This window comes from Pseudorca crassidens, chromosome 16, assembly GCF_039906515.1.
Source record: "Pseudorca crassidens isolate mPseCra1 chromosome 16, mPseCra1.hap1, whole genome shotgun sequence".
Lineage (NCBI taxonomy): Eukaryota > Metazoa > Chordata > Mammalia > Artiodactyla > Delphinidae > Pseudorca > Pseudorca crassidens.
In genome coordinates, this window is record NC_090311.1 from 27,861,604 (window position 1) to 28,073,169 (window position 211,566).

At 43.0% G+C, this 211,566-nt stretch overlaps 5 protein-coding genes, 1 long non-coding RNA gene and 1 pseudogene across 8 annotated transcripts; 4 read left to right on the top strand and 3 right to left on the bottom strand.

The window, feature by feature from the left end:
- Positions 1 to 302: 302 nt before the first annotated feature.
- SEC31B (SEC31 homolog B, COPII coat complex component) lies at positions 303 to 34,953 on the top strand. Its single transcript, XM_067711180.1, is given in 27 exon segments — positions 303 to 559; positions 884 to 1,023; positions 6,923 to 7,118; positions 7,321 to 7,416; positions 8,379 to 8,522; positions 8,879 to 9,021; positions 9,878 to 9,977; positions 10,097 to 10,258; positions 10,807 to 10,902; positions 10,905 to 10,943; positions 13,890 to 14,120; positions 16,274 to 16,348; positions 16,465 to 16,467; positions 16,599 to 16,655; positions 16,657 to 16,700; positions 18,078 to 18,279; positions 18,993 to 19,166; positions 19,679 to 19,840; positions 21,955 to 22,009; positions 23,880 to 24,182; positions 24,411 to 24,475; positions 24,765 to 24,911; positions 25,210 to 25,326; positions 25,782 to 25,853; positions 26,082 to 30,049; positions 31,536 to 32,059; positions 32,171 to 34,953. Coding segments are annotated over 25 exon segments (3,207 nt in total). The 5' UTR covers positions 303 to 355; the 3' UTR covers positions 26,262 to 30,049; positions 31,536 to 32,059; positions 32,171 to 34,953.
- WNT8B (Wnt family member 8B) lies at positions 31,010 to 35,482 on the bottom strand. Its single transcript, XM_067711181.1, has 6 exons — positions 35,370 to 35,482; positions 34,602 to 34,635; positions 33,704 to 33,842; positions 32,756 to 32,881; positions 31,857 to 31,999; positions 31,010 to 31,646 (listed from the first exon to the last, which is right to left on the bottom strand). Exons 1-6 carry the CDS (start codon positions 35,480 to 35,482, stop codon positions 31,101 to 31,103), a joined length of 1,101 nt encoding a protein of 366 aa, XP_067567282.1. The 3' UTR covers positions 31,010 to 31,100.
- A 31,999-nt stretch (positions 35,483 to 67,481) lies between these two features.
- Positions 67,482 to 163,710, top strand: LOC137208880 (uncharacterized). Its single transcript, XR_010935797.1, has 6 exons — positions 67,482 to 69,168; positions 76,342 to 76,496; positions 78,089 to 78,165; positions 122,974 to 123,164; positions 145,982 to 146,057; positions 163,397 to 163,710. It is a non-coding gene; the product is annotated as an uncharacterized lncRNA (long non-coding RNA).
- On the bottom strand, positions 128,821 to 144,252 carry SCD (stearoyl-CoA desaturase). Its single transcript, XM_067709691.1, has 6 exons — positions 143,808 to 144,252; positions 143,002 to 143,284; positions 139,029 to 139,159; positions 137,833 to 138,038; positions 136,128 to 136,360; positions 128,821 to 132,796 (listed from the first exon to the last, which is right to left on the bottom strand). Exons 1-6 carry the CDS (start codon positions 143,832 to 143,834, stop codon positions 132,597 to 132,599), a joined length of 1,080 nt encoding a protein of 359 aa, XP_067565792.1. The 5' UTR covers positions 143,835 to 144,252; the 3' UTR covers positions 128,821 to 132,596.
- A 10,895-nt stretch (positions 163,711 to 174,605) lies between the features above and the next one.
- LOC137208424 (ras-related protein R-Ras2 pseudogene) lies at positions 174,606 to 175,721 on the bottom strand (annotated as a pseudogene).
- Positions 175,722 to 177,313: 1,592 nt separating this feature from the next.
- Positions 177,314 to 196,313, top strand: PKD2L1 (polycystin 2 like 1, transient receptor potential cation channel). Its single transcript, XM_067709703.1, is given in 11 exon segments — positions 177,314 to 177,507; positions 190,934 to 191,061; positions 191,532 to 191,730; positions 191,733 to 191,772; positions 192,749 to 192,973; positions 193,142 to 193,370; positions 194,050 to 194,217; positions 194,400 to 194,430; positions 194,433 to 194,580; positions 195,858 to 195,956; positions 196,178 to 196,313. Coding segments are annotated over 10 exon segments (1,302 nt in total). The 5' UTR covers positions 177,314 to 177,467; the 3' UTR covers positions 195,952 to 195,956; positions 196,178 to 196,313.
- A 51-nt stretch (positions 196,314 to 196,364) lies between these two features.
- Positions 196,365 to 209,011, top strand: BLOC1S2 (biogenesis of lysosomal organelles complex 1 subunit 2). 3 transcript variants are annotated; one of them, XM_067709708.1, is made up of 5 exons: positions 196,365 to 198,833; positions 202,513 to 202,629; positions 205,979 to 206,098; positions 206,775 to 206,879; positions 208,187 to 209,011. In XM_067709708.1, exons 2-5 carry the CDS (start codon positions 202,587 to 202,589, stop codon positions 208,216 to 208,218), a joined length of 300 nt encoding a protein of 99 aa, XP_067565809.1. In that variant the 5' UTR covers positions 196,365 to 198,833; positions 202,513 to 202,586; the 3' UTR covers positions 208,219 to 209,011. The 3 variants fall into 3 exon arrangements, with proteins under 3 accessions (XP_067565809.1, XP_067565810.1, XP_067565808.1); XM_067709709.1 differs by lacking the exon at positions 196,365 to 198,833 and adding an exon at positions 201,502 to 201,975; XM_067709707.1 differs by lacking the exon at positions 196,365 to 198,833 and adding an exon at positions 202,052 to 202,148.
- The last annotated feature ends 2,555 nt before the right edge of the window (positions 209,012 to 211,566 follow it).

Sequence of the window (211,566 nt, forward strand, 5' to 3'; positions counted from 1 at the left end):
ATATCCAAGTAGAAATATTTGATTAGCAGTTGTATATAAGAACTTGTAGCTCAGAGGAGAGATTTGTATTGCCCATATAAATTTGGGAGTCATCGACATATGGATGATGTTTAAAACCAAGGGATTGGATAGGGTCACTGAGAGATTATTTGGTTTGATGGTTATCATCACCCTCGGGCCTGTGGCAACTAGTGTATTTGAATATCTTTTAGGGTTTAAAGCATTAGATTTCAGTAACTGGGAAAATGAACTGTCATTACAGATCTGCAGACGGTCATGTATTTGTTACCCTGTGTTGAACTGTCATTACAGATCTGCAGACGGTCATGTATTTGTTACCCTGTGTTGCCCCAAAATGCCCCATTCTTTGGTGGTGAGAGAGAAACAAGTTCTCATGTCCACAGGTGTCCCCTTGATCTGGCCCTTAAGCTTGCTGGTTTCTATTTTCAGTAGGCTGAGGAAAAGGGTCACTTTTCTGCCACCTACAGGACAGACCATGAAGCTGAAGGAACTTGAGTGGCCAGCTGTCCCAGTGTGGAGCCCAGCTAGCCACTACTGTGGATAAGGATCCACTGAGTACATAGGTTGAAGGGAAACATAGTATCCAGGGCTCTTTATTGTGCTTCAGAGAAAGCTTTAGAGTCGTGGAAATCTGGGGTTGGCTAGCAGCATATGCAAAGGGATATTAGGAGTTTCTGGTACCTGGGGGCAACCTTGGACTCTGGCTTAAGGCTAAGCACCTCATGCTTTCTTGTTTTCTTTGGAGCTACCATTTGAAAAAGGGTATATCCAGTCCTCTCCTGTTCCTCCTCTTCTCTACTGCTTAACCATTTATACCCCAAATCCGTGCATATATTGTTGCTCATATGCTGCCTCTTCCTGACTTTTCTTGTGCCTAGGAACATCTGCCCAGCAGCTAGATGCCTCCTTTAGTACAGATGGCACATTGGAAATCTTTGAGGTTGATTTCAGGGACCCCTCTCTGGACTTGAAATGCAAGGGAGTCCTTTCTCCCTCCAGCAGGTACTATGTCTGAACTTTTGATGGGTATGCAGGGCAGATCCTGATGTAGACCCTGATGGGGAATCCCGGGAGTGGTATGTGCTTCTCAGGGCTCATGACGAGACAAGTGAGGGGAGAATGGTCTTTTAATAGGAGAGAAGTTAATCTGGGTTTATTTTGCAAGAGGATTTTGAAAACACCCACTCCAACCTTTGTGGTCAGCAGCAGCAGCGTCATGCAGAATCATGTGATAGAGACGCCTCACAGAAGCCTGGACCCACAAGTACCTGATCTGTCTCTGAACGCAGAGGAATTGGCTCCTTCCTCCCTTGGCTCTTGTGAACATAACAGCCTTACACAGTATTTCCTTGTCTGCCAGTGGGAGGTGAAAGAATGATCCTCTCCTCATTGCTGTCAGGCACCGATTGGGCACTCATGGATTTCATGGCTCTGGCAGGCTTACAGGGTTGGGTACTAGCATTCACCAAGCACATGTATACATTCCAGGCACTATGCTAGGGGCTCTGTATAATATCTTATTCATTCCTCAAAATGAGCCTAACCAAAAAATACCATTATTCCCATTTTACATAGGAGAGAACCAAAACTCTGAGAAGCTAGGATTTAAGTCTAGGCCTGTCTTACTCCAAAACCTACCTTCTTTCTATTATTCAGCTGTTCTTTTACAGGTTGTGTAAAGATGAGGCTTACAGTCTGAATCAATGATCTCTAAATTTTTGTACAATCAGGAAAAATGTGAATATTCACTGTACTCAAGTATATATTTAGTATAAATAATATACATGTATTACTGTACTACTTTTTAATATTAAAAATATAAATCTTTTTCTTACAGCCCAGAAGATTATCTTGCCCATCCACTTTAGAGATTGCTGGTCTAGAATGCAACTCTCCATCTTCTTGTGCATTTTTTGGTCCATCTGAGTGATTAGATTAAGATATTTAGACAGAAGTACCCTCTTCTTTCTTTTCATGGTTTAACCTAATAATGAAAGTTAGTTTTTGTTCTCCTTTTCTTGAGCTCCTATATCACTTTGTTACAGTATCCCTTATTTTGCAGTTTTTAACATTTCTTTGTATTTCCAGTACCTTTACCTTTTGAAGAGCAGGCCTTGGCGGGTTTACCAGTAATGATGAGATATTCTTAGCCTCTAAGCAAGCATTTCAGAAAGGGCTGCTGAAAGGGGTGAGCTAATTTAATAATGTTTATACTTCTGAAGATAAGAAAGGGGGCAGTGAGCGCAAGGACTCTTTTCTTTGACCAGCCAAGCAGCAGCTTCAGCATAGTAGTGGCTCCTTAGGGCTAGGAGTTCCTAAGAAAGTGGCAATGTAATTGCTTAAGAAACCTTGAAACTGAATCCTGAGATCCATGTAGGCAGAGATTTTTGTCTGTTTTATTCACTGCTGTATCGTTAGCTTCTAGAACAGTGCCTGTCATTAGGTGGTTAAAAAATATCTGTGGAATAAATGAGTGATATTAGAACCTTCTGGATTACCAAACGGAGCATTCATGTCCACCAGTTCAGTTAGTTATAGTTAGTCTTCAGTTAGTCTTAGTGCCTTAAGAGCTTTTCAAGGGTAACAATCTGTTTGGCAGCCAACTAGGTTGAAGGGACACTTTTTGAAATGTTGGTACTGTATTCAGGAATCATGAAGCATCACCTCACACCCTGCTCTACCCTGCAGGAATTTGGGGACTATAACCAAAACAAATAGTACAGTTAGCTTCCTTTTTCCACCTCTATAATTGTGTCTAAAGATTGGGTCTTATTCTCAAAGACCTAAGGGATTACTTTTGACACCGTTCGGTTGGGGCCTTTCTGAAGAAATCATCTTAGACCCTCCAGGGTTTAAGACACCCACTTCTTTCCGTTCCAGCCTGGGTTAGGTCACTTACTCAAAAGTCAGCATCACAGACAGTTGACCAAGATGATCAGGGTAGACGAAGGGCAGCCCATCCTTTGCTTTATGCTTTCCTCTTTTCTGTATCATCTTCTGCTTGGTTTAATGGAAAGCACAGTTGTGTTGGGTTGCTACCTTGGCTAAAACTATGTGACTTTGGGCAAATTGAATTCCATCAGTGATCTTAGGTTTCCTCACTTATATGTAAAGAAGAAGTTGTACAAGATGACTTCTAAGAATCTACTGAACTCCAAATTTAAGTCTTATCTTCAATCTCTCCTTCCCTTTTTCTAGTTTAGTCTCCTTCCTTTTTTCCTTTTTTTTAAACAAATGCCTCTCTGTATCTCTTTATTATTAACTAAACATACTCTTCAAAGTCTTCCCCCTTCCATTGCCTGCCCTTTTTACCAGACCCATGCCTCAACCACATTTGAATCCTGAAGATCCCCTTATCCTCAACCCGTGATGTATCAGAGAAATATTATCTATTTAGAAATACCTGACTGAAAGAGAAATGTTCTGAAACACTGGTATGGGTGTAGATAAGGGACAGCCTTAAGCTATAAAGAGTGAAGAGGGTGTGTGAATTAATGCCACTGGATGCAATCAGAATCAATATGGATTAGCATGTGCACTGAAGCAAGTGATGTTTGGTTTGTTAGATGAATCTCACTCAAGAAGAAAGCTATCTGGGAGAATAATACATTGTTTATGTATTGACTTTTGAGTTGAGGACGTAGCTGCTGTGGCTGAGTGAGTTCAGGGGCCAGTGGGTGATTTGCTGCACTCTACCTCTGTCTACACTGAGGTTCTAGATCTCTGAGTGGCCACTGTAACCTATGTCTGACCCATCCTCTAGGAACATGGAGAAAGTAGGTGATCTATCTTCCAATACCTTTATCTCAGTTCTAGCTATTTGGGGAGCACTGTGACCCCTCTTTAGGTGCCTTTGTAAGGGACAACACTAAGCAGTAAAAGATCGTTTTGGTACTACTCCTAATTTTCTTGTTTCTAAGACTTGCCTTCTCTCTAGAGACATTAAGATCACAGAGGAGAGAGCATGGGCTTTGTTGTTGGACAAACTTTGGTTCAAATCCCAGCTTTGCCATCTACTGTCCTATCAGACACATTATTTAACTTCTCTGACTCTGTTTTCTCTACTGTAAATTTGAGTAACATAGTTGGCATATAGTAGCCTGGTGCATACTAGGCATTCAGAAAAGTAGTTCTCCTCTCAGACAGCCATCGCTCCACCCCAGTGTCTTTATTCCCCAGCTTGGAGCACTGCCCTCATCTCTCTGACTTTTAAGGAAACTTGGATTTCCTCAGTTATTTTGGCCAGGATGTGGACAAACTCATTTTCACTTTAATCCACTAACATGAGGTTGGGATTTTTCATAAGGAACTTCACTAAGCAAATAAAATCAAAATCCCAAACAAAGAAGTACAGAAATCATGGGAGCAAGAATTTATACAGCACATATTCCTAATCATAAGGTAGCTGAAGCTTGGCCTCAGATGAGCTTAGCTGGTGCGACGTTCTGATCTCACAGGTCTCAGTTTATTCTCTCCAGCCTTGTTTTTCTCTTTTTGCCAGGAGCATAGCCATGAGTTGATTGTTGGGGCTGGTTCTATCTTTATGCATTCAACTTCTTCCCATTGTTCTATGCTGGTGTGCAGTCTGATGTATCTAGTACAGAGGTTCCTAACCCTGGCAGCTTGTTAGAATCACTTGGGGGGCTCTTATTAGAAATGTAGATTCTGAGGGCCTGTCTCTGGAAATTCTGCTTCACAAGGTCTGGGTGGGAATCAGGAACCTGTATTTTCTTTAGGTGCCACCCCTCATTCTGTGATGCCATATGGTCTCCATCATTGCCATCATTATCCTGAGAAGCTCTTTAGCAGAGAATTCCACGTGTATTCTCATGTTTTCAAAGTTCCCACCTTCCTATACAAACTCGTCTCCCTATACCTTTTACTTAAATCTCTTAGTTCCTATTTGCAGGCCAAAGGCCATCTTTTTTGTTTTATAACTTTTTATTTTTAAAATATTCAAACACAGAAAAGTTGCACAATATAGTACAATGAACAATCATATACCTTCATTTAGACTCATCAGTTGTTAATGTTTTGTCACATTTGCTCACATGCTTGTGTGCTCTCTCTTTGTTTACACACACGCGCGCACACACACACATATGACTGTCCATTTGCAGGGCAGAGATGATTGATCAAGTCTCCTTCCTTGCTTGACTCGTCCCAGGTGTTCCCCCTCTCCCAGGTGTTGTCTATCACAGCTATTCGGGCTCCAGTTTCACCCTTACTAGTGAAGTGTTAACAATAGGAATGTACTTTCTGCATGCTTACACAAAGAAAAATCATTTTGTCACACCCCGTATTCTGCATTTCAGCCACTCTAAAGTAACTGGGCCCTCTTCTCCGACCCTTTGGTGACTCCCATGTGGTCTCAGGTACCTTTTACTCTGATTTTATATATCATGTGCTCTGACCATACCACGGTCACTGCATTCCCATGTGAGTTTCCATGGCCCTACCTACCTCTGCTTCCTGTGTGACCTATTAGAGGCTTCTCTGGCTAACCTATTGACTTGCCCTCTGCCCATGCTGAGCTCTAGCCCCTGGATGACATGGCAGCCTCTGGAGCCAGCATGGAACACATTCTTCTGTCCTTTTAAGGTCAGCGCAACCTTAGAAAATATAGCCTTTCTGACAGTAGCTTTAGACCCACCGTTTGTTCAGCTCTGCTGTTTTTGTTCAGATGCTGACCTGGTCTGAACTAGTGCTCAGCTCTTCACTTTTGACCGGTTGGCTCTGCTCTAATGACTGGCCAAACAGGTTCCTGCCTGGTCACCCCATTCAATTTCTTTGCTGATTGTTTCCAGGGTGTGGGAACATTTAATTTCAGTTAGAGATCTTACGACATCATTCAATGTGAAATCTGGCTTCTCGGAAGGCTGCAGAAATATCCTTGTCTAGTAGGATAGCCAAGTGAAATGGAGGACAGACCACCTGTGAGCCTTTGGGGATTTCACATGCCTTCCCTAGGGGCTTTGCAGGGGACCCATACTTGTGTGCAGGGAGCCCAGGGTCCATCTCTTTCTTGTGTGAAAGATGCTCAGAAAGCCAGAAAAGTGTCCCCCAAACGGTGCATTTATTCTTTGTGCCTCTGTGTCTCTAGGGCTGGCCCACTGAATCCACATGGTAGTTCCAGTGGACTAGACACATGGGAGAGGCATGGGATGGGAAAGTCCTTAGATCTTTTCTCACTTCCAGTTTAAGAGGGAAGAGGGGACAGCAACTGTTGGCCTAAGGAACCTGCTTCTATTCAGGTATAGAAGAGTTTGGATCTTGCTCTAAATAGAAGACAATATTTTATGATGGTTCAGAGCTCAGGCTTTGGCATAAGATGGGCCTAACTTTGAACCTTGACTCTGTCACTTCCTAGATGTCAAATGGGAGTAAAATTACTAACTGTATATACAGAAGTTTCACAACTTCTCTGTGCCTTGTTTCCTCAATTGAAAATGGAGTTAATACCTCATGGGGTTGTTGATCAGCTAAAACATGTAAAGCACTTAACACGTACTAGTGACTAGTACGTAGGAAGTTATCAAAATAAGTGTTAGTTGTTATTTGAGTTGGGAGGATTAAGAAGTAATTTATTTGAAGTGTTTATCACTGGGTTTATATTAAACCCAATAATGTTAACAAAAACATAAAAAGCACCCCTCCCCCAGCTCCGTGGCAGTGGCCTCCTGGCTTCTAGTGTAACATAGATGGAACATTTTTTCAGCCAAACGGCAGGAGGACCAGGCAGAGGAGACCTCTGTTCTGTGTCTGGGAAATGAGGGAGACAGGCAGGCCCTGACCAAGGGTGGGGATGCCTGCGTAATGTCAGAGGCTGGCAAAGATGCCCATTCTCTACTTACTGACGTGGACCTGAGTTGGTGCTGATGCCAGTTCCTCCTCTTTGTAGGTTGCACAAGCTGATCTGGGGGAGCTTTGGCAACGGGCTTCTGGAAGGCTCCGGGGTTATTGCAGGCGGCAGGGATGATGGCATGCTTACTCTATACAATGTGACCCACATCCTGTCTTCGGGAAAGGAGCCTGTGATTACCCAGATACAGAAGCACACGGGGGCTGTCAGAGCCCTTGACTTTAATCCGTTCCAGGTACTACATTTCAGTTAATCAGACACGGCTGACAGATCTGAAGGGAAGTGTTTGCTTGTGACCTGTGGTCTCTAACTCTGAGCCCTTCCCAGGTTGTTGTGGGGGTGGCTTTGGAAGCCCCGCATGTGGGTCTCCTTCCCCCTTTTCTGCTCTCATCTCTTCCTGGGAAGGCGTGTCTCCAAAGGCCTGTTCCTGCATACAGGGCAACCTCCTGGCCTCAGGGGCCAATGATTCAGAAATCTTCATTTGGGATTTGAATAACCTGAGTGTGCCAATGACCCCAGGATCCAAGTCACAGGTGAGGAGCCTTCTGGTGCTGCTGCTTAAGAGTGTGCACCTGATTTTCCCAGGGAGCGTTGAATTATGGAGGCAGCCAGCCCACAGGAGATTTCCATCTTCACCACTGGAGGGCACTAAAGCTCCACAGACTAACGTGCTGCCTACCAGCCAGATAATAGAGAGTTGGAGTTGGGTGGGGACGCGTTGGGGGTGGCTTGTGGTCATTAACTGACCCAGGGGTTTCTGGAAGGCAAATGAAGAAGGGTGAGGGGAGTAAAAGACATTGAGAGAAGGCGTGAACGTACTGTTTATCATAGTATAGCTTAGGCAAGCTTGGGCCCTGAGCTTAGCTGACCAGGGGCAAGAGTAGGACGCCCAGATACACCCTTGTCCTTTTTGGGGGAGGATCAGCGTTGTCTTTGTATCTGGTTCCCCCATGTGGTTGGGGGACTTGTGTGTCTCTGTCTCTGAGCGTACCTATCTTGTCAGTCTGTAACTGGGCCCATCTTTTTCTTCCTCGCTTTTGTTTCTTATGCTTACAGTATCGTGAGGTAAGTTCAGTATGAATTTGATAGCACCTTGTGTCCTAAAAGTATCAATGGCTTTTCTCTCTGCCTCATTCTCTCTGGGGGTCTTGGGGGTCTATATTTCCCTCCCTCCCTCCCTCACCTTTTTCCTCTCCCGCTCTCTCTTGTCAGAGACGAGAGGGCTGTTTTAAAATCTTGACTCTATCCTCTCAGGAGCACTTTGGGATAGGAGTAAAACCCAAGTGCATCTGTCCTCTCAGCTTCTACACCAGTTTCCTAAAGCATCCTCTCTGGAAAACTCCCCTCCCAGCTTCCCGAGACTGGCTTGGTTTGGATAGCCCCATGTCTACTCTTGGCCTTTCTCTGGGTGGTTGGGAGCAGTGGAAGAGCAGCTGTCTCTTGGTCCAGGGGTGACAGGTTGTCCTCAACCTGCCCCCCACACATCCTGCCTCAGCAGCCCCCAGAAGACATCAAGGCACTCTCTTGGAACCGTCAGGTTCAACACATTCTGCCTTCTGCTCACCCCAGCGGCAAGGCAGTCGTGTGGGATCTCAGGAAGAATGAACCTATCATCAAAGTCAGTGATCACAGCAATAGGGTGAGTTGAATACAGGCAGAATATAGGCTCGGGCTCTGCTGTCTCTCTCAGGCCTAGTGTTGGAGCTGCTCTCCCCCAGGCGAGGGTTCTGCTTTCGGCTGTTACACCTGTGAATTCAGCCTCAGCAGATTTCCATTTGAGAGTGAAAGCTTAGGGAAGCTGAACTGAGCTGATCTGGAGGCTTCTGGTGCTCCTTGCTATGGTCATCACTCATTCCCCGATGGCTGTGGTGTTCCCAGTCACATAGGAGAGACACAAAGCCTACCCTCAGAGAGGTCCCATTTCAGCTGGACAAAAAAGATTCATAACCAGAAGAGTCAGATTACATGGCCCATTGGGGTCTGCTTTGTTCACAGATGCACTGCTCAGGCCTGGCCTGGCACCCAGACATGGCCACCCAGTTGGTGCTATGTTCAGAAGATGATCGTCTTCCAGTAATTCATCTGTGGGACTTGTGCTTTGCCTCCTCACCCCTGAAGGTGCTGGAGAGTCACAGCAGGCAGCATCTCAAACCCCATCCACATCCTTGTTGGAGGGCGGGGGCATAAATGACCTGGGTAGAAGGCAATGCATGCCTCACTTTGGCTACCAGACATTCTCCCTGGCTTCAAAGCTATCCCAGTGAACACATAGTTACCCAGTTCTAGTTCCAGGTCCAATCAAGAGGAGTTCCTTTAGACCCAGAGGTTATGGAAAAGAGCCTGAGTTTCCATCTAACTTCCAGAGATGGGAGTGGGGATAGGGTCATGAGAAATACTGGAGCCAATGTTTAGTCCCCCTGGGAGAGTCCCCAAGCTCTGATCTGAGGACAGTACTCATTTCTTTAGGTAATTAGGTTGCCTCCTTCAAGAGTTCTTAATAAGGGAACCTTGGCTCCTGTCTTTTCTGTGAACAGGCCTGCCTCTGAAGCTGTAGCTCTTGGGCCTACAGCAGAGAAAACAGCCCCATAGTCTGTTCTTTCTAACTCAAGGGCCATGCCCCTTGGGGACTTTTGAGCATTAGGTCCTCACTACCCTCCTGGGCTAAAAGCACCCATAGGGATGGGTGCTTGCCTGATTCATGTTGATTCATAATTCCTACCCTACAATCAGGGAAGAGAAGCAGGCCATCCTTCAGTGACCTGCAGGAGGCAGAGTGGTATAGTGCATAGTGCACAGGCTCTGGGATTTGACTTGGGTTCTGGCTGCTTGACTGCTGAAAGTTCCTTAATTTCCTCCAAAGCCTCATTTTCCTCATTTGTAAAATGAAGTCAGACTGCTCATTTTGGGGGGATGAGATTTATCCAAGATACATAAGGCACCCTGCTCACAGTAGGCATTCAGCAAACGTTAGTTCCTCTTTCCTTTCCTTTTTAGGGGGATCCTGTCAGTGTCATGGAGTCAGGCTGACGCTGAGCTACTGCTCAGTAGTGCCAAGGACAACCAGGTCTTGTGCTGGAACCTGGAGAGCAGCGAGGTAGGCTGGCCCTTCTGTGGGCATGCTGGGATGGTAGGGGAGTCCCGGCTGCACCTGTGTGTTCTGGGTTTCCTTACCTAAGTCAAGGTTTCCTTAATGGTTGTGTTCCCTCATATTAGGTGGTGTATAAGCTACCCACACTGAGCAGCTGGTGCTTTGATGCGCAGTGGTGCCCTTGGGACCCTCCAGTGTTCTCTGCTGCCTCCTTCGACGGCTGGATCAGTTTATACTCTGTGATGGGTAGGAGCTGGGAAGTCCAGCAGATGAGACAGGCTGACAAGGTTTGAAGGGCTTGGTGGAGAATGCTGGAGGGAAGGGACTGTCTCTGTTTGGCGGGAGAGGGAAGGACATAAGCCTGGGAAGAAGTGGGGACTATTGGAGACTTGGGAGACCAGAGCCCTGGGTTTGGGAAGGCTGAACCTTTGCTCCAGTGCCCATCTTCCCGGAAGGACGTCAGTTCCTGCCCAATATAAAGGAGGCCTTTACCTTGACTCTTGCTCTTGGATGTTCCCAGCGGTATTTCGGGGAAATTGGACCTCCATGCTAGGACCCTTCACTGTTTTGGAAGTATGAACTGTCTTTCCTCCCTGCCTCCTATAGATCCGTTTTGTGCCACACTCCACTGTAGACATTGGATGCAGTAGGCTTTCCAAGAGCCTTATTGCATGGGAGTCCCATCCTCACTACCAGTCCCCTGGAATATGAGAGTCCTGCCTTTGTGGGCCAAATTGAGTGTCTCAAGGATCCCTCCCAAAATGGAGTTTGTAGGTAGAGTTCCTGGCTAAGCCACCACTCCACACTGGTGATGCAGGTGTCCTTTTGCCCTCAGATCTCTTCTTCCTTTAGCAAAGTCCAGCATCTCCCACCATTGCAGGTGCCAGAGCAAGTGGCCCAAGCATCATTGATATCTCCCCTGAAAAAAAAAACCCCAAATGGATGAGAAGGCCAGCAGGTGTCTCATTTGCTGTAAGTGTAGTGTGTGTGTGTGAAGCCTACTGTGTGCCCAGCATGGAGCTGTGTTCTGTAAGAGGTTTATTCTCACTGCCTGTGTCTGAGATCAGGTCCCACTTTACTGCTCAAGCAGAGAGTTGCTGTAGCTTCCCTCTCTACCCCTTCACCCTGCTTGCTGTGCCAGTCCTGTCTAAAAGGAATTGATTGCTTTAGAACTCTCATTTATGGAGAACTGCCTGAGATTCCATCTGATTTTTCTCCACATCTACATACCTGGACTGGTAGTGAGTCCAGGCATAGTTAGAATACAAAAAGAACAGGATGAATACAAAGCAGGAAAGAAAAAAAAAATGTAGATTTCATCCTTTCCCTCCTCTGCTCAAAACCTTTGACCCCCCCCCCCGCCATTGCCTTATAGACTCAAGGCCAAATGTACACAGCCCCATTTACCTCCAGTTTTTTTGGGGGGGGTGGGAGCACTGCCCTAAACATCAAGTTTATTGTGCCGTTCTCACATTCCAAACCCAAACCCCACCTCTCCCAGAGGGGAACAGCAGAGGGAAGGATTTTCACAGTACCTGCAGACCTCCCCATCAACATTCCCCTCTTAACCCTCAGTCCGTCTATCTGTGGTCCACTGAGACACAGCTAGGACAAGGGCCGAGGAGAAATGGGAATCTCTCCTTGGGACAACAGGAGCAAGAGGCTAGAGAACTTGATACCCACCACCTCCCATGCCCCAGGAGAACAGAGGTCAGCAAACCGTCCATGCCATCCAGCCCAGTGGAGTGGGGGAGAGGAAGATGATGGTGACTCCAGCACAGCCGGGCTTGCTGCTTAGGCGCCAGAGGTGTAGGGAAGAGGCTGGGGCAGCAACACAGGAAAGGCTTTCTCTGCAGATCCAAGAGAGGAAACTATCTTTGGAGCCAGAAAGAAAAGACCTTGGGATACTTTCCTCTTCCCCCAGGTCCTTTGTAGCAGCGGGCAGCTTCTTCACACTGTCTGTTCAGGAGGCCACTTAGTGGCTGGGGGGATGGGCCTTGTGGAACAGTTACAGGACAGGACACTGGAAGTCTTTGAAGGTGTTGTGGGGTGTGGCCACAAGCTCCTAGCTGGAGGACCCCACCTCTGGGGATGTCAGGTAGGAAGTGAACTGCTCTGGCTTCAGCTGAATTTGATGATAGTTCTTGTAGATTGTTTCCATGAGAGTCTTTCTCTTGCTGTAGGATGACCAAGGCTGGGGCTCCAGGACCAGGATGCCCCTAGGATGTAGGTGCCAGTAGATCTGGCAAAACACGCACTTCAGCCCGTCGTCTGTCCAGTTGAAACGCACCCACCTGTTGAGGCCGAGGCAGAGCACCACGTCTTATGTGAGCGTTTGGGCCTGCACCAGCTCATCTCGATCCAGCGCAAAGTTACCTGCCCTGGAGAATTCTCTGCTGAACTAAAAAAAAAAAAAAAAAAAAAGGCACTAAAACAGGCGATGTTGTCCAACTTCCACTTCCCCCAAAATGGCCAAGTCCTGCTCCAGTTTTTATTCCCACCTTATTCTCATGTGTTCGCTCTACTCCAGTTATATATGTCTACTTTCTGTTCTATGAATAACTCAACTCTGCTGCCTCCACCTGTACCTTACCCTTCAGCTTCTCTCCTGAACATTGAATCCTACTGCAGCCTTTCAAGGTCGCTTGCTTAAATACCACCCTCCTCCATGGTGCCCGTCTTTAGCCCCATCAGAGGTGAAGAACTCTGAGGTCAAGGGGCCTGAATTCTTATCATAGCTCTGTCTCTTACCAGCTGGGTAACCTTGGGCAAGTCACTTAACTCAGGACTTTAGTGTTCTTATCTGTAAAACAGGGATAGTAGGACCTGCTGAGCTTCTATTTGTGAATTGACATGAAACTCAAGTAAGAATATATGTAAGCACTTCGTAAAACTGTCGAGTATTATACAAATCAAAAGTTAAGATGGTTCTGTTTAGCACAATCTGTAATGTAGATTTTGTGCTGTAGGAGTGGTGAAGAATTCTGGCTGGGAACATTCATTAAGGAGGGGGTAGTAGTGAATGGTTGGGGACTAGAGCAGTAGTTGTCAAGCATGGCTGCAGTTGGAATAACCTGAAGAACTTAAAAAAAATACTGATGCCCGGTACCACCCCCAGAACTTCTGATTTTTTTGTCTGGGGTACAGCCTGGTGACTTTGGATAGCTCCCCAGGTGGTTTTAATGTGCAGCCAAGGTGAAGAACTGCTGGAGTAAAGGAACTTTCCTGGGCTCTGCTTTTGTTCCAGGTGCTTTATATAAAGTACCTCATTTGGTGAGAAGGATTCTCAGGTGGGGTTGTTGTGGTGGTTGAAGGCACAGAAGCAGGAATGAACTGGGCACTTTGGAGATGCGGAGTGATCACATGAATGAACAGAGAGAGAGGTGCCGGAGACGCAGGTCTGGCCCTGATTTTGAAAGATTTTGTGCACTCTAGGCAGAGGAGCTTAAGCTCTCTCTGGGGCCTTGTGAAACCAGTACAGGCTCCTGAATGGCAGCAGGGATAGGGTTGTAGTCTAAGGCTTGGAATGGAGGAGGAAAAGACCAGTGCTAGCACTGGGCGTGGGAGACATTGAACAAGAAGAGGGAAGGAAGACTTTGTTGTTGCTCAGCTATTGTGGGTAAAAAGACTGTGATAATTCCAAGGAGTTTAGTCCAGGTGACTGGGAGAAAGGTGGTACCAGGACAGGTGAGGAAAAGATGAGTACCATGTACTGAAGTTTTAAGCTGATGGCGCTGAAAGTGCAGGAGTGGTTTTGGGGTGGGGGTACATTCACTACTGAATTCCTGATCCTATTCTACCCCCAGGAGTTCTCTTATTATTGCTTTCCTATCCTAGGGTCGACCAATAGATAGCCTTCCCTATGATCCTGACTTGGTGTTAATTTTTGCCTTCACCCTTCTTGTTTTTCCTCAACAGTTTGGGGGGAAGCTGGTTACCTTTGGCCTCCCCAGCACCCCTGCCCATCAGGTGCCACAGCCTTGCCTCCGCCTAGTCTTCATCAGTCAGGTCACCACAGAACCTGAATTCCTCATGCGGTCAGCTGAGCTGCAGAAGGGCCTGGGATCAGGAGATCTCCTGAATTACTGTCAGAACAAGATCCAGCAAGCATCACTGCAAAGCGAAAAGATGCTCTGGCAGTTCCTGAAAGTAGGAAGCCTGAAGGCTGGCTGCTCAGAAGTGTTTCTCCAAAGCCGGGCACCCCAGCCTCTGTCAACAACCACCACGTGGCCCAGATTACAGAGGCCCTAACCTCGCTGGGATTTTTCCTACATGGCACCCACCCCGGGCACAAAGTCTTCACCCTTTACCCGAGGCTCAGAAACCATTCATGGCTATAGGGAAACTGAGGAGTACAAGCAGCATTTGCCTTTTTCCTACTGTTGCTGATGTCCTGGCTACTTTACCAGAGCCAGGATGAAGGCTTTCACAGTGCCATGCCACAGGGCAGTTAAGGTGATGGGAATGGAGAAGAAAGAAAGGGAAAGGAAGGGAAGAGGATCAGTTGGAAGGCTTTGAGTTGTTTCAGGTAACCCAAGGCAAGTCATTGTGGTGGGACTCAGGGCTCAAGTCCCACTCTGCTCTGGAGGCATGGTTTCAGTTGCAGCGTCAGTTTAATTTCAGGTTGCTTATGACACCATGATGAGTGATTTATGTGTCAAAGGAAGTGAGCATGTGAGAGGAGAGAGCTGAAGAAAGAAAGAAATCACTGGACAGGCAGTGAGAGGATTAGTCATATCTTTGGGATTATAGAGTAGAATGCAAAAAGAAGGACAGGGACTGTCCTGGGGGGTCTGAGAAGAACTTGGAGTCTGTGCTTCAGATATACTAGAACTTTTTGCTTTGTTTTGTTTTTGCGGTATGCGGGCCTCTCACTGTTGTGGCCTCTCCCGTTGCGGAGCACAGGTTCCGGATGCACAGGCTCAGCGGCCATGGCTCACGGGCCCAGCCACTCCGCGGCATGTGGGATCTTCCCAGACCGGGGCACGAACCCGCGTCCCCTGCATCGGCAGGCGGACTCTCAACCACTGCGCCACCAGGGAAGCCCTATACTAGAACTTTATGAAGGTCGATACCAGGAATCTTAGGAGAAAAGGATCTGAGGAAGATCATCAACCGTAGAATGAAGCTAGAAAGAGATGTGGGAAGAAAATAGTAAGAAATAATGCTATTGTTATAAGCAGGATACAGGTAGTAGCTCCAGGAATGGTGGGGTGGGAAAGAGTAGAGGGAATAATTGGGAGTTCAGCCTTTACTCTGCTGAACAAAGGAGGCATTGGTGCCCATAGGACAGAGGGGAGTCTGATTTAAAAGCTACGCAAGAGCTGTTCATGATGATGGTCCTGAAGCTGGGTATGGATGAACATTTCCAGGAGAAGAAGATAGAAGAAGAAGGGGGCCCTGAGAGACTATGAGAAAGATCATAGTAAGAATTCATGGTTCAGTGTGGGATAAATGAAGGGCCCAGGCCAGCTAACCCATTAGGGTAGGGCTTCAGGAAGCCTTGGCCCTTAGTATCTGGAACACTGAATAAGCTGACTTCGTTTACTATATCCATGCAACTTCCACTTAGGAGTCTTCTCACCTAGCCGTTTAGACTCATAAGACTACTGAAGGCTCACTTGGCATCAGTCTCCTCAGAAGGATAGGGGACAGGAACCACAGCTTGTCAGCAGGGCAGCATCAGGGAGCATCAGGTGGTTCTCTTCTGTGGGAGTCCTTGTTACAGTCCATGAGGCAGCTTAGAGTTCGCTCCTTCAGCTCCCCAGGTGCAAGAAGATGAGATATACATCAGGCTGGTGTGCTAGCTGCCCTGGCTTGGAAGCTCCAGGCCCACAAGAGCTAATATCTCTTGTACAAACTCCAAAAGGGTCCCTGCAAGGGATCTGTTTAGTACAGGAGTCCTTGCTATCAGGGAAGCCCATAGCATGGTGTCCACATCAATTATTTATAGTTTACATAGTTCTGGTCCAGATGCAATTTACCAGTCACAAGCTGTGTTGCCTAGAAACATAGCTGACATTTTACTCTTATCAGGTTACCAGGGCAATAGATCTAGGAAGTCAACTGAAGGTCCAGTTCTCATTGCAGAAGGGGGAAAGGGTTTGTTAACACATCTGCCCACACCCCAACAGGAATCAAGTCTGGGGAGAAATAGGGAGAGATGGTGTTGGCCTCAGTGAGCACTTCTGGTAGTACAAAGAACTACATTTGAGGGTACACTGGCACAGATGTCCAGCTGGTGCAGGAGAGCGTCTTTCACATTCATTTAATGGAGACTTCTGTGTTCTGTGGCTCCTTAGGTGACCTTAGAGAAGGACTCCAGAATGAAATTCCTAAAACTATTAGGATACAATAAAGATGAACTTCAGAAGAAGGTAAGCTGCTTTCACATCAGAAACGTGCTTGATGCAGAAAAGAGAATCCTGCCAGTGGAAACCGTCTCAGAATACCTCTTCCATTAATACATATACGAGCATTTTACCTCCTGAAGGTAGTTTCTTTCCCAGGAAAATACCTCAAGGATCTTAGCGAGTCCAGTTGGTGGGGTAGGGAGGTGGGAAGAAAGCATAATGCTTATTTGACCTCATGCTGGGAAGAGTGGTACTCATAAGTCTCTCCCTCCAGGCCACATGGTTGAAGAGTGATTTGGGGCTGGGTGAGAGCCCTCAGCCCAATGGAAGTTGACCTCAACAGTAACAGACAACAGGCCTTTTGCATCCAGGTGCGGTAGGAGCACAGCCAGCCTAACCTAGGGTAGCACAGAAGATCTGCCTTTAGGGTATCTTCCCCTTCCTAGCCCTAAGCTTTGCTCTCAGTAAGTGCTCAGCTTCTGTGGAAGTCTTCAAACTCCTCATTCATTTAAAACCAGAGTGAGACACAGAGACCTAAGCTTTTAGGCTAGGGGTAGAGTTGTGTTTTAACCATGAAGTAGAGCACTTCCCAAACCATACCTGGTTATTCTTTTAGCTTTACCCATTGAGGGCCAACTCTTTTTTTTTTTAATTGAAATATAGTTGATTTACAATGTTGTGTTAATTTCTGCTGTATAGCAAAGTGATTCATATATACATACATTTCTTTATATTCTTCCCCAGTATGGTTTATTACAGGATACTGAATATAGTTCCCCATGCTATACAGTAGGACCTTGTTGTTTATCCATTCTATGTGTACTAGTTTGCATCAGCTAATCCCAAACTCCCACTCCATCCCTCCCCCACCCCCTCCTCCTTGGCAACCACAAGTCTGTTCTCTATGTCTGTGAGTCTGTTTCTGTTTTGTATTGATAAGTTCATTTGTGTCATATTTTAGATTCCACATATAAGTGATATCATATGGTATTTGTCTTTCTCCTTCTGACTTCACTTAGTATGATCATTTCTAGGTCCATCCATGTTACTGCAAATGGCATTATTTCATTTTTTATGGCTGAGTAGTATTCCACTGTATATCTGTACCACATCTTCTTTATCCATTCATCTGTGGGTGGACATTTAGGTTGTTTCCACGTCTTGGCTATTGTGAGTAGTGCTGCTGGGAACATAGGGGTGCATGCATCTTTTTGAATTATAGTTTTGTCTGGATATATGCCCAGGAGTGGAATTGCTGGATCATATGGCAACTCTATTTTTAGTTTTTTGAGGAACCTCCATACTGTTTTCCACAGTGGCTGCACCAGCTTACATTCCCACCAACAGTGTAGGAGGGTTCCCTTTTCTCCACACCCTCTCCAGCATTTGTTATTTGTAGACTTTTTCTTAAAATAAATTTATTTATTTTATTTATTTATTTGTGGCTGTGTTGGGTCTTTGTTGCGGCGCACGGGCTTTCTCTAGTTGCAGCGAGCGGGGACTACTCCCACACTGAGGGAGGAGACAGAGGAGCGGCCTGAACTCTGGGAGGTCAAGCCATGTTGTCAGGGACTAGAGTGCATCCCTCTATGTTTAGTAGAGGGCATTTATGGTCCTCTTTTACTTTTTCTTGTCACATCTCAGTGCAAGAGCTTTGCCCTTCACTGCAGAGCAGGATTAACCTCACTGTTGTCTTAAAGCCACTGAGGCTACTTGTTCCATAGCTCATGGTCCCCCACCTGTTTTCAAACAGGAGGAGGAGGAGCACAGGGAATCTGTGCCATTTAAGAAGTTTCTGTCTCTCTACAGACATGCTGGGAACTCACATGGAGCAGGAGGGTGGCAGGGCACTAACTTCTGAAGCCAGACTCTGTTACGTGTGCTCAGGAAGTGTGGAGCGGCTGGTGGAGTGCTGGGCAAAATGCCCCCGGGCTTCATCCCCCATGGCTCTACAGGTACCCTTTCTCTGCAGGGCCCTGGTCCCCCGCATCAGGCCTTTAGGAGGGGCTAGCTGTGGAGATTGCAGGGACATCAGAGGTGAGTCTTTTGAGTAACCAGGCTGGAATCAGGGTATTAGGGAAGAGATTAGGGCCCCTAAAGTCTGGGACCTTTTCCATGGGTAAGCTATCATCTTCCTTCCTTCTCAGTCAAGGGAGACTGAGCAGCAGCTGCTTAGATATTAACCGTCGTAATTTTTTCCCACTTCAGGTTTGGGTGTATAAGTTTACATGATATTTGAGTAATTGTGAGCTTGGGCCTTCTATTAGCTTCTGTGAAAAGTCCTGTATCTAAATTGTACCAGATACTCTGTGGGTACCCAGAGAAGGTGGGGGTCACAGACTCATGCGGAGACAAAGTCACACATGAAATAAGAGTATAACAGAATCTGAAGTTGATGATGTATTAGCATAAAAGATAAAAAATCCAAAAAGAAGAGGCAGAAATGTATAAGAGTGTAAGACTCAAACGGCTTGGGAAGTGAAGCCAAGTGGCCCTTCTCTGACTGTCATATCTCTTATATATCATATATCATCACCTGCTACCTGCACCTGGCTATGGCCAGGTGCCCTCATACCCATAGCAGGGAAGTCCTTGGTTGAGCTGCCTGGGCTTGGAGAGCAGGATGTGCTTTGAAGAGGGCTGACTGCCCTTATCCTTGTCCCTATAGGACCTGATGGAGAAGGTGATGGTCCCTAACAGGAGCTTGAAGCTACTGTGGGGTGCTGATGGGGAGAGCCCAGGCCCTGCCACAACCTACAGAATCGCTCAGTATGCCAACCTCCTGGCAGCCCAGGGCAGCCTGGTCACTGCCATGAGCTACCTACCCAGTGACAGTGCTCAGGTGAGTGGGGGCATGTGGAGAAAGCATACCATTTCATTCAGTCATCTAACACTGGCTGAGCACTTCGATGTTCCAGGCACTATGCTAAATGCTGAAGCTCCCAGGATAAATAAGATCTAGTCCCTCAGGAGGTTCACAGTCTCTTGGGGGAAAATCAGATGTCAATAATTTATCCTGCTACAACAGAAGCTTATACTAAGCACTGTGGGATTTCACAGGCAAGGGGCTGGCTTTGTCTGGAGAAGTCAAAGAAGGCTTCCCAGTGGTTAAAACATTTGAGCTGGACCTTCAAAGAGAAATAGCTTACCAGAAGATGTCAGGCATTCTAGGCAGAAAGAACAGCGAGAAGGAAGGCTTGGCAGGAATTAGAGACCTTTTGAGTCCTCTAAGGTGGCTGAAATGTAGAGGGTCGGCTGAAGTTTGAATGCTATGTGGGGCCAGGCTTGTAAGAGGGGTTGTTTGCTTGTTTTAACTTTACTTAACACAGTTCTTCATGATTATAACTTTTATAGCCACCAATTCAGCAGCTGAGAGATTGGCTTTTTCATGCCCAGGGTTCTGGTGTCTTGGGCCAGCAGTCTCCCCCTTTCCCCTTTCCCCGGGTTATTGTGGGAGCTGCTCCCCACTCTCAAGAGACATCATCTCCCAGACTGGGATTCCAGTCTTCTCACCAGGTAAGATCTTGCTTGTTCATTCATTCAAAAATACCTGTTAAGTGTCTACCAAGTGCCAGGCATGATTTTATAGTATATTTATAATATAATATAATATATTTATAATATATTAGGGAAAAAATGATGAAAATTCCTGTCTTCATAAAGTGTAGATTCAGTTATTTTTCTAACAACTATTTATTGAACAACTACTAGGCACTTAGAACAGAAAGGTACACAAACCATGATCCTTGCCCTTAATTAGCTCATAGTCTAGTCTAGGAAAGATAGGTAAAAATTAACTACAGTAAAATTCATAAATACCATGATTGGGATATGGTTAAAGATTAAAGAGCCATGAGATCACACAGAAGAAAGCAATTTACTGGGGGATGGGGGAAGTTCAGGGAATGTTTCAGAACGAGTATGATGTTTGATCTGAGTCTTGAAGGTTAAAAGTTATTTAGGCAAAGGAAGAGGTAAGGAAGGCTATTTCAGGCAGAGGGAATGGCATCTACAAAGGCAGTGAAGGGAAAGTAAGCAGAGCCCATTTGAGGAATGACTAACATTTTAATGGGGCTACAAAACAGGTGTTTGTGGCAGTGGACTGAGTTAGATGAAGCTGGGGTAACAAGTGGTAGTTAGATCAGGAGAGACCTGGCATTCTGTGTTCAAGAGTTTAGACTTGAGGGACTTCCCTGGTGGCACAGTGGTTAAGAATCCTCCTGCCAATGCAGGTGACACGGGTTCAAGCCCTGGTCCGGGAAGATCCTACATGCCACAGAGCAACTAAGCCCGTGTGCCACAACTACTGAGCCCACGTGCCACAACTGCTGAAGCCCACGCACCTAGAGCGCGTGCTCCGCAACAAGAGAAGCCACTGCAGTGAGAAGCCCATGCACTGCAATGAAGAGTAGCCCCCGGGCTCTCCGCAACTAGAGAAAGCTGGCAGCGGAGCAACGAAGACCTGACACAGCCATTAATTAATTAATTAATTAAAGAAAGAGTTTAGACTTGACCCTGAAGGCAGGCAGGAGCTATTGAATGGTCTTATGCAGGGGAAGGACTAGCTATGTGTCTAGGAAGGGCAAGGCTAGAGGTGGTTAGGAAGCTATAGCAAGAGATAGGGAATGAAAGACCTGAAACTAGAGAGTGAGGTTGGATTTGAGATATTTAGTAGGTAGAATTAATTGACAGAAACTGGTGATGGTTAAGAGGAGTGTGCTAAATGGGGGGACTGACCACAGTGCCCAGATGGATAGGATGCTGTTGATTTATGAGACCAGGAGCCTACTGGAGGGGAATAAAATCCAGGGAGATTGTAGATAAAGGTATCAGGTAGAAAAGTTCTGATGATTCATCCTGTCCCACCTTTAATTCCCACCCTAATTTTCTTTCCTCCCTCACCTTCCCCCTCCCTCCTCCTCCTCCTCCTTCCCTACTTGCTGGCTCTCTCTCCCTCCCTCCCTCCCTCCCCTCTCCCTTTCCTCTCACTCTCTCTTTTCTATAATTACAGATTCACAGGAAAATACAATAAAATGTATTGGGAAGTCTCATACATCCCAAGCCCACCACATCCCATGCCAGTGTCCCACACAACCACAATACAATATCAAGGCTGAGATATTGACATTAGTATAATTCACAGATTCAGATTTCACTGGTTTTACATGTATTCATTTGTGTGTGTGGTGTGGGTAACCATGTATGAATTTTACTTTTCATCTTTTTAACAGAGTCCTTCACAGAGCAAAAAAAATTAATTTTATAAGGGCCAGTTTATGAAGTTTTCCTTCTTTGGATCATGCTTTTCATGTCAAGTCTAAGAGCTCTTAGCCTAGTCCAAGGTCCCCCAAATTTACTACTGTGTTTTTTCTAGAAGTTTCATAGTTTTATGTTTTACATTTAAGTCCATGTTCCACTTTGAGTTAATTTTTGTGCAAGTGTGAAGTTTGGGTCAGGTTTCCTTTTTTTTTTTGCCAATGGATGTCCAGAATCATTTATTGAAAAGGCTGCTCCTCTTCCATTGAATTGATTTTGCTCCTTTGTCAAAAATTAGTCAGACATATTCATATGGACTTATTTCTCAGTTCCGTGTTCTGTTCCACTGATCTGTGTGTCTGTCCTTCTGCCAGTACCACTCTGTCTTGATTACTACCTCTATATCAGTAAGTCTTGACATGGGGAATAGTAATTCCTCCTACTTTATTTTTCTGTTTCAAAATTGCTTTGGATATTCTAAGACCGTATTCTTTTCAAATAAATTTTAGAGTAAGTTTGCCTATATCTAAAAAGAAACTTGCAGAAATGGACAGGAATTGCATTGAAACTATAGATTAATGTAGGGATAGTTGACATCTTTACTATATTGAGTCTTCCCGTACATGAACATGGTATGTCTCTCCAATACTGTCTCCATCAGCACTTTATAATTTTCATCATACAGCTCCTGACATGTTTTGTTCATTTCAAACATAAGTATTTAATTTTCTCTTGAGCAATTTGAAATCAAATGGTATTGCATTTTTAATTTTGGTTTCCACTTGTTTATTGTCAGTGTATAGAAATGTAATTGGTTTTTATGTGTTAATCTTGTATCACGTGACTTTTCAATGCTCATAAATGAGATTCCTGAACTCATTTATTTGCTTTAGGAGTGTTTTGTGGATTCCTTGGGAATTTCTATGTAGATAGTTATGTCATCTGTGAATAGAGACAGTTTTATTTCTTTTTTTCCAAATTGTATGCCTTTAATTTCTCTTGCGTTATTGTAGTACTAAAATAAGAATGGTGAGTGTGAACACCCTAACCTTGTTTCCAGTCTTAGAGGGAAAACATTCAGTCTTTCACCACTAAATATGATGGTAGCTCTAGGTTTTTTGTAGATGCTCTTTATGAGGCTACGGAAGTTTTTCCATCTGTTCCTGGGGTACTGAATCATGAATCAGTGTTGAACTTTGTCAGATGTTTTTTTCTGCATCATTTTATATGATCAAATGATTTTCTTTCTTTAACCTGTTGATATGGTGGATTACGTTGATTGATTTTTAAATATATCATGATATACATTGCATGACCTGGGGTAAATCTCATTTGGTTGTGGTATATTATTTTTATATACATTGTTGGATTTGATTTGCTAAAATTTTGCTGAGGATTTTTGTGTCTTAAGTTTATGAGAAATATTGGTCTGTAGTTTTATTTTGTAGTGTTGGTATCAGGGTAGTACTGACCTCATAAAGTGAGTTAGGAAATGTTCCTTCTTCTATATTCTGGAAGAGATTATGTAAACTTTGTGTTAATTCTCTGAATGTTTGGTAAAATTCTCCAGTGAAACTATCTAGGCCTCGAGACTTTTTTTGGTGGTGGGGGGGAGCTTTTTAATTACAAATTTAATTCCTTTATTAGTTATAGAAATATTCAGGTTTTCTATTTAATTTTGGCTGAGTTTTGGTTCTTGAGGAATTTGTCCGTTTTTTCTAAGTTGTCAAGTTTATGAATGTAAAGTTATTTGTAGTATTCCTTATTATCTCTTTAATGGCTGCAGGGTCTGTTGTAATGTTCCCTGCTTCATCCTTGATCTTGATGAATTGTGTCTTCTCTCTTTATCTTTGTCAGTCTTTATAAAGGTTTATCAGTTTTGTTGATTTGTTGGAGACCTGTCTAGGCAGAGCACAGAGGAAAACATCTGGCATGGCCAGAATGGATTTGGGAGGCAGTATGTCTATCTAATGAGAGGAGCTTAGAGTTTGAAGTCTGAATTCTCAGTACTGTCAGTTACTGGCTTTGTACCTGTGGGCAATATACCTAGCCACTTTGTTTCTTTTGAAAATTGAGAGTGGTTGTTATGTTGGTCATTTCAACCCCACAGGATTGTTCTGAGGGTCAAATAAGGAATATAGTTAAAAGTACTTTGTAAATGGTAGATCTCCACACACATATATTAGTTATTTATTATTATTATAGTTTTTTAATTGCTGCTTTATTCCTCTCTGATGTGCTCTGAGTCTCTCCCAAATTGAAATTTGGTGGCAAATGACCTGTTTCTATCCCATTTCAGCTTTATCTCAGCCGCGGCTGTCAGGAGGGCAAAGGGTGCAATCTCCTAACCCCGTGGGATTCCCTGGAACATGGCCTCTTCCTGGTGCACCCACAGCACCCCCAGACATTATGCAGGCTGGTTCTGCCTCCCTGCCTGAGACTCCTCGACGGCTCCCTCTGCTTCCTGTGAGAGCACCAGGCTTCAACCCTATGAGCTCCCAGCCGCCAGCCCCTCCTGTCACCTTCTCTGCAGCACACCCTCCAGGAGGGCCAGGTGCTCCATGCGCCGATACCTTCCCAACCACTGGCATCTTGACTCCTCAGCCGGGTCAGTCTTCTCCCATGGCCTCCCTCTCCTCCCCTCCCCACTACCACCTTGGGAGTCTCTTTCCTCAAGCCAATGAACTGGGGTTGGAGAATGTCAACTCAGAGTGTGGCTGGTCTGTGGAGGGAGGTGTGGCAGACTCCAACTAAAATAATTTTCCTGGTCTTCAGACCAAAAATTACAGTGTTTTTGATCATGCCCCTAAAATACCTCTATATTTATACTATTCGGGACCTCAAGATTCCTTGGAAAATGCTCCAGTGCCCAGGGGAAACCTCCAGAGGAAAGAGGTCAACACATCTCCCCCCCACTCAACCCCTTATACATTCACCAACGACCCACACTCTAGTTCCGTACAGAAAGCAGCCTGGTCCTTCCTGTTCTGCTTTCCCCACTCACTCTTCTCCCCTCAGCTCCCTCCTCTTTCCTTCTTATACACATTCACCATCTTCTCACTTCCAGGTTCCCCACGCACTATTCTGTGCCCTCGTTCATTCATAATTTCTGCCACTCCCTCAAAGTAGGGCCGAAGGAGTCTTTCAGCTTAGACTCACGTGCCTTTCTTTTCTCTCTCTTTAGTTGCCAGAGACATTCATGCCCCCAGCACCAATTAGTGCTCCAGTTATGTGCCTCACCCCTGAGCCACGAGGGGTCCTTTCCTCACAGCCTGCTGTCCCCAGTGTGAGTCATGCTCCCCCTGGAGCCCCAGGAGAACTTAGCCTGTAGGTGACAGGAATGATGTGTTTCCCTCCTCTTGGAAACCTTCTTTTCTTGGGTATAGAAAAGCAGGGAGCACGGTAGATGGCTTCATTCCTCAAGTTGGAGGCAGACTCTGGGCTGAAGGAGATGGGGTGGGGGGCAGATACCAAGTGTCTCTACTGCAGACAAGGGAGGATGCCCCTCCTCAGCTCTGCTCTGCTCTAGTGGGAGCAGTGTGACCCCCAAGTCACTGAGGACTAGTCCTGAGGGGAGCCATGAGCAGGACAGCTTGCCTCTCTCTCCTGTGTCCCTGCTCCCTCCTCAGCAACTTCAGCGGCCACCTGCGAAGATGGACAGGAAGGAGCTGCCCCCTGAACATCAGTCCTTGAATATCAGCTTTGAGGTGCTTCTGCAGCGCTGCTCCCTGTCTGCCACTGACATAGTGAGTCTGAACCTTCCCCATGATGCTCCCCTCCTACCCTAGCTGGTCCCAGGACCCCTTAGCTGTAGACCAGTTCCTTGTGTGACTCTTCTTACTGTCCCTGGACATGCTGCCTGTATCTTATACTTGTTTGATGTCCATGTGGAGTTGGGGAGGACTTGTCTGGTCTGGAGGTTATCTCCTTGGCAGCAAGACCAAACAGCACTGAGACTTAGCGCTTGGAAAGGCCGCAGGGAGTACTGCAAGGAGGGTGAGACCAGGAGTGAGGAGACCTGCCATTCATTCCTGGCTGCGTCAGCTTGAGCGAGTCACTTGGCCTCTTCAGGTCTCCTTTTTGTCCTCCGTGAAATGAAAGAGCATTAAGCCATTCTAGCTCTAAGGTACCGTGATTCTTTATGGTTCTGTGTAGTGTTAGGCATAGTAGCTGGAATCAGAATCCATTTCCCTCCCTGCAGAAGACAAAACGGAAGCTGGATGAAGCAGCCCAACGTCTAGAATGTCTATATGAGAAGCTCTGTGAAGAGACAGTAAGTACAGGCAGTGGTGCTCCTCTGCCTCCCACTCTTCCACCTTCACCCATGGCCAAAGGGTGCCCAGTGTCCCTTCCTATGGGCCTCACCGACCCTGGGTTCCTTACAGAGTATAGACATCTTGCCTGGACTGGGCTCTAGAACTTAAGTCCTCTCTTCTCCCTTCCATGCCTCCAGGGTAGGGGCGGGGTTGGGCTTACTGACTGCGGGCTAATCCTTCCACAGCTCTCGCCTCCTGTCCTGGCTGGGCTCCACGAGGTTGCCCAATGTGTGGACGCAGGACGCTTTGAGCGGGGCCTCGCTGTGCATGCTCAGGTGGTGAGCTGCAGCAGCTTCAGCGAGGTCTCCAGCTTCATGCCTGTCCTGAAGTCCGTCCTCACCATCGCTTATAAGCTACACATCTAGACCAGGCAGCTCCTCTTGCCAGGAGGCCACTTCTACTTTACTTAACTCCTTCCTGCAGGAAAGGGGAATTTCGGAACAGATTCCGTTTGTTTTTCCTAGCCCTCTTCCCTTGCTGCCAGGTATATGATGCTGTAGGCTTGGCTCCAAACAGGCAGAGTGCCTGCTCTCCACCCTTTTATGCGTGGCCCTCTGGGATCTGCTCAGGGCTCTCTCAGCCTGTTCTTCTTCACCTTCCCTAAAACTGTACTCCAACAGGGCGTGGTGCAGTGTGTCTTCTCCCCCGGGGATATTCTAAGTGGCTTCTGAGAGGGTGAGCAGGATCGTTACTTCCAAGTCTACCTCGACTGTACCCATCTTGTGGGTCTTTTGTCTTTCCCCTTCTGTGGGTTATGAGCCTGACTTTACCTTTTCCTTGCCTCTGACTTCATATTTCCAGGTTCATACTTCTCTGAGTCACAGAGGCTGGGGTAGAGTTGACTGCTGTTCACCCTTTGAACAAGTCATACACATGAGGGATGGGTGCTGAGCACAACGAAGAGAAGGAACTCAGACCCTTTTAAGAAGGGACCTCTCAACTGCCAGCATTGTTAAGGGTGGGCTAGGTGAGGTGGAGGGTGGATGGGATACCTTTTGCTGAGAGCTGTCTTAGGCTATGGGATAGGAGCAGAGGGACCACTACCTGTGTGGAGTGGCCCCTGACTCAGCCTGCCTGATCCCTGGCCCAAGGCCTAGACCACTCATTCTGTGATTAGAAGCCATATTAATGAAAGAGTCTTCTAGCACTGTTCTTCAAGGCTTGGAGGCCCTCTTCCCCCAGCCCCACACTTCTCAGGGCTGCCTTCTCTGGCTGCGCTTTCATCGTTGGACTCTGCATTTGAAGCACTGATGTACTTTATGTGCAATAAAGCTGCTTTAGTTTGGTTTCCTCTGTCATCTCCCAATTATTATCTCCTCTAGGTCCTATTTTGCTCTTATCTGTCTTCCCAGTCCTTTTTGTTCTTGTTCCCTATACCCTAATAAGGCAGGGGAGAGGCTTGGGGACAGATAGGAAGTCAGGAGAGTTGAAGAAAGGAGGTGGCACTGAATTAGGCTCTCCTTGCAGCATTTATGGTCACTCTGCTGTGTGTGTGTGTGTGTGTCTCCATCCGTGCCTGACATTCAGCTCCAGGGTTTTCCCCACACCACTTCAGGGCTGAGCTCAGCTACACAAAAGGGGCTGGGTGTGAAGCCAGGGGTACGATCTCTAATCCTGTTGTAGATCGCATCATGTCTGCGGGCTAGATGTGTGTGTTTGGGAGGAAAGGATTGTTAGGCAGTATTTGTTTGTAAAGCCACTTGCTCTTCAGATAATACTTGCACTAACTTCTATTGATGAAGCAGTGTGAGCCCCAGCAAAGTCCTTTCCCAAAGTGTCTTTGAAGCCAAGAGCCCATTGAAGGGAAGAAAGGCCGGGAGAGGGGATTAGTTTGTTCAGCAGCTGTGAATTTCAGTGGGAGGTTGATGAACTCTGAAGTCTTTGTTTAAATTAAAGGTGGGGAGAAAAAAGCCGCTGCTGGAGCGAGAGCCTCACTTGGGGCCCTGAACTAACACAAGGAGAAGTCTGAGCTGCGGGGAGCTGTGTACTGACTGCGAAGACTTTTCCCAAACACTTTTCGGGAAAGGTGTTATGAGAAGAGAAGGGGGCGGAGTGGGGGATTAGCATGTGAAATGAAGTTTTCATTGACTCCGTGGGGGTAGAAGGCTATTTTAATGGCATTTTGTTCTCTTATTTTCTCTTCTTGAGCTCTTTAGAGATATTGTTTTGCTAAGGCAGGCTTTCTTCCCCCTTCTTTCCAGTCTGCGGATTGCCTCTATGGGAGCCAACATAAATATTTCTCCTCCAGGAATGCGGGTTAATTAAAAGGAAATGAATGAGTGGAAGCATCCAATCCAGACCCACAATAGGCGAGTGCCCTGGCCTGCCCTTCCCTCCCACCACCACCAGCAACGCCAGCGCTGAGCACGACCCTGTCTCTGTCTTTGCCCTAACCTGCTGCTAAGGCCAGTTGAGGCTGCGATTCTTTTCAAGAAAAGAAAGCCCTGCCTGTGTGTAGGCTCACAGGCTAGGGACAGGAAGGAGACAGTGTTTTGTCCCCTCCACCCAGCGTCCTTGTCACTTCTCAGGACCTCCCTCTGCTTCTGTCCCCTGGCTGAGACAGATGGACTCCTAAAGAGCACACAAGAGGAGGGAAGGGGCCTGGGTTCCAGGACTCACCCCACGGTACCGTACTAGTTAGGGGAACAAGCCACACATCCTTCTCAGCATCAGTTTAAATCTGTAGAACAGAAGGTTTCACTAGCTGACCTCGAAGGCGTCTTCCCAAGCAACCGGTCTGGTTGTCCACATTTATAAAGGGGAACACAGCACTGGTGATTGGTTGTAAGAACCTACACTCCATGAATGCAGAAGGTCAGTGTGTTGTTCACCACTGTATTTCCAGTCTGGTGTTCATTGAATGAATAAATAACGCAAGAGGGGGGAAAAAGCAATCCAGATCGAAGGTAGCTCAGTATTGTTTTCTTTATAGATGCAAATGAATGTGGTATCAATCATATCCATTTGGGAATACAAAACAACGTATGAAGGAACTTTCTGGCAGCATGACATGTTTCAAGTACTGACCTGGAGTTATCAAATGTGGAGCACAATAGTTCTCCTTGTATGCTGAGAGACCTCCTGGAGAATGTCGCTTTCCTTTACAGCATTGTACTTTTATATTTTCTAGCTGCCTTGCCAGATTTTCTTACTGTACACTATCAAGTAATTCTGCCAAGTGAGACAGCCAAGTTAGTACATGCTGCTGCTTCATTAGGGACGAAGGGTGAGTTGGGAGATTCAAGAGGCCCAGATCAAAGCTGAGGGAAGGAGCAAAAGGCCTTTTGCTGATGGAACTGGAAATGAAGCACTAGGAGACCCTGAAGGGAAGCATGTCCCCTGTAAGGAGGGAAGGGGAATCTCTCTCCTCAGTAAGTGTTAGTGGGACCAGAAGATGTGTAGGGATGAGGCCAGGGATTTGAGGTCTGACCTGGCCATTGTGTCAATTTGGAATATGGGAGCCTTTCCACTGTCACTGGTCAGCCTTTAGAGCCTCCACCCATTTTACCCACTTGGAGCCACACCTCCTCTGTGCTTTCTCCTGCTCTACAAGAGGTGAGATGAAGGTGTCTAGCATTTGACCAGTTCTGCTCCGGAAGGGCTGCAGGGCTACCTGGTGCCTATGACCCAGGACCAGCCTAGGGGACGGGGGATGACTGGCAAGCTCCTTGGGCTGCAGAGGGTCTGTCAGGGATTAGTTCTTCCCTTCCCAGAGCCCTGTTTCACCAAGTCCCTCCTGTACTACTGCTTTCTGAGAAGAGAACCAGAAGACTCAAGCACAACCAGCAGCAAGGTCTTAGCTACTGAGAGAATGTATTAGTGGAAGATTTATGGGGCTGATTTACTAATCCTTGGCAGATTAACCTCTGTCAGGCCAGGATAACTACTTAGGCCATCAGGGAAGTGAGGCTCACAGGAGGATAGTATCCTGCCAAGGTGGGAGGGAGGAGAGGACCTAGAGGTTATATCTTATACACACACTTCCCCATATCCCCAAGAATAAGTTCAATACCTGAAAAAAAGGCACATGTCACAGTGACTGCAATAAATTAAGGTTCAAGGTGCTGAACTTCCTATTAACAGTTTCATTACAGGAAGTTTATGTATTGAAGGAAAGTATCCAATGCCTGAATCCTGCCTGTTTGAGAACCAGGTTAGTGAAAAGGAAGAGTCCCACCTTCTCCTTCCTCATGACCTGTCTTCAGAGGTGCAAACCAGGGTCTGAATGGGAAATTAGCTTTATTTATCTCAGTCTTGGCTCAGGGGAATAAGATCCTTCGGGGAAAGAGAAGAGGTAAAGTTGGTTGCTAGGAGGCTATAGGTTAGGAGCAGGGAGGAGGTTACTTTAAAGGGTAGGAAATGACTGGCAGTCTGCCCTTACATCATTCCTAGATGTCGTGGGTATGTGTCTGGAGCACCTTGGGTGATTGTCTAGGAAGGTCATTGCCCCACTGGCAAAGTCCATTAGAGACATGGTATCACAAGGATGAGTGGCACCCTTGGTTTTCAGCAAGTCAGCATTCTAGGGTTCCCATTTCCTCCATCTTCAACCCCTGCCTCTAGGAACCAACCTCCAAAGACATGCTTTTTCCTGGGTCAGTTTCCTCAGTATCCCTTCAGGGAAGGAAGGAAGGAAAAGGGGGAGAGAAAGCAGAGATTCCTGGGGAGTCTATGCCAGCAGTTAGGGAATCAGAAGCACAGGAGGGCCTCTGCAGAAGGAAGATGTGGCTATGGCAGAGAGCTGGCAGCAGAAAATTGAGGGGGAGGGGGTGGGGATAGGGGGAGGGGGGAAGACGGGTGAAAGAAAAAAGCCGTGTTTTCCCTGGGCCCTGCCTATCTCGGAAGGGCTCTTCCAGTTCCTAAGCTCTCCACAGGCTAGGCCAGGCATTAGGGCAGCTGGGACCGGGAGGACGAACGCCTATTCTCTTCCTACTTCAAGGAAGATCAATAGCTCAGAATCTCAGAGCAGAGGTTTCTCAGACCTAAGTGGTGAGCAGACGATGCAGACAGCGCGTGGAGAGAGCAGAGGAATTGTGGAAACAGGTTGGGAAGTGGCAAGCACAGGAGAGATTGCAGCGTCTCTCTCCCTCTCGGGATCCCTGGCCTTGGTAGTGTGGGGTCCCTATTCCCTAGATTCCTCTACTGCTGGGGTCTCTAAAAGAAGCCAAGGACAAATTGGGAAAGGAGAGTGGGGAAGGGGACCCTTAGGGTTTTCTCCCGGGTTTGTGCGCCGCGCCCCCCCGCGGCCGGTCCGCGCGACTGCAGAAGTACTTGGTGACCCGGCGGCGGCACTGCTCGCAGCGGACCGCGCAGCACCAGTGGAACTTGCAGTTGCAGCTGGACACGGTCTCGGCGCGGCGCTCCTCCACCGCTAGCCCACAGTCCCCGCAGAGCCGACGGCAGCTTCGGCGCTCCCAGCGGCCCAGGGCCCGGCCGCGCCGCAGGCACTCTCTGCCTTCGGTGCCCAGCAGTCCTAGCGTTTTGTTCTCCAGGCAGTAGTCTGGGGAGTCCTCCAGGTGCACCAGCTCCCTCGTGGAGATGGAGCGAAAGGTGTCTGCGATGGCGCCGCGGCCCGCCGCGCTGTTGCCAGCACCCTGCAGCAGGTCCACCTTGAGAGCTGCGTGGTACTTCTCTTTCAGGTGCGCGCCCACCTCTCGGAACTCAGGCAGCTGCAGCCAGCAGGTCTGCGTGGTGCAGCTGCCAGACACGCCGTGGCACTTACACGTGCGTTTCATGGTGCCCTTCACCGCCTGGGAAGAGAGCTAGGAGTGAGCGGGCCAGGGATTAAGCGCCTGGGGAGTGTCACCCTCTGGCGGATTGCGAGGATTCTAGCTAGTCTACGTGCCAGCCACCTCGATGCCGCATTTTCCCAATCTGATGGATGAATTGAAGAGCCGTCCGCACCTAGGGCTGGTAGTGGATGGAGCCAGCTGCCTGACCCCCGGAGCTGCAGGACTCACCTTGCGGCCAGCCTCGTTGTTGTGCAGGTTCATGGCTGCCCGAGCATCCTGTCCTGTCTCCAGGGCATCGACGAACTGCTTGGATATTGCCTCTCCGAAGCCCACGTTGTCGCTGCAGCCTCCCCACAGCCAGCCTTGGCCCCCTGGAAAAAAGGCGGTGGGAAGAAAGGACGGCCTGGAGCCTCCTGGGCTGCTGGTTCTAAGTGGGTTTGGGGGATCTGAGGTGGGGAAGGGTTCAGGTGGGGCGAGTGCCCTGTCTCCAAATTAGTTTCACCCTAGATTTGTTTTTGCCACCTTTGTGCTCCTACTTCCAGCTTCAGCCAATCCCGTGTCCCAGGACGTAAGTATCTGCCAAGTGAGGCAGGTGCCTGCTCACCCCGTTACTATGTTCCTGGCCTTTGGGCAGAGTATGCAGACCTCCGCCAGCAACTGATGTCTGGAAGGGACATGATGGTGCAAAAAAGGTGAGGAAAGCACAGCATCGAGGGGGAGAGAGAAGGGCAATTGAGATAATACGGAACAGCAGTTGGCAGTTGAGCTGCAGGGCAGAGTGTTGGAAAGGATAGTGGAGGTAAACAGTGGAAAGGAGACAGGGATAAGCAGCATGGAAGGGCATTCCCCCTATGTTTGAGACAGTAATAGGAATGATTCTGAAGGCAGGGTTCTTCCTTTATCATTATTGTGTTTAAATTAAGGAAACCACCCAGTCAGAGAAGGGTCCCCAGCTATGTTTAGCCTGGTTTGTCACTGTAGGGTTTGGGCTCAAACTGGTTCGCCCTGATTTTCCCAGATTTAGAAGAATACAACTCTTGTTCACCCCACCAAGTACCCACCAAGCTTTTCACTACTTAAGTGAACTTCATTGGGCTGCCCTACCCACCCTCAAGATCACTACTCACCCAGTTGCCCATTGCGGGAGTCATCACAGCCACAGTTGTCAAAATCCCCAAGGCTGCAGTTTCTAGTCAGAGTGTACATAACCCCGGCAGAACTGATAGCATGTACAAATGCTGTCTCCCGATTAGCTGACAGGAACCAAAAATTGAGTGAGTTAGAGGGAGGAGTTACAACCCAAAGACATACCTTTAATACCATCGTTATACCCGCCTCTCCCTGTTCCGTTCTATTTCCCCACCTTTACAATGTACCTTACTCTCTTCCAGGGTCTGCTCTAGCCCTGGTCTCAGCCCTGCTCTTCTTCCTTCCCATCTTTTCAGGTCACACATTTTATGACTGAGTGGCTAGATTATTTGATATGGGTGAGATTTAGGTGGGAAAGAGCCCAAGAAAGAAATGGGGGAGAATCTGAATGTCAGGTTGTAAAGAACCCATGCCCACTTCCTCCTGGAACATTGAAGTCTGAGAGGCAGGTGCTAGTCCTGGAAAGAACCACTGATTGGCAGCTCTTTCACTTCCTTGCATGGCCGCTTTTTATCTTCTCCATGGGAATCCGGGCTCCAAGTCAGTTCCCACTTGCCCTGTACCTCTCTGCTAAGCCTGCTGAAGGAAGGGGCTAAGAGGCATGAAGATTTACGACCCCTACCTACCTTATTTATATTTTGAGGAAGCCTTTAGCCAGCCGGGAGACTGAGGGTGGTATAGGATTGGGGGTGAGGCAAGGTCCATTTGTTGAGCAGTGAGGGTGTTGGGGAAGAAGGAAAAAAGCTCTATAGGTAGGAAAGAGGAGCTGGAGAAGGAACAGAGAAAATGCTGGAGAGGGAGATGACCTGAGAGCAGAGACCAGCTGAGGAACAAGGGTGTAGAGGAGGCAGGGGGCCATCCCTGGAGAGTGGGGCTCTAACCTGTGGCCAGGGGGTCCAGGGAGCTGTGGCCGAGGCTTTCCTTACCACTGCGAAGGCCGCCATGGCTGGACAGCTGCAGGGCTCTCTCAGGGCAGTTCCAGCGGTCCCAGGCAAACTGGTATTTGCATTCTTCAATACCACTCTGGGCACCAGCTGCCACGCTGCTGGAGTAGATCAAGTAAGCCTGCAGGGACACAGGGGTCAAACTTCAGACTCACAGCAACTGAACTTGGGAGGCATTTGCCCTAAAGTGGCCAAGCACCTCTTTTCCTGTGCACTCCCATCCCTCCAAAATCATGACAGAGTAAGCACTTCAAATATGCTTTTAACATCACAGATAACATCACAAATAAACTTAGGTAGAAACCTAAGCCTCAGAGAGGTGATGTAAAACAGTGTGCCCAAGGTCCCACCACTAGCAAATGTCTGAAGTAGGAATGAAAATCAGTTTCATTAGACTCTAGACCTCACTGCCTCTATTCATTATACTATTCTGTCACTCCAAAATGAGCCTCAATTACATAATTCATGAATTTTCAGCCATTTTCATCCTACTACTAGCTTAGAAGAGAACATTTTGTAAGCTGGAAATGTCCTTAGAGATCATGTAGTACAATGCCAGCACTTGAAAGATGGAAGACAGCCTCCCACCCTGCGCTGAGGAGGATGGGTGACTGTAGCCTGACACTGAGAAAGAAAACTGCTCTGGCTCTGGAAATTCTGGCCATAAATTCAGAGTCAGTATTCCTGAGTTCTTGTCCTGGCTCTGACACTAGTTTGCTGTGCGGTTTGGGGTGTGTCCGTAACCATTTCTGTGCTACAGTTTTTCTGCCTATAATATATACAGCATAATAAAAGATATAATAAAAGATATTGATATGTGTAGTCTTCAGTCAAGAAGCTGAGTGAAATCCAAATAAATCGAAGGAATTTTTTTTCTTACCTTTGGACCAGTCATCAGGAAATTGTTCACTGACCTGGAAGAGAGAAAAACCACAGAACATAATAGAGATACACCAATTCATTGCTGCTGCCAAGAGTTGTGAGAATTACTTCAGCAAATATGCAGGCACACCTCAGAGATATTACTGGTTTGGTTTCAGACCACTGCAGTAAAGGGAATATCACAATGAAGCCAGTCACGTGAATGTTTTGGTTTCCCAGTGCATATAAAAGTTATGTTTACACTATACTGTAGTCTGTTAAGTATGCAATAGCATCATGTCTAAAAAAATAAAATGTAAGTGCCTTAATTAAAAAATACTTTATTATTAAAAGTGTTAATCGTCACCTGAGCCTTCAGCGAGTCGTAATCTCTTTGCTGACAGAGGGTTTTGCATCGATGTTATGCTGCTGACTGACCAGGGAGGTGGTTGCTGAAGGTTGGGGTGGCTGTGGCGATTTCTTAAACTAAGAGTAAATTTTGCTGAATTGATTGGCTCTTCCTTTCATGAATGATTCCTCTGTAGTAGGCAGTGCTGTTTGATAGCATTTTGCCCACAGTAGAACTTCTTTCAAAACTGGAGCCGATCCTCTCAAACAGTGCCACTGCTTTATCAACTAATTTATGTAATAGTCTAAGTCCTTTGTTGTCATATCAACAATACTTACAGCCTCTTTACTATGGGTGGATTTCATCTCAAGAAACCACTTTCTTTGCTCATCCATAAGAAGCAACTTCTCATCCATTCAAGTTTTATCATGAGATTGCAGCAATTCAGTCACATCTTCAGCCTCCACTTCTAATGCTAGTTCTCTTGCTCTTTCCACCACATCTGCAGTTACTTCCTCCGCTGAAGTCTTGAACTCTACAAAGTCAGCCATGAAGATTGGAATCAAGTTCTTCCAAACCACTGTTAATGTTGATCTTTTGACCTCTTCCCATGAATCATGAATGTTCTTAATAATCTAGAATGGTGAGTCCTTTTCGGAAGGTTCTCAATTAACTTTGCACAGATCCATCAGAGGAATCTATCTATGGCAACTATAGCCTTATAAGATGTATTTCTTAAATAATAAGACTTGAAAGTGAAAATTACTCCTTGATTTATGGGCTGCAGAATGGATGTTGTGTTAGCAGACATGAAAACAACATTAATCTCACTGAACATCTCCATCAGAGCTCTCAGGTAACCAGGTGCATTGTCAATGAGCAGTCATATTTTGAAAGGAATCTTTTTTTTTCCCTGAGCAGTAGGTCTCAACAGTGGGCTTAAAATATTCAGTAAACCACGTTGTAAACAGATATGCTGTCATACGGGCTTTGTTATTCCATTTATAGAGCACAGGCAGAGGAGATTTAGCATAATTCTTAAGGGCCCTAGGATTTTCAAAACGGTAAATGAACATTTGCTCCAATCTAAAGTCACTAGCTGACTTAGTCCCTAAAAGAGAGTCAGCCTGTCCTTTGAAGCTTTGAAGCCAGGCATTGACTTCTCCTCTCTAGGTATGAAAGTCTAAGATGGCATCTTCTTCCAGTAGAAGGCTGTTTCATCTACATTGAAAATCTGTTGTTTAGTTTTGCCTCCTTCATTAATTATCTTGGCTAGATCTGGAATCTGGATAACTTGCTGCAGCTTTTATATCAGCATTTGCTGTTTCCCCTTGCATTTTTATGTTATGGAGATGGCTTCTTTCCTTAAGCCTCATGAACCAACCTCTGCTAGCTTCAAACTTTTCTGCAGCTTTCTCACCTCTCTCAGGCTTCATAGAATTACAGAGAGTTAGGGCCTTGCTCTGGGTTAGGCTTTGGCTTAAGGGAACATTGTGGTTGGTTTGATTTTCTATCCAGACTACTAAAACTTTCTCCGTATCAGCAGTAAGACTGTTTCACTTATCATTCTTGTGTTCGCTGGAGTAGCACTTTAAATTTCCTTCAAGAACTTTTCCTTTGCATTCACAATGCAGCTAACTGTTTGGGGAAGAGGGCTAGCTTCCGGCCTGTCTTGGCTTTTGACATGCTTTCCTCACTAAGCTTAATAATTTCTTGCTTTTGATTGAAAGTAAGTGACTCTTGTTTTCATTTGAACACTTAGAGATCATGGTGGAGTTATTAATTGGCCTAATTCCAATATTGTTGTGTCTCAGAGAATAGGGAGGCCCAAGGAGAGGGAGAGAGATGGGAATGGCTGGTGGGTGGAGCAGTCAGAACCCACACATTTATTAAGTTTGCCATCTTATATGGGCATCGTTTGTGGTGCCCCCAAATAATTACAATAGTAACATCAATTTTTACTTTTTTGGCCACGCTGCACAGCTTGCAGGATCTTAGGTCCCCGACCAGGGATTGAACCCAGGCCCATGGCATTGAAAGCAATGAGTCCTAGTCACTGGACCGCTAGAGAATTCCCACATCAAAGATCACCATGACAAATATAAAAGTAATGAAAAAGTTTGAAATATTGCAAGAATTACCAAAATGTGACACAGAAACACTAAGTGAGCAACTGCAGTTGGAAAAACGGCACCAATAGATTTGCTCAATCCAGGGTTGTCATAAACCTTCAATTTGTAAAAAATACAAGATCTGTGAAGCACAATAAAGCAAGTCTGTAATTGAGAGGAAGAAAGGGAAAATGGTTTTTCCAAGGAAAAATTTTGCATGAGGAATCTACTTAATTTAGTTTAAAAAAAAAAAAAGAACATGTACAAAAGGAGCTAGTATTATGCTTTGCTTGGATTTTTAAAATTTCAAATACCAAAAATGTTGGGAGTAATGTTTGATCGTTATTTTGCCAGAGTGGGAAGAAAGCTAGCATTAACTTGCTACTGTCTACCAGACACTCTGCTCTCAGTATTTTACATGTTGATGTTGTTAAATCCTTACTATCTTGGGCATTGTTATCCCTAGTTTTCAAATAGGGAATCTGAGACTGAAAAAAGTTGAATATATTGTTCAAGCTCACCCAGTTAATTAGTGATTGAAGCAAGATCTGAATCCAGGTCCATCTGACTCCACAGGACTCTGAGAAGGATAGTTCTCTAATCAGAAAGAGGTAAACAGTGGAATAACTTTCTAGGGATTGAGTCATAATTAAATTCGAAGAATAAATAATCTGACTCTGGAAAATAGTTTGGCTGTTCCTTTGAAAACTAAAAATGGACTTGCCACACTACTTAGCAGTTCCACTGTTGGGCATTTATCCCAGAGAAATGAAGACTTATTTTTACTCAGGAACTTGTATTCAGATGCTCATAGCAACTTTATTCAGAATAACCAAAAATTGGAAACTACCCAGATGTCCTTCAAAGGGTGACTGGTTAAAAAAACTGTGGTACATCCATACCATGGAGTGCTACTCAGCAACAAAAAGGTATGAACTGTTGATACACACAAACACTTGGATGAACCTCAAGGAAATTAAACTGAATGATCAAAGCCAATCTCAAAAGGATACATACTGCATGATTTCATTTATGTAGCAGTGGTTAAATATGTAATTATGGAGCTAAAGACTAGATTAATGGTTACCAGGGGTTAGGGATAGGGGATGGATACCACTATAAAGTGATAACACCAGACAGTCTTGCGGTTATGATTGTGGTATGGTTTTGCAAAGCTATACATGTGGCAAAATTGCATCGAGCTATACACATACATACATATATACATACACACACACAAATAAGTGTATGTGAAACTGGTTGAAGTCTGAATAAGCTTCATGGATATTGTACTATAGCTGTAAGATGCTAACACTGGGGGAGGCTGGGGAAAGGGTGTGTGGGACTTCCCTGCGTGTCTCTTTGCAACCTTCTGCAAATCTATAATTATACAAAAATTAAAAATATACATACAGGGGCTTCCCTGGTGGCGCAGCGGTTGGGAGTCCGCCTGCCGATGCAGGGGACACGGGTTCATGCCCCGGTCCGGGAAGATCCCACATGCCGCGGAGCGGCTGGGCCCGTGAGCCATGGCCGCTGAGCCTGTGCGTCCGGAGTCTGTGCTACGCAACGGGAGAGGCCACAACAGTGAGAGGCCCGCGTACCGAAAAAAAAAAAAAAAAAAAAAAAAAAAAAAATATATATATATATATATATATATATACATACATATATACATAATCTAGAGTGCTGGAGATTTGGCAAATGGACTTCAGTATAGGCATTTGAAAATTAATCCAAATATATTACCTATTATCTTTCTTTTTCCATTATAATGGGAGAAAGTAACATGGGAATCGTTATGTATTATTCCATGAAAGTTGGTGTAACCTGCATTTCCAAAGGCCAGTAAGATGCTGGCCATCACAGAAAGTGGGTTGGAAATGAAAAAGGCTAAGAAAGTTCAGTTTCTCATCAGAGGCCAAAATAGCTTGACTGGCATCATACAGAACACACACAACACCTAAAATACGGGTAGTTTTTGACAAACAGTATCAATAAACTGAGATGCTGCCATATGAGAGAAGATGGAAAAGGTTCAGAAAGAAATGTAACAGACTTTTAGAAAATCATAAAAGACTACAGAGTCTAGCAAAACCAAGGCCTACTTTTTGATGCTTGGCAAGCAAAATTAAAGAAGCAGTAAATAAAAAGAAGCAGTACTCTCTTGGGGACAGTAGTACCAGCAAAGCATAAAAATAAATTCAAAATGATGTGAATGAACTCATAATTGCCAAAGCCATTATGGGTTTGGAGATAAATTTCTGATCCGTAAAGACTAGTGTCAGACAAGTCAGCCAGTTCCTGTGTCTCAGATAAAGAAGCCTGAGCTTGCTGTGTCTCAGAACGGCAATCTTTATGTGAGGGATAACTTTTGAAGACTTTCATACGTTACCAGGCCAGACAGAGGCTAGTTCCCATTCCACAAGACAGACAGACAGTATAAGGAAAGAAAACAAAGCAACAAAATGAAGACTGGGTGGCAGCCAAAGGAGAAAGCTTAACGGTGAGCCTGGGTCAAGAGACTTCCTTTGAGAGGACACTGAGTTGAAGTCACAGAGAGTGATGAGCAGAGATGCTAGAAGATTCTTCTTTCCTCGAAGATCCTACAGTATGTAGAGATTTGTATGATATGCTGGTATAGCCTAGTTGATTAATCAATGAGATGTAATTGAGCACTTGCCACATGACACAACTGTAGGCCTTATTTGGACAATATTCCCGTAAGTTGACTTGGGTTGTTAACCCCCGAGGTATTTGCAGATATATTTGAACCACATGGCAGGGGTTACTTGTATCCAGTATGAAGAAAAGACTCCAGTATGTCCTTGCACTCCGCACCAAAGGAGGAGGGTCTTGTTCTTGATTAATGAGATGATGGCAAGGTGTCCTTTTGAGGAGTAAAATAGAATATGGATTACAGAAAGCATAGTGAATGTGTAATGTGAGGAGAGCAAAAGAGGAAAGAATTTAAGCGTTTGTATGGGTGCCACCTAGGGACAGTAATATGATTAAAGGAAAGATGCTAACAAACAGCGGAAGATAGAGACAGCTCTACAGAACATGGTCCAAGCAGCATACTACTAGACGAAGGTGCAAGCTTCCCATTCCCTATACGTACAATTGCTGATGACACTACACAGGTTGGGTGTCAGTCAAAGGGTTTATGTCTTTCTGGACCCTCCCAACTCTTAGACCTTTTGTTAAACTCCAGACTTGCATATCCAACCATATTCCTTTTTTTTAAAGAACTAGGGTTTGAGTCCTAATTTTTTTTTTTGGCCATGCTGCACCGCACGGCTTGCAGGATCTCAGTTCCCTGAGCAGGGACTGAACCAGGGTCCCCTGCAGTGGAAGCACTGAGTCCTAACCACTGGACCACCAGGGAATTCCCCCAACTGTATTCTTGACATCTCCACTTCAATCTTTAATAGGCAGCTCAAACTTAACACGTCCAAAACTGAACTCTTGATCTTCGCTGCCACCATTTCAAACCTGCTCCTCCCATTGTCTTCCCTATCTAAGGAATGGACAGTTCTTTCTTCCATTGGCCGGACAAAAATCTTGGAGTCATCTTTGACCTTTCTTTCTCTCACATCCTGTATTCAGTCTGTCATCAACTCCTGCCAGCTCCAGCTCAAATTATATCCAGACTCTAACAGGTTCCCAATACCTTCACTGCTGTCACCCTGGTCCAAGCTGTCATTATCTCATGCCTAGATTATCATTAAGGCCTGCAAACTGATCCCCTTGCTTCCACCCTTATTCTCCCATAATCTATGCTCAAAAATGATTGGTCCCTTTAAAAAGTGATCCACTTAAACTATAAATCAAATTTTGCCACTGTCTGCTCAAAATCCTCTAGTGGTTTTTTATCTCACATAGAGTGATAGCCAAATTCTTATTGTGGTTTATAAGATCCTATACAATCTGACACCCAGTTAGGCCTCTGGCCTAATCTCCTACTACTCTCCCCTCACTTAGTCTGCTCCAGCCACACTGGTCCCCTTGTTGTTCCTCCAACACACCAGGCACTCTCCAGCCTCTGGGCCATTACACTTGCTGTCTTTTCTGCCTGGAATGCTTTTTACTCAGATAGCCACACAGCTTGTTTCTTCACCTGCACTGGCCTTTTAATCAAATGTGTCATTCTCCCTGAGGTTTTCCTGGATCATCTACTTAAAAATTGAAACTTCCCCCACCCCTTTCTCTGCTCCATTTTTCTCCACAGCACTTTTCATCATCTGAACACTAGGTTTTACATCTTTATTTGTATATTCTCCTTCCACTAGACTGTAAAGCTTCATTAGGCAGGTTTTTTTTTTTTTTTTGGTCTGTTTTGTTCACCAGTTATTATCAGTGCCTTGAACAGTGCCTGAGGATAGTAAGCATTTAATAAGTATTTGTTGAATGAAAGAACAAAGGAACTCACATTTAGGGGTGGGAGCAGGAAGAAGTATCATCTGAGGAAACTCAGAAGGAACAGCAATCTAGAGAGATGGGGGAAAGGAGAGAATCCTTCATTCGTGCCCAAGGTCTTACCACCATGATTATGCAATATCTCCCAAATCTTTACCTCCAACCCTGACTTCCATCTTGAGATCCAGAGCTACATTTCCAAATGAATGCTAGACTTCTCTCCTGGGAATGTATCAAATTGGGAGGACAGTATGTTTATTTTTTTTTAATTTTAACTATTTAATATTAAAACACACACTTTTCAAATAACTCCAATGCCTATTCCAAAATATTAACAATGATAATATGATATGAACACTTACGGGATATGGTTAAAACTTGTGTTTTTTCTTACAAGGGAAGCACACAGCTATTAGAAAGCACTCTCAATAACAGTATAATCCTCAAAGGTTGGGGTGGGGTGGGCAATTGGTGCAAGAGACAAGAAAATAGTAGATTATCTGTGAAAAAGTCTTCCTGGAGATTATAATTAGCCTCCCTCCCCACTCTCATGCTGGTTGAAAATCACTGTTATATTGAGAGAAAAACTCTCCTTTTTTTAAGAATTAAAAAAAAATTTACTGTGTGTTATTTTGAAATCAGCACAGTGAACCTAAGAAAAATAGGTAACGTAATCAAAAAGATAAAAGCAAAAGTTAAAGAATTAGAAAACAGAAAAACAGTAGTTTTATAGAGCTGTCTTTGAAAGATAATAAAACAGCAAATCTCTAGCTAGAGTCACCAAGGAAAAGAGAAACACAAATACATACAATTAAGTTGATTCATGCAAAGAAAATACTATAAAAGGTTTCAAGGGACTTCCCTGGTGGTGCAGAGATTAAGAATCTGCCTGCCAGTGCAGGGGACACAGGTTCGAGCCCTGGTCTGGGAAGATCCCACATGCCACAGAGCAACTAAGCCCGTGCGTCACAACTACTGAGCCTGCGCTCTAGAGCCCGCAAGCCACAACTACTGAGCCTGCATGCCACAACTACTGAAGCCTGCGTGCCTAGAGCCCATGCTCCACAACAAGAGAAGCCCCCGCAACGAGAAGCCCGTGCACTGCAACCAAGAGTAGCTCCCGCTCGCCGCAACTAGAGAAAGCCCGCGCACAGCAATGAAGACCCAATGCAGCCAAAAATAAATAAATAAATATATTAAGAAGAAAATAGATTTCAATATATCCTATTTTCTTTAAAAATTTTTAAAACTACAGATGATTTTCTAGGAAACTATTACTAAATTTGCCTTATTATGAGGCAGAAAACCTGAGAGAGGAAGTTCTAGAGCCAGAGGGTCGGTGTCCCAGCTCTGCCACTACTAGCTGTGTGACCCTGGGAAGAGACTAGTCTGTGCTTAGTCACCTCAACCATAACTAATGTGGGGATGGTGTGGTAACCTCAGAGAGTTGTTGAGAGGGTCAGATGAGATAATACTTGTATAGGACAAATGACAAACTGGGGGAAATGCTTACAATATATGACACATGAAGAGCTCTTACATATTAATAAGAACAAAACAAACACAGAACTTTAAAAAAAATAAAGGACACAAACAACACAAATCCCAAAAGAAATAAAAATGGCCAGTAAACAATGGAGGAGAGTATGTTTAAAAGTTAACTCATCTTCCGTGCCAAACTAGCCACTTCTCCTGACTTTACTAGTTTTTTTTCCCCAGTCTCTCTCAATCCATTCTCAACATCCAATCAGTTATTACAACCTGTGTGTATTTTACCTTTTTTTTTTTTGCGGTATGTGGGCCTCTCACTGCTGTGGCCTCTCCCGTTGTGGAGCACAGGCTGCGGACGCGCAGGCTCAGCGGCCATAGCTCACGGACCCAGCCGCTCCGCGGCATGTGGGATCTTCCCGGACCGGGGCATGAACCCGTGTCCCCTGCATCGGCAGGTGGACTCTCAACCACTGCGCCACCTGAGAAGCCCTATTTTACCTTTATAATATTTTTCACATACCAGTTCCCTCTTTTCTTTCTCGCTACCTCGGTGACTCTCATTGTCGCAGCCTTAGTTGTGGCCTCCGACCTAGACCACTGTAGAAGCTCCACTAATAAGACTTCTCTACATAACATTTTTTATCCCATTTAATTCAATGTAGAGTCTGTACCTAGATCAATCTTCTGAAAGCCTGATTCCGATGTCATCCTACTCAAGAATCTTTTGTAGTTCTCTAACTCTGGGCACTCAAGGCCCTCCATAATCTGACCGTACATACCTTTCCAACCTCATTTCCCATTAAATATCCCTACTTGTCCAGTCCTCTAATCAAGCTGAACCAGTTGCTATTCGTGGAAGTCCATGCATTCATGCCTCTATACCTTTGCTCATGCTGTTCTGTTAAATCTTACCTATTCTTAGTATTTTCAACCAATAGTGCTGAGACAACTGGATATCCACATACAAAAGAATGAGGTTGGATCTCTACCTCATACCATATAAAAATTAACTAAAAATGGATTATAGACCTAAATGTAAGAGCTAAAACTATAAAACTCTTAGAAGAAAATACAGGTGTAATTTTTCATGACCTGGAGTCAGGCAATATTTTTTTAGATATACCAAAAGTACACATAACCAAAGAAAACAGATAAATTGGACTGAATCAAAATTAAAATCTTTTATGCTTCAAAAGACACAGTCAGGAAAGTAAAACGACAACCCACAGAACGGGAGAAAATGTTTACAAGTCATATATCTGGTTAGACACTTGTATCCAGAACATATAAAGAGCACTTACAACTAAAGAGTAAAAAGGCAAATAACCCAATTTGAAAACAGACAAAGGATCTGGATAGACATTTCTCCAAAGAAGATATACAAATGGCCACTAAGTACATGATAAGATGCTCAACATTGTTAGTCATCATGGAAATACAAATAAAAAACACAACAAGAATTCTCACCCACTAAACTAAAATTAAAAAGACTATAACAAGTGTTGTCAAGGATGTGGAGAAATCAGAACCTTCATACATTGCTGGTGGGATTAAAAAATGGTGCAGCTACTTGGAGAATAGGCTGGCAATTCCTCAAAAGGTTAAACAAGGAGTTACCATATGACCCAGCTATTCCACTCCTAGGTATTTACTCAAGAGAATTAAAAACATGTGTCCAACAAAAACTTGTACATGAGTGTTCATAGCAACATTATTCATGATAGCCAAAAAGTAAAAACAACCCAAATGTCTATCAAATGATGAATAGATGAATAAATTGTGGTCTATTCATACAATGGAATATTATTCAGCTGTAAAAAGTAATGAAGTACTGACAAATGCTACAACATGGATGAATCTTGAAAATATCATTCTAAGTGAAAGAAGCCAGACACAAAAGGCCATAAATTATATGATTCCATTTATACAAAGTGTCCAGAACAAGCAATTCCATAGAAACTGCAAGAAGATTAGCAGTTGCCAGGGACTGAGGGATGGAAGAATGGGACGTGACTGCTAATGGATAAGGGGTTTCTTTTTAGGGTGATGAAAATGTTCTAAAATTGATTGTGGTGAGGGTTGCACAAATTTGTGAATATACTGAAACCCATTGATTTGTACACTTTAAGAGGGTAAATTTTATAATTTATGAATTATATCTCTATAAATATGTTAAACACCTTACTTATTCTTAAATTAGTATCTAGCTCAAAAGCCACAGTCAGAATTTTTCAAGACTCACAGCATCATTTTTCTGCCTCACATAAAGGTTTTTCTTTATTCCCTTATAATCAACTATAAATGGAGCCTGCCTTAATTATCATTGTATCCCTTCCAGCTCCTAACATAGTTCCTTGAACATAGCAAGTACTCTATAAAAGCAAATTAAAGGGGTTTGAAAAAATAATCGAAGGGTCATCAGAATCAACAGAAAATTCTAGGATTAAAGGGACTGAAAAAGGATTTGGGGGACTATGAGAACGAAGTCTGTGGCAAGCCTGTGTTCCCACTAATTTTCTAGCATTGTGAGCAGATGAGCCTGCTACATTCACAGAAGGTTATTCCACAAGAGCAACAGACAATGAACACTGAGCAGATGTATACAGAGGTTGATGTTATAATCAAAACTTTTACCAAAGTCAATCTGACACGCTTAATGCTATATGTAATTGTTATTGTGCTTCATAGTAATTAGGCATAAGTAGTAAGCAATTTACATAAATAACTGTAGTTAGTTTTGCTTTTACACTGCCAAATAAAAATTTTATAATTGTTTCCTCTCCTTTGGTTAGTTTTCCAGTGTATATACTGGTAACATATAAAATTAATTTCTATCACAAAAATAACAGTTAACGTTTATCAAGTATGTAAGGAACTCTCTGAGTGCTTTACCTGTAACATCGTTTTCAATTTTTATAACAACCCCATGAGGTAGGTACTGGGCTACTTATTGAGTGTTTATTCTGTGAACACAAAATACTATTTTTACTGCTTTACATGTTTTAAACTCACATAATTATTACAACAATTATATGAGGTAGAAACTAGTATGTATTCCATTTTACAGACACAGAAACTGAAACATAGAGTGGTTAGCCAGCGTCACACAGCTAGTTAAATGGTAAAGACAGGGTTGGAACCTAGTCAGTCTGGTTCTGGAGCATGTACTCCCTTACTGCTGTGCTTTTCTGTAACCCATATATCTCTTGCTCATATTCCCACATATTAATCCAGGACTCCTGATCCCAAAAAGTTCTTGATAAGTATTTCCTGGAGGTCTCAGGGATGTTTTGCACACAGTCAGAAAAATCTCAGTTAACTATCACATTGTCTCTGCTGCTTTTCTATTATTCCATTGCTCCAGCTCTTCCTTCTGCTTCATGCCTACCAGGCACCCATATCTGCCAGGCTCGGCTTTATCTACCACCACATCCCCTGGGCACATTTTGGGGGTACTGTTGCTGCTCACGTTGGGTTCAACGCATAAAAAAGTAGGGACAAACAAATGTACCACACTAATGCAAGATGTTAATAATGGGGGGAATCTGTGCAGGGGAGAAGGGGAGGGGATATATGGGAACTCTGTACTTTCTGCTCTAGTTTTCTATAAACCTAAAACTTCTCCTTTAAAAAGTCTATTTTTATTTTAATATAGGGGCAAATGTCTTTTAACCCCTTTTAGAGTTTTACTTTTCCACTTGAGTATCAAAACTGCCATTTGTGTATAAGTTCTTACAGGGTTTTAGCAAAATAGTTCTTTTGTTTTTGCTTATAACAACCCCTGGGAAAGAGACTCCTAGTCACCCTCCAACCTCCTTCATTGAACTGAAACTGAGGGGCTTGCTAACAAATTCCAGTGACAAGCTTTATGGCTGGATCTTCTCAATTCCCTTCCTTTAGAGAGAATCCTCTCCTGAGAAGACTCCATAGTCACTCATTTAGATAAACCTCTGGGGCCTGAGCCTTACCAATTTTCCTGATCTGCCTATATATGCTGGATCCAAGTGGTGGACCCAGCCTGGAGCCCCTTCAAAAGGTGGCCCTTTCAAAGGGTGCCATCCTTGCAAGGAAATGAGCAATTTTAAAAAGTATTAACTAGAGACTCTGTAGTGTTCTGTTCATACCTTTCTTGGGATCGGCTTTCAGGGACCTCATGCAAAAAGTGCCTTTGCCCACCCAAGAGCAGTGTGCTTAGTTTTGACACCCTGGCCATTATTGATTCACCTACCCTGGACCTCTTCCACTCCTATAATGACTCTGAAGAATAAGCACCAGTGAACTTTCTGATTTTAGGGAAGACTCTTTATTACCTTGGAAGCTGACAGTTCCAGTGGCTCAAAAGCAAACACATGGAGACTAGGGTCTGACCAGATAAGCAGGATAATTTCTCAGTAAGACTCTGACTGAAGCTCTAGCCCTGCCCCTGTCCCCAGATGCCTGAAGAGGGTTACTTTGGTGTCAGCATCTCCCCAGTGGAGGAGGGTGTAAGCAACAACCACACTCCACCAATCCCCTTTAACTGTCAGGTGGCCATAGTACCTGGCCTGGACAGGACTGGATTCTTTCCCTACCTCCTGTCTCCTACCATCTGTCTTGCTTTGGCGTTCTTTTAGAGGTGTTCCATTAGTCTAGGACAGTGAAGTGCAGCCTTGGAGTATGTAAAACTGGTGAAGTCTGAATGAGCTTTATGGATATTGTACTACAGTTGTAAGACGTTAACACTGGGGGAGGCTGGGGAAAGGGTGCATAGGACTTCCCTGCACATTTCTTTGCAAGCTTCTGCAAATCTACAATTATGTAAACATAAGAATGTAACATACATACGTGTATACATAATCTGGAGTGCCGGAGATTTGGAGAAGGGACTTCATTACAGGCATTTGAAAAACAATCCAGATGTATTATTTGTAGAGCGTGTGAGAATCTTCTGGGGTTTATTAAACATGAAGGCCCCCAGCTCCAGAGACTCTCGTTGGGTGGTGGTGATGGGGGAGTGGGTCAGAATCTGCATGTACACGTTCCCGAGACGGCTGTATTGCAGATGATCCTGAGAGTCCGCTTTGAGAAGCACTGGTCAGTGGGAGAACAGGGAGGTGCCTACAAGCATCTGATACCTGGGTATAATTTGAGGGCCTGGGAGACTCAAATTATTGCCTCAATCTTCTGGAAAATGGCTGCTCCAACTGCAACAGTAACAAATAGGTGGACATTCTCTTCTGTTGTGTCTGGATGGAGCACCTTCTGGTTTCGGTAGTTCCCAAAGCTCTCACTGGTCACTGCCTTGAGGTGCTGAGTCTCTGATTGCACTGAGTGTTAAAACCGTGGATCTCATTCCTTCCCTGCCGTTTTTTCTTGGTATTGGTGTTTTCCTGGTGATTACAGCTGCCTTGTTTATGCCCACCTTCCGCATTCCAAGGCTAAAATATCTGGGGGGAATGGAATATGCTCACAAGGATTCTGAATCTTTATCTAGGGGCCCTCTGTCCTCTAAGAAACAAGCTAACTATTTTCACTCATGGAAGTCTTTAATGCCATGACTATGATTTTATATTCTTAGACGACCTCCACACTCTTGCCTTCAACCTTGAAGTGAGTCTTTACTCATTTTTTGGCCTATGCTTTTTCCTACAAGCTTCTAATGCTATTTCATTCTTCTCCCAAGTTAATTTACCAACAGTAAGAATTTGAGAGAACAATCAGATCTCTCTCTCTCTTTCTCTTTTTCCATCAGTCATCCTGAGCTCTCACAGTAATGTTTCACTCAAAGTAACCTCTGCTGATACTGGCTCCCATCTGGGCTGGTTGGCCAAATTGTGTCCTTTTGCTTGTCTTTACTACCTTTTGCCACGACTTCTCTAATATCAACATTAACAAGTTCCTTCCCCTTCCTTTTAAGTCCTTGCTATTCTCTTCATTACTAAGTATCTTTTCAACACTTGTTAAGCAGCCATCCACACATACAGATGCATTAGTAGTTTTGAGGTTGTGGGTAACCGCTAAAGCAGAGAGAGCCCTGTGGACTTTCTGTCATTTCCCCATTGCTTCTCTGCTCTAGGGACCTTCTAACCTTGCAGCACCTCAGTGGCTGTAATCTGGCCATAATCTAACCACAATTCAAAATTCTTTGATCTAGGGCACAAACACCCACACCTTTCAACAGTACATATCTTTTCTTGTGGCCTATATGGCCTACTGAATTGCCTATTCCATACTCAACCTGATCACCAGCAAAACATTTTCCCAGGGATCTGGGACAGGAGGGGAGGGACTTTAGATCAACCCAAATACAAATGCCACAGCTTCTCTTTTAGCTCTTGGAAAGTCTCCAAGTTTCTTTTGTTTGTTTGTCTTTTCTTACCTAACATTTGTTATCCATAGATCCATACACTCAAATTTTTAAAGCTGTCTTCACCTGATACCATTTGAAGAAATTTACTTTATTTTACCCCCTTAGGAAGTTCTAGAAAATTACAAGTTCCCATTCTCTGTTAGCTATGTCTCATTGTGGACAAGCGGTTGCAGCCATTATCCAATTAGTTGTACCCATTTCTCCCTATTTGCGGGCTTTCTCCAAACTAGGGTAGCCCACGAGGCAGTCTGTAGCACATCACTTTGTACCGTGAGTGGTGCAGCCGCCCTGGTGAGGACACATGCCTGGTTCTGTATAGTTCCATGGCACAGGACCGGGAGCACCCAGCACTATGCTATCTGCAGGCTTGCTTCTCCCTTTGCATGACCAGGACGTTGTTACTGGGCTAAGTTTGTGCGCATGATTCCCTCTCCCCTCAGTATGAGAGTTCCCTCCCAGGAAAGAACTCAGTCTCACGCAGAAAGCCTTGCAGGCCAGCCCCACTAGTTTCCCAAGTGCGCTCAGATACATTTGAATCCCAGTGGTTGATATGGCTTTGATTTAAGTTAGGATTCCCTTTTTCCCTTCTGCACACATGTTTTTAAAAAGCAAAGGTTCTAAATATAATTATAATTCTCCAGAATTTGGTGTTTTCCTCTCAATGCCAAGGACTTTCATCTCAATGCCCTCTCATCCCCTCCTTTCTTCTGCCTCCTTTCACTTTCCCCACAGGTCTTTGAATAACAGGTTTGGTTTCTCCCTGCCCTTTGAGGTCCATAGAAAGTGTTTGGGTCATGAAGCTCTAGTTGGCCTACTTCAGGAGAGACCATCGGTTTATAATAACTTTGGGTGATGGCCCAGGGAAAAGAAGAAGTGGTTGTAAATGAACGTTGATACAGATTTCCATCTGGTGATTTGGCACAGAGAGAGTACAGGGGAAAGGTTAAGGGGAGGGTCCAGAGTAGGGGAGCTGCTAGAAGATGCCCCAGTGAAACAACTGTCTCTTAGAATGAATGTCTGAAGGCCAGGTTTTTCACCTCATAGAGCTCATGAGGTGCACTGGGCCGGGGAAAGCCCAGAGACAGCTCTTTCTGAGCAAACTTCATCGTGACTCTAGCCTCTACAACATCAGTCCCACAGAGCACACACGCACCAGCCCACACACAGAAACGTACGTACATACACAATTACGTATATAGAAGGTGAGCTTTACTAGTGACTGTGACATAATATCTCATTGGTCCAAACACTTTCACTACCTTTGCTGACAATACCTGAGGATATTTAAGCTAGAAATAATTCACTGTACAATTAGAGTTAAGTTTAAAATGCAGCTTTTTCTAAGAGTGACCAGCATGACTAATTCTTATCCACTGTAAAGCAGAAATAATTGAAATGAGGCTCTTTCCTATTTAGTTATGGGGAGGGATTAGGAAGTAGAAGGCACAAGATAGCTGAAGTCTTGAAGGGAAGAGAAGGATTCAGAATTTCAAAGGCAAGTTTCCTCCTACTTAAAAATTTGTATTTCAGTAGATTGAATAGAACAGAGGCCAGATTACAGTGAGTAAACAGTTATGAAATGAAAGTAGCTAGTATAGATTCATCGAAGGAGTACGGATATGAAAGGAAAGAGAGAAAGAAACGTTGCAGTGAAGATTGGGGCCAAGTGAAGGTTTTTTTCAAGATAATGTATAAAAGGAAAAATTAACAAGTGTGTAGTTTTGGCCATATCCCCATATCTATTTCATGGATTTAAACTCCCTCTCTTTTTTCAAGCGGAATTCAGCCCTATAAATAATTCTCAAACTGTTTTATATAAATGTGGATTTTCTATATTATAATGCAGTGCCCTAAAATATTAGGGAAAAAAAAGTCTTGTAAACCACTTGGCAAGGAGAAAAGGAAGGAAGGAAGGAAGGAAGAAAGAAAGAAAAAGTAAGGAAGAAAGAAAAGTTAAACAGATGCCTCAGTTTTAGCAGTTGTCCTTAATATTTATATTAAAATCCCACAGTATCTCAGATCTAGCCCTTGCCAACTAAGTAGTGGCAAAGATAATATAATAGCCCAAAGACAACTGTGTATCATGGGTCTCTGCAAAACAATCTCAGGTTTCTTCCCAAGCAAATCACAGATTTTCAAGGGATAATCTTTTCCCTTGAAACTGAAAAGTCATTTGTATTTCAGGATATTTTATAGAGTGATAGGCTCTCTTTCCTTGTCCTCATTTCCTTCCTTCTTTATGTATTGTAGCAAACTCTGCTGAGAAACACTGAGATACAAAAAAGCACTTCAGCATTCAGCATGTAAATGAGGACTGTAGCTGGGAATAAGCTGTACTCATTCTCCATTCTGTGGTCTCTAAGCGAAAGCTGCTAAGGTACAGCTCAAACCACTGTTCCCAGAAAGCCTGGGATTGCAGGAACCTCTTCCAGGATTGTTATGAAGGCAAAGAATTTTGTTTTGTTTTATGATCTTGTAACGTTGGTCCCTGTAGTGCAGCCTTTAGAAAATATTCATGTTCTCAGTTGCATTGGTGGATCAGTCAATCAGTTTATGTCAGGATCAAGAAGGGAGGTATGCATGGTAACTATAAAAATTATCCTACAACACAACTAGGTGACCAGTTCAAGGCAGGAAAATTGACAGGCGTTGGCACTTTGGTACCATTTTCATTACTTAATGGAACAAAATCCAAATGGATGTTAAAATTTTCTTTCCTCAATCTGACCCATTTATCAATTTCTGTTGCCTTTGCTAACCAGCCACAGCTCAAATAGAAATAAATTCAAATATTTTTTGAATAAATTTTCTCTTTTTACTCATTTGTTTTCTTGATTTTTTCCCCCAAGGGCAGTCATATCTGTATGATGTTCCCCAAGATTCACTCTAATTACTGGCTCAAGATCTCTCAGACACAAGATTTCTTTTCCTATCATTCTTTTTCCTATTTTGAACCATGGTAGTATTTGGAAGATTTAAACAAAGAGAAATATATGCAGTTGACAATGTTACAAGAAAGTATAGATGAAGCAAGAGGAGCTTGCAGTTGATAACTGTTGAAGCTGAGCTATGGGGTTTCATTATATATGCTGTTCCCGGCTTTGTAAGAAAATGAAAATGTTCATAATATAAAGTTAAACAACAGAGTGAATAATCCAAACAGAACCAATCGTCTATGCAGTCAGTCTAGGCTCTACCAGATGCCTTGGATTCACATGAAGAAATGCCAGACATGATAAAATGGTGCACTATCACTATTTATTATCTTGGGTAGTATGGAAAGGAACCTTCAAAGTCTGATATGGAGAGCCTGAGTAAAGCAAAAGGACTGTGATTTATGGTAGCAAGAGAGAATTACAGTCTTGAATGAAGGAATTTTTCCTCACGCAGGATGTTTTAAGCTTGACCTAGTAAACATAAGAATTTCATCTATGGAGTTGCATAGAAAGATTCAACTGTTGGCTCACTTACAGGGTCTTATTGAAACTACTGGCACATAGCCTCGTACTGTGCTGGTACTGCAGGATGCTGAAGTTGGAAAAACATCCTATTAAGAAGAGTGAGTTTGAACTGCTCAGATAAAGGTAAGTTTAAATGATACCCCTATGGTCTGATTTCTCTTGGCCTGGAGAAAACTCTGACCTTAGAAGCATACAGTGAAATGATATGATCAATAACAAGAGCCGACAATAAAGATTGAGAAAAACAAACCATAAAAGTTTGGCTTATAATAAGGCTAGAGAGTCTGTCCAAAGTGGATGGTAGTTTCTTTCAAGAGGCCCTCCGAGTGTAGGTATATTTCAAATGGGAGGCAGTGGGAAACGTTATTTATGTGAACCAAGCTCAGAGTTCCCCCAACTGTTAACCCAGCATGATCTTTTACCTAGGAAGAAAAATCTGCTTTCTGAAAAATGAGGGTTTATCCTAAGAAAAATTGTACTGACCTCTCTCTCTAAGCCCTATGAATTCTCTTCTGCCTTTCTGATGGAAATAGCGAAGAGGTTTTCTTTCTGTTTGGGGTTTTTTTTTTTTTTTTTGAAGATCAACACTATACATTTATTCTACACATCTCCCCATCATGTGCTTGAATTAGGGATATTGGGAAATTTGTTTTTACCATTGGCTAGTTACTTTGATAATCAAAAGGCGAAAGAGCTCTAAAGATTCCAAGTGTTTATTTAAAAGCTGTTAGGAAATGAAATGAAATTAAAAATGATGAAATGAAGGACACCCACAATAATTCTTGAACTCCTGGAAATCCTAACAGATGCTGCAAATATAGGTCTTTATTCTTAGGAAAATATAGTCAGAGCTAGCTTCCTTATGCTATACATAAACTTTTAACATCAGAGGCAGTACAGATAGTACAGAAGTTTTTGAACTGATCTCCAAACAAACACAAACCCACTATGTTGAAAAGAACAAGTAATTTGAGGTTTAGGGCAAAAGCCAGTACTTCACACATCTAATCCAAATCAAAGAGACTGCAGATAGTTTTTGGTGGGATGAAAGGAGTGAAATAAAAATAAATTCTATGGGTAAATAAATGTAAGAGACAATTTAAATAAGCTAACAAAAGAAATACATTAAAAAATAAAAATACTAGCCAGGTACAAGCTTTTGTTTCTCAATGCCAGACTTCTGCGTCTTTGTCAGACTAAACTGTTAGTATCATTAAAAACTCCCAGAAGAATTGGAATTCCAGACAGAGAAAGAAGTCCGGCCACAGAATGAAGGAGCATGGTCCAGTATTCTGGCTACTGAGCTACAAATCATGGGCAGCGGAAACAAACCAGAGTCTTGTCGGACACAGAATAGTTTAGTGGCTCAGTGTAGCAAGTGGTGTAGAGTCAAATTCCTGTCTCACTACTGACAAGCTGTGTGCCTTTGGCCAAGTTACATAGTGAACGCTCACTAAATGTTGGTTCACAATATTATTATTCCTGAGTATAGATTGTGTCCCAGGATATGGGGCAGAGCCAAAGCTAATCATAACTTACCCTTTCTCAGGAGTCTATAGCTATATAGCAGTAAGAACTTCAGTAAACCAGGCAACTTTCTACTTTTAAGCTACAAAATGTGAAAAAGGGGAGCAGAGAACAGAGGTAGCTAATTTAACCTGGGAAGACTTCCTGGAGGAGGGACTACCTGAACTAAGTCTTTAAGGATGAGCAGATGGCAAAGTTCTGGTGGAATCTTTGGACTTTTTTAGCCAAAAAACCATTTCACCCAAATGTGAGCAAATAAAATCCTTTGCAAATGTCCTGATTTATAATAATAATAATAATAAAATCAGCCAGCAGATTAAGAGAATTTGATCATATCAATTGGATAAAAAAAGAAAAGAATAAATGGAGCCCAGGAAAAAGGGATTTTATTAATAGTCCCAGAGAGAATTAGCATTACCCAATATAGAGCAGCATTAGACCAATTGTCCCAGCTGGGAAAAAGAAAAAAAAAAAAAGTAAATCCTTTCCATGGAAGAGAGAGGATTTGGAACGAAACTCCTTTTCTTCTAGCCTTTTAAAAAATACTCCCATTTTTCTCTATATAATATCACAAGAAGGAGATCTTTCTTTGTGTCATATTATCATCTACGCACACAGAAATGAAGATGCACCACGGAGCGTCCTCCTCATCGTTCATACAAACTGGTTTTGTAAGAAAAGCTGTAATGAAGTGTCTCCTCCCAGACCTCACAGCCTTTGTAAATGATAATAATAATTATTGTATTAATATTATTATCTATGGCAAGAGATATAGAGACACTGAAAGGAAAAATGCAGGGCTCCACTATTGAGAAATCAATGACAAAATGGAAATTAAATTTCAGTGATCATGTCTCAAGCCCTTAGAGGGACTTCCTACAGTGCAGCTGCCAACCTAATCTACCTCCGAGTTACTCCACGAATACCAAGCCTTTTTTTACGGACTATAAACTTTTTTTTATTGAGAAGGGAAGCGATTAGGTATGTGAATCTTTTATATTGGCATATTATTTTCCTAATTTCAAAGCAATTTCACACACCTTCCTTTTTATTTCCCCAACTTTGCAGATTCCCAACCTCTATGAGGATGAGAATCCCTTTTTAATCTGACAAAGTTTAGTGGATTCTCACCTGTTCTTTTTTTATCTGTCAGTGGGAAGAACTCAACAAAAACTTAATATAAAAACAAATTACCATGAATTCAATAATTTTTAAATGAGTGTGTATTTTATTGTTCATAATATATGTGAAAAATAGTTTCACATATATGCAGACAATAATAAACTATAGATGATGCTTGGTGAGAACATGGACTCAACGCCCCCCCCCAACCACACACACATGGTAATTGAAGTGCTTGCTAATCAGGGGTTCTGCATGTCATTATCAGATGAAATTTCAAGAACCATAGAAAGGTTACCCTAAAAATGTACCTGGAGAGAACCAAGGAATTATGTATATCAAAAGCTGCCTTAAAACCCAGAGATTTCAGATAAATTCTTGCTCTACTGCAGAAAAGAGAATGACCCTATTTAACTCCTTTGGAAAGAAGGAGAGGCAGTGATCTCTGTTAAAGAATGAGGACAGAGCCAGCGTTAACCTCTATGTTCCAGTGCATCTTTCTGATTTGGTGATTGAGTGGAGCAGAGAGAGAGAGAAATGGATAGAACTGAGCAAGACCCAGTATCATTGTGAGACATCATTGGGAGTAAAATAAAGGTAAGAGTTAAGGAAAAACATGTTCTAGGCCTGTTCATGCCAGATAAGAAAGTATATTGGAAGTGAAAAGTCAAATTGGTTTATCTCTGGCCACCATTACAACTGTCTCCATCTGCTTGACTGTATCATGCATTCATGCGTTCCCATTCTCTCTCTCGTTTTTTGTTGTTGTTGTTGTTTGTTTTGTTTGTTGGAGCCATTAGGATTAAGAAAAACAAATTCAAAGGAAAGATTTTTCCCAAGTTACTAAAGGAAATTATCCTCAGAAGTATCCCAACAAGAAGAAACTGTGGAGAATGCTTCCCCCCACCAACTCCCACCCAATTATCTTGTACTGAGATACCTAGTAAAACTGCATGTTGTAGGTGAATGTCATCTTTATTCTCTCCTTTTCAAGCCCAGGAATTTCTGTTGATGGACTCTTTTAGACAGTAATTTCAGGAAAGCCTACAATTGAACAGCCGAGCAGAAATTGTGGTTCTATATTTGTTAAATGCTTTTGAGGTCCTCACATAAAAGGTTGATAATGAAGTATTAAGAGAAACTCTGAAAGGCTGCGGTTGGTCAAATTTCTCTGCATGGCACAAAGGGGAGGATGACCTTATGCAAAACCCTGATAGTTCCATTATAAGAATAACCAAGATTTAATGTGAAGTTTAAAAATCACTTTCAAATGCTACCCAAACCAGACTCTTGGCAAAGTATAAATGTTTCATTCAAATTGGGGCTTATAGGGAAAAAGCAATTAAAATCTAATTGCATTATACAGGAGATTTGTACATTTTCTCCTCAAAGTCAGGCAAGGAGAGAAGGGGTTCTTAAACCCTGTTTTTAAATTAGAACTTTCTTTCACATCTCTTTTTTTCTTGTCTCCTTTTGAATCCAGACACTTGAATTTGGACAGACAAGCAACCCAGCCACCTTTCAGTGTGGCTGTGTCAGTATCGGAATGAAATGAACATGACCCCCTCCAGCAGGGAAGGAACACACAGTAAAGGTATTTTTTATAGAACAATTCTTCACACTGCCCTGGTGACTGGGGAAAGGAGTCTCGTGTTTCTCTTTTGCTGATACTGAATCAGCTGAAGAATACCATGAACGTCAGTAGAAATGCTCTGAAATAGTCTGCTCTCCCTTTTGTCTTTTTGTTCTCATGAAGGAGAGAGAAGACAGATTTTTTTTTAACATGAAATATTTAATTAAAATGCCAATTAAAAATTGACCAGTTATTCGGTGGTTCAGTTTATAATCAGCGATGTTGCAAATTATTGCGTTAACTTGCAAACTGTATTAATTTGGCATACTTCTGTTCGACTGTCTAATAAAGATGGCTATACTCACTAAAGATAAGAATACATTCTTAACTAGCATAGGAAGCTGATTTCAGCAAAGAAATTCCTGTTCTTGTTTTCTCAATAGTTAATGTAGCAATTGGATTTATATCTTGGTTACACAGATGGGCAAAATTAGAACTGATAGAGAAACTGAGTTTATATCTTAATTGGAGAAAAATTCCAAACACCTTAGCAACATGCATCTCCCAGGTCTTACTTCTGTATGTTATTGCATACTTACTTATTAACATTTCCATATATAGACCCTTATACGGTTTCCAAGAGCTAAATGAAAATGATGATAATATCATCTATCATTTGTACAATGGTTTATAGCTTACAAAGCACTTTCACACACATTTTCTCAGCAATTTAGAAATTTGTGTAAATGGAATAAATTAAATACATTTGTAGAGAAGTTTAGATTTCTAAAACAGTTTATTTCAAACACGTTTATTAACCCACTAGCAACTCGGTAGCTCGAGCAAATTTTTAGTCTCTAGGAAGTGTCAATATGGGCAGTTACTTAGAATATTCTGAAAAAAATTAAAGTCAGAAAGTGCAAAATAAGATCCAATTGAATTTTGTCTCCAGCCTTCACCTCAAAGATCAGATTCAGCAGACGGTAGAACTTGCTTTGAACCACCACCTTCTTCTCCACAATGTGGACATCAGGATTTAGTAAAAAGGAGTACTGTCCATTTCCCCCAAAAAGACTTCGAATATTTGTGGTCCAGCAACTTATAAAAGTAAGAACCCCTCCCCTCATCTGATCATCCATTCCTTTATTACCTGGGGTCCTAAAGATTTACTAAAACCGGCCATAAATTTAGGAAGAGCCCTACTCCACGGAACAATTTTTTTCCTAGGAGAGATCCCAAGGCTTCCAACAGTTCTGGAAATGAAAATAAGCTCTCTCCAATAGATTACATACATTTACCTATTCCCAGTTCCAGGTAAGAGTCCAGGTTACTTACCAGGTGTGGCTGAGTTGGAGGACACAGGTGAAAAGAAAGATGCACACAGAAGGCTTCGGAAGCAACATAATCCTCTGGAGTGACAAGGATAGAAAATTCTAAAAACTTGGGAGACAGAGAGGTAAGATGGGAAAGTATTCTCCTCAGTGGTAGTGGGGTGGAATTCTCCTCAAGCCCCAACTTCCTTGGTGTGTAAGCGATCCCAAACAGAGTTAAGGGGAGGTGAAATGGAGCTGCCAAACTTCCAAAGAAGAGATTATCTACTTAATTAAAGTTTTTTTCCCCCCTCTAAGTCCTTCAGCCAATCAGAACTCAAGTGCCAGAGAAAGATTGAGTCGATCAAAAGAACACTCCAGGATCCTCCCAGACAAATGCAGAAGAAGGGGACGAGGAAAAGGGGACAAAGAGAGGAACACGGAGAAAGAGGACAAAGAAAGAAGGTGGGGGGAGGAAGAAAGGGACATAGCAAATCCCCTCCACATAATCACTGCATGGAGTCTCTCTCCTCCCTCCCGCCTCTGCCCTCACCCCCACCCCCAGCCTCCCTCACCCATGCACACTCACCACAGACACAGACACACCGAGAGGAAAGCCTCGTCCCCAAGGGGATTTAGAAGGGACTGTGCTTTCCCGGTTGTCCTTTGTAGGGCTTTGAGGCTTAATTTGCATTCAGGGTAGCTTTCTTCAGAGAAAAATATACCGTGTACTGGGTGAACCTCAGCCCTCTAATCTGAGAATGCAGGGGTATGGCCCAACCATCTCCAGTATTCTTTAAGTTAGAAAGAAGCTTAGGAAACTTTAGGGAGCCTGATGGTTTCTTCCTTTCAACTTTTCCATTGAACGCTTACTTGTTGAACACCTATTACATTCTCAACCCTACACTAGACATTGTGGACATTTTTTAAAACCAAAACAGGATTTCTGCCCTAGAGACATTTACAACCTAGTAAGGTGATAATACAAGAATGTAATTTAGTAAGGTATTAAATTGCTACAAACTGACTGTAAATCATATAGGCTTATTTGGGGAAGGTTTTCTGAAGAAGGTAGAATTTCAGCTTCGAAGAAGGGATGATATTTCAATAGGCAGCCACCTCCCTATGGTGAAGCCAGGAGGGTGCCCAAGTTTCTTGCTCTCACATCTTGGAGCTGCTGTCCCTTCTATTCTGCTAAGAAGGAAGGGTCACCTGAGTCACAATGCAGGAACCCAAAGGGCCCCCAACATACTTCCACATGGTCACATCTGCTTTAGCATCTGCATCACCTTTCCTCAGGGCTCCCCAGAGACAATGGTCTGTCTTCATTTCCTTCCTTTTATCTTTATTTCTCTTGCTTCAGAACCCTCTCTGGCCAGATCTACAGTGGCAAAGGGAACTGGAAAACAAAGAATTATTAGATTAATTCATTACTGGATTATTCAGGCCGGAAGATTTAGGGCTCTTGACTTGAATATTTTGACCGTTAACCTTATTGTCCATTTTGAATCTTCCAGATCTTTATTTGAGATTCCTAAGTGTGAGATGAGCTCAGTCAGTTTTGACCCCCATACAAACAACTTTAGGTCCTTTACTCACTCTTTGTTTCTCCTCAGCTTTGAGGTGTAATTAACAAATGAAAATTGTATATATTTAAGGTGTCCAATGTGACGGTTTGATATATGTCTCTATTGTGAAATGATTACCACAATTAAGTTAATTCATACATTCATCACCTCACATGGTAACGGTGTGTGTGTGTGTGTATGGTGAGAACACTTAAGATCTACTCTCTTAGCAAATTTCAAGTGTCCAATACAGTATTGTTAATTACAGTCAACATGCTGTACATTAGAATTTGTTCATCTTATAACTGAAACTTTGTACCCTTTGCAGGTCCTTCTCTCTTTTGTCATTCAGAAAGGGAGCTGCAGAGTCTATTTAAGACCCAGAGTCAAGTCCTAGGAAACCAAGGCATGATGACTCATGAATTTCAATCTTGACTTCTTCCCTGAGATGAGGACAGGGTTCTCTCCATTTACTTGACTAGGGAATTCTGAGGGGATGGAAAACTTGTAGGAGGTAGAACAGACTTGGGTGATTTTTCTGTGAAAAGGGAGAGCTAATTTAAAACAAGTTTCTTGATGCACTTTCCCATGCCATCAGAATTTTTTCCCACAAAGGAAAGATTTAATACCCTCATTGTTTTGTATAAGGTTAATGCCTTCTCATTGTGAAAATTTAAACATGACAGAAATATATGAAGTAGAGAGCTCACGTCCCCTTGATGACCCACCTCCTTCTCCCCACTCCAGGAGAACAACTAAGTTTTGGATGGTCTTTTGGGTTTTTAACTATACATATATGAATATAAATATGTATATTAACATTTTTCACAAAAATGAGATTATATAGATTATATTTTGCAAGTTGCTTTTCTCATTTAATAATATGTTGTACTGCTTTCTATGTTAGGGCCTAAAGATCTCTCTCTTCTTTTAAGAGTGTGATAGTATAAATTATCAGGTGTATAAATTGTCAGCACTTTGCTGAATATTTGGGTTGTTTTCAGTCTAGCAAAGGAATTGGAAACTTTTAAATTTATTTCAATTTGGAGTTAAGTATTGCTGTTTTAATCACTTTGATACTGGAGAATAGATTTATCTCAATGTCTGAGGTACAAAGGATTATACATAAAGTTATGATTTCCACAGTACTTTTGTGTTTGTTCTTAAATTATTGATAATCTTTTTCCAATTGAAATATTATTGCCATACAACATTGTGTAAGTTTAAGGTATACAATGTGTTGATTTGATACATTGCAATATGGTTGCCATTGTAGTGTTAGTTAACACTTTTCTCATGTCACATAATTATTATTTCTTTTTTATTGTGAGAACAGATCTTGGTCTCCTAGCAACTTTGAAGTTTATATAACCTTCTTAATCTCCTCCCATCTTCTCCAAATCCTAGGTCGGGAGTTTCCTCTTAGTTTCCTCAAATCAAGGGTCCCATGTAAAAATGAACTACATTTACATTATTCCTCTAAAAATGAACTGTATTACATTATTGAATAACTTTCAATTTATAGATCTTTGAAAATAAGATGCTCTTAGGTTTCCTGGAATTTTATACCAGCATCTAATATATCAAAGCATTTTATAACCAGATTTCTTAATCTTCTTCTATCCTAGTTTATCTTCTGAAGATGTTTGCTTGATAGTATTCTTTTAGACCTAAAAATGTAGAAATTAAGGCACAGGGCAGAAAAGCAATGTACTGAATATTCTAAATGATACCACCTTTAAAAATGATTGCTATTAGTGTCCTGACATTCTGCTATATTGTTTAATCCCTGTTTAAGACTTTGACAGTGGCATATTTGCTTTGGGTAAGACCCTGCATTATGGTGAGAGAGGAGGCTGTTACTACATTTATAGTCTTCCGGGAGAAACAGACTAGCAAATGCTCAAAAGTGCTTAAGGGAGAGATAGGCATGGAATGCTGTGGAAGCATAGAGGCCGTCTACCTAAAGGAACAGGGGAGAGAGGCTGAAAGGCTGCCTAGAGCGTACAAAGACTTGGTTGAGTCTTAAAACAGTGAATAAGAGTTAATCAATAGTGACTGAGGGTTCCATGTAGATGGAATAACAGAAGGTATTACAGATCTGTGAAGCAAGAGGGTACATTTGGAGAACTGTAATTAGTCCATTGTGGCTGGATTGAATGTGACATGAAGATAGAAGGAAGGCCAGAGAAATTCGGTAGGACGCAGATGAAGAAGGACCTTGTGCTAAGAGTTTGGATTTTATCATGAAGGCAATTGGAACCAATCAAAGGGGGTTAAGCGGATGTGTGATATAAAATGTGTATATCAGAGGGATTATTTGGGGGCAGTGATGAAAGATGGCTTTGATGAGACTAGAGGCAGAGACAATTTAGGGCCAGTTACAGAAATCCAGGTGAGAAGAGACAAGGGCTGAACTATTGTAGTGAATAAAAGAGGATGGAATTATATCGCTATTAATATAACAGAGGCTGCTATAATTGCATAATTGTTTGGTACTTCATACTCATTAAGTATTCAAGATTCATTTGTTAATATTTAATCTATTCTTCTCCATAGTATTTTTTAAAAATCTACTATTGAAGTTGATCTGCAGACAATTCATATTTAGGTAAAAGCATCTTTTTAGACTTAACCAGGCATCCAAAAAAAAAAAAAACACTCTATAAGCAAAATAAAAATACTAATAGAAATATTTTCAACATAGATCTTAAAAAGTAAGTTTCATACATATGTAAAGAGCTATAATGAGCCATTAGGATGAAAAAAAAAAAGCCCTATTTAAAATTGGCTAATTCATATGATTAGACTCTTCAAAAACACAGAAGTAAAAATATCCAAAAGCAGATTAAAATATTGAGCTTTCTTGATTATAAGAGAAAAGACAGATAAAAACGAGACATCACCTTCATTTATCACATTGTCAAAGGTTAAAAAAATGAGACCTAGTATTGACAAAGGGATTGTGTTTTATCAAATGGTCATTTATATACTGCTGGTAGGAGTGTGAATTAATCCAATGCTTTGGAAAGCAATTTGATAATAAGAATTTAAAACTTTAATCATATTAATACACTTGACCCAATAATTCCCCCTTTAGGAATTTATCATAAGGAAGTAATCAGATGATGTTTATCAGGATATATCTACAAGGATATTTATTGAATTATTATAAATAATAGTTTTAGTAGAAACCTTTTGGACTGTCTACCTAGGTCATAGTGACTGATTTTATGGATTGTCTTACTTCCAACGGAGGGGCCTCCAGCAGTGATTTTGTACCACGTGGCAGCCTTCCTCCACCTCCACCACAGTGATCATAACTAAGCTGGTACTCACCCCAGCTGAGCCAGTCAGGTTTCCTTCCCTGGGAATTTAGACGACAGAGAGAATGACAGAGAGGAAATAGTACCCCTGTCAAATTGCACTTCTCAGTGTCTCCTGAATAGTCCGTGTATTCTTTTTTCAAAAGGAGAAGAATGCTGAGAGCAGAAAGGAGAAGCATGGGATAGCAAAATGCTTTCTAAAGTAGATGACTTAGGGAATATATACAGTAATAGCTTGTAGACGCATCACTCCAATCTCTGCCTCTGTCCTCCTATGGTGCTCTCCCTATGTGTCTGTGTCTCTTTTCCTCTTCTTATAAGGACACCAGCCATTAGATTAAGAGCCCACTCTACCCCAGTATGACCTCATCTTAACTAACTACATCGGCAATGACCTTATTTCCAAATAGGGTCACATTCTGAGGTACTGGGGGTTATGACTTCAAAATATCTTTTAGGGATCACAGTTGAGCCTATTACACATGACTCCAACAAACCTTGAACTCTTATTCAGATGCTGTATAATCTCATATTTAACTCTCTGGACCCTTTCACTTAGGTGGTCAAATCCCACACATCAGATGTTGGAAAGTTCTGTTGATTCTAGAGCCTGCATTTTTCATAATGAGCCCTTTCTCATTGTGCCATTATTTTTACTTTGAGAACTCTTTTATTTATTTGCCAGAGGGATAGATGCTTGGCTGATGGAGGGAGAATGGAGTTGATGACTTGTCTGTTGTGTAAATAGACTTTTAATTAATAAGCATCACATCCCACTTATTCCCTCTGTTGTACCTGGCGTTTCCCAGCTAAAAGCTTCTCCGGTATTCTGAGGAACTGATTAGTGCCCTCGGCTGTATCACTCACCATGTTCTCTGGGCAGTAGCTTCCTCTTACTGGCTTCATTCATTACCCTTTCTTTATCCATTCTCTAACTTCCAGATATTGGTTGAAATCTTTCATTTGCTTATGGGCTCCCTCATTATTTTCACCATCTTAAGTTTTATTTATGTGGATGTTATTTCTCTGTCATCATTTTTTTTTTTCTGTCATCATTTTAACGGGAGGTGGTTCCAATAGGGAATGGGGAAAACTGTGTGTTCATAGCCATCTAAAAATGTGTATATACGTACTTAGTTCTTTGATAGATATTACCAAATTAGTTTTCCTTTTATATTTCTCAATTCTTTTTCTTAGTTCTTGCATTGAAACTTGAATATAATGTTGTTAGTGGTCATCCTTATCTTATCCTATTTAGGTGGAAATGCTGCTAATATTTCATTAAATATGATTTTTGTTGTAGATTAGTATCCTTTGTGAGACTGAGAAATTTTCTTAATATTTCTGCTGAGTTTTTAAAAATCTGTGGTGGGTTTTGACCTTATTCAGTTATCTTGGTATCTGTTGAGCTGATGGAGCTTCCTCCTTTAATATGTTAATGTAGTGAATTATATTAACATAGTTCCTAATTCAGAATCATTCATGGATTCCTGGGATGAACGTTTCTTGCTCAAGATGTATTGCTGGATTGATTTGCTAACATGTCATTTCAGATATTTCATCTGTGAGCATAAGTAAATTTGGCCTACCCTCCCCCCTTTTTTTTAGATACCAAATGCCATCCTAGTTTGGTGTTGGTAGCAGGATTGTGCTAGATTTTTGGAACAAACTGGAGGAGTTTCGTCCTTTTCTAAATGCTGATACAAATTATATAGCATAAAAATGATCATTTCTTTGAGATTTGTTAGGACTCAGACAAAATAATCTGAATCAGATGCTGTTGTTTTGAGGAGTAGAACTTTTCCATTTCTTTTGTAAATATCAGTCTCTTCAGGTTTTCTACATATTCTTGAGTCATTTAAAAGTATTTAAAATATTATAAAATATATCATTCAGAACTAAAACATAACAAATATATGTATCCATCCTACCTCCATCAAATCCAAACCTTTTTTTACTTGCTTAATTTTTTAAAAAGAAATAAAGGATTAGAGATGTACTTGAAATCCCTAACATTCTTCCTCCCAATTCTATTCCTTTCATTCTCTCCCCACACATATCATTATTCTGAATTTGGTGCTTATAATTCCCATGCATGTTTTATACTTTGCATACATATGTATTCTTAAATAACATATAGCATTGTTTTGAATGTTTTCAAAATTTATACAAATACAGTTATATGCATGTATTGTTCTGTATCTTCCTTGTTTTCCTCGTCTTTAGTTTTAACCTAGTTTCTTCATTTAAACCACCGTGTAACATTTCTTTCATGAATGTACCAAATATTTTTTATCCATTCTTTCCTGGTGAATATTTAGGAATTTTTTACACAGATATTCATGTCTCCTGGAACTCCTGGCACAGATATTCATGTCTCCTGGAACTCCTGTATCAGAGTTTCTATAAAATATGTAACTATAAATGTAATTGTTGGTACCTCAAAAAAGTGCTCTTCAACTTTGCCAGATTCTGCCAAAAATTCTTCCACAGTATTTATACAAATTTATATTCCCTTAAGCAATATGAGGTTTCTTGTTTCTTCACATCTTTATCCACATTTGGTATTTTCACATTTTTTTCTTTTTTTTATTGAATAGAAGATTCTTTAGAGTCTATAAAGGTTATTTTCACATTTTTAATTTTTTCAATCTAGTGAATGTGAAATGGTATCACATTTTAATTTGCATTTTATTGATCACCAGTTATTCAGATTGTTATTCTATGAGTTGCTTCTTCCCATCATTTATTTTCTATTTCATTTTGGCTTTTATCTTTACTAATTTCATCTACTTTAATTGGATTTATTTAATAAATTTATTTATTTGTTTTTTTAATTAATTAATTAATTATTTTTGGCTGTGTTGGGTCTTTGTTGCTGCGCATGGGCTTTCTTCAGTTGCGGCGAGTGGGGGCTGCTCTTCAGTGTGGTGCGCGGGCTTCTCATTGCAGTGGCTTCTCTTGTTGCGGAGCACGGGTTCTAGGTGCACGGGCTTCAGTAGTTGTGGCACACGGGCTCAGTAGTTGTGGCTCGCGGGCTCTAGAGCGCAGGCTCAGTAGTTGTGGTGCACGGGCTTAGCTGCTCCACAGCATGTAGGATCTTCCTGGACCAGGGCTCGAACCCATGTGCCCTGCATTGACAGGCGGATTCTTAACCACTGTGCCACCCAACGCAGCCAAAAATAAATAAATAAATTTATTTTAAAAAAGTTGTTAGTCTTTAATTTTATTGCATTGTGATTAGGATAAATCATTACTTTTTGAAACTCCTTGGGATTTTCTTTCAATATATATGACTATTTCATTTGTGTTTGAAAAGTAGGTATAAGTCTTACATGTACTATTATATCTAGCTTTTTAAAATTGCTTTTAGATATTAATTAATTTGAAAATAAATTTTATAAATATACATTAAAAATAAAGAAACAAGATAACACTGCACACCTATGTAGCTTAATACAAGTAATAGAATAATTCTATTATGTTTAAAATACACTTTATACCTCATCCCAATCTCATCTCCTTTACTCCCCCTTCAGAAATAAATAATATCTTGAATTTTTTTCTTTAGCATGCCTTTGCCATTCACATGTTTTATTCCTAAACAATGTTGGTTTTGTGTTTTTGGACTTACACTAGTGAAATCATACTGTATATATTCTTCTGCAGTTTGCTTTCTTTTCACTTAACATTACATTCCTGAGATTATCCATGCAGCTATGCATAGCTGTAATGAATTTATTTTCACTGTGATAGAGTATTTACTTGTATAAGTAGTTTATAATTTATCCATGTTACTGTTGATAGTATTTGGATTGTGTCAGATCTTTTGCTAGTCCATAACAGTGGTGCTGTGAATGTTCTTATACATGTCTTTTGGTACACGTGCACAGTGGTTTCTTTAGAATATATACCTAAAGTGGAATTCCATGATCATAGGGTTAGTGCATCTTTCACTTTCCAAGATGATGTTAAATTGTTTTCCAAAACAATTATAATAATTTACACTCCAACTAACATTTTATACTCTACTGGGCTCTTTATGATGTGTACTTTCAAGTCTTCACCTATTTTTTCTACTGGATTATTTGTCTTTCCTCCTTTAATGAAATATATAAATTCTTTATATATATTGGACTTTAAACTTTTTTCAATTATATGCATAGCAATACCTTCTGCAAGTTTGTGGTATGTTTACTTCTCTTTCTTTATAGTAGCTTTTGATTAATAGAAATTCTTAATTATAATTAATAAAATATAACTTAGTATTATTACTGATAGTAATTTATTCATATTACTATTATCATCATCACTAATGGCTTGTGCCTTTTATATCTTATTTAAGAACTTCTTCCCTAACCCTAGGTGGTAAAGATAGTCTTTTATATGTGTTGAATTTAACAAATAAGTAAATATATGTGAAGCTCATAGAACAGTACCTGTCATATTAAAGTGTTCCATAAATTAGCTATATTAATATTATCAATTTTATCTTATTTTGTCAATTCTTAGATGCACATTTTTCACATTTTTGCATCTGTGGTAGGCTGAATAGTGCTCCCCCCACTCCCCAGCAAAGATATACAGGTCCTAACCTGGAACTAAGGTTACTTTGCAAATGTGATTAAATTAAGGATTTTGAGATGGTGAGATTACCCTGGGTTATCTGGGTGGGCCCTAAATTAGCAAGTGTCTTTATAAGAGAGAGGCAGAGGGAGGTTTGACTGCAGTGACAGAAGGGAGAAGGCAATGTGACGATGGAAGTAGAGAGAAATTTGAAAATGCTATGCTGTTGGCTTTGAAGATGAAGGAAAAGGCCACGAGCTAAGGAATACAGCTCTAGAAGATGGAAAGGGCAAGGAAATGTGTTCTCCCCTAGAACCTCTGGAGGGAACATGGCCCTGACCACGCTTTGGTTTTGGCTCGTTGAAACTGGTTTCAGACTTCTAGCCTCCAGAAATATAAGAGGATAAATGCATGTTGTTTTAAGCACCATGTTTGTGGTAATTTGTTACAGCAGCCATAGGAAATTAATACAGCCTTATAATTGACAGATTTTATAATCCCTGCCAGCCAGGCCACAAGTCATGATATAGTTATTACCTTTGAATACAGGGTCTTGGTTGTTATTCCTGATCTCATTACTGGACAGCTGCAATCCTTTGACATTTCCAACAATAGACTATTTAAGAACTATATGGAAAATGACTATAAATCCTGGGTATTGTCTGAAATATTCTGTTGACCCTTCCTTATAACTCAAGGAAATATTAACATCAAAATTTGCAAAATGGATGCCAGTGGCTTGGGAGATATACTGATAACATGGAATACTCTTTAAGAAATGCTTTGATCACCTTTGTTCCTGATGGCAGTGTGCGGACAATAGGGTTGGAGGTCAAGGATGAAGCCAAAAACTCTTTGTAAGATTCAGGCTCTGAATATGAAAACATTTTAGGAATATTTTAATCAGCTTATTTCTCTCAAATTTTCTTCCTTATGCATGAACATGAAATCTGTGTTTAAGTAAGTTTATAATAGTATAAGATTAAAAATGCTAATTAGTAAGAAAACATTGTCCTATAGTTTAATTAGCATGTTTTTCCTGTCTTAAGGTAGTGGTGCATCATAGAATTGTTGGCATCTGAGATTCTCTGAAATTTAGTGTTGTTGTTGTTGTTATTATTAATAACTTGTACCTTTTATGTCTTGTTCAAGGAATTCTTTCCTACCCATAGGTTATAAAGATAATCTCTGGGACTTCCCTGGTGGCGCGGTGGTTAAGAATCCGCCTGCCAATGCAGGGGACACGGGTTCAGTCCCTGATCCGGGAAGATCCCACATGCCGCGGAGCAACAAAGCCTGTGAGCCACAACTACTGAGCCCACGTCCCGCATCTACTGAAGCCCACATGCTCTAGAGCCCATGCTCCACAACAAGAGAAGTCACCACAGTGAGAAGCCCACGCACCACAACAAAGGTTAGCCCCTGTTCGCCACAACTAGAGAAAGCCTGCGCACCGCAACGAAGACCCAACACAGCCAAAAAACAATAAAATAAAAATTTTTTAATCATTAAAAAAAGATAATCTCTGATATTGTGTTCTAAAAATATTATAGTTTGCCCTTTATATTTAGATTCTGAATTCACTAAGAATTGATTTTTGTAAGGTAGGGGTCCAATTTAGTTACTTTTCATATGGATAACAAAGTACCATTTATCAGAAAAAGCTATCCTTTCTTCACTGCTCCTTTTTACCAGCTCTATTGTAGGTCAAGTTTTCATTTATTCATGGGTCTGTTTCTGGGCTATTTTATTTCATTGGCTACATTTTTTATCTCTACGTTAGTAAGATTCATTTTAATTATTAGGGATTTATAATAATTATTTATATTTTGTATGGCAAGTCCTCCCATCTAGTTCTTCAGAATCACCTTGTCAATTTTCCCCTCTTCCCAAAACACTTTTAGGATTTTGATTGGAATTTATCAGATCTACAGATTAATTTGGGGAGAACTAGCATCTTCACAGCACTGAGTCCATGACTGTGATACAGCCCTCCATTTATTCAGTTATTCTATAATGTTGCTCAGTGAAGTTTAATAATATTCTCCTCCAAGGTCTTAGATGTATTTTGCTAAATTTATTCCTAAATACTTCATATTTTTCATGCTACTGTGAGATCATTTTTTAAATTGCATTTTTTAACATTGTTGCTGACGTGTAAAAATTCAACTGATTTTTCTACATTGGCTTTGTATCCAGAAACATAATATTATTCACCTTAATTCTAATATTTTGTGGTATATTCTTTTGCCTTTTCTATGTTAACACATCATATGATCTGAAAATAGTGACTGTTTCTTCCTTCTGTTTCTTGTTTTTCTGTGTCAGCTAAGACCTCTAGTTCCATATCGAATAGAAGTGATGATAGTGGCAACCTTAGTCTTGTTCATAAAATTGGAGGGAATACTTTGAATGCTTCACCATAAAATAAGATTTTTTAAAATTAATTATTTATCTTTGGCTGCGTTGGGTCTTCATTGCTTCTTAAGTTTTGTGGGGCTTTTTTAACATGTTTATTGGAGTATAATTGCTTTACAATGGTGTGTTAGTTTCTGCTTTATAACAAAGTGAATCAGCTATACATATATCCCCATATCTCTTCCCTCTTGTGTCTCCCTCCCTCCCACCCTCCCTATCCCACCCCTCTAGGTGGTCACAAAGCACCGAGCTGATCTCCCTGTGCTATGGGGCTGCTTCCCACTAGCTATCTGTTTTACATTTGGTAGTATTTATAAGTCCATGCCACACTCTCACTTCGTCCCAGCTTACCCTTCCCCCTCCCCATGTCCTCAAGTCCATTCTCTACGTCTGCGTCTTTATTCCTGTCCTGCCCCTAGCTTCTTCATAACCTTTTTTTTTTTTTAAGATTCCATATATATGTGTTAGCATATCATATTTGTTTTTCTCTTTCTGACTTACTTCACTCTGTATGACAGACTCTAGGTCCATCCACCTCACTACAAATAACTCACTTTCGTTTTTTTTTATGGCTGAGTAATATTCCACTGTATATATGAGCCACATCTTCTCCATCCATTCATCTCTTGATGGACACTTAGGTTGCTCCCATGTCCTGGCTATTGTAAATAGAGCTGCAATGAACATTGTGGTACATGACTCTTTTTGAATTATGGTTTTTCAGGGTATATGCCCGGTAGTGAGATTGCTGGGTCGTATGGTAGTTCTATTTTTAGTTTATTAAGGAACCTCCATACTGTTCTCCATAGGGGCTGTATCAATTTACATTCCCACCAACAGTGCAAGAGGGTTCCCTTTTCTCCACACCCTCTCCAGCATTTATTGTTTGTAGATTTTTTGATGATGGCCATTCTGACTGGTGTGAGGTGATACCTCATTGTAGTTTTGATTTGCATTTCTCTAATGATTAGTGATGTTGAGCATTCTTTTATGTGTTTGTTGGCAATCTGTATATCTTCTTTGGAGAAATGTCCACTTAGATCGTCTGCCCACTTTTGGATTAGGTTGTTTGTGGGTTTTTTTGATATTGAACTGCATGAGCTGCTTGTAAATTTTGGAAATTAATCCTTTGTCAGTTGCTTCATTTGCAAATATTTTCTCCCATTCTGAGGGTTGTCTTTTCGTCTTGTTTATGGTTTCCTTTGCTGTGCAAAAGCTTTTAAGTTTCATTAGGTCCCATTTGTTTATTTTTGTTTTTATTTCCATTTCTCTAGGAGGTGGGTCAAAAAGGATCTTGCTGTGATTTATGTCATAGAGTGTTCTGCCTATGTTTTCCTTTAAGAGTTTTATAGTGTCTGGCCTTACATTTAGGTCTTTAATCCATTTTCAGTTTATTTTTGTGTATGGTGTTAGGGAGTGTTCTAATTTCATTCTTTTACATGTAGCTGTCCAGTTTTCTTAGCACCATTTATTGAAGAGGCTGTCATTTCTCCATTGTATATTCTTGCCTCCTTTATCAAAAATAAAGTGACCATATATGCATGGGTTTATCTCTGGGCCTTCTATCCTGTTCCATTGATCTATATTTCTGTTTTTGTGCCAGTACCATACTGCCTTGATTACTGTAGCTTTGTAGTATAGTGTGAAGTCCAGGAGTCTGATTCCTCCAGCTCTGTATTTCTTTCTCAAGATGGCTTTGGCTATTCGGGGTCTTTTGTGTTTCCATACAAATTGTGAAATATTTTGTTCTAGTTCTGTGAAAAATGTCATTGGTATTTTGATAGGGATTGCATTGAATCTGTAGTTTGCTTTGGGTAGTATAGTCATTTTCACAATGTTGATTCTTCCAATCCAAGACATGGTATATCTCTCTGTCTGTATCATCTTTAATTTCTTTCATCAGTGTCTTACAGTTTTCTGCATACAGGTCTTTTGTCTCCTTAGGTAGGTTTATTCCTAGGTATTTTATTTTTTTGTTACAATGGTAAATGGGAGTGTTTCCTTAATTTCTCTTTCAGATTTTTCATCATTAGTGTATAGGAATGCTAGAGCTTTCTGTGCATTAATTTTGTATCCTGCTACTTTCCCAAATTCATTGATTAGCTCTAGTAGTTTTCTGGTAGCATCTTTAGGGTTCTCTATGTATAGTATCATGTCATCTGTAAACAGCGACAGCTTTACTTCTTCTTTTCTGATTTGGATTCCTTTTATTTCTTTTTCTTCTCTGATTGCTGTGGCTAAAACTTCCAAAACTCTGTTGAATAATAGTGGTGAGAGTGGAAAACCTTGTGTTGTTCCTGATCTTAGAGGAAATGGTTTCAGTTTTTCACCATTGAGAATGATGTTGGCTATGGGTTTGTCTTATAGGATGGAATGTCCTATAAATGTCAATTAAGTCCATCTTGTTTAATGTATCATTTAAAGCTTGTGTTTCCTTATTTATTTTCATTTTGGATGATCTGTCCATTGGTGAAAGTTGGGTGTTAAAGTCCCCTACTATGACTGTGTTACTGTCGATTTCTCCTTTTATGGCTGTTTGCATTTGCCTTATGTATTGAGGTGCTCCTATGTTGGGTACATAAATATTTACAATTGTTATGTCTTCTTCTTGGATTGATCCCTTGATCATTATGTAGTGAGTGTCCTTCTTTGTCTCTTGTAATAGTCTTTATTTTAAAGTCTATTTTGTCTGATATGAGAATTGCTACTCCAGCTTTCTTTTGATTTCCATTTGCATGGAATATCTTTTTCCATCCCCTCACTTTCAGTCTGTATGTGTCCCTAGGTCTGAAGTGAGTCTCTTGTAGACAGCATATATACAGGTCTTGTTTTTGTATCCATTCAACCAGTCTATGTCTTTTGGTTGGAGCATTTAATCCATTTACATTTAAGGTAGTTATTGATATGTATGTTCCTGTTACCATTTTCTTGATTGTTTTGGGTTTGTTATTGTAGGTCTTTTCCTTCTCTTGTGTTTCCTGTGTAGTGAAGTTCCTTTAGCATTTGTTGTAAAGCTGGTTTGGTGGTGCTGAATTCTCTTAGCTTTTGCTTGTCTGCAAAGGTTTTAACTTCTCCGTCGAGTCTGAATGAGATCCTTTCTGAGTAGAGTAATCTTGGTTGTAGGTTTTTCCCTTTCATCACTTTAAATATGTCCTGGCACTCCCTTCTGGCTTGCAGAGCTTCTGCTGAAAGATCAGCTGTTACTTATCGGGATTCCCTTGTATGTTATTTGTTGTTTTTCCCTTGCTACTTTTAATATTTTTTCTTTGTATTTAATTTTTGATAGTTTGATTAATATGTGTCTTGGCATGTTTCTCCTTGAATTTATCCTGTATGGGACTCTCTGCGCTACCTGGACTTGACTGACTACTTCTTTTCCCATATTAGGGAAGTTTTCAACTATAATCTCTTCAAATATTTTCTCAGTCCTTTTTTTTTTTTTTTTTTTTTGCGGTACGCAGGCCTCTCCCATTGTGGAGCACAGGCTCTGGACGCACAGGCTCAGCAGCCATGGCTCACGGGCCCAGCTGCTCCACGGCATGTGGTATCCTCCCGGACCGGGGCACAAACCCACGTGCCCTGCATCAGCAGGTTGACTCTCAACTACTGCGCCACCAGGGAAGCCCCCTTTTCTTTTTCTCTTCTTCTTCTTGGACCCCTATAATTTGAATGTTGGTGCATTTAATCTTGTCCCATAGGTCTGTAAGACTGTCCTCAATTCTTTTCATTCTTTTTTCTTTATTCTGCTCTGCAGTAGTTATTTCCACTATTTTATCTTCCTGGTCACTTATCCGTTCTTCTGCCTCAGTTATTCTGCTATTGAGTCCTTCTAGAGAATTTTAAATTTCATTTATTGTGTTGTTCATCATTGTTTGTTTGCTCTTTAGTTCTTCTAGGTCCTTGTTAAATGTTTCTTATATTTTCTCCATTCTATTTCCAAGATTTTGGATCATCTTTACTATCATTATTCTAAATTCGTTTTCAGGTAGACTGCCTATTTCCTCTTCATTTGTTTGGTCTGGTGGGTTTTTACCTTGCTCCTTCATCTGCTGTGTGTTTCTCTGTCTTCTCATTTTGCTTCACTTACCGTGTTTGGGGTCTCCTTTTTGCAGGCTGCAGGTTTGTAGTTCCCATTGTTTATGGTGTCTGCCCCCAGTGGCTAAGGTTGTTTCAGTGGGTGTGTAGGCTTCCTGGTGGAGGGGACTGGTGCCTGTGTTCTGGTGGATGAGGCTGGATCTTGTCTTTCTGGTGGGCAGGGCCACGTCTAGTGGTGTGTTTTGGGGTGTCTGTGACCTTATTATGACTTTAGGCAGCCTCTCTGCTAATGGGTGGGGTTGTGTTCTTGTCTTGCTAGTTGTTTGGCATGGGGTGTCCAGCACTGTAGCTTGCTGGTCTTTGAGTGGAGCTGGGTCTTAGCGTTGAGATGAAGATCTTTGGGAGAGCTTTTGCCGCTTTGATATTATGTGGAGCCAGGAGGTCTCTGGTGGACCAATGTCCTGAACTCGGCTCTCCCACCTCAGAGGCACAGGCCTGACACCTGGCTGGAGCACCAAGACCCTGTCAGCCACACGGCTCAGAAGAAAAGGGAGAAAGAAAGAAAAGAAAGAAAGAAAGGAAGGAAGGAAGGAAGGAAGGAAGAAGGAAGGAAGGAAGGGAGGAAGGAGAGAGAGAGAGAAGAAGAAAGAAAGAAAGAAAAAAGTTACTAAAATAAAAAATAATTATTAAAAATAGAAAAATTTTAAAGTAACAAAAAAGACAAAAGAAGAAAGAAAGAAGAGAGCAACAAAACCAAAAAACAAATCCACCACTGATAACAACTATACTAGCTAAAAACTATACTAAAAAAAAACCCCAATAGACAGAACCCTAGGACAAATGGTAAAAGCAAAGCTATACAGACAAAATCACACAAAGAAGCATAAACATACACACTCACAAAAAGAGAAAAAGGAAAAAAAAATATATATATATAAAGAAAGGAGGAAGAGAGCAACTAAATCAATAAACCAATCTACCAATGATAATAAACACTAAGTACTAAACAAAGATAAACCTAAAGCCAGGAACAAATTAGATGCAGGAAGCAAACCCCAAGTCTACAGTTGCTCCCAGAGTCCACCATCTCAATTTTGGGATGATTCGCTGTCTATTCAGGTATTCCAGAGATGCAGGGTACATCAAGTTGATTGTGGAGCTTTAATCCGCTGCCCCTGAGGCTGCTGGGAGAAATTTCCCTTTCTCGTCTTTGTTCGCACAGCTCCTGGGGTTCACAAGAAAGCTTTGGATTTGGCCCTGCCTCTGCGTGTAGGTCACCTGAGGGTGTCTGTTCTCCGCTCAGACAGGACAGGGTTAAAGGAGCCGCTGATTCGGGGGCTCTGGCTCACTCAGGCCGGGGGGAGGGGGGGGAAGGGAGGGGCACGGAGTGCGGGGCGGGCCTGCAGCGGCAGAGGCCGGCGAGACGTTGCACCAGCCTAAGGCGCCGTGTGTTCTTCCGCGGAAGTTGTCCCTGGATCACGGGACCCTGGCAGTGGCGGGCTGCACAGGCTCCCAGGAGGGGAGGTGAGGGCAGTGACCTGTGCTTGCACAGGCTTCTTGGTGGCTCCAGCAGCCTCCTTAGCGTCTCATGCCCGTCTCTGGTGTCTGCGCTGATAGCCATGGCTCGCGCCTATATCTGGAGCTCGTTTAAGCGGTGCTCTGAATTCCCTCTCCTCACGCACCCGGAAACAGTGGTCTCTTGCCTCTTCGGCAGCTCCAGACTTTTTCCTGGACTCCCTCTCGGCTAGCTGTGGCGCACTAGCCCCCTTCACGCTGTGTTCACGCAGCAAACCCCAGTCCTCTCCCTGGGGTCTGACCTCTGAAGCCCAAGCCTCAGCTCCCAGCCCCTGCCCGTCCCGGCGGCTGAGCAGACAAGCCTCTCGGGCTGGTGAGTGCTCGGCACCGATCCTCTGTGAGGGAATCTCTCCACTTGCCCTCTGCACCCCTGTTGCTTCGCTCTCCTTCGTGGCTCTGAAGCTTCCCTCCCCTCTCCCCGTCCAGCCACCGTCTCCGCCAGTGAAGGGGCTTCCTAGTGTGTGGTAACTTTTCTTCCTTCACAGCTCCCTCCCAGAGGTGCAGGTCCCGTCCCTAATCGTTTGTCTCTGTTTTTCCTTTTTTCTTTTGCCCAACCCAGGTACATGGGGAGTTTCTTGCCTTTTGGGAGGTCTGAGGTCTTCTGCCAGCGTTCAGTAGGTGTTCTGTAGGAGCTGTTCCACATGTAGATGTATTTCTGATGCGTTTGTGGGGAGGAAGGTGATCTCCACGTCTTACTCCTCTGCCATCTTGAAGGTCTGTAACTTCTTAAGTTGTATGACATTTTGTTCTCTTAAGTTGTATGACATTTTGTTCTCATTCTTGGATCACTTGCTCTGGGGGAAGCCAACTGCCCTGCTGGGGGCACACTCAGCAGCCCTATTGTGATCTTTTCAAAATCATTTAATGTTATAAATTTCCTTTCAGGTACTGCTTTAGCTGTGTCACATGTGTGGTGTATTTATGTCACTCAGTTCTACATATTTTTGAATTCTAGAGAATATATACTTTGTAATGTTGGGTATCTTCTAGGTATGTCCATTAGATTAAATTGTGAATTACGTTGTTCAGAATTGTTAAAACTTCTTGATGAATTGATCTTCTTTATCTTAAGTAATGCTTTTTTGCTTTAAAGTTTATTTGTCAGATATTAATATAGTTGTTGTTAGTGTTGGCCTGGTATTTTTTTCCATCTTTTTACTTCAAAACTTTCTGTGTCCTTATGATTTATGTCTCTCTTGTAAAAACTCATATAGATAAATTTAATCAATCTATCTTTGCTTTAACTGGGATTGTTTAATCCATTTACTATGATTACCGACATATTTGAATTTCCTTCTATGTGATTTTTATCTGTTCCACCTTCCCCACATGTATCTTTTTCTATCTTTTCTTGCCTCTTTTAAAGGGATTGAATATTTTTTCATTCCTTATTTCCCTGTAGTAACTTAGAAATCATACACTTTCTCTATTCTTTTAGTGTTTACCCTTGAAATTTTATTATCCATATTCAACTTTTCAAAGTCCCAAGGTAATCAGTGTAAACCACACCTGCCAATAAAAGACTGTAGAAGGGCTTCCCTGGTGGCGCAGTGGTTGAGAGTCCACCTGCCGATGCAGGGTACACGGGTTTGTGCCCCGGTCTGGGAAGATCCCACATGCCGCGGAGCGGCTGGGCCTGTGAGCCATGGCCACTGAGCCTGCGCGTCTGGAGCCTGTGCTCCGCAACGGGAGAGGCCACAACAGTGAGAGGCTCGTGTACTGCAAAAAAAAAAAAAAAAAAAAAAAGAAAAGACTGTAGAAAACTTTGACTCCAATTATCTTCCTTCCAATTTATATGCTATTATTTTCATGCACTTTAATTCTGTCTTGTTTTATTTAAACCCCATAAGACATTGTCATTATTATTTAATCTAGTTATTGTTTTTTTAGAGTCACCCACGTATTTACCACTTTCTTTGCTAATTATTTTATCTGTGGTCTCAAAAAACATCATTTTCCTTCTACCTGCATTACAACCTTTAGAATTCCTGTAGTGTGTTGGCAAACTCAGTTTTTGTTTGAAATATTTTTGTTTCATTCTTGTTTTTGAAAGATAGCTTTACTAAATATATATTCTAGGTTTATAATTATTTTATTTGAGCATATAAATATATTATTGTTTTCTGGCTTCCATTGTTCCTTCTGAAATGTCAGCTGTAAATCTAATAATCTTTCTTTTGAAAGTAGTGACTTTCTGTCTGCTTTTAAGACAGTCTTTTTGTCTTGGGTGTTCGGCAGCTATGCTGTGCTGTTTCTAAAGGTGGGTTTCTTTTCTCTTTTTTTTTTTTTGGCCACACTACTTGCAGAATCTTAGGTCCATGACCAGAGATCAGCAGTGAAGGTGCAGTGTCCTAACCACTGGACCACCAGGGAATTCCTAAAGGTGGGTTTCTTTTTTAAAAAATTTATTTTATTGACATATACAGCAAAGTGATTTAGTTATACATATTTATGCATTCTTTTTCATATGCTTTTATATTATGGTTTATCACAGGATATTGAATATAGTTCCCTGTGCTATAGAATAGGACCTTGTTGTTTATCCATTCTCTATATGATAGTTTGCATCTGCTAATCCCAGACTCTCAATCCATCACTCCCCTCCCCCTCCCTTGGCAACCACACGTCTGTTCTCTATGTCTGTGAGTCTGTTTCTGTTTTGCAGATAAGTTCATTTGTGTCATATTTTAGATTCTACAAATAAGTGATATTTATCTTTCTCTTTCTGACTTACTTCACTCAGTATGATAATCTCTAGGTCCATCTATGTTGTTGCAAATGGCATTATTTCATTCTTTTTTATGGCTGAGTAGTACTCTATTGTGTGTGTGTGTGTGTGTGTGTGTGTGTGTATACACACACACATATATATATATATATACACACTACATCTTCTTTATCCATTTATCTGTCGATGGACATTTAGCTTGCTTCCATGTCTTGGCTACTGTAAATAACTATGCCACATTCTTGAATATCATCTAGTTTAAAGGTTCCTCAGTTCTGTTTACTTTTCCCCCATCTCAACTTTGAAGAGCTTTACCCCCAAAGCTCACTTTTAGTCTTAATAACTTCTCACTAAACTGTGCTTTCACTGTTATCCATTCAACCTTCTTCTGGGTTGTTGGAATCCTAGACCTTGTGCCTGTAACATGCTTTGTGTGCAGTTTAAGCTAAACCATAGATGAGCCAGTCAAGTTTAGGAGCTTTTCTAGGATCTGTGTCCTTTAGCTATTTCACTTCTCATTTGAACTTACAGATTCTTGAAAAGTCCAAGGATTTTCACAAAAGTCTCTTATAAAAACACATGTAGAACCTATCAAAAAAGAGATTAAGAAAGAGGTGGGGTGACATGAGGACTGCTCTTTTTAAGGCAGGTACTTATAAGTTGAGTTTTTCTTATGTAGGCATTATTTCAAGCAGTAGTGTTTGTGTCCAATATTGGGCTCACAGATGAAGCCTGAGACAGAGAATTTGATAAGGACAAAAGAGAACAACAATGTTAGAAAATGTGAAGAGTAAAACTAGTGTTAAGAGGGCCTAATAACAAATTTATTCCTGACTATAAAAAGACAGTTTAATGATTCCATTGAGGACCAAATGGGAAAAGACAGCAATTGCTTTAGAAAGGATTTAGTCTGGATATTAGGAAGACCGTTCCTAATATTGATATTGATATTGAAGCTGGAATTCATTTTCAGAAAAATGGTGAGATCTTCTCTGGAGATATGTAAAGAGAGTACAATCTGGTCTTTTTTCAAACTGCTTGAAGGTGGTTCATTCATTCATTCAACACATATATAATGAGTGGCTGTGTTGTTCTAGATGCTATTCTGTGCACAAGGGATATAGCTCTCAAAAAGTAGGAATGAACTGTTTGTCATAGGACTTACATTACAGAGGTGGTGATGGTGGGGGAGATGGATAATGAATAAATGACAAAGCAATTTCAGATGATACGTGCTATAAAGCAAGATAATTAATAAGAAATGACTAGAGACCTACTTTAGATCAGGTGGTGATGGAAGGCATTTCTGAAGAGGGGATGTATGAAATGAGACATGAAAGACAGGAAAGAGGCATCTCACATGGATCCACGGAGGAGCAGTCCAGTGAATGGAACAGTAGATGCAAAGGTCCAGAGGTAGGAACAAGTTGGGCAGGTTTATGGAACGAAAAGAAAACCTGTAAGGCTGAAGCATAGTAAGCAAAGATGGGGAGAATAGTTGGAGATAAGGTCAAAGAGGTAGAATAAACTAAATCAGGAAGAGCCTTCAAGATATTTGGATTTGATTCTAAGAGAAATGGGAAGCCGTAGGAAGGTTTTAAGCAGGGGAGTATTGTGATATGGTTTATATTATTGAAAAATGTATTCTGGCTGTTGTGTGAAGAATGCATTAGAAGAATGATAGAATAGAAGCAGGGAAAACCATTTAGGAGACTGCTGTGGAGGTCCAGGTGGAAGATGATGGTGGCTTGGCCAATGACGTTAGCAGCAGATGTAAAGAAAAGTAGACAGATCCAAAGATTTTTTCCAGTACATTGGTTCTATGATTTTCAGAGGAAATTAATTTTTTATTTCAGAAAGAAAAATAATGTAGGCATGCAAGAAACACAAAAGTTTAACTTTTAGTGCCTATGATTTCACAATGGCTTGTACACTTAACATTGTTTGCGGATGGGAAAGACATTCTTTAAAACGAGAGCACTGATGAAATCAGTGTCATACTGGTGTTATGGAATGGCCTCGATGGAGATGCATTCTCTGGTTGGTACATTGACAAAGACCCTTTTCTTCTTCTCAGTCCTCTGCAGTCATAGCTTATTAGTGATAAGGCTGGAAAGATAATTTATGGCACATCATGCAGAACCTTGTATGATAGGCTAAGGACACCATATTTTATTTTGTAGGGGGAGGCATGGAAGATTTTTCTGAACAGAGGAATACATATGATTAAAAACTTTTATTAAAAATGTTAATTTGGTAGGCTTCTCTGGTAGCGCAGTGGTTGAGAGTCTGCCTGCCGATGCAGGGGACATGGGTTCGTGCCCCTGTTCGGGAAGATCCCACATGCCGTGGAGCGGCTAGGCCCATGAGCCATGGCCGCTGAGCCTGCGCATCCGGAGCCTGTGCTCCGCAACGGGAGAGGCCACAACAGGGAGAGGCCCGCGTACCGCAAAAAAAAAAAAAAAAAAAAGTTAATTTGGTAAATAATGGATCAAAGCGGAGAGATCCTGGAGATAAGAGAATCACTTATAAAACTCTTGCAATTACCCAGGAAAGAAGTAATAAGGCTTGGGCTTCCCTGGTGGCGCGGTGGTTAAGAATCTGCCTGCCAATGAAGGGGACACGGTTCAAGCCCTGGTCCGGGAAGATCCCACATGCTGCGGAGCAACTAAGCCCGAGCACCACAGCTACTGAGCCTGCGCTCTAGAGCCTGTGAGCCACAACTACTGAGCTCATGAGCCACAGCTACTGAGCCCGTGTGCCACAACTACTGAAGCCCACATGCCTAGAGCCCATGCTCCGCAACAAGAGAAGCCACCGCAACGAGAAGCCCGCACACTGCAATGCAGAGTAGCCCCTGCTCACCGCAACTAGAGAAAACCCGCACGCAGCAACCAAAACCCAACGCAGCCATAAATAAATAAGTTAAAAAAAAAAGAATAAAGCTTTACTTTAGAGTAAGATAGAGATAGAGGTGGGAAAGGAAGAAACTGATGAGATGAGAAACATTTTGGAGGCTGACTTACAGCCTTCAACACAAGTTACAAATGGAACTGATTGGAATTAGTAAGTGGAAGAGAAGTAGGCAAAGGTTGTTTCTGAGATTTTGAATCGGATGACTAGGATGCTGTTAAGAGAAAGTGGAGTACAGAAAAGGAGATGGTTTGGGGCAAGAAGAAATAATAATTCACAATGATGAGAATTTACTTAACATTTCTGAACTGTACGCTTAAAATGGTTAAGATGATAAATTTTATGTTATGTATCTTTTTACCACAATTTTTATGAAAAAAGAGGAAACAAAATAAAGGAAAGAGTAATAAAGGCAAGCTATTCTGTGTCAGCAACAGCAATCTGCCAAAGGACAGTCTGGAGAGACAGAGAAGAATGCCTTAGTTTGGTGAATTATAGGGCAAGTCCAGGTGACCGATGGTGATTATTCAGCTTAAGTCCTGCAAGAGTGAAACATGGTATCTAATGACCATATCAGCCTGTCCAAAAGCCAGCCCTCCAAGAAACCCTCTGGGGTTTTATTTTGCTCTGGACTTCTGAAGAAATATGTTTCATATTTTTGAAAAATAAGCACCAAGCAATACACAAACCTGTCCTTACTCAAGTGATCATACCTCTGCCAATGTGCTAGAGGAAGAGTGATGAAATGACACCTCACCTATGGCTTTAAATGGCTTCTTGCCTAGCCACTGCCTGTATTGTTTAGCTACCCAGGTTTTTTGAGCACCAGCCTGGATGGCTCCCTGTGAGGGTATTTTTTTGGTGTGTTTCCCACTAGTCATGGTTATCCCTTCCTTATCTGTCATTCCCTAGTCTCTCTCTCTCTCTTTTCTTTTTTTTTTTTTGGTAATTCAGCCATATTGAGGTATAATTGACAAATAAAATTGTAAGATATTTAAAATGTACATCTTGATGATTTGACATACATATGAAAGGCTTCCTCGAATTTGTTAATTAACACATCCATCACCTCACATAGTCATCTTTTTTGTGTGTGGGAGTACACTTAAGTTCTACTCTTAGCAAATTTCAATTATACAAAGCAGTGTTATCAACTTCTACCCCTCCCCAGCTTCCTATCACATTTTATAAGCAACCACTGATCTTTCTATCACTATAGATTAGTTTTCATTTTCTAGAATTTTATATAGATGGAATCATATACAGGATGTACTCTTTCTCTCTGTGTTATTTTATTCAGTATAATGTTTTTGAGGTTCTTCCAAGTTGTTCATTAATCAACAGTTCATTTCTTTTTTTTTGCTGAGTAATATTCCATTGTATGAATATACCACATTTTGTTTACCCATTTACCTGTAGATGGTCATAAGGATTGTTTCCAGTTCTTAGTTTTTACAAAGAAAGCTGCTATTAACATTTAATACAAGTCTTTGTGTGCACATGTACTTTCATTTATTTGGGGTAGATACTTAGAAATGGAATGACTGGTTCACATGGTAGGTGCAGCTTAACATTGTAAGAAACTGACAAACTTTTCCAAAGTGGTTATATCATCTTACATTTCTACCAGCAGTGACCATTTTACATTTCTTCCAGCTACCTGGGGACACTGACAACACCAAATGCTGGTGAAGGTGTAGAGCAGCAGGAACTCTCATTCATTACTAGTAGGGATGCAAAATGGTACAGTTACATTGAAAGACAAATTGGCAGTTTCTTACAAAACTAAACATACTCTTGCCATATGATCCAGCAACCCAAAGGAACTGAAAACTATGTCCACACAAAAACCTGCATACAGATGTTTATAGCAGCTTTATTCATAACTGCTAAAACTTGGAAGCAACCAGATGTCCTTCAATAGATGAATGGATAAATAACTGTGTTACATCCAGACAATGGAATATTATTCAGCTTTAAAAAGAAATGCACAATCAAGCCATAAAAAGGCATGGAGGAACCTTAAATGCATATTACTAAGTAAAAGAAGCCAATCTGAAAAGGTTACATGCTGTATGCTTCCAACTATATGACATTCTGGAAAAGGCGAAACTATGGAGACTAAAATCAGTGGTTGCCAGGGATTGGAATGGAGAGATGAATAGGTGGAACACAGAGGCTTTTTAGGGCAGTGAAATTACTTTGTATGATACTATAATGATGGATACATATCATTATACATTTATCCAAACCCATAGAAACCCTGGAGTGAACCCTAATGTAAACTGTTGAGTTTGGGTGATTATGATGTGTCAATGTAGATTCATTTATGTAGATTCATCTCCGATCTGATGGGAGATGTTGATAATAGGAGAGCCTATGCATATGTGGGGACAGGGGCATATGGGAAATCTCTGTACCTTCCTTGTAATTTTGTTGTGAACATAAACCTGCTCTTAAAAAATATTTTAAAAAATCACTTAAAAAAAGGTAGAAGACAGCCTATTCTTAGAAGTAGAAGTAGGTATTAGAAGTAGATATGGGCAGAGGTGGATTTCCCATAAGACTAAATTAGAGCCCCTTGAACTGCCATATGTTTTTGTAAAATTTATAAAAATAAGACATTTTTGTATTCTTCTTCTTAGATGGCTCCCCAAATTGTATAAGCTATAGGACACAGAAAATCTAGATCAGTCCAAGATATAGGGGATGGGATCCTTTATCCTGAGTGTTCTTTTTTGAAACTAGCTAAACCATACCTTTCCTGGGAAAGGGGGACTTAGGTTCTAATCAGTGAAAAACTTCAAGATCATTGAATGAACTTGTAATCCTTTCTAGTTTAAGATAAACTAAAAAAGTTTAAAATTTTTAAACATTTATATTCCCAATATAGTTGGGATCTCTCCCAACTATGACAATATAAAGCTATCATCTGTATGTTGGATGTTCTTAGTTTGTCTTTAATATTTGTCACTTTCTGGGAATTCCCTGGTGGTCTAGTGGTTAGGACTCTGCATTCTCACTGCCAAGTGCCCTGGTTCGATCCCTGGTTGGGGAACTAAGGTCCCACAAGCTGCGCAGGGCGGCCAAAAAAATATATATGTTTGTCACTTTCTCTTTGATATTTTAAATTTCTTTTTGGTTTTTAAAATTTCCCTCTTTTTCACCTTCTATTTCTCTTAAGGTGTTATCTGTTATGTTTGTTCACTCTGGTGTTCCTGGTTGTTCAGTCTTTGTTTCTGAATTTTTTTCTTTTATTTCTAATTCTTTCATGAGTTCTGTCACTTTATTTCTGAGTATTTCTATTTCTGATTTCTACTATTCTTTTATGTCTTGTATCATTTAAAAATGTTTTTTGGTTTGTTTTGAAGCAGAATATAATAGCTTTAATGTGTTCTGGTGTGCTTACATTTTCATTGTCTGTAAAAATGTTATCTGCTTCTCATTCTCCTTATAATAACTTTTATTGGATTTAATCTTTAAAAAAATTTTTTTATAATAATAACTCACCTTTATTGAGTGCTTTCTATTCAATATATGCCAGACATTGTCCTAAATGCTTTATCTTTTTAAAAAATTTATTTATTTATTTTTGTCTGCGTTGGGTCTTTGTTGCAGTGCCTGGGCTTTTTCTAGTTGCAGCGAGTGGGAGCTACTCTTCGTTGCGGTGTGTGGGCTTCTCATTGTGGTGGCTTCTCTCATTGTGGATCACGGGCTCTAGGCGTGGGGGCTTCAGTAGTTGTGGCACTCAGGCTCAGTAGCTGTGGCACGTGGGCTCTAGAACGCAGGCTCAGTAGTTGTGGTGCATAGGCTTAGTTGCTCCACAGCATGTGGGATCTTCCCGCACCAGGGCTTGAACTGGTGTCCCCTGCATTGGCAGGTGGATTCTTAACCACTGCGCCACCAGGGAAGCCCTACTGGATTTAATCTTGATACTTTTCTGTTACTTATTTTTATGGGATGTTGGTTTTCCTGAAGTTTTACAAGATAAGTGTGTAGTGTTTCAAAATATGGTGTCTTACTTTCTGCAACTTCCTGACATTGTTCCCTTCCCCCACTTGATCTGACCTTCTCTTTCCCTGGCTCTGTAGATCACCATTACCAGGTGGATAGTTCTCTCAGGAAGGAGACAAACTGCTTCTGGTTGCTTTGAAAATAAACATTTAAGTAGTGTTAAGGTCCATCAAAAAATAACTGATGGCAGGTATTTGTCTGCAGTTTGAGAGGTCTTGGCACTCAGGACCACTGGGTGAAGACCTCCTCCGTGAACTCTAGGCCGCTTTGCTCTAAGAAAATTCTCTTCGGGGGAATAGTCTAGGCTAGAGTCACCCTCTGAGCCGGGCTCTCTCAATACTGTTTTTCCTTTTCTCCAACTGGGTATGAGATTTAGTCTCAGGCAAAGAAGAAGGAGACTGTTGAGTTCCACTCATGAGGCTGTATCATGGCACAGTAGAAAGGATGTTCACAAAGTGAGGCTCTGGGCCCAGCTCCACCACTACTCCAGCGATAATGAGCAAGTCATTTCACCTTTCTGTGCTCAGAGAGTTCTCAGACAAATTTCATTTGCCTAGCAAATTGGTTCCAAATGCTTTGGAACTTAATTATAAAAAAGAAAAGAAGGTAGGTAGGGCATGCACTTTCCAGTTACATTTTGTAAGCATCACACCATGTTTATCCGACACCCTGTCCCTTCTTATATGTGCATGATCTGCTTGGCTTCTGAAAGCTTTTGAGTTTGATACCCTGGGACTGGGTAATAGTTCCCCCAGTTTTATTGAGGTATAATTGACATATAACATTGTATACGTTTAAGGTGTACAACATGATGATTTGATACACGTATATATTGCAAAAGGATTACCACAGTAAGTTTAGTTAATATTCATCACCTGGGACTAAGTTATTTCTAAGGCCATGTTTTTCAAAGTGTGATGTAAGGGTTAAAGTGAAGATGCCTGGGCTCCACAACAGGTTTACTTAATCAGAATCGCGAGAAGTAGCCTAGGAAACTGTGCTTTTAATATGTGCTCCGGAGGATTCACTCGCTTACCAAACTTGAAAACTCCTGTTAAGGTAAGTTCCAACTGTATCATTCTAACACTAATGATGGGGGGATTAAGGACTGCTAAATATATTTATTTTATCTACCTGCTATGATTTAGAGGCAGGTAGGACACTTTCCGTATTTACTTTTTTAACTGGTTATTGGAGGCAAGGATGAGCAGTTTTCCTCAAAACAGGGCATTAGGACATGAAAAAAATCATGTAGAGAGTCCTTAGATTACGCAGGTGCTCTAGAGATCAAGGTAGTGGGCTACTACCACTACTATTAATAAATACCATTTATTAATCATCATGTGCCAGGCAGGGTGTAAGGACACTAAATCACCTCATCTGAGTCTTCTATAGCCTTCAGAGGCAGGTATGACTATCTCCTGTTATAAATAAAGGTTCAGAAAGGTTAGGTAATTTTTTTAATGTCCCATAATTGATGAGTTGTTGCTTAGATTCGAACTCAGTTCTGAATGATACCAAAGTTAGACAGATCACTCCTCTTCCCTAACTGGGATGATCAGTAAGTACATGGAAGGGAGACAATGCAGTCTCGTACTACGGAATTACAAATCTGTTGGGTCATCAAGTCTTTGCCCAGTGGGCGGGATGAAACACCGAATAGAGGTCTGTTTAGTAAGCTCCTCAAGGAGATAGATGGGCTTAGTCAGTCAGTTGTGCTCTTATTTCCTAGAGAACTCACTGCCACAGAATAGATTCTCAATACATTCATTGTTCTTTTGTTTGTTTGTTTGTTTGTTTTTGGCTGCATTGGGTCTTCATTGCTCCATGCCAGCTTTCTCTAGCTGCATCCAGGGGGCTACTCTTCGTTGTGGTGTGCCGGCTTCTCATTGCGTTGGCTTCTTTTGTTGTGGAGCATGGGCGCTAAGCACACGGGCTTCAGTAGTTGTGGCTTGTGGGCTCAGTAGTTGTGGCACACAGGCTTAGTTGCTCCGCGGCATGTAGGATCTTCCTGGACCAGGGCTTGAACCCGTGTCCCCTGCATTGGCAGGCAGATTCTTAGCCACTGCGCCACCAGGGAAGTCCCCACGTTCATTGTTATTGAACTGAGAAATGAAAGCTGTGCTTGCTGCAAGGACTGATTCCTCTTAAAATATTGTTTTACTTTCCAAATCTTGCATAAATGATCTTTGGGAGAGCTTTTAAAAAAGGCAGGTGGGGACTTCCCTGGTGGTGAGGTGGTTAAGAATCCACCTGCCAATGCAGGGGACACAGGTTCAAGCCCTGGTCTGGGAAGATCCCACATGCTGCAGAGCAACTGAATCCGTGCACCACAACTACCGAGCCTGTGCTCTAGAGCCGTGAAGCCAGCGTGGCCTAGAGCCCTGCTGCGCAACAAGATAAGCCACTGCATTGAGAAGCCTGCGCACAAGACCCAGTGCAACCAAAAATTAAATTAATAAATAAATAGATAAATAAATTAAAAGACAGGTGACTGGGCCCCTCCCCAAAGTTATGAATCAGAGTTTCTTGGGCTAGAATCTGGGATCTACACCTTTAAAAAAGCTTCCCTGGTGATTCTGTTGGTCAGGCAGGTTTGGGAACTATTGGATTAAATTTTCCAAAATGAATTACTTGGGCTAGGGGATACGTTTCCTAATTGAAATGGGTCTGATTTGAGTTGCCAGGCAAGCCCTCTCTGGCAGAAAGAGCCAGCTTTCTTCCTTAGCCTCTAATTCCTCGTAATTCCCTTGTACTTCCCACCCTATACCTTCTCCCCGCTGTCACCCTGTCTTTCCCACCCAAAGCTGGCTGAAAAACGAGTTTAGAACAGCAGTGCCGCATTGTGGAGAGAAACAGTATAGTGCTACAAAAAGCACAGGACGCAGTCCTCATAGATTACTGGGGCTGCAGTTGCCATTTTGTCCTGCAGAGGGCACAACTTCCTTACGTTTTCTTAGCTGAGGAAGTTTCTTTTCCTTACCCACGTGGGTGATCTCAGTAAACATCCCCTATAACAAGGCACGGGGTGGAACATCGCGCTAGATCAGAAACCGAAAACCTCCCCGCTGTGAAACTAGAATAAACTGGGATGACTAAGTACGTAGGCATGCACAAAGCCTTCTGCTAAGTTAAATGCCAGTCTCTGTGACAGTCTTGGTCAGGGTGAGACTATAGGTGGTCCCCATTCCCCAGTAAATATGTGACTTTATTTTTAAAATGTCTATCTCGGTCCCATTTACCATTGCAAAAAAAAGAATAAAATACCTAGGAATAAACCTACCTAAGGAGACAAAAGACCTGTATGCAGAAAATTATAAGACACTGATGAAAGAAATTAAAGATGATACAAATAGATGGAGAGATAGACCATGTTCTTGGATTGGAAGAATCAACATTGTGAAAATGACTCTACTACCCAAAGCAATCTACAGATTCAATGCAATCCCTATGAAACTACCACTGGCATTTTTCACAGAACTAGAACAAAAAATTTCACAATTTGTATGGAAACACAAAAGACCCCGAAAAGCCAAAGCAATCTTGAGAACGAAAAATGGAGCTGGAGGAATCAGGCTTCCTGACTTCAGACTATACTACAAAGCTACAGTAATCAAGACAGTATGGTACTGGCACAAAAACAGAAATATAGATCAATGGAACAGGATAGAAAGCCCAGAGATAAACCCACGCACATATGGTCACCTTATCTTTGACAAAGGAGGCAGAAATGTACAGTGGAGAAAGGACAGCCTATTCAATAAGTGGTGCTGGGAAAACTGGACAGCTACATGTAAAAGTATGAGATTAGATCACTCCCTAACACCATACACAAAAATAAGCTCAAAATGGATTAAAGACCTAAATGTAAGGCCAGAAACTATCAAACTCTTGGAGGAAAACATAGGCAGAACACTCTATGACATAAATCACAGCAAGGTCCTTTTTGACCCACCTCCTAGAGAAATGGAAATAAAAACAAAAGTAAACAAATGGGACCTAATGAAACTTAAAAGCTTTTGCGCAGCAAAGGAAACCGTAAAGAAGACCAAAAGACAACCCTCAGAATGGGAGAAAATATTTGCAAATGAAGCAACTGACAAAGGATTAATCTCCAAAATTTATAAGCAGCTCATGCAGCTTAATAACAAAAAAACAACCCAATCCAAAAATGGGCAGAAGACCTAAATAGACATTTCTCCAAAGAAGATATACAGAGTGCCAACAAACACATGAAAGAATGCTCAACATCACTAATCATTAGAGAAATGCAAATCAAAACTACAATGAGATATCATCTCACACCAGTCAGAATGGCCATCATCAAAAAATCTAGAAACAATAAATGCTGGAGAGGGTGTGGAGAAAAGGGAACCCTCTTACACTGTTGGTGGGAATGTAAATTGATACAGCCACTGTGGAGAACAGTATGGAGGTTCCTTAAAAAGCTACAAATAGAACTACCATATGACCCAGCAATCCCACTACTGGGCATATACCCTGAGAAAACCATAATTCAAAAAGAGTCATGTACCAAAATGTTCATTGCAGCTCTATTTACAATAGCCCAGAGATGGAAACAACCTAAGTGTCCATCATTGGATGAATGGATAAAGAAGATGTGGCACATATATACAATGGAATATTACTCAGCCATAAAAAGAGACGAAATTGAGCTATTTGTAATGAGGTGGATAGACCTAGAGTCTGTCATACAGAGTGAAGTAAGTCAGAAAGAGAGAGACAAATACCGTATGCTAACACATATATATGGAATTTAAGAAAAAAAAATGTCATGAAAAACCTAGGGGTGAAACAGGAATAAAGTCACAGACTTACTAGAGAATGGACTTGAGGCTATGGGGAGGGGGAAGGGTAAACGGTGACAAAGCGATAAAGAGGCATGGACATATATACACTACCAAACGTAAGGTAGATAGCTAGTGGGAAGCAGCCGCATAGCACAGGGAGATCAGCTCGGTGCTTTGTGACCGCCTGGAGGGGTGGGATAGGGAGGGTGGGAGGGAGGGAGACGCAAGCGGGAAGAGATATGGGAATATATGTATATATATAACTGATTCATTTTGTCGTGAAGCTGAAACTAACATACCATTGTAAAGCAATTATACTCCAATAAAGATGTTAAAAAAAAAAATGTCTATCTCGGGTAGTACCTGGTGTAAGATATGTCTTGGAAAGATTTATATTTTATATGGTACACATAAGTCAGGCATTAATTAATAGATCAGCCTCTTATATAGTGATATTTCTCCCCAAGGACACATTGGTTTATTTTGGTGGAGCAGGTTGGGGTACCATAGTGTTGTTCGAATTATGCATCTTTTGATCGAATCCTACCTGGTGAAGTCTCTCTCTGTCTCTGTCTCTCTGTCTCTCTCTCACACATGCACTCCCATTTTTCTGGTATTTGTCCCTGCACACCTTTTTCAATGGCCTAATCATCTTTAGTGATCCAGCTAACTTAATACAGCTGGAAAGAAGATGTATGAAAGTTTACATAAATCCACAGTCTACCTGATTACATTCTCTTCTTGTTTTCTAATAGCTGCATGTAGGCTCCAAAGTTGGGAGGTAGAACTGGGAAGGACCCACGTCCCTGCAAATTTATGTAAGATTTCCTGGCAGGTGATGGCATGGCTTTGTTTCTCTGCTTTGAGACATCGAACTGCTTGGTTTTCTGAACTTTAGAGTTACACTGTTAGCCGGATCACAAGGTTTAGTGTCCTGGTTTCCTCGTGGTTTTACTTGCTCTGATATGTTTGCTGTCTCCCTAACTAGACTGTAAGCCCTTTGGCTGCAGGCTCCAAGTCTAGATCTCTTTTATCCCTCAGACACTCACACTGTTGGATGTGCACTACCTGCTCAATACAAATGTTGGGCTGACTGAATAATGAGGAAAGGTGTTTTAAAGGAGTGAAGTGTAAAGGAGAGCCAGGAAAGAGAAAGAGAGAAATAATAATGTTTCTAAAAGACTGTTTTAACTGACCCGTGGAAGGAAGTACAGTTAAGAAGAGGAAAAGCACGGCAGAGAAGGTCTAATCAAAGGCAACTTGAAGGGAGGAAATTAGAGTGTAGTTTTTTCAAAAAGTGGAAATGCTATTGTGGACGGTAATAACTTCTGAGGAGATATTCATGGTCCATACAGGAAGAAATAAGATTTCTTCACTGACTGAAAACCAAAATGAATGGTACAAAAGGTATCCTGTGAAAGAAAGTTATATTTTTGGAATGAGTCCCAGTTGGTGAATGAGTCTACAGATTTAAAACAATAGGCCAAGCTTCAAATTCTTCCTGAATGTTACAATCAAATATTGAAGAACAAAACCATTTTTTATTATTTATTTATTTATTTTTTGGATGTGGACCATTTTTAAAGTCTTTATTGAATTTGTTACAATATTGCTTCTGTTTCATGTTTTGGTTTTTTGGCCGTGAGGCATGTGGGATCTTAGCTCCCCGACCAAACCCTCATCCCCTGCCCTGGAAGGCAAAGTCTTAACCACTGGACCACCAGGGAAGTCCCCAAAACCATTTTAAAATCTGGCTTTATTCTTCTGTAGAATTGAGCCAGTTTAAGTGTCCACTAAGATTTCAGAGAGTTCTGGTTTCGCGTTAGCTCCTTAGATACAGTGAATTGAGGAGGACAGCCTAGCCTTTCTGACGCTCAGTCTCATCAGTGAGGTGCGTGTTCCAGAGACCCTTATTTAGCATATTTTAATGCTTAGAGAGATTTAGAATTTAGAAAGGATTAAGATTTACTGAAATAAAAACATACTTGGGGGCCTCCCTGGTGGCACAGTGGTTGAGAGTCTGCCTGCCGATGCACAGGACACGGGTTCGTGCCCCGGTCCGGGAGGATCCCACATGCTGCAGAGCGGCTGGGCCAGTGAGCCATGGCCACTGAGCCTGCGCGTCCGGAGCCTGTGCTCCGCAACGGGAGAGGCCATAGCAGTAAGAGGCCCGTGCACCGCAGAAAAACCCCAAAAAACAAAACAAAGCATACTTGGAAAATAGATTTTTTTTTCTTATTTTTACTTGCTTTATAGTTGCACATATACCTGACAGAATACATCTGGAGTGTTGTAAAGCAAATTCGGAATTTTATCACTTCACTCATATCTATTTCTCTCTCTCTCTCTCTCTCTCTCTCTCTCTTTTGTGCACGTGAGTGCTCTTTTTTTTTTTTTTCTACAATGGAGGAGAGCAGGAGTACATATTCTTTCCTCCTACCCAGGCCATTGACAAGAGACTCCCTTATTCCTGCCTCTTTAATAAACATGTTCTCAAACCCCAGCCTCTGCCTCTTTAAGTGTCTTCTAGGCTTGCTTCTAGTCTCCTTAAAATGCCCTGCTCTCAAATATATGGACACCAAGGGGGGAAAGTGGCGGGGGGTGGGGAATGAATTGGGAGATTGGGATTGACATGTATACACTAATATGTATAAAACAGATAACTAATAAGAACCTGCTGTATAAAATAAATAAATTTAATTTAATTTAAAAAAATTGCCCTGCTCTCCTGAGCACCTACCACTTTAAATGTCTTCTGTCTGCTGAGCTGTCTGCTCTATCTTGGGCACCTGTCCTTTAAGTGTCTAACCTATCCTAGGCCTTGGCCCCTTAATTTAAAAAAACAAACAAAAAAAACCCCCCAGAATTTTATCACTTCACTCTTGTCTATTTCTTATTTAAATAATTGTTTTTTCTGTCTCTGAAGTGATTGTTTCAGTGGTAGCATCTCATATTACTTGAAGGAGAAATAATCCATTGATTTTAGTGATATAAATGTGAAATGGGTGGGATCTGGATCAGTGATTTGGTCATGGTTGTAAAGAAGAATAAATAAGTCTGCAAACTGTAAACTGTTGGAATAGAGCATACTGGTTAATTGGGTTTCTGATTAACTATGGGTTAATGAGAAGACACTTGTTTGAAATCTCTCTAAATTGACTTGGTGCCTTTTCCTGCTTTAATAAGTAGTCTAATGAACATAATTAAATCTTCTCTTTCTGATTCAGCCTCCTGCAATGCCTCAGGATCATTACTCTGAACATAATGTATAATTCTATACCATACTGTAGTGACAGAAGGTTTAGGAGTTTAAAATGGCCCTGGACATTTCTGCGCTTTTGAAAAATAAGTCTCTGTGATCTGTGCATTTCACTGTATGTAAATTTACCTTAATTAAGTAAATGCCTGTTACATATTGTAGAATAATAGACTATTCGCTCCAGAAGAGACTTTTGAGATTATGAAATTCAATGCCATTATTTAATAGATGAGAAAACTAAGACCCAGAAAATAACGAGGATTAGTCTAGCGAGACAACGATCGATGTCTCCTGATTGCAAATCCAGAGGCCCTTTGACTCTACCATGCTGCAACTTTCAGATGGCTTGGGATTTTTGTCATTTGTCTCCCTTCCCCCATAAAAAGTGGAGTCCATTCTCAAAACTGGCTATTTGGGGGTTTTGGTCAAATGAATATAAGCTCCACTAAAATGTAAGCTCCCTAGGGGAGCCTGTTTTGTTCACTGACGTCTCTTCAACACCTAGAACAGTGCCTGCCCCTTGGAAGGCCCTATATAAATGTTTTTTGAATGAAAGAATGAAATGAAAGTGGAATATGTGTTCTATACAAGATAACTTGATCTCAAGCTCATAGGCTACCTCTAGCTCTGTGTTAATCTACTCAGCATTTATTAAGACTGACAGTATACAGATTACAGGTTACAATCATTGGAGTTCATATGAACTTCGGGTTCATAATTAGAAAAGGAAAGTAAATGGATAAATATGAAATAACTGTGGTGAAACATCATGAACTTTTGTCTCACTTTGACTGGGTATCTCAGTTTCAAACCCCATGTGTTTGAAGTGAGGAGCCCAGATGTTAAACTGTAAAAACCCTCTTCGGATGGTCAAATGGATCAACAAAAGAGAAGATGTCACAACTCAGCTTTGCCAAGCTGTTTGTTAAATATGAATTCTAATTCTGTTTAATATTTAAACATCTCTTCAAACAAGGCAAACAGAGCCATCAAAACTAGGGAGAACACAAAATTCTTGGACACTGTACCCTGTGCTTATTATCAGATATGCCCTTTGACTCTCAAAATTTGTGGGTATGTTTAAATCATCCGATAAGTGCTTCAGTATTAAGAAATACCTCAGAAACAAACTCAAGAATGAATGAATTGCAAAACCCCTCTATTTAAGGACTAGTTTAAAATTTAACAGTGTAAACATTTAAGGTTACATGCATTCACAGGTAGATTTAGACTTGGAGTCATGGTTTCAATAATACAAAATCAGAAGAGGGTACTTATCTACAAAACGAGATCCAGATGTTATCACTTTATATTCCTGAAAATGCTTTTAGGTCTCCAGAATTCTTTGAATTTTTTTTTTCTTGAATCACCGCTAAACCATAAGTTCCTCGAAGTGGACAATCATGTCTAATTCCCATTTGTATCTGCAGTGCTTGGCACACTGGTGGAAAATAAAAGGAAATTAAGTATTTGTTGAATGAATGAATTTTAGGGACAGAGTTAAGGGGCCTCTTGTAAATTATAAGGATATATGGAAACGTTAATAGGAAAATGTTTATGGTATCCAGGAGCATTTAACCAGAGTAAAGAGATGGGTAAAGATTAAGGGAAACACAGACTTGTCTTTTCAGACTGATCTCGAGTATTTGTGAGCTTGCCTCTAAGCCCCTTAATCCTCATTATCACGAATATCCATTTAGAGAGCTTTGTGAGAAACACATACACACAAAAACATCTTTGCTGTTACGCAAGTACATTGAAAGGACAGCTTTCCTATAACTTCCTTATTTCTAATTTTGCCTAATTTCTGAACTACCATGCCTATTAATAAAGAATCTTACACGTGCCATAGAGGTGCTGCTTTCTGGGTAGAAATTTGACTTTCTATACTCTCTGCACTCGGATTTCTTTTCAAATCAACTTTAACCTCTCTGGAACAAGAAGTTATATGGTAGAAGAGATTACAAGGTGGTGAAAATGATTGGGCATAGGGAATTCAGGGAAGAGGAGACTCTTTCTGACCCTTAAACTAGGAATGTGCAGCCTTTTGGAAGCAAAAAAACTGAGAACTGGCTACCCAGGCAAAGTCGATGGAATGTGCTTCCTCCTCAGAGAAGTGCTGTTAGGACCCAGCATCCCGTGGGGGTCAGCCTGCGACCTCAGGGGTCAGGGCTGTTGAGAGGGTCTGGTTTTCTGTACTTAAGGCTTGGAAAGTCATTGTTCATGCCAACTTTTCCTAATCTTATAATTCTAGAAATGTCAAGATCAGGGACGGAATCTGTACTTTATCTTTCCATTTTTCTAGTCAGAGATTGGGCTGAATGTGTAAACCTCCAGTAGTAAATGGCACCTTCGGTTAATGCTTAATTTATTAACCTTAGAAAAGGAAGTGTCCCCTTGTATTTTTATCATTGACTTTAAGGGTTTAAACATTTCACACAAATGTTTTTATTAGTTCTTCCCAACATCCTTATAACTAGATAAGGAGCACAAATAATGCTACACAACAAATCAAATTCCTGAACCACAAAAAGAGGTTAGCTGACTCTTAATCCCAACTTCTCAGCAAAGGGAGGTTTTGCTGTTGTTTTTAAACGGTCTTTGCTCTCTTCACTGGTGAGCTTCTTTGCAGAGGAGAAGCTGAGAAGCTTAGAGAAATGTCCTGAAATATCTCAACAGAGCTTTATCTTCTTGCTATTTAAGTGAGGACCTTAACAAAATCTCTCTATGAGAGGTGGAGTTCCATCAGTTAAACTCTGACAGTAAATCCTTTGACCTTTTTGAAGGTGAGGATTAGGGCTGACCTAAGGCAAAATGATGAAATAATCAAAGTTATCTACCTTTCTCTCCTCCCACTTATAGGCAGTACCCTAAAGTTTCCTTCTCAGCTCCACCCTCCCTGTTATCTCTTCATCAGGACCTGATGACAGTCAGACTCTATTGCTCCTCCCTTTTTTTTCGAAATTCAAGTTCTTCATTTTTATCCTCTCTGAAATCTAAACTGATTTTAAAGATGACAATGAATTAATCTGATAAATGAATGAATGAGCTGCTTCCATTTGCTAAATCCATTTTCTCTTTCCACTTTCACCTTAATTCACTCTGGCTCTTTTGCCCACCACTGAATTGAAGCTGGTTATCAGTTACCTTCATTGTTTGAGTTCCTAGATGCATTGGACATGTTGACCCCTCCTTCTTTCTTAAAATTCTTCTCTTAAACTTCAGACTGCAATTTCTGCTGGTTTTCCTCCTACGTAGAACAGTCTGGCCATTCCTCAGTCTCCTTTGTCGACTGCTACTCCTCTGCACGATCCTTAAATATTACTTCTTCAGAGTGCTCTCCTAGGGTCTCTTTTCTTATTCTAAGCTTCTAGTTTGGCTGTCTCAAATACTCCATGACTTTGACCATCTTTTCTATGCTCATGAATCCCACGTCTGTCCAGCCCCTCTCTCTCTCCTGAGCTTTAGATGTGTATTTCCAATTGCTTCCAGAACACTTCCCCTGGGATGTTGCACAGGGACCTGCAACTCAACATGGTCAAAATTCAGTCTCCACATTTCTTCTTCCTCCTCCGTGTCCCTAGCTCAATGAATGATGCCACCATAAACCCATTTGCTTATAACCCAAAATATAATTTTTAAAAATTTTTTTTGCGGTACGCGGGCCTCTCACTGTTGTGGCCTCTCCCGTCGAGGAGCACAGGCTCCGGACGCACAGGTTCAGCGGCTATGGCCATGGCTCACGGGCCCAGCTGCTCCGCAGCATGTGGGATCTTCCCGGTCCGGGGCCTGAACCCGTGTCCCCTGCTTCGGCAGGTGGACTCTCAACCACTGCGCCACCAGGGAAGCCCACCCAAAATATAATTTAACAAACATATAGTTTTTAAACACTGTTATGTGTCACATACTATGCTAGAACATGTACACAGGGATAAGGTGTTGGATAAGATTGGTCCCTGTCCTTGAGTTGCTTATAATCCAGTAGGGAAGGCAAACATTAAATAAATAATTGCACAGATACCTAATTCATCATAATTGTTACAAGCACTACCAAGGAAAAGATAAGGAATCATCTTTGACTCTTTCTCCTTCCTACACCTATCAATCTTTCTATCCTATCAGTTCTAACTCCTAAGTATCTCTTCAGTTTGTCCCCTTTTCTCTAGTGTGCTGCCATCAATAGCTCTCCCTTGAACTGAAATAGCTTTCTAACAGATTTCCTGTGTCTACCCTTGTGCCTGTGGTCTATTCACCACTCTATATCCATAGTGATCTCGTACAAATGCACATCGGCATGTCACTTCCCTGTTTAAAACCCTTCAGTGGAATAAGATTGTTTATATAAAAAAGATAATAAAGTTGATAAGTTAATAGAGGTGAAAACATAATCTGGGGTTATTGAGCAAAATGCTGCAAGTGGTTCAGAGAGGGAGGGAGATTTGACTTCCCATTATAAACTCGTCTGTACCATTTCATCTGCTTTATGTACATGTGTTACTTTAATAAAAATAAATAAGTGGTGACCATGTTGTAATGTATAGAAATATCAAATCACTGTGTTGTGCACCAGGAACTAATATAGTGTTATAGGTCAGTTATACTTCAAAAACAAACAAACTCATAGGAAAAGAGATCAGATTTGTAGTTACCAGAGGTGGGGTGGGGAGGAGAGAGGGAACTGGATGAAGGTGGTCAAAAGGTACAAACTTCCAGTAATAAGGTAAATAAGTACTAGGGATATAGTATACAACATGATTGATATAATTAACATTGCTGTTTGTTACATATGAAAGTCTTTAAGAGTAAATCCTAAGAATTCTCATCACAAGGAAAAAATTTTTTCTTTTTCTTTAATTTTTATCTATATGAGGTGATGGATGTTCACCAGACTTATTGTGGTAATCATTTCGTGATGTATGTAAGTCAGATCATTATGCTGTGCACCTTAAACGTACACAGTGCTATGTGTCAATTACATCTCAATATAACTGGAAGGAAAAAAATAAAGGCAATAGTTCTCTGTAAAAAAAAAGAAAAAATATTGAAAGTTAGTATACTTGGACCAAGGCGAGAGGAGCTTGTATCCTAAGCCTCAGGTTTTAGGGGCCCCTTTGATCTTCTTTCAATAGGTGGAGGCATCCATGAGACCAAAGGGCTGTGTCCACCCTGAATCTGTGTTCACCTCCTTCTAGACTAGGCTCTGGGGACTTGGAACCCCAGTAGTTCTTGCCCATGTGGCCTCAAGTCCACTTCCGGAGCCCATGTGGGCCTCTTCCCTGGGTCTACTCTCCAAGGGTGGACTGCACCACCTGTGCACACGTCGCCAGACCCCAGGGGTGGATGTTTGAAGGGTGTGTGACTGGAACTGAAATGTGGGAGTTAGAGAGTTATCCTGGAAGAGGGCGAGGACCCTCCCAGAGCGGGGGAAGTGTGGGGAAGTGTGTAGAGGCTGGGGGCTGGGAGCCGGCTCTTCTTGGTGTGGAACTCTGTGGCATTTGGGAATTCTAAATCCAAATCTAGCCTTCTAGAACATGAAGGCATATGTGTCAAGGCAAAAGGAAAGACGACCTCTTTATCCTCTTTTACTTAACAGTTTGTTGGCTTCATTTATAAATTCTAAATATTTGAGCGCGGTATGTGGGCCTTTGTTCTCTTGCCATAGCTCTGCAAATGTTAGGGGCAAACCTGTTGAAAATCCTCCTGATAACCTTTGTTTCTCCCTTACTACTACAAAGAAAAGAAAAGAAAAGAAAGAAATTAGGAAAGTGTTGGGCTTCCCTGTGGCGCAGTGGTTAAGAATCTGCCTGCCAATGCAGGGGACACAGGTTTAAGCCCTGGTCCGGGAAGATCCCGCATGCCGCGGAGCAACTGGGCCTGTGCACCACAACTACTGAGCCTGCTCTCTGGAGCCCGTGAGCCACAACTATTGAGCCAACATGCCACAACTACTGAGGCCCGCGCGCCTAGAGCCCGTGCTCCACAACAAGAGAAGCCACTGCAATGAGAAGCCCGTGCACCGCAACGAAGAGTAGCCCCTGCTCTCCGCAACTAGAGAGAGCCCGTGAGCAGCAACGAAGACCCAACACAGCCAAAAATAAATAAATATATCTATTAAAAAAAAAGAAATTAGGAAAGTGTGGTTCTAAAGCCCTCCGGACATGCCTGTGCCTTTCCACATAATATTTAAAACTGCTTGTAAATGTTTCATAAGCCACGTTGCCACAGATGTAACTCAGCTATGGGAAACCCAGCATGTGCCAGGCAGCCACTTTAGAGATCCCGAAGGTCAGTGACAGGAGATGACACGACCCTGTCAGGCCAGCCCCAGCTCCCTCCAGCATCTCAGGATGAGCGTGTTCCTGTCATAACTCCGTTCAGATTGAACCCAGCCGCGCTTTATGTATGTGACCTTCCATATGGTTTTACCTTGTTCTTGTTACCCAAGCAAAGACATCGTGTTCACTTTACTGAACATTCATATTTTCAAACTGGCCCAAGTTTGTAGTTTTGTAAAATATTTGAATTTGAAACTACTCTGATTCTCTCTCTCCTTTCCTTCCTTCCTTCTTGAAGACACGGCACATAGACATTTGTTCCCCAAAAAAGAAAGTTATTGTGAATTAATTTTGTCCCGAAAGTAAATAAGCTTTTCATTGGGAAGAAAGCAGACCAGCTTATGGACCCAGAGTCCAGGACTTCTCATCCCATTTCTAAGAGGGTCCCATCATGTGCTCTTCAGCAAATACTGTAGCTTCTTCATGCCTCTTTTTCTTCATCTCTAGCTACACAGAGCTGAGGCTTCTGTCCTACTGCCCAAAGGAAGTGGCTATCTGCATACACTGAATAAGGACAGAAAAGTACAAAATGTCATGTGAATATGTTTTATTCATGAGAAACAGTATGAAAGCAGGGTACAGTGATGAAAGAACTATTGGTCACAGAGGGTATTTTTTTTCCAGCCACACCCACGTACTGACAACAATCTCAGCCAGTTGTGTTTTCTCTGATTACAAAGAGGTAACAGAAGAAAATTCTGGCTGCACCAGAGTCCCACTTCACATAAAAGGGACATTTTTGGAGGCAAGACTCATGGATAGCAAGACTAAGGAGTAGTCACAAGGACAAAGGTTCCTTCCAGTTCTAAAATTCTAGAATTTTAAATTTTTTGAGAGTTTGAGAGTAGGAATGTTCAGCTGAATAGAACTGCTCCACTTTTCAGTGTTAGTGTCAAAATTCTGGCATCGCCTGGTCTGTCTGAGGTTGAATTTATCTTAATCTGGGATTAGGTCAGTTGACCTCGCAGGATTAGAAATACAGGATTTCAAAAATTTTATTAGCTTTGCTGGCTGAATCCAAAAGATAGGAACGTATACCTTTTACTGGCATCCAAAAAAGCTTGACCAACACCTTTTCCTTTTATTGAATCACTCACTAAATTACGAGACTGATGCGAAAGGAGTATAGATTTCCAAATCCAAGGATAATTGAAGGTAAGCCCTTCAGTGGTAGACCAAGAACAGGGCTGTGAAGGGTCTGGAGTCTATTTCTTCCCAGACAGAGGGTGGAGTGGGATGAATATATTAGACAGGGACAAAGAAGTGCATGTCTCACAAAATGGAAAGGAAGAACTACTGACAGAAGAAGCAGGGGCAGCTCCTGTTCATTCCTGCCCTAAGCCATCATTCTGTCCTTGGCCGGCATCACTGAATGTTAGAGCCTACAACTGGCTGGAGATAACTCACCATCCTTATAAAGCCGCTTATTGAATAAAATGTTGTGAAGAGGTCCACTTTCTTCATACAAGGCTAGTAACTGATGGAAGTTTCATACTCACTTTGAAGTTTGGAAACATACAGTAAGTCCCCCACATATGAACAGGTTCCTTCCGAGAGCGCATTCATTAAGTCCCATTTGTTCATACGTCCAGCAAATTTAGCCTAGCTACCCAACTAACACAATCGGTTATATAGTACTGTACTGTAATAGGTTTATAATACTTTTCACACAAATAATACATAAAAAACAAACACAAAAACATTTTAAATCTTACAGTACAGTACCTTGAAAAGTACAGTAGTACAGTACAACAGCTGGCATACAGGGGCACCACGTTCACATCTTTGAAAGTTTGCAACTTGAAGGTTTGTATGTAGGAAACTTACTGTATTGTAGATCTTGTGTACTGGTCCTCCATCACCAGAGTGAGATGAGTGAATTCCTGTGTGTTTCCTTCTGATTCCTGTGGTAACTAAATCACTGCCAAAATAGCTTTTTCTGTGAAATGTTTAAAGAAGATAAAAATATTACAGTTGTTATTGCAAATGTCTTCATGAAAAGAATCTTTTTTTCTTAGAATCTCCCACGTTGGTCCTAAGACTAGATGCAAATGGAATTTCCTTCATGAAGGAAAGCTAAGGATTCTCACTATGATATGCGAGTACTTACTTACCTCTTGTCTTCCTTAATGAAAGATCATCATTTTCCATTGCAGTTCTTTGTAACCTGTTGTTGGTAGATTTTGACTCCAAACCCAGCTTCTATTGATATGTCCAAGTGACCAGTGTAGCTGAGATGGCAGCAAAGAATCTATGGGATATCTTTGGTATCTGCTCTATCTCTTTGCCAACCTAAAATCTGGGAAGGTTGCAGGTTAGTTTTTAACACAAAGGATTTACAGGCCAATATGGAAATATTCTCACCTAAGTTTATGAAACTTTCTGATTTCTTCTATATAGATTGTGTCATTAAATAGGTATGTACAAAAAGCTATGAAAATTTTTTCATATAGGTCTGTTAGTTAATAGCTAGTATGTGTTTCTCACAAAATCCTGGAACAGAATCAAACTCCCATTTTCAATATGGGGTGGGAGCTCAGATTGGAAAAGAAAGAGGAAGACATTATACAGAGAGTATAAAAGCCACTAGCTTCCAAGTCCTGAATTGCTTCGACCTCATTTCCCCATTGCTATACCAAAGAAATATGCAAATATTTTTCATTCTGCTGATGGGCACAGTGATAATGAACTAATGTTGGCAAGATCTTTTGAAATGAGAATATAAAGTTTATTAAAGAAGCAAGAAACAAGACTAGAGAAAGCCCTTTTGATTGGCCAGATTTTATAATGTTACATAACATGTTTTTTGCACCAAAGGAATAGGGCAGCTGACTTTAAAAAGGATTTTTTAAACTCTTCCTTTTACTTTGATAATAGCAAAAACCAGTTTGATTTAGCAATTACTTAAACTGTTTGAAAATTCAGGCATCTGAGAGCCAAATGATGTAGTCCCTACTGCTTTGTTTTAATCTTTCATTCAGCAACATTTACTGAATTTACAGTGTATGTCAGCACTCTTCCAGACTGGGTGGGAGATAGAAAGATGTCTAAGAGGGGAACACCTTCCACAAGTGAATTTATAATTTAGTAGAGGAGGTAAGGTATACATACACAAATATCCAGCATAAGACAATGCAATGCAGGCTGTAAGAAAAGTGCAAAGTACTTTCCTGGGGTGATTGGGACATTTTGTGGTGAGTTGGCCTTGGAGCTGGTCATGAATAGGACAAGATCTTCCAGAGTGAAAACACGGTCAGAGTACCTCCTCTGTGAAGGTTTTGCTGACCCTCTCCCCACTCCCCTTCCCTTCCCTGCCCCAAATGGAGGTAGATTTGTGTGCTACTTCTGCCTTATTGCATACTGTAATTTATATAGACTTTCATTGTAACAATTATATTCTAATTGCTGTTTGCAAGTGTTGTCCCTCCAGGAAATTATAAAGTCCTTTAGGACAGGAACCATGTCTCTTCATGTTTGTTTTCCTAACATATAGCAGGGTGTAGTGTATCTACTGAGAGTGTATCTACTCAATAAATATTGAGGGAGAAAGGAAATACATTACACAATACATTCAGGGATCAGCGTGTGCTGGAATTTGGCTGGAATCAAAGATTCATGAAGGAGAACAGTGAGAATTAAAGCTCTAAGAGTAGGTTGGAAAGTAGGTCTGAAACTATCAAGTGTTGGTGGTAAATGGAACAGTGGAAACTCTTCTATGCCGCTGTTGAGACTGTAAATTGGTACAACCATTTGGGGGAAGAGTTTATTAACATCTAATAAAGTCAAAGATGCTCATATCTTGTGACCCAGAAATTCCAATTCTAGAGTAAGTCTTGCTCATGTTTACAAGGAGACAGATGTAGAATATCCATAGCAAAAAGTTGGAAACAAACTCAGTGTCCATCAGCAGGAGAATGGATGAATAACTACAGATTTATCGATAATGAGTAATGAATAGCTATAATAATTATATCTACGTTATATATATTCATATTAGTCATAGCTGATGTATAATAATAAATAACTACAGATATATCAACATGGGTGAATATCATGCTGGTGTTTCACCTGTTGATACTCATAACAGCCTGAGGAGACAACCTCTTGGAGTTACAGTTAAGAATGTTTTATGAAACACTGGAGCTCTACCACCCGCACTTCTGGGTGTCTAGCTTGCATACGTACTGACTTCTGCAGATTTTGGCTTCTCAGCCTCCATCATCATGTGAAGCAATTCCTTATAGTAAACCTACCCATCTGTTGATCAGTCAATAGGTCGGTAGATGGGTAGATAAAGATCCTGTTGGTTCTTTCTCTGGAGAACACATACTAGTATACCTACTAAATAAAATGGGTTTTTATTTTCTTCTTAATTTGCTCACATTTCAAAAACTCTTCAATTCAGGTTCCTTATTTGAAATTAGGGCTAGAAACTTATGTCTCATCAGGCTGTTGTGAGTATCAACAGGTGAAGCACCAGCATAGTGCTGGGCACATAAGTGCTCACTTAAAGTTAGTACTTTTGATTGTGACCCTTGCTAAAAGAATATTGCTTGGTCAATTGATCATGAAGCCAGCCTGCAAAAATGTGGGTTGGGCCTTGAGTGGGTGGGTGAGTGGGAATGGTAGGGTCAAACCAGCTTACCTCAATATACTCCAGAGTAAATCTGAAGTCCAACGTAAGTTCAATATTTTCTCCCTGCCAAGAAAATGTGGGCTGTGTCATTCTTTTATCATCAAAGATATCATGATCATCACATGATTTTTTACTGTACTTTTATTTTACTAACCTTAGAAGCTTATGGGTACTAACTTCCAGGAAGAAAATGAGGTCCAGCGATTTACCATTATTCCCACATACAAATGGAGAAATTGAAATTCGGGAATTGTGTCTTACCCAAAAGAATATGACAAGTCAGCCCCTAAGTTCAAATATCTCTCCAGACATATAGGCAGCTAGTGAGGTCAGGTTCTCTGTAGAGTTAAATGCCAGGTGAAGTGAGGGTGCCAAATAAAGAGAAGACATTGGTCTCCCTTCAAGCTAAGGATAAATAGAAGCTAAAACTTGTGGAAAACATGTAGAAACCCATCCTATGAGGAATATATATATTTATGATTCCAATTCCTTCAAGTCTTTGCTCAAATTTTACTTTCTCAATAACACCTACCTTGGTCATTCTATTAAATACTGCAGTCTACCCCCCTGCCCATTACTTCTGATTCTCCATTTCCTGCTGCACTTTCTTTTAAATTGAAGTATAGTTGATTTACAATATTGTGTTCGTTCAGGTGTACAGCAAAGTGATTCAGATATATATATATATTTGAATATTTTAAAAAGAGGATATATTATATATATCCTCTTTTTCAAATTTTTTTCCATTATAGGTTATTACAAGATGTTGAATATAGTTCCCTGTGCTATACAGTAGGTCCTGGTTGTTTATCTATTTTATATATAGTAGTATGTATCTGTTAATCCCATTCTCCTAATTTATCCCTCTTCCCGTTTCCCCTTTGGTAACCATAAGTTTGTTTTCCATGTCTGTGAGTCTGCTTTTGCTTTGTAAATAAGTTCATTTGTATCATTTTTTTAGATTCCTATATATGTTATATCATATATTTGTCTTTCTCTGCCTGACTTACTTCACTTAAGTATGATAATCTCTAGGGCCATCCATGTTGCTGCAAATGGCATTATTTCATTCTTTTTTATGGCTGAGTAATAGTCCATTGTATGTATATACCACATCTTCTTTATCCATTCATCTGTCAATGGACACTTAGGTTGCTTCCATGTCTTGGCTACTGCAAATAGTGCTCTTATGAACATTGGGGAGCATGTATCTTTTTGAATTAGAGTTTTTGTCTTTTCCGGATATATACCCAGGGATTGCTGGATCATATAGTAACTCTATTTTTAGTTTCTTAAGGACCCTCCATACTGTTTTCCATAGTGGCTGTACCAGTTTACATTCCCACCAACAGTGTAGGAGGGTTCCCTTTTCTGCATACCCTCCCCTCCTGCCATACTTTCTACCTTACCTATATAATACCTATTATATAATCTATGTGTTTAGGTTTATTTTTTATTATCTCTCCCTATGGACACACACAAACACACACACACACACACGCACACACACAAATGTAAATTCCGTAAGTGCAAGGATATTCTGTTTTGTTCACTGATGTATCCCAAGTGCTTAAAGGGTACCTAACACATATGAGGCACTCCATGAATGTGTGTGGGATAAACAGGTTCTGAGAGACTACAGGAAAGTTTCAAGATAAGGAAGACATTTTGAACACATGCATTTGCTCTCTCCCTAAACCCTAGTAAACGAATGGTAAAGAGATTTTTTTAAAGAGGCATAATCCCACAAGGACAAAAAGAATGGGGGACGAGACAACAATAAGACTTTGGAAGCTGGAAAACAGATGAATGAATGATGATTGTCTTAGTAGAACCTGGAAAGCTAACGCTTAAGCCGGCAGTGGGGATAGCCAAGAAGCAATGTGATTTACACTGAAGAGAAGCCACAAAGGTTCCAGATTTGCTGGTACCAGCTTCCTCTGCAAGTGTGTGTGTGTGTGTGTGTGTGTGTGTGTGTGGTGGAGGGGTGAAATTATGGCTGAGAACAGGATAGTTGTTCTGTTGTGAGGAGATCCCCCCAACTCGAGACATAACACTGGAGGTTCATTCATTGGACAGGGTAAAATCAGGGGTCTCTTGACTGGGAAACACCAGATTCAGTTAAAGGCAGAGTTATTATGTCAGTCTGGGTCCATCCAGGAGACAGAAACTACACAGTATTATACCAAAAAATGGGAGCTCAGTAGAATATTTACATACTGAAGGTCAGACTCCTCAGTCCCTTTCCTCTTTCAGCTTCTAAACGCTGGCAGCCAGGCTGAACTATTCAGGCAGGAGATTGAAGGAAGCTTCTTTGCAGACTCTGACAGCCTAAAAGGAAAAACCTATGATATTGCGAATGACTCAAAGAAATAATCCATTCGGGACCACAGAGCTCTGCTTGCATCATTGAATGTGCTCAACGCATGCTTAGAGACTCTGATTGGCTTTTTGGTGCCCTACTACCATACATGAACAGATAGCTAAGGATCATCAGTTATCTGTGGAAACATATCTGCCCTAACAAATAACAGGAAAAAGAAAAAACTTGGAGGACAAGAGACTGTTCAAGGAGAAGGAAAATATTTCCTCAAACTATCAATATTCTCAAAGGAATAAGAGAAAATATTGCATCCATGGAACAAGACAAGAGGCAATAAAAAGGAAAATTCCAAAAGAACTTTTGGAAATTAAAGTATGATAGCAGATCTTAAAAACAATCGGGGCTTCCCTGGTGGCGCAGTGGTTGAGAGTCCGCCTGCCGATGCAGGGGACGCGGGTTCGTGCCCCGGTCCGGGAAGATCCCACATGCCGCGGAGCGGCTGGGCCCGTGAGCCATGGCCGCTGAGCCTGTGCGTCCGGAGCCTGTGCTCTGCAACGGGAGAGGCCACAACAGAAAACTCCTAGAAAATCAAGCAAAAGAAAAAGACATGTAAAATAAAAGAGAAATTTTTTAAAAATAGAGGATCAATTCTAGAGATTCTATAGTGAGAGAAAGAATAAAGAAAATGGATGGGGAGGAATAATTAATCCAAAAAAGTTTGTCAGAATGGAATGACATTTCTAGATTGAAAGAGTCCACCAAATGTCCTTAATGCTGGATGAAAACAGATCCATACCAATTTCATATCATGAAATTTTGGAAAACTGAGGACAAAGAGACTATCTTTTTTTTTTGAATTTTTGAATTTTATTTTTTTATACAGCAAGTTCTTATTAGTTATCTGTTTCATACATATTAGTGTATATATGTCAATCCCAATCTCCCAATTCATCACACCACCACCACCACCCCCCGCCACTTCCCCCCTTGGTGAGGACAAAGAGACTATCTTAAGAACACTCTTTTTCATGAGACTGACAGAGAATGGAGTTCTTCAGAATAAGGAGAAGCTAAGGAAGAGGAACACAGAGGATCCAGGAGCAGGGAGTCAAACCTAGGAGAGAAGAAAAGGGAATTTCTAGAACAATGCTGAAGAGAATTCCCAGGACAAGAGCTCTGCAGCAACTTAGAGAGCAGCCAGTCCAGGTTGGAGCAAGTGAGAGCAAGTGGAGCAAGTGGCTCCAGGGGAGATTTCTTCAAGAAGAAGAAATTGATAGAATACCTAATATGACCAAATGCATTGAGAAGAGATATAGACGATTGGTGGGGAGGTTAGTTTGAATTAATGATAGAATACATAGAAAACTAAGTGAAAAAAAGATAATCATTAGGTCCAGAGAAAACAAAAAGTTGTGTAAGAAAGAAATCATGGATATATGACATGGCTAATGTGTGAGCAATATTTACGTAGTCATAGCAATATAAACTCTGAATATTGAAATAACCAAAAATTACAACACAGCTGTTTGGGGAGGACAGGGAAAGTGAAACCTACTCACACCTATGTGAATCAGTCAGAACGTGGTGGTGGTGGTGGTGATGATCAAGAAAGTGAGATTCTCATCTTCCATGGAGGGAAGTCAATAAATAACGAATACGAAATCTAAAAATCAACAGGTAGCCACATAAGCATGTCATTTAGAGATACAGAGGTAAATGCCAAAAGAGTCGCTATAAAGAGTTGAAAATGGTTACCTCTGAGGAGCAGAAAATGGTGAGAGGTGGATGGCCTACTGTTATTTTCAAAACAGGCCTTATAAAACTATTTGACTCTTTAAACTATGTACATGTATAACTTAGGTATAAAATAAAAACAAAATTCAAAGAAACTGCAAGAGACTTTTCAAGTGAAAAGAGCCCATTGGGACATTCCCCACCCCTCCAATCTATTACCACAGCACTGTCTTATCTCATATCTCGCCAGCCTCTCCCCAACACCACCACGGCCTCAACAAACCAGGTACTAAGAAGAAAGGCAGACACTGGTTGAGTCTGGGATCTGCCCTGCCAGGATCTTGTCAGGAGCCCTGGGTCATCTTTAGTCCATTATCAGATAACTTCTCCCTAGACAGTTTAAAGGCTTTCTACTGAAGTGAAGTTACAAATATCAAAACTCAGATGGCCTCTCCTAATGTTTTCCTCTTCCTTACGTTTCACTGACTATCTTGATTCCAAAACCCTCGATTCTAAATGCACCTTCTACTCCTTCTTTCTTTAGATTCTCCTTCTTTAGAGACAGGGATGGCCTCAGGGTCCATCTGCTTTTGGTAGATACTCACACTTGCCCAGTCATTAACACTTGTGTAACAGACTATTTCTGCTACCCTTTCACCTCATTGTGTTGCCTTCACCAGTGATAAAGGGCAGAGGTATACTATTAGCTATGGTTACTTTTTGTAGAGAACATTACCCTTAACTTACCAAATTCTAGAATATTTTTTCTTTCTTTTTCACTGGCTATTCTACTGGCTCTGATTCTAAGGCTGGTCTGTGACATAAATAACAGAACTGTTTGGAGGACACAGTTAAGTGACCCTGGTAGATCAGGTGAGCTAATCTGTTCATTGCGTGGTACTCCGGGGAGACGAATGTCTCATTTTAGATTAGTTCAAAACAAAACAAAACAAAACATTTCATGCTGTCCTTGGCTCTGACCTAGACAACCCTCTTATCCATGTTAGAGAAGGCATACTTATCCTGTTTTCAATTAAACAAAGCTAGAAGAGATGAAGAATGAATTGGGGATTCAGAAAACTCTCAATAGGTTGCAAAGTTAAGATTAATAAATAAATGAAATTTACCATGCTTATGTTCAAAATATTAACTTCACAAACAGCATGTGCAAGATTTAGCTTAACAGTTCATGTGAAAAATGCTACGAGTCTTGACTAATAACAAGTTTAGCGAGTTGACAGCAGAAAGCGGCTGGGGGTGACTGCCAAAACAGTAACTGTTTCTCTTTCTACCTCCCTGAGAGCATAGGCAGGATTGTTTATGTTATATTAATCAATTCACCAATAAATATTTATTGAGGATCTACTAGGTGTCTAGTATGAGGAAAGTGCTGTGATAGAGAACGAGAGGAAGAAAGTAACAATCTTTTAGCAGGTTGACAGACAACATATACTTAGGAAATTATAGCAGTAATGATAACTTACATTTGAATAATGCTTTAATTTATCATGTTCAATCATTTTTTGACTTATGGCTGCCCTGTGAGGTGGTAAGTCAAATACAGTCACCATTTTAAAGATAAGAAATTGAGGCTCAATGAAGTAAATCGCTGATGCTCAAACATTTTGCTCTCAGGACCCCTTTACACTTTTAAAATTATCAAGGTATTGGGTTGGCCAAAAAGTCGTTCGAGTTTTGGTGTGAGATGTTAATGAAAAACCCGAACGACCTTTTTGTCCAACCCAATACTTCAGAGCATATTCAGAGATTAAACCAAAATGGATCAAAGACCTAAATGTAAGAGAACTGTAAAACTCTTAAAAGAAAACAGTGTAAATCTTTGTGACCTTGGATCAGGCAGTGATTTCTTAGATATGACATCAAAAGCAGAAGCAACAAAAGAAAAAAATTAATTGGATTTCATTAAAATTTTAAAGATACTCTCAAGAAAGTGAAAAGACAACCCACAGTATGAGAGAAATACAGTTGACCCCTGAACAACATAGGTTTGAATTGCAAGGGTCCACTTTTACACGGATTTTTTTTTTTCTCAATAAATATGTAGTCGGCCAACCACAGTCAGTTGGTTGAATCCACAGATGCAGAACCTGCAGATATGAAACCTGCAGTTACTGAGGGATTACTATATTTGCAAGTTATGTATCTGATGAGGGACTACTATCCAGAATATATAAAAACTGTTATAATTCAACAATTAAAAGTAATAATAATCCAGTTTTTAAATGGGCAAAGGATTTAAATAGACATTTCTCTGAAGGAGATGTGCAAATGGCCAATAAGCACATGAAAAGATACTCAGCATCATTAGATTAGGAAAATGCTAATCAAAATCATACTGAGATACTTCACGCTCACTAGAATTGCTCTAATGAAAGAGGCAGATAACAAAGTGCTGGATGCAGAGAAATCGGAACCCTCGTACACTGCTGCTGGGAATGTAGAACGGTGCTGCTGCTTTGCAAAACTGTTTGGCAGTTTCTTGAAGATTAAACGTAGATTTACCATGTGACCCGACAATTCTCCTAGATATACATCCAAGAGAATTGGAAACATATGTGCACATAGAAACTTATACATGAATATTCATAGCAGTGTTATTCATGATAACTGAAAAACTAGAAACAACCCAAATATCCATCAACTGATGAATGGATAAACAAAAATGTGATATATCTATCTAATAGAATATTATTCAGCAATAAAAAATTGAAGTACTGATATATGCTACAACATGAATGAACCTTGAAAACATTATGTCAAATGAAAGAAGCCTGTCACAAACGACTGCATATTGTATGATTCTGTTTATATGAAATATCCAAAATAGGAAAATCTCTAGAGATAGAAAGTAAAATAGAGAGTGGTTGCCTAGGACTAGTGTTGGGTGGGTGGAGGGGTGCTGGTCACGGGGGGATATGAGGAATGACTACTAGTGAGTAGTCACTTTTTTTTTGAGGCATAGTTGATTTTCAATATTATATTAGCACAACATAGTGCTTCAAAACTTTTGTAGATTTCACTCCATTTGTTGTTATTATGAAATATTGTCTATATTCCCTGTGTTGTACAGTATATTCTTGTAGCTTATTCATTTTATACATAGTAGTTTGTACCTCTTAGCAGGTAGGGGGTTCTTTTTGGGGCAATGCAAATTTTCGAAAATTGATTGTGATAATGGTTGCACAACTATGTGAATATACTAAAAACCATTGAACTATGTACTTTAAATGGGTGAATATTATGATATGTAAATTATACCTCAATAAAGCTTTTATTAAAAAAATTGAGGACCCAGAAGAGTATTTGTTTATTTGGATTTTACATAGTAAATCCACATAACCTATTAATAACCTATAATATAGTAACCTATTACATGTTAACATAAACAAATAACATAACAAATTTTTATGAAAAAAATAACAATTTTCCAGACTTCCCTGGTGATGCAGTGGTTAAGAATCTGCCTGCCAATGCAGGGGACACAGGTTCAAGCCCGGGTCTGGGAAGATCCCACATGCCACGGAGCAACTAAGTCCGTGCATCACAACTACTGAGCCTGCGCTCTAGAGCCCATGTGCCACAGCTGCTGAAGCCCGCACACCTTGAGTCCGTGCTCCGCAACAAGAGAAGCCACCGCAATGAGAAGCCAGCGCACCACAATGAAGAGTAGCCCCCTCTCGCCGCAAGTAGAGATAGACCATGGGCAGCAACGAAGACCCAACGCAGCCAAAAAAAAAAAAAGAAAATTTTCCAAAACAAAGAAAATACCTAGTGAGAGTAGAGTTATTGTTTTACATTTTTATCAATCTCTTTAATGTCTGACTTAATAGACGATACCTGGATTCTCATATTGGTTGTTTGGCTGAGGTATATGAAGAAAGTTCTAATCTCATACAGATATAGTTGGAAAAAAGTAAAGTATTTTAATAGGCTTTTAAAAATTTAATTTAATTTTTTTTATACAGCAGGTTCTTATGAGTTATCTGTTTTATACATTTTAGTGTATATATGTCAGTTCCAATCTCTCAATTCATCATACCACCACCACCACTCCCCCCTCTTTTCCCCCTAGGTGTCCATACGTTTGTTCCCTACAACTGTGTCTCTATTTCTGCCTTGCAAACCAATTCATCTGTACCATTTTTCTAGATTCCACATATATGTGTTTATATACGACATTTGCTTTTCTCTTTCTGACTTACTTCACTCTGTATGACAGTCTCTAGGTCCATCCACATCTCTGCAAATGACCGATCCTTTTTATGGCTGAGTAATATTCCATGTATATATGTATATATGTATCACCTCTTCTTTATCCATTCGTCTGTCAATGGCATTTAGGTTGCTTCCATTACCCGGCTATTGTAAATAGTGCTGCAATGAACACTGGGGTGCATGTGTCTTTTTCTCATTTTTTGTTTTAGGATTTTTCATATGTTGACATTCATTTTTTTTAACATTTTTATTGGAGTATAATTGCTTTACAATATTGTGTTAGTTTCTGCTGTATAACAAAGTGAATCAGCTTAGGCTTCCATGGTGGCACAGTGGTTATGAATCCGCTTGCCAATGCAGGGGACACAGGTTTGAGCCCTGGTCCGGGAAGATCCCACATGCCACAGAGCAACTAAGCCCATGTGCCACAACTACTGAGCCTGCGCTCTAGAGCTCGCAAGCTACAACTACTGAGCCCACGTGCCACAACTACTGAGCCTGCGCACCTAGAGCCCGTGCTCTGCAACAAGAGAAGCCACTGCAATGAGGAGCCCGCGCACCACAAGGAAGAGTAGCCCCCACTCGCCACAACTAGAGAAAGCCTGAACGCAGCAAGAAGACCAAACACAACCAAAAAGAAATAAATAAAATAAATTTATTTTAAAAATATTTTTAAAAACAAGTGAATCAGCTATATGTATACATACTTCCCCATACCCCCTCCCTCTTGTGCCTCCCTCCCACCCTCCCTATCCCACCCCTCTAGGTGGTCACAAAGCACTGAACTGATCTCCCTGTGCTATGCAGCTGCTTCCCACTAGCTGTCTATTTTACATTTGTTAGTGTATATATGTCAGTGCTACTCTCTCACATCATCCCAGCTTACCCTTCCCCCTCTCCGTGTCCTCAGGTCCATTCTCTACGTCTGCATCTTTATTCCTGTCCTGCCCCTAATTCATGAGAACCATTTTTTTTTTAAGATTCCATATATATGTGTTAGCATACAGTTTTGTTTTTCTCTTTCTGACTTACTTCACTCTGTATGACAGACTCTAGGTCCATCCACCTCACTACAGATAACTCAATTTCATTTCATTATATGGCTGAGTAATATTCCATTGTATATATATACCACATCTTCTTTATCCATTCATCTGTTGATAGACACTTTGTAAATAGTGCTGCAGTGAACATTGTGGTACATGACTCTTTTTGAATTATGGTTTTCTTGGGGTATATGCCCAGTAGTGGGATTGCTGGTTCATATGGTAATTCTATTTTTAGTTTTTTAAGGAACCTTCATACTGTTCTCCATACTGGCTATATCAATTTACATTCCCACCAACAGTGCACGAGGGTTCCCTTTTCACCACACCCTCTCCAGCATTTGTTGTTTGTAGATTTTCTGATGATGCCCATTCTAACCAGTGTGAGGTGATACCTCATTGTAGTTTTGTTTTTTTGGTTTTTCTTTTTTGTTTTTTTTTTTGTGGTACGCAGGCCTCTCACTGTTGTGGCCTCTCCCGTTGCAGAGCACAGGCTCCGGACGCGCAGGCCCAGCAGCCATGGCTCACGGGCCCAGCCACTCCGCGGCATGTGGGATCTTCCCGGACCGGGGCACGAACCCGTGTCCTCCGCAATGGCAGGCGGACTCTCAACCACTGCGCCACCAGGGAAGCCCCTCATTGTAGTTTTGATTTGCATTTCTCTAATAATGAGTGACGTTGAGCAGCTTTTCATGTGCTTCTTGGCCATCTGTATGTCTTCTTTGGAGAAATGTCTATTTAGGTCTTCTGCCCATTTTTTATTTCGTTTTTTTTTTTAATATTGAGCTGCATGAGCTGTTTTTATATTTTGGAGATTAATCCTTTGTCCGTTGATCTGTTTGCAAGTATTTTCTCCCATTCTGAGGGTTGTCTTTTCGTCTTGTATATAGTTTCCTTTGCTGTGCAAAAGTTTTTAAGTTTCATTAGGTCCCATTTGTTTATTTTTGTTTTTATTTCCATTACTCTAGGAGGTGGGTCAAAAAAGATCTTGCTATGATTTATGTCAAAGAGTGTTCTTCCTATGTTTTCCTTTAAGAGTTTTATAGTGTCTGGCCTTACATTTAGGTCTTTAATACATTTTGAGTTTATTTTTGTGTATGGTGTTAGGGAGTGTTCTAAGTTCATTCTTTTACATGTACCTGTCCAGTTTTCCCAGCACCACTTATTGAAGAGACTGTCTCTTCTCCAGTGTATATCCTTGCCTCCTTTGTCATAGATTAGTTGACCATAGGTGCGTGGGTTTATCTCTGGGCTTTCTATCCTCTTCCATTGATCTGTATTTCTGTCTTTGTGCCAGTACCATATTGTCTTGGTTACTGTAGCTTTGTATTATAGTCTGAAGTCAGGGAGTCTGATTCCTCCAGTTCCATTTTTTCCCCTTAAGATTGCTTTGGCTATTCGGGGTCCTTTGTATTTCCATACAAATTTTAAGGTTATTTGTTCTAGTTCTATAAAAAATGCCATTGGTAATTTGATAGGGATTGCATTGAATCCGTAGATTGCTTTGGGTGGTATAGTCCTTTTCATAATGTTGATTCTTCCAATCCAAGACATGGTATATCTCTCCATCTGTTGGTATCATCTTTAATTTCTTTCATCAGTGTCTTATAGTTTTCTATATACAGGTCTTTTGTCTCCTTAGGTAGGTTTATTCCTAGGTATTGTATTCTTTTGGTTGCAGTGGTAAATGGGAGTGTTTCCTTAATTTCTCTTTCAGATTTTTCATCATTAGTGTATAGGAATGCAAGAGCTTTCTGTGCATTAATTTTGTATCCTGCAACTTTACCAAATTCATTGATTAGCTCTAGTAGTTTTCTGGTGGCATCTTTAGGATTCTCTATGTATAGTATCATGTCATCTGCAAACAGTGACAGTTTTACTTCTTCTTTTCCAATTTGTATTCCTTTTATTTCTTTTTCTTCTCTGATTGCCAAGGCTAGGACTTCCAAAACTATGCTGAATAATAGCGGTGAGAGTGGACATCCTTGTCTTGTTCCTGATCTTCGAGGAAATGCTTTCAAGTTTTCACCATTGAGAATGATGTTTGCTGTGGGTTTGTCATATATGGCCTTTATTATGTTGAGGTAGGTTGCCTCTCTGCCCACTTTCTGGAGAGTTTTTATCATAAATGGGTGTTGAATTTTGTCAAAAGCTTTTTCTGCATCTATTGCGATGATCATATGGTTTTTATTCTTCGATTTGTTAATATGGTGTATCACATTGATTGACTTGCATATATTGAAGAATCCTTGCATCCCTGGGATGAATCCCACTTGATCATGGTGTATGCTCCTTTTAATGTGTTGTTGGATTCTGTTTGCTAGTATTTTGATGAGGATTTTTGCATCTATATTCATCAGTGATATTGGTCTGTAATTTTCTTTTTTTGGAGTATCTTTGTCAGGTTTTGGTATCAGGGTGATGGTGGCCTCATAGAATGAATTTGGGAGTGTTCCTTCCTCCACAATTTTTTGGAAGAGTTTGAGAAGGATGGGTGTTAGCTCTTCTCTAAATATTTGATAGAATTCACCTGTGAAGCCATCTGGTCCTGGACTTTTGTTTGTTGGAAGATTTTTAATCACAGTTTCAATTTCATTACTTATGATTGGTCTGTTCATATTTTCTATTTCTTCCTGGTTCAATCTTGGAAGGTTATAGCTAAGAATTTGTCCCTTTCTTCCAGGTTGTCCATTTTATTGGCATAGAGTTGCTTTTAGTAGTCTCTTGTGATGCTTTGTATTTCTGCAGTGTCCATTGTAACTTCTCCTTTTTCATTTCTAATTTTATTGATTTGAGTTCTCTCCCTCTTTTTCTTGATGAGTCTGGCTAAAGTTTTATCAATTTTGTTTTTCTTCTTAGAGAATCAGCTTTTAGTTTTATTGATCTTTGCTATTGTTTCCTTTGTTTCTATTTCATTTATTTCTGCTCTCGTCTTTATGATTTCTTTCCTTCTACTAACTTTGAGTTTTGTTTGTTTTTCTTTCTCTAGTTCCTTTAGGTATAAATTTAGATTGTTTATTTGAGATGTTTCTTGTTTCTTGAGGTAGGATGCTATTGTTATAAACTTCCCTCTTAGAACTGCTTTTGCTGCATCCCATAGGTTTTGGATCATCATGGTTTCATTGTCATTTGTCTCTAGGTATTTTTTGATTTCCTCTTTTTTTTTTTTTTTTTTTTTGCGGTATGTGGGCCTCTCACTGTTGTGGCCTCTCCCGTTGCGGAGCCCAGGCTCCGGACACGCAGGCTCAGCGGCCATGGCTCACAGGCCCAGCTGCTCCGCGGCATGTGGGATTTTCCCAGACCGGGGCACAAACCCGTGTCCCCTGCATCAGGAGGCGTACTCTCAACCACTGCACCACCAGGGAAGCCCTGATTTCCTCTTTGATTTCTCCAGTGATCTCTTGGTTATTTAGTAATGTATTGTTTAGCCTCCATGTGTTTGTGTTTTTTACATTTTTTTCCCTGTAATTTATTGCTAATCTCATAGTGTTGTTGTCAGAAAATATGCTTGATATGATTTCAATTTTTCTTAAATTTTCCGAGGCTTGATTTGTGACCCAAGATGTTTTCTATCCTGGAGAATATTCCACGTGCACTTGAAAAGAAAGTGTAATCTGCTGTTTTTGGATGGAATGTCCTATAAATATCAATTAAATCTATCTGGTCTATTGTGTCATTTAAAGCTTGTGTTTTCCTTATTAATTTTCTGTCTGGATGATCTGTCCGTTGGTGTAAGTGAGGTTAAGTCCCCCACTATTACTGTGTTACTGTTGATTTCCTCCTTTTTGTTGTTTGTTATTTTTTGTTTTTTTGAAGATGCAAACATTGTTTTTAATGTAATAATAGTAATAATTAAATTACGTACCTGTGACTTCTTGTAAGAAATGCAAACACGGTTGATTACTTCCAGAAATGCTTATTGAAACAGCCAGTGGGGTCTGTCCTTCATAGTTCCTTGTGTTTGTGTCTGCTCCATAATTATATAACATCCATGCACAAAGCACATCATCCCTAAGGGCAGACAAACGTAAAGGAGTCTGTCCATCTTCTAAGCAACCCAAGTTTGTGTCTGCTCCTCTCTGAAGGAACATACGGCAATAAGAGTGATTGCTTTTTATCACAGCATATCGCAACAGGAAACCCTTCTGAATGTTGATGTTGGCATTGTGGTCCAGGAGTATTTTCACATAGCTTGACATCTCTTGGGTAATGGTGAGCTGAAGTGGCCTTGTACCTTTATCATTGAGCTGGTCGACCTCAGCCTTGAACTCCAGTAGGAGTGTCCAGATTCCGGTGTCAGTGAGCTCTTTCTTAACCTTTAGTGCATTTTCAGAGGCAGCAACAAAATACAGCAGCAGAAATGTCATCACATGAATTAGATGCTTAAACTTCAATCTAACAGATTCTCTTTATGTAGGATACTGGTCAGAGGCTCTCTGCTGCTTCTCTGGTGGGTGGGTAGCCCCGTTTCTGCTCTCTCGCTTCCCCTAGCCACCTCAAACCTGTCTTCTCAGCTGCTGCGTCTCTTACTTCTTTCAGCCTCCTCCTCCACACTCACCAACTTCTCGATTGAAGAAACAGCCCAGGCAGGGCCGGACACAGGTGTCCTTGATCCTTCATGATGCCTCACGGCCCCATCCCTGCGAGCATCCAGACTGCTGAGCAGACTGGAGGTGGCAGTCCTGGCTTACGGGCAGCCTCAGGGCAGGGGTGCAGGGAGGAAGTCTGGGCTCGGGTTGGGGGGCAGTCCCGTCTGAGGGCTTGGGAGCAGGGGGCTGCTGCGTTCCGGGCTGGAGTCTCCCAGATACAGGGGGACATGGGAGGTCTTGGGGCAGCGAGGTCTTGGGGCAGCAAGGTCCTGGGTCATTCACGGTCTGATGTGCCAGCCGCGGGGAATCCAGGCAGGGGGCTTTTGGGATGCACTTTGCACTGGACCACCCCTGCACCCTCCCTCCAGCACTTTGGGGTCACTGGGATGGGACCAAGCCTTCAGCAGCCAATCAGCAGCTGCACTGGAGCCTGAGGGTGGAGCCGTAAACCAGGTCAGGGGTGGGTGGGGGTGGGGGGTGGAGGCGACTTGGTTGGTTGGTTGGTTACCTCCTTCCCTCCTCCTTACCCCAGCAGCCCCCACCCCTTGCCTGCGGTCCAATTTCCTCTTTTATAGCTGTTAGCATTTGCCTTATGTATTGAGGTGCTCCTGTGTTGGATGCATATATATTTATAATTGTTAAAACTTCTTCTTGGATTGATCCCTTAATCATTATTTAGTGTCCTTCCTTATCTCTTGTAACATTCTTTATTTTTAAAGTCTACTTTATCTGATATGTGTATTGCTACTCCAGCTTTCTTTTGATTTCCATTTGCATGGAATATCTTTTTCCATCTCCTCACTTTCAGTCTGTATGTGTCCTAGGTCTGAAGTGGGTCTCTTGTAGACAGCATATACATGGGTCTTGTTTTTGTATCCATTCAGCAAGCCTGTGTCTTTTGGCTAGAGCATTTAATCCATTCACATTTAAGGTAATTATCAATATGTATGTTCCTATTACCATTTTCTTAATTGTTATGGGTTTGTTTTTGTAGATCCTTTTCTTCTCTTGTGTTTCCCACTTAGAGAAGTTCCTTTAGCATTTGTGGTAGAGCTGGTTTGGTGGTGCTGAATTCTTTTAGCTTTTGTTTGTCTGTAAAGCTTTTGATTTCTCCGTTGAATCTGAATGAGATCCTTGCCGAGTAATCTTGGTTGTAGGTTCTTCCCTTTCATCACTTTAAATATATCATGCCACTCCCTTCTGTCTTGTAGAGTTTCTGCTGAGAAATCAGCTGTTAACCTTATGGGAGCTCCCTTGTATGTTATTTGTCATTTTTCCCTTGTTGCTTTTAATAATTTTTCTTTGTCTTTAATTTTTGCAATTTGATTACTATGTGTTTTGGCCTGTTTCTCCTTGGGTTTATCCTGGCTGGGACTCTTTTTGCTTCCTGTACTTGGGTGACTGTTTCCTTTCCCATGTTAGGGAGGTTTTCAACTATAATCTCTTCAAATATTTTCTCGGGTCCTTTCTCTCTCTCTTCTCCTTCTGGGACCCCTATAATACGAATGTTGTTGTGTTTAATGTTGTCCCAGAGGTCTCTTAGGCTATCTTCATTTCTTTTCATTCTTTTTTCTTCATTCTGTTCTGTGGCAGTGAGTTCCACCATTCTGTCTTCCAGGTTACTTATCCGTTCTTCTGCCTCAGTTATTCTGCTATTGATTCCTTCTAGTGTATTTTTCATTTCAGTTATTCTGTTGTTCATCTCTGTTTGTTTGTTCTTTAATTCTTCTAGATGTTTGTTCTTTAATTCTTCTAGATCTTTGTTAAACACTTCTTGCATCTTCTCAATCTTTGCCTCCATTCTTTTTCCAAGGTCCTGGATAATCTTCACTATCATTATTCTGAACTCTCTTTCTAGAAGGTTGCCTATCTCCACTTCATGTAGTTGTTTTCCTGGGGTTTTATCTTGTTCCTTTGTCTGGAACATGTTTCTCTGCCATCTCATTTTGTCTAACTTTCTGTTTTTAAGACATTCATCATTTTGTGATATGCAACAGAAGTGCTTTACGCATACTTCCTATTTTTGACACAGCATTTTTAAAAGATGTGTTCTCAATGGTCAAGCTTTTAATATAATTAATAATTTTTATTTCCTAATCAAGAACACTTTTAAGTGAAACTGAACTCCCTCCAAGTGTACGGCAGTGAGAAATACAAATACAAATGACCACTAGTACAGTTTGGTACTACTGCCTTGTTTTCTGTCAAGGTGCAAAGAGTTTACCCACCATTACTTCGGTACAAATGTCAACATGATGGTGAAAAAAGGCAAACAAAGGCTTAATATTATTATGAAACTCATTTTGGTCTCAAAGTTACCTTGAAAGCTTGGGGGATCTTCAGGGGTTTATGGATCACATGTTGAAAACCTCTCATTTAATGCCTCTCCCAAAGTCATGCATCTAGTAAGGAGTGGACCACTTCTTGAAACTAGGGCCTGTTGACTCCCCATCTAATAGTTTCTCCATTATATCACAGAATGCCAGAATGAGTGATACAAAGTATAATGTGCACTCATATTAAAACCAAATAATTAAATACATGCACCGAATGTTTGTAGCAGCACTATTTACAATAGCCAAGATATGGAAGCAATCAAAATGCCCATCAACGGATAATGGACAAAGAAGATATAGCATATATATACAAAGGAATATTACTCAGACATAAAAAAGAATGAAATTCTGCCATTTGCAGTAACATGGATGGACCTAGAGAATATTATGCTTAGTGAAATAAGTCAGACAGAGAAATACAAACACTGTATGATATCACTTATGTGTAATCTAAAAAATAATACTAATGAATTATTAGAAACAGACTCACAGGTATAGAAAACAGACTAGTGGTTAGCAAAGGGGAAAGGGAAGAGGAGAGTGGAAAATTAGGTATGGGGTTAAGAGACACCAACTACTGTGTATAAAATAGATAAACAACAAGGATATATTGTGTAGCACAGGGAATTACAGCCATTATCTTATAATAATTTTTTAAATAAATTGATTTATTTTTATTTATTTTTGGCTGTGTTGGGACTTCGCTGCTCCACACAGGCTTTTTCTAGTTGCAGCGAGCAGGGGCTACTCTTCATTGTGGTGCGCAGGCTTCTCATTGAGGTGTCTTCTTTTGTTGTGGAGCATGGGCTGTAGGCGTGCAGGCTTCAGTAGTTGTGGCATATGGGCTTAGTTGCTCTGTGGCATGAGGGATCTTCCCGGACCAGGGCTTGAACCTGTGTCCCCTGCATTGGCAGGTGGACTCTCAACCACTGAGCCACCAGGAAGCCCTATAATTACTTTCAATGGAGTATAATCTGTAAAAATACTGACTCACTATGCTGTACCTCTGAAACTAATGTAATATTGTAAATCAACCATACTTCAATAGAACATCATCACCATCATCATAAATTTCTACCAGAGCCCTAGTTAGAAATGCAATTAGTGGTTAACAACCAGATATGATCATTTTAAGCTCATCTAGTCCAGGTCATAAAAATAGCTTAAATAGATGTGCTCAAAACCATGAAGAGATGGGATATAGCTAGACAGTCATCAAAGAGACAAGGTGGACATCCATTCCACAGACTGAAAATTACAAAATTTAACCTCTGTCACCATTGGAAAGGGCTTTCATGTACTCAAAATCGTAGAGTCTTAAAACTAGGTGGAACCTAAGAGGTAATCTCATCCATTACCATGCCCCATACAGGACCCTCCTCACAGCATCTCCAGAGGTTGGATGAATGGTGAGGAGTGGCTTACCCCTCTCAAGACCTTGTAACAGCTGTCCTTGTGTCTCATTTTTCTTATGGGGTCCCCATACATATGCAATTAAATTTGATTTTCTCCTGTTAATATGTCTCATGTCAATTTAATTCTTAGACAAACAGAAGAACCTAGAAAGGGAAGAGGAAAAAGTTTTTCCTTCCTCAGCATTACTCTTTCTTTCTCCACTGATGGAGCCCTTCTTGTGTCCCAGGCACTATGACATTTAATTCCCAGAATAACCCTATGAAGTAGATACCATCAACAGCCACCCCTCCTTTTTTAAGGCATTATGGGTTGAGGATTTTTGGTAATCGTATACAGCTGTGTAACTACCACCCCAATAGTGATATAGAATAGTTCCCTCACACTACATTTTCCCTCGTGCCCTTTTGCAGTCACATATGTAATTTTTAAAAATAATTTTGTACATACTATTTTTTAATCTGAATGTTTCTCTTAATAAGATGTATTAAACATCTTTTGATGGTAATTAATATAGTTTTACAAGATAATCTTAATGTCTGCACAGCAGTCCATTAAATGAATGTTTCATAATTTATTTAACCAATGTCCTTTTTTCAGATATCTATTTTTTACAACATCCTGCTCCCTCTTCCTGGAAATTAACTTGTTACTTGTCTTATATTAGTCTAGTTTGCTTGTTTTTTTCATATCTCATACTTAGTCTAGGTTTTGCTAGATTTGCTAACTCTGTGTCCTCTTTAAGGAGGACACAGCTAAGTGTTGGTACATCCCAAGATTCTGTTGCTGAATCTTCTTACTCTGTAATCCTTTCCCAGGTGATCAATTTTCTCCCTAATTTTGAAACCGTGCACCTCATATTGGGACTTGAACCCATGTTCCGGGACTCAAACCCAGCCAATGCCCACAATCTTCCGACTGAGATCACACACCTGGTTTCAGGACTAAAGGAAGCTCAGGTTCTTGATATCTCATCACAGAAAGAATTCAGTGAGAGACAAAGTGATAGGTAAGAAGTGGATTTATTTAGAGAGAAGCACACTCCACAGAGTGTGGGCCATCTCAGAAGGTGAGAAAGGCACCAGGGTACTGGGGTTGTCAGTTTTTATAGGGGTGGGTAATTTCATAGCCTAATGAGTGAGAGGAGTGTTCCAACTATTTGGGGGGGAAGGGACGGGGATTTCCAGAAATTGCGCCACTGCCCACTTTTTGATCCTTATGGATCTTTGGAACTGTCAGGGCGCCTGTGGGTGTGTCATTTAGCTTGCTGATGTGTTACAGTGAGTGTATACTGAGGCTCAAGGTTTAGTGGAAGTCGACTTGTCCAACATCTTGGACCAATTTGGTTTTAATCAATTTATGTCATATCCTCGGGGGTATGTTATTCTTTCAAAGGTTGTGCCCTGCTCCCTTCCCTCCTGTTTCAGTTTCACTATAAACCTTTTGGATCTCATCTTTATCTCTCTTCTAAACACCAAGATTCTTTTTTTTTTTTTTTTTTTTTTGCGGTATGCGGGCCTCTCACCGTTGTGGCCTGTCCCGTTGCGGAGCTCCGGACGCGCAGGCTCAGCGGCCATGGCTCACGGGCCCAGCCGCTCCGTGGCATGTGGGATCTTCCCGCACCAGGGCACGAACCCGTGTCCCCTGCATCGGCAGGCGGACTCTTAACCACTGCGCCACCAGGGAAGCCCTGCTTCTATTTTTAAAAAACTATTTCAGTTAGTGCAGGTGCTTCCCTTCTAGTCACACAGGAGTGAAACCTCAAAGTCATTTCTGGCTCCTCTCCCCGCTCATCTCACATATCCAATCAATTAAGTGCTAGTGATTTGACTCCAAAATACCTCTCAACCCGTGCCCTTCCTTTCCATTTGATGGTTACTATCCTAGTTTTCTGGTCTCATGACCTCCTAACTGATCTTCCAGCCATAACCTCGTCCTTCTTTGATCTGCTCCTTATGTCAACGTTCTGAAACATCAGAGTTAACTTTTCTGAAAGACGGAGATTATTTTCCTCTCCCGCTTCAAAATAACTGACGGCTCCCTAGCGATCACAAAAGCAAGTCTGAACTCTCCAGGCAGGCTTTCAAGGCTTCTCTCCACGTTGCGCTCGCACTCACCCACTCCTCCTGCAAGCTCCTGTTACCTCAGCCCTGACCGCTCTGAACACATTCCTGCTTCTGCTCTACCCTGTGACTATCCAGTCTTTAGTCTGTTTTGCTGATTCTTTGCTCTCTGCCTCTTACATGACAGGTGTTTGCTCTATTGCAGATGAGAATAAAAATTAGCTCTGCCTACTGGCCTGTCGTGGTCAGCAAGGTCTCGCACTGCCTCAAAGTCAATCATGGATTAAGAGCCCATATTGATAATCCTGAGTTAGGGAGGGGCTGGCAGTGAGGGAGGAGAAAGTCTCTCTACATTTTTTCGCAGCAGAGAAGCACTGGATTCTGTGTTGGGAAGGAAAGCACAGTGTTCTCCATTCCTATGTAAAACTCTCCTAGAATTCTATAGTGCAGATCTCTTCCCAGGTGAATGGTATTTCAGTATTTTCCCCATTTCAGTGAATGGCAAACTGAGGGCTAGCAGAGGCTGAGCTCTGAGTCAGGCTCCCCTCCCCAAAAAGGGCGGCAGTCGTCCTGTGATTCAAAGAGAGAGAGGCTATAAGGATAGCACGTCCTGATTGGCGCAGACTGAGTCAGACAAGCTTGGGGGCTGCTGATTGGCTCCAGGTTGATCAGGCGCTGTTGGGCTGTTGTAAATGTAAATAGCTCTGTGACCGGCAGTAACCCCGATGAGAGCGGGTGGAGAGGGAGGCTCTTCCTCTCCATTCACGTCTGCGCCCTGACAGGCCCAGACAGGCAGGCCCTTTAGCAGGGGGGCTGGGCAGGACAAGGCTAGGGCTTGTATCTTCGGAGATCTTAAGCTTGAGCTGAGAGTTAAAACACTCGCCTGCAGGTCTGAGCCAGGGCTGGCAGCTTCCACACAGAGCTGCTTCCTTTCTGCTCTCAGCTTTGACTGTTTAAGACAGGTTAATGGAATGTTCTGTGTGGGGACGGAGGTGTTGGAGGGCGCTAGGAGGGTTGTTTTATGGGGTAACATAAATGGCTGTGGTGGTGTGCCACAGGGAGATGGAAGCCTGCCCTCCTCTGTTTCCTGGTCACAGAATCCTGTTTGTTGAAAAGGCAAGAGCGGAGGCAGAGCATAAGGCCAGAGGGGATCCTGCTGCCCAGGTTTGTGCGTTGATCGTCTTTCTACTAGAGGTGCAGCTTCTCCTCCCCTCTACTCCAGAGGAAAGGGAAGTCTGTTGGGACAGGCTTTCTTGGAAGTAGGGAGCAGGAAAGGAACAAATGTGTACATGTTAAGAATAAAGGGTGAGGACTGCCTTGGTGGCGTCGTGGTTAAGAATCCTCCTGCCAATGCAGGGGACACGGGTTCGAGACCTGGTCTGGGAAGATCCTACACGCCGCAGAGCAACTAAGCCTGTGCACCACAGCTACTGAGCCTGCGCTCTAGAACCCGCGAGCCACAACTACTGAGCCGCGTGCCACAACTACTGAAGCCCGAGTGCCTAGAGCCCATGCCACTGCAATGAGAAGCCCACCCACCACAACGAAGAGTAGCCCCCGCTCACCGCAATTAAAGAAAGCCCGCACGCAGCAACGAAGACCCAACGCGGCCAAAATAATATAATAAATAAATTTATTTTAAAAAATTTTTTAGAAAAAGAATAAAGGGTGACCCTCACACATTGCTGGTGGGGAATGCTGCAGCCACTGTGGAAAATAGTTTGGTGGTTCCACAAAGAGTTAAATGTGGAATTGCCGTATAACCTAGCAATTCCACTCTTAGGTATAAACCCAAATGAATTGAAAACAGGTACTCAACTACTTAATACACAAGTGTTCATAGCAACACTATCCAATAGTCAAAAGGTGGAAGCAACTCAAATATTCATCAACGATGAATAGAGAGAAACCAGTTGTGATATATTTATGCAATGGTATATTATTTGGCAATAAAAAGAAATGATGTAGTGATACATGCTACAGGGTGGATGACCCTTGAAAGCATTATGCTGCGAGGAGGAAGCCAGACACAGAAGGTCACGTATTGCAGGATTCCATTTATATGAAATATCCTGAATAGGTAGATCCGTAGAGACCGAAAGCGGACTGGTGGTTGCCAGGGCCTGGCGGGAGCGGGGAGTTGGCGAGTGGCTGTGGAACAAGTACAAAGTCTTCTTTTGGGGTGATAGAAAGTTTTCGGAACTGGATAGAGGTGGCGATTGCACAGCGTTGTAAATGGACTAAAATGTCACCAGATTGTTCACTTTAAAATGGCTAATTTTATGGTATGTGAATTTTACTTAAAACATATGTATATGAAACAAACAAATACAAAGACCGAAGGGTGAGTCCTTACTGCTGTTCAGAATTCTCTGAGGATCCCGACTGTGGTGAGGAGCAATCTGCCCTTTCACTTTCCCTTTCCTCTGGTTGGTCACAAAGTTCTAAAGCCTGGCCTGACCCTGGCTGCTCCCTGCTCCTACGGGAGAGGGCCAGCAGGAGAGGGCCCCTCGGGCCCCTCGAGACAATCCTAGCTTGGAAGCAGAAGCGCTGCGTGAGTCAGCACAGCAGACACTTGGGCTTTGTGAGCTCTCTGTGGCCTGGGTGCAGCAGGCAGGGCAGGCCCGGGCGGGGGAGGGGCAGGCCCAGGTCCCGAAAAGGGGAAGGCTGTGCCTCTAGCAACCCCAGTATAGAATCTCAGCTGCTTGGAACCTGCAATTAAGGCCTGTGGCATTTGCCCCAGAGTCAGCATGCAAGAATCAGCACCATGCCCGCGGCTTAGTAAGTTACTATAGGTCACAGAATGCAACCCCACTCCCTGTGACACTTCACACAGTTTGTTGCAGAGACAGAATTCACAAGACATGAGATCTTTCAATAATTTTATCAAGCACTGATTGTTCAGGTGCAGGAGACATTTCTAAGAGAAGATGCCCTTAAGGATTTCAAAACAACGTGACAGTAGTGTGGAGTATGGTTTGCGTAAGTATAGAGGAAATGTCAGCTATGCTTCTATGGTCTGAGAGCTTAAAACTCATGGGTGGTTGAATGTTACAACAGGTCACGAGGGGAGTGAGTGGGTTTTTCTGGATCAGAGGATGTGTCTGCAATTTGACTGAATAAATTAAGCTCCCTGCCGTTGCAGCCAGGCTTTGCCTCTGAGTATAAGTGAATATCACTGGGCATCTACTTGCATATAGGAGACTTATGCACTCCGGGTTTATCTAATTTGTCATCTACTTCACACCCATACGGAGAGCAGTTAATGAGCAAAGTTCTGGAGCTGGATCACAGCATCGTGGCTCACTCCTTCACAGTGTATTTTCTCTCCCAGTGAATTCAGTTCCCTCATCAGTAAAACTGGGGTAATAATAGCATCTGCTTTCCATACAGTGAGATAATGCACTGTGCAGCACTCACCACAGCGCCTGGCTATTGTGAATGTTATCACTGCGTCCACGGGTCTGGTGGACTCAGAAGTTGGATTTCCTGCATCAGAAGGTTGTGGGGGTTCTGTTGATGCCTGGCCTCAATCCCTCTATCTAATGTAGAACACGGTACATATATGGATTTTTCCAAGCAATCTGGTATCGCAAGTGTATCATGTAGACTTGCTATGGTTTACAGCAGCTGTCCTTTCTCATGTGGCTGGTGTCTTTGTCTCCAAAGACAAAGGAGAGACTTGGAAGGAACAGTGCAATTATAGAACAACAGAAAAAATGGTCCAACCTGAACATTTTAAACAAAATAGAGGGAAAGGGGTGGAAGGCCAGATATTAAGCACGTGCCACCGTCAACCTATTAAGGTCTGGCAAGGCCTCAATGAATATAGACTTGGTGTTGGATGCTCAGAATCACTCTGAGAGAGTCTTGCTGCTTGTCCAAGGTGAGGGTAACCTCACATTAGAAAGTGAGGGGGGCTGGTTCTGTGGAATGCTTAGAAGCCCAGGCATTGTCCAGGTGCCTTCTGTTGAAAAACGGAACTTCTTCAAACTGTAAAAAGTCCTTCTCTTTTCCACCTGAAGATTCTCAGATAAGGTAGTAAAAGCTAAAGCCTTTTCCACTTAATGATCATGAAGCCCTCTCTACCCCAAGAATTTACAAGGCTTCCCTGGGATTGTTTTTCCTGTCTTCCTGCTGTTGTTAATCAGCATTTTCAGGAAGCTAGTCTATTAGCGGGAGGGACTACATTTCAGAGGAATGACCTGGATGGCCCAGCCTGGGTTGCCAGGCACAGGACTGCTTTCCAGAGTGCCTCCTGCTGCTCCCTTCCTCTCTTAGCATCTCTCTTTTGGGTCCATGTGACCATGGGACACACAGGAGTCCTGACATTTCCCCAGGCCCAAAGTGCCAGCTGGTGTTAATGTGTTAGATCTCATGGCAGCAGACTACTGGCTTCCTGTTGCTAAGGCTGAGTTTAACCTAAAGTTACCCCTAGGGAGGGCAGGAGGGCAGGGCGAGTTACTGGGATATGAGTCAACCATTGTGGCTTCTTGTACTTCTTTTTTACTCTTAAAGATGTAGGAACAGGACATAAATAGGGTGGTGAATAAATCCCAAGAGACTGAATCACAGCCAAAAAAACTCTCAAACACAGGGCAATCAGATTCACTTCACTTTTATTAGGAACAAACACAATCTCAGATCAGTACAACTAGCTTCAGAGTTGATATTAATAGAAATTATTCCAAAATTATTCTTAGGTCACAAATAACTACTATCCCACATAAAAAGGGAAAAATCCCACCCAATCAAGGAAAAGGTATCCTGTGTATGTTTCCATGGCAACGAGTTTATGCATTCTCAGATTTTTGTCTGGCTAGTTATCCACCACTTATCTAATGGGTTTATTCAATCTCTCAGAGAGAACCATATAGATCCATGATAGCATCCAGGACACGTGGTTCATGGTGGACACAGTTCACGGTGGATACTGCTACTATAAAAATACTCAGGACTTAAGAGAATTCCTTTGCTGAAGGATCCCAAAATGCTTTATAAAAAGCATTAGTCACGCCTCAAAACTGCCCTTTGAGGTAGGTCAGTATTATTATCTCATTTTAACAGAAGGAAAACCGAGGCACATTATAGTTAAATGACTTGCCCAGGGTCACACAGCAAGTCTGTGGCACAGTGGTAGGAGAGGCCCTGGCCTTAACCACCCGTGTAACCTTGACATCGTGCTTTCTTTAACTTTTCACGCTGACCCATTTGAGCTACACTTACAGAGAATACACTCAGGATACTAGCTAACTAGGAGAAAAAGTTTCCATTTTAAATGCTACAACCATCTTTTAATATTAAAAAAAATTATAAGTCAAATACATTCAAATTCCTTCCACCCTCCATCATATGTGGGCAATTAATAAAAACAGCCCTAAGGAAAGTTTCCAAAACAAAGTCCAGAAGGGAATCCTGCAAACAGCTATACTGATAATTCTCCAGCCAGGCCCCCTTTTCTACTAGCCACTTCTGCAGGCTCTCAGGTGCAAAAGAACTCCACAGAGGGAGCAGGGAGGAAGCAGAGCAGGCTCAGATGCAACACTGATTAAAAAAGATGTAAGGCACCCAGATAAGTTGTCAGCACGCCCACAAAGCAAGGCCTGTTAGAAACTGGACCCCATCCAGCCTGTGTAGGGTCATGGTATAGATCAGGTCCATCGAACACAATTAGAATAGAAAGATAAAAGTTGGTTTTGATCATCAGGTGTAAAGCAGGCCTCTGATGACCTGTGGAATTAAAACTACCCCACAGGCATTTCCAAGGGGTAGGTACTTGGGTCAGTGGATCTAAACTACAGTGATCTTCCATTAGATTTTTTTTCTACTGAGAGGAACAGCTCAAAAGACAAGGATGCCTTTAGTCCAGCCCAACCCCTGTGGCCTCCATCTATTCAATTAATACAGAAAGAAATGCTCTCCTCCCTTCCATCCTTGGGGCTCAACAGTGGACAGAGCATTTGGTACTGTGCATTTCCAATCTTAACAGAGTAAAGCCAGGCTTCCGCATTGACGACTGAGGTTACAGGGACAGGAGTGGCCCAAGGTTCTCAGACACTGATGTTTCTTCAGAACTCCTCTATACTATTGTCTGCCCTAGGCTGCGTTGTAGGGAATGCTGGTTAGTTTGCTGAACAGAGACACTGTTCAACAAAGTTCATGGCGTCTCACATCCCAAGTCTCGGCCAAAGCTTTGCTGTATACCCTGGCTCCGGGGGCCGGGGCCTCCTTTGGAGTGAGGCACTTTGGAACTTGCCTTTGCTTCTTGTGCTTCCCAGTGAAGACTTGGCTCCTCCTACTTCTGCAAGCCTTGCACTGTCAGCTGGGAGCACTGACTCAGGCTGGGCAGGCTTACTGAGTAAGCAGGAGGCATCCAGCATCCTCTCTGGTTCTGACCAGACACTGGAGACTAAAAACAAACGCTCTTTTGCTCCATGGCTGGCTCACTGGCACAACATGAGCATGTGGCTTGGCTGTGCCTCACGAGAGAGAATGCCTGTGCCCAGGATGTCTCCAGCGGGCTTTGCTAGCCTTGTCTTGAGTCATCAGTGTGGTGGGGAAGCACAAGGGTGTAGGTGGAGACTCTGGAGGCCAAGTGAAAGTGGCAGCTCGTTCAACTTTATAAAGAGAAACAGTGGTTCAGCTACCCTGAGCATACTGTCTGTAGGAGAGGGAGCTGCCTGGACCACAGTAGCCATCACTGCCTCTGAATACACACAAAGGAGGCTTGCCTATCCAGAGAAAGAAGAAAACATTGGGGAGGAGATAGAACTGGCAGGAGAAAATGGACAGACAGGGCAGAGCCAGGAATCCATAGTCAGGGTAGTTAAAGAGATTCCTACCCCACCCCCCAAGCAGTCCTATACTTTAGGCTAGAAGTTAACAGAGAATGAAGAGTGAAAGGGTTCAACACTGTGGGGAGAAGCCTTCTAGTTCTTTCTCAGTCCAAGGAGAAATTGAAATTAATGAAATGAACCCAACATCTAACTTGTTTGTATAACCAGCTTCCATATTAGGACACCCAATAACTTACTCAGTAACCTTCCAAATCCCCCAGCAATGTGTTCTCAGAGCCCTTCTTTTGTAATGTTCCCTCAGGAACTGCCTACAGACCCTGCCCCTCAACCTCTCCATCTCCTGTCCAGCAGCGAGAGGAAAGGAGACAACCCGCCTAATTCTTCCTCTTCTCCAAGCCCCACTCTCCTTCAGAGGGAGATACTCTAAAAGGATTATTTTAATATTCCAAGCAAAGCACCCATGGACATACAGCTCTATGTTTGACCCAACTCCACCTCCGAAAATCCTTTCTTTTTTGGGAGGCAGCTATGCTCACCACTGTACCACCAACACATCTTTTTTGGATGTCTCAAAATGCTGAAGCCACCTTATTACTATGAGGGGAGCTGACCAATATACCAAAGATGGCACAGCAGAAAGATGAAAGAATTTTGACGATTCCATGAGCTGCTGGAATCACCAATTCTGGAAACAACCAACCCTCAAGATTTCTTGTTATCTGGAATAAGAAATCTTCCTGTCCTGAAAGAAAGAAAAAAAATCCTTCCCCGGCAGAGACCACTTTTACCATAAACTAAATGCTGCTTCTTTATCCTCAGCCTAAAGTAGATTGGGACATTGGGATTTGCTTTTGAGTTCTAGCATTGCCAAGCTCCACGGCCATTCCCCAGTCAGAGTCAGGAGAGAAAGGAAGCATGCTGGGTGGTGGGCAGGCAGCTGGGTGTCAGATCACAGCAGGAGCTTCCTGCCTTGTTTCCCACTTCAACTCATCCTTACTTATCAATCATATCATGCATGCTAACTCTCTCCTCTGACAATTTACCTGCTTTCAAAGCTTTGTGCCAATAAAGTTATTTTTCCATTTCATATAGCAAAAGCCTAAGCTGAAGCTAACTGGGGGCCTTCCCAGAAGATTTTGTCATATCTCTAGCTTGAGCCACCCACCTTAAAGCTCAGGACAGCTCAAGGAAAGGGTTATCTGGGGCAAAGACCACTAGTTTTGGACCCTAGAAAGGTTGTCTAGGCTTTGGAAGCTGGAAACCCACCAATGACTGACCAGCTGCTTGCCTGGGGGGCATTGAGGGGGAAGAGAAAGGAAGGTGATAGGAACAAAACAAAGGGAAGGATAATGGGACTAGAAGAGAAAGAAGAAAAGAAAAGAAATAAGAACATGAGCTTAGCATCATAAAGGCAGAGTTGTTGGCTTTCAATTTTAAAAGAAAATTTAAAAGAATACTGTACTGGAATGGGTTAACGTCATCATCTTTAGCATCCTGGTAGCATTATTCAGTAGTTAATAAACAGAACATTAAACCTCTGCCCAGCTGGCTTTTGGAAAAGGAAACCGAGGGACCCCAAATTCAGCCACTCTTGTAGCTTTCATCTCCAGTTCTTTTAATCCTGGCCAAGACGGCAGCCTTGGATACTTTCTTTCGGTCATAAGCCAGACCGATGGCCGCCATGCAATCGATGAAGAACGTGGTAAAGTTGATGTGCCAGCGGTATTCACTGGCAGAGTAGTCATAGGGAAAGGAGTGGTGGTAGTTGTGGAAGCCCTCACCTGGGACAAAGCAGAGAAGAGTTATGGGGCTACACTGGATTGCTGGCTTCTTGATCTTGGCACTCTGGTTCCCTGGGGAGTACCTCAAACGTAGTAGAAACCTGCCGCTGTTGAATGAATGAATGGACGAATCCAGTCTTTTAAACTCCGAACCCAACAGATTCCCTCAGAGGCATCTTAAGAAATGACTGGGGAGACCCTGGTCACCATGGCTCTCTGGGAGCCTTTGTGGGAGGAGGACGGGCAGTTTCTGAGAGGATAAGATGATTTGAGAGAAACTTCTATCACTGGGAGTGGATTTTAGACTGGAAAATTTCAGAGCTTCACTAAATATTGGTATGAGACCCTAAAGGCTCTGTGTGTATGTGCATGTGTTAGGGTGGGGAGAGGAGAGAGTCCAGAATGAAGAACCTTTGCTGTGTTTCTTACAAAGGTGAGCAAAGGAGTACACCTTTCCCCACTGCATGGGTACTCTCTCCAAGGGTGGAAGGTACCAACAGAATTGGGCAGCAACAATCAAGTCAGAAGAAAGAAGCCCCAGCCCATGGGCCCAAGTTCCTCAGCCTCCACTGGTTCAGAGTAGACTGCTCTGGCTTCTAATTCTTTGAGCTTTGACCCTGGTGTGTGGGTGAAGCTGATAAAACAGAAGCTCTCTGAGGGAATAAGAATCAAAAGGCTTAGGTAGTCCCTCTAAGATACTGAGATGAGCAGTTCACTTTGCTGGATAGAGGAAAATCAAAGAGATTCTGGATTCAGGATAATTTCTGTAATGCATCAAGCTGTGGAAACTCCACAGACAGAGAGTTCTCTAATCCACGGCAGGATCTTCTTTCTGAACCTCATTCAACAATAACAATACCGACCCTTATGAGGCTGGGGTAAAGCTGGGTAAAGAAGAGCTAATAGGGACTTCCCTGGTGGCGCAGTGGTTAAGAATCCGCCTGCCAATGCAGGGGACACGGGTTCACGCCCTGGTAGGGGAAGATCCCACATGCCACGGAGCAACTAAGCCCGTGCATCACAACTACTGAGCCTGCGCTCTAGAGCCCCTGAGCCACAACCACTGAAGCCCGCGTGCCACAACTACTGAAGCCCAGGCACCTAGAGCCCGCGCTCCTCCGCAACAAGAGAAGCCACCACAATGAGAAGCCCACGCACTGCAACGAAGAGTAGCCCCCGCTCGCCGCAACTAGAGAAAGCCCGCGCGCAGCGACGAAGACCCAACACAGCCAAAAATAAATTTAAAAAAAAAAAAGAATAGCTAGTAAAAGAGTGTGCTGAGCCCTTTGAAGATGAAAGAGCCCCAGTAGGGTAATAGTGGCATTAATAACCAAAAAGGAAGGAAGTCCTGCGATGGGAAAGACACCATCCAGGGCATCACCTCAAGGTACGTCCTTTCTCTGACTATCCACAGTGCGGATCATCAGTTTATCCAGTGTGAAGTGAGTAGGAGGGTAGGAAAACCCCAAGGCTAAAGGTACTGATGGAGGATTACTAATTTCCATAAACGACTTTGCAGCTAGGCTCTGTATAAGCACTAGCCAGGCCCACACATCAGATTTAAACTGAATCAGACACACGCACGTTGCCAAGAGAGGAAAAAAAGAGGAGGAAGGTCAGTGGGCGAAAAAAGGACGAGACTTTGCAACTGGGGCAGCAAGATACAGCCCGAGAGAGGCTCAAGGGGTGAGGCCAGCTTTAGCAGAGAGAAGATGAGCATGTGACTGCGGGGGAGGTAATTCAAGAAGAAAAAGATTAGAACGGCAGGGCAGCAGGCTACTGGAGAACAAAGGGTGAGGTGATAAGCGGGGAGAGCAGGTATGGAGGAATGATAAGAGACAAAGTAAGCTACTGGCAGCCACTTTGAATGGGTGGTCATAGAGGCTGGGGCTGGGGAAGACAGATCTGTTTGCAGGACAGGACCGATCTCATTCCAGAAACTTCCATAATGTTCATTAATTTTCTATGAAAATAGCCTGTATGATTGATTTCAAACATGGTTCAGAGTAAGAACATGGACAACAGTACAAGGTGTCCGAAAGGAGGGGGAAGGTGCATGAAAGTTAAAAAGAGATGAAAAAATGTCTTTAGTGCAGATAGTAAAAAAAGATGGTCAGGGTTGAGAATATAAAGGAAGGTTTTAAAGAGAACAAAACGAAGGCTAGGCCGTGGCGTACGTAAATGTGGGGAGCAGGGAGGTTGCCTCGATATGCTGAGTGACCAACAGCACTGATGACTGGTGTGGAAGAGGCCATGGGGTCTGCCTAAGGAAATCTAATTCCAGGCCTTAGTCAAGGTCTATATTTAGTTGAAAAGAGTGACGGACAAAAAAAAAAAAAATGGAGACAGATTGTAGAACCCTCTTGTCTTAGACTCTGGCTATTGGAACTGGAATGGTATAAATAAATTCTTGAATAGTCAGCATTAGATCAGTGAGCAGGTACTTGTGATCAAACTAACTGCTTTACTGGGAGTTCCCTAAGCCACGTTGAGGGGAGGGAGTGTTCCCAGCACAGAAGAGGAGCAGAAGAGAGAAAAATAAAGGACAAGAGATGAGAATGGTAGGTGGTGATAAAGGGCCACCAACAGTTGCTTTGATGTCCTTCATACTGGCATCACCAAGCAATAAGGCATGAAATACACTTCAAGTATGGCCTCTCTGAAAATAGCAAGGTGACAGAAGAGAAGCTTATTGAATTAAATGATAAATATTTGTTCTACATGTTGTATAGCACGTCTAAATATAAAACACTAGGCTTACAGCCACCCAGATCAGAGATGACTGGAACAAGGGCAGCCCAAAGGGGATCATCATGCATAGCATTTGGGGATTGTGCTGGAACCTGGAATCAAAGGCATTGTTATTTTTCACCCTTTTCTCATTTATTTATTTAGTTTTGGCTGTGTTGGGTCTTCGTTGCTGTGTGTGGGCTTTCTCTAGTTGCGGCGAGCAGGGGGCTACTCTTTGTTGCAGCGCACAGGCTTCTCATTGCAGTGGCTTCTCTTGTTGCGGAGCACGGCCTCTAGGTGCACGGGCTCAGTAGTTGTGGCACACGTGTTTAGTTGCTCCGTGGCATGTGGGATCTTCCCCGACCAGGGCTCTAACCCGTGTCCTCTGCATTGGCAGGCGAGTTCTTAACTACTGCGCCACCAGGGAAGTCCCTCACCCTGTTCTCTTTACATAGGACTTGCTGCTTAATTCTCAAGGATTTTTAATATTGCCCCTTAGTTTTATAGTGTAAAGACAGAGAGGGGTCATAAAATAGGTGAATCTGGTTTTTCTGGCTCCTAGCCTAATACTCTAAGCTGCAGACCACTAGATGTGACTTACCTACAGCTCCCAGTGAAACCAGGAGATTCTCTCGGGGGTTAATGGTCTTGTCATAAGGGCGGTATCCATACAGGTGGGCAGCACTGTTCACCAGCCAGGTGGCATTGAGCACAACGGCATAACGCAAGAAGGTGGCGACTAACAGGCTGTGTGGAAAAGTTTCACCCCAGCAGTACCAGGGCACGAGTGTGGGCAGGATGAAGCACATCAACAGGACAGCGGGTTTGTAGTACCTACATTGAGAGATGACACGCCCGGTCAGTGGAGAGAGGACTCTGAGACCTACCTGATTTTCTATTCTCACACGGTTGGGCTGTCTCTTTCTTTCTACATTGTGAGCACAATGTGGCAGGAAACAGAGCAAGAGGGAGTGGGGTGGGAAATCTTCTGAGAATGTTGTGTTATTATCATACTTCTTAGATGAGGTAATGAGGGGTTAAATGACTTTTCTAGGGTCACACCACCAGGAACTGGTGGAGCAAGGATTGGAATGCTTTGTCTCCTGACTCTAAATCCATTGCTCTCTCGCTACAGCATAATACCACTTTGGTAAAACAGGTGGGGTCCGAGTTACAGACTGAGTTCTCCTTCCCGGGTTTTTCCATTCTGCCTTTGGGCTTCCTTTCTCTTTATCAGTGCTCTTGGCAGAATCTATGTTTAGTATCTTGCCTCCATCTCCTGCTAGCCAGGAATCCTTCTCATCCTTCCTCTTCTTTTCCCTCAGAGAGGCACTCCAAATGTCCTAGATGCCTGCAGGTCTGTCCCTCTGGAGGCCCTGTCTCATTCTTCATTCTCCCAAATGTACAGCAGGCCATTGACATTCCAAGGGAGCTGGTTTCCTACACCCCTTCAGCAGTCAAGTCTGATCCTCTTGTATCATTAATAACCCCTGCTTCCAACTCCTCTCCACTCCTACCACCACTTCCCTGCACGGATCCCCACTACCTCCCCACCTGTGGCCCTGCTTCCCACCTCTTTAGCTCAAGGCCTTCTTTCACCTATCCCCAGAGTGACCTTTCTAAAGCACACCTCCAACCATGCCACATTCCGGCTCAAAAGACTTTTCATGGTTTCCTATTGCCTGGGTTAAAGTAAACCTCATCTGCTTTTAATACTCCACAAGAATGGCATCGGTTTCCCTTTCTAGCCTTATTTCCTACCACACCCTGCACTTCAAAGGACTCTGTTGCTGGAACACACTTCAGCTCATTCTTTCTGTTTGCACTGTCCCCCCCCCCCCCCACCTGTGAAAATCTCTATCCGTCAGTGGATTCCAAAGCTACTTTCTTCATAAGCCCTTCCCTGATGTTCCCCACTCTGCAACCTCCCTCCCCTTTGTGCCTCTCCTCGGTATGGAAAATATTTTGCCATGTATCATAGGTATTTGGACACTTGGCTTATCCCTCCACTCCCCAATAAGCTATGAACTCCTTGAAGGTAAGGACCATGACACATTCAGCTTTGTATCCATGACCATCCTAGGTCAACAAACATTTGTTGAATTTAATTGGTTTAGATAGCTCAGAGAGAAAGAAACAACAACAGTCTATGGCTATGGGCCTGTGGGCTATTAACAATTAGGGTTTTAAATTATAATTTGGGATATGGAAACCCAGTAAATTTCTCAGTTCATGTTGACAAGTCCTAGGAGAAAAAAGTGGGTCACCAAGTGCCAGGTCCCCAGCTCCATCATCACGTCACTCACCTCCTCTGGAACACCAACAGCTTCTCAGCTTTTAGGTCAGATAAGTTTAGCAAACCACCCTTCTCTTTGACTTCTGGGTGTTTGCGCACAAGCAGCCAACCCACGTGAGAGAAGAAAAAGCCACGTCGGGAATTGTGGGGATCAGCATGTGTTTCCGAAAACTTGTGGTGGGCACGGTGATCTCGGGCCCATTCGTAAACGTCATTCTGGAGGAACAGAGAAGAGGAATGAAGGCCTGAGGAGAGACACCCTCTCAGGGGAGTTCCAATGGCTGGGGAGTCTGCACCATCTCTTCCTTCTTTTGCCCCACAGGGACAACGTGGGGAGCCTTCAAGGCATTAAGTGTTATGGCAGAGATGATTATGTAACCGTGGGATATTGCCATGGAGAAGGGGATTAATTGGGTTTCCTTGTTTTTTCCTCTTACTCCAAGCTAAGCCTTGCACTACATGCTATCCTTTACCCACTGCTACTGCTTAATAACTATGAGTTCCCTTTCTCCAATTCCCTTCATTCTATCTCTGCTATAAACTTCCTGCTTAAACAAACCTCAATACTTGACTTAGGCAGCCTGGTAGCCCAACATAGGACCATAGCGTTGGACCTAAACCCTCCGTGACACAATTTCCCCATCTGTGAAATGGGGATAACAATAGCAGCTACCGCCTAAGATCGTTGTGAGGGTTTAATGAGGTAATCTATGACAAGTGCTTAGAATAGTGCCAGGCATATCGTTAGCTCTATAAAAGTGTATCATCTTCTTACCTGAAAACAACAGAGTTCATGAATCTGTGAAACATTAACTTCAGCCTCATTGTGGTGGAATCCTAAGACATTAAAGTAGTGAATGTCTTGTTCAATGTCTGCCAGGGAAACCAGGGTCAGTTCCTGCCTTCAGTTCCTGCCTTATGCACTTATGAAGGACCACAATGGCCAGACTTTGTGATAACAGAGGATCAAAAATGACCCTATACACTGAGAGTATTTCCTTTTTATCTCCTATTTCCCTTTTCCAGTCACTCAGAAGTAAACTTATGTTTTATGGACTTCAGGACTGAACTCAAACTTGACTATAAGGAGAAAGTGAAGTGGCTGTCCAGGTGCTGCTCCTCTCCAGGCACTGATCGCCTCCATTCTGCCCCCAGATCGTCAATAAAGAGTGAGGAAAAAAATGCTGAGCACAGTTGGCTTCTCACCTGGAATGCCATCGTGTTGGCGATGATCAGGAAGAGGCGCAGGGGCAGCCGAGCTTTGTAACTTCGGTGACTCCACAGGCGATGGGCTCCTGCTGTGACGCCCAGGGCACTAATCAGATAGTAGAAAAACGCTGCCAGGAGAAGACAGGGCAGGGAGTCATTAATCTGGAAAAGCATTCACATGATGTTCTCGTCAGGTCAGAGTCTGTGTGTTCTTTAGCCTCCCAGTGAGGATCTGCTTTTTCCTGAACTCCAGGGATACCTTGATCTCTTAGGCTCCTTTGATTTTATCACTTGAAAAATACCATCACCTCTCATCCTCTCAACCTAGGAGCTGGAATAAGCTTAGGAGTCCCAGGAACTTCAGAAAGGCAGGACAGAGAAGAGGGCTCTCACCCCCCAGCCACTTGGCATTCTCACTCGTGAAGGACAGTCTCCCAGATCGCATCTCCTCTGACCTTCTGCTAACCTTCTCCAAGGTTTGAAGGAAGGACCGCAGACTACTCCTGCAGCGCTTAAGACATATAAGCAAGGATAGTATTAAATTATTTAACAGACAGTATGGTCTGGGCACTGACCAATTCAAGGGTCCCTGGGTTCTAGGGGACATTAAGGGGGCTCAGAACTAGGGCTATTTACCAGCTGGTACGAAAGCATTGCAATCTTTTTGCAGGTGGTGTGGCCATAGAAGGGGAAAATTCGCCCTGCATGTAAGTCATAGCTGCACAGCGTCTTAAGCTTCGCCAAGGATTTTATATTCTCCAATTCACTGGATACCCTGAATGGGGTTTAATATCCTCACTTTGCAGTTGAAGAAATAGAAGCTCAGAGAAGTTAAGTGTTTATCTATCGTCACATGGCAAGTAAGAAATGGAGCCAAGATTTGAAACTAGATTTTCTGTCAATAAGCAGTTTATGTTCGGAAGTCTGGCACAAGGATGTGTACCATCCACCTCCCCAAGATAGGCACAAGGTTCCTGTGTCTCGCCTTTGCCGTGTCCTTCTGCCAGCCCACACTCCCTCTGGCAAGGCTAATTCTAGATAATAGCGGCAGGGACTCAAAGCTGTGGGTGGAGCACCCCAATGCTGTCCTGCCTCACCTTCCTGGAGGCCTGCAGGCTCCGGCGGGGCCAGACAGAGTCTCTAACTGGGAGGCGGGTTTCTCGGCATACCTACCTTCCTCTGTTCAGTAACTCTAGGAGGCAGGGGCTGAGGCCTTGGTAGAGCAGTGACTGTTGACAATGTTTCATTCCTAGGGAAGCAGCTAGAAACAATGGATCCTCAGTGGCCACTGAACTTAGTTGCAGTTGGAGACACCACACATTGTAACAAATTGTCCTGTGTTCTTCTTCAGCCATAGATACCAGTTTCCTAAACAAGCTCCTCCCACCCCACCCATCTTCCTCTACCCTATCGTATTCCTCCGACAGGACGGGGAGGAGAGCCATGGAGCTAGAGTCTGTCCCAGTGAGAGTTCTACCCACAGTCCCTCTGGGCTAAATTAAGGCCCCCTATGATTTGCTGGTCTCCGGCCACGTGGTAATATCCTCCCAGATGCAGTATCTTGCCTGCACCTGCACCTGGATAAATGACAGTTGAGCCACAGCCCGCCAATCACTAAGGGTGAAGAAAAATGTCTTTGGGCACAAAAGAAGCACTCAGCTCAGAACCAAGGAAGTTACTGGGGTTGTTTCATGCCACCGAAGACCCTGGCAATTTGACTCAGAAAGCACATAAGATCCTTGCATTAACAAAGGAATTGGGAAAAGCACCCAAGCCCTCTGGTGCCTTTTTCTCTAAGGCTTATCTAATAGAAGGCCTTGCGCCAGTTGGAAATTCATTCTCTATTAAAGTCCAAATTGATGGTTAAGCAAAACCTCATAGCTTTAGTCCTAAGAAAGAGACTGGAGAAGTTTTGCCTCATGGCCTCTCAGTGTAGCCAGAGATATCTCTTCAGCCCTTCCCTCAGGGCTCTTCTGAGACACACTCAAAATTGCTCAGTCATGAGAAATGCTGGAATCACAACCATCTGCTAATTTAACACTGTACTTAGGGATAAAACAAGAAAAGGTGAAGCCAAGCTCCTGAACTCAGAAGGACCCTCTGACCCTCCCCCCAACCCCCTTTTATTCCTTAAGAGTTCTGATATCCCCCTACCAAATCGGTCATTCCGTCAGCTAAGCCATCCACCACAGGGCCCAGGGACAGGAGTAAAAACGTCACAACTTATCCAGTCTTCGTGTGACACACTTCTCTGTCCAAAGGCACAGCACACACCCACGGGCAGGGCACCAAAAAGGTAGCAGGCACAGCCCTGGTTTGGGGAGAGCATTCTGCACTGCACTAGCAGCTGAGGAAGACGAGTGAGCAGCAGCGGTCTGGCCAAACTCTGGACTTTACGAGAGGCTTACAGGGAGACCTGAGGCTGGAAGGGGCTTGCAGGTGACTAAACACCTGGTGAAGACTCCTGGTGAAGGGGTAGAAAGAGGGGTCCACAGTCTCCCTGGGGAATCCTTGTCCCTGCTCTTGATTCCTCACTCTGAACTAAAGTTCTGCTGGGTTCTCAGAAGGGCTAGAGAACAGACGTCCCCCTCCCCTCACAAATATAAGAGCCCTTCCTGGTCTGCAGATGAACAGATTTCATCTGCATGTGGCTGGCCCCAGCAATGACACACGTGTAACTTAAGGAGCACTACCTTTCTAATCTCAAAAAAAGTACTGTTGTCTCCAGTGTGTATCTGGAAAAACTGAGAGAGGGGATCTACCCAGTTGCATTTCTCTGTCTGTGGCACCAAGAGGATTCCCCAAGACAAAGCTCCGCGGACCTCTTTAGTCTAAAAGCACCTTTAGACTAAAGAGGTCCTGGAGGACTCGGCTGAGACCTGCCCACTGGCCCTACATAACTCCCCTCCAAGAGTGCAGCTGTCTGCAAGCGCCGCACACCCCGGACTGCTCTGGAAATCCTACAGTTGCTTCCTGGAGAAGGAGTTCTGGCCCACTCCCCTCAGAGAGCGGCAATGTGGGTCCCCTGGGTCTTTAGGCTTCCCTGCTCTCCCCTTCCGAAGTCAGACTTACGGTGGCAGAGGTGGAAATGCCCTCAGAGCGCATGTGTGTGTACAGGGGGCAGGGCCCTGCTGTGTGCCCAAGCCCATGGATTCCTGAAAGAGCTGAGCTAAGGGCAGGGCAGGGATGCACTGGGGACTGTCTCCCTCACTGCAGCAGCCTGAAGGCCAGGGCTGCCCAGGCTCAGGGGGCTGGAGCAGGATGAGTGGGGAATGGGACATGAAACACTTCTTTAACCTTATCTCATTCTAAGAACATTTTGTTGAGTGGCACGTGCAGTCCCCTGGAGACCTACATGGAGTCACAGAGCAGCAAATCTGTGTAACTTGGGTTACTCAGGAGACTTCTTCACCCGTCTATGTGACTAAGGCGCCTGACAGGGCCAAGGGTCAGGGCAAAATAATTTTGTGGATGACCACGCTCTGTTCCTCCCTCTTCTACTAACTCTTCCTGAGTAGCTTCTCTCGCTATCCCATGCCTGTGCTCAGCATATACCTTCTAAAGCCACTAGTCTAGTCCCATGTCCCCATGCCTCCCAGGTAGGGACCTTGATTCCTTCGTGGCTGGCAGGGCTGGGACAAGCAGTCAACTAAAGACTTGAAGCAGAAAACCTCTTTCCGGGAAAGCTGACTCTCTGGCACAGTTCTGCTTCCTTCAGAACCTGCGGCCCATGGTCTCAGAGGTCCCTCCCCAACACCCAAATTAAAGGACGCCCAGAACTGACACTCCTGCATCCCAAACCCCCTAGGCTCTGTTCCCAGCCCACCCAGCCTCTCAGGACACCAAAGAGAAATGGCTGGGAAAACCTCGGCCTGGAAGGGCTGGAGTTTCTGCTCTATGTAAGATCCTACTTTATTAAGAGGGGAGAGAACCTGGGGTACTGGGTCAGGAGGACAGGGGGAACTCTTACCCCAGAGCAAGGTGTACATTTTGCAGGTGGGGATCCATGTGATCCCATACAGGGCTCCCAAGTGTAGCACAGACATGAGGATGATGTTTCTCCAGACATACTCAAGCTTGGGATTTGGGCCCTCCTTATCCTGGTAGCTTGGGTCATAGATGTCATCTCTTATTTCAGGGCGGATGTCTTCTTCCAAGTATAGGGGAGCCTTCTCCAGCTTCCCCCCTCCATTCTGCAGGAGCCTGGAGGGAGGCGCTGTGATGGTGGTGGTGGTTGTGTAGGAGCTAGAGATCTGGAAGGGAAAGGAAGTCGAGGGTCAGGAGAGAGGAGAGGACACGTGGACGTAGTAGGGGCCACTTCACTCGCTAATCAAGCTGGGAGAAGGGCGGCGTATAGGCACAGACCTGGCCCCAACACCCACGTTACCTGAGGGCAAGGTCTATCCCAGATGGAAGAGAGGGAAGTCCCTAGGAACGGTGCAGAGAGATTGGGGAGGGGGGTGAAACCTCAAGGTGAAAGGGAAATAGGAAAGAGGAGTAAAACACTCGCACCCCAACGAACACACAAAGACAAACCCGCATGCCTACATACGTGAGAGTACCGGCACGACCAGATTTTTCTTTAAGCTTAAAAAACAAAAGTTGGGGACCTAAGTTCCCAAATTACAATCCCCGTTCCCAACAAACTGAAGGCAGTACAACTCGCAAAAGATGGCTGTGTGCAGAGATCTCAACTCTCTTCCCCCACCGAGTCACTTAGAAGCCCGACCAGCGCCGGCGAACCCGCGGTCTGGGGGCCATTACTTGGAAGCTCACCTCCTCCTGCAGCAAGTGGGCCGGCATCTGGGCTCTCGGACGCTGGGATCACTTTCCCAGGGCTGAGACTGCGGAGCGGAGTTCGGGGCAGCCCGAACTGAGGGTAGGTTAGTTCCCGAGGCCGCTTTTGGCGCGGCGATCCGCGGCGCTGCGCTCGGAACCCTTTGCTGCACGGTGCGCGTTGGATCGGTGTCCGGACCCGACCTGCTGTGCGTGGATCTCCCCAGGCTGGTGATTTAAAGGCTAAAGCTGGCAGTGGGTGACCGGGTCCCGTATTTCCTCAGACCCTTTTATTCGTTGCCAACAAGGGGCAAAGTAAGCAGAGTTGTCTCACCGTGGGAGATCCGCATGGGCGGGAGAGGGGAGGAGACGCAAAAATTGGATGCTGCAGACACACCGCGGCTTGGCCGCCGCAGTCCCTGCCTCTGGCCCTGCCCCTGGGGAAATTCTAATGGGCTTCTGTAGACTCTGGCGCGTCATTGGCCGAAGGGAATTTGGTGCCACCTCGTCCTGCCGTTGCCATTGGCTCGGCGCAATCTGCTGTTTCCTCTGCCGCGAGCTCCTCACTCCCCCTCCCCTCCCTTTCTCCTTCTAGGCTTCTCTTCCACCGGCCGCTGGGCCTCTGCCCGGCACCCCGCCGCCTAGGAGGCGCTCAGAAGGGTCCTCTCTGGAAGAGGGAGAGGACCCGATCGGGGAACTGGGGAAGGGGGGGTGGGTGCCAGCCCAGGACTGGCCCCGGGCACTTCGCGAATGGATGGGCACTGGGGAAGTTTCCCGGGGAGGAGTGGGGAAGCCACACGGGCGACCACTACACACAGCTGCACCCCCGCCTTCCCGCTCGCCGAGACGCGTAGGAGGGGAGACTTGCTTTCAAGCCCGGGGTCGCGGGCCACGGGCCCAGCGAAGCCCCGCCTCTCTCCGTGGCGAGCGCGCAGGCGGTGGGGTGGGGGGGTCGGTCCACGGCGGAACAATGGTTCTGCCCCGCCTACCAGCGGCGCGGCGCTAACCCCGGACTGCTGAACTCGCGGGTCACCAGCCTCGCGCACGCATAGATGCACTGATGTGTAAACCTGCACGTGCGCACGATGTTGAGCCACTGGGCACGCCCAGCAGGGGACGTTCACCGCCAGGCACCAGTGAGCTGTCCCATCCCTGTGCCCACGCCTCCAGAACGTGTGCGGGATGTTTTGGAGATTCTTCAGATTGTCGGCTTGTAGTTTTGGAATTGCCTTCATGGGGAAAGGCAGGAAGCACCAGACATGTGCTTTCACTCAGAAGCAAGAGAAAGTACTTGTAAGTGGAACAAGAATAGCTAACGTGTAGTGAATTATTACTGCAAGACAGTCCACAAGAATCATTTCATTTAATCCTTACTTGTGACCCTGTGAGGGGGGTAGTCCTTTATTCCCTTTTAAAGATGAGAAAACTGAGCTATGGAGAGATTAAATAACTTGTCTATGGTCACAGCAGCCAGTAAGTGATGGAGCTAGGAGTTGAGCCCAGAAATGTAATGATGGAGCCCAAGGTCGTAATCCCTGCTTAAAATCCTTGGTCCCTGAGATGTTCTGACTTCATTTGTCCCTCATGGCCCTGTCTTTTCTGGGCCTGTGGGAGCCTTACCATGCGAGTAATCTGGGAACCAGGCAGGCAGTGCATTCTCGCAGCCTCTGCCACACCTCTGCCTCCCCAAATACTATCCCAGGATCCTTCCTCTGGGAAGAGGAGAAAGTGAGGAGTTTTGTGCCAACCACTAACTTCTCAGGAAGAGAGGCACCCAGGTGCCTGGGAGGAGGGCTAAGGAGCTCCCTAGTGGGCCACTGGTCTTGGGGTCAGGCCAGCTCCCTGGCCCGTCACCATCCACCTCTATTCCACTCCTGGCTCCCTGTCTAGTACAAAAGTTTTGAATGAGATTAGATGTGTTCAGTTATGGACAGCTATCTCATCACGGCTCCAAAGCCCTCAGCAGGTGTGTGGGAGAGAAGTCTATGCACATGCTGCTCCTCTCCAGGCTCTCCCTGCAATGTCTAGTTTGCTTAATTCCTCTGCCGTCTACAGGGTTATTCTTCAAGGGAGAAGACTCAGGGTTTCTTTGGGGGTGTACCCTCGATTGTGGCCAAAGGTGGCTCTACTATTGAGACCAGCTTTCTTTCTCTTTAACTGCCTGTTTCCTCCAGACCCTGGACTTCAGCAGAGAACAAGCTGAAAAATCAGAGTTCCCTGGAAACTGCCCTCCTCCTCACTTAGACTCAGGTAGGTATTACTGCTGTTATCACTTAATGCTGGTATTATTATGTAAGCCAGGTGGTAGGTCATTCATTTTTCTGCCAGAGAAAGGAAGGGGAGGTCTGCCAAGACAAAAATGGAGAACAGGAATATTTTATTCCTCTCTGAAGACAAGATGCTACCCTTGTCCCAAAGAGGGGAACCTTTGGGAGCCTAGGGAAGGTCCGGATAAGGAGAGAGTTTGGGAGAGCCCATCTCACTCTTGATAACTATGATAGAAAGGTGAATGGTTCCCTAGCTTGGGCTTCCTCCCTGAAGTTCATCTGGGGCATATCACATGGCTATGAGTGTGTCACCCATTACTTTAAAACCCTCAGTAGCTTGCCGCAGCCCATGAAACATGGCTGTGTGGTAGGAGTAATATTATGGGGAAAGCATGAGCTTTAACTTTTTTATTTTACATTTTTTGGCCGCGCCACATGGCATGTGGGATCCTAGTTCCTTGACCAGGGATTGAACCCGCACCCCCTGCACTGGAAACTCAGAGTCTTAACCACTGGACCACCAGGGAAGTCCCAGCATGCCTTTGATATCAAGAAGTATTAGGTCAATGGCAAATTAGAAGTTATAAATAAGTATGTGATTAATATCCATATCCAGTTGCATTTATACATTGATTAATATGATAGATATTTTAGCACATAATAGGAAAGTATAAAGTATGCTTGGGAGATGGAAATTGGACCTATAAATCTTGCTCTACGAAAAGGGGCACAGGGTACCATGGCAGTTTCTGAAACTTTGTTTTGATTCTTCAACTCAAGAGATGAAGAAGAAACAGACCCTGTTTAGCTCTCTTAGGTAAATAAGATGTCATTAGCAAGAAGTCACAGATAACAGTCTCTCTCTTCTTCAGCCCTTCTCAAGTGTTCCTGGATCTGGTCTTATAAGCCAAGAACATCTACAAAAGGGCTGCAGCTAATATTATACTTAATGGTGAAATATTTAAAAAATTTTCCCCTAAAATAGGGGAACAGGCAAGCATATAATCTCTTACCACTTCTATTCAACATTGTACTAGAAATTCTAGCTAGCATAATGGGCAAGAAAAAGAAATAAAAGGCATAAAGATAGGGAAAAAAAAGTAAAACTGTTATTATTTGCAGAAGACATAACTTGTGTATGAAAAATGTACGGAATACACACACACAAAAAGCCCAAATCGGTAAGTGACTTTAGAAAGGTCAAGGATAGAAAGTCAATATAAAAAATTATTCCATCCTATATACTATTTAAAAACAATTGGAGAATGAAAATTGAAATACACTGTTTACAATAGCATCAAAAATATCACATACAAAGGATAAATCTAAGTAAATATTTGCGGGATAGCTACACTGAAAATGACAAAACGTTGCTGAGAGAAACTTAAAAATTCTTAAAGAAATGGAGACAAAATAGAAATTGAGATATACTGTGTTCATAGATGGTTAGACTCAATGTTGATCTATAGATTAATTCAATCCCTATAAAAATCCAACAGATTTCTTTGAGGAAGTAGACAAGCTGATTCTAAAATTTAAGTGGAAATGCAGAAAGGGTCTAGAGTAGCCAAAAACAATCTTGGAGGAATTAAGTTGGAGGAATTTAACTATTTTAATTAGGACTTACTATAAGGCTAGAGTATTCAAGGGAGTGTGGAGTTAGAAAAAGTAGAGACAAATAGATCAATGAAATAAATTAGAAATTTTGAAATCCACCAACATGTATGGTTAACTGACTTTTTACAACAGTCCCAGGTCAATACAGTGTGGAGGGGAAAGTCTCTTTAACAAGTATTGCTGGGACAACTGGATATCCATATAAAATAAACGAACCTCAACCTCTAGCTCACTCCACACATAAAAATTAATTTGAGAGGGGTCATAGAGCTAAATGTAAAACCCACAACCATAAAGTTTCTATTGGGTTGGCCAGAGAGTTCCTGTGGCTTTTAAGTAAAAATAAAAGACACATTTTTCATTTTCACCAAGAACTTTATCGAACAACGTATTCACCATTTTGTTCCACTACCTTCTGCCATTTTCCAGGCAACTTCATAATTCCATCTTCCTAAAACTTTTTGTCTTTTTGAGCAAAGAACTGTTCCAGGTGCCTTTTAGTCTTGAAGGGAATTGAAATTTTTTCCATTAAGAGAATTTTGTAAAGACTGAAATAAATGGAAATCCGAAGGTGCAATGTCTGGTGAATAATGCAGATGAATCAGAACTCCCCAGCCAAGCTGTAACAGTTTTTGCCTGGTCATCAAAGAAACATGTGGTCTTCTTGCATTATCCTGATGGAAGATTATGTGTTTTCTCTTGACTAACTCTGGACGCTTTTCATCGAGGGCCACTTTCAGTTGGTCTAATTGGGAGCAGTACTTGTTGGAATTAATCATTTGGTTTTCCGGGAGGAGATCATAATAGAGGACTCCCTTCCAATCCCACCATATACACAACATCACCTTCTTTGGATGAAGACTGGCCTTTGGTGTGGTTGGTGGTGGTTCATTTCGCTTGCCCCATGATATCTTCCTTTCCATATTATTGTACAGTATCCACTTTTCATTGCCTGTCACAATTTGTTTTAAAAACGGAACATTTTCATTATGTTTCAGTAGAGAATCGCATGCAGAAATACGGTCAAGAAGGTTTTTTTCTGCTTAATTTATGTGGAACCTAAACATCAAAGCTATTAACATAACCAAGCTGGTGCAAATGATTTTCAACGCTTGATTTGGATATTTTGAGTTTGTCGGCTAGCTCCTGCGTGGTATAACATTGATTGCTCTCAATTAATGTCTCAATTTGATCACTATCAACTGGTCTACCTGACCGTGGAGCATTGTCCAGAAAGAAATCTCCAGCATGAAACTTCACAAACCACTTTGACATGTTCGATCAGTCACAGCACCTTCTCCATATACTGCACAAATCTTTTTTGTGTGTGTTTCAGTTGCGTTTTAACCTTTCTTGAAATAAGAAAGCATAATATGCCAAAAATGTTGCTTTTTTTCTTCCATCTTCAATATTAAAGTGGCTACACAAAAATTCACCAATTTTGATAAGTGTTTTTTTAAATGCACGCTGATATGACAGCTGTCACAATACAATCTAACAAAATTGTTTCAAATGATGTTAAAGGCAACTAAGTGCTACTAGAGCCATCTTACAGAAAAAAACAAACGAACTCTTTGGCCAACCCAATATATAAGACAGAGGAAAATATCTTTGTGACCTTGAGGTAGGCAGAGGTTGTTTGGACAGGACACAAAAAGCAGTAACCATAGAGGGGAAAATGGATAAATTAGACTCATGAAATTTAACATTTTCATGCAACTAAGAGTTCGCATGCCGCAACTAAGACCCGGCACAGCCAAAATAAATAAATAAATAAATAAAATTTAAAAAGGAAAGTTAACATTTTCTGATACCAAAAGGAACTATTAAGAAAACAAATAGAGGGCTCCCCGGGCTCCCCTGGTGGCGCAATGGTTAACAATCCGCGTGCCAGTGCAGGGGACACGGGTTCGAGCCCTGGTCTGGGAAGATCCCACATGCCGCGGAGCAACTAAGCCCGTGCACCACAACTACTGAAGCCCGCATGCCTAGAGCCTGTGCTCCACAACAAGAGAAGCCACCGCAATGAGAAGCCCCCGCACCGCAACGAAGACCCAACGCAGCCAAAAATAAATAAATAAAATAAATTTATTTTTTTTAAAAAAGAAAGAAAACAAATAGGCAGGGAATGGGAACATATACTACAGTACATAAAAAGATAAACAACTCAAAAATGGCAAAAGATTTAAGCATAACGTTTCACAAAAGAAGGCATAAAAATGGCCAATGAGCACATGAAAAATTACTGAACAGCACTAGTCTTAGATATGATACCCAAAGCATAGGCAACCAAGGAAAAAATAGATAAGTGGGACTTCATCAAAATTAAACCTTTTGTGCTTCAGAGGATATTATCAAGAAAGTGAAAAGACAACTCACAGAATGGGAGAAAATGTTTGCATATCATATATTGGATAAGGAACTCATATCTAGAACATACTAATAACTCTTACAACTCGATAATAAAAAGACAACTAACCCAATTAAAAATTGAATAGATATTTCTTCAAAGAAGATTCACAAATGACCTATAAGCACATGAAAATACGCTCAACATTGTTAGCCATCAGGGTCAAAACCAAAATGAGATACTTCATACCCATTAGGATGGCTATATTCAATACGACAAATAAAAAGTATTGGTGTGGATTTGGAGAAATTGAAATCCTGCTGCTGGGAATGGAAAATGGTGCAGCCTCTTTTGAAAACAGTTTGGCAGCTCCTCAGAAGGTTAAACATGGAGCTGCCATCTGATCCAGCAATTTCACTCCCAGGTATATCCCCAAGAGAAATGAAAACATATGTCCGCACAAAAACTGGTACACAAATATTCATAGCAGCTTTATTCATAACAGCCCCAAAGTGGAAGCAACCTAAAATGTCCATGAACTGACTAATGGATAAATTAGATGTAGAATGTTTTTACAGCAGAAGAAAAGAATGCAGTACTGGTACATACCACGACATGAATGAACCTTGACAATATCATGCTAAGTGAAAGAAACCACTCAACAAAGAACCATATATGTATGACCCCACTTACATTAACTGTCCAGAATAGCAAAATCTATAGAAACAGAAAGTAGGTTGGTGGTTGCCTAAGGCTTGGAGGGGGCAATGGGGAGGTTGTGTGACCTTGCCGCTCCAAGCATGGCTTTGGGTGTCCCACTCTAAGCAGCCCAGCGAAGGTGCGGTAGGCTTCCCTGGGAAGCCATGATCTGCCTGGAAGAGGAGTCCTCCAGGTGTGTGGGTAGGGAGGGTGGCCCACTCCTGGAGCTTTCCCGGGCTTTCAGGAAGAAGCAGACTTGTGAGGCAAGGTTACTTCTCCCTTTTTCACCTCGCGTGGTTGTTGGCTACAACGTCAGCTGCCATTTCTGTCAGGACAGTCCCTCTGTTGACTCTGACATGGCCAGGGCAAGGGTTTAGAAATGTAGGGGCACACTCTGCATGCTGGTCATTCTGACAGTTTACTAGTGTCTGTCTGCTTCCTGGACTCAGGCTGAAGCCTCCAGAGTCCATGTTCTGAAGACCCTGGCAGCCCAGGCATTATGATACTGCATTGCTTTGAGGCCAACCACATCATACCCTTGTAGGTTTCAGTTTCTTTCCCTGTGCGCAGTAGGCAAGGGGGTGACACAGTAGACGACTCTGCTGGGCAAATAAGCTGACACTTAGGAGTATGGAAAATAGCAAGATTCCAGAGCCTGTTCCTTTCTCTTCCAACTCTAGTCCCAGCTTCATCTCTGACTTGCTCTTTTAATGCTGTCCCTCAGTTTCTTGTCTGTGAAATGGGAACAAGCAGACTTAAATTATCATATACTTCCCTCGTAGGTGGGAGGTCAATAAATATCTAGCTCTGGTCTCCCAGGGGTTTGGGGAAAGGATGAGGGCCCCTGTGATAGGCTTTCTGCATATGTGTGACCTTTATCCCAAGAAATCTCGTGATGCTCATGAATACCTGCTTATGACATGGATAGGCCCCAGCACTGGACACAGTTTGGGCCTCCCTTTTCCCTTTCCTTGTTTAGGGAGAGGGAGCTTGGGGACACATGCCTGGGATCATGGCACATTAGACTGCAGAAGGAAAGAGGAAGATGGAGTTGCAGCTTAGTGGTGGGGACTCGTGCTTGGGTAACACCTCCCTTGAGGATCTGTGACTGTCCCGAGTCAGATGTCAGACGGGGCTGGAGGAGGAGTATGTTCACAGATCTTCATGCAACCTGGACAGCCCACTTGACAGTCCCTTCCTTTTGCCCTCTGGGGTCCCTGTAAGGAGAGGCCAGCAACATCTGTAAGGTCTGAGCCTGGGGAGGTCAGGCTTATAGAAGGACCAGCTGTGAGCCTCATAGGTGCTCAGGGACATCAGGCCTGTCTCCTGCCCCAACTCCCCCCTGGTCTGTCCTTCCTTACTTCCTCCTTCCTCGCTCTTTTATGTAGATCTAAGCCAAACCTTGGATGTACATAAGTAAAGATAATACATTCCCTTCACCTAAGGTCCTACTCAGTGATGCCAGAAACTTGGCCCATCTCTTCCCCCATGACTAACGAATACCCAAGCTTTCTCCCAGCCACTGTTGCTTCAGCCCCTCAGATCCTGAGGGGACCTCAGGACAAACAAGCACACTGAGACAAGGTATGACCCAACTAGCCCCACAATGCCATCCACACTTCCCATGGCATTGTGACATCAGGGCAAGAGGCCAGAGCTGTATAAACTGTCCTCACAACCGTGACCTCAGGCTTTCCCATGGGATCTGGCAATGTGGAGGAGGGATGGAAGCCAATGCCCACATGTGGCCTGGGATTTGCCCCAACCTGTCCTCTGTGCAGAGAGAAGGGGCAGGAGCCTCCTGGGCTGTGGGCTCTTCCCTGTCTCATGGTCCAAGCTGAGTCACAGGCAGCAGACAGCCAGGAGAGCTAGCAATCAGTGGACTCCCTTCTTCCTGCCTGGAGGAGTGGGGACCATGCTGCTCTGCCTTCTGGGTACCCACTGGCTTCTGGGGGAGATCAAGTGAAACAAGGGATGGGGCCCCCACACCCCCATAAATATATTGGTTCCCTCATTAAGTGAATGTGGAGCGCCAAACCACGTGGTCCCAGGCACAGTGGTAAGTGCTGAGGTCATAAGGAGGTCCTGCCCTTGGGCGGTTCACCATAGTGGAGGAGATCCTTGTAACTGGCTGATGGAGTTTAGCACAGGGTGCTATGGACTCCAGAGGAGAGGCACACGCCAGACCAGCATGGGAGAATCAGGGAAGACTTCCTAGAGGAAATGGCAGTGCTAAGCTTCAAGGGGCCACTGGGATGGATGATGTGGAGAAGGGCAGTTCTAGGACAAGTTTAGAGGCTCAGAAGAGGGAGAGAGACTCAAAACTGACACTCTGCTAACTAGGACCTGGAACATGCTCCTCCAGGGCCCCAGGCCAGAGAGATGGTGCGAGGTCTTGTGCTGTGTGACCCTGGTTGAGGAAAGGCTGGTGCGCTTGTCCAGCCAACTCCCTGTATAACCGCACGTCTGTGTATCTGTACCATCCCTGGAGCTCTGAGCTACCTCTCTGCAGCCCTTCTCCCCCAGATTCTGCCCGTCAGGCACAGAACAGCAGTGTGTGTGTGTGTGTGTGTGTGTGTGTGTGTGTGTGCGCGCGCGCGCGCGCACGTGCACGCGCATGTGCGTGGACGCTCATGCGTGCGTGTACGCACATAGTTGCATGTGCAGCTGTGAGTACCGGAGGAGGGGCCTCTACCAAGTAATTACTACCTGTCTCTGGAAACTGGGGCTATGTCTGCAGATCAGAGTGAGTGCTACTGGGAACAGTTCATGTCTCTGGTCAGAGTGTGACCCAGGGACTGACAATCTGGGCAGGCGAGACCTGGGGACCAAGGTCTTAGGAGCAGGGTCACTGACAACCCGGGTAGGTGAGGCCTGGGGGCAGAGATCACAGGACCAGAGCCAGGCCTGGCGATTTCTGTGGTGACCTGACCTTCAGCAGGGGATCTTCCCCAAGCCCGGGAAGGCATCCCACACCTAAGCATTTCATCTATGGTGGGCAGCAGAGAGGACGGGCACATACAGGCCCAGGGCCTCCAATAACAAATACGTGAGCTGAAAGGAAAGTCTTTCTTGCCCTGACTCTGTTCTGAGCTGAATGGGGAGGAGAGGGGTTTGCCCCAGACTTGCTTTTGTGGTCAGAGAGAGGTGTACCCCCATTTGCTTCGTACAGTGGCTAAGTGCCCGAAAGGGACTCTCACTGTCTTCCAGAATTCCGAACCAGTGTGCCCTCTCTCCTACAGGTGGAAGGTTTGGGGCCTTAGCCATTCCATGCCCTTCGCCCCCTCTTTGGCTTCTCTCCTCCGTCTCCCTCCCTCCTTGCTGCTCCCTGCAGGTCCCTGTCCGTACTCACCCCCAACAAGGCACCCTTTCCCCAGCTGATGCAGCCTGTAGCCTCATGCACCCAGGCAGCACAGACAGCCTGCTCTCCCCTGCCCTTCCCTTTGCCTGACAGTAACCTCTTCCACAGCTGATGTCACCCTGCTTTGCACTGACACAGCAGCTGAGCTGGGCACAGCAGGGCTGCAAGGTCCAGAGGGCAGCTGGCTGTATGCAGAGCCAAGATTCCCTCCGTGCCCCCTACCCCCAGCCTTTCCCAGCCAAGAGTCTGCTGCTCTCCCTCTGGGCCAGTTCCATACTCCAAGCCAGTGTATCCACCTGGGGATTGAGTGTTGACGGAGGCTTCACAGTGCCCAGTGGAAGGCCAATTCTCTGTTCTGAAGGGGACAGGGGTGGAGAATGGAGCCAGAGTTCTGGTCCTGCCCCTGGGGAGCTCACAGCTTTCCAAGAGAAACAGGACAAAGCACAAGAGCTAACCAGGCGGGATCATATCTGTCGACGGCAGAGTATAAACATACCATACATATTAAGTGGGGTATGGGTTCAGGAAAGGGAGAGGGGCCCTTCCTAACCGAAGTGCCCCTAGCATTGATTAGAAGAAGAGGATGGGCCTGAGACAAACACATTTAGCATTTTTTTTAAGTGTCTACTGCTGTGCACTGGGCTAGGTGCTCTGACAAACTACTAATATTTATTGACGTATTTAACCTTCTTTTACAAGGCTCAGAAAAGCTGTGCCCGTCTGGGGCTGTCGGGGTGGAGGATGATGTGGTGGGACTGTATCACCTGCATCTGCTGGGTGTGTGATAGATACTTCGTAGATTTGTCTAGTAAGTAGTGCTTTGCCAAGCACAGAACAATCGTGCTAAGCAGAGAGTGGGAATGAGTTGTGCTGGTCCTGCTTTTCCCAACCCCTACCTGAAAAGGGAAAATCCTACACTTGCCCCCAGCTTTGCCTTTGACGTCTAGGTGTAAATAATGTAATCAGGGTGGATTTCCAGGCTAGTTCTCTGCTGCTCCCAGGCCAGGGGTTGGCTGGATGCCCTTTTAAAGCCCAGAGTTATTTCCTTCTATTTCCCTAAGGGACTCTGGGTTTGCAATGTCATCTGGCCCAGACATGCTCTTGCAGAATCCTTGGTTTCCCCATGTGCTCCTTTCAGGCAGCAGCCCAGAGAGCCAGCTGTATTCATCCCATCCCTGCCAGGCCTGTCTCTCAGCTGAGGACCAGCCAGGGGGATGGAGGCGCCAAACCCAGACAGAGTTCCGCACACAGCGGTCCCCTCGGCCCAAAGAGCACTCAGGGCGCCTTCAGTGGCTATTGACTCAGTCAGTCCCTGTCGTGCCAAGCACCCAGCAGTCTTCTTTCCTAACACCCTTCTTACCAAACTTCTGCTTTCCATGGGCAAATGCCAACTTCTTCTTCCTGACCCCCAAGAGCTACCTGGGCCTCTTGACCACGTGAAAAAGCTATGGCTGCCCTGTTATATACTTGGCCTTGGCTAAGGCCAGAACCATACTGCCAACTCTGGGGCCAGAGGAGGGTCACCCGAGACAGCAGGACCCCAGGAAAGGGATGGGGCCTGGTGCTGGCCAAACGCTTCCTGCCAGGGCAGGCTGGCACCTGGGCCTGTGAGTCAGGGCTGAAGCCAACACCCAGCTAATCCCATTACCTCCTTCACTTTTCAGGGCTTATAAGCAAGAGGGCGGCAAAGGCAGGGCCTGGAAAAAGTCGGGCTTTCTTGGGAGGGTGCAGGTGCCTGGATCCATCCAGGAGAGCAGAGAGTCAGATGCAGGGAATGGGAGGAGCCTGTTCTCGGGTCTCTGGGGGGTGGGGTTGGAAGGTGGGGAGTAAAGTCAGCACAGAGGTGTGAGGTGGGGATTGAATTGCCCCCCTGAGAGGTGGGGAACACAGGTGGCCCTTGGTGGAGACTCCTGAGGGCTGAGGTTACTCCTTCTCCAAAGGAAGGTGTGGAGGCCATGAGAACAGGCCTTACGGACCTCCGCTACTGGTGGAGTAGTTGACCAAGAGCCTCCACCTGGGCCACTTCTAGGTGTGCAGCCTGGGAACTTCCAATTCCTAGGAGCAGCCCAGCCAATAATTGAGCTCAGAAGGGATATTAAGGCAGCCCCTTTCCTGGGAGACACAGAATTCTCCTGGTGGTTTATTTTGGCTCCTTGAAGGTCCTGGCAAACCTTTCTTAGACTAACTATACTACAGGAATCCACCCAACTTTCCTACCCTCTCTCCTTCATTCAGGGTCAGACTTACAGTCTGGTCTGACAACTCTCCCAGCCTTCCTAGGCTCACTCCCTGTCTTCACTCACAGGTGTTTCCCCCACTAAAAACCTTTGCACCTTTATCCAGTCATGGCTACTGCTTCTCAAAAGACCCAGGTTAACTCAGAAAGCTACTGTGTCTCCAGAATGATAAATCCCTGTGGGTTAGGACCGGTTAGCAGGGCCAGAACCTTTAGAATTACCCAGAAGAGAAGAATAAGTAACAGGAAGGAGCAGGGGAGAGAAACAGTCCCTAGGTTGGAGACCCTCTGAGCGCATAGCCTTCCAAACTGGTTTTGTCTGCACTTAAACTAACAGGAGACAGGGTGAGGGTCCTGCTGCCACCTGGTGGAAATTTTAGGCAGAGCACCATTGCACCTTTCCACTCTTCTGTGATTCTGCTCAAGAGGGTGGGAGTGGAGAATTTATTATGGGGTTTGGGGTCCTCTCTCCCTCATTAACAGCATAAATCAGAGGAACTGAATTCCAAACTTTGCACTCAAACGTTTGTCCTTTAAAATCATCACCATAGTTGTTCATGTCTGTGTAGATGCTAAAAATCATTGGCTGTACACTTTAAATGGGTGAACTGTATGGTCTGTGAATTATATCTCAATAAAGCTGTTTTTAAAATTCAGCACCATAAAAGGAGTTGGAATGAACTGAATCTTTTATTTTTTTAATTTTATTTTATATTGGAGTATAGTTGATCTACAATGTTGTATTAGTTGCAGGTGTATGAACTGAAGCTTTTCGAACATGAAGATGAGGATGGTGGGTTTCGGTTTCTTGGGACATCCCCAAACAGATATGCAAGAAGGTCACACAGCAGGTACTCAATAAATACTTAGTAAATTACGTGTGCGGTTAAATGGAGCCGCTTCTTTCATTGCCTCACCACCCACACCTTAACCTCTACACCCCGACTCCTCCAAATCAGGCATCTCCAGCCTCCTCACTTTTCAAGGTCTCCTGAGAGATTCTAGTCTAAACATCCAAAAGCTTTTATCGGAACCCATGACCTTTTAGCACCATTTGATACTGTCCATCAGCACCCTCTTCTTAAAACACTGCTCCTCTGGCTTTTGTGTCCTTAAAATCCCTGTTCCTCCTCCTGTCTCTAATGACTCTCTCTCCCTTTTGGCCCCTCTTCCTCCAGCTCCTTAAGCCCTTTTCTCTCTTTGTTCAATCCAATCCTTTGGCAATCTTGACTGTTCCTGTGGGTCCAATAAACACTTTGAGCCACACGATTCCCACATCGCTCTCCCCAGTCTTTATTACCCTCTCAAACTCTAACCCAAATTGTTCAATGGCCTCTCAGATTTTCATCATCTTAACACTTCAGAGTCAAATGTACCTAAAGCTGAATTCCTCACCTTCCTACTGAAACCCGCTCCTTTTGATCGTTCTCCTCAGCCCCCTTTTAATAGCATCACCACCCTTCCAGTTGTCCAGGTTTGAGACCTTAGATGTACTTTTGATTTCTCTCCCTTGCACCCCACATCCAACCAGGTGCGTTATAATCCCAACAGGTTCTGCCTATGAGATTTCTCATATATCTTGCCATTCCTTTCTATTCTTATTTCACCGAAGGAAATTCAGGCTTTCGTTATCTGTCCCTGAACTAGCACAGCAACCTTCCAACTGATTTTCTTGCTTCCAATTTCTCCCCAAACCAACCCATCCTGTTGTCACACTATTTTTCATAAAATATAGCTTTAATTTCATTACTCTGTTCAGATGCTTCTTGTGTCTTTCTGTTGCCTAATGAATTAAATGTCTGGTATCTGAGGCCTTCCATATTTACTCCCAACTCTCTTTCCAGGCTTCCTATTCTCCACCCAATGTGGGATTGTTCTTCCAAAAGAGGCTTACTTCCAAGTTCCCACCTGCCTCCCTTTGTACACTCTGCTGCCCCTGCATGATGACACACAGGAAGTCATTATCACTGTAGTCAGACCCAATTCGGAAGCCTAATGCCACCGTAAGTTCTCTCTCTGATCCTCAATTTCTTCCACCCATAAAATGGAGATAATGAAAAGCTATCCCATAGGATTGTGTGAGAATTAACTGAGATAATACACAGTAAAGTGTCTGGCATGTGGATGGTTAATAAATAGTAACTATACTTTATTACTGTCTCTTAAAATATTATCCATTCTTCAAATTCCATCTCAATGCCATTTCGTTCAAAATTCCTTTCTTGACCTTCCCGCTTCCAAACCCAATCTCCTCCCTTCCTCTGTTAGATGCTGGACTTCTCATTACATTACTTATCATTGTAGCTATTTTCATACCTGTCACACATTTCGCTCATATTCTTCCCCAACTGTAATCTCCAAGGAAGTAGCAATTAGGCTTAGAGCAAGCCGGTGATAAGCAAATCTATTGCATGATGACTCCCATGTCAAGAAATGAACTGTACTGATATTTCGCTGACGGGGAGAGCTAGTGTGGTGAGGGCAACCAGCCAAGAGGTTCTCTGAGTCTCAAATGAAAATGAACCTCAGGTCTCTATGAACATAACTACTGACAACCTCAGGTGTCTATGAACATAACTACTGACAACCTCAGGTCTCTATGAACATAACTACTGGCTTTTAAAAAATTATTATTTTTTCCAAATGTGAAAATACTCATAATCATTGTAGAAAAAAATCAGCAAAATAAAAAGCATCTATAATCACACCATCCAGAGCTACTGCTACTAAATTTTTTATTCTTCAATATTACTCCTTTTTTTCTGATGCATCTCTCTAAGTATATACACAGGAAATTTGGATTCTATAGATGTGTATGCCAGAATTTTCATATAACATATATTGAGCATTTTCTATGACATTAACTATTGTTCAAAAATGTCGTTAATTTCTGCACAAAAATCCATTATGTGAATGTGTCTTAATTTATTTAATCTTTTCTTTTTTTCTATTGTTGGATATTTGGGCTTCCTCTTTTTTAGCTTTTTCTTTTTTTTTTAAACTGTTATCAATCATGCTGATAGAAATACCAAGACAGAGTTCTAGATTTGGGATTACAGGGCCAGTGGAATAAAAGAAAAGAAAGCTCTTGGTTCTGAATTCCTGTTCAGGAATTTTTTTTTAAATTTTGAAATACAATTGACCTTTATTGAGTTATGATTGCCATACAAAAAGCTGGACTTATTTAATGTGTACAACTTGGTGAGTTTGGCGATAAGTATACACCTTTAAAACCATCACCTCAGGAAATTTTAATCAATTTGTAGTTTCACCAGCTACTCTAGCTCTTTTATTCATTTGTCTGTTTTTCAGAGTTTGAAGAGATAACCAATTTCAGGAGTGAAAAAGTGGTTGGATCTGTGTCTTTGGAAAGATCCCTGAGGCTTGTGTAATTCAAGCTTAGCTCAACTCACATTCCAGTGACCATGCAGGGATAAAGATCACTGTACGTTTTAACATTTCTTGCAGTGTTGTAACTTTCTCCTTGTTTGGTCTTTTAACTCAGTCTGTTTCCTTGTGCATACTTTGCTGCAGGGACAAGATGGGGGAAGAGAGATAGAAATCATCATTCTATTCCTCACTGGCCTCAGAAAGTTAGGTCTCCTGCCGTATAGCCACACAGCACTTTTGCTTCTCCCTTGCAGCACTTTTTATTATAAATCATCAATTATTTGTGTATTTGTTTAATGTTTATCTTCTTCACCAGAATGTAAGTTTCATGAGACAGGGGCCCTGATGGTCTCATTTACTGCTTCATCCCCAAAGTGTAGCATAACCCCTACCTATATTCGGCACTCAGTAAACATCTACAGAATGAATTACCATTGGAATGAGGACTCAGGACGGAAGAATATGTGTCTTCCGTAACGGGGCTCTCAGAGGCGGGGACAAGGAGGTGTCTTGGGTGCTTGCCCTGAAACCCTGAGGTGATGCTGGAAGAGCGAGCCCTGGGGAATCTGCCCTGGTGCTCCAGTCTCCCCTCCTCACAGGCTTGGGACTTTCAGTCAACAGTGCCTCATTGTGAAATTTGGTGAGTGGCTCCGAGGGGAAGAAGAATTGCGTTCTCTCATGTCCTCTTCCCTGAGCCTCTCTATCCTCCATCCCTTTTCCCTCTCATGCCTTTCTTTCTCCTGGTGTATCTCCTCGCCTTTCTTTCTAGGCTGGTATCTCCAGCTCACATGGAGCTCTTTCCTTCCCCACTCCACCCACTCCAGCAGGTGGCCTAACACTTCACACCAGCTACAGAACACTGCCTGCCACAGGGGGAGCTCTGCCTAGAAGGGATAATGCTGATGGATTATGTCAGGACACGTGAGCTCTCCGGATGACGGGACTACACTCAGCAAGAGGACATAATCATGGCCTCAGACCCATTTCCCAGGGCTTAGTCAACTGACAACTAACTTTCCTATTTTTGTTGGTGATATCATCTGTCTCCTACCACCTGGGTTTGATTGCTTCCCTCCATCTGTCCAATCTTCTGTAGAAGGTATGGACAGATGGACATTGATGTCCAGGAGGGTCCTCTAGAAATGGGAGGAAAGCTGAGGGTCTCATTCAAAGGGTTCTTTTTGGAGAGATGGAAGATACTAAGTGTATTCCAGAAGGACTTTGAAATCAGGGAGGTGGAAGGAAGGGAGAAAAAGGTTGAAGTGGGTCCTTTTGATGAGGAGATGGGTCACCTCCAGCCTCTCTGTGAGGTCCCTGGTGAAATAGAACAAAGGCTCTTTTCTTGCTGTCCTGGGCTGGGACAGCTGCAACAGGACTTCATATACCTGGACCTTCCAACAGATCTGGCTTGCTCATTGTGGTGTATGGAGAAGCTGGGACTTGTGGTGGCCCCTGGTGCAGTGCTGTGGTGTCTGTTACATGAAAACAGGCAAGGGAGGAGTCCCTTCTGCTTAGCCTACTCAGGTTGTTTGCTTGGTCCACGATGTTTGTTGTTGAAGTCTTGTGCTACTCAAATTTCAGTATTTTTTTAAATAAATTTATTTATTTATTTGTTTGTTTTTGGCTGTGTTGGGTCTTTGTTGCTGCTTACGAGCTTTCTCTAGTTGCGGCGAGCGGGGGCTACTCTGTTGTGGTGCGTGGGTTTCTCATTGCGGTGGCTTCTCTTGTTGCGGATCATGGGCTCTAGGCACGCGGGCTTCAGTAGCTGTGGCTCGTGGGCTCTCGAGCGCAGGCTCAGTAGTTGTGGCACAGGGGCTTAGTTGCTCCGCGGCATGTGGGATCTTCCAGGGCCAGGGCTCAAACCCATGTCTCCTGCATTGGCAGGTGGATTCTTAACCACTGCGCCACCAGGGAAGGCCCGAATTTTGGTATTTTTACTATGCAGATGACTCTGGTGGTGAAGGTTAAGCTCTTATACCCAGGGTTCTTTCTTATAGATAAGTGATTTCTAGTGTCTTCCACTGAGAATCATTGCCATAGTGAGCCATTGTAACTTATAAAGTGTTTCCTACTGTTTATGTCTATTGGGGTGAAAAAGGTTGAGTCACTATGTAAAATACAGAAGGTGGTTTGCAGCTTGCTTCTCCCTGTAGAACCTGGACTGTCAATCTCCCCAGAGTTCCTTTCTCTAAAGTATGGAAAGTGTCCTATCCCAGAGGAAGTTCTTTGGAAAACTTATAAGGAGATGGACCACAAGTTTCCATCTTATAGACTTTGATGTCTCCGGACTCTTTGTCAAGGCCTAGCAGATCCAGGTAGCACTGGAGAAGCTGGCTGGGATGGGGATGTTGTGAAAAGGAAGTACACTGGTGGTGGGAAGAGGATAACTCTCTTCCTGATGTCTGCATGAGGAGAGCATGTGACCAAAAAATTTATCCCACTGAAGCAATGGGACCAATTCACCAAGTGGTTAAGAGCCTTCATAACGAAGAGGTACTTTTGGTTTGGATGACTCACAAGGCTTGTCATGTGGTTATAAAACTCTTCTAAGAGGTGCTTTCATTCAAAGGCTACTTGTATAATACCCTCCACCTGAAATGCTACCATTCTATTCTGTTGGTGTCATCTGAAATGAAATGGGTGTAGGCACAGAGAGTTCTGGGACCCTTGTCCTTCAGGGGCAATGACAACAGAGTCCTGGCTGAAGGTGTCTACCTTAACCATGAACTGCTGTGTGTGAGTGGAATGCACCAGGATGGATGCAATGGTATGATCATTAAATTTGTTGTGTGCTTTATAGTGTACAGAGTTTATAAAGACTTCTATATTCTATTTTAGTTTTAAAATAGTCCTTAAGGTCAACAGGGCTGGCCTTATTATCAACAATTTGCAGATAGGTAAAGAAAGTCTCAAAAGGGACTTGTCCAGAACCATCTGGTCAGTGTGTTGCTGAACAAAAAGTTAAACCCAGGAGTTCTGGTTTCAAGTTCAAGCGTCTTGGGTTTTGCTACAGGACTCCCCTGAAATGAGCTGCCCTTTTTAACAGAGTGAAGTCAAGTGCCAATAGAAGCTGGAGGGCATGGAGAACTGCTGGCCATTAAATCTTTAGGAGATCCCACTTTATTACCACATTTACAACTTCTTGAGTAAGACTAAACCTCTTAGGAACACAGAACATCTTTTGAGAATATTTCTCAAGCTCTGTTTCATAACCTGTGCCCCATGGGGGCATTATAGGTTGATCCTTACTTGGCGAGTGCTCAAGACGGAGCAGGGAAGAGCAATGTTGGCCAGGTAGGTGATCGTGACAGGTCACACACTGCTGGCCTTAAGCTCCCAGTGATACCGAGCAGTGCCCTGTGGGGCTCCTGGGTACAAAGCCTTTCTGTGTCCCCCATTTCTTTGATTATAGGATATAGTCTTCGTTCAGCCTCCTTGACCTTCCCCGAGTTCCAATGGGCAGATTCAAGCAGTTACTAATTAGGGAAGGGAGGGGATGAGAGACCAGGGAGAAACAAACCGTCAAGAGAAACAGTAGTGCAGCCTTGGGGCAAGGTCCTGGTTCCCCATCAAGGATACACACAACAATATCTTTGAGCTGTTTTGCAGATACTGAAACCCCCTCCAGGTGGGAGAAATTAATGATTAATGATGGTATGCTGCCCACAGGCAGGTAGACCTCAGACCAGTTGGAACCTGAAGGTTGATGATGCTGACTCCTACTTACCTCACCACCAACCCATCAGGAGAATGTCCACAAGCTGATCACGGCCTCTTTGAACCATTACTGTAAAACTTCTCACTATCCTCTCCAAGAGGGACACATAGTTTTCAAGGGCAGGAGCACACTGTGTCCCCCTTTGCCTGGCAAAGCAATAAAGCTGTCCTTTTCAACTTCACCCCAAACTCTGTCTCTAAGATTTGATTCGGCACCAGTGTACAGAGAAGCTGAGCTTTCAGCGTCATCAGGGGTCTGGGACCTGTCACGTGATGAACCTCCTTGGGTCCATCCAAACCCCTGCTATTCACAGGCCTCCCCGAGGATACAAAATTACCCCAAAGGAACCAGAAACCGTCTCCAGTTCTTTTCCCCACTTCTCTGGACTCTACTGCTAGCTTCCTGTTCATCACCTCTGTCCCAGAGTTCAGTTTTGCAAGCCGGGGGTCCTTTTGCAATTGTTTGAAAAGCATGTGGGTGAGAGATACCAGCTCCCTTTCCTTCACTATCAGATGATTTCAGACAAAATGAGCAGTACAGGCCCAGTTCCTGATCCTTTGTCTTCCCAAAGAAAACAAACACCTTGGAATGTATGTCCCACTAACCAAAAAAACGGAAAGATGGGAACTCCTCCATCTAGGAAAGCTCACAGAGTGGCCTTAGCTCCAGCCCAGACAGAGAGTTAATTCCCTTCATAATATCTGGGCCTGGGGCAGGAGCTCCCTGCAGCAGACCCAGGGGTAGGACAGGCGCCATCTCAGATGCTGAGGTACATTTATTTATCAAGGAGCTGAGCCCAGCCCTGGGTTGTCTGGGATCAGGATCTCTTTATGGGGACACTGAAGACCGGTGACTTCCACCAGGCTGATGTTTTACTGAGCACAAAGGTGGGCTTCAGGCCACCACATCAGTAGAGTAGCCCAGATGGGGAACCAGGAGCTGGAGAGAGGGCAGCTCCCACTCCAGCCATCAGGGAGGAGGTAAGCACCTGCCCTTGTGGGACCAGCCCCGTACTGAGCCTGTAGATGAACGGGCCAGGGCATGTGATCAGAGGCTGGATCCGGGCACAGGCAAGGATGTGCTCAAGGGTCCTTGCCAGGGTTTTGATTCAGAAACCAAGACTGGATAAAAAGCAGATCAGCCTGGATACCTCTTCTATGAGCATTTTGTGCTCCTGCGTTCAGTTCTAGGTCCAGTACTAAGCAGAGCCACAAGATAAGATTGTCAGCTGAGCTGGGTCCAGATATACCTTCCGCTTAAGGAGTCTCAGGTCACACAGTCCTTGCCCTTTGCTCTCTGATCCATCTTCCCAGTCAGTGCTTAGCCTTTTTCCTAGGCTGAGCCCTATCCCTTCAAAGAAGACCTTTCTAGCAGTATAGCTCACCCATGAGCTACAAGAGGGCAGACCTCGGAAAAAAGGATACAGCTAAGCTGGAACTCTGCAGGCTTTTCCCCTCCTCATCAGTGGCCAGAAAGCCTGTCCCTTAAGTATCTGAAGCAGGGGGTCCGCCTGCCACTATCCTTCTCCCCCAGCTGTGGGGGTGGAATGAGGTAGGAGAGGGGGCAGCTCCAGGTGAGACAGTAAAAGAGCCTCAGACACTGTTGGCTGAGCCTGGGAGGGAGGCAACACTTTTCAGTCTCCTGTGCCTGCCCTTGGTCCCCACCCCGATCCATGGCGGCCCTTTCAGGAGCTTTTAGTGGACATGAACTCAGACCTGCTGTGGAGTCGGCCAGCCTCCCTCTCCTCTCAGCCCCACCCATTGCTCTTTCATCACCTCTTTTGTCTGACTCAGGACCATCCCTCCCAGGCCCCATCTGCAAGCAGCCCTTCTCTCCCCACAACATTCACCTCTCTCACCCCTCCTTCCTTCCAGCCCCAGTCTCCACACCCTCCTATTCCCCTGAACAGGCACCTGCTTTCCTCCTACAAAAGGCAGGAGACAGAGGCTGTGTGAGACCAGCTGCTCTCACACTCCCTTTCCTTTGCCCTCTGCTGGCTAGGCTGGGCTGTGCCTTTGTTCTGTCTTCCTCCCAGGTGAGAGTGGGTACCTGAGGTGCCAGGTCTCCTGCCTCATTCCCCATGAATGCTGTTCAATGTCCCGAGGGGCAGGAGCTGCAAAAGCTGGGGAGCGGAGCCTGGGACAACCCCGCCTACATTGGCGCCCCCTCCCCGCGTGGGACACCAAGGATCTGTACCATCTCCAGTGAGGTGCCTCCTCCATCCCAACCCAAGAAGCCTGAAGATGGACCCCAGGAGAAGGCACACAAGACCCTGGTGTCCAGTTGCTGCCTTCAGATCTGTCGTGGCATCAGAGGTACCTGGTGGGGGAGGGTTCTCCTGAGATACTGGAGTCAGGAGAAGGGGTCCACAGAAGCTGTTGGAAGGGGATACAGTCTGAAGAAGAGGTGGAATCTCAGTGTGTCTTTGAGGTTTGTGAATGGTCTGCGTTAGAGCTGAATGCCCCAGAGTACAGAGGCTAGTTTAGTGGTCTCCCAGAGGGAGAGCCTGGCACAGTCATCTCTTGGGGACCCAGAAGGGTATGAGGGAGCTAGTTTGAGGGAAGACACGGATGTGATGATGCCTTAGACTGCCCCACCTGAGATAAGGTGACAGGTAAAAGGGCTGGGGTGGAAATGAGAATAAAGTCCAGGGACTGATAGGTAGGGTAACTGGAAGGAGCCCTGCTGTTGGGAATCCTGGGCGTCTTTCCAATGTCCCTCCCTTAGGACTTTGGGGAACAACCTTGACTGAGAACACAGCTGAGAACCAGGAACTTTATGTCAAGACCACCCTGCGGGAGCTTTTGGTGTACATGGTGTTCCCAGTGGACATTTGTTTCTGTGAGTAACATCTGTCTCTGTGCACATCTGTGTGTGAGAACATCTATGTGTACAACAACTGGGCACACACCTCTGTGGGCAACATCTGTGGGGACAGCCTCCATCTGTGCGAGCAGGCTGTGCCCTGGGATCTTTATATCAATAATAACATTCTATTTTATACCTTTTCAGCTTAAGATTTTTTAATTAAAAAGAAGTTGTCACTGAGTTCAGGAGAAAAAGGCAGACTATTGGAAAGCTTTTAATACAGGTTACTTCTTCAAGTGTTATAAGAGGAATCCACTTTTTAAGTTCAAGTTCCTGATATCTACTTAACAGCCACTGTTTTCTATTAGCAGGCGGAAGTTTTTACCCTTCTGTAAAGAGTGGAAGACACTCCTTTTTATTTATTTATTTATTCATTTATTTGGTTGCACCAGGTTTTAGTTGTGGCAGGCAGGCTCCTTAGTTGCAGCTCCCAGTCTCCTCAGTTGTGGCATGTGAACTCTTAGCCATGGCATGCTTGTGGGCTCTAGTTCCCTGACCAGGGATCGAACCCGGACCCCCTGCATTGGAAGTGCGGACTCTTATCCACTGTGCCGCCAGGGAAGTCCCAAGACACTCTTTTCTGTTCAGAAAAAATAGTTTGGTGGGTTTCACAGAGTTATTATACTAGGTCTGATCCACATTTCTTTGGAGGCAGGAGGAAAAAGATTCAGCAGGCCTTAGAGCTCAGATCCCTAATAAAAGAATTAAAGATGCAAATGGTGTGGTAGTCAGTGCAGCTAAGGTTCTCCCCTGTGAAAGAGCACCATGTCACAGGCTTTGAGGGAAGCTTATCTGAAGATCTATCTATAGATATAAGCTGGGAAGGTTTGGTCTCTAAGTTGAGAGAAGCAAGTGAATAGATAGATCGGTGAACCATGGAAGAATAGAGTCAAAGAATTAGAGATAATAATAAAGGTGGACCAAACAGATGCTATAAGGCCTACAGATAAACATGCTTTGCTTTTCTATTAATTGCTTCTTTAAATTTTTGCACAAGTGAATTTTGGCTAGTTTCATAGAGTTGTGTGTGTATGCGTGTGTTGATTGAAGCTGCAGCTTGGACCTTACAACTAAGGTGCCTCCATTACTAGGTGGCTTTATACCCCACAGAAGCCTCTGTTCTTTTTAGGATGCATGAATCGTTTGCAAGTAGACTCTGAAGGTCTGATTATATAAGTTTTGGTTAAAAATTTCATCATCTTTGTGAGCTATCCACATGTGTATGAGCCCTCTAGGAAAGCTGAACACTTGTTTTGGTTGTACTCTGTTGGGACTCACTCTGTGGGGATAGACGGGACAGTTCTACATGTTTACCACAGGCCATCAGCATGGAGTGAAAGGAGGCAGAGCATATGGGGAACAACAGTCAACCCAGTGTACATTTTTGGGGGCCCATTTGATTCCTTTCAGCAATGACTCTCAGAAATTCGTTTGTTGACATACTGACTTTTTGTCTTAACCATCTGCTAGGAAGGAGTGTTTCTCTCCTTTTTCAGATCCTGTGACAACAGCTGTAACCTGCAGGCAGAGCCTTTCTCTATAAATGACTCAAATATCTCCATTTCCAGGTTAGCCTGTGGAGCAAGATTGGGAGGTTTCTAGCTCCCCAGAGTTAGACTGAACCATTCTGGCTTCAGGGTGGGAAGCTTAAGTTCTATCCACTTGTGTTCTCTACTTTTTGAGATCTCAATGCACCGACAAATACTAGATGGTCTGTAACTTGCCAAAGTCTGAGTTGTGGACTCAGTCCAATAATTACAGAATCCTGAAGTGGCCAGGAGCTTTAGAGGTCATCTAGTTCAAGGATGCAGAAATCCTTTCTCCAAGATCCCTCCTGTGGTTCTCTGTCAGGTGACCAAGCAGCCCCATCGTGGGGAACATCCACGGGAGTTTCACTCTTTCATGGGGCAGCTCTTCTACTGTTGGGAAGCCCTATTTCCTTTCATCCACAGAGCTCCCCTTTCTATGCCAGACATTGGACTGAGATATACAGAGATGACTGATCCTTGAGCCTTTCAGGGGCTCATCTTCTCCTTCTGAGAACTTCCTTCTATTGAGCCGTCTACTTCCCTGTTACTCTCCGAAGTGACAACCCTTCCACTGTGACTGAATGTGGCTATCGTGTTTCTCCTTGGTAATATGTTCTCTGGATTAGTTACCTTCTAGTTTCTCACTAAACCAGTCATTATAATATGGTTTCCAGAAGTGATATTATGCAGAGATTGAAGGCATGGGCTCTGAATTTACACAGACTTGGGTTCAAACACCAGGTTCTACCATTTACCAGGTGAGGGACTTTGAGTAAGTTGCTTAACTTCTCTGAGTGTCAGTTTTCTCATCTGTACCTACCCAATCCAATAAGATTATTACATAAGGTACATGAGGCAATATCCATGAAGTCATTACCTCTGTGCCTAGCATATAGTAAAAAATATTCCATAATGCTCACCATCCTGATTGCCTGTCTCTAGGCCTGATCTATATGATGCCCAGTAATGGACAAAATACTCCATAGTCAGTCTGACCAGTTCAGAGTTCTGTGATGCTGTTACTTCAGTTGTATCCAGATTTGTGGAATATATGAGGACATGCAGAGGAAATAATTTCTAAACTAAAATCTGAAAAATGAGGAGAATTTAGCTCCCTGAAAGAGAGGTAAAGACAAGGGAAGTTTCTGGGGAGAAAGAACAGCATGTGCCAAGTCCCAGAAGTGACAGAGGGCGTGGTCTAGTGAGAGTGCATCAGTGTGGCTGGAGCAGGGAGTTTGAAGAGCAAAGTAGTAAAAGATGACAAAGCTGGCCGTTTAAGCAGGGGCGGGTCATGAAGGGTCTTATAAGGTATGATATGGAATTGGGATGCTATCCTGAGGACCCTGTGGGGAGCCACTGAAGAGTTATAAGCACAAACGCCAGCCCCCTCAAGAACATTCTTATGAAAGAGAATTTGGAGGCCTTCACATTCTGATGGTTCCTACAACACATAACAAAATACCACTAAAACTAGTTTCCTAGGCCCCATGCTCTCCCAGCCCCTTCCTTCCTTCAGGCTAATCTTCAGGCAACACTGAGCCTTGGACATGGTCTCAGTAGGGCTTCTTTGGTGCTCTCCAGGGTCCTGACCTCACCTGTCTGGCATCTCGGCTTCCTCAGCCTCCCTGAGCTCTGGCCACCTGCAACTAGACTATGTATTCTCAGTGGGGATGATATAGCCCCCAGAGGGGTGGGGTGGAAGTAGTTTCTTTCAGGGCAAAAAAAATCCCACTTAGATATTTCTATAGCTTTTTGGCTCTCCAAAGGGCTATAGTACATAAGCAAATGTAGAGAATATATGTGGTATTAAAATTTAATTAGGGTGGAGGGTGATTAGGAAGACAATGTCTAAAGAGGCTCCTGGGTTAGGGTACAATACAAAAAATGTTAAGAAACACTAAAATAGACCCACCTAATTTTGCTAGTCAGTGTGCTGACTAAGATGTCCTACCTAAGGACGGGGATGCAAGTCCTGGCCATAGAATCTGGTATAAAGCAGGGTGGCTGTTGTGTTGTTCTATCAGGATGCTGTCTTCTAAGAGCTGCCATGACATGTGATATGCTGCCATGATATGCATATGCACTGTACCAGTTTGCTTTTCCCTGTCAATTCCTGAAACTAGGTTCAGATGCTCCAGGACCCATATTGGCATTAAGATAAATACTATGGCATAATGGAAAGATAGAACATCGGAGTCAGACTAACGGGATTCAGATACCAGCTCTTCTGCTTATTGGTTTTGTGATGTTAGGCACTTCCTTGTTGGTAGAACAGGGATAATAATACTTATCTTATGGACATAACATATATAAAGAATCTAACACGATTACTGATAGTATTTATCTTTGTGTTATCTAGGGGAATTTCAAAATACTTAATCTTTTAGTCTGTTTGTAAAAAATACCTTTCAAGAAAGAAGCAAATCTGAAAAGACTATATAATGTATGGTTCTAACTACATGATATTCTGGAAAAGGCAAAACTATGGAGATAGTGAAAGGACTGGTGGCTGCCGGGGTCTTGGGGGAAGCTGAAATGAGTAGGTAAAGCATAGAGGATTTGGGGGCAGTGAAACTACTCTGTATGACATTATTATGGTAGATACATGTCATCATTATACATTTGTCTAAATGCATAGAATGTACAACACCAAGAGTGAACCCTAATGTAAAGTATGGACTTCGGGTAATGGTGATGTGTCAACATAGGTTCATCAGTTGTAACACGTACCACTCTGGCTGTGTGTATGTGGAGGTAAGGGGTGTATGGGAAATCTCTGCACCTTCCACTCAATTTTGCTTTGAACCTAAAACTGCTCTAAAAATTAAAGTCCTTTTAAAAAAGTCTATTTTAAAATTTATTTATTTATTTATGGCTACGTTGGGTCTTAGTCGTGGCACGCAGGCTCTCTAGTTGCGGTGCTTGGACTCAGTTGCCCCGTGGCGTGTAGGATCTTAGTTCCCCGACCAGGGATTGAACCCACATCTCCTGCATCGGAAGGTGGATTCTTAACCACTGGACCACCAGGGGAGTCCCTAGAATGTCTATTTTAAAATACATTTCAAATTTGTAGTTGGCTCCACATTTAGGGATAGTATCATTTGAGCAGCATCCACTTCTGACATTAAAACTTTAAGGCATTTTCTCCAGAAGACCCCAGTTTATCACTACCACCACCACCATCATCATCATCGTCATTATCAACAGCATAAACAACAAAGCTTTATTGAATAATTTTTCAATGTGCCTGGCACAATGCCAGGTACATTATCTCATTGACTACTCCCAATAACTCTAAGAAATTGGTTCTGTTATCACTCCAATTTTACAAATCGGGAAAAGTTTAGATATGGCAAATAGCTTGCCTAAGGCCACACAGCAAATAAGTGGCAGAAGTAGGAATCCAACTGGGGACTAGCAGCCTTACTCACATTCTAAGCAGTCTCTTTGCATGCAAATTTGTTACACATTAATTTATTAACACCCATCAACATCTTATCAAGGATAACTCCCTGCCCTACCCTAAAAGAAGCAGACTCTTGAGAGAATTCTACCAGCTGATTACTTTTCTTTCTTTTTATTGCCATATTTAAAAGGTGATGTAAAAACTTAAGGAACATTTTGAAATACAATTCACCACCACAGTACCAAAGGTTATTTTCTAATTACCAAACTTTATCCATATAGTTATATATTTTGCCTAGTTGTATCATACTGTACACTTCCACTTACAATTATATCATAGTTCCTCATGCTTGTAAGTTGTTTTTATATTTTCATTTTAATGACTACAGTCACACCACAATTAGCGAAAGCATTTCTCTTGTTATTTCAGTATTTGCCTAGAGTAGGTAAATGTATCTATGCTTGCTGCATTTTTTCACCACTTTTGTTGAATTATCTCGGAATTTCCAGGGAGAGAAAATTACTACAAAGACAGGAATGTATTCTTGGTACTTGCTATGTGTTGTCATTTTGCCTCTGTAAGCAATCATATAAATTTATTATGTTGCTAGCACTGTAAGAGCATACCAATTTTTGTCACAACTTCATTAACATTGGATATTCTTATTTATATTTTTTATTACTGAATAGACATAACATAGTACAATTTACCTTAATTTATTGGTAATTACCTTAACTTATTTTCTCATGTTTTAATATACTATGTGTATTTACTTTTGTGTAAATTGCATAAGAAGTATATTTGAAGACAGGCAAAGAAGAAGATTGGGGGTGAAGTTTGGCACATTAGACCTTAGGTGAGGGACCACCCATCAAAGGGCTTATTTCCAGGATGTGGGTTCCTGGGGCTGGAAAGAACAGTCAACTAAGTCAGGCATCACCTGCACAGCAGTTTGGCCTGGGATGGGCCCCAGTAAACTATAGTGGTCAGCCATACTGAGCACATTTCTTCTCCCTTACGCTTTATTCTAGGAACCGGGTGGGTCTAGACACCAGGGCTATTTGGAGTCTCATCTGGCTAAAATAGATCTATCTTTTTAATGCAGGCATTGTGGGTGAACCATCGATCTTTTCATAATAACCATATCAGTCGTGCAGCCCTTTAAACCTTACAAAGAGCTTTCACACCTATTATCTCATTTGATCCTGACAGCAATCCTGTAAGGGATAGATATTATTACTTCCGTTTCACAGATTAGGAAGCTGTTATTATTGTCATTATGAATAGTCCAGGAGTGATCAGTAATTCAGAAGGGTCCCTGATGGATGGAGTCAGTCCTATTCCTGGGCAGAGAAAGTGCTGGAGAATGATCTTCCTGCCTCCACCCCTTCCCTCCCACTGTCATGCTGTTTCTGAAAGGGCTTCCAGCCTTTTGTCTTCTTGGCAGGATGGCTGTAGCCTTTTGTTGATGGAGGAAACATTGAAGGTCTTTGTGTGGAAACAATGGCTGTTTGTTTTAGGAGACAGTATTGTTATCTCAAAGGTGCACCTGGGACTGCCCCCACTCCCCCCCATAGGAGCGGCTCTGAGCCAAGACAAGGCTGGGTCTGGTCACCATGGAGCTGGGGAGGAGGGCAGAGACCCTTGGCCTTTGGTCACTTGTATCTACACACCAACTAACATCAACTGGATGTTCTTTATCCGCTACTGGTTGTAAGGAAATGCCTGCCTCTGTTCACTGCTTTCTTGTAGAGAATTTTAAGGTTCTGTCCATAGATTGGTGGAATCTTGCATTAACAGGAGAGGCTGAAGTAAGCTTGGAGATCAGGAAGAATATGTCTTTTTTAAAATTGAGATACAATTGACATGTAACACTGTATTAGTTTTAGGTGTACAACATGATGATCTGATATATTTACATATTGTGAAAGGATTACCACAATAAGTTTAGTTAACATTCATCACCACACATAGTTACAGTTTTTTTTCTTGTAATGAGAACTTTTAAGATCTACTCTCTTAGCAACTTTTCAAATATAGAATACAGTATTATTAACTATAGTCACCAGTCCTGTACCCCAGGATTTATTGATCTTATAACTGGAAATTTTTATGTTTCGACCACCTTCACCCATTTTGCCCATCTCCTGCATCTGATAACCACCGATCTGTTCTCTGTATCTATGAGTTGGGGGGGGGGGTTGTTTTTGTTTTGTTTGGGTTTTTTTTGTGTGTGTGTGTTTGTTTGGTTTTCTTTGTTTTTTAAGATTCCACAAATAAGTGAGATCATACAATCTCTCTCTCTTTCTACACACACACACACACACACACACACACACACATATCACCTTCTCCTTATCCACTCATCCATCAGAGGACACTCAGGTGGTTTCCATGTCTTGGCTATTGTAAATAATACTGCAATAAACTTAGGGGTGCAGATATCTTTTTGTGTGTGTGTGATAACAGATCAATTTTAATTCTAGCACCTGAAGCTATTCAAGGGTATGCTTTAAAAACTTCATGGAACTGTTGTACACATTCAATAAAGTGACAACTGTGCAATACCACTTAGTATCTTAAAATCAGGAACATACTTTTGAATTGTTTAAACACAATCCACAGGATTAAAAACAAAATCAGAAGTTATCCACAGTTATACTAATTGTCAATTAAACGTTTTACCACTTACTATTTGATGTAACAGTCAATATCTAGTAGGGGATATTGGAAGTGATTTCAGATTCTCATCATGTTGTACTCTATTGGGAAGGTTTCTTGAGTAGCTATGTGACTGGCCAAAGGTGGGTACAGCCAGGACCAGAACAGCATGTAAGGCTTTACCACAGTTTCTGTAGTTTTGACTTTTTTTCCTTTGTCAGCTAAAAGTGCACAGTGAGAATTAAATACTTATCTTTACATATACACAAGGTATGCTGTGAAAGCATATTTGCTTACAAACATATGAAAATACTTGTTAACTGGTTTGATGAGAAAATAATGTATAAAAGTATATAGCAAAACATTAATCATCTCTGACCCTGGAAAGATCAATTCCATATTTTATATTACAAACAAAAACAGTTTTAGTTTTTTTGAATCCCTTATAGAAATACTTGAAAAGGAAGACAGACAGGAATTATTTATTTTTACTCTCAACGTGGCTGTGAAAAGGGTTAAATTAAAAAACCAAGAACACTAAAATGACTAAGTCCAGAATAAGTCCAAATATTTGGCCACATAGAATATTATCTTTAGGAATAATAGTAAAGGCTTTACACACAGTTTTTAACCTATAAATACAATAGGCATTTTGGTATTTTGGCCACTGGAAAACAAAGGCTATAGCATCGGTAAAGATCTGAGATGTCTCACTTTTGTGGATTCAATTCAGTGTATTTAAGGTTGACTAAAGTTGACATCAAAATTTTTAGAGATAGGCAAAAATTCACATTTTAAAAAAACTCCCTGTGTTTCTATTTAGAGTAACAGTAGGAAATATGATTCCAGAAGTTAAAAATTATTTCACAACCTATGACTTCAGTTTGGCAAACAGCTTAGGTTCCAAAACTGATTCATCCCTATTAAAAGTAAGTCCTTAAAAAAAGAATGTGTCTGTGTATATAGATATCCATTTTAAAGGAATCAGATAATCCTTGAAGCAGCCTTAGTGTTTCCTTTAAATCTGTCTTGAATGACCATTGGATTAGCTTCATGGAAAGGATTAGCCAGCTTCTTGGTCTAAGGCTACCATGGTGATCATTTATCTAAGGCTAGAAAGGTACCAGCGTGATGTAAACTGTAAGGAGAGAGGGAGAAGATGAGGGCTTTTCCTGGAAATTGGTAGCTAAAATTCAAGGGATTCTTAGAAAATGACACAGTGGCCGCCTTTCTTGTCTTTTTCTTTCGTTGGTTCTGGTGAAGGAGGACATTCCTGCTCTTGAAATTTCCTTATAATTTGGACAAGTTCATGGAAAGCTTGATCTATATTCATCCTGATCTTTGCTGATGCCTCCATGTATGTTACCTTAAGCTACGGTGCTAACTGCTGTCCTTCTTCCTGCATTACCTGTCTCTGATGATCCAGATCTGCTTTATTACCAGTTAAAATCATTGGAAACTCATCACGATCCTTTACTCTGAGAATCTGTCTTTGAAACTTATAAATTTCGTCAAAACTGCCTCTGTGACTGAAAAGACCAACAGGAAACCCTCGCCAGTTCTCACATACTGTTCTTTCATAGCTCCAAACTCCTCTTGTCCCGCTGTATCCAGAATATCTAGCCGGGCTGCCCGGTCACCCATCCCACACTGCTTTGGGCAGGAATGCTCGACGGTTGGATCATAATCCATTACAAAATAGGACTGGATGAACTGGATGGTGAGCGCCGACTTGCCCCCGCCACCCCTGCCGACCACCACTAGCCGGTACGTCTCTTGGCCGGAGCCGTCCCGCCAGCCGGCGGTGGCCATGGGGACGCCGCCCGCCCTCGGCCCGGCTCCGGGGACCTGTGCGGCCGGCGGGCTGTGGGCGAGCGGCCGGGCGGGGGTCCCGGGGGCCGAGAGCTGCTGGAGGGCCGGTCCGGGCGGCAGCGCGGCACCCGGGCTGACCAGGTCCCGACCGAGACGCGGAGAAGCGAGGTGACCGCAGCGGCGACGGGCTGCAGCGGCCAGGGGCCTCACTCCTGTGCACGTCTTCGCAGTGCCTGCCAAACGCAGCCTCCAGCGCCGCTACAAATGGCCCTCTCAGCAGATATCTTTTTGAGATAGTGATTTCATTTCCTTTGAATAAATACCTAAGAGTAGAATTACTGGATCATATGGTAGTCCTATTTTTAATTTTTTAAGAAACCGTCATAGAAGATGTCTTTCTTGACTGAGCATTCCTAGAATTCACAAAGAAAGGAACAGAAAGATATTGGACGTTCAGGAAATATCTGTGGGTGGGCCCCTAACCCCCATGTGGCTGTAATGATGGCAGAAGATAATTGGTCACATAGTATCATAACATTAGTGAAGGCACAGTGATGGAGAGAGCATGGGACCTGGAATAAGATGACTTGCTTCAAATGATGGTACAACCAGTTACTAGACACGTGCCTTTGACAAGATGTAGCTCAAGATACTTAAATCTCTGGAGGCCTTGATTTCCTTGTATTTCTTTTCTTTTCTTTTTTGCGCGGCTTGTGGGATCTTAGTTCCCTGACCAGGGATCGAACCCGTGACCCCTGCAGTGGAAGCATGGAGTCTTAACCACTGGACTGCCAGGGAAGTCCCCCTTTTTAAAAAAAATTTTATTGGGGTATAGTTAATTTGCAATGTTGTGTTATCCTTGTATTTCAAATGAGGATAATGTCTGCCTTTGTGAGACTGGTGGAAAACAAATAAGGTACTTAGTACAGTGCCTGGCATATAGTGGGCTTTCAATAAATATCAGTTGTCATTCCACATCATTTCTATAAATTTGGAAAATATTGAAATGTAAAGTTTAACACACCGGAAGCCCAAGGTCTGTTTGAAAACACCAGGATAATGCTTAGCAAGGATAAGAAAGATTAGCCCTCTAGAAAGGGTTGCCAAGGATTAAGAATGGCCATGGGATGATGATTTCATGCCTCAGCACACTCAGTTACCCTTGGCCTATCCAGACCCAGAGAATTACAAAGTCCTTCTAGTACTAGGGTGAGGTGATCTGAGTCAGTTCAACTTAAATGATAGGGATTTAGGCCGTACCAGCAGGCTTTGACCTGTATTTGCTATAGCAGAATTCCCTGGTGTCCCAGAATTTCCGGGGCATGGATCACTATTACAAGACCGGTGGGCCTGGACATATCCTGTTGTCCAATGCTGAGTGACAACTTGTCATTTAGTTTCCCCCATGTGGGACTGTCATTGGTCTCTAGAAGTACAGTGGTACATTTAAGTGCTAGATCTTAGGATCAGGGAAAGGATTTTTAAGAAGAGCTATGCTTCAGTCAAGCACGGAAGTGCAGGCAGCACTAGCTGATGAAATCTGGGGCACCACCAGTGTAAGTGGCCCGAGAAAGGACACGTAGCGCGTATTCATAAGGCATGAGTCTGAGTGCTGACTCTGCCTCTCGCCAGCTGAATGACCCTGAGTTAATCATATAAACTCTGAACTTCATGATTCATAGGAAACCGCTCATGGGTAAGGCGGAACAATCAGGCCATGGCTGACCGGCTATAGCAAGATATTGCATGGAAAAGCTCTTTGAAAACTACGCAATGTGGTACACAGGTAAGGGATTTTAATAATATTGATAATGATCTCTTTACACTATGGAGTGGTGGCAGCAGGACGTCTAGGGTTTTAAGTTCAGGCAGATTCTCAGGTCTGGGTGGAGGTGCTAGTCACAGAAATGAGGCATAGGGCAGTGGTTCTCAAAGGTGAGCAGATTATTTCACAGCATGAAGGAAAAGGACAGTTGAGACAATGAGAGCTTGGGTATTCATACATTCAAACATTTATGAAGTCCTACTATGTGTCAGGCCCTAGGCCAACTGTTAAAAGGGTTTGAAATAGAGAGACTCATCCTCTGCCTTCAAGGAGCAAAAGAGGTGGACATGTAAACCAACAGTGACATGTGGTGTGATGAATGTAATAGTGAAGGAGTGCTCTGGACCATGGCAAGATGTGAGGGGCAGAATGGTCAGAGAGACCTGGGAACTGTTGCAGGTCCCAGAGGCAGGCAACCATTCACATCCGAGGAGGCCCAGAGTCAATGCCAGGGAAGCCTAAAGTCATTGCCGTTTGCTTGCTTGTTTGTTTTAACATCTCTGGCTTTCAGCCTGGAGGAGGCAGGGGTCGAAGGAGGCAGCAAGAGCCAGCTAAGACCTCAGACTATGGAAATGCAAGAGCTTTGCTGAGTCTGGAAGGGCAAGTATGAGAGGAAAATGTAATTTTAACTAATGCATAGTCCTTGTTTTAAAAAGTCCAATAGGGCCACTGTTATTAACCACTATTAATAGTTTGGTGTATATAATTTCAGCCATTTTCTAGGCACATGTAGATATACATAAATTTAGATAAGAGGCCTTGGTTGGTTTATACTAGAAGGCGGTCTGTGTAAACAGAGATGAAATGTCCACCGAAGGTGGGAAGTGTAGGAGGCTTTCCCAAGGTGTTGATGGCTGATGGCAATAATCTCAGTATAGGAGGATCTCTTGATGTACTTTGTAGAAACTAACTCACACTTCAAAATATCTGCCAGGGGGCTTCCCTGGTGGCGCAGTGGTTGAGAGTCCGCCTGCCGATGCAGGGGACACAGGTTCGTGTCCCGGTCCGGGAAGATCCCACATGCTGCGGAGCGGCTGGGCCCGTGAGCCATGGACGCTGAGCCTGCGCGTCCGGAGCCTGTTGCTCCGCAACGGGAGAGGCCACAACAGTGAGAGGCCCGCGTACCGCAAAAAAATATATATATATATATATATCTGCCAGGAACTGCCAGCCTGCAGTGAAGGCAGGAATCAGGGGCAGTGCTTCTTGCTGGGTACTTCTGTATCCTGGCCTGACTCTCCCAGCATCTCCTTTCTTCTCTCTCGTCTCTTTCCCCAGCTCTGGTCCACTTTGCTTTCTTCTCACCTACCTCTGCCCACAGTATTTGACTCTTCTTTCCTTTTGACTTTTTTCTCTGGTCCACTGTCCATAGTCCTCCTGTCCCTGACACAGCTTCTTGAGATTTCTGTGAAAGGCTCTTTCTGATGGGAACTCCAGGGGAACATTGTTCACTTTTGGTTCTTGAGCCCCAGGGAAGGTGTGTTTTGTTTTGTTTTTTTAACTGAAGTTGATTTACAATGTTGTGTTAATTTCTGCTGTACAGCAAAGTATTTCAGTTATGCATATATATATATATACATTCTTTTTTAAAATTCTTTTTCATTATGGTTTATCATAAGATACTGAATATAGTTGTCTGTGCTATACAGTAGGACCTTGTTGTTTATCCATTCCATATATAACAGCTTACATCTGCTAACCCCAATCTCCCACTCCATCCTTACCAAACCCCCTCCACCTTGGCAACCACCAGTCTGTTCTCTATGTCTGTGAGTCTGTCTCTGTTTCCTAGATAGGTTCATTTGTGTCATATTTTAGATTCCACATATAAGTGATATCATATGGTATTTGTCTTTCTCTTTCTGACTTACTTCACTTAGCGATAATCTCTAGGTCCATCCATATTGCTGCAAATGGCATTATTTCATTCTTTTTTTATGGCTGAGTAATATTCTTTTGTATATGTATACCACATCTTCTTTATCCATTCATCTGTTGGTGAATGTTGAGGTTGCTTCCATGTCTTGGCTATTGTGAATAATGCTGCTGTGAACATAGGGACGCATGTATCTTTTTGGATTAGAGTTTTGTCTGGATATATGCCCAGGAGTGGGACTGCTGTATCATATGACAATTCTATTTTTAGTTTTTTGAGGAACCTCCATACTGTTTTCCATAGTGGTTGTGATCTCGGCGAGGCAGCAATGAGTGGTGCTGTGAAGCGAAATCTTAATTCCCTGCCCAGGAATTGAACCTGGGTAGCCTGGACGAAAACTAGGAATCCTGGCCACCGGACCCCCTGGCTCTTGCCCCCAGTGAAAAATGCATTTCTCACAGAGGCAAACCTGTAAAAACAGGTACAAAGTTTATTATTAGAGACATAGCACAGCAACAAGTGGGAGAGTGCACAGAGAAACACTTTGTTTAGTTAAGATAGAAGCAAGGCAGAGATGCACACCTGGAGAGAAAGGGTGGGGCATCCTCCCTAATAAGGAGGAGTGCAGTAAAGAGGCGGTTAAGTCATTTCTATAGGTCAGTTCATCTGGGTCTTTGTTTACCTTTGGCCAATTATCTGGTTGCTTTTTCCACACCTGACCTGCCTTAGGAGCCTCCCCAACATGCGTGCGCAACTTTCTTCCAAGATGGATTACAGCCCAGAGGCCTATGGGATGGCCTTAGCATCACGTATTACGGGGTGGTGCCCCCTCCTTTTTGACCCCCAAGGAGCCTTTCTGCGCATGTGCGATGTTTCCCTTGCCCCAAGGATGGGAAATGTATGACCTCTTGATCTTTTAACAGGGTGTAGTCCCACTCTGTCCCTGCCATAAAAATGTCCAACGTCTGGTTATTTACCTTATTTCTGTTGCTGGTTTTTATGAGGTGCAGATCTCGAAATATAGACAGGAGACCAGTCATAAATATGTAGTCCTGGGGCCCATTTGTCTCTTGCTTCAGGAAATGTAAACAGGGAGCTAGTAATGAATGTCTGGCCTGGAGCCCATCTTCTTCTTACCCCAGGAAGTGTGAACAGGAGACCAGTTGTAAATGTCTAGCCTGGAGCCCATCTATCTCCTGCCTCAGTTGTACCAACTTACATAGGAAAAGTTTGATAATGTGTTTCAAGGAGTTCACGCCCTTCAAAGCGATAATGACATGGTCTCTATTTAAATGATTTAAAAATCAATCCATATATTAATTACTTAAATATGTCTTCCCTTTCTATAGAAAAATTTGAGAGCCTCCTTTTGTGTACTGAGTGAGCATGCCCTGTGGTAAAGGAGGTGATGCATTTATCTGCCGTGTCTGAAGCTGTCTTCATACATTTTTCCTGGACTGCTTTAATTTTGCAATATCACATGAGCCAATCAATGATGGGCTACCCTTAACAGACCCTGTAACTCCAGAGAGAATCAATTCTTGGCATTGGATGAACCTATGGTTTGGTCATGGTATTGATTATCCTACAGTCTTCACGGAATCATTGATGCATGCAGCTTGGATTGCAAAATTACAGGTGAAGTCCATGGCTTCTCTGTAGTGAAATCACTCATTACCAATTCTACTATACCTTAGTCACCTTTCTGTAATCTTTTATAAGGATAGTGCGTGAAACGGTGGCATCATAATTGGGGTAACCCCGATATATGTGGTTTAGGTATGTCTTGCCTGGTTTCCCAGCTTTCCTGGGTCCACATTTTCAAGGACTCTAGCCATGGCACCCTTTAACATCACGGGCTCTTCTCTTAATGCTTCCTCAGTTTTAGTATTAAATATCTCTTTGGTGTAGGTAGATATAGGCAGCAAAGTCTTTTTTTTTTTAATTTATTTAATTTATTTATTTTTGGCTGGGTGGGGTCTTCGTTGCTGCACGTGGGCTTTCTCTAGTTGTGGCAAGCGGGGCCTACTCTTTGTTGCAGTGCACGTGCTCCTCATTGCAGTGGCTTCTCTTATTGCAGGGCATGGGCTCTAGGCTCGTGGGCCTCAGTGGTTGTGGCACGTGGGATCAGTAGTTGTGGCTCACGGGCTCTTGAGCGCAGGCTCAGTAGTTGTGGCGCACGGGCTTAGTTGCTCCGCGGCATGTGGGATCTTCCCGGACCAAGGATCGAACCTGTGTCCCCTACATTGGCAGGCGGATTCTTAACCACTGTGCCACCAGGGAAGTCCTAGGCAGCAAAGTCTTTAAACCTCAGGTCTATAGTACTCTCCATGGCCTTGGCTTTTTTCAAGATGATCAGTCTCTGGGAGATCTCAGGCAAAATCTTTCAAGGAAACACAGATAAGAGCAAGCACAATCTTACTCTATAACCTTCTAGGAGGATATGTGTAGAACCACTTCTGACTCATCAGCTAGTAAAAAAACCCATACTGAGGCAGGTCTCTTATGTTATACCCCAGTTGGCATCTTCTCTTGAAACAGTGTGCCCTTCTTAAAGACCAAAGCTATATATGTCATATATCTCTCCTGATATTGCTGAAGTTCATTCTATGTCTTGAGGTTTTTGGACAAGAACTATGCTATTTGGGGGGCAGTATTTTCTCTTTCCAGGATGGCCCTGAAGAAGACCATCCATCTTCCTCAGGGCCTTTGACCTCCTGGTTTAACTGCTGTCTTAATAAACTTTTCAAGTCGTTCTGAAACCATGTAACAGTTTACAATCCATCAGCTAAGGTTATATTAAATCTATAAGAATCAATTGCTTTTGCTCGCTCTTGCATCTGCACTAAGAAATTGAACAGAACAGAGAAATTCCAGCAGCTGATCACAAGTGTATTCTTGTGGCCTGTTCCCTAGTCCCATCTTCAATCACGTAGGTATCTTATTTCAGTATTTCATCCCCTGAGATAATCTGTTATGAAATTGATTCAGCATGGACACATATTTATAGGTCTTTCTTACCCCTGTCATAAGATCTCAGAGCTATCAGAAGTTTTAGGGGGATCACTGGTCAGTTCTTGGATTCGTTTTCCACTTCTCAGAATGATCACCTTCAGCCTGATTGGATTCCTTCAAAAGCAACTCATAACCCTTTGGCCGTGAATCTGCTTTCCTAAGAAGAAACGGGCCATGTGTAGTCATAGGTTCTCTACAACTTTAATCCTCTCAACGTGAGTCCTAAAAGGCTTGATAATGCTTAGTTACCAAGGCAGCTGTGAGTGATAGAGTTCTCTCAGCTGTACTCTCTTAGATACACTGATGTGAAATCCTTCAGTGAAAGCTCTGAGGACTTAACCCTTCCCTCATTTCCAGGTCCCAACTTTCTTCTGCCTGCTCTCCATCTTAAGAACCATAAGGCATTTGGAATCCAACTTTGGATGATCCAATAGCATTAATCAGAATGTGTCAGTGGAATGGCAAGCAAAGAAGAGAGTGAAGGGAGGAATTGCCCAAGAAGAACAACAAAATAATTTATTTTTTTTAAAAAGTTTTCATTTTGTATTTATTTGTTTATTTATTTATTTATTTATTATTTATTTTGGCTGCACTGGGTTTTAGTTGTGGGATCTTCGTTGCAGCATGCATGCGGGATCTAGTTCTCTGATCAGGGATGAAACCCGGCTCCCCTGCATCGGGAGCGCGGAGTCTTACCCACTGGACCACCAGGGAAGTCCTGACAACAAAAGAATTTCTTAATAGGGGACATCGTACTAAGAAAAGGAAAAATGTTCTGTGTATCCAGTAAATGGTTTTAACCAAGAGGTCTGAGATTAGACTTGGCTTTTCTTAGGATAGGAATTTTGTGCTAACAGCTTGTTGACTTCAACTCTTTTTCCCTCTATGCTTATCCTAATTTTCTTAGAAAAGTTCCTTTTGCAAAGTATCCTTCTGATATGGATGTATTCATATGAATTGCTTCAGTTGGGATGTTGGCTGCAATAACAGTGGCTTAAATAAGATAGAAGCTTGTTTCTCTGTCATGTAACAATCTGAGGTATAAGAAGCCCTGGACTAATGTGGGGCTCCACAATCATGTGGGGCCCAGGCTCACTCTACCTTATTGCTTTGCCATCCTCAACATATGGCATCTGTCTCATGTTCCAGCTCCTGCTCTTATGTCCATGCTCTAGCCAACAGGAAGTAGGAAAATAGAAAGGGAAAGCATTTTCCTTCCTTTTAAGGACATAAGTCAGAGATGTACATGGGAACATGTCACTTCACTTGTATTCCATTGGCCAAAATTTATTCAAATGTCACTATACCTAGCTGCAAGGGAAGTTGGATAATGTGATGTTTAGTTGGGCAGCCATGTGCCCCTAGATAAAATTATATTATTATGCAAGAAGGAGAGGAAAGCTATTGGGGAATAACTAGCAGTTTGTGCCAGGTAGGGGAAGAGTAAATCGTGCCCATAGTTTGGCATGGGAGCAGTAACAGCTAACGGAACCTGGGGAAATCAAGGAACTTATAACCTCCCTGACATAAATCATAATGGAAGCTGATGAGATATGGTTCTTTTCCATCAGGAATGAGTACTAAAGTGTTTAGCTAAGCTATTGTGAAACTATCATCAGAGGCTGTTGGGGAGGCATTAAGAAGGGTGAGTTCAGGGCACTGTATTTTATTTCACAAGATAGTAGACTCACCCTGTAGGGATAATCATAGACCTTATTTCCCTCCAAATTATTTACATGACCAAAGCCAAACAGTATCCAGTGTCCTAATAAATAGGTAAAGATATTTCAGAGAGCTTCTCCGCAAGCCAGGTGATAAGAGAGGCTCAGGAAAAGACCATCAGAGGAGCTGTTGGTTAAATATATAGAATTGGTAAAGCCCAAGGAACTTCCAACTCTTCAACAGTTGGAGGACTGTTATCACAGTGGAAGTTCTATCCACATAATGACTGCCAGGGCTGGGATTGGGGTGAAAGAGACCTCCATTTTTCTAGAGAAGCATCCTCAATGCTTTTCCTCAGAGCTAGCCAGTTAGCAGTTGGCTTTTGCGTGTCAAACACTTGAAGGCACAGAGTTTCCAACAGAGGAGTAGTGTAGACACATAAAGGAATTATACACTTGCTGGCAGAAGCACCCCAGCTCTTCAAGGTTCTTTGTCAATTAGTTGAGAGAAGGGATCTCATTCCTGCTCAGAAAGAGCGCTGTTAGAAAAGGATGGCTATGTTCCCTTAAATAGTAATTAGGGACAGGGAAGGAGCTCAGTAGCATGATGATAACCTGTATGGCAATCACCCGGGAAAGGAGAGGCACAAAGCAACTGCTGACTTCTTATTGCTCTGATCTGGGAAGGTCTTCCAGCACTTCAAAAAGGAGGACAAGAATATTTGGTCTCTACTATAAATATGGGAATGGATAAAATCAAATTATTATTCAAGCTCACGATGATGATGATTAATAATAATTATTACAGTCACACTTAGTTAATTACAATATACTTATGCCCCACCTATGTCCAAAAGGAATCTGAGCCAGTTACATTAAAAAGCACAAATACAGGGACCCAGTGGTTAAGACTCCTCGCTCCCAATGCAGGGCCTTGTCAGGGAACTAGATCCCTCATGCCATGACTGAAAAAAAAAAAGATCCCGCGTGCCGCAACTAAGACCCAGAGCAGCCAAATAAATAACTAAATAAATAAATAAATAAATAAATGTTTTTAAAACACAGATACAATAAAATATAACCCTTTAGAATTGTAATAAAAAGACTTAACAAAAGACTGGGAAGAGATAGGGGAGGAAGGGGAGGAAGATAATTTAAGATAAACAAATGCACTGCAAGTGAGAACAAAGCCTGAGGTTCCTGGAAACCAAAGCAAAGAAGAAAACACAAATAGATTGAGTAGTTCTCATTGTGAGTAAGAAAGAGCACACCAGTTAATAAGAAGATGCTAACTCTGGGAAGAATTGGCTTTGTTGGATTTTATGTAAGAAACATGGAATATCATAATGGATAAAAGCAATGTTAAAGATTGGAGCTACTTTTCTTTTGACTGTGTTTTATATCTGCCTCCCTTAAAATCTGTATAATATCCTTACTCTATAAAGGCAATTTTTAGGAGTAGGGATATATATTTACATACGTATATATATATATTTATGTATCTCTGTACATACATATATGTGTGCATATATGTACAATTTAGATATTTGTAAACACACATATATATGTTTGTGTGTATAAATTTCATGATATTCTAGAAACCTGACTTTACCCAAAAATATAGTTCAGAAAGCTTTGAGAAATGAATGGAATTCCTAGAATATCATCCTCAGTTGACCTAGTCAGCAAACCCTCTTCAATATAGGGTAATAATGTATTTTAATTAATGTAGACTTTGTCACAGATATGCTAAAGTCATCCACAGCCCTCTAGAGACGTTCAGACAGTAGCAGAAGCTTTTCTAGCTCCATTTTCCTCAGAAATAATGCAATCTTTTTGAAAATGTCGTGGTTTTCCTATAAGTAAGGAATATGTCACAATAAAATAAAATCCAGTGAAAACAGGCTTAAACCTGAATGGAATTTTTTGTCTAGGTAATGAAAGTCCAAAGGAGGACAGGGTTCAGGGCTGATCAATCCAGTGGCTTAAGGACATCATCAAAGACTCACCTGTTTCTGTTATTCAGTTCTCTCAGCTGCACAATCAGTTTCATGCTAAGTCTGGATCATCTGGGGCTTTCTTATTCATATCTAGTAAGAGACAGTAGGTCCCAAAATGTTCCAGAAATCTCTCTTCATGAGTTCTTGATCTCAAATGGATTACATGCCCATCCCTGAACTGATAATGGTACCAAGGGAGGGGTATTTGTAGATTAGCTTAGCACTGAGCTCCCTGTCCAAGTCCTAGAGCCAGCTGTGGATTCAGCATCTGGCAACATATGTGAGATGCTTAGTAGAGGTGTGATACCTCAAATAAAATCATGGTATGAACCAAGAGAGGGTCTTAGGAAGTAGTCACAAAGCCCAATATAGCATCCAGCACCTGGAAATTTCATCCTGTGACTTGAAAACAAATAGGTAGAAAGATTTTAAAATGATTTTATTATTTTTATGTTCTATTATTATAGCATTAATTGAACTCCATGGGAATGAAGAGAAATAAAATCTGCCTATTATACTATTCATTAAAAAGTCCAATTTTCCTTTAAGGTTTTATATATTTACTATTTTTAAAATATTTAAATGTAATGATAGCAGCAAAACAATTTTGCATTTTGCTTTTATTACCATTTCAATGGTTGTATCATACTCCATTAAGTGGCTCAGTGATATAAGTTATTTATAATTATCTATAATTTATTGCCTCTCTGTAGGACATTTAGGTTGCTTGTAATTTTTTGATGTTGTAAATAACCCAGGTAACATTTTTATGCCTGCGATTTTTTTCCTTCGAGACTCATCTATGTCAGAGTATGATTCTTCATACAGATTTATATACATTTATTCACTTATACCAGAATGAAGAAATTTGAAGCTTCTTTTTTTAAAAAATTAATTTATTATTAATTTTTGGGGTGCATTGGGTCTTCGTTGCTGTGCGCAGGCTTTCTCTAGTTGCAGCAAGCGGTGTGTGGGCTTCTCATTGCAGTGGCTTCTCTTGTTGCGGAGCACGAGCTCTTAGGTGCACAGGCTTCAGTAGTTGTGGCATGCAGGCTCAGTAGTTGTGGCGCACGGGCTTAGCTGCTCCGTGGCATGTGGGATCTTTGCTCCGTGGCATGTGGGATCTTCCTGGAACAGGGATCGAATCCGTGTCCCCTGCATTGGCAGACGGATTCTTAACCACGGAGCCACCAGGGAAGTCCCTGAAGCTTCTTTTAAGATGCTGATCTTTTGAGTTTACCAACTGCTTTCATAATTTGCCTCCTGACTCAGATATTGAACTCTTCAAATAGTTTTCTTATAAGGATACCTTATAAACGTGCACAATCCTAACCATTTGGATTGACCTTTGGAAGGAGAGTCAGGTCCCTAATCAGAAGGATTTTGAGTAGTGGAGTGATATGTTAGTATAATGTAGAGCAGTGGCTAAATTCAGGGTCTTTGGAGAGAATCAGACCTGAGTTTGAATTCAAGTCTACCTCTTTGCCATCTGATCTTTGGACAAATTATTTAATAACATTTTGGATTTCAGTTATCTGCATAAAATACAGATAGTTCCTACTACTTTATGAGGTTTTTTTTCAGGATTATGGGAGAAAATGTATTCAAAGCCTGGTGAATAATAAGTGTCAGTAGTAGTGATTATTGTTATTATTCAGCAACTGTGAATTTGACCTGAAGCCAAGGGTAAAAGGCATGATATAATGTATAGGAGAATTTAGTTTCTGTCCAAGAGAAAAAACATCAGATTCCCTGTAGTGGATGTGGCCACCTGGTCTCTGAATCCCTTTCACAGCATCCTCATGTAGTCATTGTCCAGTGTCTGAAAATTTCCTGGAATGAGGCCCTCACTACACCTAAAAGGTGTTAAAGTGCTGACATACTGACATTTGATATACTGACACAAATTCTGATTCCTCCCTGCTCCTGTCCTTTCTCTGGCCTAGTGTTACCTTTTGAAGCACACAGAGCAACTCCACTCCTTCACTGGATCTTAAAGGAAGGCTCCAGGAAGGCCAGCCACTGCCCATTGCAGGAACCCCTTCCACGTGATCCTCAGAAGATGGTCCTTTGCTGACACTCTCAGGGGCAAAATGGATGTTTGTGAAGTGTGGTCCTTTTCTTAATAGGAAGCACTAATGGTTAGGAATCTCTGCCTTTTATGAAACTTAAGTTTTCCCTCCTGTAACTTCTACCTTTTGGATATAGTGCTGTCCTTAAAGCAGAACAGAATTAGTTTACTATGGAGGCAAACAGATTTGCATTTGAATCCTGGCTCCCTTAGTTGTTTACCTTGGGAAAGTGACTTCAGCCCTCTGAGACTGGGAAATAATAGCACCTAATACATAAGGTTGTTGTAGGATTGAATGAAATAAGCATGTCAAGCACTTAACATAGGGCATATATTAGGTGTTCTGAGTATCAGTGGGCATTTGACTAGGTGAAACCATTTTTCTCAGAATACATAGTCTTTACTGTCTTGGATAATAATCAGTGATGTTATGCCTCCGTAAAGGGTTGACAATCTGTTCAGAGCAATACTGATTTTGAGTGGTAACTTTGGAGAATTGGAGAGGAGGAAAAGATATAGCCGTGACTACCACCTAGTGGCCATCTAGAGGTATAACAATTTAATCAGCAATGTCTTTAGGAAAAAGTTCAGCTCACTGACCATCAGTTCTAACTGCGGCGGACCCTCAGCAGACAGAAGTTTGATTTCCAACCCATTTTCCAGATCCAGAAGAGTTGAGTCTGAGTCCTACAGATACTGAGGATGGGAATCACAGATTTGATTTAGAGAGAAGTCAAGTCATTTCTTGGAATTAATAGAGTGGAATGCGGAAATGTGAAATAATAATGCTTTCTTTTTGCTGATTTCCTCCTGGAAACGTATGACGTTGCTTGTGCCTAATCTGGGACCACTCACCGGCCTTTCTTTCCCCCAAGACTGTGGATGAACTTCAGTCCACACCAAAGCATTCCCTTTCCAGAAAGGGAATAAAATATGTTCCAAGATTTGAAAATAAAATTCTTAAAGGGAATTGCTCACAAGAGGCTGACAAATCCTACTTTAAATTTTTTGATTTAATTTTTTGATTTAAAGTTTAATTAGTGAACTGAAAAGTTACAAGAGTAATACAAAGAGTTCTTACATATATTTCACCCAGATCTCCCAAATACGAATATTTTACCATGCTTGCTTTTCCTTTATCATTCTCTCTCTCTGCCCACCTCTTTCTCTTCACACATATACACACACAACTGTTTGAGGGTAAACTGCAGACATAATGTCCTGTTATTTCTAAATACTTTAATGTGTATTTTGTAAAAACAAGGAAATGATCAAAGTCAGGAAATTATCGATGATCCAGTACTATCATCTAATGAACAGACCTTATTACAGTTTCACCAATTATTCCACTAATAGCCTTTACAGCAAAAGAAAAAAATTATGGTCCAGGATATAATCCTAACTGGATGCACATATTGCATGTAGTTTTCATGGTTCTTTAGTATTTTAGGACAATTTCCTTGTTTTTCATGACCTGGCTAAAAAACTGAGTAACAATTCAAAATATTGACAAATTATAAAAAGTTTTATAGAATTATAAAAATTTTAAAGACAGAAATCCATGAGTTCATACTGATATATATACATGAATAAATTAATGAGGAAGAAGGAAAAGCCCTTCCTGAAGAGAATGCCAACTAATAAACGCAGAGGGAATGATGGAATGAGAAAATCACAGCTTGACAACCTTAATAGTAATAATTAGGCAAAAGTTGTCAAAGGATGCTAAAACTAGTAAGTGAAAGATTGATGAATAACAGGATATTTGCATAGTTTCCAAGTATTTCCCCACAGAATATGTATTCATTACAAAGAGAAAAATAATAATTGTATATTGAAGAAAGCTGGATGATACCACCTTAACAAGGGATCAAAGTTAATATCACCAGTAATAATACAGTTACACAATTTATGCCTCCTAATATCATGCACTGAAAAGGACACAGTCTCCTTCTTTGATATTCCTTGCCAAAAATGTATAATCTGAATTTAAACACAAGGAAATATCAAACAAATCTAAATTGAGGGGCAATCTATGAAGTAAATGGCTTATACTCTTCAAATTGTGCCTTTAACCAGAAAACTTATAGCGTCCCTTGACAGCCCTACTTCAGATGTGTGTATTAGGGTGGTCAAGGGAGATCTAGTTCTTCAGGGCAAAGGCCATGTTTTATTTTGATCTGGGGATGCTCTGAGTCCCTCTCTCAGGAGACAACTGTGCCCATCAGGATGCACCAGGGCCAGAGGTGCCATGCCTACCTCCTACTCCCATGACTGCAGAGTCGCTGACTCCAAGGTCCAGGATACCACATCTCCATTGTACGATATTTGACCAGGGCCTTGGCATACTCTAGAATTTGGAGGCATTTTCCCAAGGGCATTAATAGAGGACAAATAAAAGGAAGCACTACCTGATGCAGAAGGTAGAAATTTCCTGGCTCTGGGGAGTAAGAACTAGGAAGTTAAGCTGGTTCCGGAAGAGAAAAGTGAATATTCAGAATGATGATGTCAAGAGATAATTACTGAGTGGAGTTCAGTCTTTCTGAGGTGAGTTGGGAAGAGAGAAAGAGAGCTTATAACCACAACTCTTCCCTAATGTATTCCCTGGTTTCCCCAATGCAACCGTCAGCCTCCTTAGCCAACTCTAGGGGATAGGTCCCATCCGGGTGGCATCTTTGGCCTCAGGGCAGAGGCTTTCCTGTCCCCTCTGGATAATGGAGAAGGGAACAGTGTTCAAGACACAGCCTCTTGGGTTGGTTTCTAGTGACCTATGGATTGACAAGCTCCAGCGCCTATTACTACACCAAAGTGAGGTCTGAGCTCTTCTTACATACCCCATCAGACACTGGAGTCTCCTTCCAGGCCATCAGCAGCATGGCCGACTTCTGGGATGTGAGATCTCCTCTGTCCCTCCCCTCTTCTTCTCAATGGCCTAAAGCCTGAGGCTACAGGCCAGGGTTCAGGGATGTCAGTGGACAGTGGATAAGGCCATATCCAGAGACCAGGTCATTCCAGAATCAGGCCGAGTCAAAGGATCAGGCATGAATTAAAGGGTCAGACTAGACAGAGTTCAGCTAGTGATAGGTTAGAAATCAGGATGATAATCAGAGATTTAAGTCAGTACTTCAACTAGTATTGAGAATCAGAGGTAAGGCAGAATTTCAAACTGTATTTTAAATAAAGAATAAGGCCACATCAGGCTAAGATCTGGCCAAGGTTCATGACTCAGCTGAAGAGTCCAACGGAAGCATACTGGAGACAAGCTGGAGGGGTCAGGGAGTGTGGGAAAAGGTCATTCTAAGGGTAAGGGTCAGGATGAGGCTGGGTCAGGTTCAACCCAGTTCACGGTCTAATTTGCCCAGGGCCCACTACTGGACAGTTTGTATTGGACCAAATGGTACAACAACCAGAGCCTGGGCCGCGGCTCCCACTCCGTCATCTACTATGAGAACCTGCTGCTGGGGGCTCCGAGGCTGTGGCAGCTGAGGGTCCGCAATGACTCCTGAGTGGTGCACGAGGACTTCCACGAGGACATTCTGAGCTGCCACGACGTCTACACCCCAAAGAAGAACAACTCCCCTTTGGTCTCCTCAGTGGCATAGCGTGAGTGAGTCCCCCCACCAGTGTCGCAGGGCTTGCCCCTCTGAGCCTGACACCATCCCAGGTTTGGGAACTACTTCCATTGAGTCTTAAGGAGCCTTGGGGGTACTTGGGGGAGTGGGGGGCATCTCTCTGAGACCCATCTGTGACTGTTTGGAGACCTTGGTCTGGGGTCACTGAGGAACAGAGAGGGTGTGTTAGCAGACAGAGCCATAGCCTCTGGACTTGTTTCCACACACAGGTCACAGTCACAGTTGCCCTACTCTGGAGGCACTCCTGCCAGAGGAAGCATCCTTTCTTGCCCAGAATTCCCTCAGGGGTATGGAGAATGGATGAAACATTGATGCTGCCACACGAGTCATGCTTGGAAGAGTCTGACCCTTGGAACTAATAGCGGAAGGCAGAAAGGGGCCAAGGATGGATGAGGAATTAGGGAAGAAACGGGAGATGTGTGGATAGGACAGGAAGAAGGGGAAGGAAATAAGGGTCCAGGGAGGAAAGTTTGTGGACAGAACAGAAAATCATAGGGTTAAGTAGACAGGTGCAAAACTACAAGAGCAGAAGGGGTCTTTTCTGGCTTATGTGGGCCAGGTGCTTCCTTTATGGGGACTACTCAGGCTGGCGTCAAAAGTGGGCTTGGGTTTGTCATCCGTAGGCTTGGTGACAACGTGAAAATCAGGAGATTTACATTTGAGTTTCAGTTCTGCCACTAACTAGTTGGATTATCTCAGATATCTGAGTCTTAGTTTCCTCATTTGTAAAATGTAGATAATATTTACCCTCCCCTCCTCAAATAGTTATATTAAACAAGGTAATATATGTGAAATATATTTTATATATATATATATATATATATATATATATATATATATATGAAACTGTAAAGCCAAGACAATTATAAAGTATTGCCGTTGCCTTGGGAGACCAGCTTCTGGGGCTGGTTCAGACCTCTCTGCTCAGATGGCTTCTTCTGTGACAGATAGACCTACCACTCACAGGATGAGCTGGGGGGCTTCTCTCACTGGGGCCAGCTCACAAGCTACAGCGGAGGTGGCTACCACCTGGACCTTCCAGGATCTCGACAGACTAGTGCAGAGGCACTCAGGGACCTTCAGGAGAGCCTGTGGCCGGACAGGGGCAGTCGGGTGGTCTTCATTGACTTTTCAGTCTACAACGCCAATATTAATCTTTTCTGTGTTCTGAGGTGGGTCCCCGTTCCCTGCCTTCCCTCCATCCATGGCTCCTGATTCCCTTCTCCTCTGCTGGAGACCCTTCCCTAAACTTGTACCCTATGGTGGGGGTGGGGAGGGGAGGGGATGGGTAGAACTGTTCCAGCCCAGGCCCTACCAGACATCTCCCCCTCCTCCCACAGACTGGTGGTGGAGTTTCCAGCTACAGGAGGTACCATCCCATCCTGGCAAATCTGCACAGTTAAGCTGATCCGCTGTGTCGGCAACTGGGACTTCTTTATCACTGGCTGTGAGATCATCTTCTGCATCTTCATCGTCTACTACGTAGTGGAGGAGAGCCTGGGGCTCCACATCCACCGGCTTCGTTACCTCAGCAGCATCTGGAACATTCTGGACCTGGTGGTCGTCTTGGTGAGGGACAGATATCTTAGACTTGGGACATATGGGGTGGTGGAAGGAATCTACCCTGATAGGGGCTCCAAGTTCTTCCTTTTGGAGTCCCAAGTCCTCCTTGTGACTTCTGGTCAAATCACTGAGTAACAGCTCCCTAAACCAAAGGCTGATGTTCCCCTGGCTCAGCCCTGGAAAAATCCTGTCTCTATATCCCCTCTCCCTCTGGCTTATGATCCAGGCCCTGCTCTTTTATTTTTGTACTTGATATTAAGTTCCTCTTCTGTCTCTTGCCTTCATGACCTGTCCCCTTGACACCCCCCCGCCTTTTCTCTTCACTCCTATTAAAATTTTCTGCCTCTTCATCTTCGTCACCTTCCTATTAACAGGACACATTAATTTCTGACCAAGGCTGGGAAGTGGTGGGGGAAATAAAATTGCTTGGCTCCATTTCTCCATGGTCCTTTACAACCTACATATTTACCACTGGCCCTAAAGCCTTCTCTTGGGCTTTAAGACGTTCCCCAATCATCCTATCCAGTTCCTTTTGAACCTGAGATAGTCAACAACTCAGCAGGGAAGGATGTGGTTTTTCTCCCCACCTGTCTTACGCACCGTAGCTCACCCCTGGGACCTCACTGTTGAACTTCCCTTGAGATCCTCTTGACTCTCTGACACCCCCCGGGTCCTGTTGTAACAGCTCTCCATCGTGGATGTGGGCTTCCACATATTCCGAACCCTCGAGGTGAATCGGCTGATGGGGAAGCTTCTGCAGCAGCCAAACACGTATGCTGACTTTGAGTTCCTCGCCTTCTGGCAGACACAATACAACATGAACGCTGTCAACCTCTTCTTTGCCTGGATCAAGGTACCCTGGGATTCCTCACCCCCAGCAACACCTCAGGGCACGCGTTCTCCCTTCCTCAGGACTTGTCTCATTTTCCTTGTCTGGTGTGGCAACTCCTGTGGCCCCCTTAGGCCCCTGGGATGGACCGTTCCAGGCTTTTCTGTTTTCTTCCCTAATTGCTTGGTTCAACATGGCCCTTCCAGATATTCAAGTACATCAGCTTCAGTAAGACCATGACCAGCTCTCCTCCACGCTGGCCCGCTGTGCCAAGGACATCCTGGGCTTCGCCGTCATGTTCTTCATCGTGTTTTTTGCCTATGCCCAGCTGGGCTACCTGCTTTTGGGGACCCAAGTGGAAAGCTTCAGCACTTTCATCAAGTGCATGTGTGTGTTCTGCCCCTTCACTCCTCCCTGGCCCCTCACCCTCCAGCTCTGTGGATGTGTGTATCCTTGGGGCAGCTGGGTATGTGGACGTGGGCGTGTCTGTGCTTAAGCATCTGTGTGAGTTCCTGGAAGCCCTGGTGTGTGTGCTCAGTGTCTCTGCACCCTGTTCTGTCTCCATCAGATTGGGCGGAGGTGCAGGGACGGGTCTGAGTTCACTGAAGAGCGGTAGGGAGGAAATTGGGATGGGGTCAGCGTTGTGGTTGGGCTCTGGGTGAGTCCCAGACCCCGGTCTCTAAGTTTCACTCAGTTCCGGATCATCCTTGGGGATTTTGACTACAATGCTATCAACAATGCCAACCGCATCCTGGGACCAGCCTACTTTTTCACCTATGTCTTCTTCGTCTTCTTTGTGCTCCTCGTGAGGGTCCCTCTGAGGGGTGGGGATTTGGGAACCTGAAGGGTGGAGACGTGGATGGCCTGCAGGGTGGGGGTTTGACCCCCCCTCCATGTTCTGCACTAATGATTATGATGGGTTTCTCAAATCAAGTGTGGAGAGGTGGGGGAGGGAAGAGCTTCCGGATCTTCTGAGAGCTGGCTAATGTGTGGTCAGCACAGTTAGGCAGTTTGCACAGTATAAGGAAATCTGCAGGCTCCCTCACTAAAATCAAACCCCTATCCTCCAAGGATGGAAGGAGAAGGAAAAGTGCCTCATGAGGAGAAGAGACTGCCCCTAGAAGCTTCTCCGCCTATTCTCTAAGACTCCCCTTCCTCTGGGGATCTCTGGCTTTTTCTACTACCACTGTTGTGTATTTGCTCTCTCTCCCTGCCAACCATGAAAGATTTGGGTTTGATTTTTATCAGGAAAGCCAGTATGTTTCTTTATTTGATCAGTGGATGGGGATACAGACATGGATTGGGGATGGATGGTAAAGAGAGCACAATTTTACTCTCACCGTGGAAAGTTTCTGGCTTCAGTGACTGGTGGACTCTTACATGGAGGGGGTCTGTGGCATATGTTGGGGTATCTTTGTGGTCGTTACTGCAGCAGTTGAGTGAGGACACCCGGTTGATGAGGGAGCATGACCCATCTGTAACAGAATTATGCTGAAAGGCTGGGCTCTGGGGACCCAGAGATGTGGGGATTAGTGGGCTGCAGAGCTGGGGCTGAAAGCACTGGCCCTTTTAGAACATGTGTCTGGGACATTAATAGGGTCAATGGGCTCGATGCTGTTAATGGGTCTGGGAGTAAGGACCCCAGTCCCTGTTTTATCCTCCAGAATATGTTTCTGGCCATCATCAATGACACATACTCAGAGGTCAGAGAGGAGTTGGCTGGACAGAAGGATGAGCTACAGCTTTCGGACCTCCTGAAACAGGTGACTACTTGGTCTCCTTGAGCCACACGTGTGCATCAGGGCCCAGGTCCGAGGCTCTGTGTCCTGGTCTGTGCCTGACTGGTTAGGGGCCTGTGCCCATGTGTGCCTTCAGCTTATCCCTGGGATCCTGTCACCCTGTGGGTGGGCGTGGGAGTAAGAGATGAAGAGGAGGCTGTGGGAACTGGTGCCTGTTTCCTTTCCCCTTCCAGGGCTACAACAAGGCCCTCCTGAGGCTGCATCTGAGGAAGGAGCAGGTTTCAGACGTGCAGAAGGTCCTGCAGGGTGGGGAGCAGAAGATCCAGTTTGAGGATTTCACCAACACCTTGAAGGAGTGAGCACCCAGAGATCCAACCTTCCCTGACATTGGTCTGTAAGTCCTTGACCCTCAAGCATACATCCTTTGCCTATAAGCCTCTGACCTTGGACAGTGGGCCTTTGACCTTGGCTTACAGGCCTTTGACCTTGGTTTATAGGTCTCTGATCCTGACCTTCAGAACTGTGCCCTTGGTTTAAAGGACTCTGACAATGTTCTATGATATTCTGGACCTTGTTGAACAACTCTTAGGACTAGTGTAATAATGATACCCTAATCATCATAGACATTCCCTCATTCCCAACTAAGATCAGCATAAAACTCTGATCTTCCTTCTATGCTCCCCCACAAACACAGGTCTATTTCCTTAGCCATCCTCTCCCTGCTTCCCAGTTAAACATATAAACAAGCATTGAACAAATATATTGTGAGCACCAGCTGTGAGCCAGGCACACAGTTGAATGAGACAAAGTCTTTGTCCTCCAGGAGTTCATAGAGTCTGTAAGCAAATAAACAGAATCACTGAACAAGTTCCACAATAGAAGTAACTAGAAGAGAGGGAGCATGGGGTAATAAAAGCATATACAAAGGCAAAGAGGTATGAAATTGAGCAACATATACAGGAGTAATAAGTAGCTGAGCATTGCAAGGTATCAGATGAAAGGTCGGGCAGAGCAGATGAGGCCAGAGAAATGGGCTAAGGTCACACTGGGAAAAGCCTTGAACACCACTACTCTATTCAAACAATAGGGTGCCCAGGAGGGATTTTAAGCAGGGAAGGGGTATATTTAGTCTTGTACTTTAGAAAGGTTAATTACTCTAATTGCATTATGAAGGATGGATTTCAGGGGAAGGGAAGACCATAGGGCAGGGGGTGTGGGGGAGAGGGCAGGTTATCTGGAGGCAAAGAGATTTCGCAGTAATTCCTTTAGGAGATCATGAGGGCCTGAACCTAGTCAGCAGGAGTCAGGGAAGGAAGAAATAGATTCAAGTGATTTCTTGGGGGGTCAAATCGCTACATCTTGGATATCCTGGCTTTCTCGTGTGGCCCCCTTCTTCCCTAGAGAGCAAGGCTCTTGCCAGAGTCTAGCAAAAAAGAGTGGGGAGTCCATAACGGAAAGCTCCCAGCCACGGCAGGTCAGAAGTCATTTCACCACCATGTTTTCCTCAGGCTGGGGCACATAGAGCATGAGATCACTGAGCTCACGGCTGCCTTCACCAGGTTTGACTAAGATGGGAATCACATCCTGGATGAGAAAGAGCAGGAAGAAATGCGGCAGGACCTGGAGGAGGAAAGGGTGAGCCTGGCTGGTGGACAGGCTACAAGGAAACTGCTCACCCTACCCTCCCTGCCAGCACACCTGGAACACAAGCCCAAACTGGAAGTCCTCTGACAGATGGGCAGGAAAGAACTCTCTAGAATAGTGGTTCTCAAACTGCTGCATATTAGAACGCCCCGGAGAGCTTTAAAAAAATCCTCATGCTCAGGCCACACACCCTAGACCAGAATCTCTGGGGGAGCTGGGAGGCCCAGCCATCAGTCCTTTTTACAACCCCCCAGGGACTGCAGTGCATAGCCAAGGTTGATCACCATTGCTCTAACACGTCGTCTTAGGGAGAAAAGGACCAATTGTCTGAGAATCCCTGACAATTCCTTCTGAGCAGCTGCCTCCTCCTTGGGGTTCTCCAACTCTGATCCTTAGCTGCCCCTGCTATGCCTGCTTCATCCCTATCCAGTATAGACCAAAAAGCCAAGGGTAAAAGGAACAGTGCCAGGACACTGTCCCTGCTCTCCCAAACGGAATTGGCTTCTAGTGAGCGCCTCATTCATCAATGCTTCAAGGAGCTTGTGTTTTGTTTCTTGTGGAGGTGATTCTCTCCCAGAGGTTAGGCCAGCTTTGTGTTCAGCATGACCATTCTGATTCTGTTGTCTCCAGAGTCTGAGAGGGAAGGGGAACAGCAAGCACTGGAGCCCGAAGCCCGGTCCCGCGAGCCCGGTAGAGCAGGTGATGGAGCAGGACCTGACGGCTTCCCAGTCATCTTCTCTCTGCTCTCTGACCTCCTGATCAGGTGGCCCTCACCGCTGAGACTGAGAACCTGCACCGGTCCAGTGTGAGTAGCCCACCAGGCGAGTCGAGTCCAGAGGCTGCCAAAGCAGGTGGCTGGGTTTCAGGAGAAGAATTCTACATGTACGTGCAGCCCGGGGGCCCGGGGCTGACTGTGTTTATGTCATCCTACCTTGAGCTTCTTTCCACAGCCTTCCAATTCCCTGTACTACCCCAGGGAAAACCCCTCTCCCCCTTTAATTCTCCTGACAAGGCTGGGCCTTACCTTCCTTGCTCCCATCCAGACACACACTCTTCTGTACCCCCTATCCCTGGAATCACCCAGCCCTCCACACACGTTTCTGCTCCCTCGGTCTCTCTCAAATCTTGCACAGGCTCACAAGGAGAGTTGTGCAGCTGGAGACTGTCCTGGAAGGAGTCATGACCCAGATTGATGCCATGGGCTCAAAGCTGCCGACGCTGGAGAAGAAAGGGCAGCTGGCTCCCTTTCCAGGCATGGTGAGTGATCTCTCACCTGGATCCTCTCGGCTCCCACAGTTGAACTCTACCAGCTTTTCCACTCAGTGGGTAGAGGCAAAACATTTTTTTTAAAAAATACATTTATTTATTTATTTGTTTTTGGCTGCGTTGGGTCTTCATTGCTGTGTGCGGGCTTTCTCTAGTTGCGGCGAGCGGGGGCTACTATTTGTTCCGGTGCACGGGTTTCTCATTGCAGTGGCTTCTCTTGTTGCGGAGCACGGGCTCTAGGCGCACAGGCTTCAGTAGTTGTGACACGTGGGCTCAGTAGTTGTGGCTCGCAGGCTCTAGAGCACAGGCTCAGTAGTTGTGGTGCACGGGCTTAGTTGCTTCAAGGCATGTGAGATCTTCCCGGACCAGGGCTCGAACCTGTGTCCCCTGCATTGGCAGGCAGATTCTTAACCACTGTGCCACCAGGGAAGCCCGAGGCAAAACATTTTTGAAAGACCAATGTTTCAGGCTCCTGGGGCAACATGTTCCCAGTAGTCAGTGAATCGTGGAGGTGGGGGTTGGAGGGAAGACCTGAAGTTGGTTGCTCTGGCCTTGAGGGCAGCCTTAGCCTCTAGGAGAGTGTCTGGGGTTGGAGAAACAGATCCAGGTAAAAGGAAAAGTGGGACACAAAACTCCTCCTCCAAATGACCTGTCACTTTTTCTTCCAACAACGGGAACAAGGCATTTGGGAGCACCTGCAGGCAGCCCCAGCTGTGACTCCAGCCCCCTGGGGACTCCAGGGCAGGCAGGAGAGTGGTGGGGGAGGGGTCCTAAAGCATCAGACAGCAGGCTCCTCTGTCACCACCTCCCCATAAGCCCCCTCAGCACACGCCCTCCACTTCTAGGGCAGCGGGTCCCACCACTGCTGCTGCTGAGTCCCGCCCTGTGCCTGGCCTTCTGAGCCAACGTTTCTGTGTGTAACTCTGTGAAATACCTCCCGCTGGGCCTCTCACTCCCTGTGCTCTGAACTCTGCTGTGATGATTTTTTTTAAAGTCAATAAAAAATAATAAAGGAAAGGAGGGTAATAACTTTCCTAAGCATCTCGATAGCCATGATTTGTGAAAAAAGTAGAAGCTGAGAGAACAGCAATATCTAGATGTCTTCCTACTTGCCAGTGAACCTTTTCCTCTGTGCATCTAGAGATCTACTGCCAGTACCCATGGGGTTCATGTCTTCCCTATAGGGTTTCCCTGTGAAAGAGAAGGGGAAGCCAGAGAGGACACTTTCTCTTGTGGGGAGAGTACAATGTTGCAGAGGAGTTGGAGTGGTGACCTCCCCTAGCCTTCCCCAGCAAAGTCCAGGAAGATGGGCTTCCCTGGTGGCGCAGTGGTTGAGAGTCTGCCTGCCGATGCAGGGGACACGGGTTCGTGCCCCGGTCCGGGAAGATCCCACATGCCGCGGAGCGGCTAGGCCCGTGAGCCATGGCCGCTGAGCCTGCGCATCCGGAGCCTGTGCTCCGCAACAGGAGAGGCCACAGCAGTGAGAGGCCCGCGTACCGCAAAAAAAAAAAAAAAGTCCAGGAAGACTCAGTGGAAGAGCCTACCTCCAGACATGTCACTGAACACTGAGGGGGCTGTAAACCAGGACAGAGATGGAGCCTGAGGAGAAGCTGGCAAAGAAATGACCTCAGGATTCCGAGATATTTGGATAAAATGTGGGGGACTCTGACTCTCTTCCATAGGACAATGTGGGTTTGCCTGGTGATTATCAATAAAAATCCTTAGGAAAACCAGGACTTTGCACTTGCTTCGGGGACTGCAGGGGAAAGAAGAGAGTCCGGAACTGTGAACCATCCTTGTACCTGGGCTGGAGAAAGCTCATCCCTGCTGGGAGGTGTAGAGTTGAGGCAGTGACAATGTGAAGAAGCTGGCTGCCCCACGAGTTCTGAAAGAAAAATTTCTGACTCATAGGAATAGTTTGAAATAGTGGACACTACCATTGGAGGGAGTGGAGACAGTGACCTAGGGAGGCCTGGTCCTTAGAGTGAAGAGATTATGGTGTGTGTGTTTGTGTGTGCATGTGTGCGCTGTTGGGTGTGGGCAGTGAGAGTGCAGATGGAGGATAAGTAGGAATAAGACAAAAAACTCCTACACCAAGATTCTGGATATATAGGCCTGCATCCTGAGACCTGATATCTATCCCCTCTCTCTGCCCCTGTGACCTTTATCCCTCCCTCATTCTGCACCTTCCATTGCTCTCCAGTTTCTTTTTTCATCCATTCCCTTCACCCACCTGCATTCTCCCATCCCATCAAATACAATCTATACACCCAGAAGTCTTGTGAAACAGCTGAATGCAATTAAGATAACCAGAGTGTATCCTCAGTCCTAAAAAATTATGATCTAAGCTTTCTTCAAGAAAGGCTGTTTCGGGACTTCCCTGGTGGAGCAGTGGTTAAGAATCCGCCTGCCAGTGCAGGGGACACGGGTTCGAGCCCTGGTCTGGAAGATCCCACATGCTACGGAGTAACTAAGCCCGTGCGCCACAACTACCGAGCCTGTGCTCTAGAGCCTGCGAGCCACAACTACTGAAGCCCACAAGCCTAGAGCTCATGCTCCGCAAGAAGAGAAGCCACAGCAATGAGAAGTCCATGCACCATAATGATGAGTAGCCCCCACTCGCTGCAACTAGAAAAGGCCCATGCGCAGCAACAAGGACCCAACACAGCCAAAAGTAAATAAACAAAGAAACGCTGTATCAACCCAAGAGGTGTAGGTGCCAGACTGAAGTTTGGGAAAAAAGGTCCAATGAGCCGATATTAACCTAGGACATAGGAAGGGAGAGTATTTCGGCTCAGGGATAATGCCTGAAGGTTTCCCAGAGCCTAGATGAGACTATCTTCAAAAGCAAGGATTCCTTGAGCAGTCTTTCAGTGACTAATAGCAGCCGGGGTGAGGATTCTCTGGGGAGGGGCTAACTTGTCTCCGGTTATTTTAGTCAGCAGGCCGCACTGGGCTCGACCCATCCCAGAGAGGTCTTACTAGGCTAGTGATTCCGCCAGGGAGTGGCCGCAGAATTGAGCGCATCCTTTGTTCCAGACATCGGACTCTTGGCATCTGATCGACTCACGAAGCTTATTTTAGCTTCAAATTCGGCTTGGTGCCTACGCTTGGCTATCACGCATTCCTTGCGGTATGGCTTAGCCCAGAAGCGCAGAATCACAGGGCAATGAACTCCGGGCGGGGAGGGCGGGGCACGCCCGGCGCGCATGCGCAGGCATCCCAGACCCAGAAGCAGCACGGGGCTGGGCATGGCGGCGGCGGCCGAGGGTGTCCCAGAGACCCACCGCGAGGAGCCCGTTCGGGGTATGCGGAGTGGATGGGGACGAAGTGTCCAGTGGGAGGCCTGGGGCTCTGGGTTACGGGCCCGAGGTGCCTGGCGGGAGCGGGCAGGTCGGAGGGGCGCGCCTGTGTGTACGCGTGTTTGTCCTGTCAGGGCGACTGAGAAGGTTTGGCCGCGGGGTAGAGTGTGAACTGAGGCTGGTGCAAGGGAGCAGAGTTGGCGTGTCAGGTGGGGCAGGGACGAAGTGAGGGACTCGAAATTACGGCACATGGAGAATGGAGCCGATTTGATGCAATGAGGACAGGTGGAGGGATGTAGGGAGAGGCGTCTGTGGCTAGATTAGGACCAGGGCAGGGCGGGACCCTTACTCATTCTCTTTTGATCCAGATGATGCCGCCGTGGAGACCGCTGAGGAAGCAAAGGAGCCCGCTGAGGCTGACATCACTGAACTCTGCCGGGACATGTTCTCCAAGATGGCAACTTACCTGACTGGGGAACTGACGGGTGAGGCGGGGTCCGGGTTGATTCCGCTAGTTCCAGGCACCACTCGCTGGAGCTGGGGTTTGGCCCTGGTAGGCCTGTGAGGTGCTTTAGCAGCGTCAGTCTGCGGCTCCCTCCCTAACCCCACACACCTCGAAACATGCCTGGTGGAAGTTTGGGGAGGTCAAGAATGAGTAGGAAAGAAGTCCATCCGTTCCCTGGAGAAATTCACGAATTACTTTCAGCAACACAGGATAAACAACGAGGTCCTACTGCATAGCACAGAGAACTATATTCAATAGCCTATGATAAACCATAATGGAAAGGAATGTAAAGAAAAAAGAATGTATGTATACGTATAGCTGAATCACTTTGCTGTACAGCAGTGATTAACACAACATTGTAAATCAACTGTACTTGAACAAAAAAAATTCGGTACAGAAACACATAAGAATACTTAATACAGCCCTGCAGGCCTCCGTAGTGTAGACTGAGGCTGAGAAAACAAAAAAGAATTCATCAAGAAGTGCTTCTTTGGGGGAGGTGCATTTTGAACAGGGCTGTAAAGCGACTGATTGGCCAGAAAGTGGGAAATGACTGGTGAGTGAGGTGGTATAAGCAAGCAGTTTGTTGGCTAAGCAGGTGTATTTACGAGGTTACCGGGAAATGGGGAGTGACCTGCAGATTTAAGGATCTATTAGGTTCGTCTCTCCCACCCTTTGGGACATGATTAATTTTTTGGTCCAGTGTGTATTTCCAGGTGAACACATGACCCATGTGTGGAGGAGGGTCTAAAAAATGAAGTCTGGTCCAGTGTGGCTTTTCATAAAGGCTGTTATGTTGTTTCACTTCCCCAGGAAGTTGCTGTGAGCTAAATGTATGAACCAGAATGTATGGGAAAATGCTTGGTGCAGAACAGGAGGGGTTGAGTCTCCAACAGCCTATTTATTTATTTGTTTGTTTATTTCTGAGCAAAAGAAACCAAGCAACAAAATCTAGATTTTTTTTTTTTTTGGCTTTTCTTTAAAAATTCCAAAGATTTGGCAGTAGTAGTCCCCCATTCTTGCAAGGCTCTAATTGGCTAGAGTTGGGCATTGTCTCCTTTAAATGGACCAGCGCTGTGCAGTTTGTCCCCAACTACTCCCTGTTTTCTCCCTTTAACTGAGACCTGGTGTCAGTTGCCATTTATTACTGTTCTTACTGTTGTTTTTTTAGTAGTGGTACAGAAATGGTTTTCTGTACCAATGTCTATCAAAATTGGTAAAGTAAATGATAGACTAAGACTAAGAGGATCATAGGTTCCAAGAAGTGGGAGAGTGTATTTCTTTGTAGAAGTGAGTAATCTTGCATTTAAAATGCAAACACCTGGCTTGCTTCACTCATTTACATAATATTGTTGGCTCCTGGGTATTTGAGTGTGTGACCCTTGTTTGAGAGAGACTCATTTGATAGCAGTGAGAGTATGGATATGGAGGAGACACAGAAGAGCAATATTTCAGATGAAAAGTAACCGTCTGTGACAGAGTGATGGTAAAAGGAATGGGGAGGGGAGCATGGATGCAAGAACATTATAGAAGTGGAATTTATAGGACTTGTTGAAGTGGGTGTTAAGGGATGGGAGCAGCTTAAGATGTGTCTGCAGTTTTAAGCCTGGGTGGTGTCATCAGCCAAAATAGGCAGGTTGGAAAGAGGAACCATGTTTAGTGTGAAAATAATATTTTCAGTTTTGACTTGGCTGATTTTAGTTATTACTGGGACACTCAGGTGACTGTTATCAAGACATCCAGGTGACTTCAACATGTGAATCCAGAGCTCAGACAGTGGTCAGAGCAGGAGAAACAGATTTGGAAGTCACCTGCATAGCAGAGTGAGTTGAGGCTGTGCAGAATGAGACTGCCAGGGAAGACCATAGAGGTAGGTAAGAGGACCTGGACTAAAATCTCAGGGAATGCCTGTACTGGGCATTAATTTGTTTTTATTAACAGTACTTAAAGTCCCTAGGTTTCCAAATGATTTATTACAAAATGAATTTTAAGTGGATTGTAATTTCCCTATGATTGTCATTCTTACCTATACAGATACTTTTTTGAGTTTGAAAGGAAGCTAGCATAACCCTGGGAATGCCCATGGAAATGTGCCACCCATGTAAACATCAGCCATGTGTCACAGCTGAGGGAAAGTTGAGAACTGATAGTTAAGGGGGTTAGATGAGAAGAGATCTGGTATAGAAACTCAAAAAGAGCAGTTAGAAAATGCTATAGCAGCCGAGGGAAATGAGTGTTTCATGAAGAGAGAGAGATCAGTAGTGTCAGATGTTATGGAGAGGCCCAGGAGTATAATAACTGAGAAAAGGCCATGGATTTGGTGGTTCAGAGAGCACTGATTACCTTGGAGCTTGTCATTTTTCTGGGTGGTGGGGACAGAGACCAGACTGGAAGGGTTTACATGAGTGAATGGTGAGGAGTAGGAAGCAGTGAGTGTAAGCTACTCTTTCAGAAGGGTTAGCAGTGAAGCTCCTTTGCTTTACTGAGCAAATGATGTAGGTGTACAATAGAGGGAGTGCTTTTGGGCTGGAGGAAACCGGAATATATTTCTAGATAGAGAGGAAGGTGCCAGGATGGAGAGAGAGTTTGGAAGGGCAAGGGAAAGGAGATACTGAAGCGAGGCCCTGAAGAGGTAGAAGGGTTGGGATCGGCGCACAGGAGGAGGAGCTGTCGTGGCGAGAACAGGAACGCTTCTGCCTCTTGAGAAGACACTGGGGTACAGAGAAGTTTGGAAGTGAGGCAGAAAGATTGAGGCAGTTTATGTAAGTGGGCTTGGCTTTTGGGAAAGTTGGAGTAAAGGCCATTTGCTTTGAGTAGGGATGGGGAAGGGAATTGAGGATGTGAGAAGCAGGCAAATGGTTTGGAAGCCAGTGTATAAAATGGAGTACAGAATCACAAGTAATAAATGAGTTGCTAAGAAGTGTTGAGGTCCTAGTTGACTTTATATATATTTTGATATATATATGTATTTATGCTGCAGTCTGCCAAATTATATGTTTTCATGTTGTAGAAGTACCAAGACTGTTTCACCTCCCTTTTCTTGGTACATGAGTTTATCATTTTCCTTTCTAACTAAGATCCTGAAGCTTCTGGAGTTTATTTGGTTTAAATAGTTTGCTGATTGTTGCCTGAATTTCTACTTAGACATTTAGAGTACATAGGCTGAGTATAAATGTCATAGATCAAAAGTGGCCTGCTTCTTTGACAATCCCTAGGTCCTGCCTTGAACTACCATTTGGTATTTAATTCCACATTCTAGTTATCTAAAAAGATCTTAAAGGCATCACATCTTCTGTTTTGTTTTTTTTTTTCTTCTGTTTGTTTTAAAGCCACCAGTGAAGACTATAAGCTTCTGGAAAATATGAATAAACTAACCAGCCTGAAGTATCTTGAAATGAAAGATATTGCTATAAACATTAGTAGAAACTTAAAGGACTTAAACCAGAAGTGTAAGTAATAATTTTTTTACAATTAAACGTGTTTGTATTTAATGTTCTTTTGTGCTTGAGGCAGTGGAGAAGGGAAGGGAACATGGCCCCTGTCCTCAGGGAGCTCATTTTCTAAAAGTGAATTAGAAAATTAAGGTGAATTTCTTCCATTGTGAGGATTAGCATGCTTTGGTGGTATGGTTATTTCTGCTTCTGAATCTTGATTTGATCTGTTTATTCCTGGAAAAACAGTGAATTAATTTAACAGTGAAACCTATAAAGGACTACTTTATAAACAGAAAACCAGAACATCTATAATTGGAAAATGCTGCTTTAGACTGGTAGAATATATTTCCCCATTGACTTATACTTGTGTTCCCTGTCTTTAGGGCTCTCCTTCTTGGTCTGGGAGTACCCAAGAAGCCGAATCAGTAACGGAAAGATTGCTTGAGGAGCAAGGAATTTAAGAGAGGAAAACCAGTAGATGAGAGAGACTTAACTTTGTTTAGGTCACCGTCATACCTGATCAGCTAGCTACTGTCTTCTACGGCGTCTGCCTGCTAGTGATCAGAATCATGTCACTCCACCCACTCTGTCTTAGGCAGAGCTGGAGAGACACTAGCATGCTTACTTTCCACTTTTTTCTGCACTCCTTGTTGATGTTGTATGAACCTGTGGTCTGTCTTTGTTTTTAAAGATGCTGGACTACAGCCTTATCTGGATCAGATCAATGTAATTGAGGAGCAGGTAGCAGCTCTTGAGCAGGCAGCCTACAAGTTGGATGCGTATTCAAAAAAACTGGGTAACCATTTTTATTTCTGTTTTGATTTGATGAGTACCCTCCTGCCAGTATGACCTTATATAATAAGATGGTTAACATTTATGATGTGCCTACCGTGATCTATTTTAATCTTCACAAAACCTCTTGAAAGTAACGTTTTATTAGTGACAATAATAAAATAACATTTCCTGAGTACTTAATGATATATCAGGCACTGTTCTTAATATTTTGTGTCTGTTATGTTTTTTATCCTTCAGTCTCTGAGGTAAGTACATGATTTTTATCCCCATTCTATTGAAGAGGAAACTGTGGTTGAAGGGGTTATAACTTGCTTAAGGACACAAAGCTAGTATATAGAAGAGCTGTATTTCAAACTAGGTCTGATTGATTACAAAGCTCAAGGCTGAAGCATCTTTAATAACGTAGATACATGTCTTAAGAAACAGAGTAGTCAATCAAGGCTTTCTTGAAGGGTTACTTTTCCTTTAAGGAGGAAACTGGCACTAGTACTGATGCCTTGTTAATTGACTCTGGCTCTCATATCCATGATTAAAAATAATGCAGTTGTTTTTAGCCTAGATATAATTTACACATTATTTTATTTTTATCATTGACAGTAGTTGACTACTTCAAAAGATTGGTTTGTAGCAGACTGAGACATGCGTGGCGGTTAGCAGTTTCATTGTCCACAATTAAATTTACTAAATGGTGACTGTGAACTTTAGAAGGCCTTGTGCCAGATGCTTTCAAGGTTTTAAAGAAAAAGGGAATCCATAACATTGAGGTTTATTTGATGGTCTTTTAAATTTCTGTATCTTTCAAAATTGTTTTCCTAGAGTGAGGGGTAGGGATAAGAAAATAAAAGGTGAAACATACTTCTTGAAAGTCCCAGTCTGGCTCTCAGAGGGTGCCTGGGACAGAGCCTGGAGAGGCCATTTCCTGTGCTTTGTAGGGCTTCTGGTGGCTCAAGTGCCAGTAGGTCTGCTTAACCCTGGTGGAGCATCTGACCAGGTACTGTTGATAGGGTTAGAGCTTAGGGAACTCATGTTAGGTGCTCAGTTCTGTGTGTGTATATTTGACTCCTTAAGTTGTGCACATTGATTATATTTGGACAGATATCCAAATATCTGTCCTTAGCTAATATGAGAGTTGCCATATAGGTATGCCTATAATTTGGATACAGTTTGGACAGCTAAGAGGACTGAAGTTAATAGATATTTTTTAATGTAATAGACGTTTTTGAATTTACCTAGAAATGCTAACTGAAAAGTATCTTTGTAAGAGCCAATTTTAAAAGGTATAACTTCTTCTCCCTCTCCCCCCTACAGAAGCCAAATACAAGAAGCTGGAGAAGCGATGAAAAACTTATTCCTGTGGGACAAAGTCTTTTTTAATGTGGGAAGAATGTTTTATAAGACCTGAATCTTGAGGCTGATGAATTGTCAAAACTCCTCAAAAGGCAGCTATGCTGGTTGTCCCAGAAACTTCACAACATTGGAGTAAACTGAAGGACTGTGGCTACTCCTGGAAGAACTTCTTCTGAGTCAGAATCCCTCAAAAACTCACGCTTATAACTCCTTACCTTTTACTTGAATGCTTCATCATCCATTCAGGACAGAGACTCTCTCAAATTTGCATAAACCTGGACTTGCCAGTAGAATCAAATGAGCAGGCCTGTTTTCCCTGGTAGCAGTTGATTACTACATTATTTTCTCAAATGGTTGGTTTTTGAGTTACTGCGTAACTGGTTGTTTTTTTCTATTAAGGATGTAATGTATTGCTAACAAGATTCTAAATTTAAAAAGGAAAACAAAACAGTCTTGTTCTTGACAGTTTGTCACCTTGTGAATGTCAGTAATTTACATTTCCATAACATTGCAAATAACAGAAAATCTTAAAACAATTTCAGGCCAAGTCTTCTAGACTGAAGAGAAACAGTGAAAGGAGTGTTGTTGCAATAGTTTGGTGTATGTGATGGGCCCCTCCTGTCTGTTCTGTGTATGAGTCAGATGGCTGGGGATGGATATCATCTTGGCATGTGCTCCCTTTTGGAAATATAAGGACAGGATGTGTACGTGTGTGTACGTGTTAGGTGGGGAGGTAGGGCTGCCACTCGGGCTGCTACTCATTAAATAAAGCATTTTTATAAAATATCTTCCTACTGTGTCTGCAGGGTCAGTGGGGGCTCGCAGGGACCTGTTTTCCTTTCAGACTAAAGACATCAGTGAATGGAGGATACTGACTGACCAGTCTAGTTTGGAAGACAGTCAACCAAATCCAGAGTTGGGTGTTAGTGGTTAGGAAGGTGCCTGAGGTCCCCAATTCCATCTCCAAAAGAGTTCTTAATTCTGTTTTTGTCATTTCCCACCATTTAAGTTCTAGTCCACCATCATTTATCCCCTTCTTCTCTGGACTATTGCTGTGGTCTTACCTTACATATCCCTCCAACCTGCAGTCCAGGCTGCTGGCAGACCAATCTTTCTAAAATGTAAACTGGCCACATTTCTCCTGCTTAGATTTCTTTCATGACTTCTCCTGGCCTCTTTGAAAAAGCCAGACTTTTTAAACTTAGAAACCAAACTTTTAATAAGTATTTCGTATTTTGTGTTTCTGAGGGTGAACTAGTCTAATGTAATTCTCTTTGGCTCTTTATTAAACTTTCTATAACTTTTTCATACAAGATTTGAAGCATTTAGCCAGATACACATCCTGACACAAACTAGCATTTTGAAATTGATATACATAAAGTGGACAACATCCCCAATTATATTTATGATATAGGGTTCTCCCAAGATAGAGCTGAAATTACCAGTTTTAATCTTTCATTCTATTAATGTAGTATATTACATTTATTGATTTGTGTGTGTTGAATCATCTTTGCATCCCAGGGATAAATCCCAATTGATCATGGCATATGTCTTTTAATGTGCTGTTGAGTTTGGTTTGCTAGTATCTTGAGAATTTTTACATCTATATTCATCAGGGATATTGGCCGGTAGTTTTCTTTTCAGTATCCTTATCTGGCTTTGGTATCAGGGTAATGCTCACCTCATAAGATGAGTTTGGGAGTGTTCCCTCTTCAATTTTTCTGGAAGAGTTTGAGAAAGATCAGCATTAATTCTTTTTCTTGGGGGGGGCATTAATTCTTTACGTGTTTGTTAGAATTCACCAGTGAAACCATTTGATCCTGGGCTTTTCTTTGTTGGGAGGTTTTGATTACTGATTCAAAATCGTTACATATTATTGACGTTCAGATTTTTTCTTCATGACTCAATCTTGGTAGGTTATATGTCTCTAGGAATGTATCCATTTCTTCTAGGTTGTCCAATTTGTTGGCAGATAATTGCTTCCATAGTCTTTGTCTTTCTGTAGTCTTCTCTTTCATTCATAACTTTATTTATTTGAGTCCTAATTTCTTTTTGTCTTGGTTAGTCCAGCTAAAGTTTTGTCAGTTTTGTTTATCTTTTCCAAACCAACTCTTAGTTTCATTATTCTCCATTTCTCTATTGCATTTATTTCTGCTCTAATTTTTATTATTTCCTGCCATCTGCTAACCTTGGGCTTAGTTTGTTCTTTTTCTAGTTCCTTGAGGTGTAATGTTAGTTCCTTGAGGTTTATTTGAGGTTATTTTTTCTTGATATAGGCATTTACAGCTGTAAACGTCCCTCTTAGAACTGCTTTTGCTATATCCACAAGTTTTGGTATGTTGTGTTTCCATTTTCATTTGTTTCATTTGATTTTCCTTTTGATCTCTTTTTGTCCATTTGTTGTTCAAGAGTATGTTATTTAATTTCCATGTTTTTGTGAATTTCCAATTTTTCTCCTATTACTGGATTCTAGTTTCATGCCATTGTGCTTAGAAAAGATACTTGATATAATTTCTATCTTCTTTAATTTATTCAGACTTGTAGCCTAATACATGATCCATCTTGGAGAATGTTCCATGTGCACTTGGGAAGAATGTGTTTTCTAAAGCCAGATTTCCTAGTATGCATACAAGGCCCCTATTTTATTCCTTTTTTCAATTTCATTCCCTGTTACTCTGACACTTAACACTGTATTGAGCTATCTTGAGCTACCTTAAATTCGAATGGATGAGTTTTTTTCCCATAAACTTTCTACTTTACAACAGACTTAGATTTGCTGGAAAGTTGCAAAGATAACACTGAATTCCATATACCTCAATTTAGAAAAAATATAACACAGAATTCTATGGATGAGTTTTCATATCTTAACTGAGGTTTCCTCTTCCTGAAATTATCACCTGCCCATGCTTGATAAACTTCTATTCTTCTTCAAGATTCCGTCTTGACCTCTACTACTAGGCTGGGCTGTATTACCTCCAGAGCAGAAAAAATATCAATGTGACAGCAGTACAGAGGCATCAATATTTTAAGGCAGTTAACTTGATTTTTCCCAAAAAAGCATTGTAGAAGTTGTGAGGAAAATCAGAACTTTGTTGTTCTTCCTTAAACTTATTTTAAGTTTTAGTTAATTTTGAATTGCTTGGCTGCATTTCGTGAGTCTCCCATGCCCCTCAGTTGTCAGGAACTCTTCCATTTCCTTAAACACTGTTGTCTCCAACCAATAAGGCCTGAATTCTCCAAAAAACTCAATGTCATGAAAAACAAAAGGTAGGTGGGCCATCGTAGATTAAAAGAGACTAGAGGGACTTCCCCGGTTGTGCAGTGATTAAGACTCCGTGCTT

Excerpts from the sequence above, each read along its gene's own strand:
- WNT8B (XM_067711181.1), bottom strand. The coding sequence starts at position 35,482 with ATGGCTGACTTTGTAGAGTTCAAGACTTCAGCGGAGGAAGTAACTGCA. Across the intron at positions 34,636-35,369 it reads GAAGATGTGACTGAATTGCT|GTCAGTGAACAATTTCCTGA; the intron begins GCAATCTCATGA and ends TCTCTCTTCCAG. Across the intron at positions 32,000-32,755 it reads CTCCCGCAATGGGCAACTGG|GGGGCCAAGGCTGGCTGTGG; the intron begins GTGAGTAGTGAT and ends CCTTTTTTCCAG.
- SCD (XM_067709691.1), bottom strand. The coding sequence starts at position 143,834 with ATGCCGGCCCACTTGCTGCAGGAGGAG. Across the intron at positions 138,039-139,028 it reads CCAACACGATGGCATTCCAG|AATGACGTTTACGAATGGGC; the intron begins GTGAGAAGCCAA and ends CTGTTCCTCCAG. Across the intron at positions 132,797-136,127 it reads GGTTTCACTGGGAGCTGTAG|GTGAGGGCTTCCACAACTAC; the intron begins GTAAGTCACATC and ends GCTTTGTCCCAG.
- BLOC1S2 (XM_067709707.1), top strand. The coding sequence starts at position 202,052 with ATGCGCAGGCATCCCAGACCCAGAAGCAGCACGGGGCTGGGCATGGCG. Across the intron at positions 202,149-202,512 it reads CCGCGAGGAGCCCGTTCGGG|ATGATGCCGCCGTGGAGACC; the intron begins GTATGCGGAGTG and ends CTTTTGATCCAG. Across the intron at positions 206,099-206,774 it reads AAAGGACTTAAACCAGAAGT|ATGCTGGACTACAGCCTTAT; the intron begins GTAAGTAATAAT and ends TTGTTTTTAAAG.